This window comes from Mastigoproctus giganteus, chromosome 5, assembly GCF_048544385.1.
Source record: "Mastigoproctus giganteus isolate SK-2022 chromosome 5, ASM4854438v1, whole genome shotgun sequence".
NCBI lineage: Eukaryota > Metazoa > Arthropoda > Arachnida > Uropygi > Thelyphonidae > Mastigoproctus > Mastigoproctus giganteus.
This window is the reverse complement of record NC_143579.1, coordinates 215,909,078-216,197,435: the sequence shown is the minus strand read 5'-3', so window position 1 is coordinate 216,197,435 and position 288,358 is coordinate 215,909,078. Positions and strand designations below refer to the sequence as shown.

The window sequence follows — 288,358 nt, the reverse complement described above, 5'->3', positions numbered from 1 at the left end:
TGTACCAGCAATTAACCAACCGCTGGCTAAAGGCAAATTTCCGCATATCTGTTCTACATCTGTCTTTCCTCAATTTGAATTTATGCCCTCTTAGGTTCGTAATCTGAACAACTGGAAGAATCTCATCAGAATTCAGCGTGCTCAACCCATTCAAGGCCTTATACACCTCAATCAGATCACCGCGCAGGGGCCTAGTCTACAGCCACTGCAATTTGCAGAACTTAAGCTTCTCTTGGTAAGAGAATCCCTTCATTCCCCTCACCAATATTGTTGCCCTTCTCTGTACACGCTCAAGCAAATCTACATCCTTCCTAAAATGAGGCCTTCAGACCTGTACGCAGTACTCAAGGCGTGTCCTGACTATTGCCTACAGACGGACAATCACCTCCTTTTCCCTGCTAGCAAAATTCCTATATATCATTGACAAAACCTCATGACCTGCCCTGGCAGCCTGTCTGCATTGCACAGAAAACTTCATATCTGACTGAACAATTAGTCCCACGTATTTTTCATTTTCTACCACCTTAAGTGTAGTACCATGCAGTTGGTACGTTTCTCTGGGGTTATTTCTACCCATATGCAGTACTTTACATTCATCAAGGTTAAACTTCGGTTGCCACTTCTCAGCCCATCTGCCCAAATTTTCTAGATCCTGTTGCAGTAACACACTGCCATTACTGTCATTGACAACCCTGCCAACTTTTGTATCATCTGCAAACTTCGATACTAAGCCTGATATACCTTCATCAATATCATTGATAAATACACAAAACAACAGTGGACCCAACACCGAACCCTGTGGGACTCCACTAATAACATTAGTCCACGAAGAGCAGCACCCATTATTTACCACTCTCTGTCTTCTCCCACTCAACCACCCTTTTATCCATTGTAGCAATTTACCCTTAATACCATTCTGCTCCAATTTGCACAGTAGTCTTCCATGCGCAACAATGTCAAAAGCTTTCCTGAAATCCAAGAATATGATATCAAAATTATTTCTTGCCTCCAGTTCCTTTGTAACCACATCATAATAACCAATCAAATTTGTCACACAAGACTTTCCCTTAACAAATCCATGCTGTGTCTGAATTATTGCTGCAGTCTTGTCTAGATGATCCTGCAATGCATCTTTAACCAGCGACTCCATTATTTTACCCGGAACAGAAGTTAAACTAACTGGTCTGTAATTACTCTTGTCACCCTTCGATCCCCCTTTGTGAATTGGGGATACATTTGCACATCTCCAGTCCATGGAGACCTCCCCTGAGTCCAAGGATGCTCTCTTAGTTGCTTTGCTGCCTCTTTTAATATAACTGGATAGATTCCATCCACCCCAGGTGCCTCTCTTATGTTTAACTTCAACAATTTTTCCTCCACTTTGCTTTCAGTTATTACAAAATCATTAAGTATCCTGCTGCAATTTGATAACCTTCTGCCATTTTCAAACCTAATAACTCCTCATGTGTGAATGGAGATGCAAAATACTCATTCAGTTTGTTTGCTATCTGAGCAGGATCATCAACAGTCGAACCATCGATGTCAAGTGGACCAATCAGATTCATCCCCTTCCTTTTAGAGTTTATATAAGTAAAGAAATCCTTGCTGTTTTTCTTAGCATCTTTTGCCAAAGATTTCTCGTAATCTGCCTTCGCCTGCCTGACCTCCTTTGTGACTTGATTACAGACTAGCTTATATCTGCCTTAGGCTTCAGAGTCACTTGATAATTTATATGCATCCATGCATTTTTCTTCTCTGTTACGAGTCTCATTAGTTCATTTGATAACCATTTAGGCCTAAACCTTGAACAATATTTCTTAATAGGTATGAAACTTTTATTAGCTTCCACGATTAATTCCTTGAATGCTTCCCACTTAGAATTACTGTTGGTAATATCATCAGTTGATCCCACTGTACAGAATTTAAAAACTGTCTGAGACCACTGTAGTCACCTTTACGGAAGCAAAAACTCTTTCCTTTACCCCTGATGGTAATTAAATCTTTAAGTAAATCCCACATCAGTACACTGTGATCACTGCCGCCTAGTGGTCCCTTTATCTGCAAATTCTTAATAAACGAATGATCACTGCTGATAGCCAGATCAAGAGTATTGCCCTCTCTGGTTGCCTCTTGAACATGCTGCTGCAGAAAACAATCATCCAATAAATCCACAAAAGTATGACTAGTGTGCGAGTGACCAACCACAAGTTCCAGTTAATATCTGGGAAGTTAAAATCCACCATTATAAGATATTCTGATTTACTAGCCCACTCTATTTCTCTGTACAATTGTTCATTGTACTCATTCGAGTCATTAGGCCTATAATACACTCCTACACTTCTTTTCCCTTTCGCAGTGCTTATGTCACACCAAACTCACTAACAGTACGCTGTTCATCTATATCAACTGGACGCACTTCTTTTGATTTTATGTTTTTCTTAATTAACAGCATAACACCTCCTCCCTTCCTATCCTGTCTATCCTTTCTGTACACATTGTACTCCCCAAATTCCAATTCTGCATTCCTAATATCTGTGTGACACCATGTCTTTGATGTCCCAACAATATCCGTCTTTGATGTCTTGACCAACACTTCAAATTCATCAAATTTATTTACTATACTTCTAGCATTGGTATACATGCATCTATTCTTATTCTTAGTTACCCTAACACATCCTATATACCTACCTGTTTCATGATGACTGCCATCAGTCCCTGAAACCCCCAGCACCCCTCGCTCCAGGCCGCTGCTGATTCTGATAGAAGCAGTGCAAGATTCACCTTCACCTGTGCCTGCAGCTACTTTTAACCTTTCAGTCTGTGAATCCCCCCAATCTAGCAGTTTTCCGACCCACCTAACACTGCCTCGATAGCATCAGCAAATATTCTTGCACCCTTTTCTATTTAAATGTATCCCATCCCTGTAAAAGTAGTCTCTCCTGTTAACAAGCACAGACGACACTGAAAAAAATTCTACCCCTTGAGCCTTGCACATTCCCTCCAGGGCCGAATTGACTGACAAGGCTCTCATCATGTACTCCCTCCTATCGTGTCTGGGCAGAATTGCAGACACTTTCAAATTTAACCCTAACTCACGACTTTTTTGCAACATTGACTTGTACTTGTTAAGTAAATCTGCAGATCTCCTACTCTTAATGTCATTGGTGCAAACGTGTACAACAATATCACCTTTTGTGCCCTTAAAAGATTATATATGCTTTACAACGTCATAATCGTTTGCCCCTGGCAGACATACCCTGAGCCTGTTCCATCTATCCTTTTTACACAATATATTCCCCGTCTCCCTGACAATAGAATTACCAATAATAACTAACTCCTGTGGGACCAGCCCATTCTGCCTTGGAGATTGCCGCTGTGTTGCCTGATGCCCAGGAGTGAGCTCTGGCGTTGGGTTGGGCAGCTGAGAGCTTGACCGGCCCCTCGTATTAATTTCTTCCAGGGAATCTACCCTACACCTATGGTTAGGTGAAAGACCTCGTATGGATAGGACACCATCAACAGGTACAGCGCTTCAAATTCAAATTACTCCAAACTTAAATTCTTACAACTAAATTTCCAGCGGTCAGTTTCAGTTATGAATGATCTAACCACTATTGCTCAAGCGCATTCTGTACAGGTTCTTGCTCTTTAAGAACCTTATTCATATAAAAGTTTGGTTAATGGTCTACCTATTCGTTATCGGATTATACAGTCCACCCCTATCACGGTAGGGACTAGCTAGTCCCTACCGTGATAGGGCTGAGAATTCGTGGGAATTCCACCAAAGGTGGCATCCCCCATGCCACCTTAAACTCCTGTAAAGCGGTAATATCAGAATGGGATCTGTTAAACGTATCGGAGGATGAATTTGTCCACGGACTACGAGTTCAAAATGTGGTACACGCCAAAATAATCGTCATCAAAAAAGATGTAGATCCTGTCCCTACTCGACCAGTGAGACTCACATTAAAAACTCCAAATCTACCTACCACCATAAAAGCTGGTTACCTTAGATGTCATGTAAAACCTTACATTCCGAACCGAATGCTGTGCTTTAAGTGCCAAAAATTTGGTCATTCGCAAACTGTCTACAGAGGTTAGCTACCTGTGCTTCTTGCGGTTCTAAAGAACATACACACATAAACTATAACATCGAAATGCAAAGTTGTCCCAACTGTCACGGCAAACATTCTGCTTTCTCAAAGGAATGTCTCCAATGGAAACGAGAAAAGAATATTCAAAAATATAAGATAGAGCAGGCAGAAAGTGTCATACCAATAAGCAAAGAAACATTTTGCAGTACCTACTAAATCATCTACATATGCTTCAGTTACACAACGGCTACACTCAGTAGCAACTCAGACTGACTGCTCAGCCCCTCCAAATATATCGATATCTAATTGGGCTAAATCACTCCTTTCCTCATAAACGGAACAATCTACCTCCAAATATGCTACTCGAGAAGCTAATACACCTGTAATAATACCTCCAGATAAGAAACCCAATGAGCAACCAACAGAACGCACCAAGAGCGCCGAAAGAAGCAACGCGCATAAATTAATATCTGATACCATGGACATTGATGAAAAGATAAATGAAGATGATACAGTTCTTGAGATTCATGCAGAGGGAGACATTGACACGGGAAGACCAACCTTCCCAAAGAAAGAAAAAGCAAAACTAGACAGACACAAACAAAAATTGCATACAGTGATTCAATGGAATTGTCGCGGCCTTCTTGCTAATTTAAATGACCTATACGATCTCCTAAGTGAATATAAGCCTACTGCAGTATGCATACAAGAAACAAAATGCAATTTCTATAACAATAAAACACTTCACCATGTATAGAAAAGATAGAAACTGCTCTAATGCAGCTCATGGAGGAGTGGCGCTCTTAGTAAGCTCTTTAATTCCTTCTAACCTGTTTCCCTACAAACACCGGTGGAGGCAATTGCAGCCCGCATCACCATTGGCATAACGATAACATTAGTCTCATTGTATCTGTCGCCAAACCACGCTTACACTCTTGCTGATTTTAGTATGACAAATACCCGCTGTATTCTGTGTGATTGGAATGGCCATCACCCCCTTGGGGCTCTCAACATCTTGACTGCAGAGGGAAAATAATTGAAAACTTCTTAGATAAGCACAACCTATTTTAAATACCGGTGGTCACGCATATGGGCATTTACCATCTGGCTCAAGCTCTGCTATTGATCTGTCAATATGTTCTCCAACAATATTTCCTCTCATAGACCAGACAGTTATCAACAACCCACGTGGTAGTGACCACTTTCCGATCATCTGTAATTTCTATACAAGTTCTCCTCCGCAGAGTAACATTAGAACATTTGGGAAATTTGACAAGGCCAACTGGACTAAATATCAAGAAATAGTTCATTTAGATTCCTACATCATAACTGTCAAGACTGATTCTGCAGTAAGCTATATTACACAACAAACAATGACAGCAGCTGAATCTGCTGTCCCGAAGTCATCTAAAATGTGGTGGAATGAAGCAGGTAACATTGCTAACAGAGAAGGAATAAATTCTGGAATCAGTTTCGAAAAAATCCAACCACAGCCAACCTCCTGCAGTTTAAGAGAGCAAGGGCTAAGGCTCGTCATGTAAGATGAATGAGTGAAAAAGAAGCTTAGGCGCATTGTGCTGCCACCATAAACAGATCCACAGATACTGCTACAGTCTGTAAAAAAATCAAACGAATTAATGGCAAATACTCGCTTGCAACTTCTTCGATTCTTTTTCTGAAAGAGAAGGAAATTTCTGAACTTGTGGAAATTGACAGTTGCTTGGGAAAAACATTGGAAAAAATAGTTACGCCCGACTAACATGGTTCCTGAAGACTCAAAACATTCTGATTCCAAGCCAATACGGTTTTCGGAGAAGTAGACCAACGCTGGATCTCATTATCAAAGCGGAAGGAAATATTCGGAGCTCTTTTCTGAGAAATGAGTACTTTGTCATGATATGCGTTGTCGAAAAAGCCTTTGATACAACTTGGAGATATGGGATTCTTCATGATTTACATAAATCTTGTCTTCGGGGTCATCTCCCGAAATTTATTCAGAATTTACTAGCTAACAGATCTTTCCAAATCCGATTCCATGCTTCACTTTCAGGAACTTATGTACAAGAAGAGGGAGTTCCCCAGGGTTCAGTGCTGAGCGCCACAGATTTACCATCAGGATTGATTCTATAGCCAGGTGTATACCTGATAGAGTTGATGCATACCTGTATGCTAACGATCTTGCCATCTTATGTCATTCTCAAAATATGCGCTTTATTGAGAGACAACTACAAGGCACCATTAATAGAATAGGCTCCACCAAAAACAATAGTTACAGAATTTCTAAAACGAAAACAACTGCTGTACACTTCTGTCGTAAACGTACATTACATCCTGATCCAGGCCTTCAGTTAGACTCTCATTGTATTACATTTCAACCTAGTACTCGATTTCTTGGTAAATACTTCCTAGAACATCGGCCAAGGATTAAAAAATACTCATTGAAATTCCTCGCTTCATCTACGAGATTCGAACCCGGGCCTTTTATCAGCTGCCTTAAAAAATTAATTATTCTTAGAGTAATCTGCTCTATGTCATGGGGTGCAGATCGTTACATGTTGCTACATTTATAAACCGATTCGTTAAGTGCTGTGAATTGTATACAATGTAAACGCTCCAGTAGTCATCCTCTGATACACAAAATTTGGGCTCAGTTAATGGAAATTGATACACGTGGTCACCGTATAATTTTCAATAAAGTTTCCAGACTGATGCTGTGGCAGTCATGTTTGGAAATCAAATGTTTGAACATACAAAAAATGTAAGAAATGTTAAAAACTGTTTATAGTGATGAAACCCTAAGCCTTATCAGTGTGTTTGAATGATATAAGCGGTTCAAAGGCGGACGTGAGGATGTTCGAGATGACCCAAGAAGAGGGTGTCTGTCAACCTCTCGAAATGGGGACCAGTTTCCAAACGTTCTGGAAACTGTGGCCAAAGATCGTCGTTTGACATTCAGAATGATTGCTGATGAGTTAGATATAAATACGGAAACGATTCGTCAAATTTTGCATGAAAATTTAGGGAAAAGGAAGGGATCTGTGCAAAATTAGTGTCGCACAGCCTCACAGATGAGCAGAAGCAACAAAAAGTATCAGCATGCAAGGACTTCTTCTAGACTTGTCAAGAAAATTCTAATTTCCTCGACTGTATTGTCATTGTCGATAGTGTTGGATGTTTCAGCACGATGCAGAGACGAAGCGTCAGAGAATGCAGTGGACTTAAAATTTATCTCTAAGTCCCTAAAAGTTTCGTTTACGGAAGTCCAGGACCAAGACGATGCTATCACGTTTTTCGACAAACAAGGTGTAATTCATAAGGAACTTATATCTGTAGGGAGAGAGTCATTGTACGCACAGGCGCTTCAAAGACTATTGAAGCGCATTTCCCGAGTGAGGCCGTAATTTTGAGAGAAAGATAGCTGGTTCTGGTAACACTACAATACCCACGCTCATCCCGCACTTGTTGTGAAGATGTTTCTGAAGAACATGGCATTGAACCTATCAACCATCCACCCTACTCCCTCGAGCTAGCAGCAGAGGACTTCTTCCTCTTTCCTAAAGTGAAAACTGCCCTCAAAGTGAAAACTGTTGTAGTCGTAAAATTAGCTTTGATATATTAATTTATTAAGTTCTTATTCTCAGAACGCACTTGAGAATTCAAAAAAGGTGGCAGTATACACAGAGGTGTGAAACGAGCAATGCACCTTAATACAATCAAATGGGATTCCTCTCACTCCTGGCTTTCCCCAACGATAATTCTTGATCCTCTGAGCTGTATGCCTGACCCTGGCGTCTCCTAAAATGGCTTTTAGGAATCTACTTCCGTACATTGTGTCTTTAGGATTGCTACTTCAATTTAATGCTCTAGTGTTTCGTGACCGCAGTTGAATAATTCTTATTTCTTTATTTATTCTTATCTTTTATTTAAAACTGTAATCATCACTTATGATGATTACAGTCTTAACAATAGAATAGATGGAAAATTACATAATTCCAGATATCCACCATTGTCTTAACGAAAATACTTGAATCTAAAACTTATGCTATTGTTTTATGAAGGTCATAATTGCTTTTAATGGTATTCATGTAGTTGTATATATGAGGTGTGATCAAAAAGTTCGGAGACTGACTTTCTGTCTTGAAACAGCAGTGTCGTAACGAGTTGAGACTTGTCGTGACATGTTTAGTGACTCAATTCGATATAGCAACGCATGAATCAGGCGTTTATCCGCAGCCAGTCTGAATTATCGTGCGTCTTGTAGGTGTTTTCTGTGTGTCACTTTATTTTAAAAGTGACTTTTTTGAGCAGGGAATTTGCAACAAATTTTGTTTCAAATTAGGGAAAAGTATAACAGAAATCCACGACATGTTGAAAACAGTTTTCGAAGATGTGTTATTCGAAGACTTTTCAGTGGTTCACAAAATTTAAAGTTGACACTTGTCCATTGAAAGTGATCCTTGCTCTGTACACTCTTCAAATTCAATGACTCAATGGTGTTCGTAATCTGATAAAGAAAAATTGATGTTTAACAATCTGCGAAATCGCTAGTGAAATTAGCATTATTATGGGACATGTAAAACCTCAGGCGCCATGGCGACCCTCAGGCGAGAGATCCTCGCCTGAGACCGACTAACTCGGCCACGTTGTGAAAAAGGCCCATAAATATTTCTCTTATCATCAACGGGACTCGAACCCAGGTCTTTTCCAGCCGGTGTGGGGAAGACGGCGATTCTGCCAACTGTGCTGCCCACAGGAACTTAATTATCCAAGAGGAAAGCAAACGAACTCTCGTCATAATTGTACTAATCGATCACCAGGACATGGCACAATTTTAGCCGTTGTTATCTATTGCAAATCACGTGTATTTCATCTTTCACCAACGTACTATAGTGCGAGAAGACACTTAATATACAAATGGTTTCTGGGCTGTTCTTAAAGATCTGACAATGGGATTTTTCATTCATAGCAAAATCATACAGATCAAGTGACCGTACGACCTTCAGTAACTTCCTAGAGAGAAATACTGACGTTCTGAAATATGTCCTATGAGCATGTTGATGGTAACAGTTAGTCTCTGAAGTTTGATCTATAGATTCGTGATAATTTAAGGATTCTGCCACAGCTATAATACTTCTGATACGGAAAATTCGTATTTTAGGATCGCTCACTTGAGAAGCCAGTATTAGGACTCATACAGTTATCTAAGAATTGAGAGGGAGGGCCCTGCAAAAGCCAACGTTCGTTACATTCGTTTTTTTTTTTGAGTAGATACCTGTTTTAATGAACTTTATAGATGTTAACATAAGAATGAACTCGGGGTCGACTGTATACATTATTTAGTTTTACATTTATTAGCATTAGCATTAGCATTAGTAGAGGCATTTGATGCAAGAAAGCAAGCTTATGCAGCATCAGCCAAAAAAAAAAAAAAAAAAAAAAGTAACATAAATAAATAAAAATAACCACTTCCACTTCACCCCTCTGTTCGTTCGAAATACCTGTCCAGCTGAGCCTTAAACTTATTTAGGCTATCAACTTCCACGACAAGGGATGGAAGTCTGTTCCACCCACCAACCACCCGCTGGCTAAAGGCAAATTTCCGCACATCTATCCTACATCTGTCTTTCCTCAATTTGAATTTATGCCCTCTCAGGTGATTTTTCTGAGCTAGAGGAAGAATCCCATCAGCATTGAGCATGCTCAAACCATTCAAGGCTTTGTACACCTCTATCAGATCACCCCGCTGGTGCCTAGTTTCCAGACACTGTAATTTGCAAAACTTAAGCCTTTCTTCGTAAGAGAACCCCTTTGTCCCATTCACCAATCTAGTTGCCCTTCTCTGTACTCGTTCCAGCAGCTCTACATCCTTCCTGAAATGAGGCCTCCAGGCCTGTATACAGTACTCTAGGTGTGGCCTGACCATTGCCTTATACAAGGGAATAATCACCTCCTTATCCCTGCTAGAAAAATTCCTATATATCATTGACAATACACCATGAGCTACTCTTGCAGCTCGTCTGCACTGCTCAGAGAACTTCATATCTGCCTGCACCACCACCCCCAGGTCCCTTTCATTCTCTACCACTGTCAGTGTAGTACCACAGAGTTGATACGTTGCTCTGGGGTTGCTGTTTCCCATATGTAGTACTTTACATTTGTCAATGTTAAACTTCATTTGCCACCTCGAAGCCCATCTGCTCAACCTTTCCAAATCCTGTTGCAGCAGCATAGTGTCAGTAGTGTCCTTGACAACCCTGCCAACCTTCGTATCGTCTGCAAACTTGGACATTAAGCCTGATATACCATCATCAATATCATTTATAAATACAGAAAACAATAAAGGCCCCAATACTGAACCCTGAGGGACTCCACTAATAACATTAGTCCACGATGAGCAGTGTCCATTGATTACCACTCTCTGTCTTCTCCCCCTCAACCACCCCTTTATCCATAGCAGCAACTTGCCTCCAATGCCACACTGCTCCAATTTGTGCAGCAGTCTTCCATGTGCAACAGTATCAAAAGCCTTTCTAAGATCCAAGTATATAATATCAAAGTTATTCCCTGCATCCAGTTCTTTTGTGACTGCATCATAGTATCCAATCAAATTGGTCAGGCAAGACTTCCCCTTAACAAAACCATGCTGTGTCCTAGCTATAACTGAAGTCTTGTCTAGATGATCCTGCAGTGCTTCTTTCACCAGTGCCTCCATTAATTTTCCGGGAACAGAAGTTAAACTCACAGGTCTATAATTACTTGTGTCAGCCTTTGATCCCCCTTTGTGAATTGGGGTCACATTTGCACATCTCCAGTCAATGGGTACCTCCCCTGAGTCCAAGGAAGCTCTCATAATTATGGCTAAGGGTTTGCTTACCTCCTTTGCTGCCTCCTTTAATATAACTGGATAGATCCCATCCACCCCAGGTGCCTTTCTTGTGTTTATCTTCAACAATTTCTCCTCCACTTTGCTCTCAGTTATTACAAGATTCTCTAGCTTACTGCTAGAGTTGAATACACCTCTGGCATTCCCCTCGCTGAATAACTCCTCATGTGTGAATGTCGATGCAAAATATTCATTTAGTTTGTTAGCTACCCGAGCAGGGTCATCAACAGTTGACCCATCGATCTCAAGTGGACCAATCTGATTCATCCCCTTCCTTCTAGAGTTTACATAAGTAAAGAACTCTTTGCTGTTTTTCTTCGCATCCCTTGCCAAGGATCTCTCGTAATCTGCCTTCGCCTGCCTAACCTCCTTTGTAACTTGGTTACAGATCAACTTGTATCTATCATAGGCATCCGTGTCACGTGTTAATTTGTATGTATCCCATGCATTTTTCTTCTCTGCCATATGCCTCATTAGTTCATCTGACAACCATTTAGGCCTAAACCTTGAACAATATTTCTTAGTTGGTATGTAAAGCCTAGTAGCTTCCACAATAAGTTCTTTGAATGCTTCCCATTTTGAATTTGCTGTTGGCAATATCATCAGTTGATCCCACTGTATAGAATTTAAATACTGTCTCAGTCCATTGTAGTCGCCTTTACGAAAGCAATACCCCTTCCCTTTACCCCTAATGGTAGTTACCTCTTTGAGTAACTCCCACTTCAGCACACTGTGATCACTGCCACCAAGTGGTTCATTTATCTGCAGATTCTTAATGCATGAAGAATCACTACTGATAATCAAATCAAGAGTATTACTCCCTCTAGTTGCCTCCCGAACATGCTGATGTAGAAAACAATCATCCAATAAATCCACAAAAGCCTTGCTACTGTGTGAGTGACCAGCCCCCAAATTCCAGTCAATATCTGGGAAATTAAAATCCCCCATTATAAGACTCTCTGATTTACTGGCCCACTCTATTTCTCCGAACAGTTTCTTATTATACTCATCAGAGTCATTAGGCCTATAGCACACTCCTACTCTCAATTTTGATCTCCCAATGCTTATGTCACACCAAACTGACTCGACACTGCACTGTCCAGCGATGTCGACTGGCTTCACTTCCTTGGATTTTATGTGTTTTTTAACTAATAGCATAACCCCTCCTCCCTTCCTATCCTGTCTATCCTTTCTGTAGACATTGTACTCCCCAAATTCCAGTTCTGCATTTCTTATATCTGTGTGACACCACGTCTCTGAAATCCCCACAATATCTGCCTTTGATGTTTTGAGCAATATTATGTGAATACTTTTGTTTAATATTAAACTCAAGTTATCCTAATTACTCCTTTACTACTAAAACAGATTGCATCAGTGGAGACCTTGAGTTCAGACTTGTGGCTGTATAACTAAAAAGAGGTGCTGCTTAGATTACCATCTAAATTTTGCAAAAAATTGCTCTGAAGTGCACGTAAATGATTGTAAAAGTTCAGCTTAGGATCAAAAATGACCCCAAAGTCGATGGATACACCAGATAAAACCTGTATTTCAACTAGTTTAAGAGGAAAAAAACGTACATCTGTTAAACTTGTTGCATTTAACCAATTATTAAAAATAATAGTGATGGGAAATTGTATGGTAGGTTGGTTACAACTATTATCGTGTCAGTTGTAACCTTCACGAATTAACGTCTCGTACGTGAAACTTTTGATAATAATAATAATAATAATAATAATAATAATAATAATGTAATATTTTTTAGACATCTCTGCAGTCCGCATCTGTCGTTTATCTGTAAAGATAAAAAGAGAGACGCAAACTAAAGACATGTGGAAATCTGCTTTCTATACCTTCAAAAGTCGTGCAACCCAAACATCGGTGATTATTTTTTAAAAATTCTTTTACTATCAGATTACGTAATCAAGTAATCATAATAATAAGTAATTATAAGAAAAATATAGTAAATTTTGAAAATGCCCACCTTCTTCTTGAATACAGTGAGTTGGCTTTGCATTAGCAACATCTACCTAATACCTCCTGGGCCACCTTTTGCCCATACATGAATTCCACAAGGTGTTGCAGGTAGTCCTGTGATAGTGCTACCCATGCTTTGCACGTGTCCAGTAATGCCGCACATTTTCAGGTGGATGGTTGTAGCACTAAATGTCCTTAGTAGGTCCCAAAAATGCTGATTATGGGTAGGATCAAGAGTGTTGGGCAGCCATGAGAGGACAGAGAATTCATTGTCACGTTGCTGAAACCAGTTAACAACCTGTTGGACCTAGTGGCGTGAAGTGTTATCTTGTTCATAGATGCTGCAGTTGTCTGGATACATTGTCGTCACAAAGAGGTGTACTTGTTTGGAGACAATAGAAAGGTGAACATTTCCAACAAGACGTTGATTACAGTAATCAGAGGACTTAGAGCATGCCACAAAAGCAGTCCCCAAACCATAACACCATCGCCTCCAACCTGCCGAACACCAGCAGTCATCAAGGTGCCATGTCCTTATTTTGCTTTCTTCAAGTGTGGATATGCCTATCAGCATGCTAGAATTGAAAACGGGATTTATCACAACCAGACCAGGCGACAGATTTCCACGTCAGTAGTCCAGTGTTACTGCTGACCACTGATGCAAGATGCAGGTTCATGTCTCACAATCAGCATGGGTACCTGTGGGGGCCGTCAACTGCCATAGCCCATATGAACTAATGTCTGACACAAGGCCACCACATGGACTGTGCATTGCATGCACAGTCCACGTGGTGGCCTTGCTGTTCCAACGTTGTACTGGCTGGTTAGCTGAGCCATTGTGCTGCTTTGCTGTTGGGTTACGAGGCTTGACACACGACATTCACCACGGGTGTCAACCACGCATGGCTGTCCCACGTGTGACTTAGCTAGTTCAACTGTTCTTGAGTCAGTCATGGTAGACTCACAATACTACAGAACGGGAGCAGTTAACCGTGTTGGCTATTGCTGAGATAATGGCTCCCGCACGTTTTGCCCCACAATCGTTCCACGTTCGAAGTTGTAAATATCTTGATGTGGCCAATTCTTCCTTACAGTCATTCAAAAACTGATTGAACTACAATCTTATGTCAGCTGCTCCCAACTTTCAGTCTTCACTACCGTCACAAACCAGTTCATTATTATAGATGGAGGGTGTTGCAAAACCAACTCAGTGTATATGCACTGATTTTTTTCATCAGATCAATAACACGTTTTGTAATGTTTGCATGTCTTTTTTTTTTTTTTTTTTTTTTTGTCATTTCATTCTGTATGCTGGCTTTCAGTTCCTCCACTTTTTGGGGATTATATTTATACACACTACCTTTCAACACAAATAATATTCTGCTCACATTAAATCCTAGGATGATCTTGGGCCCATAAATATTTTCGGAAATAAGACGATCACCAAAATCTCTCAGCATTGCAGCAATTTCACTGGACGTGACTTCTTGAAACCCGTTTTGCTGAACCAACAATAATGTTCGTCTTTGTTCGCAACAAACTGATATATTAAATCCCAATATATGTTTCCTTCAATTGTTCTCCAAGAAAGCAGGCCAATCACTCAGATATGTGAAACAGCACAGCATACCCCAATTTTTGAAACCCTAAGAGCATTCCACAAAAAAACATTAGGATTTAATTACTCCATGTCCTGCTGTTTTAATTATGAAGTAACCTCAAGTGGAACCAGGCTTTCATCACTGAAGAAAGAAAACACTGAAAAGGCACAAAACAAGCAGAAATAATGCAATCTCTTTCTTTATCAAATTCTTTAATTGCATACATTGCATGAATACAATAGGCCTAACTTTTAACAGCTCTTTGTATACTTAAGTAAGATATTTGATTTTAATTTCGTATGCAGATGATTTGGTCAGGATGGTGCGACCTACTCCCCCATTTCCCTTTCTTACTACTGAGTTCTAGAAGTATATATCTGACTTGATAAACTACTTATAGTGTTTCGATCTTCAAGTTAATTCTAGTAAATCGAAGTATGTACATGATTTTCAGTTTGGCTTGTTCACCTGCTTCATTCCTGCCCTGTATCTTAGATCAATAAATGGTACAATGTTCCTTTGTGAAGTTCCTGAGTGTCGTGTTTCATTCTAAACAAAAGTTTAAAAAATCATTTTGTCCAAAGAGTAACATTCCTTAAGGCCTTTTGATATCTAACGATAACTTGGCCAAAATTTCTGATCCTAAACTTGTTCTAAAATACGTCATTCCGAATATATTCAACCACTGTTGACTTAGGGCTTTGCTATTTCATCTTCTGCAGCACTTTTGAATCTTCAGGTCATTCAGGGACTTCAGTTTTGGATATCAAAATGGCTTTTTGGTAAATTAAAATCGCTTATAATTCCTTCAAGGACCTCTTTTCAAGAACCTTGCTCTATCTTCTGTCAAAGCAGTATGGTACTTCTAAACCATGAGATTGGTTCTAAACCTTCTAGCCGGATCCGACGATAGTATAACCTTCGACAGTAGAAAATACCCAGGCATTTATCGCATAGTATGGAAATGCGTGGCCTTGTCACAGCCCAGAAAAGGAATCAAGGTTTGCTATCAAGATGGATTTACATTTGGTGTTATTTAAACATTTGATTTATTGGGCAATTGAGCAAGTTATCTTTTATTATTTTCTATGCTGTCAAATGTATCAGCGTAGCCTTATACTGTTTTGTGTGTGCGCATGCTTGTGCATTTTCTTTTTTGCCAATAAAGTAATTTTATATATCTATTTTTAACAATCTTTTACTATGCATCAATTAACAGGGGTTAGGACTTTGATACAGATATCATGACTGGTAACCTTTCGTTAATATCATTTTAAAAAATCAGAAACAGAGGTCACAAGCTTTGATCTTTGATGGACACTACTTGTAATGGCGGCACATTATAAAGAGTAATCATTAATTAAAACCATTTTCCTCCCATCATCCAAATGTTCTAGATTAAATTGCAGTCACTTATGAAAGATTGAATTAAATGTAATACAAAGCTTAAGTCCATATAAACAACAAAGTTGCAACCAGTTCATTACTGACACTGTCTTAAATATGTTTATGAAGTTAATTTAGTTTAAAAATTCTCTTTAAAGACCATATTGTAATCCCTTGGAAAAACCATACTATAAGTAGTGTGCTAAGAACTATAACGTAAGAAATTAAGAAAATACACCTTCAAACAATTATCTCCTTCAGAAATTACACACAAAAAAAAATTCTTTACCTGTTTTCATTGGAATTACACATCACATTAGTTCTAAATAGGAAAAATATCAGAATCATATATTAATGGCATTCAAGTTTGTCCTGGAAGCAACAAAATATACTCATTCCAAAATGATAACTAGGGTGGTTAATGCTTTTAATGGCCAACAAAAATAGCATGGTAGATTTAGAGATTATATCTCTATAGGTTTATGAGCGTTATAAGCGTATATATTGTCTTACCAAAAGTTATTGGACAGAACAAGCAAATATTTGTTCCTATAAAGCAGTTGTCCCAGAAGTAATTTCAAACATGTACACCCATGTCAACATGGAAAAGGCTAACAGTTTCAGAAGCGAATGATAGCTAATATTATGAGGTGACCAAAAAAATTTGCATGGTTTTTTTCAATGTTATTTTGGCAAAAATTATGTAGAAGCTGTTGAAGATGGCAATTGCCTGTTGACACATTTTAAAAGTACAGCCAATGCTGAGACAATGGATGCCTAGCAAGCATGAAGAGTAGTTTGGTAAAATAGGGAAAAGTCAAATGCTAAACACAAGTACCAATAATTTATGTATGGCTTTAGAACAGTGGTCACCAGTCAATAGATTATTTTTTAATGCTATAAAAAGTAAAAATACAAGCAATAGAAAGATAAACCTTAATGAGATACTTGAGATTGAATCTTCTTGGCAAGCTTAAAAATATCTATTTTCATGTTAGTTACAGAGAAAGTCACAAACTTTGATGCAGATTCTCATCGGTAAGTCTTGACCTAAGCTTGGATTTCACCAATTTCATTTTTGAAAATGTTTGTTCAATGTGCCGCCGAAAATTGAGAACATACCAGCAGCAACCTTTTTTCAATTTACATATTCATCAGGAAGATTTGCATAAAATTTTAAGAGGGAATTCTCTTTAAACAGTTTTTAATGTACCATTGGCTTGCATGTCAATGATTTCCAACTGGAAAAAAATTTCCAGAAATTTTTTTCTCGTGATACATTTAAGGGGTTTTGGAACAAACGGATTTCCATTTGGTGGTCATGAAAATCATTGAATCTACAAATTCCTCCTGTAAAAGGTTGAGGGCTTCATTCCATTTTTTATTAAGTTAATGAAATATTTTCTCCAGCTGATATTGATTCATCGCAAGAGGTGAAATGCTGAAAATTTTCATTGAATTGTTTTATAAAAATTTTCAGCTTAACTTCAAATGCTTTTATATCGATATACATATCTGATATCAATTTTCCTTTCCCTTGCAATGTGATATTAAATTGGTCTGTAATATGTACTAAGAAAGCTAAACAAACCAATTTTGATCTGAAAGCACTTCTTACCACTTTTCCTTTTCAGTTAGAAATATGTTAGTTTCATGATGAAGTGCAAAAAATCATTTGAAGACTTGCCCTTTGCTAAGCCATCTCATATGAGAATGGTACAATGTCACCATATTCTGCATCTAATTCTGAAAAAAAAAAAAAACCTTTGAAACTGATGGCGATTCAAGTCATGATTCTTGATAAAATTTACAGATGTTTTTATTGGGTATATACTATCTGTAAATTGCATGTATTCTGATTCTGTGGTCAATTTTTTGTTTGCTGGATGAGAAGTCCAAGTTTCCAGAGGGAAAAACCATGCTAACCTCGCCCAACTGAGTCACATTGTTAAAATGCCCATAAAAATTCCTGTCATCAATGACAGGACTCGAACCCAGGTCTTTTCCACCAAGTGTACGGACAGCTTTAGAGATAAAACTCATGACATCATTAAATTTAATAACTTTACTGCACACAATACTTGCTGGTGAGTAATGCCGTGAAGCTTCAAAGGAATTGTTCAATTAATTTTAAAATACTTCCTGTTTAATTTTTTCAACTAATCCAGCATTATTTCATATCATATTTCTTGCTCCATCGGTTGTTACACTTTTCGGTTTGTTTCAGCTCAGGTTAAAGGGATTTTACATCTTCACATACTTTAGAAACAGATTTTCCAATTAGCATTAGCAGAGGCATTTGATGCAAGAAAGCAAGCTTATGCAGCATCAGCCAAAAAAAATAAATAAATAAATAAATAAAAAATAACCACTTCCACTTCACCCCTCTGTTCGTTCGAAATACCTGTCCAGCTGAGCCTTAAACTTATTTAGGCTATCAACCCCCACGACAAAGGATGGAAGTCTATTCCACCAACCAACCACCCGCTGGCTAAAGGCAAATTTCTTCACGTCTCTCCTACATCTGTCTTTTCTCAATTTGAATTTATGCCCTCTCAGGTGATTATTCTGAGCAAGAAGAAGAATCCCATCAGCATTGAGCATGCTCAAGCCATTCAAGGCTTTATACACCTCTATCAGATCACCTCGCTGGTGCCTAGTCCCCAGACACTGTAATTTGCAAAACTTAAGCCTTCGTAAGAGCACCCCTTTGTTCTATTCACTAACCTTGTTGCCCTTCTCTGTACTCGTTCCAGCATCTCTACATCCTTCTTGAAATGAGGCCTCCAGACCTGTATACAGTACTCTAGGTGTGGCCTGACCATTGCCTTATACAAGGGAATAATCACCTCCTTATCCCTGCTAGAAAAATTCCTATATATCATCGACAATACACCATGAGCTACTCTTGCAGGCCGTCTGCACTGCTCAGTAAACTTCATATCTGCCTGCACAACCACCACCAGGTCCCTTTCATTGTCTACCACTGTCAGTATAGTACCACAGAGTTGAGTTGCTCTGGGGTTGCTGTTTCCCATATGTAGTACTTTACATTTGTCAATGTTAAACTTCATTTGCCACCTCTCAGCCCATCTACTCAACCTTTCCAGATCCTGTTGCAGTAGCATAGTGTCAGTAGTGTCCTTGACATCCCTCGTATCATCTGCAAACTTGGACATTAAGCTTGATATACCATCATCAATATCATTTATAAATACAGAAAATAATAATGGACCCAATACTGAACCCTGAGGGACTCCACTAATAACATTAGTCCACAATGAGCAGTGTCCATTGATTACCACTCTCTGTCTTCTTCCCCTCAACCACCCCTTTATCCATAGCAGCAATTCGCCTCCAATGCCACACTGCTCCAATTTGTGCAGCAGTCTTGCATGTGCAGCAGTATCAAAAGCCTTTCTAAGATCCAAGTATATAATATCAAAGTTATTCCCTGCATCCAGTTCTTTTGTGACTGCATCATAGTATCCAATCAAATTGGTCAGGCAAGACTTGCCCTTAACAAAACCATGCTGTGTCTGAGCTATAACTGAAGTCTTGTCTAGATGATCCTGCAGTGCTTCTTTAACCAGTGCCTCCATTCATTTTCCAGGAACAGAAGTTAAACTAACAGGTCTATAATTACTTGTGTCGCCCTTTGATCCTCCTTTGTGAATTGGGGTCACATTTGCACATCTCCAGTCCATGGGTACTTCCCCTGAGTCCAAGGTGACCACTGCATTAGAAGACAGTGAGTAAATGCACACCCCAAAATAATTCAAGAAAACCTAAATTAGTTAACGTCACTTGATTACACCTACATGGGACAGCCACTTTTGACAATGAACTGAAAGCAGCCACCGAGTCAGATTCAAACCACATTAGCAATTAATGCAAGTTTATACAGCAGCAGAAAAAAAAAAAAAAAAAAAAACCCCTCCCATTTCAACTCTTCATTCCCTCCGATAGTTTGCTTAGTTCTTTGAATTTATTTAAGCCATCAACTACAACAGATGGAAGTTTGTTTCAGCAATGAACTGCTAGCTAAGGGCAAACTTCTGCACATCTATTCTGCAACCATCCCTTTGTGTTGTTGGCATTTGCACTGACTGACAAAGCTGCACAAACTGAGTAAGGGGGTTCCACATAAACCTCACATATGACAACAAACTACGGAGACCATCAATTTGCTTGTCAATACTGAGCTTTCACTGAACTGGTTGTACATCTGGAAAAAAAAGCTTGTCAACAATTAAACAATCACACTGGTTATCAATATGACTAATTTTCCATGTATCGTCCATTACAAGTTTCTACCCTCTGGGCTATAGGAGATTCTTACATGTTTTAAATAATTTTTTCATTGAAATCTTCACAGTAACCTGACAGTACAATAGAACTGCATTCTGGCACACTCAGGGATTTTCAGAAATCTGACACTTTTTGAACACTTCTAGGGGTGTAAATACTGTACAAGGTGTGGCAATAAAGTACTCAGACTGATGCCATTGCAGTCACATTTGACTTTTGTGTCATGACTTTGCAATGGAGCAACAAATAACAAATTTTCCTTTAATCTGGGAAAATCTGCAACAGAAACATATGAAATGATAAAAACTGTTTATGTTGATGAACGTTAAGTTATACCATTGTGTTTGAAAGTGTAAGTGGTTAAACAAAGAGGATTTTTTATTATTATGAAACTCTTAGGTGTAATATTGATTTTCTAATTCAAGTTTTATTTAATATCTTTAAATCCAAGTTCAGCCAAGGCATTTGCAATGCCAGCAAAAAATAAATATATATATATATATTCTTCCACAGGCTGGGCTTTGAATTTCCCAAATTCTTGGCCTTAACTTATTCTAGTAATTAATAACTGACTGGCTAAAGGAATTAATGTGATGAACCTGTTGCACTTAATTCACCCAGATGACCTGGTCATATGCAGAAGTTTGTGGGGAGGTCAATCTCATGGTGGTCAACAGTAAGAGCGCAGTATACAGTACTGCTGAACCATATTCCACTGCCATCAGGCTAGAGGATTTTTTCCTCCAAAAAGTTATACTTCCCATGTACATTCAAAACGTCCAGTCTAGAAAACATTTATATATCTTGAGCTTCGCATTCATAGTTGTCTCGGTATCTATAATAATGCAAACAACCATCTTAAATTTTAAATGCATTGTGATTGATAATTTACTTGATTGTGCAGAGTAAGCATACTCAATGCAACAAAGTAATGAGATTAATTTCATTTCAATAAGGAATTCTTTCTAGGTATCTTTAATTTTCACACTATCCTAACAAAAACCAGATATAATTGATTGGGCTACTATTCTTTACATTCACCAATAAGATTTGTTCTGTAAAAAAACCACTGTCAAAAGTTTTGCATCTACATTGAGGTCATTATAGTAGTAATAATGGCAGCAAATGATGCAAGAAAGCAAGCCTATATAGCATCAGCCAAAAAAAAAACTACATTATTCTCCCATCCATACCTTCCAAGAATTTGTCTAGTGCTTCCTTGAATTTATTCAAACCACTCACTTCCACAACAGCAGATGGAAGCCTGTTCCAACAATCAACCCCTGCTGGCTGAAGATAAACTTCTGCACACCTATCCTGCAACCATCCTTCAACTTGAATTTATGCCCCCTCATGTGTGTAGTCTCAGCAAGAGGAAGAATGCCATTTACATTCAGCTTACTTAATCCACTCAAGGTCTTAAACACTTCAATCAGATCACCCCACAGATGCCTAGTCTCCAGAAGCTGAAATTTGCGAAACTGCAGCCTTTCTAATAAGTAAAAAATATGGATGCACCATAACTAGACCATATCATAATGAAAGTCACACCAATCCTTGCAAGATACAGATTGTAGAGATGATCATTAAAAACAACTGGCAGTTCATACTCGGCCATTAGACTGACTTAGAAAATACCAGTCAAGCTGGATTTCTTAGTCTCCACAGCAACCCATATTTGCATGCTTGATATTTATATAAGACAGCTATTATAAATTTTGCATTTTATGCTTTTTAGTCTTCTGTTTGCTCAAATTTAGTTGTAAAATATATATACGGTGATTTTTTTACTTATACCATTTCCTATCTTTGAAAGATTTGAATATTCCATACAGACATTACTCTGTAGTTGCCACCATGTTAGTGCCATATGGCTATAGTACTGGCATGGATGACAACTGATTTCAACAGAACAGTGCAAAGCCCCATACTACAGGACCTGTTTTTTGGTTTGGTTTTTTTTTTTTTTTTTTGTAGGAGCATTAGCAATTTACAGGACTTGTCTTGGAGTTCCTACTACCCTGAGGTGTATAGCAAAGGACTGGTAGAGCTTCCAGCATCACCTGATTTAAACTTGTGATTTTTCTCTGGAGTTATCTCAAAGACAGCATTTCAGAACCCATGGACCATTCCTGTGATGAAAATGAAAATTTTTCTTTGTTGGAGAAAACAGAGCACATTTTTCACACTGCAATAGACACTGATACACTGCACATGTTGTGGAATGAATTTCCCAATGCTACTAAATATTTTATATTCTTCAGATTAGCATTAGTAGAGGCATATGATGCAAGAAAGCAAGCTTATTCAGCATCAGCCAAAAAAAAAAAAAAACACACCACTCCCATTTCACCCCTCCATTCGCTCGAAATACCTGTCCAGTTGAGCCTTAAATTTGTTTAGGCTATCAACTTCAACAACAAGTGATGGAAGTCGGTTCCACCAACCAACCACCCGCTAGCCAAAGGCAAATTTCCGCACATGTATCCGACATCCATCCTTCCTCAATTTGAATTTATGCCCTCTGAGCTGATTATTCTGAGCAAGATGAAGAATCCCATTGGCATTGAGCATGCTCAAACCATTCAAAACCTTATACACCTCTATCAGATCACCTCGCCGGTGCCTAGTCTCCAGACTCTGTAATTTGCAAAACTTAAACCTTTCTTCGTAAGAGCAACCCTTTGTTCCATTCACTAATCTTGTTGCCCTTCTCTGTACCCGTTCCAGCAGCTCTACATCCTTCTTGAAATGAGGCCTCCAGACCTGTATACAGTACTCAAGATGTGGCCTAACCATTGCCTTATACAAGGGAATAATCACCTCCTTATCCCTGCTAGAAAAATTCCTGTATATCATTGACAAGACACTGAGCTACTCTTGCAGCTCGTCTGCACTGCTCAGAGAACTTCATATCTGCCTGCACAATTACCCCCAGGTCCTTTTCATTCTCCACCACTGTCAGTGTAGTACCGCAGAGTTGATACGTTGCTCTGGGGTTACTGTTTCCCATATGTAGTACTTTACATTTGTCAATGTTAAACTTCATTTGCCACCTCTCAGCCCATTTGTTCAACCTTTCCAGATCCTGTTGCAGCAGCATAGCGTCAGTAGTGTCCTTAACAACCCTGCCAACCTTTGTATCATCTGCAAACTTGGACATTAAACTTGATATCCCATCATCAATATCATTCATAAACACCGAAAATAACAACGGACCCAACACTGAACCCTGAGGAACTCCATTAATAACATTAGTCTACGTTGAGCAGTGTCCATTGATTACCACTCTCTGTCTTCTGCCACTCAACCATCCCCTTATCCATAGCAGCAATTTGCCTCCAATGCCACACTGCTCCAATTTGTGCAGCAGTCTTCCATGTGCAACAGTATCAAAAGCCTTTCTAAGATCCAAATATATAATATCAAAGTTATTCCCTGCATCCAGTTCTTTTGTGACTACATCATAGTATCCAATCAAATTGGTCAGGCAAGACCTGCCCTTAACAAAACCATGCTGCATCTGAGCTATAACTGAATTCTTGTCTAGATGATCCTGCAGTGCTTCTTTAACCAGTGCCTCCATTAATTTACCTGGAACAGAAGTTAAACTAACAGGTCTATAATTACTTGTGTCAGCCTTTGATCCCCCTTTGTGAATTGGGGTTACATTTGCACATCTCCAATCTATGGGTACCTCCCCGGAGTCCAAAGAAGCTCTCATAATTATGGCTAGGGTTTGCTTACTTCCTTTGCTGCCTCCTTTAATATAACTGGATAGATCCCATCCACCCCAGGTGCCTTTTTTATGTTTATCCTCAACAATCTCTCCTCCACTTTCCTGTCAGTTATTACAAAATCATCCAGCTCACTGCCAATGTTTACTTTACCTACATCATTCTCCTTCCTGAATAACTCCTCATGCGTGAATGTAGATGCAAAATACTTGTTTAGATTGTTAGCCATCTGAGCAGGATCCTCAACTGTTGAACCATCAATATCCAGTGGACCAATCTGATTCATCCCTTTCCTTCTTGAGTTTAAATAGGTAAAGAACTCTTTTCTGTTTTTCTTTGCATCCTTTGCCAAGAATTTTTCGTAGTCTGCCTTTGCCTGCCTAATCTTCTTTGTGACTTGGTTACAGACCAACTCATATCTATCATAGGCTTCCATGTCACCCATTAATTTGTATGTATCCCATGCATTTTTCTTCTCTGCCACATGTCTCATTAGTTCATCTGACAACCATTTAGGCCTAAACCTTGAACAATATTTCTTAGTTGGTATGTAAAGCCTGGTAGCCACCAAGATTAGTTCCTTGAATGCTTCCCATTTTGAGTTTGCTGTTGGTAACATCATCAGTTGGTCCCACTGTATAGAATTTAAATACTGTCTCAGACCATCATAGTCGCCTTTATGAAAACAAAAACCCTTCCCTTTACCTCTGATTGTAGTTACCTCCTTGAATAAATCCCACTTCAACACACTGTGATCACTGCCACCTAGTGGTTCATTTATCTGCAGATTCTTAATGCATGAAGAATCACTACTGATAATCAGATCAAGAGTATTGCTCCCTCTTGTTGCCTCACAAACATGCTGATGTAGAAAACAATCATCCAATAAATCCACAAAAGCCTTGCTAGTGTGCGAGTGACCAACCCACAAATTCCAGTCAATATCTGGGAAATTAAAATCCCCCATTATAAGACTCTCTGATTTACTGGCCCACTCTATTTCCCTGTACAATATCTTATTATACTCATCAGAGTCATTAGGCCTATAGCACACTCCTACTCTCAATTTTGATTTCCCTATGCTTATGTCACACCAAACTGACTCGACACTGCCCTGTCCATCAATGTCGACTGGCTTCACTTCCTTGGACTTTATGTGTTTCTTAACTAATAGCATAACCCCTCCTCCCCTCCTGTCCTGCCTATCCTTTCTATACACATTGTATTCCCCAAATTCCAGTTCCACATTCCTTATATCTGTGTGACACCACGTCTCTGATATCCCAACAATATCTGCCTTTGATGTTTTGAGCAATACCTCAAATTCATCAAATTTATTTTCTAAACTCCTAGCATTGGTGTACACGCAAGTATACATGAACCTGCTCTTCTTCTTAGCCACCATAACACAACCCATGTGTTTACTTGTACCCCCATGATTCCCAGCAGTCTTTGAAATTTCCTGCATCTTATTTTCCAGGCTGCTGCCCATTCCAATAGAAGCAGTGCAAGAATCTCTTTTACTTCTGCCAGTGGCTACTGTTAATCTATTAGTCCTTGTATCTCCCTAAGCTAGCAGTTTTCCTTCCGACCCACCTAATACTGCCTCGATAGCATCAGCAAATATTCTTGCACCCTTTCTATTTAAGTGTATCCCATCCCTGTAGAAGATATCTCTCTTGTTAACAAGTACAGTCCAGGCTGAAAAAAATTCTACCTCTTGAGACTTGCACTATCTTTCCAGGGCCAAATTGATCGACAGGGCTCTCATCATATACTCCCTCCTATCGTGTCTGGGCAGAATTGCAGACACTTTCAAATTCAACCCTATTTCACGGCTTTTTTTCATCAGTGACCTGTACTTGTTAAGTAATTCAGCCGTCTCCTACTCTTAATATCATTAGTGCCAACGTGTACAACTATATCACCTTTTGTGCCCTTAAAAGATGAAAACCGCTCTACAACGTCATCAACCTTTGCCCCTGGCAGACATACCCTGGTCCTATTCCACCTATCCTTTTTACAAAGCATGTTCCCCGCTTCCCTGACAATAGAGTCACCAACAACTACTAGTTCCTGTGGGACCAGCGCATTCTGCCTAGGGGGCTGCCTCTGTGTTGCCTGATGACCAAGTGCAAGCTCTGGCATTGATGTGGGCGGCTGAGAGCTTGATGGGCCCCTCAATTTATTTCCTTCGAGGGCATCCACCCTGTCCTTCAAGCTCTCATAAAGGCCCATAACAGCGCTGAGTTGTCGCCTGATTTCCTTGCACTCCTTACATCGTGCACACACAAAGATATCCCCCTTGGCAGTATCATGTCCCGTACCCGACTGCTCCGCAAACATCAAGCAAACAGTGCATTTTAAAAGACTGTGATTCAGAGGGCAACTGCCCCCCTCAGTTCTCCCCTGAACCACAGCACTCCCATTAGCTTGAGCCTTTTGCTTTGCTGCTCTGGTCTGAGTCATGATTCCGATTTAATTCAATAAAATTTCAAAACAAAATTAAATCCTTAAGTTATATCCCAAAACAGTTATAACGCTATATTTATTTTTTCGGTATCTAGTGTTTTCTACGAGTTCCCTTTATATAACTTCCGTATCACGTGTACCACTATAGTTATGTATTAATTATTTGTTACGATTAAGTCGTGTATATATATATATATATATATATATATAGAGTTAAAAGTACAATTTAATTGACAATAAAGTTTATCAAGATTAATAGATTTACTGATTAATTGACAATATTATATTATGCACTATACTACACTAAGCTTATGCTATCGTGTAAAAATGGCGGGAATTCACGAACGGTACTTCTACGGACTCGTAAGTATTGATTAGCTTCCAAATCTCACTATCTCAATTTAGAATAAACTAAGGATCCTGACTAGGTCTATAATCTACTTATAGAAGATAATTTAATATAACAATTGGTTAATAAATCGACTAAATTTGGTTAAAAAAAAAGACCTCTCGTTCAATTTGTAACACGTGGATTTGATACCGTTACTAAGTAATACCTACACAATCTCTGTCTAAGTTAAACTTTAAACTAAGTATCGTTACTAGGAATATAAAGCTACTCTAGAAATAAGTTAATGACAATTTAAGCTAATAAATCAGGAAAAACTTCTCTGCTCCAAGAGCGTCAAAGAGCTTCGTCTGCACAGGCTACTCTCGTACCCAGCAATCGAATGAATAAAAATAAATTACTATATAGATGAATTAAAATTAAGATTAAAATAGATGAATAAAAATAAATTACTCTGTACATAAGGTACATTCAAGAAGTTCCCAGAATTTTACTATAAAAATCTGAGTGAACAGTTGAGCTTACTAACCTAATCACCTTCAAAATACCTTCCATTTCCATACACTTTCTCCTTTGGTCTTGCAAAGCTTTGAAACATTTTTTAAAATGGTTATGGTTTTTTTAGCGCACATAGGGCCATTTCACCGTTTTCTTTAATGTCATCCACTGTAGCAAAATGACAAACTGAAGTCACCATTTTCAGTTTAGGGAACAGCCAGAAATCAGAAGGTGCAAGGTCAGGGAAGTAGAGTGGCTCTTGCACGACTGATTTTCATGGCCAAGAACTGCTGAACTGCCATTGCTGTGTGGCTGGGAGCATTGTTATGATGTAGGATCCAGCCATCCATCCTTTTTTGGTGGTCATCTTCACCTCACATTCTCATGCAAACATGTAAAAACCTCAACATAGTAAGCAGGAGTAGTGCTTCTCCCAGTCTCAAATTTGTGCACTATACCCTCATCTACTGAAAAAAATTCCATGACTTTGATGTTGGATTTTGTTGCACAAGACTTCTTGGGCCATGGGGAGATTTTGGTGTGCCATTTAGATGATTCTACCTTGGTCTCAACATTTATAGGCAACGCATTCCCTAGTGACCACTTTTCTTAGGAAGCTCATATCTTGTGTAGATTTTTCAAACAAATCACCTGCAATAGCTTTCCTGCTGTCCATTTAATCATCCAACAGCAAGCATGGAACAAACTTTGCACACACAACACATACCTAAATCTTATGTCAGGATTGTGTAGTGAGCCTACAGACAGTTCATGAACAATCAACAGTCATTCAACTATCATTTCGCAAGTTCCTTCACTTTTGTCATTTCATGACATTGAAGGGCATCCACTGGAGGTTCGTCTTCTAGCATTTTTTCCATTTTTAAACTGATTAAACCATTCCTCAGTGTCATCTCCATAAACTCTCTGTAATATTTAGTGTCTCTATAGCACTTTTCCCAAGATAAAAGATTGATGTAAGCATGCTGTTCAAACTGTCATTCTGCAATCAATCAGCTGTGACACACAAGTGAAGTAGTTGAGCCAGTTCACTTGGCATGCATATACACCAAGTTCAATGTCTATACCCACAAAACCATTTAAATACCAATACCAGCGTGCAGTTCACTTGGCATGCACACTAAGTTCAATGTCAACACACACAAAACCATATAAATACCAGCATGCAATTCCAGGAACTTTTTGAATGTGCTGTGTGTTTGTTTAAATGATTTCTCCACCTCTTTTAGTGATACTCTCCCACACTTTTTAAAAATATACATCATCCAGCTAGCCAAAAACTTCAGGCAGCACTGCTGTAGTTTCAAGACAATCTTGCAAGAAAGCAAGCTTATGCAGCATCCACCAAAAAAAAAACCCCCACTCCCATTTTGCCCCTCCATTTGTTCGAAATACCTGTCCAGCCTTAAATTTATTTAGTCTATCAACTTCCACTACAAGGGATGGAAGTCTCTTCCACCAACCAACTACCTGCTGGCTAAAGGCAAATTTCTGCACATCTATCCTACATCTGTCTTTCCTCAATTTGAATTTATGTCCTCAGGTGATTATTCTGAGCAAGAGGAAGAATCCCATCGGCATTGAGCATGCTCAAACCATTCAAGGCATCATATACCTCTAATTTCATTAAAGGTGTATAAAGCCTTGAATGGTTTGAGTGGTAACAACTAAAGCAATCAGAGGTATACACCACTGATTTCATTAGTTGTTAATCCGTTTGGATTCTTCCATGTCTACTGTCTGTTCACCCTTTTCTTGGAAAAAAAAAAAAAAGTCCATTCCAATATTCCCTGCCAGAGAATTGGTAATTGGAATCTCCTCTGGCTCAAAATCTCTTTCCTCATTGTGTCAAATTTATCTGCTGTATCTACCATTCTCCCAACTCCACTAGTCACTCTGAGCTCTTTCACTCTTTGCACATTGACTTTCTCCAGTCAAACTTTCCTAACAGTGACGTAATTTTCCTTGGTGATTTTGATGTTCACAACTCCAGTTGGCTTCCGTTTTCTAGTCACACCGACCCAGCTGGTTGAGATGCTGAGGCTTTTGCAATTTCTAATGACCTTGCACAGATTGTACATTTACCTACCAGAATACCACACAATCCTAACCATACAACCATCATGCTTGATCTTTTTCTCACAAACAACCCTTCTAGGTACATGGCTGAAGTGAGTGGTCCTTTAGGTACCTCAGATCACTTGATTGTCTCTTCTCCAATGGAGCCTCTGACTCATAGCTATTCCCAACCTCTTGTTTGGCATGACAAGAATGCAAAATGGGATGACCTGCGAGATTTCTTCTCTTTTCCGTGGTCAGACTGCTTCAAAACTTCTGATGTCAACGTTTGCTCTGATCATGTCAGTAAAATTATTCTTGTAGGAATGGAATCCTTTATTCCACACTCCACTTTAAAATCTCGTCCTTTATCTAAACCTTGGTTTTCCAATAAATGTGCTAAGGTTGTTCAAGAGAAGAATGTTGCATATCGTAATTGGCTTGTTTCCAATTCTATTTTCTGCCTACAGCATAGCTCGCAACAATTGTAAAGCAGTCATTAATCAGTCCAAACTAGATTTTGAACAGGCTAAGAGTAGAAAACTTGCTTCTTGCCCTAATGGTAGCCAAGCATTCTGGTCTCTTGCCAAAGCTTTTGGTTGCAACTTTTGTCCATCTCTGCTCCCACCTCTGTCCAAACCTGATGGTTCTGTTGTCCCTTCAGCCAAGGATAAACCTGACCAGCTAGCATCCCATTTTTCTTCCAACTCATGTATTAATGATCTTGGTAAAACACTTCCCACCATTCCCAACACTCCATTCAATGCCTCCTGTGGTCTTCCGTCAAAAGGATTTCGACAAATCTCGATGCTAAGAAAGCTCCAGGTCCTGATGGTATTTCTCCACTTGTTCTCAAAACCTGTGCTCCTGTTCTTTGCCACCTTTTTTCACTTTCTTATTCCAAAGGTGTTTTTCCTTCTGCTTGGAAATTTGCTCATATCCAGCCAGTTCCTAAAAAGGGTGACAAATCCCTCCCATCCAATTATAGTCTCATTACAATTACTTCTACTCTTTCTAAAGTAATGGAGAAATCAATTAACTGCCAACTCTTAAACTACCTAGAACCCTTCCGTCTGATCAACGATCACCAGTATGGATTCTGTCAGTGTCGATCCACTGGTGATATTCTGGCTTATGTTACCCATTTATGGACTAATTCAATGGAAAGGTTCGGTGAAACACAAGTAGTTGCTCTTGACATCTCAAAGGCTTTTGATCTTGTTTGGCATAAAGGTCTTCTAAACAAGCTTCCATCTTATGGTTTGCCAACTGTTTTTTGCAATTGGTTATCCAGTCTTCTCTCTGATTGCTCACTGAGGGTGATGGTAGATGGCTCTGTCTTCTAACTTCACCACTAATGCTGGTGTCCACCAAGGTTCAGTTCTTTCCCCACTCTTTTCCTCTTGTATATTAATGACCTTCTTCCATTGACTGGAAATCCTATCCATAGTTTTGCCGATGATAGCACATTGCATTCAACTTTCCATTTTGAGAAACCTTGTCCTGCTCAATCAGCTTCTACTTTTCGAAAATCTGCTACCAATTCCTTAAATGCCAATCTTCAGGTAATTCTCCAGTGGTGCAAAGACAACTTAGTTGATTTCAACCCTTCTAAAACTCAGTCTTGTCTTATATTCTTGCAAAAAGGATCCTTCTGCTCCTATGATATCTTTGGTCACACTCCTATTTCTAGGCAAAATGGGGATTGCCCTGACTTCTAATCTCTTGGCTCAAGCACATTACAAATATTGCTTCCTCTGCATCTAAAAAACTTTGTTTTCTCTTCGCTCTCAGCATTACTTTTCTTCCAAACAGTTATTCACTTTGTACAAATCGCAAATCCGCCCTACCATCGAATATTGTTCCCACATCTGGGGTAGTGCCCCCAAAACCTCTCTCAGGCTTCTTGATTTCATTCAGAAGAGGGCAGTTAGGTTAATTAATGATTCATCTCTAACAGTCTCTCCACTCTGTCTCAGACTTACTGTTTCTGCTGCACGCCTTTTCTACAGATACTTCCATGGGCACTATTCTTTTCAATTGGCTTCTATAATTCCTGCTCTCTTTCAAAACAGTCTGAACTCATGCCGCCACCAGCCAACATCCATTTACTGTCCAACTTCAAACTCACAGAACCAACTTTTCATCTTCCTCATTTATTCATTCAACTGCTGTTTTCTGGAACAACCTTCCTTCATACATATTTCCTGAAAATTAAAACAAATATCTTCTATCTTCTTCTCAACCTCCAACCAAGCACGGTACTAAGTACTATAGATTCTAATACCTCTCGTGTTTGGGATTTTCATTTTAAAAAAATACTTGCAAAAAGGATTCAAAATTATTATTATTTTTTTTTTTTAAAGCACTAATTTAGTAGGAAAATATATTCTGTTGCTTGTACAGATTATTTCTTGGTCTGCACTGGGAATCAAGTATGAACTTTTTCTAAGTGGGTGAATATTATATTAAGTATCATATTTTGCTCCTTTTATTTGTAAGACAGGATTTATTTATAGTAATGAACATTAAATTAGTAAATACTTTACTTATTAAACTTTGCACATTACATGTGTAATGTAAATACAGAAGCAATTTCAAATGATCCAGTTATTTTTAATTTATTTATTTCACTTCTAATTACACCAAAGAATGTTATAACATATCAACACAACAGTACAATAATACCACACAATACAAGTACAAATTATGGAAACAGAGAAGATATATTCTTGTGAACCCACTGCTCAACTCTAATGTTTAATAAAATATTCTTTGCTACCCTCAGGATCTGGTTTCATTGTGTCTTGGCCTGGCTTCCATCCAGCAGGGCACACTGCAATAAAACAAGATTAAATTTTGAAGATGCATACATTTCAAGATTAACATGAAATAAGATTCACTCAATGCATCTATCAAAACTGAAAAAAAAATTATACAGACACTGTCCAGGTTCAATATAAAAGTTGAGAATTCTGTAATGTAAGTTAGTTTTGTGTCACCTTGTTTTTCTGCAACACAGAAAGCTGCCTATGCCTGCTTGTTCTTTGAAAAGGAACAATTCATTAACACCTCTCATCTGATTAACAACTGTCAACACTGCTTTAGTTTGTGTCAATTCATAGAGGATGACTGCCAAAATTACATCAATCTCCTAAAAAGAAATACCATGGAAATTTCAGAAAACTCAGTTCTAATTGATAAGTCAAAAGATCTGGTCAGGCTTTTTACTCAGACATAAGTTTCAATATTGAGCTATCTTGCAACTGTGTGGTTAATTTCCTTAGCTTAATTACACATGGTATCCTCAAACTAACTGCTGTATATTTTAAAACAAACAAAATACGTCAGCCTGCTACATTCTTTGAGCCAGTCTTTTTGCCATCATGGACAAAATTAAACAAAAGGACAAAATTAAGAAATGCAAATTAATGTCAATAGCTTTATTCATTCTCAGCAATCAATCCACATTACTAGCAATATTACTGACTCACTTTCCAGAAAGGAATCACAAAAGCTGCAAATTCCATAACTTAACTCCAGCAAACAGTTGGCAAAATTGCTGAATTACTATAATCAGACCTCTGAAATCACACACGTGCAATATTTCAAGATTCATGGAACCATTAATCATTGTCAACATTTCAGCTTTACTTGCAGCTTTGAGGAAAAATGATAGGTCTGATCACCTTTCATGTCTCTTAATGCTGAAACTATGCATTTTTATAATTTTTTTTTTTTTTAACAAAGTAATTGCGACAGGCAATTTTTAAACTTATAACATGGCCACACGTCAATATATTTAAAATTATTAACATTCATAGTATGAAAGCGATGATCAGTTATGTGGAAATTTGCCTTTAGCCAGCAGGTAGTTGATTGGTGGAACAGTATTTCCATCCTTTTTTGTGGAAGTTGATAGCCTAAATAAATTTAAGGCTGAGCTAGACAGGCATTTGGAACAAATGGAGGTGAAATGGGAGGGTTTTTTTTTATGCTGATGCTGCAGCTTGCTTTCTTGCATTGTATGCTTCTACTAATGCCAATAACTGCAATATTTATACAAGGCACACTCATGTTGTTTAATTTTTCTCTTGACCAACAACTACACCCACCATAAATTAAAATATTTTTTGTACTGAAAACAGTAATTTTATTATTTTTTATTTAACCAAAGTGTTCATAAGGAATGCTTTTTGCACACAAAAGATGGTGTGCAAAATGAAGTCCATAAACAGTCATGTATAAATTATTTCTCACAAGTTTTTTTTTTTGTTCTAAAACCCTATAAGTAAAAATAATCATATTCACAACTGTAACTAAAAAAAAAAAAAAAAAAAAAAAACTGTAAATAAAACATTTAAAAAAATCTCCCTCTTTAGGTCCTAATTTAATAGCTTATAATGCAGATTTTTTTTAATCATTTTTACTGGCTAATAGTACTATATGCATTACAAATGGAGAAATAAATTAATCTTTTTTTCCTTTAACCTAAGCAGGCACTTATTTAACACAATACTCCACTTTTAGACAATTAAAACAGCTATGAAGTAATTCTGCACTGTGAATAGATTTTTTCACGAACATTTTTTACTCTAGTAAAACTATATAAACACACCACATACATCAAATCCCAGTGGTAGACAAAGGTGAAAAAAGATTTAATTTATAATCTTGGTAATCACTTATCACAGAACTCCAGTTTTAGAAATCCATGAGGCCATGAAAATAGACTTTTTATTCAACTTTTTAACCAATTACTATAGCTATATGTTATTAACAGACCAATGGTCACACTGGAACTATATAACAGGTACTAGGTGTCTGGGGAAGGGGCATTCATACCACTAAAGGTAAAAATGTTGCTTTTTCTTTTCTTTCCTTTATTTGCAATTAGCAACTCTATAACACTTTGCAATACAAAGTTGCTAGGTGTTGTCCAATGATGAAACCAAATAGTTCCAAAAGTGGTCCCACTAGTACTCTTGAGTCCTTAATGAATAATAGATTTGCCTAGTATTAATCTTGTCATCAGACCATGCTGCTGATTAGGTTGACTCATTGATAATAGTTGTTTCTAAAGAGCCATAAGTCCATATTCTGCCACAGGAGGAGCAATATTGTCCCATGGCAATAAAGACAAAAATTAATGCAATGGAAGCATTTTATCTTAAACTATTTCAAAAGCTGCATTGAAATAGCACTTAACTTCTATATATTTAATTGAAAGCATATAATTAAAAATTAGCAATTTTTACATCTAAGAAGTCTTTAATGAATATGAAAGAAAACAAAGGAAGCCAGTTAAATTCATTTAAAGAAAGCAAAAATTAGTTGTATATATGGAACTAATGCAGAGAGGCAACAGCAAGACCACATTACTAATAAAATAAGGGAAAAAAAATTAGTTAAATAACATCTAGTCTAAGAGATAATGCAGCAATATAAAGGAGGAGGAAACAAGGGAATTTATTATTCATTAAAAACTCAAAAGGCAATGTTGTGACCTGTTACTATTTGGTCCCATAATCAGACAACAGGTAGATCAGTTAGTGACCTTGTGTTGCAAAGCATACAAATGTATCTAATTATAAATAAATGGCATCAAGCATGCATTAAAACAAAAAGAACTTGCTCTAGTTAGAACTAAAGACCTAAACAGGACTATACGAAAGAAAACAAGTCGAAGCCTGATGTCTAGGACTCGTTTGAACTATCAGTGACTTGTGTACTTACTGGACATATTTAAAAAATGAAGTTACTTACAGTCAGACCAATTAAAGCTTTCATTCTGCATAAGCAGTGTGTGTGTACACATATATATATATACACACCTAATTCTGTTTTTACACGATAGATACGTTCCTGAAAAATACGTGTAAAAAAAATTCGTGTAAAAAAAGACATTGTATTTATGGAAGAAAAGAAGATTGGTTCCGGATCTAAAAAAATCAGTAAAAATAATTTAAAAAAAAAACACATAAAATATTCGTTTTAAGCTTATTATTTTATTTCAACAAAATACACATGTAATAATATGTAATTAAAATGTACTAAAATAAATTTGTATGCATATGAAATGAAAAAAAATTCTTCATGAACAAAAAAAATCTGTTTTACATATAACAAGATTTTATTCATTTTCTACTTTCTGATAATAAACGGCGCATACGTTTGCGTACGACTGGAATATCACTGCCATCACTAGAAATGTTGTGGACATCGTCTTCTTCCTCTATTAATGAAATTCTTTCTGTGATCTCTTCAGCAAAATCAGCACGAATCTCCTCTGGTGCTGATGTTTCACCGGTTTTACGAACGAATTCAGTTATTAATCGTTGTGTTCGTGTTTTGGTTAGTCCGTTATATAATTCTCTGTAAGAGGCTGTCAACAACTTCAGTTCGCGTTGAAACTTCCCAGCGCGTTCCTCATTAGGGTCATGTTTGACAAAATGATTACCTAATTTTCTAGCCAGTTCCAGACCTTCTTTTATTAAATCTGCATTTAGAACAGGATCATTTTCTTCATTATCACTACGTTCTGTGGGATAAGGAGTCCCAAGGACAACCTCTAATATTTCATCTTCGCTTAGGGCTTTGTCGGTTAACAATTCATCAATATCTTCAAACGATAGATCATCGAATCCTTCTCCACCAATTTTGTGTGCCATTGTAATGATGTTGGGAAATTCGGTCGTATTAGGGATGATGGGATCTTTGCTTTTTACACATTGTGGCCAAACCGCTTTCCAACACGCATTTAAAGTTGCTGGTTTTAATTCAGTTAACGCTAATCCAACTTGATTGATACAATCCATAATTGAGAATTTCTTCCACACATCAATGACTGTTAGTGTTTCATCATTCAGTTTGTCCAAAACGTGTTGGAATGTTCGTTTTACGTAATATGTTTTAATTGTCGCAATTATACCTTGGTCTAGCGGTTGTATCAAAGATGTAGTATTAGGTGGCAGAAATAAAATTTGTACATTTGGGTGTTCCAAGACAGGATGGCCGGGTGCATTGTCAAGAATCAGAAGAACTTTAAATTCGAGACCTTTCAAATTCATATAACGTCTGACTTCTGGGACGAAACATTTGTTGAACCATTCTGTAAAAATAGTAGTGGTCACCCAGGCCTTCTTGTTTGCCATCCAGTGGAACAGGCAATTTATTGATATCTACACCTTTCATTGAACGTGGGTTTAGGGCTCGATTTACCAGCAGTGGTTTCAACATACGATCTCCTGAAGCGTTGGAAGAAAATAATAAGGTCACACGATCCTTAGCTACCTTAAAACCACCAGCAGTTTTCTGCGATTTGGCTACATACGTTCTGTTCGGCATTCGTTTCCAGAAGAAACCAGTTTCATCTGCATTCCACACTTGATCAGGAGTGTATCCTCCATCTTCAATAATTTTTGCAAGTTCCTGCGGGAATACTTTAGCAGCCGATTCATCTGCAGATGCAGTTTCACCTTTAATTTTTATATTATGAAGAGCATTCCTTTTAAGAAACCCTGTCATCCAACCTGTACTCGCAGAAAATTCATACTTTCTGTTTAACTGAGATGAAGTGCTTGGCTCCTTTTCTTTAATCTGTCTGTAAATTCTTAGTGCTGTTTGCTTGATGGCATTTCCATCTACTGGTACTCTTTTTTGTGACTGATCTTCTATCCACATTACCAGGGCCTTTTCCATTTTTTCCTTGACAATATCTCTTGTATATGATGATGAATTAACACTTACTTTTGTTCCAGAACATACCGACTTCCTAATTGCAGCTTCATTTTTCTTAATAGTTCTTACGGTAGCTTCATGTACACCAAAATGCCTTCCTACAGACGTAGCCCCTTGTCCAGTTGCAAGACTATCTAAAATTTGAATTTTAAGTTCCAAAGAAATCGCTTTCCTTTTCATTTTGGTAATAGGCGAATTATTCAACATTATATAAGGGCTACCGAAAAATATCTCAGTTATAATTAATAAAAAAAGGTATGAAAAATTTGTAAACTTACAATTTATTGACTATCGGCAAAATTAATAAATTTATATGTGCACAAATTTCACTAAAGATTCTTTCACTTTGAAATAGAGCTTACTACTACATGTCTGCTGAAGATACAATGCACGAATACCGTAGATGTGCACAAAATTAATAAAAACGTTGATGATTCATAGATACCTAGACGTAAACATTGGTAAGCAAAAGCACGCGTTTCAAAATGCAAACACTAGCTGTTATCCAATCTATTGATGCGTGTAATATAGAAATGATACTAATATGCCACAAATAAAAAAAAATTTCTTAGAATTTAGGCAAAAAAAAATTCATAGAAATCGTGTTAAATCAAAATGACTCGCGTAAAAAGAGAATGAAATATTTATTTTGAATTCGTGTTAAACCAAATTCGTGTAAAAAAAGTTCGTGCAAAAACAGAATTAGGTGTATATCACTTTCCAGGACATGGCCCAATTTGGATGTGTAGGTCAGATAGGTCTTAAAGTGCAGGTCACATAAGGAACTGAATTAATTAGTATTCACTAAACATTCAAATCACTAAAAAGAGCACAATATGAATACCTTAATATAATTCTTTAATTTGTTTTTAAATTAAAAAATCCCATCTGTATTGGTCAGACATACATAAAATCCAAAGCCTAATCACAATACTGTATTTCAGTAAAAAATATAGGAATAATCTTGTACAATTACAAGATTTACTTTTATTAATAGTGTGCCTATTTTGTTATTAAAATTTACAAGAATTAATTCTGCCTAATTAAACATTGTAAAGAACAGTACCTTTACATATATATGACACACCACAAGCTTCCTTGTAGTGTGGAATATTTATCCAAAGTCAATGGATACTCTTAATCAGAATGACCTTGTTCACTATCCCTACGATCTGCTAAGCTACTCAGTATTAAAATCAAAAGCAAAAAGCTACAAACCTTCTCCATGTTTGTCAGTATATTGAAAGGCTTGTACCAAACGCAGTGTCTCATCCACAGATCGTCCTACAGGCAAATCATTCACTGTAATTTGTCGCAGCTTTGCTTTGTCATCAATAATAAAGAGACCCCTGAATAACAAGGATAATTAAATAATTTAATTTATCAAATAGTCAGAGTTAAAACTAACTAGTTACGCACATGAGATGTTTTTAATTAGAAGTATTTACACATGCAAATAATTTTTTTTTTCCAAAAATTACAAATCCAAGACAGGACCACAGGAACCATGTGAAAATGGCCTAAACATTGTAGCAAAAAAAAAAAAAAAAAGTGCTTAAAGCATACAAATCAATTGGGGAGAGTGGACTCATTTTTATTGTTTTAAATGGAGACTACATGGTATTCCATAGTAAAGGCAAGGGTAAGCAGCAGCCATTATCAATCCAATGCAGGATGGAAGCCTTTCAACAATTCATGTTAAGGGAAATGGACAGTAATCTGCCACACTGGTCCAGTGCAGGTTGGCAAATAGACCGTATTTAGCAGTCAGGGCTTGAACCCTGGTTTACGCATGGAAGACTATGGTACAAACTGGAGCAGAATGGTATTAAGGGTAAGCTGCTACAATGGATAAAAGGATGGTTAAGTGTGAGAAGACAGAGGGTGGTAATCAATGGGTGCTGCTCTTCTTGGACTAATGTTATTAGTGGAGACCGACAGGGTTCAGTCCACTGTTGTTTTGTATATTTATCAATGATATTGATGAAGGTATATCAGGCTTAGTGTTGAAGTTTGTAGATGATACAAAGGTTTGCAGGGTTGTTAATGACAGTAATGGTAGTGTGCTACTGCAACAGGATCTAGATAATTTGGGCAGATGGGCTAAGAAGTGGCAACTGAAGTTTAACCTTGACAAATGCAAAGTACTGCATATGGGTAGAAGTAACCCCAGAGAAACATACCAACTGTGTGGTACAACACTTAAGGTGGTAGAAAATGAAAAACACCTGGGAGTAATTGTGCAGGCAGATATGAAGTTTTCTGAGCAATGCAGAGAGGCTGCCAGGGCAGGTCATGGGGTTTTGTCAATGATATATAGGAATTTTGCTAGCAGGGAAAAGGAGGTGATTATCCCTCTGTATAAGGCAATGGTCAGGCCACGCCTTGAGTACTGCGTACAGGTCTGGAGACCTCATTTTAGGAAGGATGTAGATTTACTTGAGCGGGTACAGAGAAGGGCAACAAGATTGGTGAGGGGAATGAAGGGATCCTCTTACCAAGAGAGGCTTAAGTTCTGCAAATTGCAGTGGCTGGAGACTAGTCACCTGTGCGGTGATCTGATTGAGGTATATAAGGACTTGAATGGATTGAGCATGCTGAATTCTGATGGGATCCTTCCACTTGTTCAGATTACGAACCTAAGGGGGCATAAATTAAAATTAAGAAAAGACAGATGTAGAATAGATGTGCGGAAATTTGCCTTTAGCCAGCAGGTGGTTAATTGCTGGAACAAACTTCCATCTGTTGTTGTGGAAGTTGATAGCTTGAATAAATTTAAGGAGGAACTGGACAGGCATTTGGAGGGAATGGTGTGATTTTGTTTTTTTTTTTTTTTTTGGCTGATGCTGCATAAGCTCATACATTTGCTTTCTTGCATCACATGCCACTACTACTACTACTACTCAAAGAGCGTGTGCACTCACTCTTGACCACTCTGCTACAGAGGCAGCCTATTCCATAGTATAGGATATTAATGTGAAGAAAATACTATTAAACCTTGTGAAAATGCTCAACATTTGCACAAAAGAGAACAAAACAACCACCAGCAGCTGGGGCAGTGTCCAAGTACTTATGTTGGATGGATTTTCGTGAAATTCTATATTTGGATTTTTTCTTTTTAATGAAAAAATCTCAAATTATATACATTTCAATTAAAAGGCACTAGGTCTATCTTAGGTTTATTTTTAAGGTGATAAATAATCTTAAATTTGAGGTTATATCACCTTTCTCATGACTGGGCCAAAATTTTTTAATTTGCCTAACTAAAAATGTTTCTTTCCTCAATGGTAAAGCTGTACCTTGCCCTTGATTTTGCCTAAAAACATCAGTATACTTCTGAAATGAACATAAACCAGTTTTCTGTGAAGAAACAAAACCACAATGGGGGTGTATCTGATGTTCCCTCTTCAGTACACGTTTAACTACATAGAACTGCTGGTTAGCAAGCCAGCTGCATCACTTCTACTCATGCTGTAACCATTCCCATTTTATTATTTTTTTCAAAAACTGGTCTCTGTCGGTTATTAATTAATAAATTAACAATCAATAGAGGTTTCTCTAGTTAATTATTTATCATCCAATTACATTCTTTTCAATTTTAGAATTTTTCCCATAAAAAATTAATATCAAATTTTTTATTTTATTACAAATTATGTAGTTATAATAAAAGGAAAAGAAACTTGTATAGAATAAGTACCAAAGAAACTAAGTACCATAAAGTATAAGCATATTATGCCTAAACTGCATGAAACTTAAAAATGGTCAGTTTTACAAATTTCATGAGATAAAAGCTGATCTTCCAGGAGAAGTAAAATTGCAGCTCTTGCCCAAAAATCAATTGACTCAGCCATAGTTTAAAAAGCCTGTGGAAGGAACTTATCAAGGTGAAATTTTCACCTACACATCTTTCATATGGTGCAAAAGAATCTTAATTCTAACCACAGTGCTTAAAAAAAAAAAAAAAACAACCTGTTGTAAAAATGTGGACATTTTAGATCTACACTGAAATATCCACTAAAAATAGGTAACAAAATCATCATCTACAACTGTTAGGCGGAATGTCAGTAAAACCTAGTGACAAATTAAAACAAGTGGCATTGCAGCAGGTAGTTAACATCAGAACTTACACTACCAGACAAGGAGACACTTTCTGGTAAATAGAAAATCAGAACTTATCCCATCACCATAAAACATATGCATGGTACAAAAATGTTGCAACCAACCATCATTTATTAAGAGTGCTAAAAAGTGTTATAGTTATCCATTTGGCAACTAAATTACAACAAGGACTTGGTTCAAAAATAAAATCCTGGTATAAAAATGCTGGGCATCATGTTCACAGGAACGGAGCAACTCACAATTAATCCGAAACTTTTGTCTTATGTTGTAGTGTTTGTTCTTCACGCATGCATATAAGTGACCAATCGTCAGACAATAGGAATGGCCTACGGATATTGATTGAAGTTTCATCTCTAAGGTTTCTGCAATAAGTAGTTTGTGATAGTTGTGTTGAATATTTATAATTTTTGTTTCATTAAAGCTGAATGAATGTTGTTCATTTATTGCGTGGAACGAAAGTTCCGATGCATTTGAACAACCCACCCGCACAGAAGCTTTGTGTTGTTTTGCTCGTAGCTGTGCCACTCCCATGGTAGATCCTATTTAGACAGCATCGCAATTTTTGCATGGGATGCTGTATACGAGGTCATGCTGTGATTGGAATGTGGTGTTTGAAGGTCAATTTCTGAAGAATGTGTATAATTTGTTCATGGGTTTTGCTATGATTTTCATGTCGGTTCCCTTGCATATTTGATTAAGTTTATTGTACCAGTACTCAACATATGGAATTGTGATGAAATGTATTTTGGTCATGTCAGATTTTTGTGCAATGTTTGTTGCGAGGTTGTTGTTATTTATTTTATCACAGGCTATTGTTTTGACTTTGTTTATATAGGTTAGCAAGTAACCCCTATTTGAGAATCTTGTAGTTAATTCATTTATTTCAGTGGTTAGAGAAGTTTGGGTGGAAGAATATTTAAAGGCGTTAAGAAATTGGTTCAGCATGACCGATTTTTTGTATGGTTGGGGATGATAACTGTGGAATATATCAAAAATAAAAAGAACGAAAAAAAAAATGAACTATTAAAAAGACTATTCTGAAACAGATTTCAGAGCAGGTAATCTAAGTTTTTTTTTCCTTCACAAACAGTAAAAGCATTCATTATTTTCAAATTTCTGGAAAAGTGAGCATTTTGCCAGACTGAACCTTGATGACTGCCCTTGCCTGTGTATGATATTCAAAGGCTACATTTGGAGAAATTACTATTTTTACACTTCAGTGAAGTATCTAAGTTGTTGTGCTTGCATTAATTAAAAACTAAGTATTATAGATTATAAAATTACAAAAATAATTTTATAAAATTTTTGTAAAAGTGATTTGATTATAACATTACAAAAAAATAAAAAGGTAAACTTCTGCAGTAAGGTTTCCCTTCAAAAAAGGCTAGTCTTAAACTTCAAACAAACTAAGGTGTTCTCAAAAGATGGTATTTTGACAAAACACATACCTAAATGAAATTCCATCTTCCTCTCTATATACACCATAACTCCTTGCAATCTGACCACTTTTGTCAGCTAACAGAGGCATGCTAAGGGCACCAAGTCCACCTTCTTTTCTTGGGGTATTGATCCTATAAAACAGAAATAATTAAGAAACTTTTCTATTTACTTTCTAAACAGTCAGATAAAACAAGGAACTAAAGTGTCCAAAATATACATTTACAAATTGGGAAAACTCACTTATAAATTACAATTACTAGATATAAAGAATTAGCCATTCTCAAAACCAATTGTTATCCAATGTATGCTTGTAAGAAAGCTGATCAGTGACCAAACCACACATCCTAATATACTGATTGACTGTTAATGACAACTTTTAAGCCTAAGATCACACTTGCTGATATTATTATACATGACAGGATGTTGTAGCTATAATATATCAATATTATCATCATAATCACTAACATATATTATATACCAGCATGCACCAAAGATTCGTTATTCCCTATGTGCGCGCGCGCGCACACACACACACACACACACACACACACACACTTCTGAATGGTACATTCAGAAGTGTGTTAGCACACTTCTGAATGTACCATTCAGAAATTAGCACAGCTCAGAGAAAGATTACATTCTGTCAAAAATAAATTCTGTTTATACTGTGAGATGACCACATAAGGCAAAAAAAGTTCACAAGACAGAGAAACAAAAACATTACTGTGTTTAATACTCATGTGGGCTTGAACCATTCTCACTCAGTGTGCATAGTAGTAGTAGTAGTGGCACTTGATGCAAGAAAGCAGTGTAGGAGCTTATGCAGCATCAGCCAAAAAAAAAAAAAAAAATCACACCATACCCTCCAATTGCCTGTCCAGTTCCTCCTTAAATTTATTTAACCTATCAACTTCCACAACGACAGATGGAAGTTTGTTCCAGCAATTAACAACCCGCTGGCTAAAGGCAAATTTCCGCACATCTATTCTACATCTATCCTTTCTTAATTTGAACTTATGTCCCCGTAGGTTCGTATTCTGAACAAGTGGGAGGATCCCATCAGAATTCAGCGTGCTCAACCCATTCAAGGCCTTATAGACCTCAATCAGATCACCGCTCAGGTGCCTAGTCTCCAGCCACTGCAATTTGCAGAACTTAAGCCTCTCTTGGTAAGAGGATCCCTTCATTCCCCTCACCAATCGTGTTGCTCTTCTCTGTACACGCTCAAGCAAATCTACATCCTTCCTAAAATGAGGCCTCCAGACCTGTACGCAGTACTCAAGACGTGGCCTGACCATTGCCTTATACAGAGGGACAATCACCTCCTTTTCCCTGCTAGCAAAATTCCTATATATCATTGACAAAACCCCATGACCTGCCCTAGCAGCCTGTCTACATTGCTCAGAAAACTTCATATCTGACTGCACAATTACTCCCAGGTCTTTTTCATTTTCTACCACCTTAAGTGTAGTACCACACAGTTGGTACGTTTCTCTGGGGTTACTTCTACCCATATGCAGTACTTTGCATTTGTCAAGGTTAAACTTCAGTTGCCACTTCTTAGCCCATCTGCCCAAATTATCTAGATCCTGTTGCAGTAGCACACTGCCATTACTGTCATTAACAACCCTGCCAACCTTCGTGTCATCTGCAAACTTCGACATTAAGCCTGATATACCTTCATCAATATCATTGATAAATATACAAAACAACAGTGGCCCCAACACCGAACCCTGTGGGACTCCACTAATAACATTAGTCCACGAAGAGCAGCACCCATTGATTACCACCCTCTGTCTTCTCCCACTTAACCATCCTTTGATCCATTGCAGCAACTTACCCTTAATACCATTCTGCTCCAATTTGTACAGTAGTCTTCCATGCGCAACAGTGTCAAAAGCTTTCCTGAAATCCAAGTATATGATATCAAAATTATTTTTTGCATCCAGTTCCTTTGTGACCACATCATAATAACCAATCAAATTTGTCAGACAAGACTTTCCCTTAACAAACCCATGCTGTGTCTGAATTATTGCTGCAGTCTTGTCTAGATGATCCTGCAATGCATCTTTAACCAGTGACTCCATTATTTTACCCGGAACAGAAGTTAAACTAACTGGTCTGTAATTATTCGTGTCACCCTTCGAACCTCCTTTGTGAATTGGGGATACATTTGCACATCTCCAGTCCGTGGGAACCTCTCCTGAGTCCAAGGATGCTCTCATAATTATGGCTAAGGGTTTGCTTAGTTGCTTTGCCGCCTCCTTTAATATAACTGGATAGATCCCATCCGCCCCAGGTGCCTTTCTTATGTTTAACTTCAATTTCTCCTCCACTTTGCTCTCAGTTATTACAAAATCATTAAGCACACTGCTACAATTTGATAACCTTCTTCCATTTTCAAACTGTAATGATTCCTCACGTGTGAATGTAGATGCAAAATACTCATTCAGTTTGTTTGCTATCTGAGCAGGATCATCAACAGTCGAACCATCGATGTCAAGTGGACCAATCATATTCAGCCCCTTCCTTTTAGAGTTTATATAAGTAAAGAAATCCTTGCTGTTTTTCTTAGCATCTTTTGCCAAAGATTTCTCGTAATCCGCCTTTGCCTGCCGAACCTCCTTTGTGACCTGATTACAGACTAGCTTATATCTGCTACAGGCTTCTGCGTCGCCTGATAATTTATATGCATCCCATGCATTTTTCTTCTCTGTCACGAGTCTCATTAGTTCATTTGATAACCATTTAGGCCTAAACCTTGAACAATATTTCTTCATCGGTATGAAAAGTCTAGTAGCTTCCACGATTAATTCCTTGAATGCTTCCCACTTAGAATTTACTGTTTGGAACATCGTCAGTCAATCCCACTGTACAGAATTTAAAAACTGTCTGAGACCACTGTACTCCCCTTTACGGAAGCAAAAAACCTTTCCTTTACCCCTGACGGTAGTTACCTCTTTGAGTAAATCCCACTTCAGCACACTGTGATCACTGCCACCTAGTGGTTCCTTTATCTGCAAATTCTTAATACACGAATGATCACTGCTGATAACCAGATCAAGAGTATTACTTTCTCTGGTTGCCTCTCGAACATGCTGCTGCAGAAAACAATCATCCAATAAATCCACAAAAGTCTGACTAGTGTGTGAGTGACCAACCCACAAGTTCCAGTCAATATCTGGGAAGTTAAAATCCCCCATTATAAGACATTCTGATTTACTGGCCCACTATTTCTCTGTACAATTGTTCATTGTACTCATTCGAGTCATTAGGCCTATAACACACTCCTACTCTTATTTTTGCTTTTGCAGTGCTTATGTCACACCAAACTGACTCAACAGTGCACTGTCCATCTATATCAACTGGATGCACTTCTCTTGATTTTATGTTTTTCTTAATTAACAGCATAACACCTCCTCCCTTTCTGTCCTGTCTATCCTTTCTGTACACATTGTACTCCCCAAATTCCAGTTCTGCATTCCTTATATCTTTGTGACACCACGTCTCTGCTATCCCAACAATATCCGCCTTTGATGTCTTGACCAACACTTCAAATTCATCAAATTTATTTACTATACTTCTAGCATTGGTATACATGCAAGCATACATGCTCCTATGCCTATTCCTCGTTACCCTAACACATCCCATATACCCAACTATTCCAGGATGACTGCCATCCGTCCCTGAAACCCCCAACACCCCTCGCTCCAGGTCGCTTCTTATTCTAATAGAAGTTGTGCAAGAATCACCTTCACCTCTGCCTGCGGTTACTGTTAAACTATTAGTCTTTGTATCCCCCCAAACTAGCAGTTTTCCGACCCACCTAACACTGCCTCGATAGCATCAGCAAATATTCTTGCACCCTTTCTATTTAAGTGTATCCCATCCCTGTAGAAGCAATCTCTCCTGTTAACAAGTACAGTCCAGGCTGAAAAAAATTCTACCCCTTGAGCCTTGCACAATCTTTCCAGGGCCGAATTGATCGACAAGGCTCTCATCATATACTCCCTCCTATCGTGTCTGGGCAGAATTGCAGACACTTTTAAATTCAACCCTAATTCTCGGCTTTTTTTCAACAGTGACCTGTACTTGTTGAGTAATTCTGCCGGTCTCCTACTCTTAATATCATTAGTGCCAACGTGTACAACTATATCACCTTTTGTGCCCTTGAAAGATGATATCCGCTCTACAACGTCATCAACCTTTGCCCCTGGCAGACATACCCTGGTCCTGTTCCACCTATCCATTTTACATAGCATGTTCCCCGTTTCCCTGACAATAGAGTCACCAACAACTAATAGTTCCTGTGGGACCAGCGCATTCTGCCTTGGGGGTTGCCGCTGTGTTGCGTGATGACCAAGTGCACGCTCTGGCGTTGATGTGGGCAGCTGAGAGCTTGATGGGCCCCTCAATTTATTTCCTTCGAGGGCATCCACCCTGTCCTTCAAACTCTCATATAGGCCCATAACAACGCTGAGTTGTCGCCTGATTTCCTTACACTCCTTACATCGCGCACACACAAAGACATCCCCCATGGCAATATCATGTTCCGTTCCAGAGAGTTCGGCAAACATTTCACAAGTTGTACATTTTTTTAGGCTGTGACGCGTTGGAGAATCGCCCCCCTCAGTTCTCCCGAGTCACAACACTCCTGCCACTTTGTGCCCGTTGCTTTGCTGCTCTAGTTCGGGGCATGGTAGTTTAAATTAATAAAATCAATAAATTAAATGTCAGTAGTATTTGAATAGAAACTATGAAATAGAAACAGTGAAGCGTATTACTATATAATTATGCGTTAGAGCTACCTAGCTACCTCAATTAAAAACTTTGAATTCCCTACAAAAACTTTGAATTCCCTATATACAAAAACAATGGCTACAAAAATCGAACAAAAATAACGGTTTTACCTATCGTAAGTAAAATCCACAAAAACTCTTTATCTAAATTAAAATAAAAAATAACCAGCGTAACTATAACTATATGACTACGTATTAAGTACAATATAAAACAACAATCATGTAAATAAAAGGCAAACACTTATCGTTTTTGCGGAGCAAAAACGATAAGTGAGCAAGGTCATACTTTTGTATCTGCTGATTTGACCACTCAGCTAAGGCAGCAGTCAACATATATGGCAGTAATAAGACTTGTTTTTTTGTGGAGGTAAAATGCCAGAACTTCTTTTAAGTAGACATCACATGCAAGTATAACTAAATATAAACTATATATCAATGAGATTTAATGTGATAAAATAATAAAAGACCATTATTTAGGGATGTTATACAATTTATAAATAGCATTTTACTTATGATGAGAAGCCTAATTGTCTTTTACTGACTCCAGAAAGAATGATTTCAATAAACCTATAGTCAGCCTGGTTCCATGTTCAGCCAAGTCATTCTGAGATAAACAGTTGCTAACATCCCAATGGGCACACTGATATTATAATTTTCATATGCTATATCTTTTTTTTTTTTTTTTTTTTTAAAACACTGCACACATCGATATTATAAGAAAGTGAAAAAATGCGGCAAAGAATAGGAGTAAGTTTTGAAAACAAGTGGAGAAATACCATCGGGGCCTGGAGCTTTCTTAGCATCAAGGTTCGTCAAAATCCTTCTGACATCCTTTTGACGGAAGACCATAGGAGGCATTGAATGGAGAGTGTTGAGAATGGTGGGAGGTGTTTTACCAAGGTCATTAATATATAAGTTGGATGAAAAATGGGATGCTAGCAGGTCAGCTTTATCCTTGGCTGAAGTGGCCTCTGCTCCCACCTCTGTCCGAACCAGATGGTTCGGACAGAGGTGGGAGCAGAGATGGGCAAAAGTTGCAGCCAATGCCAAAGGCAAGGGGCCAGAATGCTCGGCTATCATTAGGGCAAGAAGCAAGTTTTCTACCCTTAGCCTGTTCGAACTCTAGTTTGGACTGATTAATAACTGCTTCACAATTATTTCGAGCTTTGGTGTAGGCAGGAAATGAAACTTAAGAATTAGAAACAAGCCAATTACAATATGCAACATTCTTGTCTTGAACAACCTTAGCACATTTATTGGAAAACCAAGGTTTAGATAAAGGAGATTTTGAAGTGGAGTGTGGGATAAAGGATTCCATTCCTGCAAGAATAATTTCACTGACATGATCTGAGCAAACATTGACATCAGAAGTTTTGAAACAGTAATCCGAGCAAGGAAAAGAAATCTCGCAGGTCATCCATTTTGCATTCTTGTAATGCCAAACAACACGAGGTTGGGAATAGCCATGAGATAAAGGCTACATTGGAGAAGAGACAATCACCAAGTTGTGATCTGAAGTGCCTAAAGGACTTCACACTTTGACCGTGTACTTAGAAGGGTTGTTTGTGAGAAAAAGATCAAGTGTGTTGGCTGTATGATTAGGATTGTCCGGTATTCTTGTAGGTAAATGAATAATCTGTGCAAGGTCATTAGTAATTGCAAAAGCCTCAGCATCTCAACCTGCTGGATTGGTGTGACTAGAAAACGGAAGCCAGCTGGAGTTGTGAACATTAAAATCACCAAGAAAAATTACCTCACTGTTAGGAAAGTTGGACTGGAGAAAGTCAAGTTGCAAAGAGAAGTCAAAAAGCTCCAAGTGATTAGTGGAGTTGGAATAACAGTAGACAACATATGAATTTTACACAATGAGGTAGAAATATTTTAAGCCAGAGAAGATCAAAGAGAGTAGATTCCAAATTGCCAAGTCTCTGACAGGGAATATCAGAACGGACATATGCACAAGTACCACCTTTGAGGCGAAACAAATCATACAGTGAATAATTTGGGCATCTGAGATGAGCAGTAGTTGAATCAACCGATAACTGAGATTCTGTCAGAAAAAGTACATGAGGTTTGGCAGACTGCAAGTGGACATCGTTAAGATTAGAATTGAGACCATGTATATTTGTGAAACGAATCAGGAAGTGCTTGGGAGGTTTAGATCTTTTCGCAGATAAACTTGCTCTATTAGTTTGACAATTCATGGTGTATTCAATAGTAAGAAAGTGGTTGGGACATGCTGTATGAAGTAATGAAATTTTTGGATATGGCATACACATGGTAAGAATATACCCAGATCCTTGACATAACGTGGCCTCAACAATGCTCCCCACACATACACACTACTCGGACTCCCTCCAGTCACTAGCTGGCAAAGTAGAGGTAGCAAGATTATACACTAGCTGATCCGGAAGCCTCCTAGAGAGTTACCAATAGGTTCGGTCTGGTGAACTAACTAGCAGCCGTCCTGCGAACAATGTTTTAGAGCTGTACTCTCGAAATGTAAGGAATATTGGATCTCGCTACGATGTTCATAACCTCAAAAGTCATCAGTCATACTGCATGATGGAAGAGTTGGGGAAGGGATGACTGGAACTTAGCTCTAGAGACTAAACATGGGTTCCACCACTTCAAGCCTCCAATAAGCAAAGTGGTGGTATTGCACCGGTTGATGAGTCATCTACCACCTAGTAACATAGAGGGACAGCATTCCTCCATGTGGTGTGGGCACCACACCTCAACCCCTGCTTACGTTGGTTCACACCTGGGTGGTCATCCACCATGTACTGGTGCATGGAGGTTATACGCAGGATTACTAACAGTCCCACCATCGTGAAGGTGCAAGCAGAAGATTTGACTGTCACAGACCGTCCGGACTTCGCCGAAATTGGGTCCACTTGACTTGAGTGTCACCCGAATATCAGTTCCATCAGCGTTTTAGACTCCAGGTAGCAAGTGCAGCTTGTCTGGCATATTTGAGAGAATGTCTGTCTGTGACAACATCAAGGACCAAGTTGTTGCTTTTATGTTTGTAGAATAGTCATGAAGCAGAAAAACATTACATTATGCAACAGTGAGAAAAGAGGAATTTTTACCAGGGAGAAGTAGTATAAAATATGTTCTGCTGGTGAAACCAAAAAAGGTTTTCCCACCTTTGCAGATACAGCCTGGATTAATAAAGAATTTTGTCGATGCTCTGGAAGGAGCAAGTACATTCTGCTACTTAAGAGATGTTTCACAGTTTAACAGATGCAAAACTGAAAATATGAATTCATTTGATCTCAAATGATCAGGTATTTGAAACAGACCTAGAGGATATGGAATAGCAGAGAGCACATTGGCAAACATTTAAAGTAGTTTATGGAGATAAGGGCTGCCAAATGTCTCTGAAAATTCATTTGCTTTGCTTCCATCTCAGTTTTTTTCCTCAAAAATTAGTATATGTAAGTGGTGAGAAAGAGTAATCTTTCATCAGGACATAATCACAATGGAAAAGCAGTGCCATGGTTACTGGGATACTGTCAGTTTCTTAAAACGGAAAGAAAAATGAAACTGTCCATCCTTTCTAAGGAAAGAATGGATGTAGCACATTTGATTAAATGTGCTTTTTACAATGAATAAGACTCTTTTAAGAGAGCATATGTATTATTGTATGATATTTTGAAATTGTTCATTTGTCAAATTACAAACTTTTTCTCTGGGGGTATGAAAAAAAATGTTTGCCAAATGTTATTAGAAAGGATGGAAATTTTTTTTTTTTTTCTTTTGCTGATTGAACTCTATTGCACACATGTACAATAAAAGTGATACCAACAGTAACCCATCACTACATTGTAAACTCTGCACTGTTTTTTGTTTAACAAAAATATTAAAGACAATTGACCAAAATGGGAGTATTATGTTGTACCTTTCAACACAAGCCTTTCATTGAAGTGATTATACACTGAGTGGACAGAAATCATGGGATACCTATGGGTAGGCCCACCTTTTGCCCAGATAAGAGTAGTCACACAGCAAGGTATTGAGTCCATTAGTTCACGAAAGCATTACACAGGTATTTCCATCCATGCTTGCTGCACCGCCGTCCATAATTCCATTTCATTCCTGGGTGGAGGATCCAAAGCTCAAACAGACCTTTCCACAGCATCCCAAAGATGCTCCACAGGGTTCATGTCAGACGTTAATTCCATGATGCTAAAATCTGCTGAATGCTCTTAAAACCATGTTCTAGTAAACACAGCTCTGTGGGGAAGCACACTGTCCTGCCGAAAGAGTCCATTGCCTTGTGTGTGTACAATGACGATGAAGGAAGGCAGATGATCTGCAAGGATGGACATAACCTGGACCATTCAGGGATGTATCTAGACATAGAGGTCCCAATGTGTGCCAGTTGAACACGGCACAAGACTATTACTGACCGTGCATATGCTGAAAAGTTCCTTGTTGACATGACAGGTGCTCAGCTTAGTACGGTTTCTGCCAGATACGCACCCTCCCATCTGCTTGAAATAATTGGAAACTGGACTCATCGGACCAGGAGACCCATCTCCAATTTTCTAAAGTCCAGTGCCAATGTTTAGGCATAGAGTCCTGTGTCGTGGTGTTACCAATGGGACTCTGGTGGGTCAGCAGCTCCCATAGCCTATTGCGGCTAATGATTGCTTGGTCTTGGTGGAGACGTTTCTGCCACCTCCCTTGAAGTTGGAGGTGATTTGTGCCACTGTCACTCTGCAGTTAGCTGAAACAATGAGAGGCAGACATCTATGGCCACATTCATCTACCACCTTTCTCTGCCCACAGCGCTTTCCACGATGAGACATTTCAGAAATGGCGTATTCCCAATACACTCTTGATATCGAACCAGGATAGTGCAATTTCTGTACCACTTCCGTGACATAATGACTCAAGTTTATCCACTAGTGAGAGGTGGTGACAGCGTTGCATTTCCCAGGAACCAGGTATCCCGTGAATTCTGTCCTTTCAGTGTACTGCACACCTTTCACAAGTTTCAGGTTAAAACTGGATAATGTAACGGTTCATTTAAGTTCAGTCAATTTCAAGAGTGTCTAAAAAGCCAATGGCATTGGCAAGAAACACTCTGCAGACTTCACTAAAGATTGAGCTTATAGGTCCTGCTATATATTCCAGCATCCTTTTTCTGGCAAAAAGTGTAGTGATTAATGATACATCTAGTGATGTCTAGCCTTGCACTGAGGAGTTTAGTTAGAGTTATAATATTATGTCTGTTTAAAATCAGCTTCCATGTGTCCAGTCAAGGCTGGTATAAAGGATCCCTCTAGAGATAGTGAATGGTTTATGAAGTACCATTCTCAACCAGCATTAGAGCCAGTATTCCATATTAAGGAAGACACTGAGGTATGTTTTGGGAGGTGATGAACAGATGACAGGTCCAAATGGTGCAACTGGAGATGTACCTAGAAATATAATTAGTAATGAGTTTGCATTTTTCACACAGTATCCTGATGTGCTCTCCAAAAGGCAGTCCACAAGGTATCCTTGTTGCTGTGAAATGCTGAACAAACGAGTGTTTGCCAACCCAAAGAAAAAGGCATAATACCAAAAAAATTAGTATACTTGACTATGGAAAGTCTTCTGAAATATGGGTGAATTCAAATACTGTCACTCAGGCAAAAATTTGAGAAGCCTGATATAAAAATAAAAAATGCTACTAAAAAGAAACAAGCTGGCACAGTGAAATGTCAAACAACTTCTTGCAAGCAAATAAAATATTTGTTATAGCGAAATTATTACACTGACATGCAGTAGAAAAAAGGAACAATTATAATCAAAAACTTGAATTCTGCCTAGAAAAAAAAAAATTGTTAGAAACAAACAAAACTACAGTCTCTTCCACTTTTAAATTTATAAAACTATACACCAGGGGCAGCCAACTTAATTTATGATGCGATCTACTTTTTTTCTTCAAAATATGCCACAATCTACCATCTCAAGAATTTCATTGCACGTGGTTAAAAAAGTTAAACACATTGAAAAATGTTCTTTATAAATTTTAAATAAAATTCAGAATTCTTATTTTAAATTCATAATTTAAAATTTTAATTTATGCCAAGTTTGTCTTCGTGTCATCTGCCAAGCTTTCAAAATCTGGGATATACCATAAGGTCAACCGTAAAGAATTTTCTAAATGCAAGTCCGTTAAGAGTATAGATTCTGTCTTTGTTTCATATATGAAAAGACAGATTCACATAAATATGAGGAACCAAAACAGGAATTTAAAAGTTCACTGCATTTTTTTACTTTTGGGTAATTTTTCGGCAAACGTATTACCAGAAGTCTTCTTCTGATGATCTTGCTGAGGAAGATAGTTTCACAATGTAATAATTTCATTTAAGTAATATTTTCTCCATTTGAAAAATCTCAGTGATTTTTTTCTGCAATTTGTTTCTTATCTAAGTCAACATTAAATGGATAAGAAATATTGGACAATTGTCTTCAATTGTTTTTAAATCACCAAATCTGGTTTCAAAATCATCCACAACTTTCTCAATTTCAGAAACATATTTCTCACAATTAAATTCAAAAACAGGATATTTCTGCAAATGATCTTGCATAATTTTCAAAATGATAGAATTTTTTTTTTCTTTGAGATCCTTAGCCATTGCCAAAAATTGATATTTATATGCAGAAGTATTACTAATCATGTCACCCACATTTTTATTCTTTCTTTGTATTTCCAAATTCAGATCACTTAATTTACTGGTAAAATCTGCCAAAAAAGCCAGATCACACTACTCTATATCTTGTAGCTGCTCACAATCATCTCCCCTTTGATCAACAATTTAATTTCATTCAGCAAATTTAGAAATCTGTTAGAAACTTACTGTGACTCAGCCACCTCACATCTATGTTTAATATTAGATCTGGTTCATTTTCATAGAGTTGCATTTTGAAGAGATTATCCTTTGATGGAATCCATGATTTTGAAAGCTATGTCCATAACACTTTTAGTATTTAATCTTTTGCTAGCTAACACTTGTTGGTGGATGATACAGTGGTAATTTGAAAAATCTGGGAATTCATCATCCTTTTGACACAATGTGATGAATCCGTTAAGATACCCTGTCACTGCTTAGCCACATCTGTTGTTATTGATCTGAGCTTAAATAGTGATAACTTAATTTTTTTCAATAAAATTTGATGCGCTAAATATATCAAGACCTCTAATTCTTTCTTTTAACAAGACCATACCCAGCAGTTCTCTAGTGGGAGAATCATCAAAAACCAATAAAAACAAGCAATTGAGCTGTATCACTGATGTCTGTAGATTCATCCAGGTGTACAGAAAAGGACACACAATTAGCCAATTGAGAATGCAATTTGTTTGCTTGCATTTTTACTCATTTTTTGATGTATTGCATCACAGTATTTAGAGATAATTGCAGATCTTGAAGAGCACTTTTAATTTCATTTTTGTTCTTAATTTTCAAAAAGAAAATGTTATTTCTAAAAATGCTTCTTTGATGAATTGACCATCAAAATGGTTTGCATTTTTTTGCAAGAAGATGACTCACTTTAAATAATTCTACAGTTACTACTTCAGTTTGTAAATTAAGTGTCATGAAGAAATTGTTATGCGAATAATCAATATTTAAGTTCTTTTAATTTATTCTAAGGTCGCTATTAGGCAGAAAATCCAATTGGTATTTACCATGGAGTGTACTGAAGTGCACTTTCTAAATTTCCTTTTTGGGTATACCAATGGAAGCACTGGAAATCAAACATTTTTCTTTTATCATTGCAAAAAAGTATTCTAGTTCCCACTCTTGATGAAAATGATTGTTTTGCTCTTTCGTATTCATTTTAAATTGGAGGTTATTAAATTAATGTATAAATACTCTCCAGTTATTAATATTAACTAAGCTAAATAAGAATTCGACCACTAGACAAGCCTGCAGCTGCACTGCAATGAGCAGTCACATGGTTCAACGGATTTGTAATAAGCGTATGCAGCGAGGTGTATAATAACAACATTTAGATTTTGACTAATCTCTTTTTTTATACATATTTAAAAATATTTGTGATCGACTGAAATTAAAGCCGTGATCGAATGGTAGATCGCGATCAACTTATTGGCCACCCCTGCTATATGCAACTTCAGATGATACAATATAAATAACCATACTTCTTTAAATAAAACTATACAAACAATTTCAATGTTAGAAAATTTTCTACCAGCATGTTTCAGTAAATATGCAACTCCATGTAAACAACTAATTATTTCCAAAATTACTCTAGTAACATTTTAGGAAGGTAGATCGATCAAAATCTCCTAATTTTGAAGAGGCAATTGACTTTTCAGTTAGTAAGTCATCACCAGATGCTAAAGATCTACAATCAAAAAAAATTGTACATATTGTTTAGGAATCTTCTTTTTTGCAAATTTGTTTTTTATGACAGTATTAATATTTATTGCACTAAACTGATATTTTCATTACAAATCAAACCTTTTTACATAAAAAAATTGCATGTGTGCTGAGCACACATAGTGGAAGTTAAGTGAAACTTCGTTAGGTGAACATTTATCCCTTGACCAAGGATCCTATATTGACCATGTTACGCTGCAGGCAATGAATCTACATGAATGGGAGCCTCTGAGATAAGACTTTCAGTTACCAAATTAGGTTTGGCAAGTACTCTGACATCGGATTATATTTAAAACCATCTGATTTCGATAGAGCCGGAATCACTTTGTTCTTGAGAGAGCTATGACAGCTATTATTACAGGCTGACATTTGACTTGCATCCTCATTTGGAAATGCTGTTTGAAGAAGAGCATGATCTCGAGCTGCTACAACCTTCACATGATTTTTGAACCAAAGCTAATCACACATGGAACAGACTGAACCAAAATCATTATCCAGGAATGATTGTTTAAACTGTGCATGGATGCTTCAGTGTTTCTTAAAATCCTGTTACTGCTCCAGCTGAATATTATGCCCACCACATGTTGAATGATTTGATGGAGTACTTCTGACAGTCAGTTTTGGCTTCTTCGCTTTGTTTATGACTGGGCTTCGAGGACTCTTCCATAGTTTTCATTCGCAGTATCAACTTCTGTGACTTCTCCTTCCAAATTCACTTCTAACATTCCTTGGGAGATACAAGGCTCTGAAGATATGGATGGACCTTCTCCAGTTTCTTTGTTCAACTCCATCGCATGCTGTAATTTCTTCTGCTGTCGAAATAGCTTAGATCTCTCCTTTATACTCAATGGAGGTGGTTTCATTGCACATATACATGCTCTATATGCCTTACAATGCTCACTATTAGTCTTAGACATGTTGAATTATAAATTTTTTCCATTGAAAATTTTTTATTAAACATGGTGGAAAATGATGAAAGTAGCAGCATTACGCAATCAGTAGAGGTACCGACTGGATCGTGCATCGCTCGTGTCTGGTATAGAGTAGTACAATGGTGAGTGGGGGGAGGGGATGATTCATTTCATGTCGCATTTTCTTGACAATTTTTGTCAACCCATGGGCAAATTGCACATGTACTATACATCTTACAACACTCACTACAGTGGAACCCAGCTTTACAACTGGTTCACTGTACAATGGACACTCCATAACAAAATACTGTTCACTATACAATATGTAGTAAGCACCAGTCATTGTGGTCACATTAACAAATTAAAATTTAATTTTATTAATGCTGATTCTAATAAGCAAAAATAGAAGGAATATTATCCACAGGCTATAAAAGTAAAGATACAAAGAACAGATTTACACTTTATTACCTTACCAATTAACAAAATTAAATGATACATGTAAATTGGAAGAATATTTTCCACAGGTTAACAAAAAAAAAAGAAAAGAAAGCAAGGCAACTACACCAGATATACCACCCAGGTGGTCACCCTCCCAAATACTAACCAAGCCTAATACTTCTGAACTTCGGTGATTGCACAAAAACAGGGGAATTTAGCCTAGCATAACATATCTGTTCAGGGTGACTGCAATGAGTTTACTTATCGTAAAAGTTGGGTTTTTTCTCAATCCATGAACACAAGTTACTCCCATCTGAAAACTGCTTGGAGTGCACCTAAAGAAGTTGTACTTCAAAAACACAAGTAAACTGGCAGCAGATAGAAGAGATTATTTGTACTGCATATTTTGCTACTCTGGTAATCATTATATAAACATTTTATTGTATAAAATTGTATGCTGGGATATTCAATATCCTAGAACTCCATTTAAATTAAGGAATACACATACAAGAAAAGAATATCTGATTACAATCTAAAGCAGAAAAATTAATTCTTACCATGCAAGATGACTAAAATGGCTATCTGTTGAACATGCCACTACCTCACATTTTATTCTCCTAAATTCCTCAATACGATCACTGAAGGCAATTATTTCAGTTGGGCATACAAATGTACTGAAAAGAAAATATGTAATACAATTGAAAATGGTAAGCAATACAGAAATGGCTACAACTAAATAAAAGGGCAATTTTTCATTAAGCATAAATATACATACAGATACAGAACAGTGCACAAAAATGTTTCCTAAGGAACTCATGTATTTCTAAACTGAACATAAATTCATTAAATATTTATGTTCAGATTCAATTCTCAGAATACATTTTACCACATGTTCAATATGCATACTCCGTTCTGATGAACAAGTTCTTGTGTACACCAATGATACAATTTCTGGATAATCATGGCTATCGAGTCCATGGGTGAAGTAGGTTTCCTACAGAACAATTTCTCTTTCAAGAAACCCCATAAGAAATGTCCCATCAGATTCCAGTCTGGAACCCAAGGTTAAGTATGTGTTAAGTGCTAAGGATATGAGGCATAGGTATATAGTATCTGTAATTGCAAACATCCTTCAGTCAGTTTTTTAGACAAAAAAAAAAAACACAATCCTTGCCCAAGACCAACCAACTTGGTCACATAGAAAGAAAAAATAAATAAAAATTTGTCACTGATGAGCTTTGAACTTGGCTTTTTCTACACCATGTGAAAGGACAGCAGGTATTTGTGTGCCCTTACCCAAAAAGGGCAGATTCAGTGATAGCCAAAAATACAGCACGCAAAAAATTCAACACTATATGGGACATATGCTGCTTTATATAAATCACTGGCTATCTGTACAAGGTTGATTTGCTATGAGCTGCAGCAGAAAAAAATACATCCTGAAACAAATGCAGGTACTGCTGTAAATAAAGTTTTGGTGGAAAATGATTGAATTAAATCATGATTTTTTGTGACTAATCGCATTGCCAATTTCACTCCGTAGCTACTTCCCTCATGGAGCTGGCAAGCAGGTATGAGGTTCTGTTGCCCAATCACATGTTCTGCTTGTTCCAGGGAAAATAATGGAGTCACTGGTTAAAGAAGCATCTAGACAAGACTGCAATTATAGTTCGGACACTGCAAGGGTTAGTTAAGGGTAAGTCTTGTCTGACCAATTTGATCAGATACTATGTGCTTACAAAGGAACTGGATGTAATAAATAATTTTGATATCACATACTTAAATTTTAGGAAAGCTTTTGATACAGCTACACACATGAAAGATTACCGTACAAGTTGGAGCAGTATGGCATTAAGGGAAAGTTGCTACAATGGATAAAGGGATGGTTGAATGGGAGAAGACAGAGTGGTAATCAATGGACACTGCTCTTCATGGACTAATGTTATTAGCTGAGTCCCCAGGAGTCTGTGTGGGCCCACTGTTTTCGGAATTTATCAATGATATTGATGAAGGTATATCAGGCTTAATGTCCAAGTTCGCAGACAATATAAAGGTTGGCAGGGTTGTTAATAACAGTAAGGATGGTACACTACTGCAGCAGGATCTAGAAAGGTTGAGCAAGTGGGCTGAGAGGTGGCAACTAAAGTTTAATATAGATAAATGCAAAGTACTTCATATGCATAGCAGTAACCCCAGAGTAACATACCAACTATACAGTACTATGCTCAGGGTAGTACAGAATGAAAGAGACCTGGGGTAATTGTGCAGTCAGATAAAGTTTTGAGCAGTGCAGACAGGCTTCCAGGGCAGGTCATGAGGTCTTGTCAATGGTATACAGGAATTTTGCTATTAAGGATAAGGAAGTGATTATCCCTTTGTATAAGGCAATGTTCAGGCTGTGCCTTTTTTGCACAGGTGTAGAGGCTTCATTTTAGGAAGGATGTACAGTTGCTAGAATGAGTACAGAGAAAGGCACCAAGATTGGCAAGGGGAAAGAAGGGATCCGCTTACCAAAAAGGCTTAAGTTCTGCAAATTGCAGCATCTGGAGACTAGGCCCCTGCAAGGTGATCTGATTGTGATGTTATAAGCCTTAATCAGATCACCTTGAATGGTTTGAGCAGGCTCAATACTAATGGATTCTTCCTCTTGCTCAGATTCTGCACCTGAGGGGAACATAAATTAAAACTGAAGAAACATTTGTAGAAATGGTTGTGCATAAATTTGCCCTTAGCCAGCAGGTGGTTGATTGCTAGAACAAACTTCCATCCATCTTTGTGAAAGTTGACAGTTTAAATTCAAGGAAGAACTGGACAAACTTTTGGAGCAAATTTACTATGACTTTCAAATTTGTTTGATGAATTAGCTTCTGCTAAGACTGTTCAAAACAAAGGAATAGAAGAAATGTCACCCAGAGTTAAGTTCAAAATGAGAAGTAATCAAATAAAATAATAAAAAAAAATAAACTAAATAAAAAAACCCAATACAAGCATTATTCAGTGTTATACTCAAATTGAATCAGTATTTAAATTTGCCATTGCTATCTAGAAATAATAATCCATTTCTGTGGTGGTAAAACAAGCGAGACAAACTACCTCTTCAAAGAAAAATGGCTCTGAAATATTTAAGTGCACCAGCTTCATCAGTTGAAAGTGAAAGAATATTTAGTACTGGTGGTAATTTGTACAAACCTGCAAGAAATAGGCCGTCCTGAAAATGGGAAAAACTGATGTTTTTCATTACAATTTAAAGTATTCAATTTTGATTACTCTGCATAAAACTTTTAATTTGTTTTTTCCCTTTATACTGTGTTAAAAAAAGTGATAAATTTGATTTAAATACCTGTTAAGTTGCATTTTTTTTATCATATTCTCTGTATTAATAAAAATAAATTTGCTATAACAGCAGCCAAACTCCAGCAATCTGATGGATCTCTTGGTAGTGATTAACTGGCTTAATTTGAGCAGGAAATGGCTGATTAATAAAACCAATTAACAATTAATCGACCAAGGAGCTGATTAAGCCGATCACTGATTTATCGGTGCATCCTTAATTTAAACTATAAGCAATATTTCAAACAAATCCATTTAGAATTTTTGCATAAATTGTTAATTTATTAACCTTATGAAATTAGATTTTCTATAATGATGACCACTCTTATACCACTTTGAATATTAAGATAATTTATTTAGCTACTAACAAAATCACTATATCTTAAGTGTAATGATTTAGTTATTAGCTAAATAAATTCTTAATATTCAAAGTGGTTAAGAGTGGTCATTATAGAAAATTTTGATTTTATGGAAAAACACCATGTAATTTTGTTCTCAGTGACAAGCTTTTTTTTAAAATTTATATGCATATCTTCATTTAATTTAATTAAAAACCCACTCAAAGATGGATGGATACACTACATTTATGATGGAATGTAACTGGTCAGAAACAATTTTCAGATAATCTGTGGCATTCAAACATTACTCATCAGTATCAGACAATCCACCCAATGTGCCACAAAAACACTCCCTATACCATTATGCTGCCATCAACCAGCCTGCTGCACTTTTTACAACTGGTAAAATGTATCTATGGACTCTTGCTGTTTTTGCATATTCTGTTCCCTCCACCAGTATGAAGCAGGAACTGGGATTCATCAGGAAAAGCAACATTTTTCCAATTCTCACTGTCTAATGGTATTCCTGAGCCCTCTGTAAACATATTTTCACTAAAGTTGAATTTTCATATAAAATATTTTAATTGAAAAGAAATACTGAAAACAAAATTAGTGTGAAAGAATTTATTTATACATATGATTCTTTTGAAAAAAAAATTAACAATATTCATTAGAAAGAAATGAACTGTGCATCTCCCAAGACGTTTGTCTTGGGATTTTACTATACTATAAGTATCCACTTGGAGCAACACTTCACATGGCATACCAAAAAAGCAAGCAAACTTATTACAAGTAACTAGCTGCTCCATTACACATCGGCACTAAGAGTGCATGTTGCTTCTTAAAATTGTGATTGCATCAGAGTTGCACCGTTAGATGCTTCTGCATGCAGCATGATTTTATTAAAATTAAAAAATTCAAATGAAACACTTAGATTTCATACTTACAAGTCAAGGGGATAAAAAAAGAGCACTAGATATTTTCCTTTGTAATCATTAAGCTTTATCTCTTTAAAAGCACCATCTATAACAGCAGTACCTTTGAAATCAGGAGCTTGCTGAGTAAGTCGGGGAAGACTATCAGCCATTTCTTTAAAAAAGAAAAATTATTTTAGCAACCCAAGGAACTTGCATTTCTCATTTTATGGCTTTTATATAAATTAATTTTTTTGTAATGTTGTAATTGTATAGAGCTGAAGATTTGTTTGTTTGTTTTGGTTTTTTATGGTGCAAAAATAAATATTAATATTAGCTGAAGCATATGATGCAAGAAAGAAAGCTTATACAGCATCAGAAAAAAAAAAAAAAAAAAAAAACCCTTCCCATTTCACCCATTCATTCACTCCAAATGTTTGTCTAGTTCAGCCTTAAATTTATTTAGGGCTATGAACTTCAACAACAACAGGTGGAAGTCTGTTCCAGCAATCAACTATCCACTGGCTAAGGGCAAACTTCCACACATTATTCTACAACTGTCTTTCCTCAATTTGAATCTATGCTCCCTCAGGTTCTTAATCTGAGCAAGCAGAAATATCCCATCAGCATTGAGCCTGGCCAAACCATTCAGGGCCTTGCACACCTCAATCAGATCACTTTGCAGGTGTCTAGTCTCCAGATGCTGCAACTTGCAGAAGCCTTTCTTTGTTAAGTGCACCTCTTTCACTGTTCCACATGAATGATTGTTGCATAAATTGGAGCAATGTGGAATTAAGGTAAAGTTACTACTATGGATGAATGGGAAATTACATTGGTTATTGTTGGGATCCCTTACTGTTTTTTATATTTAGTAATAATGCTCATATAGGTATTTCAGGTTTGATTGTACTAAATGTATACCAAAGAAGCTGGGCCATTTTAATGCATAGACGACACCAGGGGCCTCTGCCTACTGGCAGCCTCACTTAGGGCTAGGAATGCTACTAAGAGAACAGAAAAAAAATATTAAAACAAAATTTAAACTGAATATGGGCCACATTCAGAAATTTTCTGGAGTGCCTGAGAGTTCTTAAAACGGCCCTGATAAGAAGATGTAGATAAACTAGGCATATGTGCTAAAAGATGGCAACTGCGACATGACATTAATAAATGCAAGGTACTTTCTTTAGTCAGTGATATACACCTGACATTTGAAAGTTTATACAACTGTATAATCCAATTATATAAGGCAAGGTTTGGATCATACTTGAGTACCACATACAGGTCTGGAAGCCTCATTTCAGGAAGGATGCAGGTCTGTTGGAACAGGTGCAGAGAAGAATAACAAGATCAGTGAGGAATAAAAGGGTGTTCTTTACTGGGGAAAATTTCAATTCTGCAAATTCAGTTCAACATCTGAGACTAGGCATCTGTGAGATCTGATTGAGGTGCTTAATACTTTAAATGAATTGAGTAAGCTGAATGCTGATGGAATCCTTCCTCTAGTTCATACTACCCATGAGGGGGACATAAATTAAAACTGAGGAAAGATGGTTGTAGGATAGATATGCAGAAGTTTGCCTTCAGTCAGTAGATGGTTGATTGTTGGAACAAACTTCTATCTGGTATTGCTGAAGCAGGTAGCTTGAAAAATTTCAAGGAAGAATATTAAAGGGGATGGGCAGACAACATGGGAAGTGTTTTTAGGCTGATGCTGCATAAGCTTCTTTCTTACATCATTTCCATACTAATACTGCTGCATTTGTATAGCAGTAGCCCTGGAATAACATACCATTTGGGCATGGGTGCAGAGAGCATGGTGTAAGTGAACCACCTTTGAATTTCAAAGTAATACATAATTTTTAATATTTTCATTGAGACATTAAAACAATACAAAAATTCTACAAAAAACCTAAAATATTAATTTAAATAATTTATCAAAACAAGAACAAAATTAAAACAACTCTTGCAAAGTGGTAAACTAAATATAGTGGAGGGGACTGCCATAATTCTTCTAATGCTTGATATGTAAACATGTTATTCCTATTTCATTCCAATGACAAAATTTCATGCCTTTTTCTTTCTCACTCTGCCCAAATGTGCTTGCAGTCTGCACAGTACTTTCTCCCACATTTCTATGGGCATTTTTCAAGGTGGCACCACCTTGAAAAATGCCCAGACAGCACTTATGCATTTGGGTAACAGATTCAATTTAGCTAATAAGAAAAAATAATTTGGGGTAATTGTACAATTGGACATGAAGTTCCAAGTTCGGCAAACAGTCTGCTTGAACAGCTTATTCAGTTCTCTCAGTAATATATAGAAACTTTGCAGGTGATTATCCCATTATACAATACAATGGTCCCATTTGGAATATTGGGAAGTTTGGAAACTGTTTTAGGAAGCACAGATTTGTTCAAAATGATGCAGAAAAAGGAGTGACAAGATTAGTTAGAGACCTAATTGAGAATAAGGCTTTAACAAAAGTTAATTAAATGCTGATTGCATATTTACTCTCCCAGATGAGACAGAATTCTTTTATTTACAGAAGCTGATCACTTTTGAAAGTGACAGAAGTCAACAGTTTTGGTAATGGTAAGATGATTCATGTAAATAACACTGAATAAAAGTAACAAATCAGACTTTTAGTAGAGAGTTGGTTTCCTCTTGAAATGGCTTTTAAATTATAAAAAATGGTTAAAGAATAGATCTGCAAAAATTTGCATTGCCTGATAAATGGAAAAAACTTCCACATGGTGTTATGGACAAGAACTGTGCAGTTGTAGTAAATTTAAAGGTTCGAAAAAATTATTAAAATGAACGGGTAAATGAAGTGGATAACCTTCCCCCAGTGCTATATAAGCTTTACTTATTCGCATCACATTGCCAATACTATAATAATGACCTGATATTCGGTATCAGATAGAATCCTCAAGCAGTGAAGCAAAGTATCAGCTTCCCAGCTACCAGCTTTAATCAGATAATTAGTAAAAAGCAGTTTTGTAAATAATAGTGGGATAACACACTGATAAACTGGGATAATGGGATGACCATTGCCTTTGCTAAAATGAGGCAGAAATGTTCCTCATTCTGTGCTAATCAGTTCTGTTCCACTTACAATAATCCTAACAAAAAGCAAAGGAAATCAAGAAGTCACTGATGCACTTGAAAGAACCAATCCTCCTCCCACTAATAAGCAGTTGTGTACATATTTATCCCAGCAAGGACCAAAAATCTGTACAAGAAACTGACCAATTTGTCGAGTGCAGTTTTTGAGATCACTTTAGGGTAGAGAAATGGCTCTTACCGAAAAGTAAGAATTGGAAACAGTCACTAAAAGATCCATGCAAAAGCTCTCACTTTATCAGCATGTACATCCATACTTTGAGCTTAAAGCTGGTAATAAAGGACTCTCTAGGTGAGCTCACTTCAAAACTCCTTAGATTTCTAAGGAACCAAACAAAAAAAAAACAAAAAAAAACTTACCCCTATTATGAGCTGCCTTGCAGGTGCAACAAGACAGAACAAGTTAAAAGAATGTCATTGAGCAGGGCATGTAGGAACTGACAAGGAAAAAGAAACCCTGTTGGAACTAACATAAATCATCTGTGAAATCAGAATCTATCCCTAATAAATATTCATTTCACTTACCACTCCCTTGGTGCTGTATCACATCAGTTTAGAGTCCAGTTCTGGAGGGGTCAAACCAGTTGGCTAGTGGTAAGTTTTATTATTGGGCAATGTTATGGGATACCATCCTCAGCTTGACAGCAGTCTTGGTTCTGTTTTGCTCCTAGTACTGTGGACCATCCCCTGCCAACTGTGCTAGGATAAAAATGTTATAAACTGATATATAGCAGGCCCTTTCCAGAGGCAGATGGGGGAAATATTGTCCTCCCAGTGAAAGTGACCAAATTATTGTTCCTCATGGGAAAGAAACCCTGCCTCTTCCTCCAATCCACTGAGGCCCAAGCCTTCATTTGTCAAAGTACAGCTCTCACCAAGTTTTCTGACACAGAACAAAACATGCATAGAATCTATCATAGTTTATCTATTAAAATCAAGTCTATAATCCAATCCAGATGTAGTATAGAATGTCCAGCATTATACAAATTTGCATTATTAGCAGAAAGTGTAAATAATTTGCTTCTGAAGTTAAGTTGGCAAAAAAGGGATCATGTCAAATTTAAAGTTTCACATGGTCAAAGAAACTGTTTCTCAAATATACCTTTTTTTAGAAAATAAAGTGTGCAGTATTTAGTTCTTAATAAATTATGAAGAACTAAATACTATTAAAATAACAGTATTTGCTTTGGCTCAGAACTCACTTTGGATTTTAACATATTTACAGAAGTTCAATGAAATTTAAATAATTTAATGATGACATTATTAAATTTAGAGAAATTATTTCCTCATAGCAAGTTGAAATCAGTATTGGAGTGAAAATGTAATACTACTATACCCAAAAGTTTAGAAAAATCTAATGATGACATTATTAAATTTAGAGAAATTATTTCCTCATAGCAAGTTGAAATCAGTATTGGAGTGAAAATGTAATACTACTATACCCAAAAGTTTAGAAAAATCTCAAAAATTAGTGTCCTCCCCTAAAGTAATAATAGGGAAAACAGAGCTTCCCTCATAAATCTGTGCCTACAACCTTGGTAAGAACTATAATATTACATCAATCAGAAGTCCCAGGTAATTTATCCCAACCATTTTTACAGAAGAACAGGATAAATCAATTTCAAATAAGAACAAGGAACTAACATATTCCTCTTTTATAGCAATCTACCCCAACAGAGTAGAAAACACAGCTCTTGACAAGGAATATTAGTCACCTGTAACCCAGGTTACATACTTTAAAGATAGTTTACCCTGTGGCTTCCATTAGTTTTGGTGCAAATGGAATACCCTGTGGCTTCCATTAGTTTTGGTGCAAATGGAATACCTACAATTCATACTCCATCTACCCTTCAGAGCAGATGAGATGGAGGGTGAATGTGTCTTTTGCTACTGCATTTTCAAAACTTGACTTCCCTCCCAATCAGTCCGATTACTTTTCCTATCAGGATCAGAGATTTTTTTTTTTTTTTCAGTCATATATAATTTGTTCCTGTCTTAGTCATTCTTTTGAACTACTGTTTTTAACAATGACCATGATCCTTCCACTTTTATTTAAATTGCTTTATTCATAGTTTGGTAAATCTCATGCAAAAATTAATACATTGACAGCACAATCCAAACCTATCTAGCCTAGATTTTTAATATGTTGCTTTGTTCACCCAAAAAATAAAGAATTCATAAGATTTTACTCAACATATATCAAATTTAAATTAATATTTGATATACATTCTACGAAAACAATAACCACATACATGATATCAAAATTCCAGCAGGAAGCCAAATTAGAGACGTGTTTTGCTTAAGGTGTTTTCGTTTATGGCATAAAAACATTTAAGATTATAATGCACCAGGAATAGTTTTGCTTAAGAGAAAGCATTTTGTAATTTCATTCTTATATTTCTGATCCAAGCAGAATAATGCATGTCAACATTAAGCTGATTTAACAGCTTCAATAAAAGGATATGGAATCCTTATCTAGTGATTCCATATACCACTATTTGCAGTTGGGACAAGATTTCAGTCAGATCCATCTTGTTCACAAATGGTAGGAGGTTGGCATGAACCAGGGAACATATTTTCAGAAGTACATGGTAATTTTATATCTGTTAGTCTAACATAGATGAGCTTACTTATCTTCAATATATTTTAAACATGGAGATGGTATAGCAGAAACCATGTTTTAAATTGACCAAACTTCAATATCAGATGTTCAACTGGTATAAAGCCCCTTAAGATTTGACTTCATAACAAACTAGACTTCAATTTCACACAACATGGAGAGGAAAAGAAAAAAGAAAAGGTTAAATATTCAAAAGGGTGGAGCAACTGACCTGAGAAATGCAACAAATTCTCACTAAGAAGCCAAAGTTTCCCCAATAATTTAATTTTTAACTGTTTATGTGAAAAACATGGAAGTTTAGAATCAAAGAATGTTCCTAAATCGTTATAAACAAATCAGTTGAATAAAGCCGAGTCTTTATCAGCAGAAAAATTTTAAATGGAATTCCTATATTGGTAATTACCATACTAAGTTCTGAATACAAATGTTGGGAGGGTTGTTAATGAGAGGAAATACAGTGTTCTACTGCAACAAGACAGGGAAATTAGGCCAATTGACTGAGAAGTGGCTGTTGTTTTGTTGTTTTTGGGAGCATTAGCAACTAAGGCCATATTGCTCGGGGATATGCGGTGGTCATTCCCTGACCTTTCCGCATTCTCCGTATTTGGTGGTAATGGGCTCGAACCCCGGTCTAATCAAGAAGCATATACTACACACTGCTGCTCCTTCCCACCTGGCTACGGAGGCACTGAGAAGTGTCATTTGAAGTTTAACATTGATAAATGCAAGGTACTGTATTTGGGTAGCAGAATAACAAACTAGGTGTGTACCACACTCAAAAGGTAATGGAGAATAAAGACCTGGGGACAGTTGCAGAAGCTAACAAAGTTCTCCGAGCAGTGCAGCGAGGCTGCTAAAACAGCTTTGGTTCTGTCAAAAAATACAGGAATTTTATTAGTAATGACAAGGTAATTATCCTGTTCAGTTATGTAACTTAAGTTACCCAAAGCTCCATGAGTAAAACTTTTCTGTTATTTGCTCATTAGCAAAATTCTTTCCAATAGTGCCAGAGGGCAATTAAGTTTCACATTAGCAAATTTTTCTGCTTAGCAAGGCTCAGTTCTACAGTTAAACAAATTTAATTTGGCTGATGAGAAGACTTGCTTCTGGTAAGCAGTCCGATTTTCATTCCCTTTTAAGGCCGATGATGCTACTGGTTTATTTAGCATTCCAAAATAATTGCATTTTATAGATATTTCATCCAAGGCTCATTAAAGATATACTAAAATATAAATTATTGACCATCTCATCCCATTTTGGCAAAAGACACTAATCATTACCAATTTATACTGGTATCTACAATACTATTTTTCACTAATCTATACAATACAGTATATGCTGCCACTTCCTGAATGAAGTCCACTTTACTCATCAAGTTACTAATGCTGAGAAATCAAGATGTTCTTTGATTTCAAGATATAGCAAAAAAAAGAAATCAAGACATAGCAAAAAGCCTGTGGCTTCCTTGCACTATATGGCAAATACTATTACTATTAAATGTCATTAATATTCTGTCTACCAGCTCTTCAGACTTTTGTCCAGAAAGTGTTAATCAATTCTGAGTATAAACAGATTTACCTAGAAAATTCATCACCAAACTGTGTACATTTTGTGCTTTGTACAAAAAGTACAAGACTAGATGAAAGTTAAACAAATGGCTAATGAACAATAACAATTAAAGATGTTAATAAATTATTACAAGTGCTAGCATAATCCTTTTTCTTTTATGGAGCATGTATAATGGCAACAACAATCTTCAAGTGATCTATTCCCTATTATTTTCATAATATGCCATATCAGATGGGTTTATGCTATTATCGACAAACTACCACTCTACACTTCAACGTGTTTCTATCTTTTCAATAACTGAATCTTCATCTACACTGATGTAACCATTGTTTGAATTGTTATAAGCTTGTTCAACTTAAACAAATATACATAAACACAATCAACATTTATTACTGATGTAAAAACTGAATGATACCTTTTATACCATACTGAAATATCAATATAGCACCACAAAATCAGTACCTGATATCCCTTGGTAAAAATCTGAATTCAACAGTTCCACAATACACCAAACTTATTAGAAAAAAAAAAAAAAAAAAAAAGTCTTGTGCATTGGGGATCATATCAATAATAAAATTACTTCAAACAACCAACTGAACTTTATTAAAATATATACAGAAAAGCAAAAATAAATAATTTCATTATTTTAATTTATTCCTGGTTTACCCTCTATCATATGACAAACCTATATTTATACTGAACTGTCATGCACTAGTTAGTTAATGAGGTACCTTGCCATGAAAGCTTTTCATTTACATTTGTGGTTTTAAAATATTTACTCTATTCCTTATTTTTAATCTATATATTTTTATCACTTTTAGTATATTGTTTGTAATTCTTAACTTATTTTTAATTATTTCTATAAAATTATTTTAAGTTTCAAATAATTTTATTACAGTCTTTAAATTATGAAAATTTAAATGACTTAATTATTTATGAATTAACCTTAAGTACCATGAAAATACTTACAAATAAGGAAAGGTTTAGAATACCTTATTTTAGTTTCAAGGTATGTTCCATTAATAATAAGGTATTCTAAACTTTTCCTTTTTTGAAAAATTTATAAATGTCAAATTAATATATCTAATATCAAAAGATAAGTAAATATGATTGATGATATCTTATGCATAGGATAACGCACATAATGTCATAAGTTTTGTTTTTTCTCTCCTCTTTAAACCTGCAGATCATACACAAAATATCCCTTCACAGGCCTATATACAGGGAATTGTTGGGGAGAGGGGAAGAGATCGGGAGGAAAGAGAAATTTTCAAATAAGAAATCCTGATAACTCAGCGCTTTAAATTATTAAATGTTAGTGGGTCATGAGATTCCAATTTTAGTATTAGCATTAGTAGTGGTAAATGATGCAAGAAAGCTAGCTTATTTACCATCAGCGAGGGAAAAAAAATAAAATAAAAAACTCCCCTGTCACCTATTCCTTCTCTCCTATAATTTATGGGGGGGGGGGGGGTACGGCAAAACACGGTTTATAGCCTATTACATGCTGTAACTACGTCATACACTGCAGGACACACCCATTCGCTTATTTGGGATATCAATTTAACATTTAAATGTTAAATTAATATGCCTAAATCAAAAGATAACTTAATGACTGATGATATCTTATAGTAATAACTATTACTTACACATAGGATAATGCATAATATCAAGTTTTATTTCTCTTCTCTCTGCGAACCCTACACAAAATATCCCTTCACAGACCCATACTGAGAATTTGGAGGGGGGACGAATAGATCAGGAAGAGAAATTTTCAAATAAATAGATCCTGCTGTACTCAGTGCTTTAAATTATGAAATGTTAGGGGTCATGAGAGATTACAATTTTATAAGGAAAAAAACATAAAACTTGATTTATAGCCTATTACCTACGTCATATTTGCAGGTGGTAGATGATTCATCAACCGGTGCAATACCACCACTTTGCTTATTGGAGGCTTAAAGTGGTGAAACCCATCATGTTTAGTCTCTAGAGCAAAGTTTCCGGCATCCTCCTCCCTCCATACTTCTCTCTCAAACCATGCACGGTACTAAGTACTATAGGTTTTGATACCTTTCGTGTTTGGGGATTTCATAAAAAAAAAAAAAATATATATATATATATATATATATATATATATATATATATATATATATACACACTGCAGAACGAACACACAAATTTATTTGTATCTTTATAGCAGTATTTATACAAATGCCCAAGTATGTAAATTAGATTCATAGTATTCGTATTATACAAATTATCTCACAAACTGCGATGCTACTTGTTCAGTTAGTAAACATCTACATGCATTTCAGTGCGTGTTATGACAGCAGCTATAATCTTTCAGTGAAGGCTTTTAAACCACGTTTTCACAGACTGATGAAATATGAAAGTTTAGAACATCTGTAAAACTAACTCAAAATTAATTCCCGTTGCATATTCCCTTCATATATGCGGCACAATTCTTTCTACACAAGCGCAGTATTAAGTCAACTACTCAGCTAAATTCTATTCAAATATAAGGTTTTCAAACGAAATTTTTTTTTATCATTATTTACCTGACTAAACTAATTGGCATTTATAGAAACCAAAAAGAATTTTTAAAATATGCTTTTCTTCATTCTTAATCGCTAAAATTCGTGGTTAAGGGTTATACAGCAGAACTAAAGCACAAATTACTGCAGTATTACTTACCCAAATATCCTAAGGAAAGTAACAAAGGAAGTCTGTAAATATAAACGACTGGCTTCACCTAGACAGACTGCACAGCTACTCGCGTATTGAAAGACCGCTCACATAAACCAGTCTTCCTCTCGTTTCTTTCATTAAAACATGTGACCTACAACAGCGCCACACAAGTGCAGTGTTGAAAGTGAACCCAACTCAACACTTCATGTCATGGTTTCTCTCCAACCTCTGAATCCAGATTTTGAAAAACTCAGTTAATAAAACACAAAACCAAGTTATGAAAAATAATGTTAGGAGTTAATGTGAAAGGCAGAACACTACGTTACGACAGTTTCAAAGCTGCGTGGCTTTGAAGCTCACGCAGCCTGGGGCTGCGTGAAAGTTTAACTGACGTACATATTTGTGCAATAGCATCATGTTAGTAGGCAGAAAACTCTAAAATAGCTGAGAACGGCATCGTTTTAGGTGTATCTCATATTGTGAATACCTTCACAACGAGTTGCCATGATATTGCACCACCTCGAATAAGTAATGCTTCACCAATGGAGAAGACTATTGTTACTTATTCTCAGTGGATACCACCACCCAGAGGACACCGTTTCAAGGCTATTTGGCCTATCTTCGGTGGGTGGTTAGGTACCCTGGTGATGTAATGATGGCAATTCAGTTATGAAGTATAACTCCATATTTTGAGAGATGCAGAATGAAGTGAAGATACACTTCAAACGATGCCGTTCTCAGCTATTTTAGAGTTTGCTGCGTACTAACATGATGCTATTGCACAAACCTGTACGCCAGTTAAACTTCACGGAGCTTGAGGCTTAAGCCCTAAAAGTGTTTTATTCTGATTCACTTCATAAACCATTACGCATCTCTCATATTGTGAAGTTATACTTCCTAACTGAATTGCCATCATTGCATCACCAGGGTACCTACCCACCCACCGAACATAGGCCAAATAGCCTTGAAACATCAGGGTACCTGCCTACCCACTGATGAGGAGATAACAAGCTCCGAACCTGTGCCGTCTGGGGAAGAGTCTTGTTGGGACCATCGTTATTGCGAATAGGTAACAACAGTCTTCCCTAATGGGAACGTTGCCTATTCGGGGGATTTATGAGTGTTTTAGTTCAGAGTGTGAGGAGTAACTGTCCCTTTCCTGTTTCGGCGGCATTTCTTCATCTTCCTTTCCTACTATCACTTTTCTACATCTTTTTGGCTTTCCTAAATCTAATAGGGACAGTATGTAGATAACGCAGTATTTTATCCTATACCATTTTTCAAACGGTGCAGTCTGAGTGGGGGTGGAATCCGCTGAGAATAAGTAACAATAGCCTTCTCCATTGGTGAAGCGTTACTTATTCGAGGTACTGCAATGTCATGGCAACTCGTTGTGAAGGTATTCACAATATGAGATACACCTAAAACGATGCCGTTCTCGGCTATTTTGCTATTGCACAAACTTGTACGTCAGTTAAAACATCTAGTTACTGCGGCCAGCTTTAGCAACTTGGTTGGCCCCAATAAATAGATCAATGAATGAACGCAAAAGTGAAGCTAACGTGCGGAATTAGTTTTTGTTGGTTGTATGGGCAAGAATCGGTGTTTAGGAGAGAGAGAGAGAGAGAGAGAGATATTAATGGCGTAGTGCATTTAAGCAATTTTCGCTAATTAAATGACAATCTTATGCTGTAATTGGTCGTAACTGAAAGTTAAATAGGCTATGTTACATGCTTTAGCAAAATGACTATAGTGACTTTACTTTTAACTGCATTAACCTGAAGCTATACAGTGTTTCTGAAATAACATACACTGAGTTGGCTTTGCATTAGCAACACTCCCCCCCCCCCCCCCGTCGTTAAGAATGAACTGGTCTGTGACTCTGGTGAAGGCTCAAAATCGGGAACGGCTGTTATAACATTGTCGTCACATACACTGTGCTGTCACTTTATTAGGTACACTTACCTAGCAGCGTGTTGAGCCTCCTTTAGCCTTCAAAACAGCCTGAATTCGTCTAGGCATGGATTGAATAAGATGCTGAAAACGTTGTGCAGGAATGGCGTACCATGTAGACATTAGGCCTGCAGCAAACAGCCTTTTCCAGCTCATCCCAAAGGTGTTCAATAGGATTGAGGTCCGCGGACTGAGCGGGCCACTGCAGCAAAGAAAAGTTATTGTCATGATCCTGGAACCATTCCATAGTGATTCTGGCCTTTTGCACCGGCGCATTATCCTGATGGAAGTAACCATCTGACAGGATAAACTATCAACATGAACGGATGCACTTGGTCGGACGATGTGGCATTCAGACGTGATTCTATGGGTATCAATGGACCCAACGTGTGCCAAGAAAACATTCTCCACACCATAACACTGCCCCCACCACCTTGCACAGTAGTCGTCAGACATGATGGGTCCACGGATTCATGTTGTTTTCGTCAAATTCTGAGCCTTCCAACAACATGATGCACCGGGAACTTCGACTCGTCAGACCAAGCAACTGTTTTCCAAACCTCGATAGTCCAGTACTGGTGTTGCTGTGCCCACAGGAGGCGTGCTCTCTTGTTCTTCATTGATAACAAAGGTACGCGATGTTGCCGTTGAAGCCCATTCGCGACTAGTGGTCCGTTGCGATATTTTGTTCTGCACACCAAGGTTGTATTCTGACGTGATGTACGACATTGTGGCCCATCTGTTTGCTTGCACAATTCTAGCCATCCTCCTCTGACCTCTCTTATCAACAAGCGATTTTCTTCCACAGCAGTACCATTGAGAGGATGTTTTCTGTTCGTTGCACCATTCTCGATACAGTACACCCTTTAAAACGTGGTGCGTGAAAAGTTCAGGAGAACTGCCGTTTCAGAGATGCTTGGTCCAGCACGTCTTGCACCTACTACCATGCCACGTTCGAAGTCCGTTAGATCACTCCATTTTCCCATTCTTGCTACGGCTATTACGCTTAACTGATACTAGAAAGGTTGTTCTGCTGCATTTATATCCATAACTTTCTATTGTCACCGACCAAGTACACCCCTTCATGATGAGAGTGTATCCAGACAACTTCAGAGTCTATCAACATGACAATGCACCATGCTACAAGGCCCGGCAGGTTGCTAATTGGATATGAAAATGAATTGCCCGTCCTCCCATGGCCATCCAACTCCAACGATGTCAACTCTATTGAGCATATTTGGGACCTACCGAAAAAGGACATTCAATGCTACGACCGTCCACCTGATAATGTGCAGGCATTAATAGACACACTGTGCAACGCATGGGTTACGATACCACAGGACACTCTAAACACCTTGGTGAGTCCATGTCACGACATCTACCAGCTTCCAAGCAGGGACAACGATTATATTCCAGCAAGCAGACCCCTTTTACAAACATAACCTGACCCAATTTTTCTTTGTGGAACTTATATATATATATTAAAAAACAATAATATACAATCTGGAAACTGAATTTAAAAAGTCAATAACAAAACGTTTTTAGGAATCCATGAGATCGCTTTGGGGAAACAGAGAGTCCCAGAAAACAGTTCGAAAAACTATTGAAATAATCCAATGCATACTCATATATGCTATCAGCCGAAGAAAATTTATAGAACTAGTCAATCTCACTTAAAAAAAAAAATGCATACTTGACATTCAACTTTCTTCAAATCAGGCATATCAAAATGGCTGATTTGAAGGAAGTCCCAAAAAGTTGAAATATCCAAATATACAAAATTTTGTAAGCAGTAGGGAACTCAAAGTCCGACAGGCACTTAGAACTTCAGCTGATCTTAACGTGGAGGGGAAAACTTCCATAAATTTATAATTTAAATAAAGAAAAGAAATAAAAAAAAAACTATTCATGGCCGCGTTGTAAATTTTCTAAAAATGAAGGAAGGTTCTGTGATAAAAATGGGTTCCCACTCTTGGTCTAGGTTATTATTTTTTTATAATTTGTTTTATTATTAGGATATTTTAATGTTATAATTCCTAACGGTATCAGTAAAGAAAAACAAGTTCGATAATATACGAATTGTAGTTGTAGTAGGGTTTTAGGAGCATCAGCCACTAAGGCCATATTGCTTCGTGTATATTGCATGTTTTCTGAGGTTGATTTTCTGTTTGCTAGACAAAAAACCCGAGTTCCCGGAGGAAAGGAAAAAACCATGCTACCTTTGCTTGAGACAGACTAACTCAACCACGTTATATATGAATTGCATTACATTTCAGGAGCATGATTAAATAGTTCCTTAGAGACTGAAAACTTTTACAACCGCTTAAAGTTCACTTGAATGAATTGCCGTATTTGTCGGCTTATAAGACGCACTTTTTTTTCCTTATAAATACCTTAAAAAATCGCCTTGCGTCTTAGAAGCCGAAAGTGACAATACAGTACATGCAAAAAACCGAGAGTTAACGCATAGCAGTTAAATATACGTTAGTACATATTTCAGTAACTACCAGGCTGTTGTTGGAGTAACAAGTGAATTCCAGTTATACATCTAAGCCATAATCAATGGCAGGCGCATCAGGAAGGCAAAATTATACTATCGGATTTAAGCTAAAAGCAGTACAATATGCCAAAGAACACGGGATCAGAGCAGCAGGTAATTCCGGTTTGCTTAACTTCCCAGTTACAGCCGTTAGATGCTAGCATCAATAAGCCATTCAAGAAATGGATGGTAGAGGGGAACCATGAGAAGTCCATCAATAGCACAAATGGGTGCTGAAGTCATGGCATGATGTTAAGACTGAAATTGTGGTCAAGTCCTTTAAAAATGTGGTCTAAGCAATGCGATGGATGGCACTGAAGATCATTTATTGTATGAGAGAGACAGTGATACTAGTGAAGAGGATAATGATGATCAAGTCAGTAATGAATCTCAAGGTGAATAATAAGGGTAATAATGCTATACCTTTCTTTATTTGCTTTTATTTTTATTGAATTTTAAATTTCCATTGTATTAACAATACATTTTTTTCGAAAGTGCTTTTTCTTAAATTTACCATTCCAAAATTAGGGTGGGTCTTCCACCCCCCCGCCGGCAGCGTCTTACAGACAAATTCGGTATCTTTGATTCGAACGATGAGGAAACAATGTATAAATCGTGCTAGCCTGCTGCCTTGCAAAAACTCACACAGACTGTTTACATTTTATATCGAAAGCGGCCACTAGATAGTGTAAACAAATACAGTGAAGTCTCCGTAGTTGAACTTGCGATCTTACGAAAAAAAGTTTTTTGACAACCGACATTCGATTTTCAAAAAAAAACTTTTCTCCGAGTTCATAAAACATTATCTTTTCAACTTAAAATGGGTAAGACTGAACTATTTCCAACTTTCTAATAATAAAGCTGTATTTAACGCATATAAATCTCAAAAACAAAGTATCCGAACACACGTCAGTTTAACATTCAGGTCACTTTAATAGTGTGCCGGTACTCCTTTTGCCAAACGTCTGGTAACCCAGGAGAACACCATCGTCTGCGGTTACCAGACATCCGGCTTTTTATCCTTCCGCCCGGCTGGCATATTAAATATTGGTGAAATATTCTTCTTTGCTTTTCGGAAAGTGCATGGATGGCTAGATTTCATATACAGTATTACATCGATAGATAGAGCGGGCCTACTTATATGTAATTGCAAAGAAAATAGGAAAGTTTTTTCAACGATTACTTCCCTTCACTCCGAAATTTCTATACAAGGCATACTAACCACTGAGAACCTATTCCTCATGGGATGGTGGACATGGGTACTCAGAGCTGCCTCCACGTTGGATGCCTATCCACTTCCTATGTTTTTCCTCCTTTTAAATGCATGATTATTAAGTGAATAGCACTCAGGCTCTCCTCTGTCATCAACTAATGTGCATTATGTACATACACGGGTGTTTACAATGAGTAATTACACCCATTGGCCAAAAATTAGAAACTTTATTCAATCTAGTCGAGTCACCTTTTTTTTATCGAATTACAGCCTGCATACGTCATGGCATGGATTTAACTAGGTGTTTGAAGGAGTCTAGCTCCAAATTTGATGATTCTTCCATCAAAATTCAGCTGCTGTATTGTGGTCAGTAAAAAACTAAGAAGCCCAGCTGCCTTTTCCAACATATCTCAACTTGATTCAGATTTGAAGAATAATTGTATGGCCAGGATAGATGTTGGAAATCTTGGGGATGTTCCTTGGAACTATTCATATACAATTTTTGCACGGTTGATAGTTTCAGTGTTGTCTTGGAAGCCCAATGCAATCCAGGTCAAAATAAAGCATTGCAGGGTGAAGTTGATCTGATACGACAGAAAGATAGTCACTGGAGGTAACACGACCTTCTAACTGTATGAGCGGACCCAGCCCATACCAACAAACCATACCCCATGCCACCTCTGGCAGCTTGAGTGGCGAACACAAAACAGTCTGGATGCATCGCTTCATGTGGTTCATGCCGTACTTTCACTGTACCACTGGTGCAAAAGAGTGTAAATCGAGATTCGTCAAAATACATGATCTTTTTCCACAATACAGTCTTGGCGTTTTTCACAGAAAGAAGTGAATTTCGTATAGGCATACGACCACCAAATCCCAGATTCTTCAACCCCCGCCACATAGTTCGGTTGAAAAAGAGTGTATCTTAGCATAAACTGTATTTTTCAGTCATTTTCTGCACACTGGATCCCATTCTGTTGCACAATTCGCTTTAAATTACAGCGGTCTCATTCCTAGAATGAGACCGCTGCCGACTTGCTGCTGCATTTCTTCCTTTCAGAGCTACATTTTATTATTCGTCTTCCACTCACTGTATACTTTAGGATGGTTACTTTCCACACACCAATGATTTCCTTTTGTTTTCTCAATTCGTGGCTCCTGTAAATGTGCTCCAACAATACCACCTTTCTGAAAATCGGAAAGATCAATTGTCTTCCCCATGACTGCATCGACCAAGAAGCCTCAGGAAAGCGTACAGCTTTTATTTGATACCAAAGAAAACTTGTGATCATACCATGTGACAACTTACTTCTGCATACCGTAAGTTTAATTATCTGTTAACAATTGAAAAAGGTTTCTAATATTTTGGCCAGTGGGTGTAGTATACAACGATGAACGAAATAAGTTCATCAACAAAATATCTAGATTAGTATACTAGTATCTTAAACTTATTATATTTGCCATACAAACCAGTACAACCCGTTCTATTTGTCATATTTAGTGAAATATTTCTATTTAGAAAATGATAACTATTAGAAAAATGATTTCTAACTATTTATAAAATGGTAAAAATAACAAAAAGTAGCAACTAGTAATCATAATTATTCAAGATTCTGAGTCAGATATACTAAACACCAATTTACATTTAACAGGAGATAGTTAAAAGTCAGCTAACTGTAACTAACATTTATTAAAGTATTACGTTACGTCTGCATTTATCATCTTTTTACAATAATTGCGAAATTCTATATGTTAAACCCAATAAATACAGAATTTTTAATATGTGATGCTCAGTACCTCTCTGGCATATAGTTCAAGTCGATGCTCTGCACTAACCAATTTTGTACATTCATGACCAAAACCAATCTCGAACATAATCGAGGCATGTATGACATAGGGCATTATCCTGTTGAAACAAACATGATTTTTTACCAAAGGAGTGCCACATCGTAGGGAGCATGAAATTTTCCAAATATTAAGGTATACTCATAGATCCCCGCACAACGAAAGTCACAGACCATACCATAAGAAACAGCGCCATATCATAACCTCACCTCCAAATTTCACTTTGGCACGATGCACTTTGGTAGCAGCTGTTCTCCAGGCATCCTCCACACACATCTGATTGGAACATCGTATAGAAAGATTCGTCGTTCCATAGAATCGATTGCTACTGCTCTATGGACCAGTGATGGCGTTTGTTGATGTGAAAGGCGAGACCACTGATTGCAGTTGGTGATGTTTGGCTTATGCACCACCGCTCTTTCTTGAAAACTGAGGTTGCGGAGCTCTGAACGTACATCAAACCCTGTTAACGCCTTAAGCTCCTGGTTGGTGCTGTGAAAAGATTTCTAATGAGATTATCGTACTACCCCTTCTGACTGCCCTCTGGTCATATGTACTGGGTTTCCTGTGGGTTGCTAAACGATGGTAGTACCGTCACGCTTCCGGTCAACTTTTGATTGCGTAGGCTGTCAGCAGTTTCATGAATCGGCATGCCAACAATCACCAAGGTCCATCTCGAAATCAGTCAGCTCGGCTCTATATGCCATTACCAGAACAACTAAGTTGTGTGGCTCACACCCCTTCATTCGAGTTATGTTATATGTACGGTCTACTCCTAAATTCTTTCAAAAAAGTCTGCATATTTTGGGGAGCGGATTATACCTGTATATTCCATATGATATATATATATATATTTTTTTTTTTTTTTCAATCTGGAAGATTAGTTCGACTGCACCCTTTTCACATATACCACTCTTAGTCATTGACAATCTACGTTCCAATACTTTTTTGGAAAGTGGAGTATTTAACAATTTATCATTTCTCTCTACAGCAGTTTAATTTTTGTCCAGGAAAACTGGTGTCCTTTCCGAAGTCATTTCACATTTCTAGCACGTCATTAACGGCTTTTATTACAGCTATAATAAGGTGTGTAGCGTTTCCATTATAAAATGGAGCTGGTGATTAACCAACTGTAAGCATGAATTCTCACATGACACTACATAGCTAGCTTGCCCCGCATTCAAAAATCAGAAAGCACCGTCGTAGACTATCAGAAAAAACTTCGAGGCACAAGATCAGGACGTAAGGCTGTACGATAATCCACAAGCATCTCGTGTTGAGTGGAACACACAAACCCATCTTCGTCGGCATGAAAGTTGAATTATAGTGCCCCTCTGTACAGGCCTCTGTTCTCGTGTTGCAGAACAGCGGCCTGTCCATACATATGAACATTCTTCTGGACTAGGTTCATCTCCTAATGTTACCATTGTACCCTGACGGCGTAATCCGTCCAAGCCGTGCAGGAATGTGGTGCATCTAAGTTGGCCAGCAGAGTTGGTGGACAGCAGAGAATCCGTGGAGAACTACGCAGCCGAAATAGACCTCAACTGCCGATGAATCTGACAGATCTTAAGGTCACTCTCGAAGAATGGAATAACATCACCAAGGGCACCTCGTGTAATCAATGTTACACATGACCACTGCTGGCATCGCCACCAAAAGGTAGAACACGTGATATTAAATATAATTATTCGTAATATAATATTTGGGTGGATCAATGCATAATATTTAAATATTCATATTTCGCCTCAGGCTGCAAACTGATTTTTTGTGAAGAAACCTGAGCCTCCAAACCTAACGATGCTGTTTCCTCAATATATCCCCAAGCGTATCAGCACTGCTGAAAATGACATTTAATTTAAAAAAAAAATACTGGAAAAACATCAACTATTTTTACTCGGAAATTGTAAATAATATTGGCACTTACTTATTGGTTACGAATGGTATTAAAATAAATAAATTTTATGTTTATATTCTGGGACGTCCACATAGGGTCGAGGACTACAATACTATAGGACTGCGGAGGGGGGGATATATTCCAATGGAGTACGTACCTGAAATAAAACAAAATTCCTACGCTTTACTGGGAGCAGACTAATCCTTATGATCGAAAGTCGAATTGAGTAAAGCGTAAGGATTTTGTTTGACGGTCACTGAAGTTTACAAAATAGAGAACATTACCGTGTATAGCAGTTAAGTAGGCTCGAACCAAAATCAACTCAAACCCATGGAATACCTTCGTGGGGCCCAAAGCAAAATGGAACTTGGGGGCCCCATCTAAAGAAAAAAACTAATGAAGAACATTTTCACTTTCATTTTATTGTGACAACAAAACAAACAAACAAATTATATGACATTAGAACTAAATATAAAATTTCATCAAAATCGATAAAACCATTTTTGAAAGAAACGTAATTTCAAATTAATCTTCAAGTAAAGTTCATTAACCTTGGCAGGTAAAAAGTTCAGTTTCCGATTAAAAAAAAAAAATCACTTAAAAAATCTTAGTCAAAACCAGCAATGAGTTTTTGAAACAGTGATTAGGGGGGGGGGGGGCTCTGATCGGGGCCCTAGGCAGATGTCTTTTTTGCCTATAGGATAACGCGCCACTGACGTCACTCTTGCATCGATTACTCGGCTATGTGAAGCTTTCTGACATAAGTCTAAGAATTTCTGTTTCGATGCTGGAAAGCTAAATCTGCTGAATCTTTTTTTTTTCTGCTGAAGTAATTCGGTGTTTTTTTTTTTTTCCCCTTTCTTTTTTTTTAAGGAGGATGTACCTTCATTTAATTTGGATTCACTTTTTCTGTGTTCTACAAGACATTCATGCAGTTACTTCACGTCAAAAAAACAAAGGTACTGTACATTCAAAAATATGCAAAAAAAAGGAGGCAAAAAATATATACAGTATATCCTTAGTAAAGGGCGCCAAAAGTATACATAAGTTTATTCTTAAGTATATATAAACATTTTACTAGATACATGTCGGCTAATTCTTACTTTTTTATTTATTTTATTATTCTAAAAACGTCCCACAATTTCCCACAAATATACTTTTGACACACCGTGTATATTGGGACGTCACAGATCTCGAGACTTCTCGAACGTTCTTGAGTAGACGGCCGGAATAGTCGGCAAGGTTCTCGTAAATGACGGAATACAGCCGGCAAATCGATCAGTTACTCGTTACTCGTAAGCGGACTGCGGACCTATGCTTTCCACGTGATTATTTCGTGCACCGCCTAGGAAACCTTTGCGAAAGGATATCCTCAAAATCAACTTCAAAAGAAACGTATATAAATAAAAATATATATTTTTAATACTATAAACAGCTTTGAATTAACACGGCGAACACAAAAATATGTACTTATTAAATATAAAAACCCTCACACAAAATATCAGTCACCAAATTAACACTGCGTTGTGTATTTCTACAATTACCTGACACAGTTTGTGGTGGAGGAGGAACTGGAGTTTCTTAGTATCCGCTTAGAACACCGGCAAGACCTACAGTGACCGAGTAACTACAGTTTTAAATTATCTTTATCTCTTCCTCACACCCCAAAAAATGAGTACAACGTGCCTTTGGGTATTTGTGAAACAGGATGAATCACGCCACACCCATTCAGGCAATTCTTTTCCTCGTTGCTTTCCAAGAATGAAAGAGAATTTTTGAAGTGTAACGGTGTCGCAAGTTTAGAACAGTAGTACACCAAAGATAAAATCCGGTTTGGTAGGAAACTACTAGTATTGCAGCTTATGTCACGATGTTCAAAAAGCAAAACAGGTTCAACGCAATTCCGTTGATGTGCCAGTGATATTTTCGATTCATTAAGTCGGAAGTGGTTGCATCATAAAGAACTTTCTGGAACTACTCAAGTAGAAAAATTATTTTGTGTGTGTGTGCGTTTTATAAATCTGAATTTTCTGGCAAACATTTAGTCAAATATAGGCGGAAACAAAATGAGAAACAAATTCGTCTGAACTTGCCACATGAATTGAAAGAGCAAACTGATGAGTAGACATGCCATGAACAGGAAAAGACATCTTCGTAATTTTCAAGGCAAATCTATCAACTACCTGGAAACTGTAAAAATGCCTTGTCATTCCCTGATGACGTCAGTCTTACTATGTTTAGTGTGTCACTTGGGAATTTTATTTTTTGGCACGTGAAAATATATGCATAAAGTTCCTATTTGTCTTCCGCATGTCTGTAGGTCCGTCCACATGTAATGAGTCGACTCCCAGTGGATGAAATTAAAAAGTTCCTATTCGTTTTCCATGTCTGTTGGTCCATCCACATGTAATAAACTCCACTCCCAGTCGATGAAATTTTTCTCTTCTTTTTCGTATTAACGAAAAATATTCAAATAAAATATGCGCTATTATAACACTGTAATTTTTAGTAAGAACAAGTTCATTAATGTATGCAGTGCGTTAGATTTTTATTTCTTAAATTAATTGATTTTTTCTCTCTAATTAATAGAAGTGAAAAGTAAATACAGTAATTAATTATCTTGTTACCAATTAATTAATACATAAAAGTAAAAGTTTTCACTTCGCTGCACTACCTCCCAACATAATATTTACTCCAGTTTTGCAATCAACAGAGCGAAATGCAACACGTATTTCTGGAAGTATACAATCGTAGTACAGTATACTGTCAACACTTTCGTAATGCATTTAGTTAGTTCTTCCTGGAATAATAATAATTGAAATATAACACATTTAATTTCTGCTGTGATTGATAGAATAGACGAATTCTAATAATTCATGATTTATGCGCCAACCGAGAACATTTCGTTTCTGCGCATCCATCATATCATCTATTCATTCCTCCAATCAGCCAGCCCACGTCAACATACATAATCCAGTGCCTTAGCTATAATACACGTTATATGGATAACAAAATTGAAATGTATGGGAGAACAAAAAATGAAAGAAAGAAATAAATAATAATTAATTTCCGGATTTTTGTTGGTCCGATCTGAATAAAATTTAGGTTGGCTGGACAAATTCTTCGTGTCTGTCCGTCCGTCATCCTATAATAGCTCGAATTCCAGTGGATAGATTTTTATTTCATAAAAATCCAACCACCGGGAGAAGAGTTATTACATGCTGACGAACGGACAGACATGAAGTAAATAGATGCTTTAATATACATTATATCCTAACACCCTTAAAAAAAAAAAGTAGAAATTGTGCACGGCTCTTGTATTTTAGCAAGTGAAGTGTCAAATTTTGCACAGAATTTGACACTTCAAGTTAAAGTGTCCCTGAAGACAGTGGTCCACAGGCCATGGCCCCAATGGTTAATCCGAACCCGCGTGAAACTAAGTACTGCTTATTACCAGAATGCTGTTAGTGGATAGATTGAATACACTAAAAATAAGCAGTTGGTAACATCTAGTAGTCCTTATCGGGTTGGCCACGGTACATGCGTAGTTGGGGTCCACCTCCTCGTGGTGTAGACGGGCACTCGGCAAGCTTTCTTAGGTGATCGCCTTCCTAGTGGAAAAGTAGCCAGAAACAACACTGATACTAGACAAATATACCATTAGGCACATTTCTGGCCTTATGCAGAGTTATATATTCATCACAGAGTACCAAGGCAGAGTTGAATTGACGTTCAGGTGACGCTCTAAATAAGATACAAACATGCTTACCTAATCTTAAACGCTTTATGAGCACGTCCTTTGTTATCTCAGAGAGAAGCAGCATGTGCAATTTCAGTTATATGCAGCAGTAGTAACAGAGGGGAATAGAAGTTGTAAATTAGCTCTAATTTAGAACCAACCCTAATTTAGAGTCTTACAAGTACAGAGGAAGGTTCAGCTTTAACTTCCCTTCAAAAGGTCATCCGCAATATGAATGTTGCCAAAAATAGTCAAAGTAATCACAGCTTATGCTGACAACCGGTTACTATGCAGTGTGTGATGGGCAATTACTAGTGTTTATTATTTTATTTTGTGTAATAGAGTGGGGGAAAAAAGGTCCTACTGAATTGAATAATTTATGAAGGAAGTTTATTATTATTATTTTTTTAAGTTGTGGTTATTATAAGGGAGTTCAGGTCCCTATCAAATTGTTTTTAAGAAAATTTCGCCACCTTCACCTACGAGGGGGAGGGGGGGATTCAAATAAGATTTGTATTCATCCAGAAGCCGTTGTGATAGAAAGATGATTTTTTTTTTTTTTTTTTTTTTTGATACCTTAAAATCTCGATAGCAGTGTTTCCTAATATAATCGCGTACCCCTTATGAGAATTTGGTCTTACCGGCGTACCCCTTCGTGGGCGAAGATAATTTGGGGTAGTTTTAATAATTTCTTTTCTTTTAATATGTCTGCAAATATAAATAAGTTTAGTTGTTTGTGCTTAATATTGTTGCGCGCATTGGCTGGCCCGGGTTCGAATCCCGTCAATGACACGAGGAACTTTAATGGGCTTTTTTCACTCCGTGGCTACGTTAGTCGGTCTCAGGCGTAGAAACTGGAGTTTTTCTTCCAGCAAAACAGACAAATCGACCATATAACACGCAATTAATAGACATAAGACACACAGCACGGCTGATGAATTTAATTAGTCGGGTTGCTTAAAAAAAAATACGTGAAATAATGAAAAAAAATGTTTTATTTAAATAAAAACTATTTATTTAAATGTGCTTGTGCTCCTCTAACTGCTCAAGCAGAAGGTTTGTTTACCTCTCTAAAAATTCAGCATCTCTCAAACTCCGAGGTGCCAGAGTTTACTCTATTATAAACGGAATAAAACTGAAGGGAGTAGAAACCACATGACCTGGAAAAAATCAAATCCTTAAATAACCACAACTCAACATAATCCAAATACGACATACACATGAATAAAACCAAAAAGGTCATGCAAACAAGCAGAAATCAGGAAAATATTCATCCATGGAACAAGTATGAAAAAGTTCAAATGTATGAAGTTAGTCAAAGGCAGAATCGGACAAAGCTGGATCTCAATGAGCAAACTTTCTAATCTGGAAGAATACAAAATTACACGATAAGAAGACTGAACGAGCCTTGGGGTAGTGAGAGGAAGAACACAGTGCAGACCCTCTGCCGCTCCTTAAAAACTGACGCCCGGATTCTGTTGTTTCCAAGCGTTTTACCACAACCCTGCTGCAGCTGTATGGATATAAATACAGTACCACTATTCTACCCACCCCATTGACCCCTAGGGTATCACTGGGGTTCTCAAGAAACGGAGGAGAGTCAAGGACATTTATGCCATCAGCCGACTGACTTTCCTCAAGAAGGAAATCTATACAGTGTGTATAGAAATGTTCATGAGGAAGCCTTCCAGAAGGATTTCTTCTTCTGAGACCAGTTAAAATTTGGAAAAGAAAATATACAAATAGTTATTTGGTAAATCACAGTAATTCTAATAATAAAATATTTTAAACTTTAAAATATCTCTATGACCCAATAATAAAACAGTAAATGAAATTTCAGCGCATAATGGTCAAATCAATTGCTGAGGTTCTGCCGGAGGTAAAATTAAAATCACTTGTAAAGATTAGAGCACAAAACTACCGATGTGAAATGGGATTTTTATATTTACATAATTTAATTTTAAAATTCACAATAAATTGATTGCTACCAAGTAAATTTTATCTTAAAAAGGCAAAATGCTTTATAAAAATATAATGAGATAAGCTAACGGATTGTAAACATGGACCAAAAGAGCTAGATTATATTTGTATGTAATTTGGTACTACACTGCCGACAATATTAACAGAACACGTAGAAAACGTGTTGTAACTCGTGCAGCAGTAGCGTAGCTACCCTTTTTCGGGCAAAGAACATGTTCGGGCCCCTACTTAATTAATAAAAATTGCAAAAAAGAGGAGACAGCCAAAGACGACGGGGCCCTTGGGCCAGGAGGAAATTGCCTTGCCTGCCTACATGGTAGCTACACCACTGTCGTGCAGCTTGCGATGAAGCGGGACAAAATTTGGTATGGTGGTGTACCATAGAACAACGATGAAATGAGGAGACAGCGAGAAACTTCGCCAGGTATAAGGGCCATTTATAGGGGTTGTATAAGAATTACCACAAAGGTCACATTACAGAAGTCGATACAGGATGCTGGAAAATATGATCACATGACACAAGTACAGTGTATCATCCCCTACAACGGCTAAACACGTCTGATAACAGTAAACCATGCTCGATATAAAGGTGTCTGAGATTCTGTGGCAACAAATCCCACCAGCATAGACCTTAGCCCACCATTCACCAAGTGACCGAAGCGTTGGCTGTCGGTGTGAATTGCGACGCCCAATGGCGTCCTACACATGTTCAATTGGATTTAAGTCTAGTGATCGTGCTGGACCCGGCAGTCGTTGGATATTTCCAGTTTCAGGATATTTCTCCACCACTTGAGCTCTTTGTGCAGTGGCGCTGTCTTACAAGAAAATAAAATCTAGGCCAACCGCAACCCTGAAGAGTTTCACACTGGGTTCGAGGATCTGTTCTCGGTACCTCTCCGCAGTTACAGTAACCCTATTAAAAATTGAAGGGGGTGGCATCGCTGATCATTATTCCACACGAGACCACCGCCTCCACCGTAAGTGTAGCCCTCGGGCGACCGTGGCCAGCTCTTCTTGTAATGGTTCCTGTCTCCTGAAACTGCTTCCATAGTACAGTATTTAGAGTCAGGCGCCACCGGTAGTTTCCCACATCTGCGCAAAACTGCTTCCATGGTGCCAAAACAACACTGCGTGACACATTAAGTCAATGTGCCATCTCCGCCTGCCGGACTTCTAGTCATCCAACGGCCAGCCATCTCAAAGAATCATCTAAACGACGATTACTTGCCATTCTGAGTACTGGAGATGTGACTATCCCACTGAGAAAGCCAAAAAAAAAAAACGGGAATGAAGTGATGTGGCCGCAACTTGTGTTTTTATAGGCATGAATAATTTGCATAATGTGTGGCTCTGCAAGGTGGTAGATCGATTTCTATTGGATACTCGGAATTTGCATGCCAGGATGCATATAACATTAAATATTTGCTTTCGGCGACACTGTTCACAATTAAATATTCATGTAGAACATTTTGTTCTGTTAATTTTATTTTAACACAAAATCCCAGGCTGCTGAGCGCCTAGTAATTATGAAGTTTGCGCGGAAGCCTTGGGTTCGAATCCTATCGATAACGCAAGGCACTTTTATGGGCTTTTTTTCACTAAGTGGCTGAGTTAGTCGGTCTCAGGCGTAGATAGCAAAGTTTTTATCCCCCAGCAAAACAGGCAAATCGACCAGAGAACACACTCAATTTACAGACAAAAATACGAGTTTATGTAATCAATTACAGGTAACCCTAATATAATAATAATAGGAATTATGAAGTCTGCGCGGAAGGCCTAGGGTTCAAATCCTGTCGATGACGCAAGGCACGTTTATGGGCTTTTTTCACTCCGTGGCTGAGTTAGTCGGTCTCAGGGTAGATAGCAAGGTTTTCGTCCGGAAGAACTGGGATTTTTCTCTGGTCGATTTGCCAGCAAAGCAGGCAAATCGACCAGAGAACACACGCAATTTACAGACACAATACGCATGGGTATTTGAAAGTTCCTTTCCAGGTGACCCTAATATAATAGTTTACTTTAGTTTTTTTTTTTTTTTTAGTAATTATGAAGACGTCTCATAAATACACAATATTTTGAAAGATAACCAAACCAAGAGAATAATTATTATGTTAACGGTTAATTATTATGTTAAATGCATTGCGTCTGTAGAAGTGTAGATCCAAGGGGCGGTTTTGCATGTCGTGCAAGCTGAAAAACTTGGAAAAACTAGCGGCGAGACCCTATTTCCTCCGCCTGAGATCTACTATTTGGGATTTTAGAAACTACTCCAGTCAAGGAAGGGAGTTAAACTCAGACGTCTCCAAACGAGTGACAAGTGGCAAAGCCACTATACAGTACTGTCAAGATAAAAAAAAAAAGTCCTAATAGGATTGTTGGGAGCTGTGAAAGAGCCAGTGCCTTTTTCACAGCTTCCAAGGTTTATTTAGGAGCATCAGCGACTTAGACCATATTTTCACAATATATGTCTGTAAATTGCGTGTGTTCTGTGGTTGATTTTCTGTTTGCGGGACGAAAAAACCAGAGTTTCCAGGAGAGAAAATTATGGTATCCCCGCCTGAGACCGACTAACTCAGCCACGTTGTGAAAAAGGCCCATAAAAACTCTTCGTGTTAGTGATGGGATTCGAACTCATGTCTTTTCCAGCCGGTATGGGGAGGACGGTGATTATACCAACTTTGCTACCCACTAGGGAATTCATATTAGAGTTAATCGAGAACAACAGTGTGTATTATCCACTCATCTGTATTACGTCTATAACCTGCAGGTGTTCTCTACTCGGTTTGTCTGTTTTGCTGGACGAAACACCTGAGTTTCCGGGAGAAAAATACCTTGCTATCCTAACCTGAGACAGACATTCTGCCACAGAATGAAAAATGCCCATAAAAATTCCTCGGGTTCTTGACGGGATTCGAGCCAGTGCCTTTTTCATGCAATGTGAGAAAAAAAAATTATTATTTTAGGGTTGCCCGTAATTAAATACATTAACCCGTATTTGTGTCTGTAAATTGCGTATGTTCTATGGTTGATTTGCCTGTTTTGCTGGACGAAAAAAACCCCAGTTACTGGGGAGAAAAACCTTGCTATCTACGCCTGAGACCAACTAACTCAGCCACGGAGTGAAAAAAGCCCATTAAAGTTCCTCGCGTCATCGACGGGATTCGAACCCGGGCCTTTTCCACCCGGTGTGGGGAGGACGGTGACGATACCACTGTGCTACCCGCGCAGACTGCAATGTGAGGAAGTCGATTATAACCACTGTGCGAGTCCACTCAAGGATATATATGTATTTTAAATTGTAGACAGTTCGGGCCCAAAGGGCAACCCCGCCATGTGTAGGTAGATGTGAAGTAACACCATTCACGGTAAAGCCAATCAATGTAGTGATGTGTTGTTATCGTAGTTTTATGTTGAGTTGGATTGGGTTGGGTTGTTCGACTGGCCTCAGGCCCACGGAACAGTATCAACCTCTGGCCAGCGTTCCTTAGCACAAGACGCCGGGCCAATCGCACTGTAACTGTTATTTCACCTTTTAGTGCCCATATAGGCTGCCATCCCTGGACCTAGGGTAAGGAAAGGGAAGAGAAAAGATACAAGCAAGTAAATAAGAATGTAGACTGCTGAGAGTCAGGCGCCTCCGTAGCAGTAGTGCGTAGCACACGCTTCTTGATTTAGACCGGGATTCAAGCCCGTGACCACCAAATACGGAGGATGCGGAAGGTCAGAGAATGACCACCGCATATCCCCAACCCGGATAAAGGGGTGAGGGTTGGCGTCAGGAAGGGCATCCGGCCGTAAAAATTACATGCCAAAAAACTAAAAACGCTGACCCCATATATAATGGGAAAAAGCGACAAAAAAAAAAAAGACTGCTGAGAGTCAAACTTAAGGAAGACTGAAGACCAATAACTCCTCGGACCGTGATCTTCCCGGAATACAAACAGAAAATTTATTTATTTGATTTTAAATAGATGAATCCAAGTACAAGTCTGGAGCTTTGGACGAATTCAGGCCAAATCTAAAGTTCTTCAGCAGTCCTCAAGTTCAAGTAAACTAGATTCCTTTTCACAACGTAAGTGCACACGTTCATTCAGAGTCAGGTAAGAAGTAATACAGAGGTGAAAACCCACCTCAATTTGGAACATATTATCTCACATCCTTGTTCACCTCCTCTTTAAATAAATATTCATTTGCGTGTGGCAGTGCAAATATTACCAGCCGCTGAGTTGGGAGCATGCCAAAAGCAATTACTGTTTCAAAAAGAGAGTATCACTATATATCCACAAGAGAGGAATTTTACTCCCTCCCGCTCCCTAGAATTTAAGAAAATAAAATGAAAATCAAAAATGTTTTTATATATTGTTGTACAACAATTTAAATATTTATCAATAAAAGATTACTAATATGCATAAAACTTGAATAGCAAACATATTTCGAAAAATTTGAAGATACTATCTCAGTCAAAACTGAAATAAAAAATCAAATTTCGTTATTATATTCAAGTTGAAATTAAAATTTATTGAAAGCTATAAGAAGAGTTTATTCCCTCAAGTACATCCAATACACTAAACTAATTTACTAACAACGTTTCGGGTATAGTTTTTGTATCCGTTATCAAGTGTAAAAATTACTGACAGCGTCTAGAGATTGACCTAAGTTGGCAGACAAACATTTTGTCTATCAGCTCAGGTGATTGACGTTGAAAATAAGTTAAAAAAAAAAGTTATTTTTTCTAAAATAACCTAACCTCCAAAAGTGTCCCTCATATTTTTGATTACTGGATTATCTGTGGGGGCTAGAGAGCAAAACAAGATAACGAGCAACTTATCTATTTACAACTCTTGACCAAAAATAACATTGCGCCGTGATATCTGTATTCACCTCTTGAACTGTTTAATGTGGCTACAGAATTGATTCAATACTTATAAATAAACCGTATCTTCGTAAATACATACATGATTGTATTATAAAAACTGTATTTTGAAATACTGTACTTCCAAACGCATTCAATCATGATATCGTATGTAGAGTTTGCTGCGCAGCTTTCAAAAATTTACACAGAAAACACTTACCTAAGTGTGACGTAATTATGACAGTGTATATATACTGTTGTGCAATAAAATAAATGTCTCCTGCAGTTATTTATACACGAAACCTAAATATAATAGTAGTCTTAAACACTGTTCCTGGACAGTTGCTAAATACGTCCTCATCCCTTTTCTTTACTTAGCAATTTCGTAAAATTCGGCAATAAATGATGTTGAAATAACCTACTGGAACTTAGAAACCGGTTCCCTTGGATTTTGTTCATCTTTAATCTAAACTATTCTGAGTACGTCCTTTTTATGAAACCTTCGCACAATCCAACAAATATATCTGAAAGGTTTAAAATGAGAGCTTCATGGTCAGAGATTTAAAAGTTTCGCAAATGGCAAAATAAGTTTACTGAATTAATCGGTTTATGAAAGAGGGACAACCGAGATTTGACCGCATTTTTCATTACTTCATCTTTAGACCACTAAAACATTCTAGTGCCCGTTCATATCAGAATTTTCTATGACGTCATGTACATAAAAAAACATATATATAGTCAAACATACTTTCCCCCAACAAGTAATTGTGGGTGAAAGTATGTTTAATAGCATAACACAGCTCCCAAGGTTTATTTATTTAACCATTTTAACATTAGTGTGCGGAAAGCTCCTGACGTCACTAGGTTTATCTGTCCGTCCGCATGTAATAACTAGACTCCTCGAAATCAAAGTATGGCCCCAGTGGGCGAATTTCTTTGAAATTTTATATTTACGATTGTACAAAAATGAGATGCTTTTGATTCGTGCATGAAAGTTGTTGCTTTTCCTAGGGTTTTTTTTTTTTTTTTTTTTTTGTTGTTATAAATCATGAATTGTTATTTGGTAGTGCACCTAAAATATAACGCACTGCGTACACTAACTAACTGCTATTGTTTTCTGAGACTTCTCTGTTACTACAATCACGATGTGGACTTTAAATCAGAAGTGCGTAGTCAGGGGCTAACAGAACCAAAGATTTGTAAAACATGATGGAGAATCAGTTTGAAAATGCTGTTTGCCTTTTAATGAAGACTGCCACTGTAATTCTTTAGTTGTGTGGAGAGTGTTGAGCTTCCATATGCCGCACTATTTTTTTGTTGATTACCCAGTGCTGTCTGAAAGTCAAGGAGCATTCTGTTCATTCACGACAGCAGAGCAGATCTCAAGTTCACTGGCGTATCTTAGGTAATGAACTTTGGAGATAGTAAAGATTTTCGCCAAATAAAGAAACTTTGGAGATAGCAAAGATTTTCGATACGTCTATTCATAGAGAAGCAAAACAAGGCGAGGGCCCAACAGAGCTTCTTAAGGGACACCAATAGCTAAGATGTCTGAAGGGAAAACCGTTCACCACAGTTGCATTTTGTCTTCCAACAAAGTAGTTCTTGATCCAGCTGAGAAGGAATTCACCAATACCATAGGCAGAGAATTGGATTAAAATCAGGCTGTGGTTAAAAGAGTCAAATGTCTTTAACAGTTGACCTGTGGTTTATGAATAAATGTTATTCCACAGCTAAGGAAAGTTCGAAGTGGGCGAACAGCTTGAAGTAGACACTTTTTGCAGCCCTTTTGGAGATCCCAAAATTATTCAGATTCAGCCTGGTTCCAATGCGATCCTTCCAATAATTAGGTAAATAAAAAAAAAAGTCATTGAAATAGTTAAAAGGAAAAGTCAATTCCTTCACAGGGGTATTCTAGATTCGGTTAATGTTTAGAATACGGGGCACAGTCACACGGATCTTTGTCACGAGAACTGATCTAGCTGCACACACCGATTGCTCTCATAGGTTGCCAATCACCGCGGTTTTCTGTTAGATTGAATGCCGTTTTTCTAACGACTGCAGCAGACAGAAATAAAATGTAAGGGCCGGTGATCTGTGGTTTTTAAACAGACTAATACCCGACTAGTGAAAAAAGGTAGGTGGGCAACTAGACCTGCCAATCAGTTCTCGTCGCATGATATTAAGCCTCGTATTCTAAAGAGTAACCATAGATTCATCTAAAACTCTGCCAAAAATACTTTGTATATATATTTTTTATTAATCACTGTTGCTTCTTAATAAATTTTTTGCAAGTTGTTGTTGTTGGGTTTTAGGAACATCAGCGACTGAGGCCATATTGCTCCCTGTATATTGTCTGTAAATCACATGTGTTGGTGGTCGATTTTCTGTTTTCTGGACGAAAAACCCGAGTTTCCGGAGAAAAAACCATGCTAAGACCGACTAATTCAGCCATTGTGATAAATGACCCATAAAAATTCCTCTCGTCATCGACAGGACTTGAACTGAGGTCTTTTCAACCAGGTGGGCAGAATGGCGATCCTACCAACTGTGCTAACCTCGAGGGCAATTTTTTTTTTTTTCAAGGAATGGATGCGAAGTAAAGAACTACCGAAGGTGCATCAAATTTTCCTTCCTATTATGTGCCAATACAGCTGCCTTGCTTGGCTAATCTCAATCATAAAAGTCTTCCACCCAAGGATGCGTGTTGTATGAGATGGTCCTTTTTTAACAAACCACTGCTACTTTTCTTTACGTTTAAAACAGTCACGCATGCGTAGTCAAGCTTATTATGAGAATTACAAATGAGACCGAAGAGAAATATGATAAAAAAATTCAAATAAAAATATTTCGTTCCGCGACATGCTTTGTAAAGTAACTTACATGTTCTTAAAATATCTTCGAAACGATTTTACCATTGAGAATCATTCTTTTCGTGACCTTCTGCAAAAGTAAATCTATTTTATGAAGGATGAAATCGAGAGTAACACTAGTCTATTGGGGTTATCTACTGCTGATAACCTAATGTGCTTTATGATAACGTGTAAGATTAGTATTCTGGAAGACTATTATCCTGAAAGGGGGGGCAAAGTTATCTGTTGCGTGAATGGTGCCAAGTTTTCATCCAGGAAGTAGACTGAATTTATTCAGCTGAACATTTTAACACGCCCAAGAGAAATGTTATGGTCCATAAATTAGTCACTTAAGAGGAACTGATTTCTCAATAATTCATTTGATTTTGCAAAGATCGCACAGAGTGAGTTTGATATTTTTATCTTTTAATCTGGCTTAAGGACTGATCCTGCTGATAAATTCAATGCTTTTCTTAAATTACAATCATAAAAACAATTCATCTGAACGATTCTATTTGTTACCACACTTATAAAGCAGGCGGAAGCTAGAACAGTCAAGTACAGGAAGAAGCTCGACCTTGTAACATTCTACGTAGGTGTTGAAAGACAAAGGTGGAGACAAATTTGAAGAAATAACTTAGAGCTGAAATCTTTCTAAACTGTAGTACACAAAGCGCTTCCAACAGAAATAGGATATGTAGAAAAATATATCGCCTTGCTTGAGACTAAAATACACTGACGTACAAAAGTTAACTTACAATAAAATCTCAATTATTGGGTTGAGAGAACATTACATGGTTATTAAAAAAGAAAGGGCAATCCTTATCAATCCACTGCAGGATGGAAGCCTCCTCAACGATTCATGTTGAGGGAAATGGACCATAATCTGCCACGCTGGTTCAGTGCGGGCGTGACAGATCAATCGTATTTACCAATCAGAGGCTTGAATCCCCGGTCTACTCAAAGAGCGTTTGCTATTACACTTCCGCTCCTGACCACTCGGCTAGAGGCCGGTATATGGCTATTCGTATTTCCCATTAATTCAAATATTATTATCTTTTAAACTACGAACCCTGTGAAATTGCAAACATTGCCTCAATTATTAATTATTAATTGCAAACATTGCCTCAATTATGCCTAAATTATTTACAGATAAAACTAACTTCGCAAAAACTCCAATTTCGTTCAGTTATTTCCAGGCTATATTGGCATCAGCTATCAAAATTCGGGATCATTCTCATAATGATTGGATAACAGAACATTTCCCAAATTTTACTGACGGTGGTGAAGGTTTTCCTCTTGAGCTGCTATCCGTTATCCTGCACCGAATCCAATCAGAAAAATTTATGCAATTTATTACTCCAATAATCATGAATCATGATTACGTTTTCATGAATATTTCATGTTTAGGGGTGCCATCGGTAACCGAAGGTGCAATGAACAGAATGTCCATTAAAGTAGTCGTTATTATTATTGCCTGTGGTTGAGTTCAATGAGGTCATCCATAGAAAGAAATACTAACCAAATCCATATGTGGTTTGGATTCGCGAATACAACTGTATAAGTTACTAAGCTATAACGGTCTGTAAATGCGTTCTGTGCCATGTTACTTTAGGAATGTGTGGTGCTGTTGTAGTGTGCCCTTTTATAACCGACGTAATTTTCATATTGCAGAGGTATACACCGATGAGCCAAAACATTATGACCAGCGAGTCGTTATGCAAATCGAAGCAACTGCAAGTGAACTACGGCGCGTGAGCGGGTCGGATACTGAGCTCCATTAATCAGTGTTACTCTTGTTCTGGTCAGGAAATGACCACCGCATTTCCCGGAGCAATATGGCCTTAATTGCTAATGCTCCTAAAAAAAAAAACCAAAACTCTTGTTCTGCGGATGGGAAAGGCAGTGGACTTAAGCGAGTGTGACAAAGGCCAAATTGTAATGGCCAGACGACTGGGTCAGAGCATATCCGAAACGGTACGGCTGGTGGGATGCTCACGGTCAGCCGTGGTTAGTACTACCGAAAGTGGTCCGAGGAGGGGAAACCCACGAATCGCCGGCGAGGTGTTGGGTGATCAAGGCTCATCAATGCTTGAGGTGAGCGAAGGCACTCCCGGATGGTACGTGGCAACGGAATGGCGACTGTGGCGCAAATCGCTGGTAATTGGAACGCTGGTGATGGGCGTAATGTGTCACAACACACAGTACATCGAACCCTGCTGAAAATGGGGCTCCGAGTTCCCATGCTAACCACGGTTCACCACCGACACGCCTACAATGGGCACGCGAGCATCGAAAGTGGACCTTGGGTGATTGGAAGAAGGTCATCTGGTCCGACGAATCACGTTTCTTGTTGCACCATTTGGACGGCCGGGTACTTGTGCGTCGTTTACCTGGGGATGTGATGGCGCCTGGATGCATTGTGGGATGAAAACAAGCCGATGGCGGCGGTGTTATGCTTTGGGCGATGTTCTGCTGGGATACCCTGGGTCCAGTCATCCATGTACCAGGCACTCTGATGTCTACCTAAACATCAACTGTTAAAGTAGACGCTTCCGGCTACAGGTCAAGGTCAGGAAAATGCGCTGTGGGTTTGTACTTGCGATCAGGTGCCCATGGTGACACGCGTCATTTACTGCCTCCTAACAATTATCTACGCCTCGTACAAGAGGATTTACTACTTTCAGCAGTGACAAATCTAGCCAAGTAAAATACAGTAAGTTGTAATTTTTTACTTATTTTGTATGTGTTAAGTAACTTTTTCACTTGCACAAACAGCACTGGGTGAAATGGTAAGCATGAGCTCAAGCGGTAGTCCCAGCTCCTCCTCCTCTAGTGATTCTACTGAGGATGAATTGGAAGAATTTCCTCCCCTTCTGCAGAAAACACCACTAAAGAGTAGTGCAGCACCTGCAAAAGCTGCTATGTCTGTTAATGAAAGAATCGATCCCCAACCTCTCCAGGTACCCAAGAGAAGAGTGCGTTAAGTAAAAAAGAAATCAGTCAAATTAAAACGAAGGAGAAAAAGAAACAGAAAGGCTAAACTAGCACCACCTAGCTCTGAAATCCCGGATTGCGACGATGTGAGACCGGAGACCCCCTCTGAAGAGACTAACGATCCCTCCGCATCTAAAGCAGAAGATACCACACTTTCACTAAAAGAAACCGCTAAAAATAATAGTTCTCCTGGCTACAGTGGGCGTAGGGTTTTAATGGCCTTCATGGCTCACTTATACTTTCGGACAAAAATGATAACCTTGATCCCGCACTAATTTACGCAGAAATGACTAATCTGAAAATGACACTGCTTGACTACATGGCAATTGAAACAAACAAAAATGCAAACTTGAACAACAACTTCATCCAGGGACTTTTTTTGTTTGTTGCACGAGGAGTCATCTTCAGAAATGTTTCAAGAGGTGTTTGTTTCCAAGGTAATCTCTTTTAATTATAAATTTCATAATTGCATACATAAGCATTTTTTAAATTGGTTTTTATAACAAAACATATGATAACGATGAAATTACCAAAAAACAATGTGTTATTGGGTTCGCATTACAATTACATTTGCATTATGATATATTCGCATATTACCAATAGCTACTTCCCACTACACAGACTCATTGCTGTCCTGCCCTTAATAAAAATCTATAATGATTTGTTTCATTCAGACTGCCGTTGATAACAAGCATTATTCCCAACCTTTTTTGTACACAATGTAAGCGCCATAATGAAATTCAGTATTTCCTATGGCACCATGTGTCAATTATCCTTATTATATCAGAGACAGAGCCTCTGATAACCTGTAACCATTGGAAATATGCATGTTACTAATTCTCCATCTTGTTTCCCACAATTTAACACTGGATTCCTCACTAAGGATTCCGTCAACACAATAATCCCCAAAGAATGCAAATGAAGTGTAAATTACCATTAATCAATTTTGTAACTTTCATACCCCTTCCCTCCCCAGTTATTTACTGGAGCCATCACTGCTTCTTTAGTAGTATCAGCAAAAGATCTTGCTGATGCATCTACATGATCTAAAGCTAAACCAAATAATAACCTTTTCACAACGCATCTTCAAATCTTGACATCAAGCCTTCTGTCCCATCATCAATGTCATTTATGAAAATCAGAAACAACAGTGATCCAAGAACTAATCCTTGGGAGACTTCACTTGTGACTTTACACCAATCTGAAGAATATCCATTAATCATAACTGTCTGCCTTCTGACTTTGGGCTGAATTTGGAGTCCATAACCACAGCACTCATTATCAGGAATGAAAAGTTAAAGGTTAAGACAGCAGAACTGCAAATCAGGGCTGATCATTTTGACGACCTTATGGCAAAGGGTGCAAGGGCCCATAACATATGCAGACACTGTAAAGAAGCACTCCACAGTTAGAGTACCAAATAAGGTTACTAAGGACCAGGCCCAGGGCATTGCTCCATGTGCAAAACTATTGCATGCAACCTCAGATCCCCCAGGCTCACAAAAAGAACCACAGCACATCGTAATCTTTCGTCCCACAGAAAAATCACAGCTTGAATCTAGCCAGGAAGTCAGGAAAAAAATGGAAGAAACCTTGCGAACTGAACACAAAGAAGTTAAAATAAAAAGCATCAGAACAGTCAGAAATAAAGGATTCCTTTATTTCTGACTGTTCCAACGAATTCCGTCGATGACGCGAGGAACTTGAGCGGGCTTTTTTCACTCCGTGGCTGAGTTAGTCGGTCTCAGGCGAAGACTGCAAGGTTTTCCTCCCCAGAAACTGTTTTCGTCCAGCAAAACAGGCAAATCGACCAGAGAACACACGCAATTTACAGACGCGAATACGGGGTAATGTAATCATTTACGGGTAACCCTAATATGATAATTTTTTGTATTCATGTTGCTATCCAAGAACTATCCTTCTACCTTGTTTCCCTCTACTGCCCACCAACTGGTGATATTCAAGAAGCACCAAACCTACTTGAGGACTTCCACAGCAGAATGGGACATGCCAACCCTGTCTTAACAACAGATTCTAATGCCAAATCCCATCTTTTGGCACAGTAAACAAACTGATTCTCGTAGCGCCCTCCTTGAGGACTTCATTCTGGCCCACAACTGGACGATACACAATGAAGGTGGTAAACCCTACACATTCTCCAACGTGCATGGGGGAGTCCAACATCGACCTCACTTTAACTTCACCCCCAGTTTCGAATCACATTGCAGAGTGGGACGTTCTAACAGACATTTATAACAGTGACCACCGTGACATCTCCTTCACTATCACAGCTGCAGCACCAAAGAACAACCGCAACAATCTGGAGGACTTTAGAAGATTCTCAATCCGAAACATTAATTGGGCTAAATTTAGAGCATCTCTGAACCTTGACTTCAAAGCGACAGCTCCAAACCTTAACAACTTCTGCAGCTGAATATGCTTTTTATGTACAGTCATTTCTCTTCAGAGCCACTGAATATGGTGCCAAGCGAAAGAAAGTGCACACTCCTCATACTCCTTGGTGGAGACAGGAACTTACCGATCTCAGAAAACAAACGCATGCGGCACGGAGAGCCTTTCAATGACGCAGGCACTGGCCTGATCCTGAAGTTTGCGCTCTCAAGCAAGAGTACAAGGAGAAGCGAAAAATCTACCATAAAGTCATTGCAGAGAACAAATTAAGGTCTTGGAGACAATTGGTTTCACAAGCAGCGAACACTAACCCCTGGGGGCTCATATACAAGATCTGTAGGAACAAAATTATCTGCCCAAATATATACAACACAGTGCAATATCAAAACAATGAAACATATGATTGGAACTCAACAGTTGAGAAAATCATTGAACACATTTTTCCCGAAGATGATCCCAATCTTGACAATATGCACCAAATTCAGATTCGAGCAGACAATACCACTTAGGAAGGTACCCTTGGCGTTGATCTTTTCACTGCTGTTGAACTTGGTGCTGCAGTGGCCAAGTTGAATCCTAAAAAGTGTCCAGGCCTTGATCTGGTAGAAAATGCAGTCATCACCAGATTTCATGAGCTCTACCCTAATATTTTGTTAAATCTTTACAACAAGTGCCTCTTGAAAGGCATACTTCCCAATTTCTGGAAGCAGGCACTGCTTAAAATTATTCAAAAACCGGGAAAACCTAATACCGACCCAAGAGCGTACCGCCCAATCTCTCTGTTAGCCAACCTGGGAAAGCTGTTTGAATGAATGGTTCCAGAATCCAAACTAACCTGAACTCACAAAACCTTTCATCCAACTCGCAGTATGGCTTCAAGAAAGGATCCTCCGCGGAAGATGCCATTGCAGCTCTTGTAAAAACACTGTACACATCCCACAGCAGTCTATGAGATGGCCATCTTTGTGGATTTTGAGGGTGACTTTGATAACCATTGGTGGGAGAGTTCCGTCCGGTCCCTTAGACCGGCAAACTGCAATCAATATCTTTACAAAGTCATAAGATCCTACTTCAGTAACAGATCAATTCAAGTCACTGCCCAACACCTGTCATATTCAAAATATAAACAGAGGTTTCCCACAGAGGTCAGTGCTAGGACCACTCCTTTGGAACTCCGTACTTGACCAGTGGCTCAACAGAAGCTTTGACAACTGCGTCAATTTCGCCTATGCAGACGACTTGGTTATTTCTATTGCAGGAAGATCCAGAAGAACCCTTGAGGACCATGCGGAGATTGTCCTGGATGACCTGGTAAACTGTACCCTCACAAATAAATTAAAAATATCAAACACAAAAACAAAGCTAATGATCTTCAAAAACAGGTTGGATTACTGCAGACCCCCTAAAGTGCTTATTCACGGGAAGCAAATTCCATATGTCGCACAAACTAAACACCTTGGCATAATATTGGACAAAAGGCTGAGTTTCCAACCAGACGTGAACAGTTTAGCTAACAAAACCAATGACTTCACTGCAGCCGTCATCAGGAGCTCCCATTCGGTTTGGGAACTCACCAGTGTGCTTAAATGAAAAAATCTTTCCTAGTTGTTGGAAGGAGGCATACATTAAAATATTATTAAAGAATAGAGAAAAAGAGAGGACGGATCCTGAATCATATAGACCAGTGGAAATATTGCCAGTTATCGCAAAGGTTTTTGAAAAGTGTTAATGAATAGATTTGAGGGATATTATGAGAGTAGTGGAATGAGCAGCCCTTGGCAGTTTGGCTTTCGAAGGGTCAGATCTACTGAAGATGCTGTGGTTAAAATGGTGTCATATGTACAAGAGACTTCAGAAAATTATGTCCTGGGTATATTTCTTGAATTTTAAGGGGGCATTTGATCGTATGTGGTGGCCGAGCTTTCTAGCAAGAATGAGAAAAATGAAGTGTACTGGGTAGTTCTATGGAATTTTAAAAGATTATTTTAAAGATAGGAAAGTTACAATTGTAACAAAATATGGGAAAGTTACTCAGGAAGTAACAAGAGGTGCTCCACAAGGTTCAATCATAGGTCCCTATAGTTGGAATATTGTATGGGATGAGCTACTGATTCAGGAGTGGGTAGGATGTGAACTTTTTTTTTTTTTTTTTTGGGTAGTTGTTGGCGCATCGGCTTCTGTGGCCATAATGCACCTCCCAAGGTTTTTGCAGTACTTTGATCCAAGCCCAAGGCGGGATTCGAACCCGCGACCTTTGGGTTGCCAGGCAGGCACTTTACCGAGCCGGCTAGCCCGGTCGGCGGATGTGAACTGGTAGCATATGCTGATGATTTGTTAATAATGGTGGTGGGAAAGTCTAAAAACAGAATTGGAGGAGAGAATTAAGAGGGCTATGGGACAAGTGGAGAAATGGGCTGACGTCCATAAAATGGAGATATCAATGAAAAAAACTCACATGGTTCTGCTCAAAGGGAAGCTCAGTGAAAGAAGAAGGCCAACTGCAAAAATATTTGGTACGACAATAGCATATGAACCTTTGGTCAAGTACCTAGAAGTTTATGTGGTTGAAAGGATGTCCTTTTTGCCTCACGTGCAGAAATTAAGAGATAAAGTGAGGATGATTTATTTAAAAATTAGGAAAGTCACAAGGGTAGAATGGAGAGTGAAAGGCAAGTCCTTAGACCTCCTCTATAAATGTATATTTACCGATTGTGACATATGCATGTGGGGCTTGGGGTCATAGAGTGACTAATAGCTGCGTTAAAAGAAGTCTTATTTCAGCACAGAGATTTGACCTTCTGGCGGTGACGCAGTCCTGCAGAACCGTTTCAAATGATGCTCTACAAGTTATTGCAGGAAAGGAACCAGTGGATGGATCTGATTATACTTAAAAGGACAATGGAATATGCGATTAAGAATAATAAGAGAATAGAACTTATGGGAATAAAATCTTGTAGAGCAGAGGGATCACTGCCCCCCCCTTGATTGGATCGCCGCCCCATAAAAAAAGCCCTCGCCAGGAAATGAATATTTGTCTGTTTGCCTCCAAAAACGTAAATGCAGCCCTGCATGTATGTGTGTGAATTATAAAGAAAACTATTTACTGCACTGTATTCCTTCTTCGTAAAAAATTACAACTACATAAATAAAGTCAGTTATAGTCACTTAAATTAAGTCATAAAAATTAAAGTTAATTACATAAATAAAGTCAGTTATAGTCACTTAAATTAAGTCATACAAATTAAAGTTAATTACATAAATAAGTCATGATATTAATGGAAATAGTTAATTATATTTTAATATTTAATGCGATGGATGAGCTTGGTGGAGATTTATTAGCTTATCAATATTAGGTTTCATATCTGTAAGTAGAAGTCGTAAATCGCCACGTTTAACAACATCCAGACAATTTCTTTGTTTTGTCAGCAATTGTGATACAGCACTGAAACCGGTTTCGACTAGATATGATGTAGGAAAAGAAATAAGTAATTTTTTTACAATTCCCCACAGTGCAGGATAATGGTCAGGGATTTTCTTCTGTAACAAAAATTCCTGATATGAATTTTGAAATTTTGGCTTCAGTTCAACTTCATTTTGTAACTCAATCAATTCTTCTTCTACAAAACGTTCACCATCGTCATTATTTAAAAAAGGATTTATAACCCAATCTGGAATTTTCAAATTAAGGAGATCTTCGAACCTTTCCTGCATATCTCTGCGCTAGATGATTACAAAAAGTTAGTAGAGTTTCATCGGCTATTTTTTCTTTTTTCTCTATTTCCAACAGATTTGGAAATTGATACAATTCACGTCGTCCTACGTTGCGCATAAAAAGCTTTAATTTTGAAATAAATGCTGAAATTTTAGTTTTCGCCTTAATAAGAGTTACATCTTGTCCTTGTAAATGTAAGTTCATTGAGTTGAATCTAGTAAATAATTCTAAAAGATAAGCAATATCAGTTTTCATTTTCTTGAGGTCATTACTAAGGTCGTTGTTCCTATCTTCAAAACACTCGACAACTGTATCAAAGAGTTCATAAAGTCTGTTGAGACAGTTGCCTTTTGACAGCCACCGAACCTCGGAGTGAAGTAGAAATCGTTCAAAATCTTCACTGTTTTGATCACAAAGCTTTCGAAATATACGATCATTCAGAGAATGTGCTTTAATTTTGTTTATAGCAGTAATAACAGTTTGTAGAGAATTGTGCAGTTGATCACCAAGTTTTTTCGCAACTAAATGCTGACACTCCTTGGAATAGACTGCAATCCTGCTACAAATATCAAACAGGAAAACTATGGAATAAACTCCTCTCCCTATGGCAGGTTAGATGGGGTGAAAGTCCCACTGGAGAGGTCGCCAGACTTTTTATCCTGGATGTCACCTTTGCCATGAACAAGCCACATTGTAATTGGTTCTACCCATCCATGAGCACATCCTACATCCTAACAGGACATGGCACTCTTAAAGCGAAACTGTTCCAATTCGGACTGGCGACAAATCCTCATTGCTCCTGTAGGGAAGAGTAATCCTGGAACCACATCCTATTGTAATGCCCCAAATACGAAGAACAATGGACAACACTTAAAAATAAGGTTCAGAACATCTCAGAAGTCAATCTTAAAGACTTAACTGAAAATGAGGCTAACTTTCAAGCCCTTCAAATCTTCACCAACGATGTCTTCAGCAGAAGAATGCAGATGCTTCACCATATTGGATAATTCAACAAGCTCTTGTTGAGCTGTTCCCTGTCACCTACCAGTGATTATAGTTGTTCAGAGATGTCAACCAGTGGTGTTTTTTTTTTATATATATTTTATTTATTATTATTATTATTTATTTTATTTATTATTATTATTTATTTTATTATTATTATTTTATTTATTTATTATTTTTTTTTTCCTGCTGGTACTCAGGACTGGGCATCCTGAGTACGGGACTGCTGGCATCCACTGGTATTGCACTACCTCCAGTGGATGCGGGATTTTAGCGCATTACCGAAGCGCAGATAGTAGATTATGTCCGGCTCCACGTGCCTTGGCACGGGCATCAGGCAGCAGTTGCTCAGGTGTTGGCTGCTCACATTTCAGACCCTGATTACGCATATTCTGTAGTCAAGATAGACAGAGGTGGATTTAACGGCGGGCGCACAGGGAGCGCGCCCTGAGCCCCGACTTTGTGATAATAATAATCACAAAACTTTGTGATTATTATTATGCTATTATTAATTATATTATACATATATTATATTCAAATTTTATTGGAAATAAAACATTAATAGTACATAATATATTTTTTATTTATTAAAAAAAATGGTTAACATGTATTTTTATTTTCCCTGTCTCTCTTTTTTTTTTAAGGGGCCCAATATTTTCTTCTGCGCCCGGGGCCTCAATCGACCTTAATCCGCTCCTGAAGATAGAGACAATTTGCGGAGATGGACCCAGGTCCTGGAGCCGCTACAAACAGGTCACATACATATATGAATACACAAATGTCACTGAGTGTGCATACATGCATTTCTTTTACTTGAATCTTGAGAGTTTTGTTGTGTGTTACAATTTTGTAAGAGAAGATCCATTTCTGCTGGAGTTTCTTGCACAGGTTCAAATTATTGTAAATAGAGAGTGTTATGTATTTTTGAATTTATGTAAATAAATAAAAAAAAAACCTAAACATCATCAGACGAATGATGTTTAGATAGGTGGTAGACGTCAGAGTAGTTAAGTAGTTAAGGGGTAGACGTCAGAGGGGTTAAGGGACCTTGTTTATTTATGTTGAGACTTTGATGACTCCCACGATTGGGGCCGTCTAGATCGAGGAGCCACGGTGCAGCGCATCCAATTCAACCCCCATTTCCACGGCCCTGCTTAAGAGACATCACTTTCAAACACATTAGAGTGTAACATAAATGCTTTGAGGCATATTATAACAATAAACGTATTTTACAATTGGCACAGTAGTCATTTCATTTTTAAAATGGGCAGTTGTTTTTGCCCGACCCTGGATCCATATTTAATACGATTGCTTATTGTTGATATCCTAAACCTGAAATAATGAAATCATAATTATGATTCTTGAAAATAAAAGCGTATTTGTTTGCAACATAAATATAACTGAAACCGATTATAGTGTCATGCGCTCCAACAATTTTGGAAAAAAGTATTGAACACTGCTTAGCGAGAGTAAAAGTGGTTTTATTTTTTACAAGCATAAGATAACCTTACCAATTTATAATTTTAATTTACATTTTTATATTGTATTTATCATATTTTTATATTTAAGTTTTTTTAATTAAAAAAAAGTAATATGTAATTTTTCACAACACATGCAATATGCACTGGGCTTCGTGATTTATTAAACCGGTTTTGTCATTGACGAGGTTGGTGATTTCCGGTCATACTTCCTGTTTGCCTCAGTTAATCGGTGCAACAGCAAACTAGGGATGAAGAAAGGTCAGAAAAGGTCAACGTTAGGGCATGTAACTATCGGAATGGCTTGAAACAAGGAGCCCAGTTATTTGAGAAAGTAGAGATCCATCTTTATATTTAGAGAGAGGAGGTGCAGAGATTCTTTGTTGTGCCTCCAATTAATTAATTTCGGAGTCAAAATCCCCCCCCCCCCCCACTTATAATAATTTATTAATCCACTGAGCACTTTCGTATTCTTTAAAGCCAACCGATTTTTAAAATGCACACACTGGCAAAAAGAATAAGACCTTTCGTATTAAGACAGTCATATAAATGCAAAGAAAACTGCGAAGTGGGGTGATGATGTGTTGTCTCCTTGAGTACAAAGACTGCACAGACTGTTCGACTGCAGCAATCTGAAGCCAGAATGGGGAAAACGCGTGATCTATCAGACTTTGAAAAAGTTTATATCATGGGTGCACGTTTAGCAAGGAGCTAGTTTGGCACGTTCAACAGGAGTTCAAGAAACGAAAAAAATAAATGGTTTCTCCAAATCATCCATCTCAAAGGTTTTTAATGACTGGAAAGCAAGCGATTCTTCTACATCTCGAAGGCGCAAATGTGGCAGAAAAACAATACTTCAAGTTTGAATGATTCTTTGGGATAGAGAGCAATACAAAGAAATGGTGGCATAACAAACTGAAACCAAAGTTGCTAGGCGGCTGAATGCCACCTACTGCGTTGTAAGCAGAGTACTGGGCCAATTCCAAAAGATCCCTCTGAGGCCGTCCTTGTGTTACCTTCTTGCAAAATGGCCGGGTTATCTAACCCTGTGATGTATCATAACAATAGTCACAGATCCCCAACCTCCAAGAAACCTCAGCTTGTGTACCCCTATACAAGAATAGGAATTGACACATCAGCACTCCATCTGGCTAAAAAAATTTTATAAGAATTTCTATTATAAAAATAGAAATTCTTATAAAAACAACAAAATATAAAAAACACAAAAGAGGAAAGTACCCCAGTGTCATAACACATTTAGCCCCATGGTTAAGGCAGGACGTCAGTTACACATGGAGATCAAGCACATTTTTCAGGTTCGTTTATGGTTCATCAGTGCGCCATTTTTGGCTGCTCATGAATCATTTGCATGCTCTTAATTCAGTAAATTCAGATCGAAATTGCATTATTAAAACAGGCTAAAACGCTTGTGCAGTAATGTTTTGTCATAATCCAATAAAAGATCTAAATGAGAGACAGCATTAGCGAAGCTAATGGTGATTTCCTTTTAAATAATTTTAACAAGCTTTTTAACATGCTTTAATTGCAGAGCCTTCATAAAATTCTCTTTCTTCAATGGCTGATTCCATAAATAAGTTAAGCAATTCATAAGATTAACTGTATTACTCTATTATTACACTATATATGAAAATACAATAATAGATATATATTATTCTATTTATTATTTGATAGCAAAGATATCTGATGTACAACTAAAATCGTATCAGTAAAGACAAATGTATTATACAACTTTTGTAGGATTAATTTACATAATTGCGAAACAAAAATGGAAGAGAATAGAAAGGAAATAATCAACAATATGGCGACAACCCTATCTTAAATACCAGTTAGTGAAAACTTTTTTACCATTGTCATAATTAGATATTTCAAAATCTTTTGATTACATTAATATTCCTCACCTTTCCCTGAAATTGCCAGGTAAGAATCTGGTAACTCCATTTTCGATCCCATTTCGGAAAACACATCAAATGACCTAAGGAAAGCTTGCAACATAAATGCACAAAACGATTACAAAATTACACTTGGACAACTGCGCCCTCAGACTACCACGATCGCAATAAGAAAATAAAGATAAAATGTACAGTATTAAAATAAGATAAAATATTAAAATTTTATTTGATATTAATTTTATTTATTTTATATTCATTTTGTTTATTTGATACGAACATAGGAATAAAGGACTTCTTTACTTATATAAACTCTAGAAGGAAGGGAATGAATCAAGTTAGTGCACCTTGATATCGATGGTTCCACTGTTGATGATCCTGCTCAGATTGCTGACAAACTAAATGAGTATTTTGCATCTACATTCACACCTGAAGAATTCTGTAGGGGAGTGGAGGACAAAAGCTTGTTAAACTCTAACAGGGAGCTTAACGATTTTGTAATAACTGAAAGCAAAGTGGAGGAGAAATTGTTGAAGTTAAACATAAGAAAGGCACTTAGGGTGGATTGTATCTTTTCAGCTATATTGAAGGAGGCGGCAAAGGAAGTAAGGAAATCCTTAGCCATAATTATGAGAGCATCCTTGGACTCAGGGGAAGTCCCCACGGATTGGAGATGTGCAAATGTATCCCATTTCGCAACGGGAGATCAAAGGGTGACGCGAGTAATTACAGACCTGTTAGTTTGATTTCTATTCCAGGGAAAATAATGGAGTCACTGTTTAAAGAAGCATTGCAGAATCATCTAGACAAGACAGCAGTAATAATTCAGACACAGCATGGGTTTGTTGGTTACAAAGGAACTGGATGCAAAAAATAATTTTGATATCATATACTTCGATTTCAGGAAAACTTTTGATACTGTTACTCATGGAAGACTACTGTACAAATTGGAGCAGTATTTACGTAATACGTAAATTCTGCTCCAATTACATTTACTGCTCGTAAATAAGTAAAGAAATTTACGTAAGTCGGGGAGTAGTTATACTTGGATTTTACGAAAGCTTTTGATACTATTGCACATGGAAGACTTCGGTACAAACTGGAGTAGTATGACATTAAGGGCAAGTTGCTGTTATGGATAAAGGGATGGTTGAGTGGGAGAAGACAGGGAGTGGTAATCAATGGACACTGCTCTTCGCGAACTAATGTACTAGTGGAGTCCCGTAGGGTTCGGTGTTGGGACCATTGTTGTTTCCTGTATTTATACTGACGAAGGTATATCAGGGTTATTGTCCAAGTTTGCAGACGATATGAAGGTTGGCAGGATTGTTAATGACAGTACATTACTGCAACAGGATCTGAAAAGATGCGCTGAGAGGTGGCAACTGAAGTTTAACATTGGCAAATGTAAAGTACTACATATGGGTAGCAATAGCCCCAGAGTAACGTACCAACTGTGTGGTACTACAGTTGGGGCAGTGGAGAATGAAAAAGACCTGGGGGTAATTGTGCAGTCAGATATGAAATTTTTTGAACGGTGCAGATAGGCTGCAAGAGCAGGTCATGGGGTATTGCCAATGATATACAGGAAGTTTGCTAGTAGGGATAAGAAGGTGATTATCCCTTTGTGTAAGGCAATAGTCAGGCCACGCCTTGAGTACTGCGTATAGGTCTGAAGAAGGACGTAGAGTGCAGAGAAGGACAAGAAGATTAGTGAGAGGAACGAAGCGATCCTCTTACCAAGAAAGGCTTAAGTTCTGCAAATTGCAGCGTGTGGAGAATAGGCACCTGCGAGGTGATTGAGGTGTATGCCATAAATGGGTTGAGCGGGCGCAATTCTGATGATTCCTTGCTCAGATTATGAACCTGAGGGGTCATGAATCCAAATTGAGGAAAGACAATTGTAGAATAGATGCGCGGGAATTTGCTTTTAGCCAGCCGGTAGTTGATTGCTGGAACACATTTCCATCCGTCGTTGTGGAAGTTTATAGGTCAAGTAAATTCAAGGAGGAACTGGTGGACAAACTTTTAGAGGGAATGGATGTGTGAATGGGTTTTTTTTTTTTTTTTGGCTGATGCTTCATAAGCTTACTTTCTTGCATCATATGCCTCTACTACTACTATAGCAAAATATTTTCACCGCAAATGTTTTTTTTTTTTTAAAGAATGTAATATTTAAATTTATTTCAATATTCATTTTACTATAATTTTTATTGTTCAAATGAAATTAAAAATGGTTTTCTTTTCATTTAAACAAGTTAAGACCACTAATATTGAGTAAGAAAATTGTGAAATTTATGTTAGCTCTCCTGAAAAATCACAAATCTCCTCTCATAATTCCTAAAGATTAGCAATATTTTGGCGAATTCGACAACTTTTACAAAATCTGATGTCTCATTATCATAAATTCAAGAAATAGCCAAAAACGCCACTCATCTTAAGTGCATTAATAAAGCTAAAATTAAAGGCATGCATTGGATTGTTCTTTTTGGACACAGGCCAATGAGCATCTCTTACATCTCTTTCTCACCCCTTCAGAAAACATATACTGTATGTCACCAATTCGCCAAGTTAGAAAAGCCTGGTAACACGAACACAGTAATTAACTAGCTAACTAATTAACTAAATTAACTAATTTTGTACTGTTCAACTTGGCTCATAGCTGCAATTTTCCGAACAGAAATGATGCATTACGTAACCGTCAACATACAGTCGAAGCAATGGCCAACCCTAGAGTTCAGAGACAGTTGCGAGAATTAACGTTCGGGAAAAGAACAGAAAGGAGGAATCTCCTTTCCGGGACTGAATGGGGCCTTTGTTGAGATTGAAGGCCCTGAAAATGGCCTTCAATCCCTTTGCATTGCAACCACTGCATTTCCCTAAGGAGACCGGTACTGATAGAAGCTACAACTCCAAACAGCTTTAAAGACTCCGACCAAATGATCTTGAAATGAAAAATTATCACTGAGCCTAATAGTGCATCAAGAAAACAGGGAAAACGTTTACACTTAAGCGGACTAAATGGAAGCATCTATTCTCCAACTATAGCATTCAGATTCTTGATGGGATGTACTGATGGATACTTCATTTCTTATACCCAACTCCTTGAGGCAATTAGCAATGAGTTTCAACTGCAAGGGCTACGTTCGCACAATATTCCTGCTGATTCGTATTGTATTGTTTCCTGTTAGTCTGGTGAAGGCAAAAACCCGTTTTCATAGAAGGTTCAAGCGAACAGGGCTCAGCACTGACTATAATCTCTTCAACATGCATGTGTGTGTGTGTGTGTGTGTGTGTGTGTGTGTGTGTGTGTGTGTGTGTGTGTGTGTTTTGTCCGAAAAAAAGTAAATACTGTATGCCACCAATTAGCATTCAATTTATGCATTCTATTTAAAGTCTTAAACACTTCAATCAGGTCTCCTCTCAAGTGTCTGGTTTCCGCACTTTGCATTAAACAGAACTGAAGTCTTTCTTGGCAAGCGTACCCTCTTTTGCCCCTGGCTAATCTTGTTGCTGCTCTTCTCTGTAACATATCTGGTTAAACATAACATATCTGGTTAAACCGCTTCACTAACTAGCTAGATTGTCCGTGTCTACATTTACTAACATCGGATGTAAATAAATTTTCTGCTTATACTCCAGGATGACCACACGATCAGAGGAGTTCACAAGATACTGAGAATACAAGAAACAGCATTGTATTTAGCAGTCACGGGCTTGAATACCGGTCACTCAAAGCACATGTACTTATGCACCCTGGAGCTTGACCACTCGGCTATGGTTATTTAATAATTACTCTGTACGTTATATGTATACAGTAATATGAAGTTGCTGATGCGCGTAAACCTTACAGCATTGTCCGAAAACCCCTGCCCAAGAGCCGGATTTAGGTATTGCGGAGCCCCTAAGCACAAAATGTTTTGGGCCACCCCACCAAAAAAAATTTAATTTTAAAAAATCTAAAAAATACACTTATTATTATCTCTTTATTTTTTTTCCGGGGCCCTCGATGGGTGGAAGCCCCTAAGCTACTGCTTATTTTGCTTATACGTAAATCCGGCCCTGCCCAAGGGGGAGGAGAGCAGGGGATTTCACCAACAAAAATACTATATGAATGAAAGAAACGTAGGAAAATCTTGTGATTTGGCTTATGAGAAATATATGGGAATTGATTTTTTTGATTATTATTTCTTTATTTTTGGCAATGGAATCCTTTTACAACTAACTTCTTGGAAGTACATGAATTATTTTGTTGTACAAAAATTTCGTTCAAATAAATGTAGAAAAAATTACTTTAAAAGAACTATACATTTTGCTGCATGTACTTATAGTGATTTCTTAAAATTTTAAAATTAAGTAAATACTATATACTATTGTATTACATTGTATTATTAAAAAAAGATGAAAAAATTCTTTGAGCAGAGTTCTAAAATAATGGGTAGTGCTAATTTAAATCGTTAGATGTCAGCACAATCAGTGATTTTAGCGTACCGTTCAGCATACTTCTTTGATATACGTTATATGTTCCGAAGTTCAAAATCCTGGGACTCACTAGTTCACTTTGGTAAAACCCCGAAACGTTAAATTTCTTTACCCTACACCTCTCCTCTTTGATACTGTAACGCTCAAATACTGTAAATCTTCGAATTTACCGTATCAGAGGACTGAAAGTCAGAATTTCCTGCTGACACTGCAGGTTCCTGGTATACCTCCCATAGGATTCGTACTTGATCGACATGGACAAGGATCTGACAGACTGTGAAAAATGGGTTGATTAACGGGTACCGGTTGAAGGGTTGCAATATTATGGAAACTGCAATCTTGTGAGCTATTCGCGGAGTGCTGTAGTTAATGTGTTGCACGAGTGGATGGATAATGGAAGAGCAGCAGTCGCTGGGCCAATAGCGGGCTACCACGCCTCATCAATGGTTGTGGTAAACGTAGGACGTTGTGGTAAACCATGGACTTTAGCCCATACAGGTACCACAGCGGCTATAATTATCGTCTTCCCCACAGCGGGTTGAAACGCCTGGGTTTATGGGCTTTTTTGCTCAGTGGCCAAGTTAGTCGGACTCAGGCGTGGACACCAAGGTAATTTTACCGAGGAAACTCAGGTTTTTTCGTTCAGTAAAACATGCAAATTGACCAGCGAACACATGCAATACACAGACATAATACACACATGGTCAAATCAATTAGCTTTCGCAACCCTAATATGACACTTTTTTTTTGGCTGTTGTTGTAATAGGATTTAAAGAGCATTGGCGATTAAGGCAATATTACTCCGTGTATACTGTCTATAAAATGTAAATTGTTTATTTATTTTATTATGTGTTCTGTGTTCAATTTTTTGTTTACTGGAAGAAAAACCATTATACCCTCGCTTGAGACCGACTAATTCAGCCACTTTGCAAAAAAGGCCCATAAAAATTCCTCACATCATCGACGGGACTCAAACTCAGGTCTTTTACACCCGGTGTGGGAAGGACGGCGATTCTGCCAACTGTGCTACCCCTGAGGGTAACTTTTTTTGGCATGAACTCTAGCGTTTGCACAAGTAGCACAGTGGTTATAATCACCGTCGTCCCCACACTGGTGGAAAAGATCCTGATTCGAATTCCGACAATGACACAAGGAACACTTGATCTTTTTTCACTCCGTGATTGAGTTAGTCGGTCTCAGACATGGACAGCAAGGTTTTTTTCCCTGGAAAGTGTTTGTTTTTTTTTTTTCATTTATGTCCTTTTTTTTTTCATTTGTCTTTTTTTTTTTTTTTTAATTTCCATTTTTTTCCATTTATGTACATAAATGTTCTTTGGTCGTTTTTTTCGTCCAGCAAAACAGACAAATCGACAAGAGAACATTTATGGACATAATACACACATAATACATGCAATTTATGGACATAATACACATAATCATATAAGTGGGTGACCTTAATATGACAGTTATTTGACCGTGGACTTTAAACTGTGGACAATCAGTAACGTTTGTTCCTTCCAACGATCCAACGTTCCTTCTTGTGTTTGGGCCTTCAGAGTAGGCGCCGAGACAAGGTATCCCCATCATCTATCACCAACGACGCCTAAAGTTTGCGCATTTGAATGGCGTTATTGGACGGTTGACTATTGGAAAATAGTTGTCTTTTCCAAAGAATTACATTTTCTGCTATGCAGTGTGGACGGTAGATGGAGGGCACATCGAAAAACTGTGGTGAGGAACCATTCTGATGTCCTGGTCCAACGAAAACAGGCAGGTGGCGGCCGCATGTTTGTATGGGAGATATATTTCTGGTGATCTCTCATATGCCTAGAGTGCACTCTGAACGCTAAAAACTGCCTATCCAATGTGACTGATCTGCTACACCCCTTTCATGGTGACTGTCTTTCCATATAGCGTACGGGTGTTCCAGAAGGGTAATGCACCCTGCCATGTTATCGGTATTGTTCAAGAGTGATTCGCCGAACACGAAAGTAAATTCCTGGTGCTACTGTGGCTGTCAAATTCGCCGGATGTGAATCTCATAGAATATCTCTGTGGACTGTCAGATCCAGTTTTTGGATCCTCCACTACGAACTATCGTAGATCTACAGGAGCAATATTGTTGACACGGAACAAAATACTCCCTGCGACAACTTTCAAGGGCATTATAGTTGCGGCCCATCTTCTCGTAGCATGAAGAGTGGCATCGGTCACCTTCTCAACGATTTGCTGCTGCCTAATAGTTAAGTGGCCAAAAACAACTAAACAACAACAACAACAACAATACACACTGCATATCACTATACTTATTCTTGGTCATTTTACAGAGTTCTGTATCATCACAGAGTACAACGGCGTGATGATAGTGACTATCATCATGTCGTTGTACTCTTGCTGCCTGCGCCTGAAAAACCTTGCTATTCTACGCCTGAGACCGACTAACTCAGCCACGGAGTGGCTGAGTTAGTCGGTCTCAGGCGTAGATAGCAAGGTTCCCCCTAAAAAATTGTGGTTTTTCGTCTAGCAAACAGGCATATCGACCAGAGAACACACGAAATTTACAGACACAATACACATGGGTAGCTGAATTAACATTCCGGGTGACCCTAATATACTAGTTGATACTGCGGAAAGGGTAGGGACATGCCCACTATTAGGTAGTTGGTCATAATGTTTTGATTGGACCGTGCGTACACGTACATTTAAATGCATACTGTACTACAATTTAACAAACTCATTTTTCGACTTCAAAGGCGAAACTACAGAACAGTCCCATGCGATATTTAGCAATCATTTTTCTAATTACCCAGGCGGTGGTAAACCTGAAAGTATGGTAGCTTCTCCAGTCGAGTGCACTTATATAAATGGAGTAAAGTTGTTGTAGATTATTTTAGGTGCATCAGCGACTAAGGTCATATTGCCCCCTGTATACTATAAATTGCGTGTATTCTTAGGTCGATTTTCTGTTTTGCTGGACGAAAAACCGGAGTTTCCTGGAGAAAAAACCATGCTAGTCTAGCCTGAGACCCACTAACTCAGCCAAGTTGTGAAAAATGGCCATAAAAATCAAGTAAATTGAGTCTCAACGACTTTTTTTATGTTTTTATGTTTTAAAAGACGTAAAAAACAAAGATTTTAATAAAGTTTTAACAAAGATTTTATGTTTCGTACTCATTAACATATCTGAAAAATGAATATTCACAAGGAAAAGATAAAAGGACTAAGAATTTTGAAATGAACACAAAAAGAAAAATTTTATTTTCAAAATTGTCCTGGACTTATTTTGCCATTTTTCCTGAAATGGACGTCACAACCACAGGACTTCAGACCTTCAGAGCTCTGTACCCTCTAACATTGGGCTTCAGTATGTCATGTATTATGTATGACTTGGATTCGACGTTTGGAAGATGATGTGTATTTTGGCTAAAATTCATATAGGAAGGATTGCTTCAAAGGGCTCATTGTACCCTTTTATTCTTTTTATATACACCTTTTGTTTTTTATAAATATCTTTTAAATTTATTTTTAATTTATTTCATTTCAAATTTTATTTTTTTAAATTATTGTTGCCTTTTTATTTTTAGTTCTATTTCTTTTTTTCTTTTCTGTTTTAGCTGGCTCCTTTAAGGAAGTGTGATTTTGCTGGACTCTCCATCTTTGTGAAGAAAATGAATTAGCATGCCGGTAACATTAATTTAGTCCCAGTGGTATGGGATATTTCTCCTTAGATTGAGATTGCTAGCTCCGCAAATTTGCATTGCACTTTTGTCGTAGTGGAATTTAAGGAGAATCAGCGACTAAGACCCTATTGCTTCGTGTATAAATTGCGTGTGTTCTAAAATCGATTTTCTGTTTGCAGGCCGAAAAACTCGGTTACCCTGAGTAAAAACCATTTGAATGCGGGATTAAGTCCATTAAAGATGATAAGTGCACATAGTTGTAGGCCCCTGTTGGCGTAGGCAGGTACTGAGAAGCAACTTTCTTGTTGATCGCTGCTTCCTAGTAGCTAAGTGGCAGAAACAACTAAACTACGCAATAAGAACGCCGGGGGCTCACATCTGGTGAGTATGGGCTTGGCACACCCAGGGTCCTGAGCTGGATATCATCATTCTTCTCTTTCTTGGTGATTCCCTTCTATTTTTGACTTTCTCTCTCTCTCTCACAGGGTTACTTGGGAACTTTTTTTTTTTTTCCTGATGCAGCATAAGCCTCAGGCTTCCTTGCATCATATGGATATTAATAATAATAATAATAATAATAATAATAATAATAATAAAGAACAAGGCATGCACTTCACTAATTTCAGGAAATTTTAGAGATTGTTCTGTATCATCAGATCCGCCTTGTTATTTCAATGCTCTTAAATGTTCTGTGCACCAAGGCGAATTTGAACTAATATTTTAAGAGCAGCCCTACATAAGACAGAAACATGTTCACACAGCAACGAGGCTTACGTCTACAAACATTGGCAATTATTTTAAAGCTCTAAAGGCATGTATAATGTAAATGTACGTGTACATCATAAATGCAAATTTTGCAGTAATTTTCTCTTATTAATTTTTTTTGCTTCCCTTTTATAGTATAGTGAGAGTACGTTTAAATCAATTATCTGAAAAAATCGATTATCCGACATACTCTCTATTCCTGCTATTTCGGATAACTGGAATTTTACTGTAATTATATTATATGAACTTGCAGCTTAGTTCCCTTAATTGTTGACCCCTTTCCAACCTTGCACCGGAAGCGGGAGCTTCGGTTACGACTCTATGTCCTTATTTTTCCAAAAAGTTGTTTATATTTTTCCATTTAAAAAATCTGTCTGTGTTACATCTGAAATATAATTCTGGATATAGTTTCATTACTGCAGGGAAGATGCATGCCTGTTTGGAGTAAAGTGGGCTTCTAGAAGATGATAGGACAATACCAATGTTCTTTGAAACACTCTCAGGAATGTTATTCGAGTTTACATGCACTGATATCCACATAAAATTACAACGGTGCGTCGCGTCTTATCCACAGATACCATTTTTTTCTTCCTGAACCTGAAATCCAGAAAATCGACCTTGATTACACGCCGTTTATAGACAAAACATACGGACGCCTCATAGCTTTAGTTGCTTTGGCGCGTAACACAAAAATCAAACAAACAAATCAAACCCGGTATGAGAGAATAGCGATTGTAGCCACAGTAATGCCCACAAGGGTTGTTTGTGAGCAATAAAGTTCAAGGTTCTGACCCTTGAGTAAAAATAATTACATTCTTCTTATATTGTAATCAAATCGACGGTTTTTTAATATTTGCAATACTAAATAAATATCCCATCAGTAAAGTAAGGAAATCTGAACAAGCAAACAGTAAGAAAATGTGTGTTAAGTGCCAAAGCAACAAACGCTATCGGCGTCAGTATATTGTGTTTGTAATTGCGTGTATTCTGTGGTCGATTTGGTTGTTTCCAAGACGAGAAACCCGAGTATACGGGATCAAAAACCAAACAACACTCGCCTAATACCAACTTAGTCAGCCATATTGTATGAAAAAGCCCATAAAAATTTCTTATGTTATTGATGGGACTCGAATCCAAGCCTTTTCCACCCGGTATGAGGAGGATGGTATTAATACAGGGTCAGGAAAACTACAACATGTGCTTTGAATAACAAGTCCAATGAGTTTGTTTATTTCTTGAATGAAAAGTGACTAGCGTGCAGGGGCATTACCATGATACAAGTGGCATGACAAATGCCAAAAAACTGGGATGTCCCGAAGCCATATTTCCCTTGTGTTTTCTCCAAACAGCATCTCGAAATCACCATAGAACTGTTTTGTAGAATTCTAGTTAAATTCCAGTTTAGCACAGAACATTAGTGCACTTTAATAGTTATCATTTTTTTTAAAAGTCTCATTCATCTTTCTAAAATTGAACTTTGCTTTTTCTAAAATTTTCAACATTAATATTAAATACATATATGTCCATAAAAAAATTTCGGTTGTTTGTAAATTTTATCCATATTATAAAAATAAAAATAATTAAAAATAAATTCAGCCGTTGGCACCCTTGACCAGTACTGAGTTTGAGAGCATCCCTTTTGACAAATAAATTCTTCTCATATCGTTGAGAGCATTTCAAACTGAAATCCTAGAGGGCGTCAAAGTTGTCAGTAATGGCGCTTAACACATACAGGTTGAGATGTTCGCTTGTCGGACATTCAATGGATGTTCGGGCTATAGCGCCGTCCTATTTTCCCGAGGGTGCAATTGTTACTGGATCAAGAGATCGAACAGTAAAAGTGTGGATCCCAAATGAGTAAGCTGTAACCTGAAAAATCTGTTACTGTTGTTTATATTCTTAGATCCTCGTGCTTCAATCTTGGAATTAACCGGATGAGATAGCCAATCATATGTAATTGTGAAGTGTGACAATATGAGTAAGATATAATTTTTTTTTTTTTTTTTTTTTTTTCTGTGGCTAGTTGATCTTAAAAGTCACATGTTGTTTCTGATCTTAAAAGTCACATGTAGTTCATGGCAATCGGGTGATCCTACATTATAGCGTTCAAATTCCCAGCGTATCAGCGCCAGCTGAACCTGTGATTGTTTTGGCCGACTCGCTGTGACAAAAAAACCTGCTATTTTTTGTAAGGTGCACAGGTACACGCAGGTACTATGACTTTACAAAACCCTTCACGGCACCATGCCACGGATTTACTCTATACTAAGCTCATGGTAGCCATTATAATCAGCGGGTGGTGTAAATAATGAGCCAGGAGAATGATGGAGAGCAGTTATCTTTTTCGATTGTGTGATGAAATGTATATTGGCACGCTGGGCGAAAATTTGCTATAGAAACAATAGAGCCAGAAACCTTTTTTCCAAAAAAAACCAAAAAAATCCCCATTTAATTAAGAGTAACGAACCTTAATTTTACATATTCCAATATTGTTATTTCTTTAATTTAAATTACCACTTACAGCAGTGATATATTTTCCATAAGCACAGAAATTCCATAAGCTCTAAAAAGGAAACTATAGTCTAAAAAATTAGTTTTTACTTTTACTGAATTAACTGAAAATATAGAATGAATTCTGTTTAACTCTCCATTGCTCGTGATCTGGTTGGAACAAATAGCTTGTGGTTTTCGTGCGACACCTTTTATTTTAATTTTAAAAAATAATAATTAATTTTTAGCTTTCACGCTGAACCGAAAGTGGTGTTCTGTTAAGTATGATTTACTAAACTCGATTACAAAATATCAAACCAAAATGAATGAGAGAACCCAATAATAATAAAGAATATTTTTATTCCATTTCTTATAATTTTCAAGATCACTGTTTGTTTGGTTTTAAGAGCATTAGCAACTTAGGCCATATTACTCCAAGGATATGCTGTGGTCATTCCCTGACCTTTCCGCATCGTATTTGGTGGGCACGGGCTCGAACCCCGGTCTAATCAGGAAGCGTGTGCTACGCACTGCTGCTCCCGCCCACCTGGCTACTGAGGCACCAGCAAGATCACTGAATTGAAATACAGATACTCACCCAGTGTCTGTCAGATGCCATATGAACAGGTGTGTTTTTGTCAGTTGTTCATGTTTAGCCAGTGAAACAAAAGCTCTATGGCAAGATTAAACAGCTCTTGGTGGTATCTTACAGATTCCACATGAGAATGTTAGTTTGGTACAAAAACGATAGATGCTTTTGTTCATCTGTTGTCTTTTAAATGAAAAATGAAAATTAATTTGCTATAATTCATAGTATATTGAAATGGAAACAGAAATTACTGCACGATTATTTAGAAATTATTGGAGGATTTGATTTCCAAATTAAAAAAAAAATATTACACAAGTGGTGTCTCTATGCCATATTAGCAGTGGACTTAACCGGTTAAGAATATGGAAATTAAAAATGAAACTATAGTATAAAAATTTTTTATTAACCCTCAGAATTACCATAGTTCCAATTACGTAACACATTGTGAATTGAACAAAATATTGCTGCTGTAACACTGGAAGGTAAACTAATCTTTAATTCTTTCTGAATTACTGAAAAACAGTAAAAATCTATGCCACCTCTGAGTAGTAGGTTTTGTCACAGTGATTTGGCTGAATCAGTTATGTTCAGTCGTAGGTTGGAGCTGATGTATGAGAAATGCTGGGACTTTGGGATGCTCTACTATACAATTGCTGGCACTCGTTTTAGGAGATTTCTGTTTCATTCTTTAGGTCATCACTAAAGAAATTTTTGCTCAAATAGATTGCCAACCTAACTAGGACAGTACTATTCAGTCTCAATAGATATTTGTTAGACTCCAGCTGTTTGATAATACGAAAAGGCACATTTGGGATAATATTTGGAATAATAAAAAATTGAATATACTGTATATTATTATTATTATTAGCTTTTTTTTTTTTGTTTTTTTGGTTTTTAAGGAGCATTAGCAACTAAGGTCATATTGCTCTGGGAATATGCGGTGGTCATTCCCTGACCTTTCCGCATCCTCTGTATTTGGTGGTGACGGGCTCGAACCCCGGTCTAATCAAGAAGCGTGTGCTACGCACTGCTGCTCCTTCCTACCTGGCTACGGAGGCACCTTTATTATTAGCTATATGGTGCAAGGAAGCCTGAGGCTTATGCTGCACCAGCCAAAAAAAAATTTCTGAATTACCCTGAGAGAGAGAGAGAAAACAAGAGTCAGAAGTAGAAGGGGATCACCAAGAAAGAGAAGAATGATATCCAGCTCAGGACCATGGGTGTGCCAAGCCCATACTCACCAGATGTGTGAGCCCTTGGGGTTATATGTAATTATTATTACAATAAAAGCCCTGTTATCTGACATGATCAGGACCAGTAGTTGGCTAATCAGAAAAGTCAGTTAAGGCAGAAATCATAAAATATACATACATACCTTAAGGATTTTATTTTCACTTAAAATATATGTATGTGCATTTATTTACATGAAATCAGTAATTTTCACCTATTTAAATGATGAAATATGATGTTTTGCAGCATAATCCTTCAGCTTTTTTATAAATATCACATCGTTGACTGTTCAGTCACTGCTACAAGCTCAGGAAGTTAAAAAATAAAATGTTAACTAGTATAAAAAACTTATCTCTAATCTTTTCTGGAATACTGAAAATATAGTAAATGTGCTGTTCAATATAATGTAAAGCTGTATATAGGTCATTTTTGGGCTACTATATGAGAAATTTTATGGCCCTAGATTTGATTGTTTCCTCTTCATATTTAGATTAATCTGTTTCCCTCACAGTGTGTATAATTTAAATTGTCCATAATTTAATATAATTTTCCAACAAATGAATCCATTGTTGTATTTGTTATAACAAATGAATCCGTTGTATTCATTTGTTATATCAAATGAATTCATTTGTTATAACAAATGAATCCATTCTTGATAATTAATTGTAAACTTTGATTTGCTTAGAATCAGTTAATAAACGTATTCTTCGATATCTTCTTATAGTTCAGGACTTTCATTAGCATTGTCAACATCACACCAAAATTTTCTCTAAGGTTTAGTAAATGTTTAACTTCAGTTTTCTATCAGTATTCTCCCCCGAAAATTTTGCCAAATTTTCGGAGGAGAATACTGATTTGTTATATTTGTTATAACGAATTTGTATTCATTTGTTATATCAAATGAATTCATTTGTTATAACAAATGAATCCATTCTTGATAATTAATTGTAAACTTTGATTTGCCTAGAATCAGTTAATAAACGTATTCTTCGATATCTTCTTATAGTTCTTATAGGTTTAGTAAATGTTTAACTTCAGTTTTCTATCAGTATTCTCCCCCGAAAATTTTGCCAGCCAGGTGGGGAAGTGTAATACTTTGCAATTTTATAAATATGACTTAAGCAATCCAGAGCAAAAGGTAATTTCATAATTTAACATTATATGCTCCTGTCACATTGACCTTAATTGCATAGTATGTTCGAATTAATATTGATCGAGATCAGTGAGCAGTACCATGTGGTACCACGAGAATCACTTAAATTTTAGCTGGACGGCCAGTTAAATTCATCAGGCGGTGCACCCATTTGATAGGTCCTGTGGAGAACACTGTATATCATGCTAATACTATATTGTTGACATGTCTTCTGTTTTTTTTTTTTTTTTTTCTTCAATACTGAACTCAAAAACTTTTGCATATGTCTTCTCTTTTGACAATCTAAAACCTCCTGATCCATAGGCTGAATCAAGTATATTACACTTGGTTATAAGCACGGCCTTTATATTCTCTTAAGTTACAATTGTGATGTGGAGTGTTATACAGAAAGAGAATAACCTTTTCAGGTAAGTTTATTTTCTTTTAAGTGTTTCTTTACAGAAGATACAAATTCATGAGGGAAAAAAAATAAAATAACTCTTTGAATAATGCATAATCCATCCACACTGATTTTTGTGAGTGGTAATAAACTTGTAAAGATGAACAATTTATTTTTAAAAGCTGTAGAATTAGTTAATTTGCCAATGAAAAGCATTAATCATGAGTTCTTGTTACACTGTTACAGGCAGTACCATGATTCTCTCTTTGGATTTTTTTTTTTTTTTTTTTTGTATCCTGGTGCTGCAGGCTCAGTTTTTTTTTTTTTTTTGCCATAATTTTTGTAGGTCCTGCTTCATTCATATTATTATTAGTAGTAGTGGCATATGATGCAAGAAAGCAAGCTCATCAGCCAAAAAAAAAAAAAAAGAAAAACCTCTCATAATTTGTCTAGTTCTTCCTTGAACTTATTCAAGCTGCCCACTTCCACAACACCAACTGGATGTTTATTCCAAACAATCAGCCACTGGCTAGCTAAAGGTAAACCTCCACACATCTATCATTCCTCAATTTGAATTGATACCCCCTCATATGTGTGTAGTCTGAGCAGATCTACTTCCTTCGTAACATGATGCCACCAGACCTGTATGCAGTACTCAAGATGCAGCCTAACCATTGTCTTATACAACAGGATAATCACTTCTCTATCCCTGCTAGCCAAGTTCCTGTATCTTGTAGATAAAACCCAGTGAGCCAACATAACTGGCTGTCTGCATTGCTCAGAGGACTTCATATCTAACTGCCGAATTGTTCTCCAATAAATTTTTCTGTTAATTATTATTATTATTAGCTATATGGTGCAAGGAAGCCTGAACTGCACCAGCCAAAAAAAAAAAATTCCCGAGTTACCCTGAGAGAGAGATGGGAATCACCAAGAAAGAGAAGAATGATGATATCCAGCTCAGGACCCTCTGGTGTGCCAAGTCCACCAGATGTGAGCCCCTGAGGTTAATAAATAACAAATCTGTAAATTTTTGACCTGCATGCCGATCAGCTAATAATCTCTTCCATTAATACTAATTACATGAACCCATAACATTTTTCTAATGTCCAATTCATCCATCACTTGCTGTAAAAATTTCTATATACAGTAGACTATCAAAAATCCGAACGAACCAGCATTTATTATTATTTTTTTTATACTGGTGCCATAAAATTATTACAGTAAGCACTGGTTATTTTGATCACATTTGTGAATTTAATTTTGGTTCTATTAAACAATTCTGATAAGTGAAAATCAGAGGAATATTATCCACAGGCTATAAAAATGAAGATATAAAGCACAAACTTACACTTCTATTACCTTACCAATTAACAAAAATTAAATGATATGGGAAAATCAGAAGAATATTATTCACAGGTTAGCAAAATAAAAATAAATTTACGCTTACATACCTAGCTTAGTTAATATACATACAGTACTAACTAAACATAACACTTTGTAATCTGTTATTCAACACACTTAGTAATCTGATATTTCATACTTAGTAATCTGATATGGTTTACCAACAGTTTTATTCCAAATGTCAACAAGTATTGTGAACAAGAAGGCAAAATGGGCAAGGTCTTGTTTATCCTAAACAATGCGCTATCACATCCTTCGGTGGAAACATTGAACAAAATATACAGCGGATTTGATGTCATGTTTCTTCCATTAAAGGTTATCACACACCTCCAATCGATGGACCAGGGATTCATTGAAAAGTTGAAGAGAATCTACAAAAAATAAGTCTTGTGTCATTTACTTTTAGTAGAAAGCAATGAAGAAAGTATCATAGCTTTTTCTAAAAAGCTCAGTCTCAAGGACAGCTGTTACATGTTAGCTGGCATGTGGGAATCACTCACTATGCAGAATTTAAAAAATGCTTGGAAAAGACTGTATTCTGTTGCAGAAGAAACTGTAGGAGATGAGCAGAATCGAACTGAAGGAGATGAGGGACAAATACTGAATGAGATGATCAACTTGTATCCATCAAACCCTGGGTTTGAAGATTGCAGTGAAGGTGATGCAGGGCATGGATGGAAATGATATTAATGCTACAGGGTTTCCTGTTTTCAATGAAAATGAAATTGTGAATGTAAAAGAAACAGGAGCTCCTGAAAATGATACAGACAAAAACAACGATGAAGAAAATTACATCAACACTGAGCCTATGCATGCTGAGGTATTTGATGTGCTAGAGACTGAGATTGCTTGGTATGAGTAACAAACTGAGTGCTGTCCAACTCAACTACTCTTGCTGAAAAGAGTGAGAGAGCAAAGAAACAAAGTTTGAAAATGGTGCAGCAAAAAATAAGTAATTATTTTCATTAATGCCTACATATATATGTGTTATTGTGGCTGAACGTTCCATTTGTTTTGTTACCTATGAATAAAAATACATAAGTACAACTTAGTGATTTTATTTCTAAACTTAACCAAACCTTTTTTTTTTTTTGCCTCCAGAACGGTATTTTTGATAAGTTCGAAAATCCAAACAAATCAGAAGTCCAAACTACCCCTGGTCCCATTTACTTCAGATTATCAACACTCTACTGTATCACTCTTTTGATGTAAGACCAAGTCCCTAATGCTGCTTTTATGGGTGCACTGATTTCAGTTTCATCTTGTCCTTCTTGCATAAACTAGAGCCATAATAACACATTTTTTACTATCCAATCTTGGTTTCTTTAAACTAGAGTGAAGTTTAACGACCCTTATGAAACAAACTGAGTGCACAATCCGTCTAAATTTTCCATGATTTCCCCCCCCCATCTTTTACATTTTTCTCACTCACTTAATTCAACAGCAATTTTTTTAAATACCTTTATCAATTCTTTCAGAGCCATTTAGTTTTCATAGAAACAACAACTCTTTTTCTTTTCTCAATCATATTTCATTAATGGATGTAATATTTAATTAAATTACTTACTGTAATTATATCAAATAATTTTACTGGTGGAAATAGTTTGAAACAAACACACCTGACTCTTTGAGAAGCATATAACAACAACAACAACAGGCAGGTGTGGTATACTACACTAGCTGTAGGCACACTGGACAGTGTCCATGGCACATTGTAGTATGCTGTGGGTATCAGACAGTATGATTTAAAGAGGGAAGGGAGAGCATCATCTTCCCTCCTCGACTCACTGGATTAAATTTTAATCCAGCCAGTTGTTAAGAGGACTTCTACTGTATTTTGTTTTGTATTCACCCCAACACAATTCTTGAATGTATGAGGGCCTCCAAAGGAAGTGTAAGAATTTTATAGTCAAATTTTCCTAATAAGGAAAGAAACTATTTCCCTTCAGAATGAAGATTTAGGTTAGAATTTTTATGGATAACAGGTGGACAGTCCAGTAGCACTCAGTTATTTTTGGCTTTACATTTCTAAGCAAATGTCCCATTGTTGTAATCCAAAGAGCTTATTGCAAGCTTGGTGTTAATGCTGCTGCTTCTGAGCTTATCCACAGGGGCATTTGAAGATTTTGGAAAGTATAATAGTAAGTGATAAGCCATGATCAGATAGACCATTCTTTTGAAGAACAGAATAAATATTTATGTGCACACTGACATTTTGAGAATCGCACAGATCAAAGAGAATACAGCTTGTGCAAGAAATTCCTCTAACCATCTGGGAATATTTTCTTAAAATGAGACCTAGAGAAGCTTTGGCAGTTTAAATTACACTAGAAATTCTCAGTTAATTTTTATGGTATTTTAAAACACTGGTGCGTACACATACACGCGCACACACTTTTCTTGCATGTGGTCTATTGTAGAAGGTGGTAGATGACTGTCATCAACTAGTGAATACCATCACTTTGCTTATTAGAAGCTTAAAGTGTTGAAATCCACATTCTCCAGAGAAAAGCTAGCAAAATCTCTTCTGTCGTGCAGATTTATTTATATCAAGTTGTTGTTGCTGCTGGGTTTTAATTTTTGTCAGTGTAACTTAGAAATACTCTGTTTATGTGAGTATAGTAAGATACAGGTAAACCTCGATACATGTGTTTTCGATCAATGCGAGTCTCGGTTAATACGGTTTAGCTTTGCTCGCCAATATTGTATCAGCGAGCAAAGTACCTTTTCTATGTGTGTTTTACATGGCATCAATAAATATCATTAATAACAGCTTTATTGTTATTATTATGTTAATACTACATTTATACAGAAATACTCAATATGTTTTAGCTTAACCTAATAAAACCTTTTTTAAAATTTTCATTCTTTTTAACAGCATGCAAAGAAAGGTTGAAGGTGCCAAAAGAAAGCAAATGTAGCACATTAAGTGGACAGGTTTTCAACTTACTTATAAACCATTTCTTCATAACTACTGCAAAAAGAGCTAAAAAAAAAGTAATGTTTCTTGCAAAAATATTGATGAAAAATATATTACTGTTTGGAGCTGATCCTTTCAAAAGAGCTATTAACAGGAGTTTACAGTATATCTGGAAAATATTGATAGCTGATATCATTTGATTTTGTTAAAAATTGTAGATTTTTATTAAATATTGTCTGCAGCAATTTGTCATTGTTAGCTATGTTAAAATCAAGTCAAATGTATTATTCTATATAATCAGTATAGACCAGGGCATTTTTCTCCAACAAGAAACCAGAAAAGTTAATACATGTTCTGTATGTGGCTAAATATTGATTCTAGTTACTGTAGCTTAGTGACATTGACCTGCGTATGCACTTAAACAATCCTCATTGGGATTACGTCAGGCATTAGCATTAGTAGAGGCATATGATGCAAGAAAGCAAGCTTATGCAGCATCAACCAAAACGAAAAAAAAACAAAAAAAAAAAAGCCCTCCCATTTGTTCCAAATGCCTGTCCAGCTTAGCCTTAAATTTATTTAGGCTATCAACTTCCACAACCAAAGATGGAAGTCTGTTTCACCAATCAACTACCCTTTGGCTAAAGACAAATTTTCTCATGTCTATTCTACAACTGTCTTTCCTCAATTTGAATCTGTGCCCCCTCAGGCATTGCGTTGTCAAAAAACAGCTGCATTTGATCTTTTCCTAATGTATTTAGCAAGTTCAAATAGTTGGGGGGCTTAGGACCTGGTCCTTGACCTAGTTTACTGCTTTGGCATAATAAACTTTTTTTTATCTCTATGCCTCTTTTAATTTTATGCCAAACTTTTAAATCCTTCACTATAATGATCACTTTGATTTTTCTGAATTTCCCTTTTATTTAGTTCTCTAAAATTAGCCGTATTTCAAGAATCTACTATTCCATATGTCAATATATAATACATTCCAGACTTTATCCTTCTGTTTTAGATATTAGTTGTATAGTATAGTTGATATTTAATTCCCCTTATTTGTTTTTACTTTCTCCATATATGCTCTACCACACTATGCCTCGACCTTATGAATTGTATTTCTGTGAAAGTCGATTCAGTTATTGGCCCTGAATTCGGTTATTATTGACTTCTCTGTCTCTTGAAATTATACTTTCTGTTTCCTATTTTAGATTTTTGTCGAAACAATTAATATAGAAGAAAATGGTGATTGTTGTTTGCATTGTGAGCAGTTTTCTTGAGGAGGGCCCCATTTTCATTTTGTTTTGGATTAGCAAATGCCGAGGAATAAATTAACAATAATTATAACTAATAAGTTATTATTGTTAATAAATTAATTAACAATAATGATACACTAATAAGTGCATAATTATTATGCACTTATTAGTGTAATACAACTTGGCAGCCTTGGGAATATGGAAGTTATGCTAAAACACTTTTCAGTATGCACATCATTAGCTTCCAAAATGTTCCATAGTTGTCTTTGGAAATCCACACTCCAGTCAGAATTTCTTCTGTAATACCCCTTAAGAAAATCCCATAAGAAGTCAGGTGCAATCAGATTTGGAATGGAAATATGCCAGAACATCCATATTCAAAACATGAAGGAAACTGATTAGATAAAAGTTGGTTGTGAAATTACAAAATGCTAACATCAACACAGCCTTTGTTGAATGTAGTTTAAAAAAACATTTGGTCAAAATTGACACCCATGCTTTGGATTTAAAGGAATGAGATAAATTGTTCTTCAGGGAAGTACACATAACTGTCATCAGTTGCCATATCAGTGTCATGTGCTGAAACAGCACATAACACTAATAACTCTGCACATAATTCTGCATTTCTGGGATTGCTGTTCAGTTTCCAATATTTCATACAGGTTTTCTGTATTAAAAACTATATGCTTATTAGAAAAGCAGTATTATTTTCCAATAAGTACACCACAGAAATCGATTCTTCTACCTTTATATTGCAGTCAAGAGATGAGATTGTTGCAGTTGAATTTTATATATGGAAAAACTGTTGCATCTTTTTGAACAGTCCTGTATGCTGATGATTCTCCTTATTCAAATTGGCTGCACAATAGTGTATTCTGGACATGTGCATTATTTCTGCTTTAATTGCTGTTTTCTTTTTACCAGTAATATCTTTTTGCTGACTACAAACTCAGTTGTTTGCAAAAAAAATCTTATTTAAACTCTGTTCATTATAACTTTAATCCTGACATTAACAAATTATTATTATTAGCCATATGGTGCAAGGAAGCCTGAGGCTTATGCTGCACTGGCCAAAAAAAAAAAAAATTCTAAATTACTCTGAGAGAGAGAGAGAGAGAGAGAGATGATAGTTTATTCTGTTTAATTGAATCTGTATATTGCAAACTTCCTTGTAGTGTTCCTGTGCTCAAAACTTAATACTTGACTGACACTAAAAGTTTGATAACAGTCATTTCAATAAGAACATGTGGATCCATTGTGTTATATGCCAATGTCTCCGTACTTCTTTTACACAGTTCCACTAGTGACAACACATCCCCCTAAGATTGCAGTTTCAGATACACCAAAACATTTATGTTATGTCACGTAAATATACAAAATTAAAACTGAAGATCCTGTTAAATGCTAAATAGTAAATCAAAAAGATTAAGTTTAATTTAGAATCTTCATTACTTGTTCTCTGTGCAAGCATTAGCATTAGTACAGGCATGTGATGCAACAAAAGCAAGCTTATATAGCATCAGCCAAAAAAAAAAAAAAAAACTATCCATTTCACCCATCCATTCACTCCAAATGTTTGTTTAATTCTGCCTTGAACTTATTTAAGTTATTGACCTCCACTATGACAGATGGAAGTTTGTTCCAACAATCAACCATTCACTGGCTAAAGGCAAATTGATGCACATCTATTCTTCAACTGTCTTTCCTCAATTTGAATTTAGGTCCCCTCAGTTGAGTAATCTGAGGAAGAATCCCATCAGCATTCAGCTTGCTCAAACCATTCAAGGCCTTATACACCTTGATGTTAGTTGTCCTTATACACCTCAATGTGTGGAATGTTAGTGAACACAGCTTCTACATGTAATCTTGCCATGTACAGGAGAAAGTAAACAAACCTTTAATCAGAAGAGGCAAAGAATACATGTTGATATGTTGGATGCAGAAGAATGAATCTTAAACTTTGTTACATATTATTCAATTGGAATATTCTATGGAATTCAGAAATGAAGTAAAAAAATTCAGAGGGTTATTTGCTGCTATTGGTGGTCTTGAATAACAGTTATAAATGTTGGATTGCTGGCTAAGGGACACTAGTGGTGGCAATAATGTCATAATGAAAGAGGATCAGACTCATTCAAAATAAATACTGACTTTGTTTACAATTGAAGATTACATCTTTATATTCTCTGTTGTAGATTTTAGTTGTAGTCTCTGTTGTAGATTGGGGGCTTTCCACAATGCTGCTCCATGATTTCACAGATCAAGATGTATCCCAAGTGTAATTATTGTGTTTCTCTCATCTCTTCCACACCCAATGAAGTTGCTACAATGGATAAAAGGATGGTTGAGTGGGAGACAACAGAGAGTGGTAATCAATGGACACTGCTCTTCGTGGACAAATGTTATTAGTGGAGTTCCCCAGGGTTGGGCCCATTGTTCTGTATATTTATCAATGATATTGATGAAAGTATATCAGGTTTAATGTCCAAGTTTGCAGATAATACAAAGGTTGGGAGTAAAAGGTTGGCAGTAAAGACAGTAAGCTACTCCAACTGGATCTAGATAAGTTGGGCAAATGGGCTGAGAAGTGGCAACTGAAGTTTAACATTGACAAATGCAAAGTACTGTATATGGGTAGTAATAACCAAAAAGAAACCTACCAACTGTGTGGTACTACACTCAGGGAAGTGGAAAGTGAAAAAGACCTGGGCTAATTGTGCAGTCAAATATGAAGTTCGATGACAGTGCAGATGGGCTGCCAGGGTAGGTCGTGGACCTTTGTCAATGATATATAGGAATTTTGCTAGCAGAGACAAGGAGTTTATTATTCCCTTTGTATGAGGCAATGGTCTGGCCACACCTTGAGTACAGTATACAGGTCTGGAGGCCTCATTTTAGGAAGGATGTAGAGTTGCTAGAATGAGTACAGAGAACAGAGAAGAGCAACAAGATTGGTGAAAGGAACAAAGGGGTGCGCTTACGTAGAAAGGTTTAAGTTCAGCAAGTTGCAGCATCTGGAGACTAGGCACCTGTGAGGTGATCTGATCGAAGTGTATAAGGCCTTGAATGGTTTGAACAGGCTCAATGCTGACAGGATACTTCTGCTTGCTCAGATTAAGAACCTGAGGGGGCACAGATTCAAATTAAGGAAAGACAGTTGTAGAATAGATGTGTGGAAATTTGTCTTTAGCCAGCAGATAGTTGACTGGCGGAACAGACTTCCATCTTTTGTTGTGGAAGTTGATAGCCTAAATAAATTTAAGGCTGAGCTGGACAGGCATTTGGAACAAATGGAGGGGTGAAATGGGAGGGTTTTTTTTTTTTGGCTGATGCTGCATGAGCTTGCTTTCTTGCATCGTATGCCTCTGCTAATGCTAATACAATTGATATGTGGCAATGACAGTTCTATTTTGTAGATCCTTTCTTTTTTGCCCTTAGGGAACAAAATAGGGGATGTCTCAGAAGTATGAAAGAGATGAAAAACCACTCTGATATCATGCTGTTAGTCCAGTAGGCTATTTTGTTAAGGTTCGGAATGAATGGTAAACAGATGTGATGAAAGAATGGGGATTTTGAAGGATCTACACTTTGTGGAATGGTTGTACAGTTAATGAGGGTAGTAGTTAACTTTTCAGGATCACATATGATCCGGTTTCTGTTTTTTCTATCCCCTTTGCAGGAGCAGGGGCTCCTAATGACTCCCATTTTGGTGCTTTGAAGGTAGTTGGAATGGAATCCAGTACAGTACCCATGTCATTTATTTTAACCATATGAACTTTTGCTGATAGAGATCTTGATCTAGCAAGTTCTTGTGGACAGCTATGTCAATAAACAGGAGTGTCCACACCCTCCCTTTCCCCCCCCCCCTTTTTTTTTTCAGTTCTAACAAAAAATATGTTCGGCACACTCTCTCTCCTTGTATATAGAGAAGCGAGTGTGCTGCCGGATTATTATTATTAGCCATATGGTGCAAGGAAGCCTGAAGCTTTTGCTGCACCAGCCAAAAAAAAAAAAAAAAATTCTGAGTTACCCTGAGAGAGAGAGAGAGAGAGAGAGAGAGAGAGAAGTAGAAGGGAATCACCAAGGAAGAGAAGAATGATGATATCCAGCTCAGGACCCTGGGTGTGCCAAGTCCATACTCACCAGATGTGAGCCCCTGTGGTAATGAGTGTTATTCATGTGCCACAGCAATAATTTGTGAGGAGTATTTTCAAGGGCAAGATTCTGTGAGAAGAGCAATAGGAGAGTACTTTAAAATTGTAAAAGACACAAAGGAAGGCAAATTAATGTTTTGTAGCCTCTGCAGGAGGGACCAGAGATTATATGTATATTCCCTCCCTCCATTCATTTATTTACTTACAGGTCTATTTACTTATCCATCAAGGAACATTAATTTTCATAATGGCAGTAGTAGCTGTCTCCCCAAATTTAAATGCTTCTAGCATGGGCATTTATGAATATTCCCCCCCCTCCAAATGGGAAATGATACTATTTTCGCTTGAAGACTGTATCATATTTATAAAGTGGTAATTATTTTAAAAAAATACTTCAACTCCATAAATGTATGTCAAAGAATATATTGTAATCATCAAGCAGTTTTTAAAGCATTTCAAAAATATAGCCGCTTACTCATTTCAACATTATCAAAAACATTTTAAATCATTCCTTGAATCATTTCTTGTGAATCGATAAGAAGAAAATTGGACATTCAACATTGTTATACCTCTTTCAAAAGGCTATAAAAGTCAATGCATTCTCCTTTTCTATATTGCTCTGACTGATTGGCAAAAATGTCTCTGGTAATAATTTTGAAAATGGTAACGGTGTCTTGATTATCAGCCATTAAGTTGTGTTTGAAGTGTGACAGCTATGTTGTTATGGATATTGTCTAAATGTGATGCATAGTTAGCAGCATTATCAAGAATCATCAGTGCCTTCCCGTCCGGATTATATTCCTTCTGACAGTCAGCCACAGCATGAACAAAATACAGTGTGAACAAATTCTCAAAAAGTTAATCAGTAGTGTTATGTTTGTTTAAGTTTAGCTTGAACATAATACGCTATTATTAATCATTCCTTCAAATTACTGGCAGTCTTGAAAGGCCTGGGTCCATCCTATTAGTTTGTGACATTAGCATTAGTTGAGGCGTATGATGCAAGAAAGCAAGCTTATACAGCATCATCCAAAAAAAAAAACCTTTCCACTTCACCCATCCGGTCACTCCACATGTTTGTCTAGTTCAGCCTTAAATTTATTTAAGCTATCAACTTCCACAACAACAGAGGGAAGTTTGTTCTAGCAATTAGCTACCTGCTGGCTAAAGGCAAACTTCCACATATCTATTCAACAACTGTCTTTCCTCAATTTGAATCTATGTCCCCTCAGGTTCTTAATCTGAGCAAGCAGAAGTATCCTGTCAGCATTGAGCCTGTTCAAACCATTCAAGGCCTTATACACTTCGATCAGATCACCTCGCAGGTGCCTAGTCTCCAGATGCTGCAACTTGCTGAACTTAAACCTTTCTACATAAGTGCACCTCCTTTGTTCCTTTCACCAATCTTGTTGCCCTTCTCTGTACTCATTCTAGCAACTCTACATCCTTCCTAAAATGAGGCCTCCAGACCTGTATACTGTACTCAAGGTGTGGCCAGACCATTGCCTCATACAAAGGGAATAATAAACTCCTTGTCTCTGCTAGCAAAATTCCAATATATCCTTGACAAAACTCCACGATCTGCTCTGGCAGCCCATCTGCACTGCTCAGAGAACTTCATATCTGACTGCACAATTACTCCCAGGTCATTTTCATTCTCCACCTCCCTGAGTGTAGTACCACACGGTTGGTACATTTCTCTTGGGTTACTGCTATCCATATGGAGTACTTTGCATTTGTCAATGTTAAACTTCAGTTGCCACTTCTCAGCCCACTGCCTAACTTTTCTAGATCCTGTTGCAGTAGCATACTGTCTTTACTGTCATTAACACCCTGCCAACCTTTGTATCATCTGCAAACTTGGACATTAAGCCTGATATTCCTTCATCGATATCATTGATAAATACGCAAAACAACAATGGGTCCATCACCGAACTCTGGGGGACTGCGCTAATAACATTAGTCCACACAGAGCTGTGTTCATTTATTACCACTCTCTGCCGTTTCCCACTCAACGATCCCTTTATCCATTGCAATAACTTGCCCTTAATGCCATACCGTTCCAATTTGTACAGCAGTCTTCAACGTGCAACAGTATCAAAAGCTTTCCTGAAATCCTAGTAGTAGTAGTGGCATGTGATGCAAGAAAGCAAGTGTATAAGCGTATGTAGCATCAGCCAAAAAAAAAAAAAAAAAAAAATTACAAAACAATCCCTCTAAATATTTGTCCAGTTCCTCCTTAAATTTATTTAACCTATCAACTTCCACAGCGACAGATGGAAGTTTGTTCCATCTGTCATTGTGGAAGTTGATAGGTTAAATAAATTAACCACCCGCCGGCTAAAGGCAAATTTCCACACATCTGTTCTACATCTGTCCTTCCTCAATTTCAATTTATGCCCCCTTAGGTTCGTAATCTGAACAAGTGGAAGAATCCCATCAGAATTCAGCATGCTCAACCCATTCAAGGCCTTGTACACCTCAATCAGATCACCTCGCAGGTGCCTAGTCTCCAGCTGCTGCAATTTGATTGATGACGTTGTAGAGCGGATATCATCTTTTAAGGGCACAAAAGGTGATATAGTTGTACACGTTGGCACTAATGATATTAAGAGTAGGAGACCGGCGGAATTACTTAGCAAGTACAGGTCACTGTTGAAAAAAAGCCGTGAATTAGGGTTGAACTTGAAAGTGTCTGCAATTCTGCCCAGACACGATAGGAGGGAGTATATGATGAGAGCCTTGTCGATCAATTCGGCCCTGGAGGGATTGTGCAAGGCTCAAGGGGTAGAATTTTTTTCAGCCTGGACTGTACTTGTTAACAGGAGAGATTGCTTCTACAGGGATGGGATACACTTAAATAGAAAGGGTGCAAGAATTTTTGCTGATGCTGTCGAGGCAGTGTTAGGTGGGTCGGAAAACTGCTAGTTGGGGGGGATACAAGGACTAATAGATTAACAGTAGCCACTGGCAGAGGTGGAAGTGATTCTTGCACTGCTTCTATTCAAATGAGCAGAAGTCTGAAAAACAAGATGCAGGATATTTCAGAGACTGCTGGTAGTCATTGCGTTACAAGTAAACACATGGGTTGTGTTAGGGTAGCTAAGAATAGAAACAGGTGCATGTATACCTGCGTGTACACCAATGCTAGGAGTTTGGTAAATAAATTTGATGAATTTGAGGTATTGCTCAAAACATCAAAGGCAGATATTGTTGGGATATCAGAGACGTGGTGTCACACAGATATAAGTAATGCGGAACTGGAATTTGGGGAATACAATGTATATAGAAAGGATAGACAGGACAGGAGGGGAGGAGGGGTTATTCTATTAATTAAGAAACACATAAAGTCAAAGGAAGTGAAGCCAGTTGACATCGATGGACAGGGCAGTGTCGAGTCAGTTTGGTGTGACATAAGCATAGGGAAATCAAAATTGAGAGTAGGAGTGTGCTATAGGCCTAATGACTCTGATGAGTATAATAATATATTGTACAGGGAAATAGAGTGGGCCAGTAAATCAGAGAGTCTTATAATGGGGGATTTTAATTTCCCAGATATTGACTGGAATTTGTGGGTTGGTCACTCGCACACTAGCAAGGCTTTTGTGGATTTATTGGATGATTGTTTTCTACATCAGCATGTTCGTGAGGCAACAAGAGGGAGCAATACTCTTGATCTGATTATCAGTAGTGATTCTTCATGCATTAAGAACCTGCAGATAAATGAACCACTAGGTGGCAGTGATCACAGTGTGTTGAAGTGGGATTTACTCAAGGAGGTAACTACCATCAGAGGTAAAGGGAAGGGTTTTTGTTTTCGTAAAGGCGACTATGATGGACTGAGACAGTATTTAAATTCTATACAGTGGGACCAACTGATGATGTTACCAACAGCAAACTCAAAATGGGAAGCATTCAAGGAACTAATCTTGGTGGCTACCAGGCTTTACATACCAACTAAGAAATATTGTTCAAGGTTTAGGCCTAAATGGTTGTCAGATGGACTAATGAGACATGTGGCAGAGAAGAAAAATGCATGGGATACATACAAATTAATGGGTGACATGGAAGCCTATGATAGATATAAGTTGGTCTGTAACCAAGTCACAAAGGAGATTAGGCAGGCAAAGGCAGACTACGAAAAATCCTTGGCAAAGGATGCAAAGAAAAACAGAAAGGAGTTCTTTACATACTTGAACTCGAGAAGGAAAGGGATGAATCAGATTGGTCCACTGGATATTGATGGTTCAACAGTTGAGGATCCTGCTCAGCTGGCTAACAATCTAAACGAGTATTTTGCATCTACATTCACGCGTGAGGAGTTATTCAGGAAGGAGAATGATGTAGGTAAAGTAAACATTGGCAGTGAGCTGGATGATTTTGTAATAACTGAGAGGAAAGTGGAGGAGAGATTGTTGAGGATAAACATAAAAAAGGCACCTGGGGTGGATGGGATCTATCCAGTTATATTAAAGGAGGCAGCAAAGGAAGTATGCAAACCCCTAGCCATAATTATGAGAGCTTCTTTGGACTCAGGGGAGGTACCCATAGACTGGAGATGTGCAAATGTAACCCCAATTCACAAAGGAGGATCAAAGGCTGACACAAGTAATTATAGACCTGTTAGTTTAACTTCTGTTCCAGGTAAATTAATGGAGGCACTGGTTAAAGAAGCACTGCAGGATCATCTAGACAAGAATTCAGTTATAGCTCAGACGCAGCATGGTTTTGTTAAGGGCAGGTCTTGCCTGACCAATTTGATTGGATTCTATGATGTAGTCACAAAAGAACTGGATGCAGGGAATAACTTTGATATTATATATTTGGATCTTAGAAAGGCTTTTGATACTGTTGCACATGGAAGACTGCTGCACAAATTGGAGCAGTGTGGCATTGGAGGCAAATTGCTGCTATGGATAAGGGGATGGTTGAGTGGCAGAAGACAGAGAGTGGTAATCAATGGACACTGCTCAACGTGGACTAATGTTATTAGTGGAGTTCCTCAAGGTTCAGTGTTGGGTCCATTGTTGTTTTCGGTGTTTATGAATGATATTGATGATGGGATATCAAGTTTAATGTCTAAGTTTGCAGATGATACAAAGGTTGGCAGGGTCGTTAAGGACACTACTGACGCTATGCTGCTGCAACAGGATCTGGAAAGGTTGAACAGATGGGCTGAGAGGTGGCAAATGAAGTTTAACATTGACAAATGTAAAGTACTACATATGGGTAACAGTAACCCCAGAGCAATGTATCAACTCTGCGGTACTACACTGACAGTGGTGGAGAATGAAAAGGACCTGGGGGTAATTGTGCAGGCAGATATGAAGTTCTCTGAGCAGTGCGGACGAGCTGCAAGAGTAGCTCATGGTGTCTTGTCAATGATATACAGGAATTTTTCTAGCAGGGATAAGGAGGTGATTATTCCCTTGTATAAGGCAATGGTTAGGCCACATCTTGAGTACTGTATACAGGTCTGGAGGCCTCATTTCAAGAAGGATGTAGAGCTGCTGGAACGGGTACAGAGAAGGGCAACAAGATTAGTAAATGGAACAAAGGGTTGCTCTTACGAAGAAAGGCTTAAGTTTTGCAAATTACAGAGTCTGGAGACTAGGCACCGGCGAGGTGATCTGATAGAGGTGTATAAGGCTTTGAATGGTTTGAGCATGCTCAATGCCAGTGGGATTCTTCATCTTTCTCAGAATAATCACCTCAGAGGGCATAAATTCAAATTGAGGAAGGACGGATGTCGGATAGGTGTGCGGAAATTTGCCTTTGGCCAGCGGGTGGTTGGTTGGTGGAACCGACTTCCATCACTTGTTGTTGAAGTTGATAGCCTAAACAAATTTAAAGCTCAACTGGACAGGTATTTCGAACGAACGGAGGGGTGAAATGGGAGAGGGGTTTTTTTTTTTTTTTTTTTGGCTGATGCTGAATAAGCTTGCTTTCTTGCATCATATGCCTCTACTAATGCTAATGCTAATTTGCAGAACTTAAGCCTCTCTTGGTAAGAGGATCTCATCATTCCCCTCACCAATCTTGTTGCCCTTCTCTGTACACGCTCAAGCAAATCTACATCCTTCCAAAAATGAGGCCTCTAGACCTGCACGCAGTACTCAAGGTGTGGCCTGACCATTACTTTATACAGAGGGACAATCATCTTCTTTTCCCTGCTAGCAAAATTCCTATATATCATTGACAAAATCCCATGACCTGCCCTGGCAGCCTGTCTGCATTGTCAGAAAACTTTATATCTGACTGCACAATTACTCCCAGGTCTCTTTCATTTTCTACCATCTTAAGTGTAGTATTACACCGTTGGTATGTTTCTCTGGGGTTACTTCTACCCATATGCAGTACTTTGCATTTTTCAATGTTAAACTTCAGTTGCCACTTCTCAGTCCATCTGCCCAAATTTTCTAGATATATATGATATCAAAATTATTTTTTTCATCTAATTCCTTTGTGACCACATTGTAGTATCCAATAAAATTGGTCAGGCAAGACTTTCCATTAATAAACCCATGCTGTGTCTGAACTATTACTGCTGTCTTTTCTATGTGATTCTGTATCACCTCTTTAACCAGTGCCTCCATTATGTTCCCCAGAACAGAAGTTAAACTAACAGTTCTATAATTATTTGTATCACCCCTTTGTGAATTGGGGATACATTTGCACATCTCCAGTCCATGGGGAACTCCCCTGACTCTAAGGATGCTCTCCTAATTATGGCTAAGGGTTTGCTTACTTCTCTTGTTGCCTCCATTATAACTGGATAGATTCCATCTGCCCCAGGTGCCATTTTTATGTTTAACTTCAACAATTTCTCTTCCACTTTGCTCTCAGTTATTGCAAAATCACTTAGCTTCCTGTTAGAGTTTGTTAAGCTTCTGGCATTCCTCTCCTCGAATAATTCCTCATGTGTTAATGTAGATGCAAAATACTCATTCAGTTTATCATCTACCTGAGCAGAATCATCAGTAGTGAAACTATCAATGTTAAGTGGACCAATCTGATTCATCCCCTTCCTTCTAGAGTTTACATAAGTAAAGAAGTCTGTTGTTTTTCTTTGCATCCTTTGTCAAATATTTCTTGTAATCTTCCTTCGCCTGCCTAACCTCCTTTGTGACTTGATTACACACTAGCTTATATCTGTCATAGGCTTCTGTGTTGCCTGATAATTTATATGCAACTCATGCATTTTTCTTCTCTGCCAGAAGAAAAATGATGACTGGCTTTAACTTACTCTCCTGCTTTATTCCATCCAAGTAAACCTGTAAACCTATCTTTCATTGATTTGAATCTAAGAGCTTATCTTTTTCTTTTTTAATGAAAGTTCTCACAGGTATTTATTTTTAAATAAACCTGTTTCATCAACGTTGAAAACTTCATAAGAATATCCACCTTCTCCAATGATTGCAGCTGATTGATAAGGGGGAAACTGCTGCTTTAATATCACTCGCAGCCTTAATTAGTTATTTTAACATATTCATACCTGCCATGCTGCTCCATAAATATAAATAAGAGAGATTGAGCTATTAGCAAGTTGTATCATACTCTTTCCTTCTTATAGACAAGATGCATGTATGAGGCAAAGGAGGGAAATTTTGAATTTTTATTGCCAAATTACTAGTGACATATTCTGTAAGTTTAGCAGCAGCGTAAAGGATGCCATTGGTGATGCACTTATTGTTAGGCCTATGAACTGGACTTTACACTCTTGGTAATTTAGAAGATTTTACAATATAAGTTTTCTGATGAAACAAAAGTGGTTAATGACAATCAGGGTAGGCCACTTCCAGAAGATCCAGGTGAACTAGACAGATTGGCTAAAAATGGCAATTGGGTTTTGACATTGATAAATGCAAGGTGCTTCATTTGGGTAGCAGTAATCTTATATTAATATACCATTAAAGTAGCACCAAACTCAAGGTAGTTGATAAGGAAAAAGACTTAAGGGTAATTGTACAGTCTGACATGAAGTTTTCTGAGCAGCGCAGTTCATGTAAATTATATACAGGAACTTTTCCAGCTGAGACAAATGTTAAATGGAAAGGAAAAAAAGAAGAAAAAACATATGTGCACTCTTTCCCTTCACAGACATATTTTACTTTTCCCTACCTCTCTTTTTTAATCTTTCCAACTTTCTCTAACAGTAGAATCACCCCTGTTAGAGAAGTCATGATATAAGATTTGTCAATCTTAAATTGGCAAACCTGTGCAAGAATTATGGAATAATTTTTCTTTGCATGACCAATACCACTTAGAAGAAAGGATTTCAGCTGTAGTAATTCAGTTCATCAGTATAGAAGTGGTGCAAGAATACTTTAATAAAAGTTCAAGAAAGTTACTAATTTGAGGTGGTTGGGTGATCAAAAGTTCAGCAACTGTATAACCTTTAATAACAATATAACCTTTACTTACTAAAGTTACTAATTTGAGGTGGTTGGGTGATCAAAAGTTCAGCAACTGTATAACCTTTAATAACAATATAACCTTTATAACTTCTGATTTCCAAAAAAAAAAAAAAAAAGCTTTGTTACACTGGAGTCCTACAACACAGTAGTTGACAGTAGAATTGCAGACGTTGAAGGCGTGATACAAACATAACTGCAATTTTAATATAATGATTCTTTTGTCACATAGTATTAGCAGTTCACAGTAATTACAGAGCAGCCTACATTGAGTAGGAAGTATGTTAATTCCTGCATAATCAAAACTGATTGGTCCTAGGAGATAGTATTATCCATTCTCCAACCACATTGCCCACTCACAGTACCTTTTAAGTAAACTGCAATGGTTCATTATATTTTAAAATTTTGCATATTAATGAAACTATTCGAGTAGTAAATCATAAAAGTGTTTGAGAGCTTTGTAAACTTCTCTGAAACTATTAAGTTGAATTTTTCTGAAATTACTTGTTGGCATGGGACTATGAGCAGCTGCACCTAGCATATATTCCTCACCCTGATCCTAGTTACAACTTCCTTTTTATCAGCTCACGCTGATAAAAAGTAAGCCCATTAAACAGATTTGATTGGATAGGCTTCACTGTAAACCATTAATTAGACAATACTAAGAACATACAACTTTGTTATTACAGAACACTTGGAAACTGTATTTATAAAAGTTTATTTGTAAAGGTTAATCACGATGCATAGAACCTTGTAAATGTTAATTCAAGCAGCTACGTGTTTGCAAATTGGGTGATATTGAGATGGTTGGCTGATAGTCAGAAGTGAACAATTTTAGGACTTGAAAAGTTGAGTTACAAATACATTCATTCATATTTATAGCATTTTTATGTAAAACAAGAAAATACTCTGCTCAGAAATTTGCATAATATATCATTCCAAATTTGGCTCAGTTTCTTCTAAACTTGTAATGCTATCTGGTGTATTACAAATTTAATTCTTTTATTGAGTGTATGGTGAAATTGCAGTAAAATCCCAGTACAATAAATACTATTTAAAATTTTCATCATATTGAAAATGTCTAGGTCCCTAATTGCTAATGCTTTGTAAGGATAATTTGAAAAAAATAGTTCTTGTAAAAAATTCAGTACAGTAAATCATTTTCAAAGTCATAGTAGCATCAGCCATTTTCAATCCACTGCAGGATGAAAGCCTCTCCAACAACTTCCCAGTTCCTTCTGTTTTGTGCAATGGCCATCCATTTACTGCCCATGAACTCTTGAATTTCATCTGTCCATCTCTGTTGTCTTCTAGGTTTTCTTTTAGCTCCTTCTTGGGTACCGTTCTGTTATTTTCTTAGTCCATCTGTCATCACATCTTCGAGCTATGTGTCCTGCCCAAGTCCATTTCAGTTCTCTATTTTTGATAAGAATGTCTTTTACTTGAGTTTGCTGCCTAATCCAGGTGTTTCTCTTCTTATCCAACAGCCTGATTCCTAATATAATTCGTTCCATTCTTCACTGTGTAGTTTCAGCTTCTCTTCCATTCTTTTGGAAGAATTCCAAATTCCATTTTTCGAAGTACAGCTATACGTAAAATATGTTAGTTTAAAAAGAAAGAAAAATTCTAGCCACTCATGAATTTCTGTAAAAATCGCGAGTGGCTGGTGCAAGAACACTAGTCTGCTGGTTTCATCAGTCATGTCACTTCCTGTAACTGTGTCAAGCACATAGAAATAGTAGCATCATTCACTTGAATATAAAATGGAAATTTTGAGTGATTTGGCAAAGAAAGCAACTCACACCCTGTGTTTTCAATATTCCTGAATAATTATGGGGGCAGTATCTTCTCTATGATGCACTATGATATGATGTACCAGCATCTTTCATTTTAAAAAATAATTTGACTTAGTAATTTTATTCATCTTTAGTTCAGTCTTTAATCAGACAATTTTAAATTGCATGAAATTGAATTTTTATATTAATACACAAAAATTATTTTAAACATTAGAAACACATTTTAATGTTATCAATACATGAAAATTAATGATGAGTTACATTTACTGGTGTGATTCTTGGCAGTCCCTTGGTCTTAGAATTTTTTCACAGATGAGTGAATTCTCTCAGCTAGGGCTTGTTGCCTGGAAGTCGGAAATGCTGATGGAACTGATATTCAGGTGACACTCATGAGTCAAGTGGACTAAACTTCAGTGAAGTTCAGTCATTCTGCAACAACCATATCCTCTGTTTGCACCAGTGCAATTGGGACTGTAAGTAACCCTCATATGCAAGTTCTGAAACACTGCACCTAATATACTGTGGCACCTCCGTAGCCAGGTGGGCAGGAGCAGCAGTGCGTAGCACACGCTTCTTGATTAGACCGGGGTTCAAGCCTGTAACCACCAAATACAAAGGATCTGGCAGAAAGGTCAGGGAATGACCACCGTATATCCCCGGAGCAATATGACCTTAGTTCTTAATGCTCCTAAAAAAAATATATATATATATATATATACTGTAGATGACTACCTAAGTATGAACCAACATAAACAGGGATCTAGGTATAGTGTCCACACTACACAGAGAAATGCCATCTCTGTCACCAGGTAATACTATGTGGTAGATGACTCAACCAGTGCAGTATCACTACTTAGCTTATTGGAGGCTTTAAGTGGTGAAACCCGTTTAGTGTCCAGAGCAAAGGTCCAGCAACTCCCATCTCTTCTATCATTCAGTGTAATTGATATCTTTTGAGGTTATGATGGGCATCATGGAGAGATCAGTTCTTCCTTATATTTCAAGGATACAGCTCTAAAATGGTGTTCACAGGATGGTAGCTAGATAGTTCACCTAACCGAATCTCTTGGTTACTCTCTAGGAGCATCCAGGTCAGCTAGCTAGTGTATAACTTGCTGCCTTTACTCTTCCAGATAGTGACTGGATGGAGTCCAAGTATTGCATACATGGGGAAGCATTGTCATGGCCATGTTATGTTAAGAAGTTGGGATATTCTTGCTGTGCATATATTCCATATCCAAAAATTTCATTACTGTGTACATGTCTCCCCTTGCATTTTTACCTTATCTACTGAATGCATAATGAATAGTCAAACTAACAGGAACAAAGTTATCTGCAAAAAGACCTAAGCCTTCCAAACACTTCCTCATTTATGTCACAAATATATGTGGTCTTAGTTCCAATTTCACTCGTGTCCATTTCCACTTACAGTTTGTTAAGCCCTGCTTACTTTTTCTGATAGAATCCCAGTTATCGGTGGCATCAACCACTGCTCATCTCAGTTGTCCGATTATTCACTGTACAATTCCTTTTGCTTTAAAGGTTGTACTTGTGCATATGTCTGCACTGATATTTTCTGTCAAAGACTTGCTAATTTTGAACCTCCTCTGTTTGATTTTCTCTGGCTTAAAATTTCTCTACTCCATTCTATCAGATTCATTTGTTGCCTTTATCGATCTCCCAACTCCACTAATCACTTGGAACTTTTTTGACTTCCTTTCTCTGGAACTCTACTTTCTCTAGTCCAACTTTCCTAACAGTGAAATAATTTTCCTTTCCGAATTTAACTTTCATAACTGCAGCTGCCTTCAGTTTTCTACTCACATGGACCCATCTGGTCAAGATACTGAGGCTTTTGCAATTACTGATGACCTTACACAAATTGTTCATTTATTTACCAGACATTCCTCAGCACCTTCGTAGCCAGGTGGGCAGGAGCAGCAGTGCATAGCACACGCTTCTTGATTAGACCAGGGTTTGAGCCCATGAGCTACCAAATACAGAGGATGAGGAAAGGTCAGGGAATGACCACCGCATATCCCCGGAGCAATATGGCCTCAGTTGGCAATGCTCCTAAAAACCAAATAACAATAACAGACATTCCTAACCACACACCCAGAACTTTGATCTTGTTCTCACGAATAACTGTCAGAGTACACTGTCTAGGTAAGCTGTCCTATAGGCATCTTAGTGATGGCCTCTTCTCCAATGGAGCGTTTCTTTCATGGCAGTATGCAGTCTCATGTTGTTTAGCATTACAAAAATGTGAAATGGGATGATCTTCAAGATTTCTATTCTTCTTTTCTTTGCTTGGATTACTGTTTTAAATCTTCTGATGTCAGTGTACAATGAACAGCTATATGGACAAATAGTGAGCCAGTAAATCAGAATGTCTTATAATGAGGGATTTTAATTTTCCAGATATTGACAGGAACTTGTGGAGTAGTCCCTCACACAATAGTAGGATTTTTGTGGATTTGTTGGATTACGTTTTTCCGCATTAGCAAGTCAGACTGCAAACAAGAGAATGCAATACTCTTGATCTGATTGTCAGCAGTGTCTCTTCATGTATTAAGAATCTGCAGATAAAAGAACCACTAGGTGGCAGCGATCACAGTATCGATGTGAGAATTTCTTAAAGATGTTACTACCATTGAGAGTAAAGGGAAGAATTTTGCTTTCATAAAGGTGACTGTGGCGGTCTCAGATAGTTTTTAAATTCTATATAGTGGAACTAACTGATAAAGTCACCAACAGCAAATTCTAAGTAGAAAGCACTCAGGGAGCTAATCATAGAAGTTACTAGGCTTTTTATACAAATTAAGAAATACTGTTTAAGGTTTAGATCTAAATGGCAGATGAATCTAATGAGACTCATGGCACAGAAGAAAAATGCATTGGATTCATATAAATTATCAGGTGATATAGAAGCCTATGGTGGATATAAGCTAGTCTGTAATCAACTCACAAAGGAGGTTAGGCAAGTGAAGGCACATTACAAGAAATCTTTGGCAAAGGATGCAAATAAAAACAGCAAAGACTCTTTACTTATGCAAACACTAGAAGGAAGGGGGTGAATCACATTTGTTCTACTTGATATCAATGGTTTAACTGTTGATGATCCGGCTCAGGTTTCTGACAAATTGCATAGGTATTTTTGCATCTACATTCACACATGAGGAATTTTTTATGAAAAAGGATGCCAGAAGTTTATAAGATTCTAGCATGGAGTTAATTATTTTAAGATAACTGAGAGGAAAGTGAAAGAGAAATTGTTGAAGCTAAACATAAAAATGGAACCTTGGGTAGATGGGATCATTTCTAATTATATCAAGGGAGACACCAAAGGAGGTAAGCAAACCTTTAGTCATAATTATGAGAGCATCTTTAGATTCAGGAGAGGTCCCTGTGGACTGGAGATGTGATTGTATCCCCAATTCACAAAGGTAGATATATCAAAAGGTGTCATGAGTAATTACAGATCTGATGGTTAACTTCTGTTCCAGGGTGGATTCACTGGTTAAAGAAGTAATGCAGGACCATGTGGACAAGAATGTAATTATACTGCAGTCACAGCATGGATTTGTTAAGGGGTGGTCTTGTCTAACCAATCTGATAGGTTACTATGATGCCGTGACCAAGGAACTGGATGCAAAAAATTATTTTGATATCATATATGTGGATTTCAGAAAAGCTTTTACTATTGCACATAAAAGACTGCTGTACAAATTGGAGTAGTGCAACATTGAGGGCATTACTGCTGTGAATAAAGGTTCAGATAAAAGTTTTCAATGGACACTACTTTTTGTGGATTAATGTTATTAGTGGAGTTCCCCAGGTAAAGGTATGCTCAAGTTGTGCTACTGCAACAAGGTCTAAAAAAATTACTGATCCCAGCTTAACTCAACTGTGTGGTACTACATGCATGGGGGTGGAAAATGAAAAAGACTTTGCAGGTCATTGTGCAATCAGATATGAATTTCTTTTAGCAATACAGGCATGCTACCAGGACAGCTCGTGGGGATTTTGTCAATGATTTATAGGTGTTTGGCCATCAGGGATAAGGAGGTGATTATCCCATTGTATAAGGCAGTGGTTAGGCTGCATCTTGAATGCTGCATACAGGTCTGGAGACCTTATTTAAGAAAGAAAACATGTATATAGCAAACCTATATACGTGTATAACTTGTATATAGGTCTGTTAAAACAGGTGCAGAGAAGGGCAACGATTTGAGAGGAAACAAAAGGGTACTCTTACCTATAAAGGCCTCAGTCCTTCAAATTGTAGTTCTTGGAAGCCAGGAAGACCCAATGAAAAACCTGCAAGGAGACCTAATTGAAGTGTTTAAGAATTTGAATGGATTGAACAAGCTGTGTTGACTGAATTCTTCCTTGTACTCCGACTACACATATGAGGGCACATAAATTCATACCAGGGAAGGATGGTTGCAGTATAGATGTGCAGACATTTGCCTTCAGCCAGTGGGTAGTTGATTGTTGGAACACCCATCTGGTGCTATAGAAGTGGGTAGTTTGAATAAAGGAAGAACTAGACAGACTATAGTCTGTATGTCACTGGTCAACACCAAAAATGTTTCTGGCTTGAAAATAGTCAATTCTTCTTAATTTCAGTATTAGAAAAATGAATATAACATTTAAAACTCTTAGCTAGCTCTTGGTTCCACGATATAGCCCCTCTTATGATTTAGTGGAATTTTGGAGTCTAGAGAATATAGGTTGGTAACACTGAAATAGGAACCGATACACCATGTTTTTTTTTTATTTCTGTGTATCATTTACCTTGCGAGCGATGTTCATTTCTTTCTTTTTTTTTTTTTATCAGGTTTAATGACAAAAATTACGTAAAAAGCCAAGATGCCATGTAGATGTGTTAACAGTGTTGACAATTTTTGTTGTGTGTGGTGATGTGACATTTTCCACTCAGAAATGCCAATTGACTCCACTTGTGAAGACAGCCTACTACCATTACTTTGGCTGTAAGGTAGGGGATGAAGACAAACATGGGCACCTCATATTTGCTGCAACACATGCTATAAATCTCTGTGGATGGTTGAATAACAAAGGACATTCAATGCCTTTTGCTATCTCAATGATTCTGAGGGAGCCTTCAAATCATGTAAATGACTTATTTATGCATGGTGCCTCCTCTTCAGCATGGCATGTCAAAAAAAAAAGGAAGTGGACTGTGGAATACCCAAACATCCTGTCAGCTATCCAACCAGTGGCACATGCAAATGATCTGCCTCTACCTCACCCTCCAGAATAGTACACTTTAGGGTCTGATGAAGATGGGGACAGTGTGAGGAATGATGGTCAACCTGAGCCTTCAACATCACAGGATCCTGATTTTGTGCCAGAACCTGAGTCGTCGAGTGACTGTGAGTCACACAGAATCACTCAAGGTGAACTAAGTGATCTAATTCGAGACCTAGATCTATTGAAAGATAAAGCAGAGCTTCTGGGATCAAGGCTCCAACAGTGGAATCTTCTGCAACAAAATGTCAAGGTGTTCGTGTACATGAGCAGGCAGAATGCTTTGACTCCATATTTTAAAAGTGAAAACAATCTTGTTGCTTGCTGTGATGTCAGTGGTTTGATGACAGCTTTGAATGTGAAGCAGAACCCACAGGACTGGAGGCTATTCATAGACTCATCAAAGATAAGTTTAAAAGCTGTTTTTCTACACAATGGCAATGCTCTTCCTTCAATTCCTCTAGGCCAAGCTGTCCATATGCAACATGTTGTGTTTAATTGTTTGGAATATGCTGATTTGCATTTGGATTTACTGAATAATGTTGATAATGTAACTCGTCTGGTGGATGGGATTGAGCCATTACTTATTAAAACAAGGGAAAATTTTATTGCCTTTCAAAATTTTGCAAATTCAGTTTTCGTGAGAAGGAATATACAGTACTTTGCAATTGGAAGAGTTAAGGTTGAATAATGGATGAATTGGTCGACTGTGCCCTCTTCTTTACATGGAACAGTGTGTTATTTTTTTATATAGAACAGAGAAAATTCTTTGCAGAGGTGGACAGGATGTTGATACTCTGTTTTCTTAATGGGTGGGTGTCCACTTCTGTTCCTGCCAGTGCAGTTGGCAAGAAAGCCTTGGTTGTTTTTCTTGGATATCCTGCAGTAACACCTTCTTCCAGCTTGGTTTTGCTGGTTAATATGAGTAACTTCTGTTGAGCTCTCTGGCTGCTGGTAGATGGCTGTTCATTGAACTCTTTGTCTTTTGGAGAATACCGGCAATGATCAATCTGTAGGATGTGATGCTTGTGCTCACTGTGAAAGTATCTCTTCATCAGTTTCTGTTGTAGCCTACTTGTCCAGCTCGTTGTGATGATCAGTCTCTAGGATGTGATGCTTGTGCTCATCTGTGGACAGTATTTCTTCATCGGTTTCTGCTGTAGCCTACTTGCCAGATTGTTGTGCTGTAGCTGAGGGGATGACCATTGCACAGTACAGTTGATTTGTAATGTGAATGTGAAATTTGTATTGCAAATAATTGTATACTGTACTATACTATGTCTATATGTATGGCAGATTTGGCAGATTTTTTTTGGCTATGGGCCGCTTTACTCAATAAATGAAAAAAAATGAATGGCCACATGAAGGAGACATGAGAATATGAAATTAATTCTGGAAGCAATGAAGTACAAAGACCACCAATGGCAGATCTGTGGAGACCTGAAGATGATTACAATACTGCAGGGCATGCAATTGGGATACACAAAGTACTGCTGTTTCCTGTGTAAGTGGGATAGTTCAGCTAAGTCCTCACACTACAAGAGAAAAGTCTGGCCTATAAGGGAAAATCTGTGCCCCGAGAAAAATATGTCCAGCACAATCCTCTGGTTGATTGAAGCAAAATTCTTCTGCCCCCTTTACATATCAAACTGGGACTCATGACTGATGGAACTCCATCAGTCATGCATCGTGAACCAGGATGGAGAATCTTTCGAGTACCTGAGAGGACAGTTTCTACTGTTGAGTGATGCTGAGGTTAAAGAAGGAACCTTTCTTGTTCTGCAAATTCATGAATTTTTAAAAGATTAAAATTTTGAGCGAGTCCTCCAGGGTAATGAGAACGCAGCTTGGGAAGTCTTTAAAAGTGTTGTGCATGACTTCCTTGGGAAACCAAAGAGCTTGAAACTATGTTGAGACTGTGAACAATCTTCTAGAAAAGTATCATCAATTAGGCTGCAACATGTCACTGAAAATCCACTTTCTCGACTCTCATCTGGACTTCTTCCCTGACAACTGTGGTGCAATGAGTGACGAGCATGGTGAGCGATTCCACCAAGAAATTTCAGCAATGGAAAGGAGATATCAGGGTAGGTGGAATGCTTATATGCTTGCTGACTACTGTTGAACAGTAACAAGAGTTGCACTGGAAGTGGAATAGAAGCAACAAGTGAAAAGAAGGCACGTTCATGAATAGGCCACATTCTGAGAAAGTACTTTAGGTTCCTGTGCAGCTTTTTTGTGTTCTTGTTTGTTTTTTACGTTTTAATTAAAAACAACTGTGATTTATGTTGTATCAAGGAAATGTAAATATGAGATTGTTTTAATATTACTTTTCACTCTGACTACTACTGAAATTACTATATTTGTAGACAATAGCGAAAGTACTGTATCTCAAAAACTAGAGCTAATAAAAAATTTCTGAAGTCATATTTGTTTTTCTCAACCCAAAATTAGTAAAGTTTGCCGATTAAAAAAGAAAGGAAACAAATTCAAAGAATTTTTTTGTTGAACGGTGCTATTAGAGGGGGATGGACAGATGATATGGGAAATTTTTTTTTTTTTTTGCCGATGATGTATGAGCTCACTTTTTTGTATCATTTGCCACTACTGTTACTAATGCTTGCTCAGGTCGTGCCAGTGAAATTATCCTTTATCTAAATGAGATATACTTTATCTCATCCTCTGTGTTAAAGGTGTTCAAGATGATGATAGTGTGTTATGATCTCCCTTCCAGTTTGGGAAACCTTGCTCTGCTTCATCTTCCTGAATATCCACCACCAATTCCTTAAATGCTGCTCCATGTTAGTTGGTAGTAGTTTTACAAAATAATAGCTTTAATAGTAGTAGTAGAAAACTTGTACATTCACTCAAAGTCAGACTCTCGGTTTACTGTTTCAAGGTTAAATTAGAGCTGTTGAATCCACCACAATAGATCTAACAGAGGATCACAGTGACTCACCCAAAATCTGTTTTTGGGTCGTGAATCGTAAGTTAAGAACCCTTCTTTAAACTCTAAGTGTATTTAGTTCAAATTACATTCTCATCTGTGTTAGAAGAATGCAACAGAACATATTTGGACAAGTAATGGTCCATTTAAAAGTATTTTGAACAATAATCTTCTTATGAAATTTCAGTATAGTGAAATGATTCATGTTCCCTCTAGAAGTTTGTTGTGATGAGATTTTATTGTATAAGATATATATGGAACTGTTGTGATTTATGCATGGTCATGATCCTGGAACACACATGTAAACAAGAGATTCACACAAATTATCACCTATTATATATCCCATTGAAGTACATTAAACTTCGGGGTGGGGGTGGATAGGATGTGTTCATCAACATAACAATTTTTCAGTTTATTTTATGCAGATAAATTACAGTTAATAGAATTTTTCATAACATAAATTAGATAAAAGTATATAATATCCGTGTAAATACACCATAGTTATCTCACAAAAATAAACTATAATCGATTTAATTGTATCTCATATTGTGATTGCCTTCACAACGAGTTACCATGCATTGCATTACCTCAAGTAAGTAACGCTTCACCAATAGAGAAGACTATTGTTACTTATTCTCGGTGGTGCACACTTCTCTATTAGTGAAGCGTTACTTATTCGAGGTAGTGCAATGCATGATAGCTCGTTGTGAAGGTAGTCACAATATGAGATACAATTAAATCGATGTATTTACACCAATATTATATAGTTATTTCATGCTCATATCATATTATGCCTTGTGCATGTACATTATTTTTATAAGATAAAAGTATATGATGATGGTGACAGTCTGTTGGTTTTCTGTTTACGGAACAGCTTGGTCATAGGAAATACCTGGTTCAAGAAGAGAAAGAGTCGCAAAGTGACAAGATACGGTTGGGATGGTCAACAGGAATCCCTCCTTGACTATATACTTGTGGATAAAGAGCAACACAGAAGACTAGTGGACATCAAGGTCATTCCTAGTGTCTCCTTGGGTAGTGATCACAGGTTAGTTGTTGGAGTTCTAAGATTCCCTAAATTGAAGAAGATCAAAATAACAAGAGAGAGAGAAAAAACTAAGGTTGGGGAAGTTGAAAGAAGAGGAAAAAGGGGCGATGTTCAGAGAAGAGTTCAGGAAGGTTGTACCTAAGACAGTGGTGAACAGCGTGGAATCAGAATGGAAAGCATTCAAAGACTATAGTAGGACTGACAGAGCATGTTTATGGAAGGACAAGCAATAGAAGGAGATGGAAAGAAATCCCATGGTGGAATGATAGGATGAGAGAGGCTGTGAAAATCAAGAATAATGCATTCAGGACCTACTTTAAGAACAGAAATGATGAGAATAAAGAGAGATATGAAACTGTGAAGAGAGAGGCTAAGAGCATAGTTAATGAGGAGAGAAGACTGTGGTTGGAAGAATGGAGTAAAACTCTACGACAAGATATCAATGGTAATAAAAAGACGCTGTATGTTATGGTGAGGAATAGAAGAGATGGTGAACAGAGCAAATACTTGATGGATGAGAATGAGAACCTAATAACCAAGGATGAAGAGATAAGGGAAACATGGAAGAAGTATTTTGAAAATCTGTTGAATGTGCAGGACAGCCAGCAAAAGGGACAAAGGCAGGTTGATCATAGAAGAGAGGATGGAAGAGAAAATACGGAGAGAGAGAGAGAGAGAGAGCAGACAGACTTGACGTGGAATGATGTAGTGCAGGCATGGGAATACATCAAGACAGGTAAGTCTGCTGGTATGGATGAGATCAATGGAGAGATGCTGAAGGCTGCAGGGATAGTGTGGACATACAGACTGTTCCGTAAGATCTGGGATGAGAGCCAGGTGCCAAAGGACTGGAAAGGAGGTTTGATCATCCCGTTGTTCAAGAAGAGGAACAGAAAAAAGTGTTCCAATTCTAGAGGCATCACACTGATATCATATGTGAGTAAGCTGTATGAGAGAGTGTTAGAGCGATTGAAAATAGGATGGCCGAGGAACAGTATGGCTTTAGGCCTGGCAGATCGACAGTGGATCTAATTTTCTGCCTCAGGCAACTGATGGAAAAGTGTTATGAATACAATAAAGAATTATGGATGGCATTTTTGGATATAAAGAAAGTGTTTGATGCCTTAAAGAGAGTGAAAGTGTGGGAGGTTTTAGAAACTTGGGGATAGAAGAACAGCTTGTGGAGAGAATTGAGAATATGTGCACCAATACAGTGAGCAAAGTAAGAACAGTGATGAGGTTGACAGAGAGCTTCAAAATAACATCAGGTTTGAGACAAGAAGGCGTCCTGTCATCCCTACTATTCATAGCTATCATGAATGATGTGCAATGTAGAGTGGTGGAACAACTTGGACAGGACCAGATGAAAGTCATGCTCTTTGCAGATGACCTCTGCATATGGGGAGAGGGCAGGGAACAAGTGCAATGGCAAGTTGATATATGGGCAAGTATGGTCAATGAATTTGGACTGGTTTTCAGTCAGGAAACGAGTGAAGTAATGGTTCTAAAGAGGAGTGGTGAGCTTGATGGATACATTACAATGGAAGGGAAAGAGCTAAAAATGGTTAACAACTTCAAGTATCTAGGAAGCACCATTACAAAGACTGGAGTTGATAGATGAAGAAATAAGTAGAAGGTACAAACGAGCTGGAATTTCTATAGGTAGACAAGAGATCTGATCTGGAACAGGAACATACCACTGAAGTGTAAGGAGGCTATATATGAGGTCTATTACGTACCAATTCTGACGTATGCATCTGAAACTTGGACTATGAGGAAAAAGGATGAAAGCAGAATTCAGGGGACAGAAATGAGATTTGTGAGGAGCATAGCCGGAAAGACAAGACGCAACAAAATCAGGAATGATGTGATTAGGGAAAGAATTCAGGTTGAAAAACTCCAGGACAGGATTGAAAGGTTCCGTTTGAAATGGTTTGGACATGTAAAGAGGATGAACGAGAGGCGTTTGCCAAGAAGAATGTTTGATTTACAATTAAGGGACAAAAGACCAAGGGGGAGACCAGGAATGAGATGGCAAGACATGATAAAGACCGATGTGATTAAGAGAGGAGGAAACTGGAGTGAAATCAACGACGGAGAGAAGTACACGGACAGGGCATGGTGGCGAGGCTTCATACATCAACCCGTGGAATAGTGGAATGATGACTGATGATGATGAAAAGTATATGAGCCGACCGGGCTAGCCGGGTGGGTAAAGTGCCTGCCTGGCAACCCAAAGGTCGCGGGTTCGAATCCCGCCTCGGGCTTGGATCAAAGTACTGCAAAAACCTTGGGAGGTGCATTATGGCCACAGAAGCCGATGCGCCAACAACTACCAAAAAGAAAAAAAAAAGTATATGAAATTTGTAACTAAATGGTACCTGATTTACAAGTTACTGTAAATCAGGTACCATTTAGTTACAAGTTTTTAATTTACAAGTTACTGTAAATTAAAGAAGGCTTGTAAATTAAGAAAGAAATGTATGAACATAAAAAACATTAAAAAATTAAAATGTAAAAAATCTTTTTTTTGACCCTGCATGAACATGTATGTGTTGTTTTAATTTTAAATGTATAATAAGATTTATTTATTATTATTACTTACATTATAAGGATACATTATTTCAAAATCATGCGATGTAAGACAGCATAAATCACAATTGCACTGTATATATAATTTTATATTTGTCCAAATTATAAGACTTAAAAAAAATTGTGTATTTAAAAATGAAATTATAGCAGTTAGAATAGGCTGTAAATTGGATTATATATTTGTTATAAAATAACCCATCATCACAATGAAGTTGAAAAATTAAAATTACTAATTCATTTTAAAGCTATGTCATCTAGCAAATACCGCTAGCGCTGCCCATGGTGGTGTGGCAATCTTAGTAAATTCAAAGATCCCAACTAAACATATCCCACTCCAAACTAATATAGAAGCTGTTGCTGTTCGTATAATTCTCCATAGTGCAATAACACTAGTCTCAATATACCTACCGCCAAACTGTACTAACTCTTTAAAAGATCTTGAAGACCTCTTTATACAGGTACCTCCACCTCTCTGTATATTAGGGGACTTTAACGGGCACCACCCATTATGGGGCTCTCCTAATTTGGATAGACGAGGCCGACTAATTGAAAGTTTTTTGGATGCACTAAATCTCACTATACTCAATACAGGTGCACCGACACACGTACAGCTTCCAACAGGACACACCTCAGCAATAGATCTCTCAATTTGTTCACCAGTACTAGTCCCAGCCATAGAGTGGTATGTAATAAACGATCCCATGGGCAGTGACCACTTCCCAATAGTATGCAACTTTCTAAAAGCAAAGACTCCTTCAATTCAACCCTGCAGAAAGTGGAAATTTGTCCGAGCAGACTGGGCAAAATTTCAATCATCAATTGACCTCGATGAGGAAAAAATCCGCCTCCAGCACATTGATGATGTGACAGATTACATCACGTCGCATCTTCTAAATGTGGCTAAAGACACAATACCAATATCAAATCCGCCGGGCCGAAAGCATTATAATTACTGGTGGAATGACAAATGCACCACAGCAAAGAGAGCAAAAAATAAAGCCTGGAATTTGTTTCGGAAATGTCCGAGCACAGTCAATCTCATTAATTATAAGAAATTAAGGGCAAAAGCACGCTTCATACAAAAACAGGCAAAGAAAGAATCCTGGACCCGTTTTGCATCCACTTTTCACAGAAATACCGATCCCAAAATAATATGGAAAAAAATTAGACAGCTGTCTGGTAAGTTTCCTACCATACCTTCTCCAATCCTCTCCTGGAATGGAAAAGATCTCTCTAATCCTGTAGATATAGCTAATGCTTTAGCCAATACTTTTGCAGAAATCTCAGCAACGTCAGCCTATACTACCTCTTTCCAAAGAATTAAAATCACTAAAGAAAAGCATGCTATTCATTTTCAAACTACCCGTCCTCTCCCATATAACAAACCTCTGCAATATTCTGAACTTTTACATGTCATTAGAACAGCTCGCAATGGTGCTGCTGGACCAGATGGAATTTATTATGTCATGCTACAACATCTTGATGACAAAGCTCTGCGCTGCCTCCTGGTCTTTTACAATCGCATATTTTTAGAAAATGTTTATCCAGCATCTTGGCATCACTCTACAATTTTGGCATTCCTGAAGCCTGGAAAAGATCCATCAAACCCAAATAGCTATAGACCCATATCTCTCTCAAGCTGCCTCAGTAAAATCCTTGAGAAAATTATCCACAGAAGACTCGTCTGGATCATTGAGTCGGAACATCTAATGAGCCATTGTCAATATGGCTTTCGCCAAAACAGATCATGCTTAGATCTTATGGTCAAGGCCGAATTTGCCATCCGTAATGCTTTTGTCAAACATGAACATCTAGTAATGGTTTCAATAGACATAGAGAAGGCTTTTGATACCACCTGGCGGTATGGTATACTTAGTGATCTTTACCTTCTCGGACTACGAGGCAATCTTCCTATATTCATTCAGAACTTTCTACATACAACAACATTTCAAGTTCGATATCAACATGCCCTTTCCCCAACTTTCATCCAGGAAGAAGGTGTTCCACAGGGATCAGTACTGAGTGCCACACTTTTTGCCCTGAGAATAGATTGTATTACTAAGCAGCTTCCAAATACAGTTGAGACTTACCTTTATGCAGATGACCTTTCCATCTCTTGTCATTCTCAAAACATGAGGTCTATTGAAAGACAGCTTCAGATATCACTTAATAAAATTCAACAATGGGCGAGCCTCAACGGCTATCGGCTCTCACAACAGAAAACAGTTGCCATCCATTTCTGTAGACAACGCAAACTTCATCCAGATCCTGAACTTCAAATTTCTAACATCTTTGTCCCGGTCACCAGCAACATCCGATTTCTAGGATTAACCCTTGACAATAAGTTAAATTTCCTAGATCATATTAAAAATGTACGGACTTCATGTCTAAAAAAGTTAAACATACTCAGAGCTTTATCTGCCCAAACATGGGGTGCAGATCGTACCACACTTCTTCGGTTATACAGGGCATTAATCAGATCTCGTCTCGATTACGGTGCTCCAATCTATGATTCTGCCAGAAAGAGTGCATTACGCTGGCTTGATCCCATTCAGCACAGTGCTTTGAGAATTGCAACTGGTGCATTCAGAACGTCGCCAGCACATAGTCTCTACATTGATGCTCATGAGCCCCCACTAACTTTACGCAGGAAAACACTGTTACTCAAATATGCTGTCAAGATACAAAGCTGTGCTTCTCATCCCATTCGGTCATACCTTTTTAACCCACCCTTAGAAACCCTATACAGAAACAAACCTAGCATAGTAAAACCAGCTGGTCTTCGCCTTCTTGAACTTGTGCAAGTTTGGAATATTTCCATCCATTCCGTAAAGCAGGTAGCAACTTATACTCAACCTCCATGGACTCCTCCTCCTCTTCCAATCTGTGACACTTACCTCTGTCAATGGAGAAAGAATTCCTTGCAAGCAGCAAATATCAACCAAATTCACGCAGTTCACATTGAAAGATATTCTGATTTCTCTCCAATTTATACAGATGGCTCTAAATCTAATTCAAATGTTGGAGCAGCTGCAGTGTTTCCAAATACAATTGTATCAGCTTCCCTTCCGTCAGAATTTAGTATATTTTCTGCTGAATTATACGCAATAAAACTAGCTTTAGAAAATCTTCATTTTAACTCTTCCTTAAAATCTGTCATTTACACTGATTCCCTCAGCTCAATCATGTCGTTATGTAATTCCTCAGATAAAGTTCACCCTGTTCTAGATGAAATCAGAAGCTTATTACTGCAAATTAAAGAACCCAATCAACAGGTCACTTTTTGCTGGATTCCAGCACATTCCGGTATTTTAGGAAATGAACTGGCCGATAAAGCTGCAAAAAATCCAACTACCTTAGATGTAACCAACATCCCTGTTCCAGCATCAGATTATGCACTAACCATTCATGCTGCTTGCCTATCACAATGGACAGCCCTGTGGCACTCCCAGACTAATAATAAACTCTTTCAGTTTAAACAAGACCCGAAAATTTGGCGCTCCAGTGTCCGTACATCGAGACGAGAAGAAGTAGTCCTCTCAAGGGCAAGAATAGGACATACACATCTGACCCACCTTCATTTACTGAGAGGAGATGATCCACCACAATGTACACATTGTTCTAACAATTTGACTGTAAAACATATTCTTATTGGCTGCCCCTATTATAAACAAGCGAGAACTTCATCCTTGATCTCACTGGTTAATCTACATAAACCAATTACTCTTGAAAACCTGATTGGTGATAAGGCAAATATTTCTGAATTTTTTGACTTTCTCAGGCAAACTGGGCTTTTCAATTATTTCTGATTTTCTTTTGATTTAGAGAAAACTCATGTCTTAATATAATTAGTGAATAGGCACATTATAGCCTTAGCAGCTGATGTGCCATTAAACCTCCAGAGCAACAACAACATCTAGCAAATTTGGTGTTATGACAGGATGTTATTAAAAATTTATTAACAATTTTTGATAGTAATGTAGCTCTGAACAAGCAACCGGAAATTTGCTGCACAGAATCATATTTTACTTCCATTTACACAATTCAAGGATAAACTAGTAATTGTTTTATGCATTTGTGAATAATAAAAATCAGCATGTACCTCAGATGTGTGAAATTTATATTTGTCATTTATGTGTCTGGAAAATCATATGCATAAATTTCTTTTCTTTGAAAAACCTAAATTTTCTTAACCTTAAAGAAAGCCTCAATAATTACAGAATTTTATTAAAATGACAAATATGAAATTGGGGTGTTTTTTTTTGGTTTTTTTTTTGGTTTTTTTTTTTTTTTTTTTTGTTTACAAATTAATTTTGTAAATTTTTCTAACCTAAGTATTTCATATAATCAAATATTAGACATAACTTACCAGTTCCGAAATTGCATTAAATGATAATTAAATTTATTAAATTAACCTAATTTAAAAGTAAACAAATTTGTTTTCTTTTACTTTTACCACTCACTCTTAGCATACAATTTAATATATGCTAAGAGTGAGTAACCAATTAGCTTTCATTATACTGGTCTGGTGGGTGCCTCCGTAGCCAGGTGGGAAGGAGCAGCAGTGCATAACACACGCTTCTTGATTAGACTGCGGTTTGAGCCCATCACCACCAAATACGGAGGATGCGGAAAGGTCAGGGAATGACCACCGCATATCCCGGAGCAATATGGCCTTAGGTGCTAATGCTCCTAAAAACCAAATAACCAACCAACCAACCAACTGGTCTGGTGAAAGTACAGCTCTATTTTCCTGGAATACATACTACGATTTCTACTTGTTCAGGGTTGCTAATTCACTAATTGTCACCTGACAGTTACCGAATTAGTTTGTTACTTGTTCATAATTGGAATCATTATCTTCAGATTTTTCAAACTGAAATTCTTTGGTTCTTAGCCAAACCAAATTAAAGTAGCATTCAGATAACATAAAATAAAACACATAAAATAAAACGTGCATAATATCTAGCATAGTTCTGGTTTGTCTTCTTAATATTGTTCTTAAAAAATCTGCTTTGTTAATAACTGGTTTTCTTCTGTATTAGCATTAGTAGAGGCATATGGTGCAAGAAAGCAAGCTTATCATCAGCCAAAAAAAAAAAAAAAAAAACCTCCCATTTCACTCATCCATCACTCCAAACATTTGTCTAGTTCTGCCTTGAATTTATTTAAGTTGTCGACCTCCACTATGACAGATGGAAGTTTGTTCCAACAATCAGCCACCCGTTGGCTAAAGGCAAATTTCCGCACCTTTATGCTACAATTGCCTTTCCTCAATTTGAATTTAAGTCCCCTTCAGGTGAGTAATCTGAGCAAGAGGAACAATCCCATCAGCTTGTCAAAGCTGATAGGATTGTCAAAACCAACTTGAGCTTGTCAAAACCATTCAAGGTCTTATACACCTCAATCAGATCACCTTGAAGGTGCCTAGTCTCCAGCAGCTGAAATTTGAAGAAATTAAGCCATTCTTGGTAACAGCAACCCTTTGTTCAATTCACCAATCTCGTTGCCCTTCTCTGTACTTGTTCCAGCAGCTCTACATCCTTCCTAAGATGTGGCCTGACCATTCCTATATACAAGGGGATAATCACCTCCTTATCCCTGCTAGCAAAATTCCTGTATATCATTGACAAGACACCATGAGCTTCTCTTACGGCCTTCTCAGCCCATCTGCTCAACTTTTCTATATCGTGTTTTCAGTAATGTACTGTCATTAACAACCCTGCCAACCTTCATATCATATGCAAACTTGGGCATTAACCCTGATATACCTTTGATACCTGTATTTATCAATGATATATATTTGATATATATCATTGATAAATACAGAAAACAACGAGCCCAACACAAATCTCTCGGGGATTCCACTAATAATGTTAGTTCACGAAGAGCAGTATCCATTGATTACTTCTCTGTCTTCTCCCACTCAACCATCCCTTTATCCATAGCAGCAACTTGCCTTTAATGCCATACTGCTCCAATTTATATAGTAGTCTTCCATGTGCAACAGTATCAAAAGCTTTCCTAAAATCCAAGTATGTGATATCAAAATTATTTTTTGTATCCAGTTCCTTTGTGATCACACCGTAGTATCCAATCAAATTTGTCAGACAAGACTTCAGTGACTCCATTATTTTCCCCAGAACAGAAGTCAAACTAACAGGTCTGTAATTACTCATGCCATCCTTTGAACCTCCCCCCCCCCTTTGTGTACTGGGGACACGTTTGCACATCTCCCCTGAATCCAGGGAAGCTCTCATAATTATGCCTAAGGATTTGCTTACTTCCTTTGCTGCTTCCTTTAATATAACTGGATAGATTCCACCACCCCCGTGTGCCTTTCTTATTTTCAACTTCAATAATTTCTCCTCCACTTTACTCTCAGTTATTACAAAATCATTTAAATCCCTGCTAGAGTTTGATAAGCTTCTAGCTTCCACTTCTCTACAGAATTCCTCATGTGTTATTGTGGATGCAAAATACTCATTCAGTTTGTTAGCTACCTCATCAGGATCATCCACAGTCGAACCATCGATATCAAATGAGCCAATCTGATTCATCCCCTTCCTTCTAGAGTTTAAAAAAGTAAATTTTTTTTGTTTTTCTTTCCTCCTTTTTAAGTAGTCTTTTGTTTTTCTTTCATCTTTTGCCAAAGATTTCTCGTAAACAGCTTTCGCTTGCCTAACCTTCTTTTTGACTTGATTACAGACTGGCTTATATCTACCATATAGTCTGTGTATTTTTAGAATGCGATGGCCAACTCTTTATTAGAAAATCTATAATTAGAACTGATATATGTCTTGCTATATATAGAATTGATTATATTTAATGAAAGTAGACTTAGTTATTATATTTTATTATTCATTTTATATTTTATTTACTGCAGGACTGACCAGGGCTATACTGAAGGCCATTCTATGTCCGGACCCACAAATTTTATTTCAAGCATATGTACTCTTCCTCCTAGTGATCAGTATCCTTGTGGGCTAATCTTGGTTGGTAGTAATGACTGTGCAATTTATGGCTTCAGTTTAGATTCACCCTTACCAATTTTCAAATTGCTTGGACATAGTGGTACAGGTATTTATATTTTGATATATTTTTAAACTGCAAAATTGATACTTTGCTTTTATTTGCTAATAGGGCTCATCTTGGTAATAGCATTAGCATTAGTTGAGGCATACGATGCAAGAAAGCAAGCTTATGCAGCGTAAGCCAAAAAAAACCTCTCCTATTTCATCCCTCTATTCATTCCTGTCCAGCTCAACCTTAAATTTATTTAGGCTATCAACTTCCACAACAAAAGATGAAAGTCTGTTCCACCAATCAACTACCCGCTGGCTAAAGGCTAATTTCTGCACATCTATTCTACAACTGTCTTTTGAATTTGAATCTATGTCCCCTCAATGATTCTCAGTTTGAATTTCTTTCTCCCTCAAGTTCTTAATCTGAACACGAGGTAGAATCCCATCAGCATTCAGCTTGCTCAACCCATTCAAGGCCTTATACACCTCAATCAGATCACCTTGCATGTGCCTGCTCTCCAGGTGCTGCAATTTGCAGAACTTTCTTGGCAAGAGAATCTCTTTTTGTTCCCCTCGCCAATCTTTTTGCCCTTGTTTCTACTCGTTCTAGTAACTCTACATCCTTCCTAAAATGAGGCCTCCAGGCCTGTACACAGTACTGAAGGTGTGGCCTGACCATCGCCTTGTACAGTAGGATAATCACCTCCCTGTCCCTGCTAACAAAATTCCTATATATCACTGACATGACTCCATGACTTGCCCTGGCAGCCCATCTGCACTGCTCAGCAAACTTCATATCTGACTGTACAATTACTCCCAGGTCTTTAACTTTCCACTTCCCTGAGTGTAGTACCACATAGTTGGTACGTTTCTCTTGGATTATTGTTACCCGTATGCAGTACTTTGCATTTGTCAATGTTAAACTTCAATTGCCACTTCTCAGCCCATTTGCCCAACTTATCTAGATTCAGTTGGAGTAGCATACTGTTTTTACTGTCGTTAACAGCCCTGCCAACCTTTGTATCATCTGCGAACTTGGATATTAAACCTGATATACCTTCATCAATATCATTGATGAATACACAAAACAACAATGGGCCCAGCACTGAACCCTGGGGAACTCCACTAATAACATTCATCCATGAAGAGCAGTGTCCATTACCACTCTCTGTCGTCTTCCACTCAACCATCCCTTTATCCATTGTAGCAACTTACCCTTAATGCCATACCGCTCTAATTTGTACAGCAGTCTTCCATGTGCAACAGTATCAAAAGCTTTCCTGAAATCCAAGTATATGATATCAAAATTATTTGTTTACATCCAGTTCCTTTGTGACCACATCATAGTATCCAATCAAATTGGTCAAACAAGACCTCCCTTTAACAAACCCATGCTGTGTCTTAAGTATTATGGCAGTCTTGTCTAGATGATCCTGCAATGCTTCTTTAACCATTGACTTCATTATTTCCCCCAGAACAAAAGTTAAACTAGTTCAAATGGTTAGCTATGTCACCATTTGAACCCCCTTTGTGAATTGGTTATTGTTTCATTTGCACACCTCCAGTTCAGTCCTTTCCTTATGTTTAACTTCAACAATTTCTCCACCACTTTGCTCACAGTTATTACAAAATCACTTAGCTCCCTGTTAGTTTGATAAACTTCTGGCATTCCCCCTCCTTGAATAACTCCTCATGTGTTAATCTAGATGTAAAATACTCATTCTGTTTATCAGCTACTTGAGCATGATCAACAATAGTCAACCCATGTATGTTAAGTGGTCCAATCTGATCCATCCCTTTTCTTCTAGTGTTCACATAAGTAAAGAACTCTTTGCTGTTTTTCTTTACATCCTTTGCCAAAGATTTCTCGTAATTTTCCTTTGCCTGCCTAACCTCCTTTGTGACTTGGTTACGTACTAGCTTATATCTGCTGTAGGCTTCTGTGTCGCCTGATAATTTATATGCATTCTATACATTTTTCTTCTCTGCCACAAGCCTCATTAATTCATCTGACATCCATTTAGGCCTAAATCTTGAACAGTATTTCTTAGTTGGAATTAAAAGCCTAGTAACCTCCAAGGTTCAGTCCCTGAAGGCTTCCCATTTAGAATTCAACGTTGGTAACATCAACAGTTGATTCCACTGTATAGAATTTAAAAACTGTCTGAGACCCCGTAGTCACCTTTATGAAAGCAAAAGCCCTTGACTTTACTGTTGATGGTAGTTACATCTTTAAGTAAATCCCACATCAGTACATTGTGATCACTGTCACCCAGTGGTTCCTTTATCTGCAAATTCTTAATGCATGAATAATCACTGCTGATTATCAGATCAAAAGTTACTCCCTCTAGTTGCCTCTCAAACATGTTGCTGTAGAAAGCAGTCATCCAATATTTCCACAAAAGTCTTGCTAGTGTATTTCCACAAAAGTCTTGCTAGTGTGCGAGTGACCAACCACAAGTTTCAGTCAATATCTACAAAATTAAAATCCCCCATAATAAGACATTCTGATTTACTGGCCCACTCTACTTCTCTGTACAATTGCTCATGATACTCATCAGATTCATTAGCCCTATAACACACACCTGCTCTCATTTTCCCTTTTCCAGTGCTTATGTCACACCAAACTGACTCAACAATGCATTGTCCACCAACTTCAATTGGATGCACTTCCTTAGATTTTGTGTTTCTTAACTAACAGCATAACCCCTCCTCCCTTCCTGTCCTGTCTATCCTTTCTGTGTACATTGTACTCCCAAAATTCCAGTTATTCACTGGTTATATCTGTGTGACACTACGTCTTTGATGTCTTGACCAGCGAATGCCCAGGAACACATACATCACTAAGGATGAGGCTACTTTACCTGGGCATAAGCCTATGAAAGGTAGGCTCACTCTTCTGTTGGGTGCCAATGCCTCTCGAGATTTTAAGCTGAAGCCTTTGCTTGTGTATCACTCTAATACTCCCATAGTATTTAAACAACGAAAAGTCGACAAATGCATGCTGGGAGTGTTTTGGTGCAGTAACAAGAACGCCTGGGTTACAGGATATGATTTCAATGAATGGGAGCGTGAAGCTTTCTGTCTTTCAGTGAAGAGTTCTCTTGAGAAAAATAAGCTTCCTGTGAAGGCACCGCTCCTGCTGGATAATATGCCAGGCCATGATCCCAACCTTGTTCAATCTCTTCAGGTACAATTTGACTTTGTTCAAGTCAAAATTTTGCCACCCAACACCATTCCTCTTTTTCAACCAAACCATCAAGTGATTACAAACTTAAGAAAATCTACACCACAAAAATGTTCACAATTTGCTTTACAGCAGCCACTGGTGAAAATGCTCTCACCCTCAAAGATTTTTGGAGATTGAAGTTCAACATGCTAGACTGTGTAAGGCTGATTGTGAGTGCTTGGAATGATGTTTCCACCAGGTGCTTAAATTCAGCCTGGAAAAAAATCTGGCCTTTAATTGTTCATAACTGAAGGATTTGAAGATGATGGTGCTTTGACAAATGATAATATTGTCACTCTTGGTAAATCAATGGGTCTGGAGTTTGGAGAAGAGGATGCGGAGGACCTTATTGACTCTCGTGGGTGTGAGCTAGCAACAGAGGAGCTACAAGAGTTGGAGAAAATTACAGAGAGTGACATTGAACTTCAGGAAGTACAAAAAAGTTGTCAAAATCAGTCCATTTGGACACTTTCTTTGCCAGTTTTTATTTTTATTTTTTTTTATTTTAAGATGTTTTATGACTGTTTATTAAGTAATCTTTATATAAAAACTCATTTTTAATGTAAAAACGAAGTATAATATGCAATAAATACCTATTTTATGTGTTGTTGGGGAACGAATTACAGGAAATCAATATATTATTGGTTTCAACTTACAATATTTTCAATACAATGGGTTTTGTGGAACAAATTACCATCTGATGTTGGAGCCCTACTGTACTCAGCTGCCAAACTAAATGAGTATTTTGCATCTACATTCACATATGAGGAGTTATTCAAGGGGGAGAGGGGCAGATGTTTATCAAACTCCAACAGGGAGTTAAATGATTTTATAATAACTGAGAGCAAAGTGGAGGAGAAATTGTTGAAGTTAAACATAAGAAAAGCACCTGGGGTGGATGGGATCTATCCAGTTATATTAAAGGAGGTGGCAGAGGATGTAAGCAACCCCTTAGCCATAATTATGAGAGCATCCTTGGACTCGGGGGAAGTCCCCACGGACTGGAGATGTGCAAATGTATCTCCAATTCACAAAGGGTAACACGAGTAATTACAGACCTGTTAGTTTGACTTCTGCTCCAAGGAAAATAATGGAGTTACTGGTTAAAGAAGCATTGCAGTATCATCTAGATAAGACAGCAATAATAATTCAAGACAGCATGGGTTTGTTAAGGGAAAGTCTTGTCTGATCGATTTGATGGGATATTATGACATGGTCACAAAGGAACTGGATGCAAAAAATAATTTTGATACTGTTGCACATGAACTCTGCTGTACAAATTGGAGCAGTATAGTATAAAAGGATGGTTGAGTGGGAGAAGACAGAGTGTTAATTAACAGAAAAGTACTGCATGTGGACTAATGTTGTTAGTGGTTTCCCCCAGGGTTCAGTGTTGGGCCCATCGTTGTTTTGTATATTTATCAGTGATATTGATGAAGGTATATCAAAGTTGATGTCAAAGTCTGAAGATGATACAAAGGTTGGGAGGGTTGTTAATAACATTAATGACAGTATGCTGCTGCAACAGGATCTGGAAAAGTTGAGCAAATGGGCAGAGAAGTGGCAACTGAGTTTAACATTGACAAATGCAAAGTACTGCATATGGGTAGCAATAACCCGAGAGAAAGGTACCAACTGTGTGGTACTACACTCAGGGAAGTGGAAAGTGAAAAAGATCTGGGGGTAATTGTGCAGTCAGATATGAAGTTTGCTGAGCAGTGCAGACTGCTCAGCAAACTTCATATCGAGACAGATGCCGTTGACATCTCTCTTGCAATCTTGTCAATAATATACAGGAATTTTGTGAGCAGGGATAAGGCGGTGATTATTCCTTTGTATAAGGCAATGGTCAGGCCACACCTTGAGTACTGCTTACAGGTCTGGAAGCCTCGTTTTAGAAATGTAGAGTTGCTAGGACGAGTACAGAGAAGGGCAACAAGACTGGTGAGGGGAACAAATAGGTGCTCTTACAAAGAAAGGCTTAAGTTGCTGACCAGTGCAGACAGGCTGCCAGAGTAGGTCATGGGGTCTTGCCAATAATATACAGGAATTTTGCGAGCAGGGATAAGGAGGTGATTATCCCTTTGTATAGTCTTCAGAAGCTGCACATTGCAGCTTCTGAAGACTGGCACCTGCGAGGCGATCTGATTGAGGTGTATAAGGCCTTGAATGGATTGAGCAGGCTAAATGGTGATGGGATGCTCAGATTACAAATCTGAAGGGGGCATAGATTCAAACTGAGGAAAGATAGTTGTAGAATAGATTGCGGAAATTTGCCTTTAGCCAGTGCCTAGTTGATTGCTGGAACAAATTTCCATCTGTCGTGGAAGTTGATAGCTTAAATAAATTCAAGGCTGAACTAGACAAACATTTTGAACAAATGGATAGGCGAAATGGGAAGGGGATTTTTTTTTGGCTAATGCTGTATAAGCTTGCTTTCTTGCATCATATGCCTCTATTAATGCTAATTCGTGGGATACCTGGTTCCTGGGCAGTGTGATGCTGTCACAACTCTCGCTAGCGGATGCACCCACCACTTGGCAGGTATATAGGTACACTGCATTCATGTAGACGGTAATTCTGTATCAGTATGGATAAACATCGTGAGTTAACTGACTTTGAAAGAGGGATGATAGTGGGTGCCTGACACATGGGTCACTCTATCATGGAGGGGGGTACAGAAATTGCACTGTCCCCATTCAACAGTATCAAGAGTATTGGGAATACTGCATTTCTGGAATAACATCTAATTGTGGACAGTGCTGTGGGCGGAGCAAGTTTGTGGATGAACGTTGCCGTTGACATCTGTCTCACAATGTTTCGGTCAACTGGAGAATGACAGCGACACAAATCACTCCCGACTTCAACGATGGATATGCCAGAAACGTCTTCACCATCAGGTGATCATTAGCCACAATAGGTTATGGGAACTGCCGACCCACCAGAGTCCCATTGCTAACACCACGACACAGGACTCTACGCCTCAACTGGGCGAAAGAACATCAGCACTGGACCTTGGATGATTGGAGATGGGTTTTCTGGTCTGATGAGTCCCTTTTCCAGTTATTCCAGTTATTTTGAGCGGGAGGGTGCGTATCTGGCGGAAACCTCACTTAGCTATACCCATCATGTCAACAAGGAACTGTTCAGGCAGGTGAACAGTCGGTAATGGTCTGGGGGTGTTCAGCTGGCACACATTGGGACCTCTGGAACTCTGAACGGTCCAGTTATGTGTCTATCCTTGCAGACCATCTGCATCCCTTCATGGTCATTGTGCAACTACAGGACAATGTGCCTCCCCACAGCCGTGGTCTGTGGAGATGCACATTGTCCTGACCGGTCTCCTGGTCTGATGAGTCCCCTTTTCCAGTTATTTCGAGGAGGCATGAGGGTGTGTATCTGGCAGAAACCTCACAAAGCTATGCTCCCATCGTATCAACAAGGAACTGTTCAGACAGGTGAACAGTCAGTAATGGTCTAGGGCATGTTCAGCTGGCACACATTGGGGCCTCTGAACAGTCCAGGTTACTTATCCATCCTTGCAGACCATCTTCATCCCTTCATGGTCATTGTCTGAAGGGTCTCCTGGTCTGATGAGTCCCTTTTCCAGTTATTTTGACCGGGCAGGAGGGTGTGTATCTGGCAGAAACCTCACGAAGCTATGCACCCATCATGTCAACCAAGAACTGTACAGGCAGGTGAACAGTCGGTAATGGTCTGGCACAAGACCATCTGCATCCCTTCGTGGTGGTCATTCAACCACAGGACAATGGACCCTTCCAGCAGGACAATGTGCCTCCTCACAGAGCCATGGTGACTAGAACATGGTTCTAAGAGCATTCCACAGATTTTACTACCATGGAATGGCCTCCCCATTCATCGGACATGAACCCTGTGGAACATTTTTGTGATTCTGAGGGAAGGTCTGTTCGAGCTTTGGATCATCCACCCAGAAATGCGACGGAATTATGGACAGCGGTGCAGCAAGCATGGATAGAAATATCTGTGGAATGCCTTCGTGAAATAGTGTACTTAATGCCTCGCCATGTGACTGCCCTTATCTAGGCAAAAGGTGGGCCTACCTGTTACTTGTAGGTATCCCATGATTTCTGTCCACTCGGTGTAGTTTAAACTTCCTGCAGCAGATGGTGGTTCAGAGATTTTCCATTAGTCTGACAGGTTGCAAGTAACAACTAGTTCCTTAGTGGTATTAACATTTCGTATCAGGATTTTTGCAATGGAACAACGAAAAAATATCAAATTTGCTTTAAACTGAGAAAATCTGCAATAGAAACATGTGAAATGTTAAAAACTGTTTATGGTGATGAAACGTCAAGTTGTTACCAGTTTGTTTATATGGTATAAGTGGTTCTAAGGTAGATGTGAATATGTTCATAATGATCCAAGAAGTGGGCATCCTCCCGGAATGAGGACAGAGTTGTGAAAGTTTGGGAAATTGTATCATATGACCCTCAGAATGATGAGTTGTATATGAATAAGGTAACGATTTGTTAAATTCTTAATGAAGATTTAGGGAAAGGGAAGGTCTGTGCAAAATTGCAGCATAGCCTCACGGATGAGCAAAAGTAATGAAGAGTATCATCATGCAAAGACTTCATCCAAACTTGACAAGACAAGCCTAATTTTCTTGATTGTATTATCACCTGAGATGAGTGTTGAGTGTTTCAGTATCACTGAGTATCTCTTGGTGATATTGAAAGGCGTCAGAGCATGCAGCGGATTTTAGAATCATCCCAAAGGCCCAAAAAGTTTTGTTTACAGACGTCCAGGATCAAGATGATGCTGATCATGTTTTTCAACAAACAGGGGGTGATTCACAAGGAATTTGTACCTGAAGGGGATATGGTCAATGCTGCGTTGGCATACAGGTGTTTCGAAGACTATCGAAGTACATTTCCTGGAATGAGGTGGCAATTTCAAGAGAAAGGCTTCTTGTTCCACAACAATATCCCCGCCCCTTCTGCATTTTTTGTGAAGACATTTCTGATAAAAACATGGTATTGTACAGATCGACTACCCTCCCTATTAGCACCAGGAGACTTCTTGGTGAGACTCCTTTTTCCAAAGTGAAAACGATCCTCGAAGTCAAGAGATTTCAGGATGTTGAGGTCGTAAAGAAAAACGTAACTGCCAAACTGAATAGCATCTCTTTGACCTTTGCAGAGACTCTCTTTAGAAACTTTTAGAATGGCATATAAGTGCATTTATCCAGGTTGTGATTACTTTGAATAAAAATAAAACCATTTTTGAAATCCTTCACTTTGTATTATTTTTATTGTAACAGTATGGTAATTTTATTGTCACAATTTATACACCTACACATAGCATTTTCTGATCACTAGCAGTTATACTATCACCATTGCAACATTTCTAATCGGCTGATATTATTTCCTTTAGAAAAAAATATTTCTTCTTTTACAGTGTTTAGTTTATTTTCTCATAATCACCAATCACTTATTTTGGATGGTTTCAAGGTATTATGTATTTTGTCACATTTGAATAAAATAAGTGATTTTACCAAGCATCCAATTTTGTTTCAAATTAGGGAGAAGTGCAAGAGAATTCACAAAATATTAAAAAATTGCTTTTGGGAAAATATTCTGTATGGTATTTGAAGACTTTTCACTGGGTCACAAAGTTTAGAGAGGGCCGTTTTTCCATTGATGGTGATCTTGCTCTTGTCTACCGTTCAACTTCAGAAACCAGTGAGTCAATCACTCTTCTTTTTGAACTGATTAGGAGTCATGAATGTTTAACTGTTTGTGAAGCTGCTAGTGAAATTGGTGTCTTATGGGACATGTCAATCAATTTTAGCACAAGATTTGAAAATGAGCTGCATTTCAGCCAAGTTTGTGCCTAGCATCTCATCAATGATCACACAGAGAAGCAAGCTCTTGCATGCCAGGGGTCTTTGTCAACTTGCTGTTGTTGACCTGTATATTGTTTCTTCCGTCATTACTGGTGGTGAATCATGGTTGTACAGCTGTAACCCAGAAGCAAAGGTCCATTCCTCTCGGTGGAAGACTGTTTTATCCAACGTCCATAACAATCTCAATCAAAAATGGTCATGCTAATTGTAGTTTGATTTGCAGAGAATTGTTTTTCATATGAATTTGCCCCACATTTTCAAATAGTGAACTGAGAATACTTCAAAACAGTTCTAGGATGATTGCCTGCTGAATGGAGAAAATAGCTAGTAAAGTGTTTCACCGAATTGGCACTTATATCATGACAGCACTCCATCATTGCGATTATTATTATTTTATTCATTATTTTTTTTAAATTTAATTATTTATTTATTTTTGCTGTGCTTAAAAGTCTCCTGGATTTTCAAATGACAACACAAACTCAAAAAGATACTATAAATTTGAAACTATTTGAAATTTCAAAATAAGTCTATCAGGAATGCTTTCAGAAGTTGCAGAAGCATTATTAAAAAAAAAAAAAAAAAAGGATTTGCAAAAGATTTTGTGAATTTTGTATTTTAACAGCAATAATATTTTCTCATGGAAATCCTTTTTTTTTTTTTTTTTTTAATAATGGAATTTACATTTTTCCATTGTATTATGAAAATTTCTTATAATTTTATGTAGCATCATGATATCCATTTTGAGGTTCATATATCTAAAAATGGAAACAGAATCAGTTCAAGTTACTTTAAAGTACCTTTATTTAAAATAAATTCAATCAGTTTTATTTTGAATTTTCAGTTTGTTCGCTTGCAGCAGGAAAATTTGGTACAGTTCTTAGTGGTTCTTGGGATAAAACTGCTAGAGTTTGGCAGGGACAAAAATGTTCAATGACCCTGGAAGGCCATCAAGCAGCAGTTTGGACAGTACAGATTCTACCTGAACAGGATCTTATGCTGACTGGATCAGCTGATAAAACAATTAGAATGTGGAGGGCTGGACATTGTGAAAAGTTATTTGTAGGTAAAGTTAACATTTATAACTATTTGTCATTACTCTTTTTTTTTTTTTCAATCTCTCTCTCTCTCTCTCTCTCTCAATGTATGATTGAAAGGCAGAATGAATGAAATGCAGTGTCTGCTTTTTCAAATGTACATGTTTTTTTTTTTCTTTAAGCTTGCTAATTTTTGTGGGATTGAATATTGCATCCAAGATTGATCATTAAGCAGAAACCTGTTTATGTGCAAATATAATAATAATAAAGTTTAAACAAAGAATTTTACATTAATTAGCATGAGGCATCTACTACCAGTAAGTTATTGTTCTTCAAATACAGTTTCTCCCATCACAGCATTTAAGATACTTAAGTACAGTAGGATCTTGTACAGGGTTGTAGAGTTATGAAATTTCTGAGGTTAAAGATGTAGGAAAAGGAGGTTAGGTCAGCTTGCAAGATATTTTTATGTGAAATGTGTATTACCAGTTCTACCAATATGTTCATAAGATTTCTGATAATTGAGCATGTCTTTCAGTTTTTAGGGAAGGTTATTTTATAAATATGCAAATAGCAAATATTTTTTCAATCATAAACCTACGAAATTTAATGATGTATAATTAAAAGTCACCATTGCATGACTCTTCTCATGTTTAACCTAAGTATTAGTGACCACATGCTGATATAAGTGTGTGTTTATTTTGTTTTCTGGACAGTAGTGGCACTTGAAGTTCTATATGAGCATTCAGTCATTTATCTGGCCTTATCATGTGTTCATTATTACATAGTTGTGAAAGAAGTATAGACCTAGCTTATTTGATGCTCAAGATTTGATGTGAAAAAGCTGTTGTGGTTACTTCAAATACAAAAAAAAAAAAACAATATCAAGTGATTATTTTTTTTTTCTATTCACGAGGTTCTTCATCACATAATGCCTTGCCATTTATTCATTCAGTGTCTTTGTCATCTGTTATCAGTATTTTGCATGGTTGTGAAAGTAGTAATAAACCTAGCTTATTGAAAGTCAAGGTTTAATGTGAAAAAGTTTTTATGATTACTTCAAAATACAAAGAATAATGTCAGGTGATAAAAGCTAGTATTGTTTTCAAGAATTTAAAGATGTGTATAGTGATTTGTCCCCTGTATTTTAAAGTCTGAAAAAGGAAGTAGATTTGCAGTTACTGCTGATGTTGTTTTAATATATCACATGGTGGGAGAAATGATATTACTTGTCACATTAAGTGCACAAACACATTTTTAACATAGTATCAAGGAGAAGAAAAAAGGTTTTCTGAATGTGGAAATGCTGACTTTAATGTTATACAAGCAGTGTCTTTTTTGCATACGTCCTAAATTCTAATTGGTAATTGCTAAAATGTATGCATCAGGCAGAAGAAAAGCAACAACTATTTTGAATGAAATGGCATTGAATATAACTACTCAACTTGCACATTGTTTGCAAAATGGATTTTCTGTTTCAATCAGTGCAGTAATGATACAGATGCCAAAAGGTTTATCTAATCATTGTAATATTTTATAGTGATAAAAGTATAAAGCATTACAACTACCCTACTTTCCATACCTGCCTTTGAAGGTGATTCTACTGGATGGAATACAGGAGATTTGATGCTTTCAGAATTTAAATACTATAACATACCAGTTGAACACTACATAGCATTTTTAAAAGAATGGCAGTTATGACTTATTATATTTGCCATTTAATCCATTTAGATGCAGAAAAGTGTGTAAGGGTTTCAAGTCTTCATAGCAAAAAGAACCAAAAGGATAACATATTTGCATCAGGTGACCTTCAATTGGAAAAATTTTTGAGGTTAATTGACCAATAGGAGCCACTGCTTAGTTTTTTATGGAGGAGGTGATCACTCAAATTTTTATCTATGTCTCTCTGTTTGAATTTATATCAGATTCCAAAATGTGAACAAAATATATCAGTCAATCCCTAAAAAGGAAAGGTAGAAGAGAGAGAGAGAGAGAGAGAGAGAGAGAGAGAGAGAGAGAGAGAGAGAGAGAGAGAGATTGTTTGTTTGTTTGTTATTTGGTTTTTAGGAGCATTAGCAACTAAGGCCATATTGCTCCGGGATATGCGGTGGTCATTCCCTGACCTTTCCGCATTCTCCGTATTTGGTGGTGACGGGCTCGAACCCCGTCTAATCAAGAAGCGTGTGCTATGCACTGCTGCTCCTTCCCACCTGGCTACGGAGGCGCCGAGAGAGAGAGAGAGAGAGAGAGAGAGAGAGAGAGAGAGAGAGAGAGAGAGAGAGAGAGAGAGAGAGAGAGAGAGAGAGAGAGAGAGATCCGATTCTGACCATATGTTTAGCTTCAGCAGAAAAAGAATTATCGTTACATCATCACATTAAGAATAACCAGTCCTCAAAAATCCTTTTCTGAATCATGAAGAAAATATATTCATGTTTCTCATTTTCTAATTTGAACAAAGCATTTTGTATATATCTGCTTATCATACCTACTTTTGATAAACTGAACATAATTCTTCAGACAGCATTTTTCACTCTGCAGGACTTTAGTAGCTCACCATAAAGGTTGCTTCCTTGGGGGTGTCCAGGCTTGCCTGGAAACGTCATCAGTAGGGTTTGGATTTTTATGACCTTAAAAATGTTAAAACATGATGAAAATATGTCAATAAATTTAAACAAATATGATGAAATAATTTACCTTTACATACCTTATAAATGATAATATTTACTTTTTTCATTTTTTTAAAGTTGTACAAAGACTTGTTATACAAATTTATAACAAGTAATATAATGAAAATATCACAATTTGCAAGCTTTTTTTTTTTTTTAATATAAACATTAAAATAAATTTTTTTTAACATACAAAAACCAAAATGTATTTTGGTTTTTGTATGTTTAAAAGTAGTTCATGTCTGTACACGTTTGTCAATCCTCACTCCCCTTCCCTACCTGAGAAGACTTAGAATGGCTTCTATGGTTAGCATCTTTAGCTGATATTTTTGAAAAAGTGAATATTTGGAACTTATCATTGCAAGGAGACAATGTTGATGTGTTCTATGTTGAGAAAAAAACAGAGGCCATGGTAAAAAAAAAATTTCTCTGGAAAAACATAATTAAAAAGAACAGCTGTGACCAATTTCAGTGACCAGATTCATTTCATAAAGAAAATGAGCACACGATTGCAGACTTTGAAGACATCAGACAACAAATAATCATTCACTTAAGTGCTCTTAAAACTCTTATAAGGCAGTATTTTCCACCCCCTGATGAAACACAAGAATGGATTTGAGACCCCTTCACATTTGATTTGGAAAAATGTAAGCTTCCATTGTCCAATAAAGAAGAGTTGATTGGGATATCTTGTGACAATAGTTTAAAAAGCCATTGATTAGTTTTTGGATTGGAGTGGAGAAGGAATATCCGACTTTGTCAAGAATTGCAGTCAAATATTTGTTTCCTTTCACAACAACTTATTTATGTGAAACTGGTTTTTCATCTTTAACTGCTTTAAAAAATAAATATAGGAACAGGCTGGATGTTGAAGATGACTTGCGACTCTACCTTAGCATGATAACCCCAACCATTGATGAACTGTGTAAGCGTAAATAAGCGCAACCATCTCACTGATTACCCAGTAAAATGTTTATAATTTTATAAGATTTGTTAAATTGTTTGTCACTCTTTGTGTTTATCGATATATGTAATTTATAAATACAAAATTTAATGTATGTTTATATATATATATATATGTTTTATTTTATTCCCATTGTTATACTATAACTATAATTTTATCTATCTATACAAGGGGTACGCCAGTTACATACACATTTACAGGGGGTAGAAGTTTGAGAACCACTGGGCTAAGGTACTAGGCTACTAACACTTAAGTTGCCAAGTACTTTCCATCGCATTGAGATACCTGTATCCACTCCAAATATTTTGGAGTTAATCTCCTATCATCTGCTAATATTCGCTTGTAAGCAGAGGACCTCTCAACATCACAAGATGTGATTGGGGCAAAATTAAACGCATTAATGACATCGGGAGCTAGAGGAAGTCCTTCAATGGCCGTATTATCCTCTAAAACTTGGGAAATTTTGCATATGGTGGGATAAGCCAGGTTTCTAGCGAAAACTGCATCTAATTTATTAACAATTTTCTCTCCGATTTCCCCCGGAACTTGTTTCATCTTGTCCTCTAGTTTTCGAACGATCTCTGTAGCCTTAATTAGAGACATATCTTTCACCTCCATGTTAGTAATCGAGGAAGATAGGGAAGAGAAATTACTGTCAATATAAGCGACATTGTGGGATACCTTCTCCTTAGCAAAAATTTCCTGTGCTTCAGATATGGATTTATCTTCCTCGGGTACCATGTGTTTAAGTTTTATTTAAAACTGTAACTAACCTCCTTCATTGCTGTAAAATATCAGCCGTAATACGGCCGACTTTTTATAACGGTGAACCAGGTCCCCCATCTTGTGATTACTTGCTTGGGTGGAAATGGCAAATCAGGGTGCATTTCTTTTAAGAGCTGTACTCTTGAGAGAGCCTTAATTAAGGAAGACCTTTTCAGTCAGCGATATCAGCTTGTCGACATTTTTAAATTCCAAACATACTTGTTCTGTTACACGCTGATGACCATGGGCTAAACAAATCAGATGTATCATGGTTGGAAAAAATACCTCCAATGCTTTCCTGGCTTTGAGCATGCAGTCTGCTGAATCTGTTAATAAAAGAAGAAAACTATCAGTTTTTACACTGTCCAGCCATAAAATACCTGAAACAAATAAGTAATTGTATATTAATTTAATTTATCATTTTATAAATTATACATTTACAATTTTAAATAATAAGTAATTAATTATTAAATTAAATAATAAATAATAAGTTTAATTTTAACCGCGTAGACTCCCATTCCAGTGTAACAGCGATCAGTCGATCACGGATATACGGTACGTACCAAGAGAAATCTAGCAACACCAGAAGTTTAGACAAATACACCAACCATTTAAATAAACTGATTTAATGATAAAATAATACTGAATAGTATACTGAAATGATACAATAAAAACTGTAAAATAATAATTTACAAAAACTGATTTACTTTACAACAAATAAAATTGAATTGATGAATTTAAAATGCATTAAAATTATAAATTTAAAAGCAATAAAACACCATTGAAGCTTTCGGGGCATCCGCCTCCTTTCTCAACAATAAAGAAGTTCAAGCGACACAACCTTAAATATCAGGCTCACGGCACACGTGTCTGACCAGGTACATGTTCAACACGTGTGCCGTGAGCCTGATATTTAAGGTTGTGTCGCTTGAACTTCATTATTGTTGAGAAAGGAGGCGGATGCCCCCGAAAGCTTCAATGGTGTTTTATTGCTTTTAAATTTATAATTTTTAATGCATTTTAAATTCATCAATTCAATTTTATTTGTTGTAAAGTAAATCAGTTTTTGTAAATTATTATTTTACAGTTTAGACTATGTATAAGTATAGTGCAAAAGCATCAATAATACATAGCCAAATCTGAATTAACAGAATGTTAGCAAAACAGCATCGTTTTAAGTTATATCTCATAAAGTAGTGCAATATCATGGCAACTCGTTGTGAAGGTATCACAATATGAGATATAACTTAAAACGATCTTGTTTTGCTAACATTCTGTTAATTCAGATTTGGCTATGTATTATTGATGCTTTTGCACTATACTTATACATAGTCTAGACTTTTCCATAGCTTGAGGCTTCAGCCCTAAACGCTTTATATTTTACAATTTTTATTGTATCATTTCAGTATACTATCCAGTATTATTTTATCATTAAATCAGTTTATTTAAACAGTTAGTGTATTTGTCTAAACTTGTGGTATGTATAACCCCAACCTTAGAGGCCTTTTTGCAGATATAATCTAGCAACAGTTGCATGATTAGTTTTATCCAGAACCTTTGATGGAAGGAGATATGATTTAGATTGTTCATCTGATTCAAGCTTTCCGACAATAACATTAGCTATATCACTCTATGGTTTCATCAACTGAACCCCACACACAGCTGCTTCCAATATCTTTGCGAATATTGTTTAGACACTGCAAGTAAGTATGTAAATAAATAAATAAACTAATTAAAATATTATAGCCTACACAGTGTTCAGTCTTTTGGATTTTATTAAATAATAAATTATTTAATAAAATCAATGAGAGCATACTGATTTATAGCAGTCCTCAAGGTAATTTTGCCGCAACGTTGATTCGTCAGGAATTTTTCGGGAGCAGTATTGTTCCAAGGAATGTTTGCGGCAACCATTGCTTGGCATAATTCGGCAAAGAATGGATCTGGTGTTTTTTGATTTTCTGCAGTAACAGCTGCTGTGTAGTACACACCCCCTAAAATTCTCCTTCTCCTTACGTTTGCTTCATGCAAAGCAGTAATGTTATGCTGTTGTAATTGGGATACTTTTGCGTGCGGAATCTTAAAAATGTATTTATATATTTATTTAAGATTATTTATAAAAATTATTATTTTCCGATTTATATGAAAAATTGTATTAAAAAACTAAATATGCATGAGCATTAAATTTGGAATGTCCATATATCGATGCATCCAAAAATTATGATAGATCTATTACCAGGTAATTAATTAATTTACTTAAATAAACTAAATGCAACAAGGCATAATATTTAAGAGTTTAAGATTCTATATAATATCGGTATAGATACATCATAGATAACTCTTAAAGAACAACTACGATAGTAGCGTGAAAGTAATTTCGTATGTATCTCATATTGTGCTCTTCCTTCAAAACGAGTTGCCCATGTATTACACTACCTCAAATAAGTACACTTCACTAATAGAGAAGACTGTTGTTACTTGTCTTACCACCACCCACCGATGAAAATCCAACTAGCTTTGAAACGGTGCTGTCTGGGTGGTGGTACTCACTGAGAATAAGTAACAATAGTCTTCGCTATTAGTGAAGTGTTATTTATTCGAGGTAGTGCAATACATGGGCAACTCGTTGTGAAGGAAGAGCACAATATGAGATACAGACAAAATGATGCCTTTCACACTACTGTAATACCATAGTTTTTCTTTGAGAGTTGTCAATGGTGTGTCTACACCAATATTATATATATTAATTAATTTGCGTACCTCTTTATTGCACGTGTTGCAATATATTATTTTTCCATTTGTTTGGTATGTGTCTTTAGACTCTTCTTTAACCACAGAAGAAATCCATTTTCTAAAAAGCTCGATTTTGACTTCATTTCGCCAAGAGCTGAAGTTTCTACTGTATAAAATAAGTTTTGCGAATAATTCGTTGAACTCAGTATAAGGCAAAACTACTGTAAAGTTTTAAATTATAGCTAAAATTACACTACAGTGTCGTTGTGAGTGAGTAAAGAGCCGATGAAAAGAACTTTGGGATTCAGCCGCTCGTGCCCGCCCACACTGGAATGTGAAATGATTAAATGTAAATTCCCACGGTTTTTCAGAAATATATTTTAAATCAATATGATAAATAATTTGTCGATTATAGTAAGCCGAAATATGAAAATTTTATGTCGACAAGTATAAAATATGCTATTAAATATGATATTTCATATTTTTTTGAAATTATGACCTAATGTGAAAAATATGATGAAATATGAAATTACAAACACGCTTCTTTAGGATCTTCAGACCATGTAACATGGTCCCACTAAGTTTCATGCCTTTATGTAAACGAAAAATGAATATGAATACATAAAAATTCGAACCCTAGTCATCAGGTAGCAGATGCCAGCCAGTAGTGGTGACAGTTACTTCTGTGTGATAGTGATTTCCACCTGATTGTGGGCAAAGTGTGAAAGTAGAGCCAACAGTCTTTCTTCCACCTCTGAGATGTGATCACCATTTGTGACACCAAGATGACTCTCTGAAAACAAATATACAGGGTGTCTCAAAAATATTGGTACAAATGTTTAGGGGAGGTAGATAACATCTAAAGTAATGTGAATCACATAGGAACCCATAACCGGAAATGTCATGGGAAAGTAGTAGCAGAGGCACAAGAAGCAGAAATGACACACGACAGTAATTAGTGGCAAACATTTATTTGACATAATATTAACAATGGAGTACGAGATGGATGCATTTCATGATGTTACAACAGATGCTCAAAGGTTCCACCATGAGACGCAATGCATGCGTAATACTGACACAGCATGGATTGGCTGACACGGTCAAACACACCTGGAGTTTCTTTGACAGTAGCAGCAGTGCAGACGAGTCTCGCCACGAGATTCATTTCCGTCTCCACAGGCAATTCATACATGATAGATTTGAGGGCCCCCCCCCACAGAAAGAAATCAAGGCTCGATAAATCAGGTGAGCGTGGGGGCCAGGCAACGGGTCCACCACGGCCAATCCATCGACGCCCAAAACGCCTGTTCAAATGGTCACAAGCACACCTTCCATAATGGGCAGGTGCCCCGTCATGTTGAAATCAAATGTTGCGTCTCACATTTGCTGGAACGCCGTCAAGTAACCCTGGTAGAACTCGTTCAAGAAAGATCCGATATTTAGCAGAGTTCATGTGGGATAGTAACAGGTATGGGCCGACTAAGCAGTCACCGACCATACCTGCCCACATTTATTGCGAAGCGATGTTGTGCCGCATGGGGGTGCACACCATAGGGGTTGTCGTGAGCCCACACATGAGCATTGTGCTGATTGAATAAGCCTTCCCGAGTGAAATAAGCCTCATCCGTGACCAAAACATAGGCTGGAAAATTCAAGTCTTGAACACTTTCTTGGAGAAACCACTGCGCAAAAGCCACACGTGCAGGATGATCTTGGGAGAGCAGTAACTGAACCCTTTGGAGATGAAAGGGGTGTAGGGAATTGTCATGCCAGACACGCTGTACACTGCAACGAGACACTCCTAAGGCAGCGGCAACGGCATGTGTGCTGGTAGTAGGATTATTCTGGACGGCATTCAACACACTTACTTCCATGGCGGGAGTTTGTGTTGAACGTGGTCTGCCCGCACTACTCCTGTTACCTCTAAATGACCCATAATTGCACAAATTTTGATGCACATGCGCAAACAAATGGTGGTCCGGTACATGTCTGTCTGGGAAGCGTTCTCCATGAATTCGTTGAGCGGCTCATCCATTGCCTTCTGCTAATCCATACACTAGGTGCATGTCTGCCAGCTCACAGTTCATATATCAATGCATGCTCTTTGTGCAGCGACTACTGCTTGAATGAGTAAACCAGAAATTTTCCCTCTCTCGAACTGATGAACAGCACCGTGTACCATCTTACGGTGACATTTCCGGTTATGGGTTCCTATGCGATTCACATTCCTTTAGATGTTACCTACCTTCCCTAAATGTTTGTACCAATATTTTTGAGACACCCTGTATACCTTTGCACAAGCACTAGGAGGTAGAATGTTGTCACACTTGTGACAATAGTCGAGGTTGAAATAAGGTAATCTGTCGGATGAGTCACCAGCACAGGTATAGTGTATAGTGATAATTGTCAAGCAGCACCAGGGGTCTCCCTTAAACTGCGACCAGCAGAAACAAACTGTTTACTTCCTTGTTCCTGTGGTGTCTCTACAGTAGGAATGCCCTCCTCCTGTCTATTAGTTGAGTTGTGGCTTGAGTTAGTCTTCAGCAGAGGATGTTAAAAGTGGACTTTTTTTTACCAGTCTGCTGGGTTTTTCTCTTGCCTGAGACAGGAAAACCAGCCATAAAAAAATCTCATCCCACTGATAACTATTAATTATCTGTGGGGTACTGCTGATGATGCATAGCTTGACTGTAGTGCTATAATAAAACAGGCCTACGTGCTCTGGATTCATAATGCGAAAATTTATTTTTATTTTGTTACACAGAGCATTAATAAAACTACAATAAATAAATTAGCTTTCGGCTGGGTGGCAGCCTTCATCGGATTAAAATACTTGAATGGCAGTTGGAATAGAGATGCACTGCCAGGATGGTGCGTGAGGCACGTGGTTAATTGTTTGTTGATGTTTGTGGCTGTGACGTATGGTGGTGACGTGGCCAGCGTTTGTCTATGGATAGAATTACTGACTCTGTGATGGGGTTAACTTGACAACCACTGTTCCTGTTCAAAGCGGTATCCGAGCATTTTATATTTAGCGATTCCAACCAGGTACGCCTCAGGTAATGGTGGGACCTGTCCACAACCACGACATCGCGGTGTGGGTCGATGTCATGGTGGGTTGTCCAGACAATTAACCACGTGCCTCACGCACCATCCTGACAGTGCATCTCTATTCCAACTGCCATTCAAGTATTTTAATCCGATGAAGGCTGCCACCCAGCTGAAAGCTAATTTATTTATTGTAGTTTTATTAATGCTCTGTGTAACAAAATAAAAATAAATTTTCGCATGTAGTGCTATAAGTAGAGTTGCATAGATGGAAGGGAAGACTAGTGAATGTCCATTCAAAGCAGGATCCTCTAGTGGGAGACTATAGAGACAAAAGCTAGGGTAGAAAGGCGTGATCCATAGGGGCCATCTGTGAGATGTCTGTCTCAAGACTGCTGGTTACTTCTCAAACTTGTCCAGTGTTACAAACTCTTAATCTAGATAGTAATGTGCATGAATGAATTGGAAAAATCCCTTCACTGCCATCTAGTTGGTGAAGGCAATTTTGGTGGTAGCTGGAGACAGTGACAATCTTAATCTTGATTTTGGCAGGGTGATATTGAAACTTGCTGGGTAGTACAAGAATAAAAATATTGCCCACTTACACCAATTCAAAAGGCTATTTCTTGATGGATTTATTCACCTGCAGTAATTGTAAGCGGATAAGAGCAACTGAGCAGGCTGGGACAGTAGTGTCCCAGCTCAAGGCCTGCTCTCACAGCCTGAGACCTATAAACTTACTCCTAATATATAGTAGGCGCCTCCGTAGCCAGGTGGGAAGGAGCAGCAGTGCATAGCACACGCTTCTTGATTAGACCAGGGTTCAAGCCCGTCACCACCAAATACGGAGGATGCGGAAAGGTCAGGGAATGACCACCGCATATCCTGGAGCAATATGGCCTTAGTTGCTAATGCTCCTAAAAATCAAATAACAACAACAAAAATCCTAATATATAGTGATATGGTCTAGTAATCTTGTGAATCCTAGATGTTGCACTGCTGGACTAGTTTTTGCTCACAAATCATTATCACTTCTTATTTGCAATTAAGCAAGTGGGTTATAATTTATACGTAATCTGCACTTATCTTCTGAGTTTGTTTGGTATTACTAATGCGTTAGGGAATTTCAGGATATTCTAAATCAATAACCTTCAAAAAAGTTATGAAATCCATAGAATTTTTAATTTATGCATATTGTCTTATTTATTTCAGGACATGAAGATTGTGTCAGAGGCCTTTCAGTGCTTTCAACTATGGAATTTTTGTCTTGCTCTAATGATGCTACAGTGAGACACTGGTTGACCACTGGGGAGTGCCTCAAAGTTTATTATGGTCACACTAACTTTATATATGGAGTTGCAGCCATGTGCAATAGTGAAGGCTTTGTCACATGTGGTGAAGATCATACTGTACGAATTTGGAATAGAGAGGGGTGCCAGCAAACTATTTACCTTCCGGCACAATCAGTTTGGACAATAGCTTGCCTCAGTAATGGAGATATAGCTGCCGGAGCTAGGTAAGTTGTGTGTGTGGCTATAATTTTGCTTTAAAGTTTATCTGTTTATATATTATTAAATGGATACATATGAATACGACAAAACTCTGTCATGCAACTTCATTTCAGAAAGTTCCAAGTTTTCTGTCAGCATCAAGAAGAATTTTGTCTAAGACATTTCATCTGGCAGTCTAAAATAGAAATAGGAAGCTTTTACCTTCCTTGAAATAAGATGCCCACTACATAAATTATATAAGTACTACCCACTTAGAACTTCACTGTTTATACTCTGATCAAAACTAAATAATTTATTATATGTATGAAGGTGCCGTGCGGTGGGATTGTTTTAATTTTAAACCACCATTTGAAGCAAGATGACTGCTACTCAGTTTATAAACCCTACCACCACCAATTTAGGAATTCTTCTGTTTACAAGCCATTACACACCAAATTCCCGATACAAGTGTCGAAGTGCTAGATCACCATAATTTTATTTTGTTCCACTCTTTTAAACAAGATGACCGCTACTCAAATTGTAGTCCTTGTGGAACTCTCAGCACGAGTGAAGAGATACTGGCCTATTCTGTTTCAGTACTTGTTAGTATTTTGATTAGCTAGCTTGGAAAAAAACATAGCTGCTGTTCACATTACAAGCACCACCACTCATTTTCAAACACTTTGTTTAAAAATCAATCCAAGCTATATATAGTACATGTGAAAGTATTGATTATCCATCTTGAAAAATAGCCACCACTCAAATTATAAGTACTATCTATATTGAACTTTGATGTTTACAGTCAGATACAGACCAAATTTTTATCACATATTAAGGTATTGTGTAATATCCACATGTGGATGGTTTTATTTCACTCTACCATCTTGAAACAAGATGTTGCTGTGTGTGATAAACCTTCTAAATGTTCAAGCAGAAAATATCCTTTGCAGCAATTAGTGGTACAGAAGTACAGGTTGTTGTTGTTGTATTTTTTTTTTTTTTTTTTTTTTTCGCAACCCAAAAGCATACTTTTTTTGTAGTTAATGTATTATTATTGACCAGAATACCAAAATTCAGTTGATAGACTTCTGTCAGATGCCATTGTATATTATATTTAGAAATAACATAGAATAATTAGCCAGGAAAAGAAAAGAATTTCAAAAAAAATCATAAAGAACTGCATTAAAATTTGAGGTGATTTTGATCCTGTGCAACCACTTAAATTTCATGTTTTGGGGCTTGAAATTTAAGCCTCCATGGTCCCCTCAGGGTTAAAAAAATATAGTTACATAGTTACATTATGACATTTCATCTGGCAATAATTATTTCATGTGTATATATATATATATATATATATATATAGGTAAATGAATTAGGTGGTAGTATAATAATATAATATAAATAATATATTGGCTTGTCAGTTAAACCAATAACCAAGATAGGTACCTAACGTGACCAGGAAAAAATACATGCTATGCATTAAGCAATATATTACAAAATATATAAAAATCGATACATTAAAAGGTTAATTATGGCAATAGGTTACATTGAAGAGGACTTTTTCTAGGGCTAACCCTTTCAATGTAACTACCGTAATTAACGAGCTATCCGTTTCTGTAGTCATCGTCCAGCTAGGCAAAGTCCAAAAAGCAAAAAGTAAATTAGGCCAAAAACAGATAAATAACTAAATTTCTAAATTTAGTAGCAGCTAGTGCGATGACTGTTAGCCCGACGGATAGCCAAAATTAAATTTACATAAGCAAAAAGGAGCATATAAAATATTTTTAGGCATCAGTGTGTAGTAAAAAGATAGAGCAGCAGCCAGTGCTAACAAAAGGCGAACGGAAAAGTTAGAAGGATAGTTATAGTATCTCACTCCCCCTCGCATACTCTAATAGATCATGAGATATGAAAATTAGGAATAAGAAAGAGAAAGGTAAACAGAAAAGAAAAAGTAAAATCAATGACTAGGATGCAACCTTATAGAAAGGTATCCCATTTTGTGGCAGGCAATGTAAAGAAAACATTACGCTTAAAATTTTAACATTTTAACAAGCTTACCAACGCGAATCCAAGGCAGGAGAAAAAAGCCTCGGGAAATAGCACGTGCTGAATATATACTACTGTGCGCAGCCCCCCCTGGTAGGTGTAGTAGATAAGTAAAGCGATAAACTAGGCATATTTACAAGTAGCGCCCTCTGCATTGTCAATATGCCAAAGAACATAACTAAATAATAATGCCGTCAAATAATTATATCTTGAAATTAAATTAGAAGTTAACAGAATATGTTCCTGCCCATAGAGCAAATATAGGTACGACGTTTTCAATGCGTGTAAGCTATATGTGACTTACTTCATGAGCAGTACCTACTATATACATATATACATGCCCAACGTCATTCATATTAGCCAACGAAACTCCCACAACAATTTTTTAAACCAAGTATGTTATATTAGTGCCTGTACATTATTAATTCTATAATCCTCTGTGCGCTAAGGTTATAATTTTCCTTGCTACATGCTATAATTAAGGCTTTATAAATAAATCGTGCTATTATGTGGTGTGGGAAGCCATTATTTAATAACTTAGTTCTGAAATCAATCAGTGTATCTATCGTATAATCCATCTGATTACATATACTTAATCTTCTTAAACTTTGTGCGATAATTATATTGCGATGAATTCTTTTTGATATATTTGAGTTCCAGTTTGTGAGGTCGATAGCATTAAAATTATAATCTTTGCGTTTATCATACAACTTGGTGTGTACGGTATTATTATCATCTATTCTTATATCCAAGTCCAAGAAAGTAGCAGATTTGGAATTAGCATTTGTGCTTTCTAAAGTTAATTCAGGCGGATAATATTTAATAGCTTCTGTAAGGAAGTCTGGCATATTGAAAACTATCAAATCGTCAATATATCTGTATACAACCATATTGCTTTTAAAGTTATACTCGAAGTGGTGTAGATATAAATTAGCCACTAAACAAGAACTACAAGCACCCATAGGTATGCCTGTGTATTGTCTATAAAGATTGCTGCCATTAAATATATAGTTATTGAAAATACAAAGATTAAACAGGTCATCCCAGTGGCTTTTGTCACAAGGTAAGATATTTTTGTATTTATCATAATAGTCGCAGAACACCGTTTTTAGGCTGTTATGAGGGATGCTAGTAAACAGGTTATTAAAATCGAAAGTATTGATCTGTTCTATAGTATTACTGACTGTGTTGTTTTTTATATAACTTAATACCGGTCTATTATTAAGAATGATCTTAGAATGGCCTATGTTATCAAAAATAATTTGAAGTAGATTAACCAGTTTGCGATGTGGAATCTTGGCGTAGCTATCCCTACACGAAGTTATGAATCTAAAACCAGTAGGTTTTTTATGAAATTTAGGTATACAGTATATGTATGGGTATATTGTACTATGGTTAGTAAGCTTTAATTTTTTATGCCAAGCACGTATTTTCTTAGTAATAGTGTTTAGCTTGTCCATTACTTTATGGTAAGTGATGCTATTGTCAAGCTCATTTAGCAAAGTAGTAGTGTAAAATTTTTTACAAATAATACTGTAATTATTGGAGGCTTTATCAATAGTTGTTATAACAAACTTATTTTGTATAAGTTTAAGCTTCTGTTTAATTGTGTCCATATTAAAAACCTTAGTAGGTATTATTGTCTTGCATTTAGACCGTATCTGCTTCTTGATAGCCAGAAATGTGAGTGTAATCCACTTTTGGAAGGCTTCCAAGGATACATTATGTTTGTACGATAATTTAAGGCAGAACTTCATAATATCTGAGTGAAGCTGTTTAATAATAGCGTTGGTGTTAATATCGGTATATGGTCGAAATTTGAAACCAAATGAGAGAATCTCACGTAGCTCAGGACTGTCTATAATGCTTAAATCTCCTGTGATAATGTGTTTATGGTGTGCGTCCACAAAAGCCTGATATTGCGGTAAATGGCAAAAACATTCCGCCTCAATATCGTTATTGATGAGGTTAGTGGCTGCTTTTTTATAATTGCAGACAGAAAGTCCAAACGGTTTGTTATAACTGAATCTGGTGCATATCTGTGTATTGGTAATAGGCAAATCATTTTTATATATGTTAATAAATTTATCTAAGCAGATATTATCAAACACTACATGGCTGAATTTAATGTTTATATATTCTTTTGTGACCTTAGTTTTTTTATTACTAAACATAAATTTAATTATGTCTATAATCAGGTGTTTAAGGTGTAGGTTGTTATGCCTATATGTAGAGTTAATGGTGGCCAGAGCTCGGATTTTACTATGCTTCAACCCGAATATAAAATCGTGAATCTGTTTGACATGTATAATAGTATTGTCCCAATCCATTAACATGTCATAGAAATTGTCAGTTCTATTTGGTGTGTGTGCTTTTTTACTATGGCTAGTATATGCCATTCTATTATTTTTGGGACTTTTTACTAATTGAAACAGCTTATATATACATGTATCATCTATAGTACTGCTGGTGTAGCAATGCCCATTAAACTTATTATTAAGTCCATAAGGATACAGAGTTTTATATTTTAATATATTGATATTTTCGGATTCTAACCTGTCATAGGGGTTACTTTTAATGTCTAATATAGAAATAGTAGTATTACTAAAGCTGTGTACTTGAAAGTGCTGTAGTTCGATGTCTTTTATATTAACGAAATTTTTAATGTGCGATCTATGCACATTAATCCTAATATGCAACTCCCCTCCTGTTTGCCCAATATATTTTGCTTCACACAGGTTGCAATGTATGAGGTATACAACCCCACTAGCGTGGCAAAAAACTGGAGCTTCGATGTTATTGGTACTATGATGCTTGCTCATGTATGGACAGGTCTGACAAAGTGTATTGCTACAACTATTAAATTTAAGATATCTGCCATTATGTTTATTGCAAGAAAAATCAGTAGTAACAGGAGTAGTAACAGCAGAAGTCGTTTCAACTGTAGAAGCATCCCGGGTTATTTTAGAAATGTCAAAATTATTATTGGTAGCTATCTCACAGTCCATATTAGTGGGAGCCTCAATATTAGCCCTGCATAAATTTTGTTGGACAACAGCATTGGATGCTGAATGGCTAGTAGAATAACTTGTCGGAACACCCTGAGCCCCAGTGATTTCCGCGGTACACTGGGGCTCAGGGTGTTCCGACAAGTTATTCTACTAGCCATTCAGCATCCAATGCTGTTGTCCAACAAAATTTATGCAGGGCTAATATTGAGGCTCCCACTAATATGGACTGTGAGATAGCTACCAATAATAATTTTGACATTTCTAAAATAACCCGGGATGCTTCTACAGTTGAAACGACTTCTGCTGTTACTACTCCTGTTACTACTGATTTTTCTTGCAATAAACATAATGGCAGATATCTTAAATTTAATAGTTGTAGCAATACACTTTGTCAGACCTGTCCATACATGAGCAAGCATCATAGTACCAATAACATCGAAGCTCCAGTTTTTTGCCACGCTAGTGGGGTTGTATACCTCATACATTGCAACCTGTGTGAAGCAAAATATATTGGGCAAACAGGAGGGGAGTTGCATATTAGGATTAATGTGCATAGATCGCACATTAAAAATTTCGTTAATATAAAAGACATCGAACTACAGCACTTTCAAGTACACAGCTTTAGTAATACTACTATTTCTATATTAGACATTAAAAGTAACCCCTATGACAGGTTAGAATCCGAAAATATCAATATATTAAAATATAAAACTCTGTATCCTTATGGACTTAATAATAAGTTTAATGGGCATTGCTACACCAGCAGTACTATAGATGATACATGTATATATAAGCTGTTTCAATTAGTAAAAAGTCCCAAAAATAATAGAATGGCATATACTAGCCATAGTAAAAAAGCACACACACCAAATAGAACTGACAATTTCTATGACATGTTAATGGATTGGGACAATACTATTATACATGTCAAACAGATTCACGATTTTATATTCGGGTTGAAGCATAGTAAAATCCGAGCTCTGGCCACCATTAACTCTACATATAGGCATAACAACCTACACCTTAAACACCTGATTATAGACATAATTAAATTTATGTTTAGTAATAAAAAAACTAAGGTCACAAAAGAATATATAAACATTAAATTCAGCCATGTAGTGTTTGATAATATCTGCTTAGATAAATTTATTAACATATATAAAAATGATTTGCCTATTACCAATACACAGATATGCACCAGATTCAGTTATAACAAACCGTTTGGACTTTCTGTCTGCAATTATAAAAAAGCAGCCACTAACCTCATCAATAACGATATTGAGGCGGAATGTTTTTGCCATTTACCGCAATATCAGGCTTTTGTGGACGCACACCATAAACACATTATCACAGGAGATTTAAGCATTATAGACAGTCCTGAGCTACGTGAGATTCTCTCATTTGGGTTTCAAATTTCGACCATATACCGATATTAACACCAACGCTATTATTAAACAGCTTCACTCAGATATTATGAAGTTCTGCCTTAAATTATCGTACAAACATAATGTATCCTTGGAAGCCTTCCAAAAGTGGATTACACTCACATTTCTGGCTATCAAGAAGCAGATACGGTCTAAATGCAAGACAATAATACCTACTAAGGTTTTTAATATGGACACAATTAAACAGAAGCTTAAACTTATACAAAATAAGTTTGTTATAACAACTATTGATAAAGCCTCCAATAATTACAGTATTATTTGTAAAAAATTTTACACTACTACTTTGCTAAATGAGCTTGACAATAGCATCACTTACCATAAAGTAATGGACAAGCTAAACACTATTACTAAGAAAATACGTGCTTGGCATAAAAAATTAAAGCTTACTAACCATAGTACAATATACCCATACATATACTGTATACCTAAATTTCATAAAAAACCTACTGGTTTTAGATTCATAACTTCGTGTAGGGATAGCTACGCCAAGATTCCACATCGCAAACTGGTTAATCTACTTCAAATTATTTTTGATAACATAGGCCATTCTAAGATCATTCTTAATAATAGACCGGTATTAAGTTATATAAAAAACAACACAGTCAGTAATACTATAGAACAGATCAATACTTTCGATTTTAATAACCTGTTTACTAGCATCCCTCATAACAGCCTAAAAACGGTGTTCTGCGACTATTATGATAAATACAAAAATATCTTACCTTGTGACAAAAGCCACTGGGATGACCTGTTTAATCTTTGTATTTTCAATAACTATATATTTAATGGCAGCAATCTTTATAGACAATACACAGGCATACCTATGGGTGCTTGTAGTTCTTGTTTAGTGGCTAATTTATATCTACACCACTTCGAGTATAACTTTAAAAGCAATATGGTTGTATACAGATATATTGACGATTTGATAGTTTTCAATATGCCAGACTTCCTTACAGAAGCTATTAAATATTATCCGCCTGAATTAACTTTAGAAAGCACAAATGCTAATTCCAAATCTGCTACTTTCTTGGACTTGGATATAAGAATAGATGATAATAATACCGTACACACCAAGTTGTATGATAAACGCAAAGATTATAATTTTAATGCTATCGACCTCACAAACTGGAACTCAAATATATCAAAAAGAATTCATCGCAATATAATTATCGCACAAAGTTTAAGAAGATTAAGTATATGTAATCAGATGGATTATACGATAGATACACTGATTGATTTCAGAACTAAGTTATTAAATAATGGCTTCCCACACCACATAATAGCACGATTTATTTATAAAGCCTTAATTATAGCATGTAGCAAGGAAAATTATAACCTTAGCGCACAGAGGATTATAGAATTAATAATGTACAGGCACTAATATAACATACTTGGTTTAAAAAATTGTTGTGGGAGTTTCGTTGGCTAATATGAATGACGTTGGGCATGTATATATGTATATAGTAGGTACTGCTCATGAAGTAAGTCACATATAGCTTACACGCATTGAAAACGTCGTACCTATATTTGCTCTATGGGCAGGAACATATTCTGTTAACTTCTAATTTAATTTCAAGATATAATTATTTGACGGCATTATTATTTAGTTATGTTCTTTGGCATATTGACAATGCAGAGGGCGCTACTTGTAAATATGCCTAGTTTATCGCTTTACTTATCTACTACACCTACCAGGGGGGGCTGCGCACAGTAGTATATATTCAGCACGTGCTATTTCCCGAGGCTTTTTTCTCCTGCCTTGGATTCGCGTTGGTAAGCTTGTTAAAATGTTAAAATTTTAAGCGTAATGTTTTCTTTACATTGCCTGCCACAAAATGGGATACCTTTCTATAAGGTTGCATCCTAGTCATTGATTTTACTTTTTCTTTTCTGTTTACCTTTCTCTTTCTTATTCCTAATTTTCATATCTCATGATCTATTAGAGTATTCGAGGGGGAGTGAGATACTATAACTATCCTTCTAACTTTTCCGTTCGCCTTTTGTTAGCACTGGCTGCTGCTCTATCTTTTTACTACACACTGATGCCTAAAAATATTTTATATGCTCCTTTTTGCTTATGTAAATTTAATTTTGGCTATCCGTCGGGCTAACAGTCATCGCACTAGCTGCTACTAAATTTAGAAATTTAGTTATTTATCTGTTTTTGGCCTAATTTACTTTTTGCTTTTTGGACTTTGCCTAGCTGGACGATGACTACAGAAACGGATAGCTCGTTAATTACGGTAGTTACATTGAAAGGGTTAGCCCTAGAAAAAGTCCTCTTCAATGTAACCTATTGCCATAATTAACCTTTTAATGTATCGATTTTTATATATTTTGTAATATATTGCTTAATGCATAGCATGTATTTTTTCCTGGTCACGTTAGGTACCTATCTTGGTTATTGGTTTAACTGACAAGCCAATATATTATTTATATTATATTATTATACTACCACCTAATTCATTTACCTATATATACAGACCGATGTAATGTTTAATCGTCTTAGATGGCATTAATTGGTTATGGGAATAAAACAAAATAAAACAAAATAATTTAATTTTACAATTTATATTTATTATAATATTTATATTTCACTTTCACATACTAGGATATATATATATATATATATATCTGTAAAATGTTGCATAGCAGTCCCTCTGTCAGGAGTATAATCTCCTATTATGCAATTGTTTCTATGGGGGGAAACTTTTCTACAATGAACTAATGAGACTCGTGACAGAGAAGAAAAATGCATGGGATGCATATAAATTATCAGGTGACGCAGAAGCCTGTGGCAGATATAAGCTAGTCTGTAATCAGGTCACAAAGGAGGTTCGGCAGGCGAAGGCGGATTACGAGAAATCTTTGGCAAAGGATGCTAAGAAAAACAGCAAGGATTTCTTTACTTATATAAACTCTAAAAGGAAGGGGATTAATATGATTGGTCCACTTGATATCGATGGTTCGACTGTTGATGATCCTGCTCAGATAGCAAACAAACTGAATGAGTATTTTGCATCTACATTCACACGTGAGGAATTATTACAGTTTGAAAATGGAAGGTTATCAAATTGTAGCAGTGTGCTTAATGATTTTGTAATAACTGAGAGCAAAGTGGAGGAGAAATTGTTGAAGTTAAACATAAGAAAGGCACCTGGGGTGGATGGGATCTATCCAGTTATTTTAAAGGAGGCGGCAAAGCAACTAAGCAAACCCTTAGCCATAATTATGAGAGTGTCCTTGGACTCAGGGGAGGTTCCCACGGACTGGAGATGTGCAAATGTGTCCCCAATTCACAAAGGTGGATCGAAGGGTGACACGAGTAATTACAGACCAGTTAGTTTAACTTCTGTTCCGGGTAAAATAATGGAGTCACTGGTTAAAGATGCATTGCAGGATCATCTAGACAAGACTGCAGCAATAACTCAAACACAGCATGGGTTTGTTAAGGGAAAGTCTTGTCTGACAAATTTGATTGGTTATTATGATGTGGTCACAAAGGAACTGGATGCAAAAAATAATTTTGATATCATATACTTGGATTTCAGGAAAGCTTTTGACACTGTTGCGCATGGAAGACTACTGTACAAATTGGAGCAGAATGGTATTAAGGGTAAGTTGCTACAATGGATAAAAGGATGGTTAAGTGGGAGAAGACAGAGGGTGGTAATCAATGGGTGCTGCTCTTCGTGGACTAATGTTATTAGTGGAGTCCCACAGGGTTCGGTGTTGGGTCCACTGTTGTTTTGTATATTTATCAATGATATTGATGAAGGTATATCAGGCTTAATGTTGAAGTTTGCAGATGACACAAAGGTTGGCAGGGTTGTTAATGACAGTAATGGCAGTGTGCTACTGCAACAGGATCTAGATAATTTGGGCAGATGGGCTAAGAAGTGGCAACTGAAGTTCAACCTTGACAAATGCAAAGTACTGCATATGGGGAGAAGTAACCCCAGAGAAACGTACCAACTGTGTGGTACTACACTTAAGGTGGTAGAAAATGAAAAAGACCTGGGAGTAATTGTGCAGTCAGATATGAAGTTTTCTGAGCAGTGCAGACAGGCTGCTAGGGCGGGTCATGGGGTTTTGTCAATGATATATAGGAATTTTGCTAGCAGGGAAAAGGAGGTGATTGTCCCTCTGTATAAGGCAATGGTCAGGCCACGCCTTGAGTACTGCGTACAGGTCTGGAGGCCTCATTTTAGGAAGGATGTAGATTTGCTTGAACGTGTACAGAGAAGAGCAACACGATTGGTGAGGGGAATGAAGGGATTCTCTTACCAAGAGAGGCTTAAGTTCTGCAAATTGCAGTGGCTGGAGACTAGGCACCTGCGCGGTGATCTGATTGAGGTCTATAAGGCCTTGAATGGGTTGAGCACGCTGAATTCTGATGGGATCCTTCCACTTGTTCAGATTACGAACCTACGGGGACATAAGTTCAAATTAAGAAAGGACAGATGTAGAATAGATGTGCGGAAATTTGCCTTTAGCCAGCGGGTGGTTAATTGCTGGAACAAACTTCCATCTGTCGTTGTGGAAGTTGATAGGTTAAATAAATTTAAGGAGGAACTGGACAGGTATTTGGAGGGAATGGTGTGATTTTTTTTTTTTTTTTTTTTTTGGCTGATGCTGCATAAGCTCCTACACTTGCTTTCTTGCATCATGTGCCACTACTACTACTATTACTACTACTACTACATCACCTTTTCTAGTTGCACATACATTTGCATATTGCCAAAATATGAACACCTGTCTCCCCATTACCTATGAGTTCCACGAGGTTTAACAGTACTCTGAGGTATCGCCCACCATGTTGCCTGCAGAAAGTCTCACAAGTGGATTTTGGAAAGTGGTCTACGGACATTCCTTTTGATTTCATGTAAATGCATGACAGGTCCAGATCCAAGGAACTGGCTCGACATAGAAGGAGGAAAAAGCCTCTTTGAATGTTCTTTAAACCATATATACCAATTTCTAGCTTAATTGTTTCTAGTATACTGCTAGAAAACATCAACATCATTAGAGAATAACAGGGATATTAACGGGTTGTAATGTTGCAAAGACAACAGGGATTTTGTTGTATCAGGGATTTCAGCAGAAATTACAAAGAAATCATGACAGGTGGCAGTGATATCACAAAACTGCTACCAAACCTTTGGTGTGTGGGGATAAAATATTAAATTATAGCTGTATCTGTATAAACTGTGAAAAATAACTGTATGGACGGACTTGCTGAAAGTTTATCAAATCTAAATAAAGTTTTCTGAAAAGCCAGCACTTTTAATTTTCTTAATATTAGAGTTGATTTTAAAACTTGTGTTTTCCTGTCCTTTTTGTGCTTGTCACTTGTGTTTATTCACTGCAATAGTATTAGTATTTGTATTAGTAATGGCCACATGGTACAAGCAAGCTTATGCTGCACCAGCCAAAAAAAAAATTAATAAAATAAAATAACAAAAAATAAATAAAATAATAAGAATAAAATTTAAAAAAAAATAATAATAAGAAGAAAATCAAAAATAATAATAATAATTAATAAGAGAAAAGGTAATGAACAACCTATGCATTTCCCTCCTCCCTTAGGTAATTATCCAGCTGACCTTTGAATTTCCCCAAACTGTCAGCCTCCACCACCCATGTAGATAACTCCACCACCCATGTAGGTAGGCTAAAATAAAAGTCCTTCTAGAATCATTTATAACTGTGAAAATTTCATCCTTATTCATTCATCTCAGAGCCTTAAACATCTCAATCAAGTCTCCTCTAAGGTGCCTAGTTTTCAAGCTCTGCAACCCACATATTCGAAGTCTTTCCTCATATGGACGCCCTTTTGTCGATCTCACCAGGCAATTTACACGTCTTTGGACCCCTTCAAGAAACACCATGTCTTTCTTTATGTGCGGTCTCCATACTTGAACATAAGTATTTCAGGTGTGGTTTAACAGTAGCCTTATATAATGGGATTTAAATAAAATTTTAAAAAATTAAAACTGGGATTGGTTCAAACCAGTGCTGACTTAATATACAGGAATTAATAAAAGTTTATGAATAGAATTAGAATGTAAACTGATTCTGAGAAATGGGCATATTACAGTAATTCTGTATTGTATTTCTGGTTCCTTACTGTTAATGCAGTGGTTCTCAAACTTTTTAATATGAAGGCACTCTAAATCCATTATGAAAAATGCTTGGCACCCCAGCACCGGGTGCAATGGACGCTGGCAGAATATTTTGTAAGGTGGTGCTGTTTCAAATATAGTGTATGCGACGGATGGCTCGGCTCAGCTGTTCCGTATATGTACATAAACACTGCGTTGCAGTCAGCAATTATTTCATGACAACTTCCAATTTACACAGTTGCATGAAATTCACCGACCTTTTGTAGTGACAACCACAATGTAAGCCAGTGCTAAATTTGACATCGCGGCACCCCTATAAAGAGTAAGTGGCACCTTAGGGTGCTGTGGCACCCACTTTGAGAACCACTTCATTAGTATCTGTTTATTATCTGGAAAATTAGTACAAAGAATGGTCCTGATCAGTAACTTGTAGGCCCTGCACAATTCAAAGGATTTGAACAAGATAAACATCAAACCCACACTTAAGCACATTAAATTAAGGTAACAATGGTAAATTTCAATACATAAATGAGTAATGTACATGGTGTTACATAACAGTAGTTACAGTGAGACATTTATTATCAAAATAAATAGCACAATAATAATAATTAATAAGAGATATCATCTTACGTATAATAGGTAAAGAATGTCACATCAGTATTTCAAGTTAAATGCAATGATTAATTATTATTTATTAATTTAATTTCTTAATGAAATACATAATTTTTGAAATGCATTCATTTTATTTTTGTAGTGATGGTGTAGCACGAATTTTTACTTGGCATAAGGAGTTTTATGCGTCAGATGATGAACTAAAAGCATTTGAGTGTGAAGTAGCAAAAACAAGTGTGCCATCAGGAGAAATTGGAGATCTTAAAATTGAAGAACTTCCCGGTAAAGAGGTCCTCTTAGAACCAGGTATTTTTTTTGTTGGTGTTTTTTTTTCTTCTTATTATTATTTTTTACCCCTTATAACCATCTGTTTAAAATCATTCAGAAATTCCTTAAGCATGTCAGTAGACACTAAAATTTCTCTAGCTGCTATGTATAAAGGAAATTGAAAAATACTGAAAAATCCCTAGATACCTGCTGATGGGCTAAAGTTGGAAGATAGATTAATTTAGTTTCACACATAGTTAGGTTCACAATGTTGGTACTGGAATCTAGGGTTCATTATTAGGGTTTCAATCTCTACCCTGAGTTATGTGCATTAAAATTTGAAAAATCAGAAAAAAAATAGTTCAAAATTGTTAATTTTTTTTGATTCTGCCTATATTTTCAATCTTTTCTGAACACAACTGTGAAAAATCCATGTTCTATATTAAAAACATTTTTTAAATTTATTTTTGAAAATTAAAACTCCTTTTATATCTCTTAGTGAGAAAATACAAATTTGAAAACTGCACACTTCAGTGAATGGTTTGATTAGAATCAAATCAGTCAATCTGCCAGTAACAGGAGTGTTCACTGTGTGAAATGAAATGAAGTACATAAATCAACAGTTTTTTCATTCCAGATGATGCATTAATTTCATGAAGCCAAAGAGTGTGTTACCAATTGGAAGAAAGTGCATTGCAGTAAAGAGAGCACATTATCAACAACTGAACACAACATATGTCGATCAACATGTGCATATAATTAGTTTTAAATAATGAATTTTTCCTAATTGTGCAATAATTAATAGACATTGCTGGAATTTTCTGCAGAGAATTCAACAAATACATTTTCAAAAACAGCTATTAGGAGTTTCAGCTGTGTGGATGGAGTAGACGAATCACGAATTGCTTAAATATTGGTGGGGTTGAATCGACCCCGCACAACTGATTCAAGATTAATTGAGCTTGAGTAAGAAAATAAGGTGGATGTAATAATACAGTTATCTGAATATCTGTCAGATATTTCTTCACTGTGACAACCTGTTGAGTTAGTGCATTAAGTAAGAAACCAGCCCAAAATTCTTTTTTTAATATTCTTGTTAGTTGAAAATTCTCTTCACTTTCATTGGATGCAGACACTAAAAATCATAAGATTTAATATTTTATTAGCACTTCTGCCTTCAGTGATGAATTTTTAGTGCATGTAATGTAATTTTCATTTACACCAGGGGTTCTTAAAGTGGGTTATAACCCCCAGAGGGGTCACAAAAAAGATTCTGGCAGTCGCAGCAAACATTGATAAACATGGTTAAATTAAATTTATTATAGAACTATTGAAATTATTATACACCAGCCATTCTTAAAATATGGGCGATGACTCCGCAGAAAAGTATCTGTGGTCACTAATAACTTCAGCTTATGAAAAGGGGTTGCGGATAAAAAAAAGTTTCAGAACCTGTGTTTTACACTACAGAAGACCTACAATAAGACTGCATCCTTTAATTTGTCTTGCCAAAACTTCATCTCTTGTGATGATTCTTTTTGGGAATATGGGATTTGCAATTGTAAACCCCACATTCCTGAAAAAAATCTCTCCTATTGGTGGTGCAAGTTGTTTGATACAGTATATTCATAAATATTTATGTTCAAATCTCTCTCTCACACAAACACACACACACTATCATCATCATTGGCACCTCCTTAGCCAGGTGGGCAGGAGCAGCAGTGCGTAGCACACGCTTCTTGACTAGACCGGAGTTCGAGCCTGTGCCCCGCCAAATACGGAGGATGCGAAAGGTCAGGGAATGACCACAGCATATCCCCGGAGCAATATGGCCTTAGTTGCTAATGCTCCTAAAACCCAAATAACAAACAAACACATCATCATCATGGGTCACCTGTATCTTGTAACAGATATTAAAAGACAGCCAAAATGCTCATTTACTAAGTTGCATTCATTATTTAATGTTTTATGTTGTACACATACTCTGCACTTAGCTCATCTACTTGTCATCATGTGCTGATCATTTAGAGGGCGCCTCCGTAGCCAGGTGGGAAGGAGCAGCAGTGCGTAGCACACGCTTCTTGATTAGACCGGGGTTCGACCCCATCACCACCAAATAGGGAGGATGCGGAAAGGTCAGCGAATGACCACCGCATATCCCGGAGCAATATGGCCTTAGTTGCTAATGCTCCAAATAAACAACCAACAACAGCTGATCATTTAGCTGATCAGTTAGCACCTTCTTTAATGTTTTTCTGTTTCTGGGAACTACTAACATCTTGAGTCTGCTACTCCAACTCGCACATCAAATATACTACACTAAACACTGCATAATGACTGAATGCATAAACAGTGAACCATAAATTATTGCATCCGACAACTACTAAATAATGGAACTAGATGAGATCACAAACAGGCATTCTTCTTTTACATACATACATAATCAATAATAAATTTGTTATTGGGACTTTTTCAACTTATCTTGTTTATTTCTTGTGCATAAGTATGTATACACAGCCCATTCTGTTTCAAATGCAAACTGATTAAATGCAACATTTTTATGCAGGCAAACGTGATGGACAAAATAAACTTATAAGAGATGGAGACCATGTTTCAGTTCATCAGTGGAGTGTAGCAGACAAACGATGGATCAAGATTGGAGATGTAGTTGGTGCCAGTGGCAGCACTCAAGAAACTTCAGGGAAAACGCTTCATGAAGGAGAGGTATGATTAAGGTTTTGCTTTTAATTGAAATACAGTCTAACTTGGCTATAACGAGCACGGAAACAACGAGATCACGGCTGTAATGACAAAAAGCCATAATGATTTTAATTTACACGTGTTCCCATACAATCGCTCACTGTTATAACGAGCGTACTACATGGATATACCATATACAAATTTTGGTAACTGTGCAAACATTCTTAATTGCCCGGGTAGTTGAAAAACCCAATTCTTGAAATAGACAAAAATGAAAAGGGCAACATAGCTTTTATGACCACCTGCATCGGATTAGCAGCCAGTTTATGACCTTGTCCTTTCGGGGATGGGGGGCTATACAGTAGTGCATTGGCATTCCGCTTGTCGCATTACTATTTTCAGATTGTCTTGTATTCACTGAACCATAAATTTATTTCGGGACTTCTGAGAACTTTGTATGCAGATCACTTTACTGTCATTTTAAAGTAAAATCAGTTAGAAATGAACCCTTCCTTCGGAAACATGTCTACTAACAAAAGAGAGTCTCTCTTGATTTGCGAAAAAGTCGAAATTATTTGTGAGTTAGAACATGGTGCAAAAAATGTTGAAGTGTGTAAATAGTTTTCTTTGTCCTCTTCAACAGTATTGACATTGTGGAAGAATAAACATGTTTACATATCAGCACTGGAAAAGAACATAACTGGGAAGAAAAAAAATTTTAAAAAGTGCAAGGTTACAAACGGTGATGAAGCATTACTTCAATGGTTCACTACACAAAGAAGTGCTGGATTTTCAATAGACGGTCCAATCTTGAAGGCTCAAGCAGGAAAATTTGCTAAACAATTTGGACGTGACGATTTTGTACGTAACAGCGGTTGGCTGGCTCGTATTTAAAAACCTACATAACATCGTTTATGCAAAAATTAGCGGAGAATCTTGATCTGCAGATCCAATAATGGCAAATGAATGGACTTTTTTGTAATTTGACACCTGACAATGCTTTTAAATTCAAAGGGGGAAAATGCGTTGGTGGAAAAAAATCAAAGGCTTGCTTGACGGTGCTCATATGTGCAAATATGACAGGAACTGATTGGGGGGGGGAAGTGGTGGGCGGAGTCACTACTTGTCAATCACTGCCATATCGCTGGCAGTCGGTACACAGTCTGGAAGGGTTACCCTTAACTGAATCTTGACCGGGGAACTTGAGAAATATCAAAGTGAAATCTTTAAAACAAACATCAATTTTAAGATTCATAAATAAAGAGACTAATTGAAATCATGTTTATTATTAGTATTGTTTTTAATTATGGAGAAATAAGTTGTGTTTAATATTAAGTGTATTGTAGTTTATACAAACATTAATACAAATATGTAGGTATATACTTATATTATTTGTTTCTGTCAAATATTTTTTTTTGTTTTTTGAATCTACAGCCAGGCCTCGCATAACGCATGTTTCAGTTACTGCTATTTGAAAAAATTATACAACTTTTCATTTTACGCTATGCAAATTTCCAGTTAACGCGATCTTTTTCTTTTTTTTTTATGCGATAGTTGAAAAAGATTTGAATCGTTCGTTAAGCTTACCGTGTGTCAGACGGGCAGTAAACAAACATTTGCCTGCTGCCTGCCTCGGTGTGTTCCATCAACCGTCGGAAGAAGTGTTTACTTGTTTGTCTCCCGCTAATAAAGTCAATGCAGACTTGCATTTAAAAATTCAAATTTTTAAATGAGCCAGATTATTATTATTACTAGCCACACAGTGCAAGCAAGCCTGAGGCTTATGCTGCACCAGCTAAAAAAATTTCCGAGTTACCCTGAGAGAGAGAGAGAGAGAGAGAGAGAGAGAGAGAGAGAGAGAGTCAGAAGTAGAAGGAAATCGCCAAGAAAGAGAAGAATGATGATATCCAGCTCAGGACCCTGGGTGTGCCAAGCCCATACTCACCAGATGTGAACCCTGGAGTTTATGAAAATGTTTATGAAAAAGGAGATAATGGTAAAAGAACTAGATGAAATCTTTCGTATCACAGAGAACCTCGAACAAAAGGTTTGAGGTTCACTGCAATATTTATTTCGCTAGGGCCCAGAGAAGATTGTTGTCAGCTATCGGAAATCGATTGATGAAAAAAGAAAGTCAACACTGTTCAAATATTTCTGCAACAGTCATTTCTTCACTGTGTATTTTATGTCAGAGGTTCACAGTGCCCTTAGTGTCTCAGTAATTTTTTCACGGTGCACCCAGACCAAAAGAAATACCTAACAGTTCCGTTTAGTAGTTAGGTCCAAACAACTTAATAAGAAATGTTGAAACTGTGAACTACCTCAAGCTAGTAGTTCGCGTGGTGTCCGACAGATGTCGAGTATCGCTGTTTCCCTCGAAAATTTAAAATATTCCGTGGCGCACAGTTTGGGAACTGCTGTTTTATGCAATAAACATTTAATTCCATAATTATTTTCATTATATTTTACGTTGTATACAGTTAAAAAGTTATTTAAAAGGTATTTTTAAAATTCTTTATAGACATTCCAGAAGGTCAAGGACCAATTATAATTCTTCCTATTGATTATTATATTCGATTAACACGTTTCCGTTTTGCGCAATGCACTCGCAGAATGAATTAATTGCATTAATCGAGGCCAGCCTGTATCTTTTTATCATATTATTGAAAATTTAAAAAAAAAATAGGAGGCAGATTTAACTCATCACTGATATAGTGAGTAATGGTTATAATGAGGAAATTTTGTTGGTCCCTTGTTGCTCATTATAATCAAGTTTGACTGTATATTTATTTTCAATCTGTCCATTGAAACTCATTGGCTTGTTGTCTTTCTAGTATTCATCAGCAGCATGACCTGTTATACATGGTGAGAAAAAAGTAGCTTTGCCTGTTACAGTATGTAAATCACTTATAATCGTAAAAATGTGTAATTAATCTGTGGATATATTTCTTTTTTGTCAGTTTTAGTACCTCTCACCTTTAGTAGCTCCAGCAACACAAAACAAAATGGTAGTATTACCTTAAACAGTCAATGATGGAGACACCCCCCCCCCCACCTTGGATGTTTACCCTCAGTGATTAATGCACATTTCACATATTTTGGGAAGTAAATGCAATGTAAGGATTCCCCAAGTATGTAAAAACCATTTATGACAGTTGAAAGTCATATGTTTTATACTGTGAGTAACACAAAAATTTATCACCTATTCTTTTTCTTAGAAAGCAGTGACACTGAAATTTTATACCTTGGTGAATACGAATTTCTTGACCTTGTCAATTGAAGATAAAAATCCATATGGAAGTTGATTTTTCAGCAAGACAATATATCTCTGTACTGGCACATGGGCATGCAAGACTGTGAACAATCAGTTCATGCGTTACTGAATTGGTTAAGGTGATTACCATCCAATTACTAAGATCCTCATTCATCATACTTGACTCCAGTGGAATTCTTTTTATTGTTATTTGTCAAAAAAGTATCTCATCCATCCTTTACCAAGAAATATGAATATATCAAAGAACAAGATTACTGAAGCAATGACAGATGCTTATATCTAATGTGTTATATTGTATGTGAGAGGCAGTTGATAATTGGTGGGATGTTGAAGCCACTAACACTAGGAATACTCGTTATCTATATACTAAAGTTATGTAATTGATTATATATTATGACATTTAATTTTTACATATGAATTGTAAAGGTATACAAGCAGCACTGTAAATAATATTATAATATTACACAGGTTAACTTATTTTTGTATTTAACTAAGTATTTAAAAATTTAGCTTAATATTCATGGAGCCTTTATTGGTAATTTTGGTTGCAAATAAAAAATCTCTTGTAGAACTTTAGTTTACTAAACAATAACACACACACACTCTGTAACTAGTGCCCTTCTGAATTTCTAGTTAGATATTTTAAATTTCATTTAAAAGAGAAGATGGATTCACCTAGAAAAGTTTCTCATAACATGCAAATTATGTGACTGATAGCAGAATTTCCAGAGGTGATTCTCCTGCGTGTTACATCTTTTTTGCTTGAACTTGTCATATGCATGCTAAGCTTTTATCCGATGACAGTTATTTCTTTTTTGAAAGATGTTGGGAGTTTGACAAACTGAATTCAAAACTTGACATACTGTTAGGCATGATTGAGTCTTTGGGGAGACAAGTTGATCCCCTGGAGTAAATTCAGCCTGGGGGCTTGACAGAGATCTGAGTGTCTGATGCTGTGTTAGGCAATCTACTTTTGAATCCACCCCAGGAATGAATCAACTAGTACAGAATGCTTTAGTTCTGCAGAAGGTAGCCTTAATTGAGGACTTAATAGGGAGATAGGGAACATATTCTGTAAGAAAGACAAATGGTGTAGAACTGCAGTACATCTACAGAGTTCAAAAATTGATGATGTGACAGTTTATCAGCTAGTAATGGTACTAGTGGGTGCATTGTAATATGTTGGGGCTAATAATTTAAAGGCTTAAAGGAACTGATGAATTGTTTATGAAATATAAAGTCATGTTAAAAAAAAAAAAAGTGTCACAAGATAGGATAAAATGATCTTGCCATGCCCAGGCATGACAGGAAGGATTTTATGGATTAATTCTAGTCTTGAGGGGAACTCTGCAAGGCATGTAGGGAAATATTTCTCAGAATGGCTAGCCTTAGCTAGCCATTCTGAGAAATAAATTCTGACTATCAACTAAGGTTGATAGACAGATGGTATATATAAAGATGGTATTCTTTATATATACCATCTGTCTATCAGATGGTATTCACTTAAACAAAGGAGGTGCGGGGATTTTTGCTGATGCCATTGAGAAAGCATTAAAGATCCAGGGAAACTCTCTCACTGGTATGGAACCAACTTATACTTGCAACCCTCTCTAAAAGATTTTATGTGTATAACCTTTAATTATCCTGAACACTGAAAGGTAAACTGTAATGGAAGCAAAATCTGCCAGAAATCTTAAGACCAGGTGGGAAAAACTTTTAAGTAAGTATAAGGGATATATCAAGGTTGTCAAAAGCAATAAAGTAAAAAATTTAATTTGTACATACAGTAATTCCGGGAGTATTTTAAATACATTAAATGAATTTGAGCTTTTGATCAAGTTGACTAATGTAGTTGAGCTTACTGAAACATGGTTCTAGAGAGTTAAAGATGGAGAATTTCATTTTGGTGAATGCTATATGTTCAGGAAGGATAGAGGGTGGGAGAGTGATGCTTCTGATCAAAAGCTGCCTAAAGGTAGAATATTCCTAGAGTCAGATCAAGGTAATGCATGTGTTTAATCAGTGTGGCTTGAAATGACTTGTAAGGGGAAGATGACAAAAAAGGAGGTGGGGTATGTTACAGGTTAAATGAGTGGGTGTATATTACAGGTTAAATGAGTGGGTGTATGACACAATCTCCTTAGGGATTGGATGGGCTAGCAAGTGTGATTATCTCATTATGGGTGACCATCCTGACACTTAGATGTGAAAATTGAAGAAAAAGGGTATATATACTTTATTCTTCTAATATCTGATGATCTACATGAGATTTTGCTTGAACAAAAACAGTTCAGTGCTTCTGATATTTGGAGAAGGTTGTTCTTCTAATAATAGTTGGAGCATTCTAATCTGGCAGTCTGTTTTTTCTAGAACTATATTATTGAGAGCTTGTCTTCCTTCTAGAAACACATTGTATGTACCTTTTCATACAATGTGTTTCCATTAATTTTTTTTTTACACTGTCCAAAACTTTGTAAACTAGTTTTGGCAGTCCTGATGACTTGATATAAGGAACTGTAAAGAAAAGGAGTATAGAATATTTATTATACTGTATATATTGCTTAATGTAGAAAGTAATAAATGATTGGTATTCTGTTGTCTACATGTATCAGAGAATCTGAATAAAGGGGGAAAATCACTGGGTTTAATGGTGTCTGTCTGTCTCTGTCTGTGCGTGTGTGATTGTTTTGTAAAATTTAATCTGTGACAACACACATGTGCATGTTCACATATTTTGTGCATTCGTAGACCAGATCTTTCATTAAACTAGACTGTACATGTATTTGCTACATTTTTATTGCTGTATGAGGTTTGTTTTTGGATAGAGAAATTATTGTATTTCTAAAGTAATAATTACTCTATCCAAAGATTTGCATATTTGAAAGTTATATATATGAAGTGTGGATTAGTTAAATAAGGTTTGCTTATTATCATTTGTTAATGTTTAACAGTGTTTTCATTAGAAATTGTTACATATCCTGTTACAGATGTAGGATACATAACAATTATCCTGTGTCTCTGGCATACTGTTAGTGAAGGTCCAAACTTAAATGTGGATACTTATTACAGTTGTTCAAGTGAATTATATTTTAGTTAAGTATCTTATTTATGTACAATATAACTGAAGTTCTGGATTTTATGAGCCTTAATACATAAATTTTATATCTTTGTTTTAGGAATATGACTACGTTTTCACAGTAGATATTGAAGATGGCAAGCCATTAAAGTTACCTTACAATGTTTCAGAAGATCCATGGATGGCTGCACAAAAGTTCATTTATAAACATAACCTCAGCCAACTGTTCCTGGACCAGATAGCCAATTTCATTATCACCAATAGTAAAAATACAGTTCCAAAGCAGACTCCTGTTGTAGCAGCAGTTGATCCTTTTACAGGTAATGTTTAAGAGAAGAAAAAAGAAAAACAGATTATTTCATAATAAGAGCATTAGTATTATGTGTATATAATAATTAAATGTGTATTTGTGCTAAATAATGCACTTTGAGGCATGCTAGCATTTATGATATATATTATATGTTACTGGCAATGTGATAAATCGGAAAGTATACATAATTACCGGCTATTATGTATAATTCCCAATAATATTGGAGAATATGCTTAATTTATCAAACATACCGGATATTATGAATAATCTCCAATGCTTACTGGTAATATTGATTAATTGAAATTAGATGCCAACAGAATACCAAAAAAAAATCAAAGTTTAATGTTTTTTATTATTGCAAGATAAACTATGATTACATTTTGAATTGCACAGTTTGTTACTATTTCTACAACTACATTTATTACTGTTGCATTTTCCTTTACGATTACATATTTTGTAACCTTGACCACCAAATATGGAAAACGTCTTAACACACTCCCGCAAAGATAATTCTGAGTCTGGAACTTCCGCGACACCACTTATAAATTTTTCATGGTATATAGAAAACTCATTTCTGGTATAAACGTTGGCCAATTTCCCTTTCTTTGTACCCAATTTATATAGTCCACTATTGTCAATATCCATAATAACTGCCAAGCAATTTCTTGGGTTGCTTCCGGCTCTGTCAACATCAGGAATTCTTATACGTACCGTATCACCTACTTTTCCAGTAGGAAACTTTTTGTTAGACACATTTATAATTTTTTTAGCTTGTATTTTAAGATTTTCTTTTACTATTTTACGTTTTCTATATATTTGTGCTTTCCTATTCGCAACAATATTATCCAAGTCCTTGTTATTCTCCTCATCGTTCTCCATATTCTCCTCAACGTTCTCCATATTCTCTTCAACGTTCTCCATTATATTGTCATTTTCAATTTCAATACTCTTTATGCTAGTGTCTCCTGCAATCTCTCCAGAATCATAAATATTTGATTCCTTCTCTATCATATGATCATTTTTAAATTGCTTCATTATGCTTTCTAGTTCTTCCTCTTCTTTTAAATTAACAACAACTTCTTTGGGAAGCCATGAGGTTTTGAGGCCAATTTTAATGGGAGAACCAAACATAGCTTCATAAGGACTGCATTTAATTCCTTGGTGATATGCTCTATTTTTCATTAATTGAACAAATCGTAATCCTTCAATCCAGTTGCGTGTTTCATTAGTTTCTAGCCATGTACTCAATATATTCTCTATGTCCTGGTTTGCACATTCAACAGAACCTTGACTTTGGCTGTAACGAGGTTTACCCTGTACGATTTTGAGTTCTTCCCAAGAAGAACAAAATTCTTCAATAACTTTATTTGCGATTTCGCGACCGTTATCGCTTTGAAGGATAGAAGGAGCTCCAAAAATAGTAAATATATCCAATAAAACATAAGCAACTTCTTCAGCACGTTTGCTTTTTCAGGGACGCAATTGTACAAATTTTGTTAGGTGGTCTTGATATACAAGAATAAATTTGTATCCCTTGTCTTGCTGACTTTGCATATCAATCAGGTCTACCTGACACCTACTGTTCATTTTGTTAAACACCATTGGCTTAACCACCAAGCCATTTTTAGGAACTTTACTTTTCTTCTGACAAAGCTCACATAAGTTTAAATTTACCATTACAAACTCAGCGGTTATATTTTTATACTTTTTTGAATTTTGTTCATCATCCAATTTCTTCCCCCATGGCCAATAGCTATATGAATATTATGTATTGTATCAAAAATTTCCTCAGTGCAGACATAATATTTTATGCTTTGGTTATTTTCTTGAACAGGGTAAATCAATTTATTACAATCACCTACTTTAATTATATCATAGCGCTTAAGTCTTTGGTAATCTCCTGGAGTTTTCCCTGTGGTTTTCAATTTTAGTGCAAAAATGTCATTTATCAGCTGTATATATTTTTCTTTCGTTATAAAACCTTTGTTACCGCATTTTGTTTCTATTACTTTCGTTAAATTTGCGGTAAAACTTTCTTTCATTCTTTCAATGGTATCCATAACCGTTACACTTTGGCAAACTACAAAAATTTTCATTACATGTTAATTTCTAATTGTTTTTCAAAGAAAACTTACCTATGGACATAAACTAAATACGTTTAACTTTATCTATAAGTATAACATTTTATTAAACGGTAAGAATGCAGACTCAGTGGTCGTTCTAGTTCAGCCCAACAATGCTGCACTAACTAAATGCTGATGTGTTGTTGTATGTTGCACTAAACGGTAGAAATGTAGACACAGTGGTCGTTCTCGTTCAGCCCAGCAGCGCTGCACTAACTAAATAGCGGTATATTATAGGTTTTAGAAGCAGCTAGTCGGCTCGACAGTGCTCAGAAGCACTTCCCTTTAAAGTAATTTCATTCATATGATTTCTCTGTCCTATTTATCAAATACACCAGCGAGCACTGGAGAATATGTAAAATGACCGGTATATTTAATAAATTGCTATATATTTATTAAATTCTCCAATATTATTGGCGATTATACATATTAACCGGTAATTGTTCATAGTCACCGAATTAATCAAATTTACCGTAACATATATATATTATATAATTAATAATAATGATAAGTTGTAGTGAAAAATGGGAATATCTAATAAAAAAAAAATCTAACAAAAAAAAAAAAAAAAACAGCAACCATAATTAAATATAGACAAATATATTAGATAAGTGTATGAGTAAGGGTGCTGACCTATCAGGTGTAGTTGCTATGGAGAAAATTATTAAAAAGTGCCTGAAAAATAAAATCAGTTTACAAAAAATTAAATAAAATAAATGAAAATATACAAATATACTTAATGCTATAGATCCTAAGATTTTAACTACATCATCAAGGGCCAGCAGCCAAAACCAAAGGAAATACAGCAAAAAGCAAGGCCTCTGTTTCTGTTATGATATATATGTAGCAGACATATATATCATAGCCAACTTGACAGAGACTAAAAAGAAAAGGAATAAAAAAACCAAACAAATATAATTCCAAAATAAATTATTAAATATTAAATAATTAAAGCTTGAATTTTAATATAAAGATGAAAGGATATAGTCAGAATATGACAGCTTGCTGTCAAGCCTGGCAGCAAACGGTGAAATGGGCTGATGGAAGAACAAGGCTGTATCGGAGACCAAAGAAGTTAGCCGATAGTTTCCAGCAAATTTATAATCGTTAAAGTAATCCCATTTATGGGGGGAGGGAAGAAGGTAAATAGGTCAAAGTAAACCTTACCAGCGTGATGGGGAAGTCGGCAATTAAACAAATGAAGCAAATGGACCAGCAGGGGGAGAAAACAATAACTAACAAAGTAGCGTAGAAAAGACATTAAACTTTGTTGTAGAAGAAAAAAGGAGCGATAGGAGAATATTGCTTTCAGCCAGCTTAATCGCACACGAGATATAAGATGCAGTGTTTAAGAACAGCAAAAGTAATTGGAAGAAGGGGAATATAGCAGTGCTCGGGCAGCCCAGGGTTGCATAACCCATACCAATAGTAGGTCCCTGGACATATGCTTTGTATGTTTAAGTCAATAATGGTATTGTTTTTACAAATATAAGACTAAACAATGTCAGAAAGGAAAATAAAGATGACAAAACAGCTAATGAAATATAATACTCCCATGGTTAGCCAATCTGTGGGCACAAGCTTTCCACACCATGAGACAATAAAGAGGCTAGGTGATATTGACTACACAATATGCACATGTCTGAATGTAAAAAGATATAAACCAGCAATTATGTTGTTAATATCAATATGGCTGTCAATAAGTTTTTTATATTTCACGATATACAGTGCTTTCCTAAAATGATGGTAAAGGAAGGTGGAAGGGAAACTGTTACCAAGTAGTTTGTTATGGAGTAATTTGATTTTATCTAAAAAGAGTTTATTATTTTGCCCAGATAGCTCAGATGGTAGAGCATTAGGATTTTAACATATGGTGGCAATTCTGATGCATTGATGAATTCTGATGCAAAAAAATGCACTTTTTTTGAAATATTGGAGTGCCAATGGGTGAAGCTGACTACATTAAAATTAAAAGCATCTCTTTTATTATACAGTCCATTCTGCTTATTTTGGACACATTGGGACTAGTGCATTTTGGCCCGATTAAGCGGCTGCCCCAATTATCCGAAGTTTCACATAAATAGTTAAAAATTCAATGTACCCCCCCTTTACAATTGATTCACTGTACAATCAAATCACATTACGACGAACTCACCATAGTAAAGTACTGTTCGCTATACGATGTGTAGTAAGCGGCGGTCATTGTGATCACGTTTGTGAATTGAATTCTAATTAGTGAAAATAGGAGGAATATTATACACAGGCTATAAAAACAAAGATATATTAAGCACAAATTTACTCTTTATTACCTTACCAATTAAAAAATGAAATGATACATGAAAATCGGAAGAATATATGTGATAATTGGAATAATTAATACGTACTGTAATATATACATACTAACTAGGTGACATTTCTGTTCACTGACATTTGTGGGTGGGGGTTAAAAATTTAAAACAGTAAAAAGATAAGCAATCAATAACAAAGAACACGGCACACACAAATTGAAAGTAACACGATACGTGCAAGTGAGAACGGAGTAACGAGTTACAAAGCTTTAAAAATAGGAATGAAGAGAAGATCTGAAAATTAATTTTTTTATATGATTGAAGATTTCATTGAAGTGTAAACACATTCCACCATAATAACCCACAGAATTCCAGCTGTCGGATTATCGCAAATTCAGTAAGATCGAATTTACTGTCCGTTTATGATAGATTTCACTAACAGAAAAGCCCAATAAACAGGTGACTGTTTATTGGGCTTTATGGTTGTGACCTCCAGAATTTCGACCGAACCACATGGTACCGTCGGAGACAATCGTAGGGTAATCTCCAGTGCTGTGGTCTCCTGCCCCAATTAAACGGCATGCTGTCCCAATTAAGCGAGGTAAACCCTGGCTGTTTTCTCCATTAGTTTCTGTTTTTTAAAATTTGCCCCAAATAAATGGCTGCCCCAATTAACCGGTGGCCCAAATAACCGGAATCCACTGTATATGCTAATTGCAGTAAGTGGGCTGTTGATATTAATGTCCAAGTCTAAGTAATTGGCTGAATAGTCATTGTTATTAGTTTTCTCTAGGGTAAGTTCTGGAGGATAAATGCCAGCAAAGTCCTGTAGAAATGTAGGGTAGTTGATCACTAAAAAGTCATCTATATATATCTGTAAATCTTTGTCTGAGGGTAGGGAAGTCTCAGACCAGTATAGGCCAGCTATGACAAAGCTAGTGGGGGTTACCCTTTGGTTTGCAAGTACAGGTAACCCCGTATAACATGGTACTTCTACAACGCAGTTTGAGAATTCTGGGAAATCTCACATAACACATTATTTTTGAGCTTTTGTGCTGGGAAAACCCTGCTATTATGTTAGATGTAATTTTCAACGTTTACATTCCTTTTTGTGAATCCCTTCTGTTGACTCGCTGGTCATTATCACCTTCATGATATTTTTCTAAAGCACATTTCTGTAGGTCACTACCATAAAACAATAAAAACAATTTGCAGTTTTGGTTTATTGGTGTTTTCTGTTAGTGTAATCAATTATAAACAGGTAGTAAACTGATCTTGCATTTGCTATAGTGCCCGATAGCTGGAATTTTGTGGGATTTCACGTTATTATGGTGAAATGTGTTTCCCCCTCCATGAAATATTTAATCATATAAAAAACATAAATAAATTTTCAGAAACTCATTACTCCATATCTCACTTGTGTGTATCGTGTTTGTTGCAACTTGTGCGTGCCGTGTTCTCTGTTATTAATTGCTTATCATTTTCACTGTTTTAAATTTTGCAACAAAAAAAAAGGTCAGTGAACAGAAATATCAATTAATATGTACATATTAATACAGTATGTATTAATACAGTACATATTACATAAGTGTAAATTTATTTTTATTTTGCTAACTGGAAAATATTCTTCCAATTTTCACGTATCGTTTAAAGCGGAGCTCCATTGTATTTTGTTGGGAGATCCCTAGGTTAGATTCTGTGCTATTGAACTTATGCTTGTTTGGGGCCTTAAAAAAATTCTGACTTCGAAGCGTGCAGTTCGTGAATTTTAAGGAGAGCAGAAGGTATACAAAATCTAGATGCTGCAGAAGAAATTGTGCTTAGCAGCGATCAAGAGAAAGAAAATTAAATGAACATACATTATCCTAACATATAAGTATCACAGTTTGTAATGTAAGGTAAGATGTTTGTTCAGTTATCACTATTTAAGTTACTACTACTATAAAAATTAAGTTTCTAATAGTTATAAAAAAAAAAAAAAAAAAAAAGTGTGTTTTTGTTAGTTTTTGAAATGTAACCCTCCTTTTTGTACTGGTTCTTAGTCCCTTATAACACGGTTTCGCATTACACAAGATTTTGTAGGAACCAAACAACCGTGTTATGCGAGGGTTACCTGTATACAGTTTTGCCGTCAAATATGTAATTATTGGAAATGCAGAGATTTACGAGATTGCTCCAATGCACGGAATTACAATTTATAATAGTTCTTGTAAAATTCATTCAAGACTGATTTTAAGTTGGTTAGATCTATGCTAGTAAATAGACTATTAAAGTCAAATGTTTGAACGTGAGTGATATTGCCATTATTTAGATAATTTATAATGCGTGTATTATTAATAATTATTCTGCTGTCAGGTATGATGTCCATAATAGGTTTAAGTAACAGTTCTAAAGTTTTGCCTGGCTTGTGAGCATAACTGTATTTTCAAGAAGCGATGATTCTGAAACCTGTGAGGTTTTTGTGGAACTTAGGTATGAAGTAAATATAAGGAAATTTGTAATTATCAATGCTAATTTTTAATTTTTTGCTGAAAGCAATTAATTTCTTAGTGATTATAGTACTGTTATTGGTAATGAACTTGTGGGCACTGGAATTTAGTTCTGCATTTAATATTTGGAAATAAAAGGCTTTACAGACAATGGCATAGTTGCAAGAGGCAGTATGTGGACTGTTGATATTAAGTCCAAGTCTAAGTAATTAGCTGAATAGTCATTGTTATTAGTTTTCTCCATAGTAAGTTCTGGAGGATAAATGTCAGCAAAGTTCCGTAGAAATGTAGGGTAGTTGATTACTAACAAGTCATCTATATATCTGTAAATCTTTGTCTGAGGGTAGGGAAGTCTTAGACTGGTGTAGGTTAGCTAGCTACCCATAGGGGTACCTTTGGTTTGCAAGTATACAGTTTTTCCATCAAATATGTAATTTTGCCCAGATAACTCAGATGGTAGAGCATTAGGCTTTTAACCTAAGAGTCCAGAGTTCATGTCCCTGTTCGGGCGAATAACACTCCTTCTTTGGTCCTTGAGGTTGTCACAGACATTCTCTCAGATATGCCAGACAAGCTGTACTTGCTACCTGCGAGTTTAAAACGCAGATGGAATTGATATTCGGGTGACATTTAAGTCAAGTGGACCCAATTTCGGTGAAGTCCGGTCAGTCTGTGACAGCCAGATCCTCTGCTTGCACCTTCACGATGGTGGGACTGTTAGTAATCTTGAGTATAACCCCCATGCACAAGCGCACTGTGGGTGACCACCCAGGTGTGAACCAACATAAGCAGGGGTCGAGGTGGCATTCCTCCATGTGGTCCACACCACATGGAGGAATGCTAGTCAGTACACCGGACCAAACCTATTGGTAACTCTTTAGGAGGCTTCTGGATCAGCTAGTTTATAATCTTGCTACCTCTACTCTGCCAGATAGTGACTGGAGGGGATCCGAGTAGTGTGTGTGTGTGTGGGCGAGGGACATTGTCTAGGCCACGTTATGTCAAGGATCTGGGTATATTCTTTCCATGTGTATGCCATATCCAAAAATTTCATTACTTCATATAGTTCATATAGCATGTCCCACCCACTTTTTCTTACTATTGAATACACCATGAATTGTCAAACTAATATCTGCGAAAAGATCTAAACCTCCCAAACACTTCCTAGTTCATTTCACAAATATACGTGGTCCCAATACTAATCTCAACGATGTCCATTTCCTCTTGCAGTCTGCCAAATCCCATGTACTTTTTCTGACAGAATTTCAGTTATTGGTTGATTCAACTACTGGTCAACTCAGTTGCCCAAATTATTCGCTGTATGATTCCTTTCTCCTCAAAGGTGGTACTTATGCATATGTCCATTCAGATATTCCCTTTTAACGACTTGGTAATTTGGAATCTCCTCTTTTTGATCTTCTCTGGTTTAAAATCTCTCTACCTCATTGTGTTAAAATTCATTTGTTGTCTACTGTTCTCCCAACTCCACTAATCACTTGGAGCTCTTTAACTTCCTCTATTTGCTACTTGACTTTCCCCAATCCAACTTTCCTAACAGTGAAGCAATTTTCCTTGGTGATTTTAATGTTCACAACTCCAGCTGGTCTAGATGCTGAGGCTTTTGCAATTACTAATGACCTTCCACAGATTGTTCATTTACTTACAAGAATACCGGACAATCCTAACCATTCAGCCAACACGCTTGATCTTTTTCTCATAAACAACCCTTCTAAGTACACAGCGAAGCGAGTGGTCCTTTAGGCACCTCAGATCACAACTTGGTGATTGTCTCTTCTTCAATGGAGCCTCTGACTCATGGCTATTCCCAACCTCATGTTGTTTGCCATTACAAGAATGCAAAATGTGATGACCTGCGAGATTTCTTTTCCTTGTTTGGATTACTGTTTCAAAACTTCTGATGTCAACGTTTGCTCAGATCGTGTCAGTGAAATTATTCTTGTAGGAATAGAATCCTTTATCCCACACTCCACTTTAAAATCTCGTCCTTAATCTAAACCTTGGTTTTCCAATAAATGTTCTAAGGCTGTTCAAGAGAAGAATATTGTATATTGCAATTGCCTTGTTTCCAATTCTTCAGTTTCATTTTCTGCCTACTCCAAAGCTTGCAAAAATTGTAAGGCAGTTATTAATCAGTCCAAACTAGATTTTGAACAGGCTAAGAGTAGAAAACTTGCTTCTTGCCCTAATGGTAGCCGAGCATTCTGGCCTCTTGCCAAAGCTATTGGCCGCAACTTTAGCCTATCTCTGCTCCTACCTCTGTCAAAACCAGATGGTTCTGTTGTCACTTCAGTCAAGGATAAAGCTGACCTTCTAGCATCCCATTTTTATTCCAACTCATGTATTAATGATCTTGGTAAAACACCTCCCAACATTCCCACCACGCTCCATTCAATGCCTCCTGTGGTCTTCTGTCAAAAGGATGTCAGAAGGATTTTGACGAATCTTGATGCTCAGAAAACGCCAGGTCATGACAGTATTTCTCCTCTTGTTCTCAAAACCTGTGCTCCTGAACTTACTCCTGTTCTTTGTCACCTTTTTTCACTTTCTTATTCCAGAGGTGTTTATCCTTCTGCTTGGAAATTTGCTCATATCCAGCCAGTTTCTAAAAAAGGGTGACAAATCCCTCCCATCCAATTATCGTCCCATTGCAATTACTTCTACTCTTTCTAAAGTAATGGAGAAATCATTTAACCGTCAACTCTTAAACTACCTAGAAACCTTCCTTCCTTCTGATCAACAATCACAGTATGGATTCCGTCAGTGTCGATCCACTGGTGATATTCTGGCTTGTGTTACCCATTTATGGACAAATCCAATGGAAAAGTTTGGTGAAACACAAGCAGTTGCTCTTGACATCTCAAAGACTTTCGATCGTGTTTGGCATAAAGGTCTTCTAAACAAGTTTCCATCTTATGGTTTGCCAACTGTTTTTTGTAATTGATTATCCAGTTTTCTCTCTGATCACTCACTGAGAGTGATAGTAGAAGGCTCTCTGTCTTCTGACTTCTCCACTAATGCTGGTGGTTCCCAAAGTTCAGTTCTTTCCCCCACTCTTTTCCTCTTGTATATTAATGACCTTCTTCCATTAACTGGAAATCCTATCCATAGTTTTGCCAATGATAGCACATTGCATTCCACTTTCCATTTTGAGAAACCTTGTCCTGCTCAATCAGCTTCAACTTCTCGAATATCCACTACCAATTCCTTAAATGCTGATCTCCAGTGGGGCAAAGACAACTTAGTTGATTTCAATCCTTCTAAAACTCAAAAAAGTATTTCGCAAAAAGGATTCTTCTGCTCCTATGCTTATCTTTGGTGACACTCCGATTTCTAGGCAAAATGATATATCTCTTTTGGGGATTACCCTGACTTCTAATCTCTCTTGGCACAAGCACATTAGAAATACAGTAATACCCCGAAGTTACGCGATAGGTGGGTCCGACGAAAATCGCGTAAGTCGAATTCGCGTAAGTCGGGGTACAACTTTGCATATAAATACGTATAAATTTTGCTTAATTGGGACCAGGGACTAACAAAAACACTAGTTTAGAAGAAAAATATTAATAAAATTGCAGTTCTTTATACAGTTTAATACAAAATATGTATTAAAAAAACAAATGACTTACGTTAAAAAGTTATTTCGATGTCGATGGCTTCATAAAAATCTAACAAATTCGTCTGACGCGCCTTCTTTTTTTCACGCAGAATTTCTTCGTAGCAAGCTAATAATTTTTTTATTCCTTGCTTTGTAGCTATAACGCGTTCTTCGTTGGAGTCTATGTTTTCTAAAATTTTTAAGCCCTTTACAATTGAGCCCTTTTCAATTTTCAACCTGTCAAGTTTGCAATTGTCATGTGCTTTTCGCCATTGCTTCATTTAGGTCTGTAGCACGTGCAATATCACATGGTCTTTCATTTCGCTCAAAGCGTTTCACAATTTCATATTTTTTCTCTATCGACAGAGGCGGACTGGCCATAAGCCTTACCAGGGAAACCCCGGTGGGCCAGTGTGACTTTGGCCATAAACCATAGTATGAGGCCACTATAAATTTTCCCGGGTAAGAATTTTTGACCCAGTCCGCCTCTGTTTATCGATAATTGCTTTTCTTTTTCTCTCTGAATCTGCAGTGTCTTCACCAGGACGCTTCCTTTTCACACCTTTTAATTAAGTATTTTATTCATTTTTAGGGAATAAAGCGCAATTACAAAACGAGGAGGCACGCTTGATACACATAAACAAAGCTGCGCACGTGTGCAGCAACTGAATAAACAACACCATAAAGGCAGAGATACACTATTAACACCACACATTTCTAGGGGTTACTCCCATAAAACAATAAAAATCCAGTTGCGTTTCTGCTAGTGAAATCTGTTATAAACTGGTAGTAAACTCGATCTAATTGCATTTGCGATTATACCGATAGCTGGAATTGTGTTGGTTTTTACGTTATTATGGTGAAATGTGTTTCCCCTTCACTGATATAAAAAAACATAAAAGCAGCAAAGTTGAATTTTGTTCAACTTTTGCTCTCATTCTACGCCGTTGCACCGTATATCGATAACATATGAAAAACGACCTTGAAGATAGTGGGCGGCAGCGTTGCCAAACGAAAAAATCAAGAACCGCGTAACTCCGAGTTCGCGTAAGTCGGGGTAGCGTAAGTCGGGGTATTACTGTACAGTCGATTCCGGTTAATTGGGACACATCGGGAATAGTGCATTTTGGCCCGATTTTAGCCCGTGACCACCAAATACGGAGGATGTGGAAAGGTCAGTGAATGACCACCGCATATCCCCGGAGCAATATGGCCTTAGTTGCTAATGCTCCTAAAAACCAAGTAACAAACAAACAAACAAGCATTCATTTAATTTTCTTCCTCTTCATTGCTGCTAAGCACAATCTCTTCTGCAGCATCTAGATATCATGTACTTTCTGCTCTCTTTAAAAGTCACGACCTGCATGCTTCGAAGTCACAATTTTTTATGGTCTCAAACAAGCACAAGTTCAATAGCACAGAACTCGGGGATCTCCCAACAAAATACAGTGAACCCCTGCTTTAAAGATATAAAGTACAAATTTAACTTTATTACCTTACTAATTAACAAAGTTAAATGATACATGAAAATCGGAAGAATATTTTCCAGTTAGCAAAAGAAAAAATTTATGCTTACGTACATAGCTTAATTAATACATACTATAATATGTACATACTAACTAATTGATATTTCTGTTCACTGACTTTTTTTTTTTTTTTTTTTTTTTTGTAAAATTTAAAACTAAAAGTGATATAACAAAGAACACGGCATGCACAAGTTGCAACAAACACGATACACACAAGTGAGATATGGAGTAATGAGTTTCTGAAAATTTGTTTTTTATATGATTGAATATTTCATGGAAGGGAAAACACATTTCACCATAATAACGTAAAATCCCACAGAATTCCAGCTATCAGTACTGTAGCAAATGCAATAAGATCAGAGTTTTCTACCCGTTTATAATTGATTACACTAACAGAAAAGACCAGTAAACCAGAAACTGCAAATTGTTTTTATTTTCAAAAAATAAATTATTGTTTTATGGTAGTGATCTACAGAAATGTGCTTTAGAAAAATATCACGAAGGCGATAACGACTAGCAAGTCAAGAGCAGGGATTCTTGAAAAGGAATGGAAACATCGAAAATTACATCTAACATAATAGCGGGGTTTTCCCAGCACAAAAGCTCAAAAATACTGTTATGCAAGATTTCTCACAATTCTCAAACCGTGTTATATAAGTACTGTGTTGTGCAAGAATTGCCACAATTTACCAATCGTGTTGGAGCAAAACTGTGTTGTAAAAGTACAGTGTTATATGAGGGTTGCCTGTATGATTCCTCCCAATAAGTTATTCCATATTTTTCAGTCCTTGAACACACTTGTACAGACATAATTCTTGGTGCATAATAGTGTTAGACACCAATGCACCAATAAAAAAACATAATCCTAACAGACATAATACACACAGAGTAATATAACCTTAGCTGCTATATAAACAGCAGCAACATCAGTATATTATAATATACTGATGTAAATTGTATGTATTGTATCATCAGTTCCCATATTTTGCTTTATGAAAAATCGAGCAGTCCACTTTCAAGACCAACTGACTTGAGCACTGCATGGGAGAGCAGGAGTGAAATTAGTGAAAGCTTAAGTGAAATTAGTATAATATTGAGGTAACTCAATGCCACTCTGGGATTGAATATTTATTTATTTATATATTTTTTTACGAACGTTGGTTTCTAAGTGTAATGTAGCAAAAGAACATATCCTGCTTTATTAATAAGTTATAGAGTTTAAAGCTTATTGATTTTGCCCATCTTCTAATGCTATTTTTAGGTGGCTCTCGATATGTTCCAACAGGTGCTTCTTCAACATCTCCTAGCACCGAACACAGTGGAGGACAAGCTAATTCCCAGCTCTCACATCAGTCACCTGTCCAAGAGACTGGAGGTAACTTGATGTTAAAAGTAATGTTATAAAATTTCAATGTGATAAAATCAGCAATACAAATAAAAGCTGCACCTTTCTCCCAGCAAGTACAATTCTTCACTTGGTTTCAAAATGCAAATTCTTTAAAATGAGTAACATTGCCATTATAAGTTTGCTTCACTTACCTTTTATTGGATATTTGTTACTTCAAGTTTTTTATTTCCTAATTTATAAAAGGTTTTATCCACTGCTTAATGTGTTCCATTTATTTTTCTTAAAATTCTTATTTCTGAAGATGCAAATTGTTCTAATTTTTGGTCAACTTCTTATTTCAGCTCTTAGCTCCATAGCTAAGAGCCTTTAGCACATTTTAATTGCCTAAAAAACTGTTTTGTTAAAAACACACACTTGTTTAAAAAACTGATTTTGAATTTCAGCTATTTCTTTTTCTTTGAATCATTTTGATTCATTCGCTTCCTACACTTTTTACTTTACTTATTCTGTTGCTTATTTCCATGTATAGCTTGCTATCTTCATTAGAGACAATTCATAGATATAAAAATTACTGACTTCTTCCTTTCTCTCTCTCTCTCTCTCTCTCTCTCTCTCTCTCTCTCTCTCTCTCTCTCTCTCTCTCTCTCAGGTTGGCCTTGGTGCATTATAGCCTTAGTTGCTAATGCGCCAATAAAAACTAAACAAACTCTCTCTCTCAGGTCTGCATTCTAAATTTTTTTTCCTCTCCAGACTTTCATAACTTTTGTTTTTGTGTAATTAATTTTAATGCCAAATTCTTTACAGCCTTTATATAATTAATTCAGAGATTCCTGAAGACCTTGCAAGACAATGGTACCCCAGAAATTTGGGGGGGGAGAGTCTTATGCATTCTGGAAACACACACAGGATGGATGGACCATATATTAATTTACCAAGAAATAATTTGTATAATTTAAATCTTGATTTCTTTATCTTGTTTAAATCTTTATCTCTTCTCAATAAACTGGCATGTAGACTGCACTGTGCATGTGTCTAATGTTCAATTATATATAAGGGTCAGGTAAATGTAATATTTTGTGAAATGTTTTTCTAACACTTAAGTGAAATTTTTGTGAAAATCTAGTTGGGTCTATGTTAATAGCTTTTACTAGAGTAAACACATAACAATACAGTTATATAAAATATAATTGTACTTTCACATGTTGACAACATATTACAATGCTCTTGTTGGTGGGGGGGGGGTTAGCCTTGCTTATTTTTGAAGAGAAAATAAAATTAACATTAAATGTTTTATTCAAGTATGTTTTAATAATCTATTGTAGAATATATTTATATCCTACTGAATTTAGGGTAAAAAATTGTAAAAATTACAGGTTGTGAAATAAATTCTTAAACAATTATATTTAAAATGAGCCTAATGAGATTTCTGACATTGGATGTTCTAGTTTGTAAATCTTAAGATAACCCAAAGGTAACATGCATAACATTGCACATTATAATTGCTCATTAGTAACCCAGGAACAGTATTTATTTTTTTCAATAGTTCATAAATTAGAATGCTATCTCACAAATGTGTACTACTAAATGCTGTGATCATTTGTTTTGAGAAAGTCTTAGTATTGATATTGGCCATGTGGTGCAAGGAAGCGTCAGACTTTTGCTGAACCAACCAAAATAACAATATTACATACCTATCCAGCTCACCTTTGGATTGCCCCATGCTGTACATTTTTACTACCCACGGTGTTAACTTATTGCAGTAATTAACAACTCACTGGCTAAAAGAAAACTTTTTACAATCCCATCTAAACCTCTTCCTTGTAATTTTAATTTATGGTCTCTTCTGTAATCATTTACAACAGTGAAATTTTCATCTTCATTCATTTTTCTATGCCCTCTGAATATTATAGTCCTCAGTCAGCCCTCCCTAAGGTGCTTAGTCAACAAGTATACATCTCACATATTCAGTCTTTTTTTGTGTGGATGCCCTTTTGTTGAATACATCAGACACATTGCCTTGCCTGTCTTTGGTCCCTTTCAAGAAACTTATTTTTTATTTTTTTTTAGTGTGGTCTCCATACTTGAAGACAGTCTGAATGGGTAGACAACCTTGAAATAGGCAGCCCAGCATAAAATTGAAGTAGATTTCCCTTAGCAAATGCATCTTTAGAAGAATCATTATTTTGTGATTCAATAACCTTCACTTGCATCTGTGCTGGGATCTCATTCAACATAAGTGTTAGTAGCAAAAGGATTTTGAAGTGTGGATTTAATTTTATGTAGTGTGAAAGCTAATTTATTTTAGAGCTGCTGAATAATAGCATTAAATTTGATTCATAGTAGCCATTCAGCTGGTTTGTTGAAAGATTCCATAGCAGTTTTGCAAGAAGAAGAGTGGTGCAAATTTTGTTCATTAATGTGTGTGTGCACAGCAATTTCAGTTTCACTTTAAAGGCTTCAACACCTTGTCACATTATGACTTTTAGTTGCCATTGCACCATAAAGCCTCCACTAAAAACAACCACTTTGACATCAGAATACACGTTATATGGTAATTTATCTTTTCTTGAAGTAACCTCTTAAGATAACTTGTACGCTTGTACTATGGAAGTCAGTCATTAGGTATATTCCTTGCCCATCTTATTTTTCTAATTTATCACTTTAAGTTTCGTTAAGTAATATAAGCATCATATAAGCATGTTTGTGATACTATTTTGCTCATACCTCCTGGTGTTGTTTTAGTACAACTTTTCATCTTATTTGTTTATTTTATTTATTCTTTATTTTTTTATTATTATTTTATTTTTATTTGAAATACATGCTTATATTTAATAGATTCATCTCCTAGTGGAGCAGCAGGTGATAATAGCAAAGGAGCTATATATTTTCCTCAGACTACCTACCTAAGGTTTGATTCTGCAAACACAGAGGGTATTACAAATAAATTGCATCAATTGAATAAGGAGGTTCCTGTAAATCAACAAATCACAGATAATAAGATGAGAGATGTTTTGCTTCTAGTCAATTCCGTATCTGAGGTTACAGATGAACAATTGTCCTCTCTGGAAAGCATTATCCATTGGCCAAAAGGTAAATATCACTACTCCAGTTTTCATATTTATATTGCTTTAGACAGTTATAGAAATTCTGTCATACATTAACCCTTTGCAGTCCAGTATTATTTTTGCTCTCTTCCCCATATCATCCAGCTATAAAATTAAGAAAAAAATATGACCACATCAAAATGTAATGTAATGTACAAATATTATTTTTGGTTTTGCATGAACTAATACATAAAATCACATGGTAAAACATTTTATAAACTCTTTAGATATTAAATGTTAATTATTTATGATTTTAGTGTTCATGTAACTTTGCAGATCCTGGTTTTTCAGGATCATGTCTTACAGCAACAAACTGTTTCTTTTGTCTTACTTCTAACACTTCTGTTACTACATACTGCACAGAATATTCTTATTTCAGATATCTCCTACTAGCTGAACAAGTGACTTCTTTCAAAAGTACTTAGGCCCATCGACGTGGGCACCTGTACGTGGTGAGGGAACCTCCCAGTGATGCTGCTGGTTTTCCAAATTAGCATCACTGGGATCTAATGCCCATACCTTGGTTCCAGGGTTACGTCGTTGGAATCCGGCGTGTGCAGCCGTGCACCGCGACCCGTGGAATTCGGAAAGGAGGATCCTGGTGGTTGAGGGACCCAGCCTTAATACACCACTTTGGCCCCTGCTTCGACAAGACGGGTGGTCCCGGACCGGCCCGACTGGGATCAATCGGCGGGTGGTTCTTACTGCTAGAGTCAACTGCATTCCAATAAGTCTCCCTCCCTTTGGTCCTAGGACGGGATCAAGGCTTACTGGAAATGTGGGTATGGTGCCTCTAAGCTAACTTGGAGTCCCATTCGTGTATGCAGTACCTGCTAGTTCACGAGTGGGCGTCCCTTTGTAGGGCTCCGTGGTGGGTGAGGTACTTAGGGCATCTGAAATTTTTATCTTACTCATATGAGTAATTTAAATTCTACTTCTTCTGGGGCCCTAACAAGGCCCCTACCTAACCGAGACGATAACACTGACAACACTTCTGTCAAAAGAGCCAGAACTGAGGATAAAACACCATCTGTAACACCACTTTTCCTCATTCTCCATTCGACCGGAGAGCAGTCAATTGGGAAGATGCCACCCTTCTTTATCCAGAAAGGATTAGAAGGGTTGGCAGGATCACCCAAATCTGTAAAACGACTGCGTTCTGGCGACCTTTTAGTCGAAGCTAAACAGGCGTATTTTAGTCGAAGCTAAATAGGGTATTCCCCCTATTGATGTGGCTAAAGCCACATCAATAGGGGGAATACCTGTCATCATAATCCCCCACAAAACTTTGAACTCTTCACGAGATGTCATTTCAGAGTGGGACCTTCATGTTTCTGAAGAAGAGATCTCCTCTGAATTGAAAGAACAAGGAGTGACGGCTGTCAAAAGAATATCAACGAGAAAGGATGGGAATCTCGTCCCTACCCGAGTTCTCATCCTAACATTTAATAAAACCCAACAACCAACCAACCAACCAACCATCAAAAGTACTTAGGACAAAGGCTCTTTTTAAATGGATCTCCAACCTTCATCAAGATGGAACTATTCACAATTGAGACTTCTAAAGACCAGAAAAACAATTTCCACCATCATCTCATCGAAAAATTGCTTTGCAGTGTTGAGGTACTGTGAAGCAGTTTTGAATGAGATGAAGCATGATCCTTGAGGGGTCAAGCCTGATTTTTATAAATTCAGTAGTTGGCTTTCCAAAATATGGCATAATAGTTGACATGTAACTTGTTCGTAGTCAGCTAAAATGAATACATGAAGATCCATTTTATGGGTTATAACGTTTGAATGAAATTCTACCCCTTAAACCTGTACTAGTTTCATCTAATGCAATAATTTTTCCTAGAACAAAATATTCACAAAACTTTTCATTTGGATCACTACCAAAAATATTTTTTACTTTAGTTTCCCTACTTTGAATTCCTTTTGTTTTCTGTTTTGTTGGTGAGCAGAATGCACACTCCCTGCTAAATACATTCTCGTAAAGTGGAATTTTCCTGTCCATTCTTCAGACAAATATTCTGTTATATTAGGTTTTTTTTTTTTTTTTTCATTTAGATTCTGAATCAGAAAGGCTGTTCATAATGGTCGTATCATGTCTAAATACAACACTTCTAACACAGAATAAAGATACTCTATGCCTTCTAAAATGAGAAAAAAAAAAAAAAAAAAAGACTATTAAATATAAACATTAGTCTAGTTTTTCACATTATTTATATGAAGTATAAATAGAGGGCAGCACAAACCATTGTGGCCACCGCAACATCAGATTGTAAAAGGTTAATTATCAATTACAGTCAGTTCTACTATAACATGGTACATGTGTTCCTAAAAATCACTGTGTTATGGTATTTGGCACATTAAAAACAACAGGGCTTATGGGAAAAATAGGGATAGGGGCAGAGAACTCAAAAAAAAAAGTTCAGTCTGGTAAGTAAAACACTAAAGTTAGAAACCCAATAAAATTGCTAACACACAGATTTAAACATATTAAATTTCTAATAAATAAATAAATATTACAGTAAATATAGCACTGTAATATATACATATCAATTGATATTTCTGTTCACTGACATATATTTTTTTTTTATTGTAAAATTTAAAACAGTAAAAAAGATAATCAATAACAATGAACTTGGCACATGCAAATTGCACAAGTGAGATATGGAGTAGCAAGTTTATGAAGCTTAAAAAATAGGAATGAAGAGAATATGCTGAAAATTTATTTAAGTTTTTTATAAGATTGAAGATTTTGTGGAAGGAGAAACACGTTTCACTATAATAACGTAAAAACTCACAGAATTCCAGCTATCGGTATTGTCACAAGTACAATAAGATCAAGTTTACTACCCGTTTATAATTGCACTTACAGAAAAGCCCACTAAACCAGCAACTGCAAATTGTTTTTGTTTTATAGTAGTGACCTCCAGAAATGTGGTCCTCCACTCACACTATCATGCCTCACGAAACTTCTGTTCGAACAGAAAAATGTGAGCTCCTGAAAACATCAGTCAGCGTGCAATGTCTCGTGTTATCTTGTGAATACAGCAAATGACAACATTGTATCTCCGACTAATACAACTACACTAAATGGGAAATATAGCTCTCACACATCTGACATTTTTTAAGTTTCGTAAACTTTTATGTATTGTTGCGCAGCTCGCTACTTTCAGCTTGGTGCCAGGTTTTGCATTCACCTGGTGTTACTTGAAGACGAAATCGTGCATGAGCCAACGTGATTTTTCGCATTATAGCAGAACTGACCGTATTGATCACAATGTGAGCTATAGCTCTCCATGCATTATAGAAACACAAATTTACATGCAACTCCAAACTTGGATTCTTAAAGTTTGATGGCAAGGTGAGAAAACTGGCCATCTTAACCGTATTTTTATCCCCTTCCCCAAATCGTAATTTTCAATCTCACTTGAAAATTGTCCCCCACCAAGAGAAACTAATAATTTCCATAATTTCTACTCAATTTACAAAATTTAAACTCTCAATATACATAAACAGAAGTATATTCTTTGATTTCCTACCTTTAGCACTCAGTAAAAACTATTAATTCACTCTAAAACAGCAAAAATATACAATCACATTTCAATTTATTAAATTTTGATGTCGGCAAAACAAGATCCAAGCTTTGAAAATAAAACGTGTTGCAGTATTAGTTCAAAAATTCGCGCGTCAGCTCGGCACCTCTGGCTAAAATGAATCAACACCCGCAGAGAGATAATTGATTGGTCAAGCTTATGTAATTAGCATTACCAAGGTGATCCAAGGAGAAAATAAAAAAGTAAACAACTGTCGTGGAAAACAAACAGTTGAGCATCATTACTTGTGAACACTAATTTGCATGGCTCTCTCACAACAGTTGCTTTACTGCTTTTCATAATTGTTGTACGAAAGAATTGCAATGAATTGGTTTTGAAGAACAAAAATATCTTTCTTTTCTTCAGTATGTATTGTATCTACTAACAAAAAAATCAAGGAAATTCATCTATTGGAAGCTATACTGGAAACGGAAGGAAAATAAAAACTGTCGTAAAACTGATCACCACAATGCGCATTTCATAAAAAAAAAAAAAAGTTTGCTTTATTGTAATTGTTTTTAGAGGACTAAATCGGAACAGCAGTTTCATGGATGTATATTTGATCTTCTTACGAACTTTCAAGAAAATATTTCTATTCATAGCTGCGTTATAAACTTCGAAAACTGATGTCGAAGGAACTTCGCCTTCATCTCACCTGGTGTGCAAACGAAAAAAAAAAAAAAAAAAAATGCGCTCGAGTAACAGATTGTGAAAACAATCCGTTACTTCGATATTTCCTTGATATGCATTTGATACCATCAAAAATTTTCGAGGGAAAAATTGAATTTTCATTATCACACACACCCGAAAAATTCACCATCAAGTGTCATATGATTGCTTGCTTGAATTTCATTCTGAGCTGCAAATGTAATTTCACTTCTCTTGCACTGACAGAGTAGCTGTTTGCCGAATGAAGGAAAACAGGGTTCAGAAATTTCCAGTTCCTTTCATTCACCTGGGGGAAAAAACTCCTTAGGGGAGAGAGTTCACCTTTCTAGTCCGGTCCTAATGGAAAGAGACAGAGAGAACAAAATAAAAATACCCTTTTGATGAGGGGGGAGGCCAGGAGATTGTCAAAGGTCCACAAATGTAACTTTCACATCAGAGATGCTGAAGTTCTAGCAAGTCAGTTTCATCGCAGATTCGAAAATTCTAAGTCTGTTTCTTTATTGCATTCAGTTTCACAACAGATGCTAAAGTTCTAATAAGTCAGCATCATCGTAGGATGCCTAAGTTCGGATTAGTCCGATTTTTGTCCGGTGTACATTTGATAAAAAAAAACCCTCTTTGCTTTTCTGTAATTGTTTTATGGAACAATATTTTGCAATAATCCCTCTGGAAATAGCCAGTGAACTGCATTATACATTTCAAACATCGCTGTATGGCTTGTCCTTGAATACAAATGACTATGGTTACTTTCCTTTGAGTGACTGCCTTGTACATATGTTTCATTGTGGACACTTCCTTCCAGTCAGTAAAATCATTAGTTCATCCTTTATTATACTTATAAAGTAATTCGTTTATGTTGGGGGAAACGGTTTTTGCTCCTAATTGATGTAGCACTTTCGAATTTCGCGAAGTGGATTATTTGAACACAGCATACATTAGAAGGTCGGTAAAAGAGTTGATAATTGGTGCCAATGGTGAGCAGCATTCCGACAAACAAATTTTCTGTTTATACTCCAGGATGACCCCGGTCAGTGGAGATCCCAAAATAGAGAGAGAATACAAGAAACCGCACCGCGTTTATCAGTCACCGGCTTGAATGTGTGAAATTGCACTCTGCCTAAAACCACAGTAAAACGAGAAGTTATGGGGAGAAAATCTATTTTTCAGCGGGGTTTATATCTTTTTATTGCAGTTCAGAACAGCATTACGGCCGTGGATAGCGAATTTATTTGGCTTCTGTTCTAAAACTGAATTTCTCTCTTTGGGATGACATCAAAGCGTAACAAGCAAATATCTTCTAACAATACTTTTTGAGCAGCCAGTGATTCATAATCTGTTAGCTTTGTATTGTTAGAAATATTGCAGTTTTGTGAACAATACGCATTTCAAGAAACAACCCATTATTCTTAGCGGATATACACACACACACACGCACACACACACATATATGTTTTTCCCTTTGTCGTTTTCGAAGTGGCGATTTTACCAGTTTATAACTCAGCTATAAATAGAAATATTTTCTTTAAATTCCGTTATAAGATCAAATATATATCCAGGAAACTGCTTTTCGCTAAAAACAATTACAATAAACCAAACTTTTTTTTTTATCAAATGCGCATTGCAAGGTTATCGGTTTTACACCAGTTTTTCTCGTTTCTAAAAGGTGAATTTCCCTGATTTTCTGTTAGTAGGCGAACTACACATTGAAGAAAGGAAATACGATCTTTTCGCCTTTCAAAAAACAGTTGTTGCTACTGTTTCGCTTATTGCTTCTTATGTTAACTAACAGTTTAGCTCCCGACTGTGTTATGTTTATTTTCCTTCTCGATGTGACGTAACCACTGTTGGCACTCTCTCGATGTAGCTGTATCTAGGAAGTTTCTCCCCTAACTCTAATGGTTTTTCTCACAGCTCGCTCCATGAAAACAATTTTGCTCTGTAAACAGAAACTCCTGCTCCAAAACAAACGAATCAAGTATTGTGTTTCATAAGCCATAGGTTAATTAGGGTGGGTTTAGAAAAATAACAGAAAAAGGCCTAAAAAAATACACACTTGATGTCACATTTTTGTCATTTGCTTGAAATTCAATAGAAATTTTTGAAAATTGAAGTGGGAAAATCGAAGAAAACAGTTCTGGCTTCACCTATAGCGAATTTCAGCTGTGTCCATAGAGTAAAAATTATAGAATTTATTAGTTGACCTTTGAACTGGGTCCACCAGACCTCAGGATACAAAATTATGGTTAAGCATCGAAGTGCATTGGCTCTGTCAAGTACTATTTTATGCTTCCCTGATCATTTCTTGTGCTCTGTGTAACCTGTGGTCTTTCCATTTCTACAGCATATTGCCAATAACCAATATGGAATGTTTAATTTCTGAGCAACAGCATGCACCTGCTTCTTTCTTACATGACTTCCAATTATCATTTTCCTCTGAAACTCTCCTAGCTCTTTCCAAGTACTTATTGTTTGGCATACACATTTGAGGTGAATTTTGGGCTAACTACTGATTACCGTTATAGACCAATATGTATAATTTCTTGCTCAAAGCACGTCCCATGAATTTTGGTTGGATAGTTTATGTAACCTCTCCAAAAGATATTTGTAAATAAAAGAAGACCACCAAGCTTTTTCTTATTTTGTATCGTTTTAAGAATATTGGAAAATATTTTAGATTTAAGAATTTTAAGAGTATCAGAAAAAATTTTCTCAGCAGCAGATTGTGAACCAGTTTGCTGAGGCTTGTGCAGAAAAAGGTCCTTTTATTGATTTTTTTTTTTTATTATTATTATTCATTTATTTATTTGTTTTTATTTTATTTTATTTATTTTATTTTTTTTTTTTTGCTCTTGTGATGTCATATAGCACATTTTTTGATGCCTTGGTCAGAATCACCTCAGATGGTCTATGGTTTTTATGGCTTGGACTCAAAATGAATATTTAATGCTGTGTGTTATATTGTAAATATAAACACATAGTATTAAGTTAATTTATGTTATTAGTTTATTAAAGTATAGCATTAAATTATCAAAAGCACACCCTGGAAGACTTTAATCTGCAAGTCACGAAAAACCAATTTCTTCTGTACGGTTCAGCACCAGCTCCTAAGGCACTACTCAGCATTGATGTAAACCATTTTAATTTTGTTATTTAGAATATTTTGAATAGCAAAGCCTGCTCGTTTCAAATCTCTGAATTACAGTGCAGACGAAAGGCCTCTGTATTGTTTGTATAAGCCAAAACATATGCCTTGTTAAAAAAGAATTAATGCGGTACTTATTACTTACATTATGTGAAGGTTGGTAATTCCTTTTCAGTATTATCTGAAAGAAACTTTCCGTTTCAGTAAACCAGAGTTTTTACGCATTCTGACCTAATGGTAACTAGGCAGACTGCCATTGTTTCTAACTCAGAGAGTCACTTGTCTCCAAATAACACAGGTATGGCCAGAGGAGTCTGGAGACTACTGTTGTAGTAGTGGTAGTAGAGGCATGTGATGCAAGAAAGCAAGCTTATGTAGCATCAGCAAAAAAAAAAAACATTTCACCCATCCATTCCCTCCAAACATATGTCCAATTCCTCCTTGAATTTATTAAGCTATCAACTACCCACTGGCTAAAGGCAAATTTCTGCACATCTATTCTATAACTGTCTTTCCTCAATTTGAATTTATGCCCCCTCAGGTTCATAATATGAGCAAGAGGAAGGATCCCATTAGAATTGAGCCTGCTCAACCCATTCAAAACCTTATACACCTCAATCAGATCACCTCAGGTGCCTCCGTAGCCAGGTGGGCAGGAGCAGCAGTGCATAGCACACGCTTCTTGATTAGACCAGGGTTCGAGCCCATGACCACCAAATACGGAGGATGCGGAAAGGTCAGAGAATGATCACCGCATATCCCGGAGCAATATGGCCTTAGTTGCTAATGCTCCTAAAAATCAAATAACATAACATAACAGATCACCTCGCAGGTGCCTAGTCTCCAGACAGTGCAATTTTTTTAACCCAAGCATGGTGCTAAGTACTATAGGTTCTAATACCTCACCTCTTGTGTTTGGGGTTTTCATTAAAAAAAAAAAAAAAAAAAAAATTGCCAAACTTAAGCCTTTCTTGGTAAGATCACCCCCTTCATTCTTCTCACCAATCTTGTTGCCCTTCTCTGCACCCAAGGAACTCTACATCCTTCCTAAAATGAGTCTTTCAGACCTGTATGCAGTACTCAAGGTGTGGCCTGACCATTGCCTTAAACAAAGGGATAATCACTTCCTTTTCCATACTAGAAAATTCCTGTATATCATTAGAGAGAGAAATGTTAAAGAAAGAAATGCTGTTTTTCTCTCTCTAAAAATTATGCCCTGGACAATTGTTCATCATGCATTTTGCTTTGAAAGTCAGGGTTTATGGTCGAAAATGCAACATGTTGTTAGTTAAGGTTAATTGTAGGTGAAACCAGATGTTCCATTGTTTTATTTTATGAGAAAGACTTGGCATTGTGATCTCAGAAGTTGCTTATACAGAAGAAAATTCAAATGCTATTAGAAAGTTCCAGCCTAAGTATGCACACCAATAAGATATATTTATAACACTCCATGTGCACACCTAAGTGGAAGCAGCATTAATTTGTAGCACTTGATGTCCACTTAATTTAGTTAGGCTAATTTGAATTCTATAAACTGGATGAAGGGTGTCATTACTATAGAACAGGGATGGCCAACAAGTCGATCGCAGCTTTAATTTCAGTCGATCATGACAAAACTTAAATATATATAAAAAATAGATTAGTCAATCTAAATGTTATTATTATTATGCCCCCCACTGAATACGCTTATTACAAATCTGTTGAACCGCGTGACTATTGTTGCTGTGCAGCCTCTAGGCTTGTCTAGTGAAAATTCACGCAATTACATTGTGAAGAGCCTAGTGTGTGTTGAATTCTTATTTAGCATACTTAATATTAATGACTGGATAGTACTTATACATTAATTTATACCCTTTGCTTTAATATTAATGCTATGTAAAAGAGTAAAACGTATCATTTTCATCAAGAGTGAGAATTAGAATACTTTTTTATAATGAAAATAGAAAAATGTTGTTGTTTGATTTGTAATGCTCCTGTGGCTATACCCAAAAAAAGGAAATTTAGAAAGGCACTTTATCGCACTCCATGGTAAATAATACCAATAGGATTTTTCACCTAATAGTGACCTTAGAAAAAATAAATTAAAAACTTAAATTCAGTTTATTTGCACAACAAAATTTCTTCATGACATCTAATTTACAATCTAAAGCAATAACTGTAGCATCATTTAAAAGTGAGCCGTCTTCTTGCAAAAAAATTCAAACCATTTTCTGATAGTCAGTTCATCAAAGATGCATTTTTAGAAATAACATTCTCTTTTTGAAAATTTTAAGAACAAAAATTAAATTAAAAGTGCTCTTCGAGATCTGCAATTATCTCGAAATACTGTGATGCAATGCATCAAAAAATGAGTAAAAATGCGAGCGAACAATTACATGCTCATATTGCTAATTGTGTGTCCTTTTCTTTACAACTGGATGAATCTACAGATGTCAGTGATACAGCTCAGTTGCTCGTTTTTATTCGTATGGTTTTTGATGATTCTGCCACTAGAGAAGAACTGCTGGGTGTGGTTTCATTAACTAGAGGTCCTGGTATATTTAACGCATTCAAAAATTTTATTGAAAAAATTTAATTACCACTATTTAAGCTCATATCAATAACAACAGATTGAACTAAAGCAATAATTGGGGCATCTTAACGGATTCATTGCATTGTGCTAAAAGATGATGAATTCCCAGATTTTTTTGAGTTACCACTGTAACATCCACCAACAAGTGTTAGCCAGTAAAAGATTAAATACTAAAAGTGTTATGGACATAGCTTTCAAAATCATGAATTCCATCAGAGGATAATCTCTTCAAAAGACTTTTCAAAATGCAACTCGATGAAAATGAACCAGATTTGATATTACACACAGATGTGAGATGGCTGAGTCAGAGTAGGTTTTTACAGAGATTTTGAATGAAATTTAAAAAATTGTTGATCAAAGGCAAGATGATTAACAGCAGCTATGAGATACGGATTGGTTGTGTGACCTGGCTTTTTTGGCAGATTTTACCCATAAATTAAGTGATCTGAATTTGGAATTACAAGGAAAAAATAAAAATGTGGGTGACATGATTAGTAGTATTTCTGCATATAAATATTAATTTTTGGCAATGGCTAAGGATCTCAAAGGGAAAAAATTCGATCATTTTATAAATGTGCAAGATCATTTGCAAAAATATCCTGTTTTTGAATTTAATAGTGAGAAATATGTTTCTGAAATTGAGAAAGTTGTGGATGATTATGAAATCAGATTCAGTGATTTTAAAACAATTTGAAGACATTGTTCAATATATTTCTTATCCATTTAATGCTGACAGATATGAAACAAATTTCAGAAAAATCGCTGAGATTTTTCTTATGGAGAAAATATTACTTGAAAATTAAATTATTACATTGCGAAACGATATCTTCCGAAAAGCCAGATCATCAGAAAAAGACTTCTGGAAATACATCTGCTAAGAAAAGTACCCAAATGTAAAAAAAATGCTGTGAACTTTTAAATTCCTGTTTTGGTTCCTCATATCTATATGAATTGGCCTTTTCCTGTTTGAAACAAAGACGAAGAATTGTTCTACTCTTATGGACTCACATACAGAAGATTCTTTACGGGTGGCCTTATCACGGTATATCCCCGATTTTGAAAGCTTGGCAGATGACATGAAAACACAAATTTCACATAAATTAAAAATGTAAATATGTATGAATTTAAAATAAGAATTCTGAATTGTATTTAATTTTAAAATTTATAAACAACATTTTTTGATATGTGTTGATTAACTTTTTTAACCATGTGCAATGAAATTTTTGAGATGGTAGATCATGGCACATTTTGAAGGAAAAAAGTACCGTATTTCCCCATGTATAAGATGCACCTTCATTTTGGGGCCCGAAATTTGAAAAGAAATGTGTTACACAAAGTTATTGAACTCAAATTATTCATTCATAAAATTCATGCAACTCATCACTGTCAAAACTCCCATCCATTAGCTTGTCCTCATCTGTGTCTGATGACGGATCACTGTCTTCATATATTGCCTCGTCCTCAGTTCCATCTATGGCATTTGAAATGCCACACTTCTTAAATGACTTGACAACGATCTCAATCTTGATATTATCCCAGGATCTTTTCACCCAGGTACAAACTTCTATAGTTGGTTTCTTCACTCTTCCTGCTGGTGTCAAATTGTTCCCAGAAGACTTCATCCATTGGTTCCATTAGTCTCTCATGGCAGCTTTGAAGGGTTTGTTAATGCTGACATCAAGTGGTTGGAGCTGGGATGTCAAGCCTCCAGGTATGACGGCAAGTTTTGTTTTTATCTCTGCAGCAATCTTCTTTGTGTTTTTTGTTATGTGTGCCCTGAACTGATCAAGCACCAATAGGGTAGTTTTGTGTTAGAGACCACCTGGTCTCCTGCTCCAAACTTTCTCAAACCAGATCTTCATTCCATCCTGATCCATCCAACCCTTGTCATGAATGTGGACAATCACTCCTCGAGGAATGTCTTCTTTTGGCATTGTTTTGTGTTTGAAAATCAGCATAGGAGGCATCTTGGTTCCGTCAGCACAACAAGCTAGAACAACTGTATAATGGCTCTTTTCATGTCCACTTGTCTTCACGGTTACAGTTTTCACCCCCTTCTTATCAACAGTTCTGTTACTTGGGACATCAAATTGAAGGGGGACTTCGTCCATATTTGCAATCTGTCCCAACTCAAACTGATGTGTCTTCCGACATTGGATGACAAAACAATGAAATTCAAGGACCTTCTGCTCGTAGCTTTCAGGCATCTTTTGGGCAAGTCTGGTGCGTGTACGCATGCTTAGTCCATTCCGTTTCATGAACCTGAAGCACCAATTGTGTCCTCCTTTGAAATCAGTAACTTCTTTTTCATCAGCAATTCTTCTTGCCTCATGCTGAACCATCTTTGTAGACACAGGAATTCCAATTGCCCTTTGCTCTTCAATTTCCTCTCTAAATCAGGCCATTTTGCTGACTTGCCTTCTTTTGCCGTGACGTTTTCAGTAGGTTTCTTCTTCCTGTAGCCAGTCTCGGATTGTTTTCTCAGTTGGAGGAGGGCCAAACTTACGTTCAGCAGCACGATTTCCATTCACTTTTGCAAACTGGATCACTTTTAACTTGAATTCAGCACTGTACGAAAATCTTTTCTGGGCAGAACGTGGCAAAACGTAACCTAATATACCGGTAACGAGTGCGAAACAATGAGCGCGAAAAAGTGGGAAATGCAAGTAAAAAAAAAATCTACAACCACTGTATAAGACGCACCCAGTTTTTAGACCCCAAATTTTTCGAAAAAAGGTGCATCTTATACATGGGGAAATACGGTAGATTGCATCACAAATTAAGTTGACCACTCCTGGTATAGAATATTGTCATTAGAAAACAGTATGCCGAAAACGGGAGTAACTTTAACTCTTTAGGGATTGAGTTACTTTCAGAGCTACTAACCCCATGGCTTGGCGCCTCCGTAGCCAGGTGGGAAGGAGCAGCAGTGCGTAGCACATGCTTCTTGATTAGACCGGGGTTCGAACCCGTCACCACCAAATACGGAGAATGCGGAAAGGTCAGGGAATGACCACCGCATATCCCGGAGCAATATGGCCTTAGTTGCTAATGCTCCTAAAAACCAAATAACAAACAAACCCCATGGCCTAAGTTATTTTTGAAAAAAGTTGATGCTTTTTTGAAAGTGTAAAAAATGCTACAGAAGTTAATATTTAACTTCTGTAGCATCTTAATATTTATACATGATACATAAATGGAACATATTTTATTAACTTACGAAATATTTTATTGCTGGTATAGCAAAGAAATATCAGATTAGTAACTTCAAAACAATAAATTGCAATCAAAAGTTTTGTGCAGTATGGCTTGGTTTGGTTTGGTTTTTTTTTTTTTAAGGAGCATTAGCAACTAAGGCCATATCGCTCCGGGATATGCGGTGGTCATTCCCTGACCTTTCCGCATCCTCCATATTTGGTAGTGACGGGCTCGAACCCCGGTCTAATCAAGAAGCGTGTGCTACGCACTGCTGCTCCTTCCCATCTGGCTACGGAGGTGTCTACAGTATGGCACAACCTAAAGCACAGATCAATGCAAAATCCCATCACATTCAGAACACTTATCATCTCTTTTTTTCTTTTGGTGTGCTTTGATATGTGTACGAATGATGGTAGTACCTCATTGCATTTTTCTTGCAGATGATACCAGGTGAAGTAGAAGGAAAATGACGTTCTGTTGATTTTCTTCCACCACCTCTTCCCCTCTAAAAGTTGTCTTACAGATAACTGAAATTTTGCAAAGGCTATTTTTTTTACAGTAGTGTGCTCTTGTTAAGGAGCATGGGCATTCAATAAGCACATATCCACAAAATGTATAAACTTTTTTTTTTGTACCAGTTTTGCACAGACACTACCAAATTCAGCATCGTATCAGATCTGTATGTTGAACCATGTTTTTGTTATATATATTTACACATTCCAGCATCATTGATTTTTCTTTTCGATTTTACCAATGTCAACCATCTTGTCTGCCTAAAGTGTTGTCAGCATTCTAACTTCCCTTCTGTTCATCCAATGAAGCACTGTCATATCTGTGCAGAATGACTGTGTTGCACCCTTTCTGTAATTTCTCCTTCAAATTGAAAGGTGGCATTCCCTTTTAGGATGAACAGTACCACAAGAATTGGTTTTCTTTTCATGCAATTCCATAGAACGCAGCAGACTTATATACCAGTTGTCTGTATATAGACTGACTGTTACCTAGGCATGGCTGAAGTAAATGCATTACAATGACTGCTTGCATTTAAATTTTCATTTATTAAACTGTTAGGTCAAGGATATATCCAGTCTCTATATCAGATTAAAAAAAAAAAAAAAAAAACTTTTATGCCAAGTCGTCCTTTGAACAGAAGTAAACACTTCTCATTGCACAAGTTTTCAAACAGATGAAAAGTATTCTGAAAGAGGATAACAGTAAGACTTAGATGTTTATTGAAGTAGTGGGAGAATTAAAAAAAAATAACCTGAAACTGTAAACAAGCACCGTGTCGGCACTTGTTTGGTACCATGCTACTCTTCAAACAAAATGCGAAATAGTTGGCTCTTTGCTTGAACAGTATAAAAATTGTTCACAGTTTTTGTTTTTTTAATAACTTTTATGGTAGTGATTAAAGAGCATACTGGATCAGGTCCAAACACTTTATCTGAATAAAATTTTATACATAATAAAGTTTGGTAATAATAACATACATTTCAAAGAATTTTCCATGGGCACTTTAGTATAGATAAACAGCAATCACATTAATATTAACAATTTTTTTAAAACAAAACAGAATAAGTATCTAGCATTGTATCACATTCAGTCCTCTTAGTTCATGTTCTTCTCTTACTGTAATATAACCATTAATATTAATGAGCTTTCCATTATACTGAGCAAGTAGAAGGAAAATTCTATGAAATGTGCTTATTATTAGTGTTTTACTTAGTTCATTATTAATTTGGTTCAGTTTATAAGAGTATAAGTTAAGCAAGTATAAGTAAATACACTGATCCTGTGTATTTACTACTTGTTTACAGCTATTTATTTGTGATATAATATTTTGATTGACTAAGTGGGATGCATCCATTCAGTCATTTATTGACTTTTCTCCCTCAAGGTACCCAAACATGTTAAAATCACAAGGTGAAAGATTAGACTTCATGGCAAATGGAAGTTAGATTTCAACTCCAGATCAATAGAGGTATAGCAACATTGGGGATGAGTACTATCCTGCTTCAGGATAATTTCTTTTTTCTTTTTTTTTTTTTTTTTACCAATTATGCTAGCATTCACAATGCTGCAAAGAAGTTTAGAGCTATTGTATGGAAATGTATCACTAAAAAAGACCATACCAGTCCCAAAATAATGAGTTTTCTTTCTAGTCTGAGGGTGGCTGTGTGTGTGAATATTTTCCTGTGTAAAATTCATGTGTTTCCACTACATTTTGGTTTCTGGGATAGCAGTGAAGGAGATACTTTTAAAGTACATCATAAGCTGTTCCATGATAGCATTCAGTTTATTCACAAATTCCTTCCAAACTGGTGCATTAGTCCTGATAAGTTCTTTGGTATATTGGCTATTTCCACTTACTGGTCTTCACTCAGATCAATATTCCATGAGGGCTACTTGTGAACAATTTCTGAACAGATTAAAATACTCTTGTATGTTTGTTTTTCATAATTATTGTTCAAATGACACCTGCTGTGTAGCAGCAGTGTAATCCAAAAGTGGGACCCATTTTGAAAAGTGACTCAGTTCAAATATTTCTAATTTTATATTGTAAAAAACTACAGACATGCAGTAATAATGATATTTGTGGTAATTGAGTGTAATGTATAATGGTTATTTAGTATGTGAAGAAGGAAAATTTATCTTTTTTCTTGAAGCATTTAATACTATAATAAAACTTTCTTTTTATACTTTTACAAAATAAATTGCATTGCTATTAGAAACTGAAAAATTTTGATAACCATCACAAATGTGGAAATTGTGCCACTTATATAATAAGTGAAAATACAATGAATCTATATATTAAAAATAATAGTGGTATTCATTTTTCCCCTCTCTCTTTTCTCTTCCCTCCATAGATATGGTTTTCCCAGCCTTGGATGTATTAAGACTTGCTGTACGAGGACTAGCAGTAAATCGAAGAGTATCTCAGGTAGCAGGAGTACCACTTGTAAACCATCTCCTTAACTTTCTTTCTCGAGATAATTCTCATGCTAATCAGATGCTTTCCCTCCGAACTCTTTGTAACTTATTCGGCCATTCTTTTGGGGAAACCTTGGTGCTTAGCCTTCATGAACGCATTCTTGTTATGGCAAGGAACTGTGCAGTATCTCCCAATAAAAACACTCAGATTGCCTTAGCAACTTTATATCTCAATTATGCTGTGGCATTTCACAAACACCCTGATCTAGATGCTAAGAAGAAATGCATGATGGGAGCAAAAGAAATGTTAAATGTTGCTAATGATCCAGAAGCCCAGTTCCGCTTATTAGTGTGCATTGGTACCTTATTATGGGGTGATCCTGAGGTGATTGCCAGTGCCAAAGAGGAAGGAATTAGTGCAGTTGTTAAACCCCTGCAACGTTCAAGTGATACACCTAAAGTTAAACACTGTGCAGAATCATTACTTGATGTCCTTAAGTAATGTAACTTCTTTATAGTGCCTAAATACTTCAAGTGTGGCATTTGCTGCTCATCCACTGTATTTACTTGGAGGGAGGGGAAAAAATAACAACCACTTGATTGTATTGTTGGTTGTGTACTCTATCCTGCTGTTCAATGTTGTATTTGGACAACATTATGTTGTTCGGCTGCTGTGATGTGATTCAAAGTACAATATATTTGTAAATGTCAAGAAGCTGTCCAGAATGTCTAAAACAGATATTATGCTATTCTACACAAGCTCCTAAATACCCTTCTACTCATCTCCTTTATATGGCACTTGTGTGAGTAAATTGAATAAAATTATTTAAGTAAATTAATAAAACTGTGTCACATTGAAACAGTGTATTAAGAATGCATCTATCTATACATAGATATATATATATATATATATACATATAGTTATTTATGAAATTATATATATTGTTGCTGAAAATATCATTATTGTAAACAGGCAAAAACAATTCAGGAAACAATTCGTTAGAGGCAGTTTCTCTCAATATGTGATTTCTCCTGTAATTAGAAAATATAAATGACTTCTTGAGTAATAAGGGTTTTGTAATAATTACCACATTTGTGGCATAATAATGAAGTACATTCCTTTCACATATGTTCCTATGTAAATTTTATTTATTATTATATACAAGCATGATTCACTGTTTTTTAAATATTCTATACAGAATTTATATCTGCTGAATTTATATAATCAACTCTTAAGTGAGATATATATATATCTCATTATTGATAAATAGTGAAGTGTGTCATCTGTTTTTGGCTGTCAACTTACTGCACAAGTTCTGAACTCAGTACCGTATAATTTTTTCTTAAATTATTATCCACTGAATTTGCCACTCATTGTGTGCCTTTATATCACATTACATATTTCTTTCCATTAGTTCTATAACTCTTCTATCATTTATTTTGCCTTACAACTAATATGATATTGCTCTTTTCTAGGATATCTGTGTAAGTTAATGGCCTTTAGAACAAAAGAAAAATTATTTTTCAGACCATATAACTTGCTAGGAAAGTATCCTTTGTGAAAGAAGAATGTTTTCTAATTAATACTGGAGAAATTCCTAACACTAAGTGAGGTATTAATTGCCACTAGTAGTTCTAGGCCACTTAAATAGTAGGTGTGATTAGTTTTGTGGGTTGCTTGATATAGTCCTGGACAATATTATTCATCCTAGTACACTCTTGCAACAATTGTACTACTGCCCTTTCCATTTAGTTTGTCATGAAGTATTTGGTATAAGATTGTTTTGTGTGTCTAAAGGAAGTAGCACACACAACAGATTTTTGTAAGCCACAGATGAAAAATGAACCGAATACAAGAAACGTTTCTTGCAAGGTATAATACAAACAAGAGCATAATGGTGTATTTTGAGTGCCGATTTCTTATATGAACAGATATTAGTTATTATAATGTGATGGGATATTGATACTTTAAATGAACAAATACACTTTGGAATTCTTTTGAAAAAGAAAAAAAACTGAACTTTTCTGAAGAGCATTTTTATGATGCTTAATTATTTTCACTGGAGTTGTAGTATTTACTATCTCTATCATACTCTGTGTTTCTACTAATTACGGGTACTTAGATGGAAATGTCAGTTGAAGCTAAAACAAATGTTAAAAAAATAGAACAAAGTTCTTAATTATACCAAGCCAACATCAAAATAAACAAAGATTCATTGATACTCATACTCTGACTGTTCATTGCATTGCAGTGCTGTTAATATTTAGAGAGCAGTTAGTGTTCAAGAATGGGTCCTTTATTCTATAAAATAGGTAACTGCTGCCTGCTAATATCCCAGTAGTAATTAGCTTTGCTTGGAGTGTTGCTACATATAAAGCTGAAACTTCGTTTGAATTTCATATTCTGACCACCCTGAAATGATAGTCTGTGACACAATATTAAAAATATTAAATGAAATGTGAAAGATTATATTGGAATGGTTTAATCTTAAACTGTAAAAACAAAGCACTGTTAACCCAATGCAGCAAAAAAAAAAAAAAAAATGCCTACTAGAATTGTGTCAATATGAATTTTAGTATTTCACTTTGTTCTTGACTTTTGATCATTGATGGTTAGGATTGGAAAAATATAGACATTAAAATCAGCTTATGTAACCTATGTCTACTCATAATTTAATTTTGGAGGCATCCTCTAGTATTTGCTTTGAATTGTTTTTGATTTGTATCACCCCTTTTTGAAAGCGAGATAACCAATTTTATTTTTGGTTGTATAGGAGTGCATCTCCTTGCACAGAAATAAAGAATAGCATTAAAAATTGCACAACTTTAAACTATTTTTGCCTTTATTCCAAAAATATTGAGTAGTGACCTTAATAGCAGCATGCCTAATCATGTTACTTTTTTTTTGCATACTTGTTACAGGATTAAGCATTTTCTTCTGATTTTAATGATAATTGGTATTGCAACATTATATGAATTTTTTTCTCTCCCAGAGAAAAAGAAAAAAAGTATTACTTATATTTCAGACTATAGTCATGAGAAAACTGTTTTTACAACTGCTTTAAAATGAGACACTGTTGACCAGAAATTAAAAAGAAAATAAATAATAATCATTTCTTCTTTTTTTTTTTCTTTCTTTCATTTTTTTTATATATTATAATTAGACAACCATGTTTATATCTACAAAACTTGTGAAAAAGAAACATTTATCACAAAACAAGTAAATACTACAATTAGGGTAAATTCTTAACAAGCTACAATGTCACTACTTGTATACCAAGACAAACCCAATTTTTAAGCAGTCAGCCTGAAATGTGAACCTTTTTGCAGTTCACAAGCACTGATGTCCATTGAAAAGGTGGTGCTTGTGGCTTTCTTTGGTTATTTTGACTTTAATGGGAAATGCCACTCTTGTTCTGGTAGTTGTAGGGGATAAATCTCCTTGGGTGGGAAGTCATGTGCCTGCACTGCTGAGGTGGGTTCTGTGTTGCTTTGTTTTCTTTTATTGAATATTGGGGTGCCTTGTACATATCTGGTACAGACAACACCAATGTTCCTGTGTGCACAGTGGGTATACAGTTAGCAATATTGCCTTGCTAAGAATTTCCCTTGTAGCATTTACCTATTTCATGTAAGTACCATTTCTTTTTCATAGTAATCAGTTTCTATAAGCAATTAATTATAAATAATTTTTATTATGTGAATATTTATGAAATCCTTATGACATTATTAAATAGAAATAAAAGAATCTGACAGTCTTACACTGAAATCAGTGTTATGTAAAATAATTAATGTATATAGGATATATATGAGGGTTGTGGAAAAAGTAGTGCATAGTGCAAAACTGTTTATTTATATACCTTTGGCAATTATAATTCCTTCAACATAAACCAGCCTTCTGTATAACACCCCACATGCATATAGGTCAACGAATGTATATGTATATCTAGAACCATAAGTGGCTTGGAAGATATCTTGTGTCTGGTGAAATTGTTGGGGGAGGGTTTTTCATGATGAAAAAAGAGAAAGTCACATGTCAGAGGATTAGTGGATGCTGGATATTTTCCAATTCACCATTCCAAGAGTTCTGCATTTCGTATAGTGTAGTAATCCATACAAAACTTGGTCTCTTGATTGTGGTGCCATCTCACTATTATTACCTTTGCAAGGTAATAATGGTGAGCAATCCAGAGTAATGCAATCTTGCATTCTTAAGATGCCTTTTTTGCATACAACACCATTTTTGGATAAACTCCAACCCCATCACCAGGTTGTTGCACTATCCACTGCCTGCCTACTTTCAACAGAAGCAAAGAGTTGTACTTGGTGTTCATCAGTGGCAGGTCAACCAGAACTTGGTTCATCATGAACACTCCTTAGAATTGTATCCTCAAATACAGTTATATCCACATGACCTTAATGATTCTGAATTGTGGCTTATGTTTTGTAAACATTCTTTATATCTCTTGCTAATGACACCATACTTTCTGCTGAACTGCCACATACTTTCTGCTAACTGTACCGTCCTACAACATATCTGGTACAAACAACACCAGTGTGCACGATGGACAAGTCACAGTCCATCCTTCACCTTTGTTTATACACAATAGTGTTGTTGTTTCTTTTTTTCTTTCTTTTTTTTCTATAACCCTTATACATAGGCTATTAGAATTCTCTAGTGTAAAGTAAAAGTAGTGAAACTAGAATAAAATCGTATAATCTTGGTTTCACTAAAATTATTCTTATTATTGACGTTTATTGTCAAGGCCTCTTTATCAGATTAATGTTACACAGTATGAAGTTTATTCAGATATATAGCATCATCAGCCTTATTATAAAAAGAACTTAAAATTCAGAAACGTTTCTGAATAGTTGATATCTATCCAAAGTTTAATTATCGTGTAACTGTTCTCTGATCAGGAACGAGGGATGATCATTTAATTCGTGGACTGGTGCAAGATTTTGTTTACCATGTGAACATTCTATAACTGCCACTAGAGGCCCTCTCCCTGATAGCTACTGAGCAGATTCTGTGTGCACATGTCAGTACTTGTCGAGCTAGTGTTGCATGAAGACAGTTTTTTTAGCCATGTGTCACTGACAATCGTTTTGAAGCAAGTACCATGTTGGATGTACAGATTGAACAGTAATATGTGATTTGTTATTGTGTCAGATAGGGCTTAAAAGCATCGGAAACAGTTAAAGAGGTAAATGAAGAGTATGGTAATGAGTGTCTTGGTAGGATGGCCATATTCCGGTGTGAAGTGGTTTCTCCATCAAGACAATTCCAGGCCCCGTGTGGCTAATATTGTGCAGGCAGCGATCATGCTATAGGTCCGAGGTTCTGCAACATCCCCCTTATTCATTGGACTTAGCCCCTTGTGATTTCTTCCTGTTTCCGTGTCTGAAGAATGCCCTGAAAGGCAAGCATTTTGCATCTGACACAATGATGTTTGCACAGCCACAACGGTAGCAAACTTCACAGTCTTTCAAAAAATGGTTTGCAAGCATTTAATGCATGGGTACACAGTGGCAACAGTGTGTAAAGTTCAAGGAAGAGTATTTCGAGAAGAAGAAATCTAAGATCTTGTACCATTTCTCGAATTAAATGATCACCCACGTATTTTTTACCAAATTTGAAGAAGCAAATACATTTTGAATCTTTTTTACATAATTTATATATAAATTAAAACATACTCTTTTAATATTATGATAAAATTTAATGCAAATCACGTTGGTTACCCAGTTGATGATATCCCTGCCCCTGAGGAAAATCAATTGCATCCATTGATGCAATGGCAGGATGAACTGATGGAGGCACAGCCATGTAGCCTAGTGGTGACCACACTTTTTCACTTTGCAAAGTACTTAACTTCACTACAACACAATTTTAAACTTGTTGGTAATATTTTGGGTACCACTGATTTAGACCTTTAACACTGTTCCGTATTGTTATTTAATATCCGACTCGGCCTGCTTTTAAAACATTTCTCAACATTGTATAGGTTACATACAACATTGAGAATTCTAAAAGCAGATCACTGAGGAAATGTCATGCTAAGAACTCCATGAGGGAAGTCACCCCCCCCCCCCATGTCAGATAACTGTTGATTTCTGCTCTATGCCAGAAATGTCATTGTTCAAGCCGATGCAGCAAATCTGTTGCTTAAACTTTTAAATGACAGAGGCTGACACACTTATGGCTTAGTGACTGTGAAAAACTGGGCATCCTCCAGATTCTTTAGTTATCAATACGTAATTGTGTTGTTGGGGTTTGACTATGCAGCCACCCCCAGAAACACTCATTTTACATGTTTTAGGAGTGTTTATCTGTATAGTTCATTTTTTGCACATCATTTTTGATGAGATTGCATTTTTGTTTCTTCAATTTTGGTAATTAATGTATAATATAATTATAATTTGTAAAATCATTTATTCTGTATAGCTATATGTAGAATAATTAGTGAAGAATAAACTGCTTTCCAGAGCAGTACACAGCAGAGCGGTTTCCTCACTTCGAACTCTAGTTTCACAATATATCTTTCATTTATCGGCCAATTTCAATAAAATTTGGGTGAAACATACCTCAGTTTTTGGCAACTGGATCCCTTGCATCATGTATTTGAAGTAATTCTGCTCTGCATCTAAGCATAATTGTACTCAATGTTCCATGTTAGTGACTGAGATATGTTTCGATTAAAAGAATATATGACTAGTTCAATAAATAAATTATATATTATAACAAAACTGAATATATGTAATTTGACATAAGAGCTGCGTGCATTAGACCAGAAAGTTTACTTAAGTAGAGAAGTATAATTGCATTTAAATTGATTGTAGATGGTAATTTCTTCAGTTTAAAGGTGTGGTCCATCTTAGATGCCCAGTCACGAGTAAAATAGCCTACATTGAAGCCATGTTTAAATAAACTTTGCTTGGACGATAGACTTGACATTAGCTCCTCATTTTAGTATTAGATTTAATTTTAGATGGCAGCTGTTTTCTCGTATTGCCTCTTAGATAACTTTTTTTTTTTTTTTTTTTTTTTTCATTTCCATGTTATCCAGCTTAAACCATCGTCATTTGATTTTCCTCATCTGATGTAAACAATAAACAGCATTATTGCTTCCGTTTTTGTATTGTTGGTACAGTTTTGTCATTACTTCATGCATGTGTTTGGAATAGTCCTACTTTAATAGGAAGCTCACTTGAATTGTAATTAACTCTTGAGTTAATTAAGTTTTAGCTAATATTTCTTTCACAGATTTCTAAAATAATTTAGAAATTAATGTATCTATACATATCACTGTTTTTTCTTTTGTTTTCATATAATTTTTAATGATGAAATAAAAATCATGAACTGCGAAGCTGGTTTGCATTTTATTTTAGTATGCATTTATTTTTAAGAATGCCGAGGTTAACCCACACATTTCCTAAAATTTGAAAATAGATTAGTTTTCAGAGATATGCAGTATATAGAAAGAAAGATTAGGGACCCATTTCTGCGTTAAGCAATTTACTATACTGTATACAATTATATCACAAAATAGTGGGCATTTTCTGAATTCTGTATATTATCCAGAAAAAAAAAAAGTTTGCATTTATCACTTTCTTAACTGCAGTTTAGTAATATTTACATTTTTCTAACATAATTCATGTGCCAACAACTGAAATTTCACTCATTTTATTAAATTCAATCCCAAATTTAATACCTTGCTCCAAACTTCTTGCAGCTAAGTCTGGTTGCATTATTGAAGGATGGAGAAATAAATATTTCTTTAGGCTTCCAGCATAGTTTACATTTGATATCTTCTAATGCTATGCCATTAACAGTCCTTCAGTGAGTTGTGCAGAAACTAAAATGGCTTATTCATCAGATTTTCCAGTGATACACCACATTGAAAAATGAGTAGTACATATTTTTTCGTTTGATTTTTAAGAAAGGGTATTAAATGTGGTGGATTGTAATTGTAATCATATTACAAAGTTATTGTTTTGCTGGTATTATAGTGTCTATTTACAATGTGAAAATAATTTATAGTATTAATATTAAAGGCATTTTAAATTTAATTCTTGGCAACTAGTTCATAAATAAAATAGTTGGCATACTTGTTTTTAAGTGATGGATTATTACAAATTCAAAAATTATTTTAAAAAAAAAATTCTGAAAATCTGTATTGTATTTTATTTTAATGCACTAAATAAAATGGCATGTTTATACTTGGTTGTATGTTAATTTCTCAGTCACAGCTTTTTAGTAAATTACTAATATTCACTTGTAGTAGTAGCAGTAATGGCAAATGATGCAAGAAAGCAAGCTTATATAGCACAAGCCAAAAAAAAAAAAAAAAAAAAAAAAACACAGTTCACTCGTCTATGTCCTCCAAGAATTATCTAGTTCTCCCTTGAAGTTATTCAACCCATCCACTTCCACAACAGATGGAAGTGTGCTCTAACAAGGCGCCTCCATAGCCAGGTGGGAAGGAGCAGCAGCAGTGCGTAGCACACGCTTCTTGATTAGACCGGGGTTCGAGCCTGTCACCACTAAATACGGAGGATGCGGAAAGGTCAGGGAATGACCACCGCATATCCCCCAGCAATACGGCCTTAGTTGCTAATGCTCCTAAAAACCAAATAACAAGTGCTCTAACAATCAACCACGTGCTGGCTGAAGGCACACTTCTGCACATCTATCCTGCAACCATCCTTCCTCAACTTAAATTTACACCCCATTATGTGTAGTCTCAGTAAGTGAAATTATACTATTAACATTCATCTTACTCAATCCATTTAAGGCTTTAAACACCTCAATCAGGTCTCCCTGCAGATGCCTGGTTTTGAGATGCTGCAATTTGGAGAACTGAAGCCTTGTTTGAAGAGTTTTATTCATTACCAGCAATCTCAGACTTGTTGGCTGTAATATATGGTCTGAAATACATATACTTTTTATCCATATTTCTGTATGAAAAATTTCAAAAAAAGTTGTGAAGTATATGGTTTTATTCATATTGGTTATTACATATATATTTATTTTTTTTTTTTTTATCTAATTATCTTTTAATACTTCTGAAACTTTGTATACTAAATACACTGTCGCTTGCATAATCTGAATGTCTGCAACACAGTCTCCAGATACCTTGTGGACAAGTTATACTTGGATTTCCACTTTTGATCTTAAACTTTGTCACTAAGGGTGATTTGTCTATCTTTGCCTGCTGCAAAGACAGGCAAAAGCAATGAAGACATGATTCTTGTGGATAGAAGAGCCACTCAGGGAAATCCTTTGGCAGTTTTGCAACAGATACATCTTGGGCATGCTGTGAAAAATCATTAATAGCTTAGGATTTTGGAATGTGTATACTAAGTGGATTCCTCAATCATGATGTTAGGTTGAATAGAATAGAGGTATGCATAGCATTATTGCCAGCCATAATATTTGACTAGACTGGATCTTAATACTGGGTTGGGTGGTGGGGCAAATGAATTCACCACAACAGGGAATGTTTTCAAGCTAAAATGTAAACAACCATTATATTAAATGCCTGGCATTTTTTTTTTTTTTTAATCTAATGATCTTTGATTGTCACTCAAATCATGTGTGCCATAATGCATTGTTGCATAATATGGAGGTATGTTTAACAGAGCTACCATCTTTTAAAAGATGGTGCCTCTGTTATACATTCTTCCACTTATAAAATCTTATGCTTTACAAACAGGAAGGGGGCCATCTTCTTGCAACAGACTGTTACCAAAAATGGATCATGGTATCACATTACATCAGAAACAAAAATGAAAATGCTGTGGTGGAAACACAAGCGCTATCAGTTACAAAAGGTGCATCGTGTTCACTTTTTTCCTTTTAATTGCCTAGACATTATGTATTCCACATGGTACCATAATAAACGCTGAAAGCAAGCAAGGCTTACTTGCATCAAATTACTCACCTTGACACTAGGCAGAAGTTTATTCAAACAATTGATTACTCTTTTGGCTGATTGCCTAAGAATAATCAATTGTTGATTAAACAAAGTTTAGCAAGAAGAACAAAAGGGTACCCTTAGCCTTTTAAAGCCTTATATTTACAGAACTTACAGAATTCTTGGTAAGAGTACTTTTTTGTTCTCCCACTAATCTCATTACTCTTCTCTGCATTCATTCAAACAGATCCACATTTTCCTAAAATGAGGTTTCCAAATCTGTATTCAGCATTCCAGATGCAGCCTAAACATTGCCTTGAGCAATGGGATAATCACCCTTTCTCCCTGCTGTTAAAGTTCCTGTATATCATTGTCAGAATCCCACGAACTTTTCTAGCAGCTTGTTTGTACTGCAGAATCATACTAGGGGTAATAGTGTACTATTACCCCTAGATCTTTTTAATACTCTACCACTTTGAGTTTGGTACCACCCAAATGTTATTCTAGAATTACTGCTATCCAAATGCAGTAGTACCTTACACTTATCACTGTGAAACCTCAATTTCCATTTTAAAGCCAATCTGCTTAATTTATTAAGATCATCTTGAAGTGGCATTCCCTAATTACTGTGCCCACCTTGTATCACCAGCAAGCTTAGACATAAAACTTGAAATACCTACAACACTGTCATTAATAAACATTAATCCATCACTGGTAGCACAAAGAATTGTCACTCCTATACTGGGGTGTAAGTGACCCCATATGCTTGCAGTTTTGAAAATCAGCAAGAAATAATTCAAATTGTTTAGTTTTGAATGCCTCCTTTATTTCCTATCATTTCTGAACATAACTGTTAAAAATCCATTTTTTACATTAAAAATGTATAATTTTAATTTTTGAAAATAAAACTTTAAACCTGTTGCCAAGCCAAATGAATTGAAAAATCCACGTGCTTCAATGAACATGCGTAATTGGACACCATCCTGCTAATAACAGGAGCACCACTGCATGAAACGTGAAGCACACGTCAACAGTTTGATTCCAGATGACGCTTCAATGTCACAAAGCCAGCTCACTATCAATAATTATACATGACAGATGCCACTCAAAATGTGCATATAATTAGGATTAACTTAATTCCTGAATATTTCCTGATAATTAAAAGAAATTTCTGGAATTTTCAGTGATCAAAGAAAAGAAATAAAAAAATATATATATAAAAAAAAATAAAAAAATTTTCATAACACTATTAGGAGTTTCAGCTGTGTGGATGGAATCTATCAAAACGCAAATTGTTGAAATATTGTCTAGGTCTCATTGAACTCATGCGATAAACTTGGGGTTGAAATCAATAAGGAGCCCAACCCCTGTGGAACTCCACTCATCACATCAGTCTATGAGGAGCAGTGATCATTTATAACCATCCCTTATCTACCAGCACTTAACTATTCCTTTATGCATAGTAGTAACTTCTCCCTAATGCTCCAGTTTATACAACACTGTGTTGTATATATGGTATGGTACCAAAGGCTTTACTGAAATCTAGTAGATGATGTCAGAATGTTCTTTGCATCCAGTTCCTTTGGAACAACTTCATAACAGCTAATGAAATTTGTGACGCATGATCTTGCATTATTTCTTTAATTATTCCATTATTTTCCCTGCCACAAAGATTAAACTAACAGGTCTATAGTTAACCACTTCACCCTTTGAACCACCATTGTGAATAGGGGTTACAATTTGCACATCTCCAATCTACAGGTACTTCCCCTGAATCTAAAGATGCTCTCATTATTATGGCCAAAATTTTAGTTTACCTCTTTTGCCACTTCTTTTAATGTAATTGGATAGATTTCACCAGCCCCAGATGCTTTGTTCACTTTTAGCTGCAGCAAGTTCTCTACAGCCTTACTTTCTGTTATCATAAAATCATTTGACTCCAAGTCAGTATTCAGTATACTTCTGCTAACTTCATGTGTGGATGTAGATGCAAAATCTTTATTCAATTTATCAGCAATCTGTAATAGATCAATAGTCATACCATTCATATCTAGTGGACCAATATGATTCTTCCTTTTTTTTATCTAGCGTTAACATATGCAAAGAATTCTTTTCTGCTTTTCTTTACACTCTTAGCTAAGGACTTTTCATAAGGGGCCTGTGCATCCTGTTCTTGGTGATCCCTCCACTCAGCCAGACATAATGGTAGTTTCCAACATTAAGATGAACAGCTGAGTACTCAATGAGTTCCCTGATTTAATTCCTTTCAAAGTAACAACCCTTTTCTTCAGCCACTCAAATTCATCCAGCAAAATGTAAACTTCTGCTTAATTCTCTCTCTGCACTTAGTGCACAAACAGCTCTCCTGTGGCATGACAACCAGCTACAATCAGGTCAGCATATATACCAAACACAGTGCATGCAATAAAGCCTTGATTCGTAGAACCACCTTCAGCAATGTTGGCAGCTATCATTCTGTGGAGGTTATAGGATCAGAACTATTGTATTATCCAATAAAAAATAATTAATTGCCTCTGTACTTAGGCTATGTGCATAACCTTCAAATAACTGGAATTTTAATATCAAGAATTATACTTGCAGAAATTCCTCCAGTTCTGTTTAAAATTTCTTACTGCAGTGATATTCCAATATTCACACTGGCAACAGTAGAGTTTTATTTCCTAAATATTTAAGTAACTACAAGAATAAAAATCTTAATTAAGGTGCTTAAAATTATTCCTTTTCTAAAGATTACAATGTTTGTTTAAAAAAAAAAAAAAATTATCACAAAAACAGTTGTGAACTTACAAGAAAGCAAATGAACATCTGCCACTGAATAGCCAAATTACTTGCATAACTGTGTGCTCCTCTATATGACAGGGATTATGAAAGTTACACTGAATATGAATATATATTTTTTGGAAGGTGCTCAGACTTCCCCCCTGCAGTCTAGATCTTTACCTGTATCTTTGGCTCTTAAAGAAAACTCTGAAACCATTCATATAGTAATGTAAAAACTACAGTAACAAGGTTTAAAGAGTAAGTACATGAATTCCATTAAAGGAGAATGTATTTGTTTATGCAAAATTCAGAAAAGTGTTTAAATACCTACGGTGAATTTGTAAATCTTTTGTGGTGTTAAATAAAATGCATATATATGTTTCTTTCAAAGACCCATATATTATTTTAAGTATCTTTCAACGCCTCATGTATTTCATTTATTCGACTGCAAAGTTTGTACCGAAACCAATACCCGTTGGCCTGTCACCTGCATATTAATGATTTATTCTTTGTGAATCCTTACATACCTAAGAAGTACATAGTCTTTGTATATTTTTCATTCTAGGTCTGTGGACATTAATCATGGATATTAAGCTAAAACAAAGAGCAATTATTGAGTCCTTGTGCAAAGAGGGATGCATTGCCATTGATATCAATCACAGGCTGACTAGTGTATGTTGCCAAAAATGTCAGTAATATCTGAAATATGAAATTTCAGCAGAGCAAAAAAAAAACATTGGGGATAAACAGCAACCTTACAAGATGTAGTGACAAATGAAAACATCATTCTTGTGCATAGAAAAGTCACTGTTGGGGAGATATTTCAACAGATGCAACATGGACATAATGCAGTGAAAACAGTGGCTTAAGCAGTGGTGTATTCAAGCCGGAACAATGTTCTGGTACTTTTTTTTAAATGTCATAATAGAAAATCATTAAATTTATATGCCTAATATTATGAAACAATGGCATAATCAATGAGGAGGGAGAAATATCTATTTTACCCATTGCTACTAAAAATATATATTAATAGTAATCTTTAAAATTAATAGATTTCTTTAAAAATTTATTTAAAAACAAAAATATAAATTTTGCAATGAAACTTTAATGTTTCTTACTAAAGTACAATGTGTTAGATTAAGAGATCCAACGAATGAAATATACTGTGATGTGTGCGAATGCTGCATTTTGATTTGCCATGAGCTGAATGCTAGAACTGGTTGTTCTGTGAACCGTGAGTCTGAAGTATGATTCAGTTAATGTACAGTCGATGTGGCGTTATCATATAGTCTTCTGGAGAATGACCATTCCGGTACTATTTTTTTTAGAAATACACCTCTGGGCTTAAGATTCTGAAAGTGGGATACCCAATCATGGCACCGAAGTTGGCAAGGATGGAATTATTTAGAAGTTAACAGGCCAATACTATATTCTTAGATATCTTCAGGTCACACATTAATGTTATGCCTTATTACTGATATGCATGTTTTATTCTGCAATAATTTATAGAATGTGACCTCTTTCAAAATGTTTACCAATTGCTTGGCTACATGCAACACAAAAGTAATGGTAAGGTTTACAAATAACTGATCCATGTAAGTTTAGAGTTCATGATCCAGGCTACCCTGTTTTGATAGATCGGTTACTAATGAGGAATTTTTTTAGAACTGCCTGCAAGTATACAACCATCATGGATCAAGCTATGAACATATGAGAAGGGAAAAATATTCAAAAAATTAATTCTGACTAACTCTTTAAAAGAATAAATTTACCCAGTTTGTGTTTTTAAGGATCACAAAATTTTATCCCACAATTTTTTTTTTTTTCTCAGCAAGTTTAAGAAGGCTGAAAACTGGTGTAAATGTTTTTACATATCTTGTTTACATATTATTTTTTGTATATTTCACATAATCTTCATCTATATTTCTTCAGCACTCTGAGCTACCTTTTTACGTAACCAAGTTTCTTCATTATCCTAATTGACTACATTCCTTAAACTCGACCATGAATAGCAGTTTTCAGTAGATCAAAAGATTTAAGTTTGAACAGTGTAGTGGATAGGACATGGTGTAGAGCAGTTTTGAGATTACTTCCATTGCCAAACTTATGTGCAAACTTGCATTGCCACGTTGGAGGAGGTCACTGCCTATGTCTTTTCTGATCAAACAATGAAAACAGCCCTTGAGTTTTTTTAAGATGGTGCTACATGCCTTAGAATTTTTGTCCTTTATCCATCAAAATAACACCTTTCATATACCAAAAGAGAGAAGCTCTGACTTTCCCTGCCAAGGAAAGATGGAAGCTTCTTTCCTTGGCAGGTAAAAGTTTTTGCCTTGCACAGAGAGAATGTCGGCTATACTCTGCAGTTGTCATTTGGTTGGTCGAAAGTGGTATTGCATTTCATTGCTAATGACAGTAACAAAAGGAAGACTTCCTCACTTCTGCGAGCAACTCGGAGGTAGTTTCCTTACCATTTCCTTATTTATTGTCATCAGTTGTCACAGAACTGGGGACAACTTGAATAAGCCCTGTGTTGAGCAATTTCTAATGTGTAGAGAGCCTCTTGTAGATCTTTTGTTTTATATAGTTATTTTTCTTTAAGAACTCTTTACTCTCAAATTAGTAAAGCTCAGAAAGGGAAGCTTTTCTTTTTTGTTATTGCTACTAGCTCCACTAATCTTAAACCCCCAACTTGGCCACCAGGTGATACTGCTGCATTGCCTGGTCTGACAAATTCCATTTCCTGCTGTTTCACACTGATGGGATGCCCAGAATATGGCAAAAGCAGCATGAGTCTGGTCTAATCCTGCCAGGTGTCAACAATGCAGTCTGGTGGTGGCAGTATAATGGTATAGGAAGTGTTTTCATGGCAAATATTAGGCCCTTGATATCAGTGTATCAATGGCCCAATATGCATTTTCCACTAAGCATGTTCTTAGGTCAGATTGGGCATTATTTTATCTTGGTAATTTGGTCAATAAGGGCTTCTTACGAAGAATAGTGTCTGCTTTCAGACACCACTCCATGACAAGGCTTTGCTAGACAGTTATTCAGTGTGCCTTTATCCCTATTATATGCCTTCAACTTGGCTTTTATTTAGGTCTGCAAAGGTTGCATGACAGTCATGGAGATTTAGGTGTTTTAAAAGTTCTTCCCTGTGCCAGAGTATAGATCTGTTTCAGCCCCATTCCAAATTTTCTCTTGACATTTATTTTTAAGAATTCTTGACATAGAAGAGTGATTACAGCCAACCTTTTTAGAAATATACAGGTTAGAAAAATCGGCTCTTACCAAGTGCAACAATTACACTTTTCTTCTTCGGTGTTTCTATTCAGCAACAGTATGCCATACTGCTGCTGAATAGAAACCTGACAGCACTTATTAGCAAGTAGATATTTTATTCACAGTCCTCAAATGAGACGCATTCAGCAAGCTAATACCATAGTATGATGTAATAAGAAACTTTAAGCCAGTGATACAATTTTTGTGACTATACAAGTGATGCATTCGTGGCTACATTCAAGCAACATATCAGAAAATTACACAAGTGAAAAAATTTACAAGAAAACATTTTTATTTTAAAATTTATATTTCAAGTGATTTCCATATTTGCTATAATAAAAAAATACAATTTGAATTCAGAACTAGACAATGCTTTTGTGCTTAACTTAAATATTATTATAAAAATAGTGATTTGTTGGCAGTGATTTTCGCTTGAAGTACAAAATAAAATTACCACACATCATTGCATATACATAATCACAGTGTTCATTAAACAGTAAATCTCTGTGCAAATTTCCATGTTTAAACAGCCTGAAAAAAAAATGAGTAGATTTTAACATGAAAAAAAACACAGTTATAGATTTCACAAACAATCATTTTTACACTTCACTACTACTTTTTTTTTTTTTTTTTTTTTTGCACAATACTGATATTAATTCCACAAACTGCACATAATTTTTTTTTATCTTGGATCTGAGCTAATATATCAACTTCTGAAATATCATATCAAAATAATCAGAAAAGTGAAGATAAAAACTTTCATTTTAAATAGATGAATACAATTACACTGCTGTATTATTAAAGCTTTATAAAATGAACATACAAAAAATGAGAATTATCAGGTAGCAGTCCCTTATTTTTATTTGTAATATATGTAGAATCTGGACTACCCCTTAGAAAAAGCAAGGAGATCCAATTTTTGTCTAATGATAGTGTGACTGCACTGAACTATCAATAATTCAGTCAATTTTATTCCTGATACTAACTTGAAAATTTTTTCAGGGAATTACTGCTTAGCTCTAAATTAATGTGTCTTGGCATGTGATTGTGAGGTTCCTGATTTTTGTGGAAATCAGTTCAGTCATAAGCTTTGATTCTAATAATTTCTTTATATGCCTAACAATTAAGATTTACTTTTATTGCCATTTATTTATAAGTTCAATAAATACTGTGGAAAATATCATTTGTGTTAAAAAAAATTTTGCTATACATTTTTGATTATATATATATACTTTTTCATATTTGTTTAAAAAAATAGTGAAAAAGAATGGCAGGCCTCATTTGAACTTGAAAGGCTTGGTCCAGGTAGATTTTAAACCCTACTTACTATAGCCAATCCATGTTGGATTATGGCCTGCTGGAATGTATCTGAATAAATCAGGTGGTATTACCTATTAGACAATTTCTATATTTCATTTATTAAAATAATATAACATCATATATAACAAAATAATATACCTCTAATTCCTGTTCACACTATTCTAGGAAATTTCGTTAACCTGTTGCCACCTGTGTGGGGGGGCACTATTTTTCCTCCCCAAAACAAGTTTTTTTCAGCTATTTTGTGCTCTAAAACCATTCTGTTCTTAAACTATATTACTCAGTAATTCAACACCTTTCAAGAAAAGTTACTTGATTTCTCTGTTATAAATTCAAGAAATCACCATGAATAGGATCAAATTGACTCCCACATTCCTGTGAATTGCAATGTGGGTGCCACCTCGGGTTTTTTTTTTATTTCCATATTAGGCTATGGTAACCTTACAAGAATGTGGCCAACTACAAAACAACATGGTAAGTTCTTCACTCCATAGTGGTCACTTGCTAGTGAACCCTCAACAAGTGAAGATACCCCATAGAGCCTGGATGGTGATTATCTTTAAATCTGAAAATGTTAAGTTAAAAGGCCTAAAGAAAGTAAAAGGTTTGCAGAGGTGGAGTTTTAAACTCCCCAAAAGGAGATGGTAATAGTGTAAACTATAGGTTGATGACCAAATTGAGCACATATTCAGTTCTTTTAACTTATAATTGTAATACCTTGCCTTTAATCTGTGCGATACCTCCAGAATGTATCTATGACCTACAACCTGACCATCCAAAATCATCACTTGATTACCTTTAATGCATACTAAGTCCAGTTTTCTAAGACCATATAAAGTATGGTAGTGGGATTCCTTTAATACGCCCCAATTCTTTTGAGAAAATCAGTTGGCAACAATACTAAAAATTTAACAATTGCATTATGGTGTTTAATGTGCACACCATGAGAACACTGCAAGGCAATATGGGTGAGAGACTCAACCACTTGGCAGTCAGCTCTACAATCCCTGCTAGCCAACCTTGCTCGAGATGTTCTTGATAGTGCTGGAAGGGCATTAATCCTGGTCTATACTAAGTTGATGTATTCGTGCTCAGTTGGTGTTGAGCCTTAATTTTACCAGAATCTAAAAACACAGCCATCATATGAGCCATGTAACAAGTCTCTCCAGTGAGTCTTAACTTTTGGTTGTGGAGTCTAACAACCTTCCTCCTTCGTATAATAATTTTTTGATTGACATCAGTTCCTGCTTAATTAAAGGTGTTTCTACAATCTTCCTCACCAATGGAAAGGCGGAGAATGACAGCTTCAGCAGGCAGTCATTGATTACAGGGATAAACCATCAGAGAGAGAGAGAGAGAGAGAGGAAATACCTAATCCTCCCTGAGATACCTCCACATGAAAATAAGAGGTTATGATCTACTTTGAAGGTGGAACCACATTCTGACTGCAGCTTTCACCTGCAGAGCCAGCTTATTTAAGAGAGCAGCAGTAACTCTTATACCCTAATTCCTCCAGATCCAGTCTGTTATCACACACCTCTGCTGAAAGAGAAAATTTTCTCTTTTGCTCTTAGCATTACTTTTCTCTTAAACAGCTATTTGCTCTGTACAAATCTCAAATCCACCGAAACATGGAATATTGTTTCCACATTTGGGATGGTGCCCCCACAACCACTTCTCCCAGGCTTCTAAACTCCATTCAGAAGCTAGTTAGGTAATTTAATGATCCATTTCTTATAAAGTCTCTTCACACTCTTATCTCGTAGATATTCTGTTTCTGCTGCATGCCTTTTCTGTATGTATTTCCATGGGCAATGTTCTTCTGAATTGGCTTCTATAATATCACCTCTCTCTTCCAAACCAGTCCGAACATGTGCTGCATCCATTTACTGTCCAACTTAAAACTCATAGAACCAACTTTTCTTTTTTCTCATTTATTCCTTCAACTTCCATTTTCTGGAAAACAACTTCCCTTCACATGTATTTCCTGAAAATTACAATCTACAGAAATTCAAGTCTAATGTCAAGAAGTAACTTATTTCATCTTCTCAACCTTCAACCCATGCATGGTACTAAGTATTATAGGTTCTAATACTCTTCGTGTTTGGAGTTTTCATAAAAAAAAATAAAATAATACAGTCAATCTTCACAAGACTACAAATTCACTGGAACACCACTATAAGTGTTATATGAATACAAGTAGGAATTATTCAGTCGTGTAATGTAGAAGTTGTACATAAAGCCGAGGTATGGTCATATTAGAAGGAAGTAATACCACTGATTCATCACAAGTGCTAGGACAGCTTATAGGGAGCTACATGATAATAGGAGCCATTATGGTTAGCACACTGGACAGTGAGCATATCATCCAGTGTACTAACCACAATGGCTCCTATTATCAAGCTCACTATCCTTCCACATAGTGTAAAAGACCAGGGTTTGAATCCCATCAAAGATGTGAGGAAATCTTTTTTTTTTTTCACATGGCTGAGTCAGTTGGCCTTGAGCAAGAATTGCACAGTTTTACTTGTATCTCCCAGAAACAGGTTTTTTTTTTTTCATCCAGCAACCATATAAACCAAAGAACATACGATATTGCAGTTACAATATTTGTTTGTTTGTTGTTATTTGATTTTTAGGAGCATTAGCAACTAAGGCCATATTGCTCCAGGATATGCAGTGGTCATTCCCTGACCTTTCTGCATCCTCCATATTTGGTGGTGATGGGCTCGAACCCCGGTCTAATCAAGAAGTGTGTGTGCTACGCACTGCTGCTCCTTCCCACCTGGCTATGGAGGTTATTGTTATTGTTATTGTTATTTGCTTTTTTTTAGGAGCATTAGCAACTAAGGCCATATTGCTCCGGGATATGCGGTGGTCATTCCCTGACCTTTCCGCATCCTCCGTATTTGGTGGTGACGGGCTCGAATGGCTATGGAGGCACGCAGTTACAATATACTGATACTTAATAGCCTTAGCTGCTTTTCTGCACTTAACACACCTAACATGGGATATGACAGTACAGCTTCCCCATTGAAGCCTTCATAAATGCAAAACTATATTCACACTAATGAAAATCTATCACTCTTTGCTTCTGACTAGCAACAGGTTCAAAGGCTGAATCATGCTCAGGACTGTTAATTAGTGTAACTGATACCCAAAATCACCTGAATTCCTATGCCTTATTGCACTTCATTTCTATTTTATTAATGATTTTAAAATATATAATTTGCCCAGTATTTTTCAAACATTTGCCTTGAACTTCATTTGCTCTCCCCCTGTTAAAACCATGGTTATTTTTCACCATCTTTCAATCTGACAACAGTTTTTGGGTTTATAAAATACAAGGTGACTCAAAAAAGGCAAACAGTTACAATGATAAGTTCAATAATTAGTGCACAATGTGACTTTTATACATGCTACAATAAAAAGGATCCATATGGAATTAATCTGAAAGCAGCAAAGGCTGTATGATTTGAATGATTTTAAAGCAGCAAAGGCTGTATGATTTGGATTGTTTGAAGCAACAAAGGCTATAAGATTTGAATGATTGGAAAGCAGAAAAGGCTGTATCCACAATGGGAGAAATCTGGGTTGTCCCTGCACCACTGATGAAATGGCACAATATGTAAGCAGTCTTTCAGTGAAGCCTATAGAAGTCCACTTGCATATTAGAGCCATGAGCCTGGCACATTCTCTGGAAGCATTTACTTCTGAAAGTTTATGAATTCTAGTTATTCAAGTATTAAAACCAAACAATAAAAGCAAGTGATATGATGATGATGATGAGTACCCAACATTATCCCATTCAGCCATAATTATTAAACTGTTTCTCCTCTGTTATGAACTGCTATTATACAATTTCAGAGATTTAATATTAGCTTGTTGGCATACACAAAAACTTGCACTGCAATGGGGCCCATTTTGACCTTGTTCAAAAATGGGAAAACTTTTCCAAAAGGCATGGGTTCAAATGAGTGAACAGAGTAGGTAAAGAGCATAAAACAGTTAAAAAATTATATAAATTGGGATCAAAATTATCCCTCTGTGACTAGCAATAATAGATTAAGGCATAATCTCCTCAGATAAGCAACAAACACTACTCGGAATTGCATTTACCGAAGAAAGAAGACATTTTTCCAATTTTTTTACCATGGGTAATGTAACATTCCCATTTCAGTTTCATTATTCTAAATCTATTCTACATTTTAACAGTAATTTTACCTTGTCTAGTAATGTATCTTTACAATATTTACCAGATACAAGGGAAATGTAAACCATTTATAGCAGCAGGAATTATGAATGTAATAATATTCCATATGAATTTCTTCAATTTATTATCATTCATCTTTTCAGTGCAATAAATGTGCAAGAGTAATTATAAAATATCTGCTGTCAAAATTTTGGAGAACCTAATTTGAATAATATATAAATTAAACTTTGTAAAGATGCACATATAATAATTATCTTTGATTCTAAAGATTTCCAAAAAACCGAACATAAAAATATGCTAACATTTAATGAATATCCATGTCATCTATTATTCTGAATATGCATAGCTATTATTCAGTGTAATTAAGGTGCTGATATTATGAATATGCATACTACATCTATTACTTAGACTTTCTCAAGCTATTTAAAAACCAGGAATTTACAAAGCAATAAATATTATCAGTCAGAATACGGTGTAGGACCATTCAAATAAGCTTTATCTACAAACTTAACTGTACAATTTGATTCTGATGAAGATTGGCAAGGTGCATATTCCAGTTCTAACAAAGTTAGATTATTTTTTGTTGGAAAGGGATGAATAAGGCACCCAGGAACATACAAAGTCACCTGAGGTCCAACAACTGGCCAGTAACGTCCCAAATTAAACCCATTTAGAAATGCTACTCCTTTGTGCCACCCTGCTGGATTTAGAAAAGTATCCATAGGCATTACACCACGAGGAAGTGTAAAGGAAACACTAAAAAATCCTGGGACTTCTGGATTAGCTGCAAATTTTGAACCAATATTTTGCGATAAGTAATTAATATGTCTGGAACAGTTAACAGGAATTGGCTGCATGAACCAGTTAGTCAGGACTGTTGAACCTAAAGTGGCATTGGATACAAGACCCTGAAAAAAAAAAAAAAAAAAATCTATTAACTAAATACTGATTATAAACTTGTTAGTCTAATCATTATTAAAAACAGCTGATCAGCATTTCATAACAGGCTTATGCATTTTTTCATATCTTTAAAATGTGACCACCCCCATGATGTTGTTGGTCAAACTTTAAACATTTATATGTTAATTTAATTCAGTGGTTTTCAACCGGGGTGCCGTGGCACCTTAGGGCGCCGCAACAACATTCCATGGGTGCCACGTAATTTGGGTTTACATTACTTAAACTTATTATTATTTTTTAATTTATATGTTTATTTCATTATAAAAAGGTGTACAGTATCTTTTTAATTTTGTGGTGATCTATAATTGATTTACTTAGTACCTCTATATAAAGAATAAAATTGTTATATACTGTATATATATAATTTGTATTATGAAATGTAATTTTTATAATTATATTATTGTAATAAATATATAACATATATTTTTTAATATTTTATATATATATATATATATACTGAAAAAATTGAGTAGGGGTACCGCAAAATAAAATAAATTACTTAGGGGTGCCCTTATTAAAAAAAGGTTGAAAACCACTGATTTAATTCATATTTTAATTCAATGACACTGAGGTCAGAACTTAAAAAGTCATTTCAAATAATCACTGACTTAAAACATATTCGTATGGCACTACTAGAAAATGACAGCCGAAAGTTAATGAGTAAATATACTTCCCCAAAACTACAGCATGATGATGAGTCACCTTGAAAAATGCAGTTATCCACTTTGGTAGAAGTGATTCCTTACAGAAAAAATGATGCTGGTCAATTATATCCCTTTAATATAGCACAGGGAGCATCCAACCTTTTTTTTTTTTTTTTTGGCTAGGTACATGAACAAATAATGGAAGTCACAGGCCACGTGTTCTTATGGACAGCAGGTTGTGGGATGTAAAAAGAGGTCATTATCACTAATTACACATTTTTCAAAATAGGATTTAATTTCTGTTGATCAATATTTGTAGTTTAATTTTTTTTACATTTAATAATTAAATATGAAAATGTAATGCTATTTTTACAAGTCAATAACATTCTTATTACATGGTTGTAATATTAGTGTTAAATACTGAGGAAGACACATAAAACATCATAACAAAGCAAAACAGAAAAATGGAATATTACTACAGCTAAATATTTTCAAAAGTCAATGTGAAACTATATATATATATATATATATATATATATATTTTTTTTTTTTTAAAAAGCTAGCTTTAAGTTTAAGGAGAGGGGGATGGACATAACACTTAAAGCGTCCTACAATATGTAAAGGAATGGGCCTCCCACAGGCTTAAATTTGGACACCCCAACATACCTAAATATACTGCTGTAATCACTTGTTCTCAAAGAAGCTTAAGTTGAACAAGGCTATCACAAACACAGCTTAGAGGGCAAACAAGCCATCTTTATTTTCAATCTCTTCTGAACTCAACCATGAAAATCCATGTTCTATATTAAAAACATATATTTTTAATTAATTTTTGATATTAAAACTCCCTTTAGACCTGTCAGCAAGCAAATGCAAATTTAAACACCACATGTGCTTCAATGAACATTGCAATTAGATGCCAGCCGGTCAATAACAAGAGCATGCATGAAATGTGAAGTGCATGCTTCAACAGTAATTCCAAACAATGCATCAATGTCGCAAAAGAGTGTTACCGATTGGAAGAAAGCATGCAGCAGTAAAGGAACAATTACTATCAGTAATGCTTCATGACACATCAATCAAACATGCATATAATTAAGCTTGACTTAATCATGAATTTTTCTTAACTGTGCAATAATTAACAGACATTTCTGGAATTTTCTATGGAGAATTCAAAGAAAACATTTTTAACAACAGGTATTTAGGCATTTCAGCTATATGGGCAGAGTAGATGAAGCATAATTGCTAAATATTGTTAGGGTAGAATCAACCCTGTGCAACTGACTCAGGGTTAAAAGGTCATTTTCTAAACATTTAAATGCTTTCTCAAAAACTTACTGTTCAAAGCGAAGTATGCTACTGACGTTTTATACAAATTTTTATGAATATTCTGTCAAGAAAATCAAGTTGTACGGGATTGATTTGACACTAATAATATGAACCCTTGGTATTTGTGGTTCTTTTTTATAATGATGTTTGGTAATCACATTGCAAATAGTTACAATGTTATATCAATAAATATATTCGATGAGTCAAGTTCTATTAGTCGAAATTTAACAGAGACACACACATGGCATCTGTGTGATACCTCTTTTTGTTTTAATTAGAAATATTAATTTTTAGCTTTTTTTTACTGAACTGAAATGGTCATCTATTAATTATGATTTTCTAAACTCAATTAAAAAATATCAAACAAAATTAAATGAAAAAAGCCAATAATAATAATGAAGAAAGTTTTAGAATTTTCAAGGTCACTCATCCCCCAGATTGAAACACAAATACTGTACAGACATGGCATCTAGCAGATGCAATGTGAATGTACATATTTTTGTCAGCTTGTATAATGCATTTAACTGGTGAAACCAAAACTCTATGGCAAGATTTAGACACTTGTCACTGGTGTCTCACAGATACCACAAAGCAATGGGAATTACCTAGAGGAACGACATGACACTTTAGCTTGCTTGGCATCTGTTAAACACCAAACAAAAAATTAACATTGATAGTGTATGGGCTTATGTTAATTTTATGTTTATGTTTTAAAAATTACATTGTTTCCCATGAGTCAAAATAAAATTAGTAATTTTATTTTTAATTAAATAACATCACCAAAAGGGGCAAATCCATTATTTGTTAAAACTCAGAGATACTGATATTACAGCCTGTTTTGAGACTTATTGGTCTCTCATCAGATGCCCACAATTAGTAACTTCGTGCTGAACAATAAACCATGTATCAAATCTAGGCAAACAGCCAAGTTGTTTTATGACTACATATGCTGTGAATAAAATGTCTGAAAACTGTTTAGGTCATTTTTATTAGACAAGTGTCAACATCAAGAACTAATCCAGCTGATAACTGTGCTGGGTAATGAAATGCCAGATGGCATTCATCAATGTCAGCTGCAATGAGCCACAAATAACTCAGTTACATCTTGGAAAACTAGACTTCCTACAAGAATATATTGAACGTTAAAAAAATCTTTTAAAAATTCACAATTATGAAGAGCAATTTTTAGAATATATTTGAGATGCATAGTACTGTTTAAGATTGGTGGAGGTAAAGATCTGGGAACTCCACCCATTGTGAAGAAAATTCTAACATGGTATTATAACTATTTACATGATACCATGAAAATCTGCAAAGTGAGACTGCAATAAGCAGAATAAGAATACACCACATTCTCAAAAGGGCTCAGTGGAAATCTTATGTGCAAGATTGCTACATGATATGAATGAAGATGATCTCAGTCGCTAAGTTAAGTTCTGTTGGATGTGGCAACATTCAAGCTGGTACAGTAAACTGACACAATTGTGTGTTTTGGTCTTCTGATAACCCAAGCATTCGTGTGGCAAATGCAGTGAATGTACCCGTAGTTACTCTGGTGTGGTGAAATTGCTGGGAAATCCAGGGGAAATTGCTGGACTGTATTTTTTTGAAGGGACATTTAGCAGTGATATACACCTCAACATGCTTAATACGAAGGTGTATATCACCATTGTGCCTAACATTTATGAGCTACACTGTGCTGCCACTTTATTAGGTACACCTACCTAGTAGCGTGTTGAGCCTCCTTTAGCCTTCAAAACAGCCTGAATTTGTCTAGGCATGGATTGAACAAGATGCTAAAAATCTGCAGAAATGGAGTACCATGCAGACATGAGTGTGTCATGCAATTCCTTGAGATTTGACGGCAGAGTAGGCCTGCAGCAACTGCCCTTTCCAGCTCATCCCAAAGATGTTCAATAGGATTGAGATCTGCGGATTGAGCGGGCCACTGCAGCAAAGAAAAGTCATTGTCATGTTCCTGGAACCATTCCATAGTGATTTGGGCTTTGTGCACTGGTGCATTATCCTGCTGGAAGTAACCATCTAACTGAGGATAAACTGACAACATGAACGGATGCACTTGGTCAGCAACGATGTTAAAGTACAATATGACGTGAATCTATGGGTATCAATGGACCCAATGTGTGCCAAGAAAACATTCCCCACACCATAACACTGCCCCCACCACTTTGCACAGTAGTCGTCAGACATGACGAGTCCATGGATTCATGTTGTTTTCGCCAAATTCTGAGCCTTCCATCAACATGATGCACCAGGAACTTCGACTTGTCAGACCAAGCAACTGTGTTCCAATCCTTGATAGTCCAGTGCTGGTGTTGCTGTGCCCACAGGAGGTGTGCTCTCTTGTTCTTCATTGATAACAAAGGTATGCGATGTGGCCGTCGGCTATTGTAGCCCATTAGTGACAAAGTGCGACTAGTGGTCTGCTGTGATATTTTGTTCTGCATACCAAGGTTGTATTCTGACGTGATGTGCAACATTGCGGCCCATCTGTTTGCTTGCACAATTCTAGCCATCCTCCTCTGACCTCTCTCATCAACAAGTGATTTTCTTCCACAGGAGTGCCATTGAGAGGATGTTTTCTGTTCGTTGCACTATTCTCGATACACCCTTGAAACTGTGGTGTGTGAAAAGTTCGGTAGAGATGCTTTGTCCAGTACGTCTTGCACCTACTGCCATGCCACATTCGAAGTCCATTAGATCACTCCTTTTCCCCATTCTTGCTACGATTCGTACGCTTAACTGATACTAAAAAGGTTTTTCTGCTGCATTTATATCCACAACTGTGGTCATGTGACTTGCAATGTTGTGGGACAAACCATTTTTGTGGACAGCAGGGGTGTACCTAATAAAGTGGTAGCACTGTGTATATGGGAATGAGGTGGGTTACTACCAAAAAGGACCCCACACTATCATCATAATATCAAGACCTATCTTCATAATCATTTCACAGATAGGCCAAAGAGGTATCAAGTATCCCCAAATTCACCTGATTTAACCTCAGTCAGTAGAAAACCGACCACACTTCAACAATTACAAAGATCAAATTAACAAGCATATGAAACTATCTGAATAGTTACATTGAAGAACATTTATCATTCAGTTGTCTGCTGTTGTGAACAGTGTCGGGAAGGAAATGATGGATAATTTCGACATCTGCACTAGTTCACCATATGCCACAAACTATTCCTTCTGTGCACACTCAATAATAATACTTCTTAAGGTTTTTAATTAATTTTATTTATTTCCTAAAATGTGTGCACATCTTTTTGAAACACTACATTCACCCAACTTTTACTTTGAGGCTATTTAAAACACAATATGCATGCATGCATATTTTGAGAAGAAACATGATGAAAACAGTGAATTTTTGTTACACAGAAGAAAGTCACTCTTGTATATATCTTTTGTGAATGTGTATTACTACATAAGTTAACAAATACCCAAAACAAATATCGTATGCCATTATAACTTTTTTATCACCCTGTATAACCAATTTCATAATTAGATTACTGTATTATTATTTTCTTATGGTACCTTAAAGTCACTGGCTCCAGAGTTGATACGTCCCTGATTCTCTACTAGGATGGTGATGACCTGGTCTCTATTCAGAAATAAAGCAATAGATAGAATAGATGGTCTGCTTAGAATGCCTCTAAATTCTTTGTCCACAAAAATATAACCTCTATCATGAAGGTCAGGAATACTTAGAACAGCAGGATCTGTAGGAATAAAATCTATCAAAACTGAGTAGGCACAAAATCCAGCTGTCAAACTAAGTGCTTCGAATGTTTCAGGATACTTTGAAAACACTGGAGGTGGTCCTCCTAAAAAGGGGAGGCTGTCAAATAAGGATGAAACAAATTTCAATTTAAGAGGACCTGTAGCCAATTTCGGTGAAGGGTGAGGAGGTGGCCCAGGAGGAAGTGGTGCATACTTAGATATTACTTTACGTATAGCAGTATAAAGAGATGTGGGATCTCCTGATTCAGACAGTGGTGCCCCATAGTCATAACTGGTTGGCTGTGGAAGATAGACTTCATTGGCACCATTTGTAAATCCAAAATTAGTTCCCCCATGGAACATATAAAAATTAACTGAAGCATTTGTTGACAGTATTTTATCTAAAGTTGCACATATTTTTGTAGCACTCACATTTGCATGTGGTTCACCCCAGTGGTCCATCCACCCAGGATAGTACTCAGTTACTATAAGTGGTCCTCTATGCTCAAATAAGCGGACAGTATCAAATGCTTCATGGACATCTTGACCAGATCCAAAATCTGCTGTCGTCAGCACACCATCAATGTTGTCACACATGTAATATGCTACATTAGGGACATCAGTTTTGAAAAGAACAACATTAGGACCAAGCAAAGAACGAATCAAATCCCTCAAATGGGTCATGTATTCAAAATCACAGCCATGTTGTCCATATTCATTTTCCACTTGAACAGTTATAATTGGCCCACCATTTTCATAAAGCAGTGGGCGAACAAGTGGAAGCAACACCTTAAACCATCTATCTACATATTTTAGGTATGTTGGGTCACTTGATCTTAGCACCATGGATGGTTTCTTTTTAAGCAGCCAGTAAGGAAAGCCTCCAAAATCCCTCTCAGCACAAATGTAGGGACCTGGACGAAATACAACCAACAAACCTAGCTGGGCAGCAGTCTTAAGAAATGAAACAAGATCATAATTATCTGCAAAATTATAGACACCTGGTTCTGGTTCATGACCACTCCATTCAACATATGTTTGTATAGCATTTAGTCCAGCTGCTTTCATCTTCATCATTCTGTCTTTCCAACATGCTGGTGGAACCCGAAAGTAATGAAGGGAACCAGAAATATATCGAAAAGGTTTACCATCTTTTAAAAAACAATTCCTGCGATCATCAACAGTAAAAGAACAATCTGCATATAGAAATCCAAAATGTAAAAATATTAGGAATGCACTTATTGCCAGCGAAGTCTTCATCTTGGTTTCTACAGCTTTCTTGGCAGGAGTTGTCAAATCTATAGTGAGCCTGTTAAAAATAAAAAAATAAAGTAAATGAATATACAGGTTTATTCAGAATTGCATGTAATAAATTCTACAATGGATTCCTGACAATAGAAAAAACAAAAATGTTCTGAGGTATGCAGCACAGAAAGCATTCACAAAGGGTTAGACAAAGTATAAAAAAAATGACACGTGTGCCGCGCACGCATGGTAGATGGTTTTATGTGAAACATCCTTGGCTTGGAAGAGGTTGGCGAAATTCAAGCCAATAGCATAATTACCCATTTGATTGTAGCCATTTGAATGGCTACAATTTATAATGAAATGCTGAATACCAAATATATTTAAGTCAATTATTACAAATATTGCCTATAATTAGAGGTCCAACACAACAGGCAATGCATGAGTGAGCTATATCTCAGTCAGTGTGGTATACCTAGTCAAGATTATCTCTCTGTTCATAGGCCCTAGGTACTCTTCGTTCTAAAGGCCTCTGCATTATATCAAACATATTAAAATGCCACTGTGCTAAATCTAAATTTTTGTTTTTGAAGAAATTCAAAACCATTTCTATAAATCTGGTACTGAAGTTATTTTCGCAACACTTATTCTAGCACTAACTTACTCAATACAAACTTTGATATGTTAATGGCCAACTAACAGAAAAAGCTAAAGAAAGAATTTATCTTAGAAATTTATGTTTAAAAATTAATATTATTAGAATTTTATTGTTGCAATAAAATCACTGAATGCTATTTGAATTTTTTAGATGTAAAAATGTTAATGAACTAATAAAACAGTGTCGGCAACTGTTTTAAATAAAATAAAAGAGTTTTAAGCAGGGCCGCGTTAATGCTACGGCCCAACTAGCCAAGGCCAGGGCCTCACCCGAAGAGGGACCTCATTTTCACTGTAAATATTTTTTAAAGTAGTGATAAAAATTTCTAATAATAATAATAATAATAAACCAAGAAAACATGTAATATAAAAGCATTTTTAACTTAACTTGTTAGGTGTTTAAATTTTATTCCTATATATTTTTATTGTACAATAAATAAGTTAAAAGTTTCTACTAAAACTGTTTTTATTAGTACTTTATTTTTCAAGTCAAAAAACATAAAACATTTTTGACCTCTTATTTTACATTTTTATGAAGGAATTATTCACGATATAAATATAAAAGCATATGTAATATTTGTATTTATATGTATGTTTAATATATATATATATATATTAAAGGGGCCTCAAATTAAATATGGCCGGGGAAGGGGCCTCAGCTTTATATATGGCCAGGGCCCAGGGCATATTTCATCCTTAATCCGGCCCTGGTTTTAAGCACTCAATATAATGGAAACTTTTATATGGTTAAATACCACTGTGGTGACCAAACATCCTGATTTTGAGTGTAATGTCCTGGTGTCTCCAAAAAAGGCTAAGTATACTATTTGTCTGAACCAAATAAACAATGTTAAAATTAACAATATTTTCGTTAATTTAGCATATCTATGAATTAATCTGGAAATTAATCTATTTTATTTATAATGAAACAATTCATAACTTATAATGTTTAATCTGGATACTGATTTTAATAATTGGTAAATCACTCCTGTAAATTTAATTAAATTTAGCCCCCTTTTTAGAGTCCAATTTTTAGGGTTGTACCACTTATTTTTAGTACTTGTCAAAATTTGGTGTGGTACTAAACCATCACCATTCATACCCTGGGCAGTAGTAAGGGCACTGTTCACTGAGATTATTATTATTAGCCATATGGTGCAAGGAAGCTTGAGGCTTATGCTGCACCAGCCAAAAAAAAATTTCCGAGTTACCCTGAGACAGAGTTAGAAGTAGAAAGGAATCACCAAGAAAGAGAAGAATGATGATATCCAGCTCAGGACACTGGGTGTGCCAAGCCCATACTCACCTGATGTGAGCCCATGGGGGTAGTCGGAAAAATACTTGCACACGTAATCCGTGAGGCTGAACATTACCAGACATTAAATACAACTATATAAGCAATACGAAAACAAAACAACGTTGTCATGGTAAGCCAGTTCTAAACAACCATCAAGCTTACTTTGGATCCCAGTGAAACAATATTTACATTTATATTCTGATAAGCAGGTAAAACTTTATCATTCCACAGTCTGCACATAACATGCGGATAATCGATCATCTAAAATCTAAAAAATCGCTCCTAACACCAACCTTTTTTAACGCATAAACAGTACAACACGTGATCCATGGCTCTGCAGTTATTTCCGTCACTATTTACTTCTGAAAATTCAGGGCCTTCACGATTGTTATTCTGTTCTCTCTCTCTCTCTCACCGGTTACAGAACCCTTTCTCCTCACTCCTTTACTTCAAGATTTCATTCCAATTCTTTCAAGACTTCGTTGTTTCATACCAGTACTACCACCATCAACCGCCGCCTTCGTGTTTTACGCGGTACAAGATCGTAACCATTACGGACTGTCGCCAAGCAACGGTGTAAGCGAGCGATTACTACGACCAAGGTTACCCTAACTACTCTGATAACCTTGACTGAGAACAGATGGAAGATAATAACAACACCAGGAAGCAATGTCGTCAAATGGTATTTGAGTTCACGAATTAAATTGTTGGAGAAGTTTTGTTTATTTTTGTATTTGATCGTTTCACATACCTAAGGTCAATCAACTACCTTTCGATTGCAAAAATATTCATATTTCTCCAATTTATTGACTCTTGACATCAAAATGGACATCGTTTCGCGTAGATAGATTCAAAAATGCACAATCAACACATCACCGGAAAAATTCAGAAAGAAAACACTTCCTCCATATTAAAAGAGAAAGGACCATTTACTTATTTATTTTATTTTATGTTTTTAAATTTCGTATCGAATCATTATAAATTATAATGATAATTATAATTTATAATTATCAGGCCTCCCCTCCCAGACATTATCTGATGTCTAGGAGGAGCGGCTTGGCGCCCCTAGGACTCCCCTCCTAGACATCAGATAATGATCCATAAAAAGTAAGTTTCGGCGCATTATGGCCATAGAAGCTGAAGCGCCAGAAAATTATCCCCAGGGGCTCACATCTAGTGAGTATGGGCTTGGCACACCCAGGGTCCTGAACTGGATATCATCATTCTTCTCTTTCTTGGTGATTCCCTTCTACTTTTCTCTCTCTCTCTCTCTCTCTCTAAGGGTAACTCAGATTTTTTTTTTTTTTTTTTTTTCTTGGCTGGTGCAGCATAAGCCTCAGGCTTCCTTGTACTATATGGCTATTAATAATAATAATAATAATAATAATAAAAAATACCCAAAACAACCAAGCGTCCCTCCTCCCAAAAACAAAGTCCACAAGAAAAATTTTGTGTATTTTATGTGTTAATATGTTAAAAACAAACAATATTAAATTCATAATTTACTGATTTGCATAATTATAATTCCTAATTTATGTAATTATATTGCGTATAATTTCCTTTTTGTAAGTAAATAAAATGTAAAATTAATCATTCTAAAAAATTAGGGAGGTAACATCAGTGAATGTGGTCTAAGGGCGCGCCATACCCTTCAGGGGCCCCTGAGTAGGAGTGACGAAAAAACCGAGTTTCTGGGAGGAAAATGATGTTCTCCTCGCCTGAGACCGACTAACTCAGCCACGTTGTGAAAAAGGCCCATAAAAATTTCTCACTTCATTGAGGGGACGCGAATGAAGTATTTACCGCCCGTGTGGGGAAGAAGCCAATTCTACCAACTGTGCTACCCAAGAGGGCTAGTAAGTAGATAAATAGAATGGGTTTAAGCAAATTCCATAACATAAGTTCTGTAAGGACTAAATGTATTCGTTAGCCTATATTACATTTTTTAAAAGTAAGATTGTTTTAATTTTCTTTTATTACATGTATAAGGGCTTTCACGACATATTTCCAACATATCACACAAGGTGTGGCTAAAAAGAAACGAGAAATATTTTTTAAATCATTTATTATTTTAAATACAAATTTCAATCTATATCCACTTCAAAGTACTCTCCAGCCGGGCCTATGCAGCGCCAAATTCGCGATTTCCAGGAGCTAAAACAGCATCGGCCACCTTTAAATGCTGCATTGTGTTTTTCTGAATATCTATTGTCCTCAAATCGTTTTCCTTTGAGGTCGATTTTAATTTTCGGGAACAATGAAAAGTCGCACGGCGCCAGATCGGAACAATAAGGAGGGTACTCCAATGTTGCGATCTCATTTTTCGTTAAAAACTCTCTCACTGCAACAGAGAAATGACACGGCACATTGTCATGATGCAAACACCATTTTTCTGGCATAAAAACGAAAGGAGAATATTGAAACCCTCGCAAATACTTCGAGTGGCAGGCAAGTGCAAATTGTTAGGCACCGAATGAGTTACAGATCATTTGTGATATTTAAAATCATAAAGGGTTTTTTTTTTTTTTTTAAATAATGCCTTGAAATTGTCTTCAGCTGACGTAATGTCACGTCAGCTGAAGTTCTGCCAGAATTTCAGCATTTGTATAACAAATTTTATATGTCATTTTAATATCAATTTAATATATTAAATATTTATATAAAATATTCATTTCATATATTGTAGACACACATAAAGTGCAAGCTTGTTAAGAAAGAAAAAATCGTTAGTTTTGTACAAATTACGTAATGGCAATTTTATAATGAAACTTTTAGTGTAGATAAATACAGTACACAAAGTACAATTAAATTAATGCCAGATTAACCTTTCCGCAATACTATTTGAAGGTAATACAATATCAAAGCAACTAAGTTGTGAAGGCAAAGTGGATAAACGTCGTGAGTTAACCGACTTTGAGAGGGATGATAGAGGGTACCCGACACATGGATAAATCTATTGCGGAGGTGGTACAGAAATTGCACTATCCCCGTTCGACAGTATCAAGGGTATACGCCATTTCCGGAATAACATCTCATCGTGGACACTACTGTGGGAGAGAGGTGGTGGATGAACATGGCCGTCGAAGTCTGTCTCGCATTGTTTCAGTCAACTGGAGAGCGACAGTGGCACAAATCACAGCCGACTTCAACGAGGGAGGTGCCAGAAACGTCTCCACTAAGACCATCCGACAATCATTGGCCACAATAGGCTATCGGACCCACCAGAGTCATTGCTAACACCATAACACAGGACTCTAAGCCTCAACTGAGTGAAAGACATCAGCACTGGACCTTGGATGATTGGAGACGAGTCTCTTGGTCCAATGAGTCTCGTTTCCAGTTATTTCGAACTGACGGGAGGTATTTGGCAGAAACTGCACGAAGCTATGCACCCGTCATGTCAACACGGAACTGTTCACACAGGTGGACGGTCGGTAATGGTCTGGGGCGTGTTCAACTGGCACACGTTGGGACCTCTGAACGGTCCATCCTTGCAGATCAACTGCATCCCTTCATGGTCATCGTGCACCCACAGAACAATGAACTCTTCCAGCACAGAGCCGTGGTGACTAGAACATGGTTCGAAGAGTATTCCGCAGATTTTACAGCTATGGAATGGCCTACCCGTTACTAGGTAAGTATCCCATAATATCTGTCCACTCAGTGCATATTATGTGAAAACATAAGATTGAAAAAAAAAAAAAAAAAAACCATTTAAAAATAAATAATTATTACATTTTTCTAGTCTGCTTTATAATAAGATAGTATTTTTAAACCAAGTGTAATTATTCGTAAATTATAACTTTTTTAAAGGAATATTTAGAAGCACACAGTTTATCTTTTACTGTATTGTATTTTTTATTTTTTTTTTTTTTTCATGAAAACCACAAACCCGAGAGGTATTAGAACCTATAGTACTTAGTACCGTGCTTGGGTTGGAGGTTGAGAAGATGAAAGAAGATATTTGTTGACTTATGTAAGTACTACTGTATGTACTCTCTCTCATACACAAATAGTATGCAAACAAATAAATAAATTTATACTTACTGAGATGTGTACTTCGGTAAAACGCCTAACTAATTTGTGTTTACACTGTCACATTGCAAAATCACTGATTGCATTGCTGTGCCAATCGAACAGTGCGTACTACAGGAGGCTTCTGCTATCAGTAGGGAACTTATTACAATAAACAATCGGCACCACTACGGATAGTGTACCTGAAACGCTGCGATTTGATCTGATCTGATCTTTGACCTCCAGACTATCACAATAACACGCTGGTCGTTGTTTAGACAGAAAACAAAACTGCAGCGCTGGAAAAATGTGCAATTCATAGTTACTACTATAGTCAAGATGGCAGATAAAGCTGGTGACGCACTGTCTCCTAGTGACAAAATTTCAACCCTTAAATTTTTGAAATAACTGCGCATCACATACTGCAAAAATGACAAAAATGAAATAAAAATTTGTAATAAAAATTTAAAAAATGGTTTCGTAAATATTTCCTATTTATTGTTGCGCAATCTCATCGTATCGATTCGAACTTGGCCCTTATTTTATCTTCGAACAAACACTGCCAACCACAAAATGTTTACCATCATCATTAAAAAGGGAAATTAATTTTCAATAAATTTTCTAGTGTCATTAATGTATATGTACGTAATTGACCTTTTTTCGTTTATTTATAATCTAAACTCAACTGGCTTATTTATGGTTATCGGATAGTATGTTCAGGTTTTGCTTACGTTTTGTATTATTTTTAATGGGCGATAGGGAGCAGTTTTTTGTTCTCTTGTTATTGTTATGATGTTTTAAAATTAAAAAAACCTTGATTAAAAACTTAAACTTGAACGCTCTATTTTGTACAGTACTGTGTTTGTTGGGTAAACAAAGTTGGATTAATTTGGTTTTAAAACAATTCACCTAAATGTGCACATTTTGGGGAAGGGGTTTGACTTTATTATATAATAATAACAACACTATTTTATGTACTGTTATTATTTTGTTACACTCAGTTGATAAAGTAAAAGTGGAGGGGTGGCGGTGACATGTGGGACCAAAATATCAGTTCCATCAGCGTTTTGCACTCCCAGCGTTTTTGCAAGCCCTAGCCTGTCTTACAGGGAAGAATCTGTGACGAACCCCAGATATTATAATTATTGACCACAGCGGAACTTTAAGGCTCACGGCCATAATTTAATTAGTCTATTAATTAAAAATAGGGGTGTTATATACAAAAAAAATCGCAATAAAAATTCCGTTACAGTATAGCACGCCGTCACCGGAAATGACAAACGATACTACAGACACGTGGCATCCTTGGCGGTGGATATACTGTTAGGTCTAGTAATGAGGGTCGGGTTAGATCACAATTATTATATTTATTACAGGGATTTATCAACTTTATAAACAAAAAATTTCGAAAAACGTTTTTAGAAATGTTTACGTATGGAAATTTTATTTCCATTCCAGACAGTGTAATTTACATATTTTTCCACACATTAGAAGGAAGAACTAGACAAACGGCTAGAGGAGTGGATAGGTGAAATGGGAAGTTTTATTTATTTATTTTTTATTTTTTTGGCTGATGTGTATAAGCTTAATTTTTTGTATCATTTGTGCTACTAATACTAATAACGCATAACAAGCCAATTTATAAACACCCAAGTTGCATACATGCAGATAACTCAGCTCGGAGTAGGGGATATGTGACATTCTTGTATAATGTTCTTCAATGAGTCAACACTTAAGATCTCGAGCCGTTTTCAAAGTGAGGATGAATCTAGTTGGAGAATGGAGGAGAATGAAAAATTACAGACTGATGTTGTTGTTATTTGGTTTTTAGGAGCATTAGCAACTAAGGCCATATTGTTCCGGGGATATGCGGTGGTCATTCCCTAACCTTTCCGCATCCTCCGTATTTGGGGGTCACGGGTTCGAACCCTGGTCCAATCAAGAAGCGTTTCCTACTCACTGCTGCTCCTGCCCACCTGGCTACGGAGGCGCCACATCACTGGTGTCTTCCGCCCCAGGGGGACCTCGAGACAGCTGAGCAGTGGACTGTGTCACAATAAAAAAAATAATAGAGCCTGCAACCGATGAAATTCTCCTTCTTCCTACGTGGAACTGGACAAAAATTAGTACTGTTGGACACGTCCTGACACCTCGCCTTGAATGGAAGGGATCAAAAGACTTTCCCAAACGTCTAAATCCGCGTTTTCACAAGCCCCTCCACATATCACAACAGCAAAAGGGGTTGAAAGTGTGATCAGATCCTCTACCTGCATCCACCTTCTTCATCACATCACCAGAAAATACGGTACCGCTGGCTTCTTCACTTTCAAAAAAGTCTATTAGTTACTTATGTCACGCCAAACAGCCACGATTTTCCCGTCATCCGCTTGCCAAGCTGTTCCTGCACCCTTCCCCAAATAAAAAATGCCACCATCTAACTTTCATTGGAACCTCCCCTACAGGACGAAACAGTAAAAACGTTGCCCTCCTAAATATAATGGGAAAAAGAGAGGACAAAAAAAAAAAAAAAAGGAGTACTAATAAACATCAGTATAGTTCCTTACAAAATTAAACAAAAACTGCACACCTTTTCATAATGAAATAATAAATTTTAAAAAAATAATAAGTTTAAGTAACTTTAACTCGAATTATGTGGACCCCTGGAATGTTGTTGCAGCACCCCGTTTGAACACCACTGGCCTACCCGATACTACAGTGTTATATTGTCTGAGGGTTTTATGCATAATATTTGATTTTGAGTAAACTATTACATATAACGACTACAATGTTTTTTTACAGCAATCCTTTATTGCTTACAGATTTCTTTCTTATACCAAAAAGAATAAATAAATGGTTCCCTGACATCCCCTCAACAATCACACCACATAAACATTTATTAAAAGGGTTTCCAGGACACAGTAAAGTCTCGCTTATTCCTTGTTGAGAGGGGTGCCGGGGAACCAGTTATTTATGCGAGGCTTTGGTGGTCTTGGAGATTTTCGACCCGGGATTGGTTCGGATGCAGTTAGGATTTTATACACGGCCGCGTCCGCTTCTGCCCGTTCTCGATAATGGCGGGCCATTGCAAGTCGAAGATCGAGGCTTCCTCTTGTGCGTCGGGCTGGACCATAAGGACCGTACTTGGCTATTCTTTCGTTCCGCATCTGTCGATGTTTTTCTCTTAACCTGAGAAGTCTCCTCTCTGCAATATAAAACCAGATTCGGTGTTGATATCCAAAATGAATTGGTTGCAATTTCAAGATTTTACAGTTTCCATCTTATAATTTTTAACAATAATAACTATTATGACTAATAATTATAACAACAAGACATGAAAAAACCTTAGTAAACTTACCCCTTCTTCTGTCGCGGATTGTGTGATACAGATTGATGCATGGGGTAATCCAAAAAAGAACACAATCGACAACTTCCATTATTTTCTATTTTCTTTATATAAATATTTTTATAACCTTTCTTCCCTTCTTACTTTCCTTTCTTTTTCTCCTTTCTTTCTTTTCTTACTCCTTTCTTTTTCTTACTCCTTTTCTTCTTTCTACTACTTACCCCTTTTCTTTTTTATTTTTCTTTCTGTTTTTCTCCTTTATATTATGAATTCCTTTTCTTTCCCTTTTTCTTTGTCTCTCGAATTACTTCTTTCTCTTTCTGAGTAATTTTCTTCTTTATTTTGCTTATTGGTTTTCTTTGTATAGAAATGCTTGCTCATACGTGAAGATGAGTCTATGAAATGACGAAGAATAAAAGAATAGAATGCGTGAAGTGAGCTTTGGCCATTGTGACCTGACAATTGGAAATACAAATTAGAGAAAATTGCAACTTTTTTCTCCAACAGTAAACTATTTCCCATTGTGACTGCTCTCACTAACAATGTTCTGATATTTTAAAATATCTCATTATTATTTACTCATCTTAATTAGTTTATTTATTGATACCCCACTATAATATTATTTCACTTAATAGTAAATCCTCGTGATGCTTCAAATTATTCTTTTGTACATTTTAGGATTTTTACAATGAGCTCAATTTCATGGGTGTTTACAAAAAGGAAATTCTTTCCATGCAATAATTCATTAAATATCACTCTTTTACATGGCCAGGCTGGACATACGCATATCTCAATTCATTGATATCAGTGGATTCCGGATGATTCTTAAAATTCGTGAAGTCAAACCGGTGCACGATGTCATTGGACAGTACTCTGATTTAATGCTGCTCAAAGATCGAAAACTGGAGAGATTGAGACCTGTTAGGGAAGGAGATCACCGGAAGACACAAAACTGGGTTATACCTTTGTCAGCTCGAAAAAGAGTAGTTGTGGGTGCAAGGGATACAGGCACAAAGTCTGGAAGAAAGATGAACTTTGCCTTCACAACAAGTTGTCTTGATATTGAACTATATTCAAACAAATTGGATCGCTCAAATCATATTATTATTATTATTAATTTGAAAAATACTTCTCCGATAGTATTATGACAGCAGGTTTCAGATTTTAATAAACTTCTTTATTGCAGCTAAGTATGATAGATGTACTAGAAACAATAACTGTCATCAAGGCAACATAGCCAGGAGTTTTACATTATATATGCGATTAAATTGGTAAAAAAAAAAAAAAAAACAGTTACATCAGATTTGGGTTACACAAAAATTAAAACGTGTAAATATGAAATTATAATAAATAGAAAATATTAAGAGTAAAAGAACTGAACATTGTAACAGAATTCGGAAGATTCTTCTCAGTTCAACAGATGCAATCCACTCTACTAGAATGCGAAGGTATTTGTTGTGGGTAGCCATTTTCTGCAGGTTAACTTCAAGACGGAGCAGTTCCTGAATTCTTGGGAGGGCCTGGGCAGGTATTAAAATAAAGACTGATGCCCAAATTTCAACAGCGTATACAATAACGTAATAAACAGCTGTTTGAAGATATCTGGTAGTGGTTGCGGTTCGTTGGAATGAAGTAATTGCTGCTTCGCTGTCCAGCGTAGGGTGTTGAATCGCTTCTGGAGGTTTTCTTTGTGAACATTAAATTTCAGCTTCGGATCAAAATAGACACCGAGGTCCTTATGGCAGGTAACCACTGGGATGAGAGTACCCAAAACTAATGGTTGAATTACTGTTGGTTGCTGTTTCAATCAGTAAATCATTATTGCAGATTAAGAAGGGTTAAGGTTTAATCCAAACATCTTCAAGTAAGTTGAAAGAGAGGTCAGGTTCTCTGTGATAGAAGACGTAATTGCCATTGGATTTTCAGATGGGTTTGCTGGTTCTACATTTGTAAATGTCCCCAAGTAAAAATAATTAGACAAATTACAAAGGATACCACAATAACATTAATCATTTCTCTTGACGACCAATGATTTTGGTGTGTGCTTTTTATATGCGATTTATTTTAAACCATGCAATAATTTACAGTGAAATAATAGCCGCAAGACACAGACTTCTTTCATCTAGCTTATATTTCAGTTGATAAAATGAAGAAATAGCTAGAGGAAAATGCTATTTTTTTGGCTATCTAGGTTTAAACTGCTGAGGCAAGGAAACAATATTGCCATTCACAAAGAAAAAACTTTTTTCTTCCCAAAGCGTTACACTGGTATTCCGCTACTTCCCGATGAATGACATCGACAAAAGGTCTATTTATCTGTGTGCTCAAGCATCAGGAACAAAACGTAACCACGGCAAAAGCAGTGGCCTTTGGTCAGGAAACTGATAAACCAGAACATACTTCCCAATCCAATGCACATGGTTCAAAGAGGAACAGAAATGTCTGGGCGTGTATCCCTGCAATAATCTCCTTTTCTCCCACAAGAACTGCCTCGAATTGCTGAGTCGTATCGAGAGAAAACTTGGGAAAATAAAGAAGAGTGTACGCTACATGTTCGCTGAGAGTTCGATTGCTTCTGGTGAACCAGGTGGCGGAAAGCGTTCGTGGTGCACCTTAAAGTTCTAACTCCGCCTTGACTTCTTTCACCAAATGCGAGCATCCATCCGAAACTTCATTTGGAAGAAAACCAACTGGATGTCCTGTTCTAAACTCTACCTACCATTCACTCACGGGGATTAGGGGTTGGTCTCGCTTGATGACAAAATCGCAGCCTTGCGGATCATCTTCTTAAGACACTGCAAATGAAATGCCCACAACCGCCACTAAAGATAAATTAATAGCAACAGCAACTAGAGTGTTATCTCGCTTAGCAATCTTGTGAATCGATGTGGAACTAGCAACTCTCTGATTACCGTCCTTCTGTAAAGATGCTCTGTACCGCTGTAAAAATCTTCACCACACTCTTGAGGGATCATCACTTCCCGGAATATTTTTCCGAACCGCTCTTGTACAATAAAAGGATAACAGATCGTGCAACCGATGAAATTCTCCTTCTTCGTACGTGGAACTGGGCAGGAGTACGACCACTGGCGCCCTCCTGACACCACCGCTTGAATGGAAAGGATCAAAAGACTTTCCCATTAAAACCATAAATGCAAAGCAGCAATACAGACTTCTTTAATCATCGTGTGCACAAGCCGTTCTAGATATCATAACAGCAAAAGGGGTTGGATATGTCACCAGATCCTCACCTGCACCCACCTTCGTCATCACATTACCAGAAGATACGGTTCCTCTAGCTCCTGTACTCTACAAAAAAGTCTACTTATGTCATGGCTCACAGCCACGTTTTTCCCGTCATCCACTTGCCAAGCTCTTCTTGGCAAGTAGATGACGGGTCAAGTCAAGTGTTTGACTTGACCAGTCAAACACTTGACCTGAGGGGGTTTGAAAAGAAATGTTTATTTTTCTGGCATTGTTTTGTTTTTCTGTAAGTAGATAGCGTTGGTTTTAATTTCAGAATTTAATCTTCAATTTATTTTTATCTTTGGGCTGGGCTTGAACTGGGATCATCGTATACAGTGGGCTTCGACATTTCCTTGTGACTGTGCGGGTATCCCGTTAGATTTGGGTTAGATGTAACCATTGAATGTATTTGTTGCGACGTCAAAGTGAATATTTTTAATTTTAATTTTGTGGCGTTGCATTATGGGTGTTAATTGAAAAGGTGTCTTTTGGAATTGTTATGCTGTGGGGAAAGGGCCATCCCCATCTTATGGGAAGTTTATTTTGGAGTGTTTATGGTATGGTTGAGGGAGGGTTCCCTGAGCCGCCTCCATCCTTCTGCTGGCCAGAAAGACGGTGGCAGCTCAGATGGTTCGGGGCTCCCCGTACGGGTGCCCTTTGGTCGGTTCGGGTAGAAAGCGGATCCCAACATTCAGTTCCTGTGTGTGTGTTTGTTGGGTTCGGATGGGTGGTGGCAAAAAAAATAAATCAGAAATACGCCCTAGTTAATGCTCTCTATCGTCTCAAACTGGAGAAGCCTTGTTATCTTGAAGCGGGCTTGTATGGGTGTAGAAAAATTTTCTTTCCTCTAGTTGGCAGTGTTTATTTTATGTTGTTTCTCTGTACGCTCAATGTAGTCAGGCTGGAAAGGCCATAGAGCCATTTCTAAATTACATGTAAGACGTTTTGATCCGTTTATCTGATTTTCCCTTCATTTTTATGATGGATGCTAATGCTCACTACCAGCTTTGGAATAGCCCTACTACAGACGCTAAAGGTTAGCTTTGGGAGGAGCTTATTCAGTCCAATAACCTCACTCTGTGGAATACCCAAGGCCATCCGCCTACTTTTGTTTCTTCTCTGGGTCAATCTTATATTGACTTTACCCTTTGAAACTCTACTCTTGGTTATGACATTTCCAAATGGCTTAGCCATACTTCGTGGTGCTCGAGCGACCACAATGTCATCACTTTTATGATCAGTTAAACAACAATCCTATGATTATTAGGTGCTGTTTTGACTTTCCGCGTTTTAAAAAAAAACACATTGATTGGAATATCTTTGATGTAAACGTTCATGAGCTTATTTCAGAAGAAATAATCGTCCAACTTGGCTCGCTTCCTGCTGATATGCAGGTCTCTGGGTGATTAGAATCTCTCAAGAGATTCTAATCACCGTCTGTGAGCCCACTCTAAAAAAGAAAAAAACGAAAAATGAATAGTGTTTCATGGTGGACCCCAAATCTCATAATTCTCAGAAGAAACTTACAAAATTAATTAAGAAACACATAAAGTCCAAGGAAGTGAAGCCAGTCGACATCGATGGACAGGGCAGTGTCGAGTCAGTTTGGTGCGACATAAGCATAGGGAAATCAAAATTGAGAGTAGGAGTGTGCTATAGACCTAATGACTCTGATGAGTATAATAAGATATTGTACAGGGAAATAGAGTGGGCCAGTAAATCTGAGAGTCTTATAATGGGGGACTTTAATTTCCCAGATATTGACTGGAATTTGTGGGTTGGTCACTCGCACACTAGCAAGGCTTTTGTGGATTTATTGGATGATTGTTTTCTACATCAGCATGTTCGTGAGGCAACAAGAGGGAGCAATACTCTTGATCTGATTATCAGTAGTGATTCTTCATGCATTAAGAACCTGCAGATAAATGAACCACTAGGTGGCAGTGATCACAGTGTGTTGAAGTGGGATTTACTCAAGGAGGTAACTGCCATCAGAGGTAAAGGGAAGGGTTTTTGTTTTCGTAAAGGCGACTATGATGGTCTGAGACAGTATTTAAATTCTATACAGTGGGACCAACTGATGATGTTACCAACAGCAAACTCAAAATGGGAAGCATTCAAGGAACTAATCTTGGAGGCTACCAGGCTTTACATACCAACTAAGAAATATTGTTCAAGGTTTAGGCCTAAATGGTTGTCAGATGAACTAATGAGACATGTGGCAGAGAAGAAAAATGCATGGGATACATACAAATTAATGGGTGACATGGAAGCCTATGATAGATATAAGTTGGTCTGTAACCAAGTCACAAAGGAGATTAGGCAGGCAAAGGCAGACTATGAAAAATCCTTGGCAAAGGATGCAAAGAAAAACAGAAAAGAGTTTTTTACATACTTGAACTCGAAAAGGAAAGGGATGAATCAGATTGGTCCACTGGATATTGATGGTTCAACAGTTGAGGATCCTGCTCAGGTGGCTAACAATCTAAACGAGTATTTTGCATCTACATTCACGCATGAGGAGTTATTCAGGAAGGAGAATGATGTAGGTAAAGTAAACATTGGCAGTGAGCTGGATGATTTTGTAATAACTGAGAGGAAAGTGGAGGAGAGATTGTTGAGGATAAACATAAAAAAGGCACCTGGGGTGGATGGGATCTATCCAGTTATATTAAAGGAGGCAGCAAAGGAAGTATGCAAACCCCTAGCCATAATTATGAGAGCTTCTTTGGACTCAGGGGAGGTGCCCATAGACTGGAGATGTGCAAATGTAACCCCAATTCACAAAGGAGGATCAAAGGCTGACACAAGTAATTATAGACCTGTTAGTTTAACTTCTGTTCCAGGTAAATTAATGGAGGCACTGGTTAAAGAAGCACTGCAGGATCATCTAGACAAGAATTCAGTTATAGCTCAGACGCAGCATGGTTTTGTTAAGGGCAGGTCTTGCCTGACCAATTTGATTGGATACTATGATGTAGTCACAAAAGAACTGGATGCAGGGAATAACTTTGATATTATATATTTGGATCTTAGAAAGGCTTTTGATACTGTTGCACATGGAAGACTGCTGCACAAATTGGAGCAGTGTGGCATTGGAGGCAAATTGCTGCTATGGATAAGGGGATGGTTGAGTGGTAGAAGACAGAGAGTGGTAATCAATGGACACTGCTCAACGTGGACTAATGTTATTAGTGGAGTTCCTCAAGGTTCAGTGTTGGGTCCGTTGTTGTTTTCGGTGTTTATGAATGATATTGATGATGGGATATCAAGTTTAATGTCCAAGTTTGCAGATGATACAAAGGTTGGCAGGGTCGTTAAGGACAATACTGACGCTATGCTGCTGCAACAGGATCTGGAAAGGTTGAACAGATGGGCTGAGAGGTGGCAAATGAGGTTTAACATCGACAAATGTAAAGTGCTGCATATGGGAAACAGTAACCCCAGAGCAACGTATCAACTCTGCGGTACTACACTGACAGTGGTGGAGAATGAAAAGGACCTGGGGGTAATTGTGCAGGCAGATATGAAGTTCTCTGAGCAGTGCAGACGAGCTGCAAGAGTAGCGCATGGTGTCTTGTCAATGATATACAGGAATTTTTCTAGCAGGGATAAGGAGGTGATTATTCCCTTGTATAAGGCAATGGTAAGGCCACATCTTGAGTACTGTATACAGGTCTGGAGGCCTCATTTCAAGAAGGATGTAGAGCTGCTGGAACGGGTACAGAGAAGGGCAACAAGATTAGTAAATGGAACAAAGGGTTGCTCTTACGAAGAAAGGCTTAAGTTTTGCAAATTACAGAGTCTGGAGACTAGGCACCGGCGAGGTGATCTGATAGAGGTGTATAAGGCTTTGAATGGTTTGAGCATGCTCAATGCCAATGGGATTCTTCATCTTTCTCAGAATAATCACCTCAGAGGGCATAAATTCAAATTGAGGAAGGACGGATGTCGGATAGATGTGCGGAAATTTGCCTTTGGCCAGCGGGTGGTTGGTTGGTGGAACCGACTTCCATCACTTGTTGTTGAAGTTGATAGCCTAAACAAATTTAAAGCTCAACTGGACAGGTATTTCGAACGAACGGAGGGGTGAAATGGGAGTGGTGTGTTTTTTTTTTTTTTTTTTGGCTGATGCTGAATAAGCTTGCTTTCTTGCATCATATGCCTCTGCTAATGCTAATGCTAATGCTAATGCTAAAATGCTCGTCGTAATTTTCAGAGAGCAAAGAGAGCTAACAGGCCCAGAGATGAGATTGACATACTTGGTGAGTTGTATAAATCCAATAGAAGGAGTTAAACCCCAGGCTTTATGGCCGTGAAGGGCAATAAAGATTCTTTCTCTCTCTCTCTCTCTCTCTCTCTCTCTCTCTCTCTCTCTCTCTCTCTCTCGTCTCTCTCTCTCTCTCTCTCTCTTCTCTTGGAAAATGGTATATCTATACAATTTTCCAAGAGAAGAAACTTGCCTGGGCAAGGTTTGTTCAGCATAACATAAATCAAGATCCGTGGGGATTATCCTACAAACTTGTTAGTAAGAAGGTTCATCCCGGCGGTGTTCTTTCTTCTCTGATTGTAAATGGTAATGAAACCCTGGACTGGAGTTTGTCCATAAATGCTATCTTAGACGGCTTGCTCCATGAGCACACTGCCTACTGTGAAAACACCATCCAAACTACAATGAGATGAGATCATTTATTTTACCAAGGGCCCGAGCCGAAGTTCCTTTTACGGATACTGAGTTGGAATCTGCTATCTTAACCTTAAGGGATGGTAAATGTCCTGGACAGGATCTCCTTCAGATTTCTGTACTTAAAAGATTTTGGAAAAATTGCCCATTAATTATAGTAAATCTTTTGAATGCTTGTCTGTCTTCAGGATTATTCCCGCTGGCTTGGAAACGGGCTAGACTTAAACTTCTGCTTAAGTCCTTTGACAAAACCCTCCAATGATCCGGCCTCTTACAGGCCCATTGCTCTGTTGCCCATCCTTGGCAAAGTCCTAGAAAAATTGTATCTCGTTTTCTAAATTTCTATTTAGATAGAAATCTAAGTTCCCCACTTCAATTCGACTTTACCCGTGGAAGGTCTTCGGTTGATGCTATTTGTCAGGTTCTGAATACTGTTCAAAAACATTCCACTTCTAAATATGTCATCTGTCTCTTTGTTGACTTCAAAGGGGCATTCAATGCTGTATGGTGGCAGTGTGCTGGCGAAGTTCAGAGAGGCAGGGGTCTCTGCTCCTATTTACCGTCTCTTTTCGAATTACTTTGATTCTCGCAGCATCACAGTTTCCTCAGGATTCTGCTCTGTCTCCAGATCTGCTTCTAGGGGCTGCCATCAGGGCTCTGTTCTTGGCCTGTGTGCTGGAACATGGTCCTTGATGGGTGGCTTTCGTTTGATCGAGACAACATCCTTCAGACAGCTTATGCAGACAACCCTGCAATTCTGATTTTTGATAATTCCCGCCTGGAGCTAGAGTGCAGAGCAAATGAAGTTCTAGAGGACTTCAATTGTAAGGTATAAGCCTGATAATTTTGGCCTAACCGATAGTAGAGTGTTATATAGCTTTCTTTGGATTTTACTTACGATAGGTAAAACCGTTATTTTTGTTCGATTTTTGTAGCCATTGTTTTTGTATATAGGGAATTCAAAGTTTTTGTAGGGAATTCAAATTTTTAATTGAGGTAGCTCTAACGCATAATTATATAGTAATACGCTTCACTGTTTCTATTTCATAGTTTCTATTCAAATACTACTGACATTTAATTTATTGATTTTATTAATTAAACTACCATGCCCCGAACTAGAGCAGCAAAGCAACGGGCACAAAGTGGCAGGAGTGTTGTGACTCGGGGGAGAACTGAGGGGGGGGCGATTCTCCAACGCGTCACAGCCTAAAAAAATGTGCAACTTGTGAAATGTTTGCCGAACTCTCTGGAACGGAACATGATATTGCCATGGGGGATGTCTTTGTGTGTGCGCGATGTAAGGAGTGTAAGGAAATCAGGCGACAACTCAGCGTTGTTATGGGCCTATATGAGAGTTTGAAGGACAGGGTGGATGCCCTCGAAGGAAATAAATTGAGGGGGCCCATCAAGCTCTCAGCTGCCCACATCAACGCCAGAGCTTGCACTTGGTCATCACGCAACACAGCGGCAACCCCCAAGGCAGAATGCGCTGGTCCCACAGGAACTATTAGTTGTTGGTGACTCTATTGTCAGGGAAACGGGGAACATGCTATGTTAAAAGGATAGGTGGAACAGGACCAGGGTATGTCTGCCAGGGGCAAAGGTTGATGACGTTGTAGAGCGGATATCATCTTTCAAGGGCACAAAAGGTGATATAGTTGTACACGTTGGCACTAATGATATTAAGAGTAGGAGACCGGCAGAATTACTCAACAAGTACAGGTCACTGTTGAAAAAAAGCCGAGAATTAGGGTTGAACTTGAAAGTGTCTGCAATTCTGCCCAGACACGATAGGAGGGAGTATATGATGAGAGCCTTGTCGATCAATTCGGCCCTGGAAAGATTGTGCAAGGCTCAAGGGGTAGAATTTTTTTCAGCCTGGACTGTACTTGTTAACAGGAGAGATTGCTTCTACAGGGATGGGATACACTTAAATAGAAAGGGTGCAAGAATATTTGCTGATGCTATCGAGGCAGTGTTAGGTGGGTCGGAAAACTGCTAGCTTGGGGGGGATACAAAGACTAATAGTTTAACAGTAACCGCAGGCAGAGGTGAAGGTGATTCTTGCACAACTTCTATTAGAATAAGAAGCGACCTGGAGCGAGGGGTGTTGGGGGTTTCAGGGACGGATGGCAGTCATCCTGGAATAGTTGGGTATATGGGATGTGTTAGGGTAACAAGGAATAGGCATAGGAGCATGTATGCTTGCATGTATACCAATGCTAGAAGTATAGTAAATAAATTTGATGAATTTGAAGTGTTGGTCAAGACATCAAAGGCGGATATTGTTGGGATAGCAGAGACGTGGTGTCACGAAGATATAAGGAATGCAGAACTGGAATTTGGGGAGTACAATGTGTACAGAAAGGATAGACAGGACAGAAAGGGAGGAGGCGTTATGCTGTTAATTAAGAAAAACATAAAATCAAAAGAAGTGCATCCAGTTGATATAGATGGACAGTGCACTGTTGAGTCAGTTTGGTGTGACATAAGCACTGCAAAAGCAAAGATAAGAGTAGGAGTGTGTTATAGGCCTAATGACTCGAATGAGTACAATGAACAATTGTACAGAGAAATAGAGTGGGCCAGTAAATC

General features: G+C 36.8%; 3 protein-coding genes across 4 annotated transcripts; 1 reads left to right on the top strand and 2 right to left on the bottom strand.

Annotated features, from left to right (window-relative positions):
• Positions 1-32,000: 32,000 nt before the first annotated feature.
• LOC150086102 (peroxiredoxin 2-like) lies at positions 32,001-83,000 on the bottom strand. Of its 2 annotated transcripts, none has more exons than XM_090373711.1 (6): positions 82,816-83,000; positions 61,852-61,993; positions 57,794-57,910; positions 42,692-42,814; positions 38,343-38,473; positions 32,001-32,220 (listed from the first exon to the last, which is right to left on the bottom strand). In XM_090373711.1, the coding sequence occupies exons 2-6, from the start codon at positions 61,989-61,991 to the stop codon at positions 32,138-32,140; spliced, it is 594 nt and encodes a 197-aa protein (XP_090229837.1). In that variant the 5' UTR covers positions 61,992-61,993; positions 82,816-83,000; the 3' UTR covers positions 32,001-32,137. The 2 variants fall into 2 exon arrangements, with proteins under 2 accessions (XP_090229837.1, XP_090229836.1); XM_090373710.1 differs by lacking the exon at positions 82,816-83,000 and adding an exon at positions 71,831-71,947.
• Positions 83,001-118,840: 35,840 nt separating this feature from the next.
• Plap (phospholipase A2 activator protein) lies at positions 118,841-239,854 on the top strand. The gene is made up of 10 exons (XM_090373709.1): positions 118,841-118,983; positions 161,653-161,846; positions 171,752-171,973; positions 183,333-183,636; positions 196,995-197,158; positions 199,686-199,843; positions 206,270-206,489; positions 219,783-219,896; positions 222,705-222,959; positions 239,024-239,854. Exons 1-10 carry the CDS (start codon positions 118,841-118,843, stop codon positions 239,587-239,589), a joined length of 2,340 nt encoding a protein of 779 aa, XP_090229835.1. The 3' UTR covers positions 239,590-239,854.
• Positions 239,855-260,973: 21,119 nt separating this feature from the next.
• Positions 260,974-271,034, bottom strand: LOC150086100 (beta-galactosidase-like). Its single transcript, XM_090373708.1, has 3 exons — positions 270,770-271,034; positions 267,092-268,586; positions 260,974-261,508 (listed from the first exon to the last, which is right to left on the bottom strand). Exons 2-3 carry the CDS (start codon positions 268,535-268,537, stop codon positions 261,059-261,061), a joined length of 1,896 nt encoding a protein of 631 aa, XP_090229834.1. The 5' UTR covers positions 268,538-268,586; positions 270,770-271,034; the 3' UTR covers positions 260,974-261,058.
• Positions 271,035-288,358: the final 17,324 nt, after the last annotated feature.

Excerpts from the sequence above, each read along its gene's own strand:
- Plap (XM_090373709.1), top strand. The coding sequence starts at position 118,841 with ATGGCGCTTAACACATACAGGTTGAGATGTTCGCTTGTCGGACATTCA. Across the intron at positions 118,984-161,652 it reads AAAGTGTGGATCCCAAATGA|GACTGACCAGGGCTATACTG; the intron begins GTAAGCTGTAAC and ends TATTTACTGCAG. Across the intron at positions 197,159-199,685 it reads AGAGGTCCTCTTAGAACCAG|GCAAACGTGATGGACAAAAT; the intron begins GTATTTTTTTTG and ends ATTTTTATGCAG.
- LOC150086100 (XM_090373708.1), bottom strand. The coding sequence starts at position 268,537 with ATGAAGACTTCGCTGGCAATAAGTGCATTCCTAATATTTTTACATTTT. Across the intron at positions 261,509-267,091 it reads CTGGAGCCAGTGACTTTAAG|GGTCTTGTATCCAATGCCAC; the intron begins GTACCATAAGAA and ends TTTTTTTTTCAG.
- LOC150086102 (XM_090373711.1), bottom strand. The coding sequence starts at position 61,991 with ATGGCTGATAGTCTTCCCCGACTTACTCAGCAAGCTCCTGATTTCAAA. Across the intron at positions 42,815-57,793 it reads CATTTTAGTCATCTTGCATG|GATCAATACCCCAAGAAAAG; the intron begins GTAAGAATTAAT and ends TCTGTTTTATAG. Across the intron at positions 32,221-38,342 it reads TACTGACAAACATGGAGAAG|TGTGCCCTGCTGGATGGAAG; the intron begins GTTTGTAGCTTT and ends GTTTTATTGCAG.